The sequence below is a fragment of the Dermacentor silvarum genome, chromosome 4, assembly GCF_013339745.2.
Source record: "Dermacentor silvarum isolate Dsil-2018 chromosome 4, BIME_Dsil_1.4, whole genome shotgun sequence".
Lineage (NCBI taxonomy): Eukaryota > Metazoa > Arthropoda > Arachnida > Ixodida > Ixodidae > Dermacentor > Dermacentor silvarum.
The window spans coordinates 81,830,837-82,090,399 of NC_051157.2; the positions used below are offsets into that span (position 1 = coordinate 81,830,837).

General features: G+C 45.6%; 7 protein-coding genes across 9 annotated transcripts; 5 read left to right on the forward strand and 2 right to left on the reverse strand.

Moving 5' to 3' along the window:
• The first annotated feature begins 47,537 nt into the window (after positions 1 to 47,537).
• LOC119448181 (uncharacterized) lies at positions 47,538 to 51,085 on the forward strand. Its single transcript, XM_037711625.2, has 2 exons — positions 47,538 to 48,006; positions 50,425 to 51,085. The coding sequence occupies exons 1-2, from the start codon at positions 47,572 to 47,574 to the stop codon at positions 50,758 to 50,760; spliced, it is 771 nt and encodes a 256-aa protein (XP_037567553.1). The 5' UTR covers positions 47,538 to 47,571; the 3' UTR covers positions 50,761 to 51,085.
• A 19,727-nt stretch (positions 51,086 to 70,812) lies between these two features.
• LOC119448724 (uncharacterized) lies at positions 70,813 to 73,213 on the forward strand. The gene is made up of 2 exons (XM_049666475.1): positions 70,813 to 71,224; positions 72,269 to 73,213. Exons 1-2 carry the CDS (start codon positions 70,814 to 70,816, stop codon positions 73,211 to 73,213), a joined length of 1,356 nt encoding a protein of 451 aa, XP_049522432.1. The 5' UTR covers position 70,813.
• Positions 73,214 to 85,104: 11,891 nt separating this feature from the next.
• Positions 85,105 to 112,615, forward strand: LOC119450301 (phosphatidylinositol 4-phosphate 3-kinase C2 domain-containing subunit alpha). 3 transcript variants are annotated; one of them, XM_037713723.2, is made up of 3 exons: positions 85,105 to 85,324; positions 85,811 to 85,962; positions 106,169 to 112,615. In XM_037713723.2, the coding sequence occupies exons 2-3, from the start codon at positions 85,860 to 85,862 to the stop codon at positions 110,956 to 110,958; spliced, it is 4,893 nt and encodes a 1,630-aa protein (XP_037569651.1). In that variant the 5' UTR covers positions 85,105 to 85,324; positions 85,811 to 85,859; the 3' UTR covers positions 110,959 to 112,615. The 3 variants fall into 3 exon arrangements, with proteins under 3 accessions (XP_037569651.1, XP_049521740.1, XP_037569652.1); XM_049665783.1 differs by having other exon boundaries at positions 85,815 to 85,962; XM_037713724.2 differs by having other exon boundaries at positions 85,105 to 85,317.
• Positions 112,616 to 124,305: 11,690 nt separating this feature from the next.
• LOC119450302 (acid-sensing ion channel 1C-like) lies at positions 124,306 to 168,586 on the forward strand (the record flags this gene model as incomplete). Its single annotated transcript, XM_037713725.2, has 12 exons — positions 124,306 to 124,552; positions 129,235 to 129,431; positions 130,210 to 130,370; positions 144,637 to 144,746; positions 147,419 to 147,579; positions 148,145 to 148,249; positions 149,922 to 150,045; positions 156,536 to 156,614; positions 157,818 to 157,869; positions 164,039 to 164,073; positions 164,208 to 164,280; positions 168,070 to 168,586. Coding segments are annotated over 12 exons (1,794 nt in total), but the record flags the coding sequence as incomplete, so codon positions are not given.
• Positions 168,587 to 180,279: 11,693 nt separating this feature from the next.
• LOC119450304 (mucosa-associated lymphoid tissue lymphoma translocation protein 1 homolog) lies at positions 180,280 to 182,400 on the reverse strand. The gene is given in 2 exon segments (XM_037713727.2): positions 180,280 to 181,792; positions 181,795 to 182,400. Coding segments are annotated over 2 exon segments (1,683 nt in total). The 5' UTR covers positions 182,309 to 182,400; the 3' UTR covers positions 180,280 to 180,623.
• A 179-nt stretch (positions 182,401 to 182,579) lies between these two features.
• On the forward strand, positions 182,580 to 207,817 carry LOC119450303 (DNA polymerase alpha subunit B). The gene is made up of 17 exons (XM_037713726.2): positions 182,580 to 182,788; positions 182,897 to 183,027; positions 183,126 to 183,214; positions 184,092 to 184,146; positions 184,241 to 184,350; positions 187,797 to 188,082; positions 189,906 to 190,058; positions 191,072 to 191,134; positions 191,271 to 191,313; positions 193,132 to 193,250; positions 194,727 to 194,765; positions 195,185 to 195,258; positions 199,513 to 199,609; positions 201,493 to 201,599; positions 202,778 to 202,837; positions 204,329 to 204,455; positions 207,470 to 207,817. The coding sequence occupies exons 1-17, from the start codon at positions 182,587 to 182,589 to the stop codon at positions 207,620 to 207,622; spliced, it is 1,908 nt and encodes a 635-aa protein (XP_037569654.1). The 5' UTR covers positions 182,580 to 182,586; the 3' UTR covers positions 207,623 to 207,817.
• Positions 207,818 to 213,383: 5,566 nt separating this feature from the next.
• LOC119450305 (hexosaminidase D-like) lies at positions 213,384 to 235,610 on the reverse strand. The gene is given in 14 exon segments (XM_037713728.2): positions 213,384 to 214,837; positions 217,211 to 217,297; positions 219,825 to 219,935; positions 222,114 to 222,192; positions 227,054 to 227,142; positions 230,226 to 230,386; positions 230,388 to 230,422; positions 231,951 to 232,025; positions 233,731 to 233,914; positions 234,520 to 234,605; positions 234,695 to 234,773; positions 235,009 to 235,206; positions 235,295 to 235,349; positions 235,459 to 235,610. Coding segments are annotated over 14 exon segments (1,443 nt in total). The 5' UTR covers positions 235,488 to 235,610; the 3' UTR covers positions 213,384 to 214,662.
• Between the last annotated feature and the right edge of the window lie 23,953 nt (positions 235,611 to 259,563).

The window sequence follows — 259,563 nt, forward strand, 5'->3', positions numbered from 1 at the left end:
GTTTTTGCGCGTATTTAAGTTTTCTAGCGCAAAGACGCAGCGAACAAGCTATTGCTATGGGAGTAGGTATAGCCTGGTCACACGTGCATTTTCACGCGTATAGCCGTCCTTGACTGTGAAACGCACTTCGCCCCGACGAGGACGACGCCATCTACGCTTAACGGAAATTAACAATTACTGATGTCTTCTCCGATCGCACGGGTCGTCTCAATGGTGCGTTTGCGAAGACTGGTCCACGCAGTGGCGCGATGAGAGACCGTTGCTCCAAACGCCCACTGTACATGTCCTACTTACTGTATTTGCTGAGCTTACTTTACTTTTTACTTAATTTCTTCACAAGCACACGCGAGGAAGGGGGGGGGGGGGGGGAGGGGGGGGCGGTCTCATGTCTTTGATATACTTGTATAGAGTCTGCTTGCACTACCGATTTCTATTATCGATCACGTGACGTAGAGGAAAACGGAAGCTTGCCCCCCCCCCCCCCCCCCCCCCCGGTCGGGCCGGTGAACCCTCCCCCGAAAAAAATTTCTGGCTACGCCCCTGCCATTTTAGATGTATTCAACAGATTTTATTCGCGATATTCTGGAAACAAAGCGATGATTGAACTCACAGGGCGAATTTCTGGCTGTTTGAAGCCACAGGTACGAGGTTTTGATAAATGGTGTGCTACCTAACATCCATGCTGGATGAGACACTGTAGAGGTGGCGCACGTAACTGTTATTTAACCTCTAGCAATTTTAGTAGAACACTCTACGAGTAATGTATGTTTAGCTAACGCTAAAGCTCAAGGTATATCACTCTTCGCTACCACTTTTAAAGGAGTCTTTCAACTCAATTATTCTTATATCGCTCACCACGCTCCGTTCGAGGTCTTCGACTCATTCTGCTTGCGCTTACAGCTGCGAACTGTAGCTTGGTTGTCCATGCGGTAAGGCAACAACGTCACTTTGGTAGTTGTCCCCGGTGAGGATGCTAGGAAATTAAGGTCCTTGCATATATAGCTGCTATAATGATTTAGGTGCATGGAATACCGCCTTGCGGCATGAGGCCACAGTCAGGACTTCAAGAGACGCAGGTAACACACGAAATGCAGAGCGAGAAAAAAGGTGTGTCAAGTGTGTCATTCCAATTCCGTCGTTAGTCTCACATTGTAGCGCGGAATTGCACCCTGTCAGAACCAAATGGCCAGCAGGCCACCGCTTTCAAGGGCGATCGTAATATCGTTTTATGGAGGAACACTTTCCCAGCTTCCACAAAAATTATTTAATGTAGGACAGAGATCTACCTGCCATAACAAGAAAACGACTAAATGCAGACTGTTCCTGTAAGCTTTCTTATTACCAATTACACATCAGCGCAGAGCACGTAAATGTGGTTATGTGCTCGCTTAATCAAAACTAACTATACATAAACGTCGTCCTTCTGTAGGCAAGCGACGAGCGGCAAACATTTATGCGTATTAGCACATGCTGTTTTCCCTGGCGTGCGCTAAGGGAGACAGACATTTACAGTGTCCAGCTTATCTAGAGAATGCCGTATACTATAAAATAAATGCGATGTCTTGAGCCAAACAGTCATACACGCATGGCGTGGTCTCTGTGCGCCAGCAAAGCACAAGTGATGACGAACTGTCAGAATGCATGCGGATACATCAGTGGCACGTAAGTTGTAGGTGGCAGCCGTCTCCACGTATCCGGTCATACAGAAATTTGTCTTGTAGCGACAAAGAACATAAAAAACGTTAGATACAATTGACGATAGTGCCCAACTAAAAACAAACCCTTATTACCAAACACTGAACCGATGCAGTACACAGCATAAGCGGAAGTCGCAAAAAGGAAAGAAAATAAAGGATAAAACAAGCGATTGGTGCCAAATTACCGACAATGGCTCATGCGGTTTAACTGGGCGCGGTTAAAACTGGCGACTTCAGCGCCGCCCGGAGGCCACGGCCAGGCGCTGACGCGCGCTTGCGCTGCACTCGTAGCGTGGCCAACTTCCTCTTGAGTGTGGCGCGAAGAGCTATGATGCAGGCACAGCCGACTAGCAGCAGACCCGACAGCGCCAAGTTGGACACTCTGTCTCCGTATGTGCCCAGCACGTTTGACGAGGTCAGGATGAGCACGAAGCCGAACGACTCGGCCGCCATGTTCAGCACGCTGGCCGACGTTCCCTCAGGCAGTGGGTACGTGATCTCGGCTCCCAGCTGCAGGCCCACCGGTATGTAGCCGGCCAAGAAGAAGCCCAGGAAAAAACACACAGTCCCGGTGAGCCAGCGCGAGCGCAGCGACAACACGAACGTGTACGCGAACAGGCCCAGCGTCGAGAAGGCGTACGTGAGCACGGAGACCTCCTTGTACTTTCCAGTCCTGTCCAGGATCCAACCGGCAGCCCAAGAGCCCAGCAGGCCCGACACGACTAGGATGACACCCAGCAGGCCGGCAAAGTTCTCTTCTCCGGGAAAGTAGCGGATCACGACGGGATTGAGAAGAGTCGAGATGGAGTAGAAGGCGCCCGTGTTGATGCCGTACGAGAGGAGAAGCAAGCGGAAGTTCCGGTCTCCCACAAGCTGACGCAGGGCCTCGGCGAACGAGGGCTTTTTCTCTGCGTAGCGGTTCAGCATCTCGCAGAAGCTTGGAGGGTGCTCGGGTTTGTCCTCGAACGCCACGATCGCGATGAGCAGGCACGCGACGCTGACGACCGCGACGGCCACACATAGCCTAGTCAGGGTCACCTGTACGTTCTTTGGGTCCACGACGTAGGGCGGGATGAAAAAGCCCAGCGCAATGCCGACCTGGTTTCCGAGCACCCCGACTGAGCAGGCGGAGGACACCTCTTCGTACTTGAACCAGGCGGATGCGAGGCGCGACGGAACGCCGACGATGAAGGCCAGCGAGAAGGCTGGGAACGTCTGACCGACCAGCACGTAGCCAAACCTGTCAGGATGCACGCTGAAGATCTTGACGCAGGACCCTAAGGCAGTACCCACCGCGCCGAGGATCACGGAGGTACGAAGGCCCATGTTTTCCATGATCCAGGAGGAGGGCAGGGCAAGCGTCACGCATCCAATGTGGTAAACGAGGGACGTCCACGCCACGGCGACTTCCGAGACTCCGTAGTAGTCCTGAATGACGCTTGCAATGATTGCGTACTCGATCCACTGAAATCCGTTGACGAGGGAGGTGACGCAGTATATGGCCAGCATGTAAAACCGGCGCGAAGTGGCGACGACGATCGCGTTGCGGAAAACAGCCGACAGGGATTGCGTGAAGCGGCTGCTTAACAACTCCCGCACGGGTTCCTCCGATCCGATAGAGCCTATGCCTCTGATCGCTCCCGCTTCTTCTGATCCGATGGAGCCTATTATGGGTGAGCTCAAGAAATCGGGCAGCGAGTCTACTTGCTGAGGCGTCGACATCTCCGACAGGAGTGCTCGGCTTCCGGGAATATCCGGCGCTACTTTGTCAGCTGCTTCGTCGCGCAGTTCATCGTCGGCATTCTGAGCACCTTGATGCTGACTGTGCGGCTGCTCTGCAGAGCCTAGAGGGAAATGAAGACAAAAAATTAATAACTGGTACGAAGTCATCTCATCTCGCATGATGCTGTAACAGGCAAAGGCGATTTATAGCAAAGTTGAAGTTCATCCAGCTCACAGACCTTGCACCTAACCACTGAGATAGTGGCGTCCGCCATCACTCATTCACGCCCATGCGCACGCTTGAGAACTGAGTTAGTATAAGTGAGTGTAACGAATTACCACCGCTAGCGACACCGGAGGACACAGAGAGCGACAAGAGTGGAGCTGTCTTTCAAAAGCCTCGTTTTTATTGCGCATTTCTGCCGTCGCCGTGGTCGTGGTTGTCGTCGTGAGGTTCCGTATGAAGTCCAAACACGGTAACATCGTCGCCGCGCGCCGTACGCTGTATGTACGAGTGAAAGCTTGCCAGGGTCAGCCGATGATCGTGGCTCGATCTCGCGCGCGCGAGGAAGGAAGGCGGAGCGGAAGTGCGCCGTCTTCATCGCGTGCGAGGCACGGAGGGGAGAGGGATGAAGGAAGGGGGGGGGGGGGGGGGGGCGTTCTACTTCAGCGGCTGCTACTAACAGCGTGGCCGCGCGCGCGCCATATCTTGAAAGCGATCTACGACGTGCACAAAGTGCTCGCCCGCGCAGGCCTCATCTTCAAAGCGATCTGCGATGTGGACAAAATGCAACTAGTGCCGGTAACTACGCGTATTCGCTGTGCTTTCGTCGTTTATTTCGCATTGAAGCGAGAGACGACCCAAAGGTCAATTCGCTCGCTGCCGCGCCTTCTTACTTCAGCGTTTTGACCGCAAGTTCCCGCGGTCATCGAGCGAGATGTGTTGATGTTTACCTGTGTGCACGTGACACCATGCTTGCTTTATGTAGTAAGCGAATATTTAGTAAGCGAATTTATTTAGTAAGCGAATATTTACAAGTTCATACGACCGATAAAACTTAGTTCGTGTAGTTAGTATAACTGTCTACTAATTTGCTATCGCAATCGATGCTTTGCCTTTCGGGCGAAACTGCGACATTTTTTTGTCGTTGTGACAGCCTTTATCTTGCTACGTTTGTTTTTCATTCTTTATTCGACAGATACTAGCACGTTGATCCGGGATGTCGGCGCTGTTCGCGTCGCTTACTGTATCCTCATCTTTCACTCACGCTGTTTTCATCAACAGTATTCGAACTATATGAATGTGGCCGCCCCCCCCCCCCCCCCCAGCCCAACTTTTCCACATGGGAACTCTTGCCGAGAGTGAGTTATAAATAGCACGAACCCACGCATTACTTGAGTGTGCTTATGATTCCGCCGGCCTATGAAATTCAAGGGAGCCACTTATATTCCGCCAGAAGGCTTAAAAAGAGTTGCGGTCGAAAACGTTATAGCCTGGGTTGTGCCGAAGATTTTCGACGAAGCACGTGAACCTTCAGTCACATGGCCTTTTTCATATCGCGGCTCAGTGGCAAATCAAATTTAACCGATCAATTTTAGGCTATGAGCACCCATCTAAACAAAAGCAAAAATGTGTGCGGCTAATTTCAATCGATACGCGTTTCAAGACACTGTGGTAAGCGGCTTTGTTAAGGTTGGTATGAGCGTCACGCCAGGTATAGACGGATAATTATGCCTGGAGATGTGGAATTGGGTCAGAACCATTGTGGTAGAGGTGGCGCAGTTACACTGGTTGGTTTCTCTGCTGAAAATGGTACTGATAATTCTGACCCACAATATATACACTGTAAGGGCCCATTCACACTTGCGACTAGGCGAGGTCGCGCGACCGATTGCGACTGGCGACCAGAAAGCTACTCAAGACGAACGATGTTCACACTGACAAATGCGTCCGACGAGTCGCTAAACCAAAATGTCTTGCGATATGCCGTTCACGTCTGCTTGAAATGTCATCGTCGCGTAAATAAGCGTCAGCGTATACGGACGTCGTGTTCCTTCGCATCTGATTGGTTCAGCTGTTCTGCGACTGCGGTCGCGCGACTGAAAAATCGAGCAGCGAGCGACTGGCCCGAAACGGTCGCATTTCGAGAAAAGCGACCATTTGCGACTACTTGCGACTGGTCGCTTTGCGACTAACTTGGTCGCGCGACCTCGCTTAGTCGCAAGTGTGAATGGGCCCTAAAGCAGCATGCCTAAAAATTTTAGTATGAATTTTTCTCCTGATGGGGTGCAGAATCTACTTGTGAAGTGAGGAGCATATGTGAATCTTCTGGTCGGTAAAGGTGTCTATCCATCGGCAACCCGATTAATTCCACGTCACGCCGAAGCCCTCTTCTAAAGATCTATTATCCAGTTCTCCGTTAACAACCTAAGTTATGCCCATAAATGTTCCAACCTCGTAGTTTCAACCAAAGCAAAGTCTGACGCATTTTCTTTCTGTTAGCAGTCATTTTGTCTGTCTAGTAAACGAACTGTTATGTGTTCAGCGAATTATCTGATCAGTCCAGCTACATTGACCTCTTCATCTGTACTATTGGATATTCACGTGGTCGTAATAAACAACGAAGTAGTGTTCTGCAGTCTACTCTTTTCAAAACCACAATGTACTTTCTTTAGGGTTCTTAGAATGTCACTTTCGCAGTTTGCATGTAGTGACGTTTGTGATGCCAGTCTGTGGAGTCGCGATCACTCGACTGTATTATACACATCTATAGGTTTTACGAAAACTGTATCCTGTATATTTACACAGACGCGCATTAGAAAACGTTAAGCCGCACCTCAGTTATGGCATACCGGAATTGCACAATTTTATCCAATCAGTTCAGTTACTTTGTTAAAAAAATGTCGCAGTTTCGCCCGAAAGGCGAAGCATCAATTGCGATAGCAAATTAGCAGAGAGTTCGGAGTAGGGATCGTAGTTTTATCGGCTGCATAAACTTGGACACATTCGCTTTCTAACTGAATTGACAAGCGTGGTGTCATCGCGCACAAGCAAACATGAGTAGATCACACTGAATGACCGCAGACGACGACTGTCGTCTGCGCTGGCAGCAAGCGCAGCCGCTGCCGCCTGCGAAGAATCGTGCGGTTTATCGCTTCAATGGAAACTGAGCGGCGAATGCACAGCGCATACAAAGGTCAGAGCCGTGTGGAGATAAGAGACGGTGCGGGCGACCGCCACCACAGCCAGTGCAAGCGTATTTGTTGGCAGAGTAGAAGCTGCTCCCCCCCCCTCCCTCCCGCGCTGCCTTCCCGCTTTTTTGCTGTCGCGTGGGAGATTGCGTTGCCAGTTCCCCTTGCGCACGGTTGCAAGATACGCATTTGGTGCCGTAGCACAGCGTCGCCCCGCCTCCCTCCCCCATACCCCCACGGTCTTTCGCGCGACGGTCGCGTTTGCTTTCCGCCGTGCGTTCGCTCTCCGTGATACCCCCGCGCGCTTTCACTCGCGCATACGGCGCGCGGCGACGATTTTATCGCCCTTGGAATCTACACGGAACCTCACGACGACGGCGGCACCAACGGCAGTAACCCGGTTTAAGTGTCCATATAATTGCTATCGCAATAATAATAACTGTATACAATTAATGTTAGATTTGTTTCTAGCTTAGCATAACTTCAGTAGGCTGCAAGTGAGCCGCAGTTAGCGCTGTTAGCGTGCCCGGGCAAAGCGAGGACGTTAGAAAATTTTAGTTCTCGTTTATTGAGTACTGACAGATTCTACACTGACGTTCCTCTTCAGGTACTATCACAAACAAATGCACAATCAAGTTCTGGTCTTTCATTCTCTTAAGATACTATCGTTTGCCTCATTCGTTTAATTCCTTCTGTTCACTGCCATCCGAGGTCCGCCATAGGACGTTCCAAAGAGCGGTTGGCGCGTTTGGGAGATAACGAGCACCGGCTCTGGAATGCCTTCTTTTTACCTATAGATCTCAGGGACTGTTAACTACTGTACCTCGTCATTCAGTTACAAAGATGACCTGAACCTGCGAAAGGTATTCCAATCGTCATTGCTTGTGGCTGAAACTTTGTCCGCTTTAGGGTTTCATTCCAGTGTTAAACAAAGGCTATTCCAAGGAACTATGTGCAAAATAATTTATTGTACACATTTTAGACGTGAGAGGAATTCGTTGAGCTAAGCTGTGCGGGCGCAATGGCTAGCCGTTGAGACTTTCTCCTTCCTCGCAAGGAAGCGTCACATCCGCTCGCAGTACAGTGGCCTTATTTCGATTTCGTCGGTATATCGCTTCCCAGAAACAACCGCTAACCATTCTTCACCTCACCGCCTTGAGGCTGGTGTTTACTGGGACTCGAAGCACGGCTCACGGTCTCACGAGGCGACCGTTTGCGGGACCCCAACTCGCCTTCATCACCCGGAGAAGGCGACGCGACTTTCAGGGGGCTTTTACCTCTCTCTGGTGAGGCAAGGATCGACCTTCCCCGCTCAGTGGTTCGGCCCGCGTCCGTCGATGAATCTCCGATCTTAGATCTAGCGGCGGCGGCGTCCAGTTCCCTCCCCGCGCCATCCTCCCTCGTAGAGGCAGTGGCCCCGAGCTGATCCTCTGCCGGCGGCGACGTCGTCGCGGAGAGCGTCCCCAGCGCCGGCTTCACCCTGCCGGCGAACACTGGCGCATCCAGTTCATCGCTGATAACGGAGGTGCAAGAGGCCGTCGAGGAGTTGCGACGCCGGACGCGCGCTTCGGGATCTAGTGTGTCGTCTTCCTCGTCCGGCAGTGTGTCGACCTCGTCAGTGCCGGAGGATTCTAATTCGTCGTACATGGCCACCGACCGGTCCTTTAGCGGCTTCCAAACTCCCGGATGATTGGCGTCGACGGAGTCTGTAGCACCCAAGGCGGCGCCTGCCGACGCGAGCGATACGCCGAGACTAATTTCTTGAGGCACGCCCGTCGATGTGTTCTGCGCCCCGGAGGTGGACGTCACGCCGAAGCAGACGCGGCGGTCCAAGTGTTCGAGCGGCGGCGTCGACGGATTCAAGGCGCCCGAATCGCTGGCTTCCGCAGCATTGTCGCCGACGGCCGACGATGTGACTATGTTCAGCTCGTCCTGCACTTGCTCGAGGCACGTTCGAGACGCGGCGACCAGGGCTTCCGGTCCGAGGGGTTGGAAGGCTATGCGACTGCCACCAGCGGGCCTGTGGTGCGCAGCTCGGGCGGCCTTCGGAGTTCCCGGGCTCGCGCCCTCCGCGTGAGCCACCGGAGTTCCTCTTATCTGATGACGCTGCGGGCTGCCGACATCCTGGATTGGGGATTTGCCATGCTGGGCACTCGAGAGAGGGCTCGAAGGCGACGAGGTGTCTGAGGTATCCCTCCCGCGATCCATGCATGCGCTGGATTGGGACGCCGGCTTCCGCGATTCCATCGTCGCTGGGGTTGGTGGCGCCTTCTTAGCTTCGAGCGAAGGCTCATTTTCTTTGGCGGCGTTTGAATTCATGCCGTGAAGGTCTCGTTGTTTGTTAGGTCAGGCAGATCGGGATTAGCGCAACCCACAGATGAATGGAGAAGACACGTCGAGGAACGCCTTGAAACACGAAATGCTTGTCATGAAACGCTGGCTCGCGCAAGCGTGCACGCGAGCAGCTCTGTCTTTTTCTTTGTCCCTGTGTCACCTTGGTCGCTTTGTCCGTATTTTCAGGTGTGAGCAGAAATATTCGTTTATGGGTTCATCAAGAGCGGAAGTGATTACATTACTTACTTAGAAAGCAGAATAAGGAGAACTCATAAAGCACGTAAAATATATTGTGAAAGAATATTACAATACCATTAGACTGTTCTTTTTTTTTCTTTTCGACTGGAACGTTCTATTCACACAAAGCAACTGAAGCAGATCGACCAAGCAATGCGATGCTTGATAGTCTGAAAAAAGTGTATTACGTTGCGCTAACAGCGCGACATCAACGTCGATCGAAAATGTGTGTTCAAGATAGAGACCTGAGAGGTGTATCAGTGATTTAGGCTATTTTTATACGCATGTATGCAAATTGTAACGGACAGTGGCTCAAAAATAGACACAGTCACATGAGAGGGTACGAAGAACAACTGCTAGAAGCGCTCCCATGGGATTGTGTCTATTTCTACGCTAATGTCTGTTTCAGGTATGTCTAACACTCTTGGCTATGAAAACGTTTTACTAGAAGACGCAAGTTTGTTCACCAAAATTTCGCAGAATGCCTTGAAATTAATACATGAATCTGAATTTTCAGATGGGATATTCCAGGGCACCCTAAATTCGAGAGGTAAAAAAATCTTTATATTATTATGACGCGAAAGAAACGCGGTTTTTTTTTTTTTTTTTTTTTTTGAACAGGCTTCAGGGCGAGCCTCCGACGGGCAAAAGCATCCTTTTTCTCTTTCACGTTTTCTCCGTTCGCACTTCTTCATCTTCCACTCATGCCCTACATTTACTGTAATATTTCTCCCCTCCTAGACGAAGCCCGCCGGCCAAGTCAGTTAATTAAGTTCTCGGAGTGAAGGGCTTCAGACGAGCGACGTGCACAAGCTCAGTATTGGCGGAGCGCTGTCCAGTTGCGGTGAGACGCGCCAGTCAATAATTTACTTCACTGAGCTGATCAACAATAACGTACGGATCAGTATAGTTGGCGAGAAGTTTCTGACATGGGCCACGTTTGCGCACCGGACACCATAGCCAGACTATATCACCTGGAGAATAGGTGACATCCCGATGGTACCTGTCGTACCGTGCTTTTGACCGGTCTTGCGAAGCCAGAGTACGCATGCGGGCCAAGCGTCGAGCTTCTTCAGCGAGGCACAGAGTCTCGGCGATGGAGAGATCGTCGTGGGTGGAGAAAGAAAATATGGTGTCCAGTGTTTGGCGCTGCGGACGAGCGTAGAGGAGGAAAAGCGGGCTGTAGCAAGTAGTCTCATGTTTTGCAGTGTTAAAGGCGTATGTGATGAAGGGCAAGATGACGTCCCAGTCTTTATGGCTCGATGCGACGTACATGGACAACATGCTCACCAGTACGCTCGGTCAGCCCATTTGTTTGCGGGTGATAGGTTGTCGAGCGGCGAAAGCTGGAAGCGCAAATTCGAAGAAGCTCTTCTACGACATCTGCAGTAAACTGGCGGCCGTGGTCGCTTATGTTGACTCGAGAAGAGCCGTGACGGAGAATGATCGAGTGCGGCAGAAAAAGGGAAACTTGGCTGACGGTGGCAGACGGTAAAGCAGCCGTCTCGCAGTACCGGGTCAAATGGTCAGCACATACCAAGATCCAGCGGTTTCCTTTTGATGAGCGGGGAAAGGAACCCATGAGATCAATTCCAACTTGCTCGAAAGAAGAACTCGGAGGCGTCAGTGGTTGTAGGAGTCCGGCTGGCGTCGCAGTTAGATACTTGTGAGCCAGACACTGAACGCAATTGGCCATATACATTTCAGTTGACCGACGCATTCGGGGCCAGTAAAACCGTTCTTGGGCACGATGAAATGTACGCGCTGCTCTTAGATGTCCGAAGGTAGGATCATCGTGCATGGCCAGCAGAACAGTGGAGCGTAGCTTCTCCCGAACTGCAGAAAGGAAGCTAACAGAAGAGGTTGCGCTATTCCTCTTGTAGAGGAGGCCATCACGAACACAATAGCCTCGGCTTGTTGTGGAGTCATGCCCAGCGTTGAAAAGCGGCTCTAAGAACTGAAGTCTTCTCGCTGCTCCTTCAATTAAGTGGTCAAAGTTATCCGCATCACAAAGTGTCGTGTTTAGCGTAATTCGCGAAAGGCAGTCAGCATCAGCGTGTCGGCGACCACTTTTGTATAAAACTGTGATGCGGTACTCCTGGAGACGTAGAACCGACAGCGCGAGACGACCAGAGAGATCACGAAGGTTGACAAGCAAGCAAAACGAATGATGATTTGTGACGATTGTGAATGCGCGTCCACACACGTACGAGCGGAAACGTGGCACAGCAAACATGACCCCTAAGCATTTTTGCTCCGTAATGGTGTAATTGCCTTGAGGCTTACTTAACGTACGACTCGCTTAAGCAATGACGTGCTCTTTCCAGTCGCATCGTGAAACGAGGACTCCACGGACCCCCACGCTACTCGCATCGGTGTGGATCTCTGTCGGTATGGCTGGGTCGTGATGTCGAAGGATGCGACCCGTCGTCAGCAATAACTTCAGTTGACGAAAAGAAGCGTGAGTGAGAGTGAAATAACATTATTGGAGGTCCGGCGAGGACGCGAACTCGTCGCGCAGCCGGCTGGTCCCACGTCGGGACCGGCAGGTCTAGACCACTGGCCCGGTCGCGGGCACGCCGGACATCTAGGATTTGTTTGTCTAGAGCGGGGCTACGCCGAAGCGAGTCCCACTTCTCCTTGCTGAACATGAGGTATCTCGACCCGCACTCCCAGAGCATGTGTGCTGGAGTGGAGGTGTGCCCACAGGACGGGCAGCCGTCGTCGCGATATACGTCGGGGTAAACTTCGTGTTGAACGGCCATGTACGGATATGTGCCGGTCTCTAAAAGTCTAAGAGAAGCGGCTTGCGTCCTATTCAACTTGGGGTGAGGGGGTGCAAAGACACTTCTAGACATGTAGAAGAATTTCGTAACCTCGTTGTGAGTAGCGGAATCGTCCCTGTGGCCGTTGAGAGGAGGGGAGTCGGCTCTCGTTACAGAGGAAGAGCGGTCGGTGAGGTCGCGCGCAACCTCGTGAGCAGACTCATTGAGGTTCGGGGTTCGGGTTAGCACCCTCGCCCGACCCTACGTCGCACTCGTGCGTCCACTCAAGAACGGCGTCCTTATGCAGAAGACTAATCCGGGGATAGGCGACATCAGCAAAATCAGGCAAAAATCGGCGAAAATGAGAACAGAGGCCTAGGAGACTACGAAGCTCTTTAAGAGACCGAAGAGGCTGAAACGCTTAAACAGCTGCTGTCTTTTGTGGGTAAGGCCTGATACCATCCTCGTCTACAAGATGGCCAAGCACCAATATCTGCCGCTCACCAGAGTGACATTTCTTAGAACTGAGTACTAGGCCGGCGTGTTCGATGTAGTCTAAGACAACTTCTAGGTGCCTGTTGTGCTCTTCAAAAGTGCTTCCAAAGATGACAACGTCGCCTAAGTAGCACCTGCAAATATCCCATTTAACGCCTCGGAGACTGGTCTCCATAAATCTTTCGAAAGTCGCGGGTGCGTTGCAGAGCCCAAACGGCATGACGTTGAACTCAAAAAGGCCGTCCGGAGTTATAAAGACCGTTTTTTCTTTGTCCGCTGGGTGCATTGGGATTTGGCAGTACCCCGATCGCAAATTTACAGAATAAAAGTCAGACGCCGAATTAAGGCAATCCAATGCGCCATCTATCCTTGGAAGCGGACACTGAAGCGAGGATATCAGAAACTGAAGCGAGACTGTCGTTGCTGATCAGGAAGTTGCACACATCCTCTGCTATGACCTTGAGCAGGTGCCCGACTTTGTCTTCCTCGGATATTCTTGCGCTAGCTTGCTTGCACAATTTCAAAATTTCCTCGATGTTGGTAGTGCAAGTCTCACCTGGTAGCTGTGCTCTCTGTGTCAGGGCGCGCTCTGCCCGTTTCTTTTTTTTTTTTTTTTTTTTTTTTTTGCTTCCGAGTTTTTGCGCGTCCAGTGGGCGCCGCTTGGAGCCAGCGGCGTCCACTGACCGGCTACCGCAGCGATCACAAGGCCGTGCTCGTAAAGGGCAAGAAAACACCCGACGTGACACCTGTAAAAACCGAACCAATGGGAAGGATTAAACAGTGAATAAAAGCGTTTTCTACCCTACCTTATGTTGATGTCTCACTAATAAAATGCAGCCAGTTCCACTAAGTGAAATCTGTCAAAACCACGGAGATGTGGTCGTTCCTTCGGTCTAAAACGAAGACTACCACAGCGAAAAATAAGAAACATGCGCGACAATTGCAGAAACAGAAGAACCACAGCTCCGCTGTTCCGACAAATTTCACTTCGTGGAACTGGCTGCATTTTTATTCTTTCCCGTTTTCCCCGCTCCCACTTCTTCGTCTTCCACTCATGCGGCTGCATTTACTGTAATACTATATATCCAAGTGTGTCAAATGATGGGACGACGAGTTGGTTTTCAAGCGTAGTGTGGCGAATATTCTACGCTTCAAACAGGAATCGGACAATTCATGTTTCGGTAAGAACTATTCAATTGTAAAATATTACTTTTAAGACATTTAATTATGGCTAAAGATTTGCGCCTCCATTCCACCCCGTGAAAGTGGATGTACAGCGAAGCTGTTGCCGACGTCACACAAGCGTCACCACCACAAGGCGACGCACCGTCATGATCAATGTAGCGTCCACGACCTGGTTCGCGCCCCTTCCGTTAGTGCGTCGACGCCGCGGTTCACGTTCGCGACGTCCATACGCTCGCGCGTAACACGCGTTCACGAAGTGAACATCACTGCAATTTTTCAACAGTCTTGCCCTGATGTCTGTTACGGTCGCAGCACACTCTGCGCGACCGATGCAACGGACAGAGTGCCCACTCATGAAGGGCAGATACATCTTGTGTACACGTTCCTCAGGCGCGCACGCAGGTGTGCCGGAGGGCCGCATATATCCGCATTCTAGTAGCTAGACCCTCCGCCTGGCGCAAGTGCCTTATTGAACTAATTCAATTTCGCAAAGTAAAGTGCGTAACGAAATTTGTAAAGTACGACTCCCACACAGCCTACAGACAGACAGTAATTTGAACATACGAGAAAACACAATTCTGTTACGCGGAAACTCAAAATTACACAAGCTCTGGAGACGAAAATTTTTCTTTGTCGACGCAACGGTGTACACGCACGGACGCAGAAAATTTGCCGGGGTAGCCATATAAAGCTTCGCTGTAAAAATTACGCGGTTGCAACGCTGAAGTTTGCCTTCCATGGAAGAAGCTTTGTGCCTGTGATAAACTTGCCGCTTCAAATGAACCAACCACAATTTATGGTGATCATTAAATTCTTGCTCACTTACAATCAGCCCAGTTGAATCGATTTCAATAGCCCTGGTGTCTATAGAACAGGTATCATCTCTACAGCCGTATGCCACATTTCTTCTTTACATCTCTCTTTCTTTTAGAATCACAACAAATATTTGGTGTTCGACTCGATATTCAAGGCAGGCTTTTTTTCTAGTACTGGTTGGTATTCGATATGATTTCAACATTCCACGGTAAACTGACGTGCATTTCATGATATGTGCTACGGTCACTTTTTCCACGCCAGCACATTTTGTTTTATCAAGTAAAACGCAATATGTGCTGTTTTTCATTTCGATCAGAGCAAACTTGAAAACAACAACGTTTTTCACCCTTCAGCACGCGGTAATGTTGGCATCATTTTCACCTGACAGAGAAGTGTGACTCTATTAACTCAAGGTGGTAGTCTCGAACGAGCCTTTTATGGACTGCATAAAAGAGCACATTCATGCATGGGTTGCCCTCACAATACTTGGAAAAAAATTCAGACTGTGCTTTTAATACCCCCAAAATCCTAACAGTCAAAATACACTCGGAAATACTAGCATAGCGATTTACATAGAACAATCTACTACAATCTAACGACATTTATAAACCCGTAAAACACAATGATAGGGACAATCACAAGACACTAAAACCGATATCTGAAATGCCAATCATTGCCTCAATGAATTCATCGCATACCATTTAACGAGCTCTTCGTAATTGCAAATTTAAAGAGAGCGAAAAGACTGAAACAGCTATATATATATATATATATATATATATATATATATATATATATATATATATATATAAGGAAGCACAGGGAGGTTTATTAGGGTCGCGCCCGGTTGGCTACCTTACAAGACCGAGAGCCAATACACACAGGACCAGCGCTACATGTACGAAACACACGGGAGGGATCATTATAGGTGTAAAGTCAAAATGCAGCCTCACTTATGCGTCTATACGAGCATGCGTGTTGGGTCGGCGTACCGTTAAAGCGAAGCTTCTTTTGCGAACCCTTTCGGAATTTCCTGAACGTGGCTGCTGGCTTTGGCTGCTGCTGCCTTCTTGCCAAATGGGTGTCACGCAGGAGAGCGATACCGTCTTTACTACCCTCAAGTGGGTCACGTCGCTTTTAACATTCTCTTTTTTTTTATTGGAGGACGCCTAAACTTCGCCTTTAAGAGTAGAGCGCGATAGCATTCAAAGATCTCTGATTATTAAGTGCGAAGCACTTTAGGGGCCCGGATTGTCGGCGTGGGCGTCTGTCGCGTGATCACGCTCAAAAACAAGTGCTCAAAATAGGGTCAAAACAAGTGAAGAATTGATCAAAACCGGTTTACCCGCCGTGGTTGCTCAGTGGCTATGGTGTTGGGCTGCTGAGCACGAGGTCGCGGGATCAAATCCCGGCCACGGCGGCTGCATTTCGATGGGGGCGAAATGCGAGAACGCCCGTGTACTTAGATTTAGGTGCACGTTAAAGAACCCCAGGCGGTCCAAATTTCCGGAGTCCCCCACTACGGCGTGCCTCATAATCAGATCGTGGTATTATCATGTAAAACCCCATAATTTAAGTTTGTAATCAAAACAGGTTCAAAATAAACTAAGGTGATTCAGAATAATATAAAAGACATGAATAATCAAGCATTAAGCGCAATAATTAACAGAAATCCGATAAATTCGCTTCTATCATCAGCAAAGTCTTTCGCTCCATGTGCGTGGCGGTTTCCCACCAGTTATGCCTTAGCACAGGTCTGAAAACGGATGATGGATTGCTAAACACAATATAAACACAGGATAAAACAAGATAAACACACGGCAAACACAAGGGAGACACCGTCAAATCGCTGTTCCGCATTTCTCCAGCTTTCGCGTTGAGTGAAACTGCATTACCGCCGAGTTTGCCATTGCATTAGCCACGAGTTTTGTTTGTCAGGCTTCCCGGTTACTGCAGTTTTTTTTTTTCTCTGCACCTTCGCCTCGGCGCACCGCTGCCTAGGAGGCGAGCGCCATCTGGATGCTGTTTTTGCATGGAACCCCGACCGGGACTCGCCGCTGTGTGAATGGTAGAAATGCTGGAAAAGGGGTTTGTGTTGAAGTTTCCACGTAACAGAGTTAGGTTTTCTCGTATATTGAAATTACAAGCCGTCGCTATCATACCTTCAGGTTGTTATTACGTCGTATACTTTACGATTTCAACAGCGGAGCTGATTAAGCTCTTGGTTAGGCCGCGTAGAGCGAACAAAAAATTGCACCTGGCGATGACATCACCGCACGTTGCCTAGCAACCACCTCGCGAAGCGGCGTGTGCTTCGCCTCCTCTCCGTGCCGTGCAAAGGGTGCCTTGACATGGGACGTTAAGGAAAGGGAAGGAGAGCACGCGCGCGGGGCGCGTTATGCTGGGGAGAGAGAAAGAGAAAACGAAAGCGAGAGAGAGAGAAAGAAATTGTAGCAGCACCAACGAGGCAACGCGCAGAGCTGCTGCCGACGCCGTCCGCGTTTCCCCGCGTTTGCACCGAAAGCGCGCGGTGTCCGTGACTGCAGCCGGTGCCTTTGGTGGCGGCTCGCAGGTTTCGACCAGTGACGCCCCGGCAAGTGTGTAGGCGCACCTTGGCCGTGACGTCACCGGGGAGATAAAGCTTGGAGTCGCCGCGACGGCGGCAGAACTCTCGGTGACTCTGTGGCGAGTACATGTAGCCTTGACGTGGAATGACCAAAGAAGATCCGGACACCCCAAGAAGAAGCCGCTCATCTTGAAGCTCGTCGCGCGGCCAAGCGAGAATCTGCGCGTCGGCGGGGAGCCGATTCGAAATACCGTGCCTAGCAGCACTTAGCATTCTACCTATAGGAGAGAAGACCTAGCCCATTGGGCACAAGGTTATACAGCAGGCATGGAAGCTGCAGACTAATGTCAACCATGGATAGCCAGGAGAGTGCACAATTTCTCGCACACTGGCGCACGAAGCTCTGGTGAATCCAGAGGGAGACCTTATAGAGCTGCCCTCCACCCCACCCCCCCCCCTAACCCCGGTTCACTGCTCAATGAAAACGTCCTCCCCCCCCCCCCCTCTTGATGCTACTTTGGATCCAGCCCTGAGCACAAGACGGCTGACGGATGGCTGACGATCTTGATCGCATGTAATCATGTTGACAGCCCAGAAAGGGCGGCCCGCGTCATCAGCAACAACTACTACTATGTGACTACGCCAGCGCACATCTGCCTTATAATCAGTTAAGTGCGCTTGCTTAAGTACTTGCTCGCTATTTTGCAATGCAGGCGCTGCTTTGAAGAGGTGACTGTTTGTATCCCTGGCTTCATTATTTTACAAGGATCTTGTTTACTGAAAAACCCGAGCCTGAGCGCGACCTCTCCGTATCAGAGCACACCGATCTGCTATACAGCCTCTCTCAGCGAGGCCGCAGGTTGACGACACTGCTCATACGTACGGGCTGCGTCGTGGTTATAGAAAAGAAGAAGGGTCCGTGGCCGAGGAGAAGGGACCGGGGGCTTTTCGCTCCGGCGAACACTATACCGACGTCACCCCCCCCCCCCCCCCCCCCGTCCGCTACATGCGTGACCGAGCGGCAATACGTGGGCTCTACCTGCCCCCACGGACCTGTGCGTGCTCGCAAAAGAAACAGAAAAATGCGTACACGGGAGAACGGCGGTTATGCGCGGAGGCTGACCGGTTTTCATCACGAATGACCGTATATACGGAATCCGCATGAGGGGACAAACAGAAGCAGTCGAGCGGTGCTCACGGCAGCCAGGATCCACTTTCGCCGCTGACTGCTGTTTCTGTTCCTGCTGCTTCTATTGCTACCGCTTCGGTTTTTGCTGATCCGGCCGACATTGTTGCCGCGTTGGTGCTGCCGCGTTGGTGCTGCCGCTTGCTGCTGTCTGCCGCAGTCGCGGAGCGTGTGGTCGTTGGTCGACCAGCGCGATCGTTACTTCCTTTTAAAATGGTTTCGCAACTTCTATCCTTGATCCATTACTCGACCTATGTATTCTTGTGCGCGAAAGCTATAAAAACCGTCCACCCATTTGTGTTTCTAACTTCACTTTCCCAGCGACGCTGCTATTTGGCTGCTATTTGCGTAATTTTAGAAAGAATGAATCACCAGTACGCTGACCTCAAAGCAGGGGTTCGGTAAGCGTTTCGTTATAGGCGGCGAAAAGAATGAGAGCACCTGGAGGTGCCGCATGAATCAAATTAGTGATTAGAAGTTGCCACTTATTATGTCTGAATTTTGCGGGTATTGTTCTTATCCCCTTTCTCTTTTCTCGGTCCCGTTACCTTCACCCGCAGTCCAGGGTAGCCAACGAGAACTACCCCTTTTTAACCTTCCTGCGTCCTTCTTTTTTTTTCTGTCTTTCTGTCGTGCTTGCTTGCTTGCTTGCTCTCTCAATGTGAGTATAAGCAACGGACTTCCTTTCGTTTCAGCTTCCTCCAAGTCTGTCTCACTGTTGCTCCTTTTTTATTTCTTTTTTTTTTTTTTTTTTTTTGATGTGTCACTTTTGTCCCCTTTGTGCAAGGGGTGCTAAAAAAAGTGCTCCTCCAAGCGAATATGGAGCTTGCTTAAACCTTCCGTGATCCCTAGAAAATCAGAGGTTATTAACAGTACTTCAAAAAGGCTGAATGGATAGGCAGTTAGTTGTGCTGATTTTAAACCACCGATATGATCGCCCAAAGGGACGAGAAGCGAGAAAGAATACTATACAGGGTGTTCATTTTAAGTTTTTTGGAATGTTTAGAAATTGCCTGTGGCAGGTAGCATAATTCTTATCATTGAGCTGGGTTATGTGATGAGGCGGACATAAGTAGCACGAGAAATCGAAACACATATTCAACCAATTAACAAAAATTAGCTAATTAACTTCTTCGTTAATTACTTTACGGTACATATTGCAATTTACGAATTCTAGCCGGTGAGCTTGTCAGGCGTATCCACTTGGAATTAATTTCCGGAATGACACCAGTTTGGAGATATGCGCCATCAAACTCGCCACAAAAATTCAATCCTGTTCCACTTACTTTTTTACCAAAATGCTGCTTCTTTATACATTGACGCACAAAATGACTGGAACGCCCATGTATTTCATCCCACACTTCTGGAATAATATCTCGAAACTGTTGTCATCCCGGAAATTCATTTCAAGTGGATGCGTCTTGCAAACTCACCGGCTACAATTTGCAAATTTCAATATGTGTAGTAAAATAATTAACTGAGAAGTTCATTAGTGATTTTTTGTTAATTAGTTGCATATGAGTTCCGATTTGTCGTGCTACTAATGTGCGCCTCTTCTAATAACCCAGCTCAACGATAAGAATTATGCTGCTTGCCACAGGCGATTTTCAGAAATTCCGTAAAGCTTATAATTTTGAACTCCCCGTATAGTGCCTGAAAAGAGCACTGAAATCGTTGGTCCAGCGTTTGTCGTGCTGCTTCTTACTCGCGGGCCGTCTTTTTCTCTGCACCGGCAAGCACACTGCACGAACCTCCAGGAAGCACCGCTTGCAGACATATATATATATATATATATATATATATATATATATATATATATATATATATATATATATCAGTGAAGCAAAGAATCACAGGAGCCGGCACAGAAATAGTTGAAAAAATAGACGCACGTAGGCAAAACGTATAACAGGAGTTTACTGACGTTGCGGCCGGGGTCAGGCCTTCGTCAAGAGTCTATATATATATATATATATATATATATATATATATATATATATATATAATCTAGCCAAGGCGATTTCGCCCGCAGATCAATATACTATGTAGTAAGAACCTATACGCTACCCGGACGCTCGCAGCCATTGCTGCTACAGAGGACGAAAGACCGTTGTCGCGAAATACCTCAAATTAAAGCAAGAAAGTAAACAGAGAAGGGGAGGAGGGGTGGTGACTCAGAATGAAGCGGACGCTGGAGCGGCAGCACGCGCACAACATGGCCAAGATGCGCGGACTCACGACGAGAGCGAGAGCGACTGCGAGATGCTTGTCCCACGAAAAGGACAGCGCGATGGCGTGCCTATAGCTACGGGCACACAGGCATGCGCCAGGCCGCGTGGGTGCGTGCGGGCGCATTTCAGTCGGCACGACAACTTTCGGTGCCGCGGCTGAAAGCGACACAAGGAGAGAGAAAGGGACACGCGCTGTCCTTCCCCGAAGAACGGTTTGCGGCGTCGACGACCGCGTTGTCAAAAAAAAATATGAGTGCGGCTAACGCGAGCGCACCGCTTTGTTTGCGCAGAGTGATGCGAGACGGCGCGTCCCAGACGACCGCCGTGGTCGTCGTTGTGTTGGCTTGAGAAAGGAGCGAGGCTGCCCTTCTCGCAGTGTACACGCTGGCCGAGAAGCTACTGTCTCGTTGGCGTTGTGGGTTGAAGTGTTTGTGGAGTGTGGACCTACCACAATGATACCAATCTCTCGAAAAAAAATTGACAGTCGCTCTTTAGCGTACGCCAAAGAGGATGAAGGTGAAAGCCTGCGCACTCACGAGACACTCCTTAAATTACTTGATATTCTCGTTCGGATGCGTTGTTACTACCTATTACTTGTTTTCTTTAACCAAAAGTTGTGTGTTCGACTCCCGCCAAAGTTCGTGGGTTCGAGTGACTTAATTAACTCTATCTTGATTAAGGTAGCGTTAATTAAGGCACTCGAACCCACGAACTTTGTTGGTGGTACCATGGTGGCAACAACGCATGGTGGCACCATGTAACATGATGGCACCATCAGTTTTGGTGCTATCAATTTTGATGCCATTGAATTTTCTACGCGGTCAAATTTTCGACCCATGAGCCATCTAAGGCTTTCGCCTTAATAAAGTCGCACGTTTACAAGATTCGAAGTTCGTGCGCTTGAGAAAACGAGCTTGAGCAAGCGTTTCTCGGGCGTCATCGTGTCGCTGCAAAGCCATGCAGCGGTGCACTCACATCTACACTCAAGCACACTCGAGCAGCGCTACAGCTAGTGCACGAAACTCAGGTGTTGCGCTGCTAAAATCAAAGTCGTGGGTACGATCTCAGCCGCGGCGACTGCATTCAGATGAGGACGTAATGCGAAAACGCTCGTATATCGCGCACTGGGTGCACGTTAAAGAAGCCCAGGTGGTCAAAATAACCAGGAACCCCCACTATACGGCCTCCCTCATAATCAGATCGTGGTGTTGACACGTAAAACCCCAGAATTCATTTCAAGGTACAGTAAGACAACCCGTGCAAAACAAAAACAAAAGGTGGGGGAGGGGAGAGGGCTGCCGCTTGTCGTTCGTTACGCAGAACGGAGTGCACAACCTTGTTCTCGCTCTCAAGTTTCAGTAGCTTCATAGAATTTCTATGCCGAGTAAATATGTTTTCAATCAATCAGTCTATAGCTTCATTATGGCTGCTCACAGTCGTGCGTCCGCCCGTGCTCTTCAGGCCAAGGAGGAAGAACCCTGACGGCGCTCAAGGAGTGGTAAAAGCGACCATAATGAGCTGCTGCTGTGCTTCGCAATCGCTATCAAGCCACACTTGTGCGAAAGAAAGTGGCTGAAGGGGCTTAACAGAGCTGAAGACGACCTGATAAATCCAAGGCGCGCAGATTCGGCGCTAAATCCGACGCAGAAGTGCAAGAAAGAACTTATCACATCGACTGGTTCCTTTTTTTTTTTTTCAAGTTCAAGACTTTCTTTGACATTCCGCTTGGTACAATGCTGAATAACAAGCACCCATGGTAAAGGAGAGAAAATTAGCAGGACATTTCATGTGTAAATATGGCAACAGATAAATAAAAGAATCTTCAAGCATGAAAGCATACGCTCAACTGTGCCATCGTGAGCTAGTAGAGGTGTTCAGTATAGTGAATTCACAGCCCGCACTTGTAACTCAAGTATTATCTTGACAGGACTTCTGTGGAACCTCGTTGGAAGTTCAACTAGAGTAATATTCAATCTCGTGAAATTTCATTAGAAGCCAACGCAAGTCATCCTTTCAGATGAGGACAACATAAGAAAAAGACATTGCTTCCTTTGGATACCTCCGATAGTGGATTTCAATCAAAGGTCACAACGAAGAGATACACCTACCCATCTCAACAACAATTCCTCTATTCTTCAATCGTGTGCAGCGCCCCTGTCTTATCTCACGCGCATTAGATGCATGGGCCCGTATTCACAAAAATGTCCTTGCTCTAGAATTATTTGCAAGAGCAGGTGTCAACAAGTCATCACTCATGTCATGATATTACCTAAGGTGGCCGGCCTATGGCGAACAACACATACATATGAAAAGCTTTGTGAATTTAGCCACTGTTATCTTGCCTCTACCCTCTAAATATTTTTATCTCGCAGCACATCCGTCTGGTGGGCCTCTCCTTTCTCTATAATTTTTATGCACGGTGTGAGACGCGTGTAATGCATCCTCGAAAACTTGCGGCCTTTACGCAGTTCTCAGAACCAAAGTAACCAGGTGTATTTTCCAATAAAAGCGGTGTCCACCGAATTTTGCCCGCCATAGAATACCAGTTTATTCCTTTCCTGTAATAAAAATGTTTCCATTCTGGTAGAATATCTTGCTGGGCTAGTTGATGACCGGCCCCGTCTATACTGGATCTAAAATGTTGGGCGCATGTTCCCCCTATAAGCGTGCGTGTTGTCGAAATGAAGATGTAAGTTGGGAGTGTTCGCCATCCTTCTTTCTTACGACTTTTCGCGCTACTTCCGTCATGTCTCCATTCATTCTAACAGTAAATGAGAATAAGAAAACTTTAAGAACGAAAGTGCTGCACTGGCTACAATATTGGGCCATCGCCTCAAAAGAGAAAGAATGAAAGAAAGAAAAGAACAGAAGAAAAACAGGCTGGTAGGTTTACATTCTCTTAACTCAACTGCAGCAACAATAATTTTGAAACTCGCCTTAGTATGCAATCTATATGAGCATATTCACCTACCCATACTAACAACCCATACTGGAAAACCTTTCCACCCGTCAAGGCGGAATAAACTTCCAAGATATTTCAGAAACTCTTCCGTATCAAAGCGATCACTCACTTTTCTTGCTGGTAACTGCCGCTTTTTGCAAGGTTCCACAATCGCCTCGTGTTTTCCCAGTGCAGACAACCCCCTCCCAGCTGGTCCTCGCCGACTTCACGCACTTAGTACCGTCCTGCGTATCCCCGGAAACATCCGCTATTCCGACCGGCGTACTTGTGACGTCACGAGTCTCGACGTCAAGGCAGGGGCCGAAAATTCTTGCGAACAGACGAATGAACAAATTTAGGCCTTTTCTTGACCACTGTTCACCGTCAAACGAAATTTCGGCCGCTCTCCCTTCTTCGGTTTACGTCTTCACTGCATGGCGTTCTGCAATGCAGTGAAGACGCAGTACAGAGCAACGAAGCGATCGTCCGAGCACCACGACCCACAGCGTCACGAGCGACACGAGCCTAAGCGGGGCGACATGTGTGCACCACATTTGTACACGTTACAGAAAAAAAATGACCGATTACAGTTAGAATTACTTATTTCAAAAAAGGCAATTCATTACGATTACTAATTACTGCTCCATGAAAGTAATTGAGCAATTAATAAAGCGTTATCGGTTATTTTAACGTTACTTTCCTCGCTAGTTTTATTAAGATTGTACAAACAATAAAACGAGCTGGCCTGGCTCTTTCAACACGTCCTCTGCAGCCCTGCGCATGCTGTTCATCTTCACTAAGTATTCCTTGTCGAAATTTTATTCGGCGATCTTCCCTCGTTTTCTTGTGAACACATCTGGCAGCGACAGTGAAAACTCGCTTAATGTGCGCGCTAGAGAGAAGGGCTGTGTAGTAACGTACAAATACCTTGTTCATAAGATTGTGGTTACTAAATCCGTGACGCTCGTGTCTGGGTTCTCCATGAAGCGCATGCAGCGCTTCAGTGTTGCTGGGGCTAGGGGAACGCGTTCGCGATAGGGCCAGTAAAAATTGAAAAATCTAATTAGGTGATTCCGTGGCATCAACGTGCGAAGTAGCCATCGCTATCGAACCATTTCAATTTGTCCATGGAACTACTCTGGGCGCCCTTTACTCGTTGCCATTTAGACTTAAACGACTTATTGTAACGGACGCCAGAAAACGTTCGCGTACCTTGAAAAGGTGTCCAAATCTGTAATGTAATTTATTATAATGTTGCATATTACTCAGCCCCAAAATTGTGTTATCCCCGTTCCGTATCGGGTATGTTTCTAGCCTCTCTCGCGGGCCGATCCCGGAGATTGTGTAGGCTAGGAAGGTGCGCCGATCCCAAACTGGTGGTCCCGGTTGTATCAGAACTGGTGATACGACCGTGCGATCGCAACGGTACCGGTGCTATCAGAGGTTCCACCGTGCGGTACCGGTGGTACAGGTAGTGGCAGAAGTGGTAAGGGGAGCGTTCTCGCAGGCGACGTTTAGCTGTGGCACCAAACGCGTATTTATATAAAAACTTTGCGAGGCGAGAAGGTGGGTAAGGTTTCCGAGGCTGCTCGACGAGTGTCCCATTCTGATCTCGTCGAAAACCTCCGAGCCGGCCCCAGAGTCACCGGCAACAGTCACCAACGTCGCGCGCGTTCGGTGCGAACACGGGCAAAACGCCGACGGCGTCAACAACAGTTCTGAGCGTTGCTGGTGCTGCTGCATGTCCAAGTTTATACAGCTGATAAAACTACTATCCTCACTCCGTATCATGATGATCATCATCATCATCACCAGCCTATATTTTATGTCCACTGCAGGACGAAGGCCTCTCCCTGCGATCTCCAATTACCTATCTCTTGCGCTAGCGTATTCCAACTTGCGCCTGCAAATTTCCTAACTTCATCATCCCATCTGGATTTCTGCCGACCTCGACTGCGCTTCCCTTCTCTTGGTATCCATTCTGTAACCCTAATGGTCCCTAACCGTATAGCTCTCTACTAATTTGCTATCGCAATTGATGCTTCGCCTTTCGGGTGAAACTGCGACAATTTTTTTCCTTAGTCAGCTTACGTTTACTTCAATTCATACTGCCATTTCTGCTACGAGTCTTACACATCGTCTAATATTCTAACATTTTGCTATCGCATTCATTACTTCGCCCTCATGGCGAAACTGGCACTTGCGTGACAGTTCTCTAAAGTTTTTCTGCATCACGAGCGGTAGCGTGCAGACTGCGCAACCTTCGAGATCAGCCGATATTCCCCAGTCCTGTACTCTAAGCAGATAACGCTACGAAGATGCTGTGCGACATCGTACCACCTTATGGATCGGCCCATGTTGTAATGGCACAGGCTGTAACGTTTCCTCGCCGTAATAAAAACAAACCTTTCTTCACGCCGTCGCCATCACACTACCGCTACCGCCAGCGTCTTGCTTCTGACGTCACAAAGAAGCTCGCGTAACACGCACAATTCTTGATTTACACAAACACGTTCATTCACCTGGCCACTCTACAGAGAGCGCGTATTTATTTCACCGGGAGCGTGTATGTTTGAAGCTACGCAAGGGCAGGGCAGTTTCGCTGTGAGGAACGACATCAGTTGGATGCGCAGGGAGGCGTAAAAGAAACCGACGAGTAAGGGAGGTGATGGAGAACAGCACAGTATTGCCGTTCTATAGGAGATGTGTGCCGCTTTATGTGAGGGCATCGTCGCCATCAGCCACGCGTGGCATGCACCGCACGAGTACCGTAGCAGCATCGCAGAATTCAGAGCAAGAAAATATTAATGCGATTAGCATTTTTTTTCACCTATTTTAGCCGTTTTGAGCCTTTCTGTCTATCTATATGTCTATCTATCTATCTATCTATCTATCTATATGTCTATCTATCTATCTTTCTGTCTATCTATCTATCTACCTTTCTATATATATATATATATATATATATATATATATATATATATAGCCTCTTACACCGACCCAGTGGCCCAACCTTTCTAATAGCATGGGCCGCTAGATAGGTGCTCGTGGTCGGGATGCCATCATGGTCGCTTCACCGTCGTCAATCCAGCTTCGTCATCTGACTCTCATCACACCATCGTTGTCACAAAGTCGTCGTCATATCATGGTCGTCGTGTCTTTGTCGTCACGCTGTCGTCGTTATACCATCGCCATCTTTTAATAATCGCCCTCTCATTGTCGTCATGCCATCGTTGTCATACTGCCTTCGTCGTTCCATCCACATCTTCCTTGTTCGTCATTCCATCACCGTCACTGCGTAGGCGCCATAACGTCGTCGTCATGCTGCTGTGCTCATGGGTGACCTTGAAAAGTGAGTGTTATAGCAAAACGGGACGATACCGGAGTATGCCGTACATAGCCGAAGCAACGGACGTATAAGAATGACCTCTACAGATTATAAATAAACGCGGCTTCAGAAATACGGTGTGTCGATACGTTGCTCGAATGCTAATCGCATTACCATCCACAGTCGTCGTGAGATGAGTTCTGCCATACTTTTTTGAGTCACAGTAAGAAAATATTCAAGAATGTATTGAAACAGAGAGAGATAAACAGCGACTGTATTAAAGAAATCGGAGCACAGAGAAATCTGAATACATTAACGATAAGCAACAACAAACATTAACATGGCAACTGCTAACATGGCAACAGAAAAGGGTCACGTCTTTTCGGGGCAGTCTTCATGAAAATCGAAGGCGGAAGGTAGGATCCATGCAGTAAACTGAATACAGTCAAACTTCGATTTAACAAAGCCCGATTTTGTGAAATTTTCTATTTAACAAAGTGTTGTCGATTCCCCGACACATATTCGCAGAGTCTACTGCGTTGAAAACTTCGAAAAAACGAAATGGACGCAATGTATCACCCAATTTAACGAAGTTTTGAGGGGAAATACGTATAAAGTATGGGGAAACTTTGTTACGCTAGCTTTTACTTCAGGCGACGGACGCCATTGAACTGTTAAGAAGGGTGGCGGCTCTCTTGAGAGCAAGAAAATGTGTCTTTATATATATATATATATATATATATATATATATATATATATATATATATATTTCTCCCGAGGGAACACAACATGAGCTCAATGGTTTCGCTAGTGTGGTAAGAGCACAGACAGGCGAAAATTACATCTGTTCTGCTTTTTAATAAATATGTTGTATGCATGAGTGTTCTAAGTGGTCTTGATTTAACGATGTTCTGGATTTTACAGCATAACTCCAGGGTAAACGATTTTGTTAAATTGAGGTTAAACTGTACAGCCCAGCCAATCCCTTTCTGGGTTTAGATACCAGAGCGGTGACATCAAGAGATTGTATAACCAGTATACTTATCGACTTGACTGCACTGTTAAATATTATGCTCCGGAGGAGAAGAGACGAAGACGAAGTTAGAAGCGAGCATGGACACGAACGCGCGATCACATTTTTTTAGTTGTTTTTGCAAGTGGCAAATAAACAAGGCGTTCTCTAATTCTGCTCACGAGGCGGAGGAGGCGGCTATCGCCCTGGCCATACACAGCGCACATTCTCCCCTCTTGGTCTTCTCGGATTCCCGTACAGCCATTAGGTCCTTTTCGGCGGCGCGCGTATCGAAACGGGCGAATAGAATTGCAATCAACAAGCTCACTAATTTCGGTCAAATTGGCACGGAAGCATATTTTCACATTTCATGGTTCCCGGCCCACCTGGGAGACTCGATCCAACCGCATGGCTGCAACCCCAACGAACGGGCTCACCGGCTGGCGCGCGATTTCACGACCCGCGCAGCCGTCAACGGCCCTCCTCGTAACGACGCTTGCATCCAGAAAGACCCATTGTGCACCTTTCACGAAATCGTCTCACACTACCGCTTGGAAAGGAAGTGGTTCTCTCCTCCTCACCCAAAACTAAATAAACCACAAGCTAGCACGCTCGGAATGTTACAAACCCGCACGTACCCCACTCCGCGGTCCCTTAGCAGGATTGACCCACACTTCCCGCACTCGTGCCCCAAATGCGGAGCTGACTCATGCTCTTTCGATCACATGCTCTGGCTGTGCCCAGCCATAGAAAACTCTATACTCGCCACAAAGGAACAGTGGGAGGAGTTCCTAAGAAGCGACCACCACCACATCCAACTCCAGGCAGTCCAGAGGGCCCACGACATCGCAACGCGATTTCACCTCCCGGTGCCATCGTGGGCGGAGCCATCGACTTGACCTGAGGGAGCCTTCGGCTCCCCCTGGCAAGTTTCTCAGGACAAATAAAAGTTCTTGTCACTGTAACTTTCTCTACTTCGGCTCCGCTTCCTAGTTTTCAACAGTATGGTGCCGTGACCAGGAATCGAACCTGGGTTATTGCGCGCTCGTGTCCACACTCGCTTGTAACTTCCTCTTCTTCTCTTCTTTTCCGGAGCATAATATTTAACATGCACAGCGCAAAAGACGAGGTCAGAAGAAAGGACACAACGCAACACTGTGTTGTGTCCTTTCTTATGTCCTCGACTTTTGCATTATGCAGTCATTTCGATACTGAACCCAACCTCTTTTGCGCTGTGCAGTCATGTCGATATTGAACCACCAAATCGCCCAAGCTTCCACTTCATCACAGTATACTTATATGCCTAGGCCGCGGTGTAAGATATATACTCTTTAGGTGGGGACACTTCTCAGCTTGCTTGGTAGACGCGATCGACCAGATAAAGTAGCAAAGGCGCGCGTCTATCGGGGCGGTGACGGCAGCGGATACCTATCGGCGGAACGACGCAACTTCAGCTAGAACGCAGGTGAGAGCGTGCACCGACAAGGAACGCGCGCATACCCTCTCCCCGGTGACCTACTTTCGTGCGTCACTCAATCATTTCGGATTTCCCGCGAACCGCCGGTTGCTATAAGAACGAGAGATTAAACCAATAAAAAGCTTTCTGTGTTGAAGTTGCGTCGTACTGCCGATAGGTATCCGCTGCCGTCACAGGGCCGATCGGCGCGTGCCTTTGCTACTTTATCTGGTCGATCGAGTCTGGCGAGTGTAGAGCACTGCACGGGCCGATTTTTTCAGCCCGGGCCCGGCCCGGACCCGTTTTTACGTTGGGCTGTCCGTCCGAGCCCGATCAAAACTTTTATGGCGAGACCCGGGCCCGGCCCGGGCCCGGAAATAATCTACGTTACCCGCCCGGCCCGGCCCGCCACCCCTTTACCTTAGGCCGGAGCCCGGCCCGAGCCCGGCTCGAAACCGGCCCGAACCCGGCCCGAGATCGAAAAATACATGTTTTTCAGAGTTGAGACGCCCGAGAATAATTCGCTGCACGTTACATGCACACAACCAGAAAGCCCGAGCCCGGCCCGGGCCCGCGTCAAAAACCCGAGCCCGACCCGGGCCCGGGTCAAAAAGCACACGCCATGCTCGATCCCGGCCCGAGCCCGTGAAAAAACTGCTCTACACGGGCCGGGCCAGGGCCCGGGCTTTCGGGTAAGCCCGAGCCCGTGCAGTGCTCTAGGCGAGTGTCCTCACCTAAAGAGTATATATCTTACACCGTGGCCTAGGCCAAGCCGACAAAGCGAAACTTCAAGAAGCCTTCTTCATCTGCTTTCAAAACGGGCTGTACACAAAATAGAGAGTGGTGTACAGATTTAATTTGGTTACAGAAATAGCTCGGCGGGAGCAGACGCCATCGGACCAGGATTATGTAAATGAATATTTATACAGTGAAACTTCCAGTGCGAGTGAAACTTCTGAGTGGCTACCGTGAAGAGCAAACAGAGCGCGCGCTTATTTCACTTTGTCACGGACCGTTCCCCTTCACTCTCGTCTTTCGGGCTCGCGAGTGGGGCGTGAGTACGTGCGTGCGTGCGTGCGTGAGCGAAGCAAGCGGCACCAACGTGACGCTTTTTCACGGACGCTGCGTCCGAGGTCCGGGTGTCGTGGTGACCCACCTGCCGGCCGGCCGCCCGCCATTGTCGCGGGGCGAGGACCCTGGCTTTCATAAAAGCCGCCCTCTCGGCGATGTGGCGCCCAGAAACGACTCGAACACACAGCGAGCTGCATGGCCGCGGATTCAAGGACGACGGTACACACTCCCTGCGGTAAGTGCACGTGCCCGCGTGCCAAGCACAGTTACTTAATCATGCAGCTGCAAACCTCCCGTATCTCCTCCATGTTTTGAAACCGCACGCCCGCGGTGGCTTAGCGCATATGGTATGGCACTGCTAAGCACGAGGTCATGGGATCAAATCCCGGCCGTTGCGGCCGCATTTCGATGGGGGTGAAATGCAAAATTGCCGTGTCCTGTGCATTGCGGGCCCGTTAGAGATCTCCTGGTGGTCAAAATTAATCCGGAGTCCCCCACTACGGCGTGCCTCGTAATCGCATCATATTGTGTCACGTAAAACACCACAATTCAATTCAAACCATACGACCGCGGGAACAACATCTCGGATGCACAAATTGTCTCACTTCTTGTCAGCAAACAAGTGAGCTAACAAGTGACAAGCCCGCTTTCGGCGCATTGTATACATATGAGCGTATTATCGCATCTCTACATCTTTCTAATCTGTGTATCATTTGTGTACCTGTATATCATTATCAATCTCATCTCGCACCAAATCGCAACCTCATGTGCATCTTCAGCTCTTCGCATAGGGTACTGCGCCAGCCTGTCATTCTTTCATTTTATAACTATATAATCCTGCATACCTCGTACTATATATACACTGGGGCTTCTGTTCACTCTTCTTGACTATCTCCGTGCGCTAGGCCAGTCAAAAACAGTTCTACAAACAAAAAATTTGCCGCGTATCTGCGTGCTTCGCTGCAAATGTCGTCGAAAGACGATAGTCTTCTGCCGGCCGTACTACATGAGTGCTGGTCTGATCCGCGGCCACCCGTGATGCTGTTCTCGTACCATTTCCGTCCTGCCATGAAGGTTTGTTTGAACAGATTTCATTTTACCGCATTATTTCATCAAGCGGCCATTTATGTTTTGCCCTGCCTCAGACAGCGCTTCCTTTATGTTGAATCGGCCGCATCTGGCTGGCATTGATAAAATTGAGGAGGCGCTGCGTGAGACATGGACGCCATCTGGCAATAAATACATCGGGAAACATGAGCTTGTGCAGAGGGTTTCCTTCCTCCATGGCAGAGGGCGCTCGTCGGTGCGCAGTCGGGGAACGTCGTTCGTCGGCGCGCATAGCATGGCATTTTCAGCACAGCTTAAGAAACTAGGGTCTTTAGAGTTACGTATCTATGTATTTTCTATTAAAGGAACACACCTCCTAATACTTACCTAGTAATGTTGCGCCTCAGATATGCGTAATATTTACTTTGTGATCGATAACGTTCACAAGTATGAACAGCCGTACCAGTTTAAGTAGTGTGGGCGGTAAGCAAGTGGTCCAGCTTTGGCCGGGTGGCTGAATCGGGTGACAGACAGACAGACAGACAGACAGACAGACCAAATTTTCAGCGTTTAAGTTCCCCAAGAAAGACTACCGTCTTTAAAAAAGTGTTCACTCGGCCCCGTGGAGTTAATGATTTTCAAATCAGTTCCTCCATTATCGGCTCTAAGAGCAGGCGCCGCATAGGCCGTATACGTAACAGCGAAGATGTTATGACGAATGGGCCAACACAAAGTAAGCTTTATGAATTCGGCCCCCAGACCTTGCAGGGCAGCTCAACGACTGGCATAACTGAGGAACACCCCGCGCCGCCATCGTTAGCGACGATGACTAGGCGTTGCGTAACGCCGTGATGCGCGTCCCTTCCGCATAAGCGCGTAGCCACGAGTTTGGCCGCCTGCCGCGGCTGCTTTCGAGCGGCCCTCGCAGTCTGTGGGCGTCATTTACTCGCGCCACGTCGAGACAGATGCCAAGGACACGTGCTTAGAAGGATGTCTTCGCATGCGGGAACCGGAATTCGTAGAGTGTACGTGTGCAAATAATACATGCGCGCCCTTTGTGTGGTGGTTGTCGTCTGTGCATCGCCAGACGGTCGCGTAGCGTGGAAAACCTCAAGCAGTACAAGACAAAATCGTATTGTTCGTTGGATTCTTGTTGGAGACACGTTAGGCTGCCAACATTTCGTGAGATAAAAGGCTTGGTACCGCCGTGGCTGTGCAATGTAACGCGAAGCCTTTGTTTGTATATACCCGCTATGGTATATTATATACGTATGATAAGAAGACTTAGTTTTTGCCGTGCCGCAGTACGGCAAAAACAAAAGCAGCTCGCCGTGCATAAGTCAACAATTGGCTGCTATAAGGCGCAACAGATTTTGTGCCTGTACATTCATAGATGACGGTACACATGATGACGGAGAAGGAACATATGACCTCCCTTAAATATGGCGCCGCTGCAAGTTTGAAGTAGACAGGTCGTGAAATAAAACAAGGAAATCCCACGTGACAATGTAGCTTGTCGTTTGTAGTTCTCGCGCAGGAATAGGTCCGCGAATGAGCTCGTTTGAACATTTGTGTTAGGCAGTGAAGATTGCTTCCGGTTCTACGGACAGCGATATGGGAAAGGTTGGTTATGATAAAACAAAGCAAAAACCCCAAGGCAACGTTGATCGTTGCACAACGCACTAAGCACTGTCTGAAAACGTTTGAAGAGCTTTCTTTTTTTTAACTCTAAAATCTCCATCTCATTTTCTTCTTGCTTTCAAGCCAGTAGCACCGTACACTTCTTTTCTTTTATAATTTCAACACTTTCTTGTGTAGCACGTACTGTAATACAGGGTGTTTCAGCGAACACTTTCAAAATTTATTTAAGGTTGCCTGTGGCAGATAGCCCAATTCTAGTTAATGAGCTGGTCTACTCGAAGAGGCGGACATTACTTGCACAAGAATTTGAAATGCATAATCGACGAATCAACAAAAATTCACTAATTAAGTTTTTGACTAATTACCTCATGGCCCATATTGCAATTTACAAATTGTAGCCGTGGAGTTCGCAAGGCGGATCCACTTGTAATTAATTCTCAGGATGACACCAGTTTCGATATATTAATTCCCGAACTTTGTGGAGAAATGCATTGGCGATCCAGTTAATTTTGTGCTTCAATGCATAAAGCGACGTTTTGTTAAGAAACTAACTGGAACGCCAATGCATTTTTCCGCAAAGTTCGGGGATTAGTATCTCGAAACTGGTGTCATCCGGAGAATTCGTTCCAAGTGGATCCGCCTTGCAAACTCCACTGCTACAATTTGTAAATTGCAATATGGGCCATCAGGTAATTAGTTAAAAACTTAATTAGTAATTTTTGTTAATTATTCAACTACGCATTTCAATTTCTTGCGCAAGTGATGTCCGCTTCTTCGAGTAGACCAGTTCATGAACTAGAATTGTGCTATCTTCCACAGGCAACCTTTAAAATTTTTGAAAGTGTTCGCTGAAACACCCTGTATATTCTACCAATATTGTTCAAGGAGTCCGAGCTCTTGTCTGATTCCATAAAAAATGTTTTCAACATTATAGGACTTGATCGTGGCATCAGGGTGCTTAATTACACGTATCACAGCAGAGCATGGCGGTATCCTTCCATAAAGTAAGCTCTTGTAAATAACTCATATCGCAGGCAACGATTTGTTACAGGACACAATCAGTTGCTAATTATAGCACGATGCCGTACTAATCTCGAGCGGTTTTGTGTGTAATGTGCGCGCGGAAACTTCGCACTCTCCTGAAGCACGTTTCCGGCTGGGCGGCCGCACCATAGGTACAGGTTTCGAAAGCCACTCCCCCAGACACCTTTAATGACGCTCACGCTCACCGAAAGTATGTCATTTATATAAGTACCGACACTGTCTTGTGAAAGGATACGGAATCTAAGAGTACACCAGCTTTGTCGGCAACTCAGCGAATGCTGCATTTAAGAGGCATGCGGGTCATTTTTACTAAGAAACTGCCCACAATTTCACAGTTCTGAAGATTTCTCGAAGCATCCCCGCATTGCGCGGCCCGTTGCTCGCCGTTAATCCTGATTTAGAACCATTACTTTTCCCTTTCTCGGGGAGCATTACGTTAGTCAGGATTCATTGTTCACCGCTTAGATATACACAACAGCGTGAACTGACCTCTATCTCGTGCATCGGATGGCCTGCGTCAAGCTGCTTCGAAGGGGCCTAATTTCCTGCAGTTAAAGATAGTTTACGAGTTAAATTATATTGATTGACGGAAGCACGTTGAAAAATAAAGCGCCAAGCGCGACTTTTGAGCATTTCAAATGAATAGTTCTCGTTCAACAAAAAAAAAAAAAACGGAATTGCGGGGAAAGGGCGGAGACGTTGTGGTTGCGTCCAAGCAATCCAAGGTGACTAACTGCATGGCGGGTAGATAACAGTATCATAATTTCGGGGTTTTTTTCATTCCTTTGGTACACTAAGCCTATTCGACCTATTTCTGTCAGCAACAGACACGCGTCGTGGTTGCATCAGGTGGAAGTCGCTAGCTTGGCTAATCCATGCTTCCTTCCATATGCACGTGCCGCGTCCGCATACTATGATAACGATGATGATAATAAGATATGATGAGGCGATAAAATCTTCAAGAACAGGAGCTAACAAAGAAGAAAGAACAGGATGACAAGCAAAAATCGGCACGTATCCTCAGTCTGGTCCACAATATCCATTCCTTTTTCGTTTTTCGTTCTCGCATTCACCCGTAATTTACCCAGTATAAGTGAATATCAATAACTCTTCATTATTAAGTAAAAATTTGTTAGGTAATAATTCTTCCAATATTTTTGTCAAAATTCACATCACTGCACTGTTTTAGTAAGTTTTGGATTACAATACACTCGATTTTGTGATCATCATCTAGTATTTGTACCTTGCGGGGTGCGGGGTACAGGTCCCTTCAAGCTGAACCTTTGAGGTTTTTAGCCTGTACTCTAGATGTATGTAACTGTTGATTTCAAATAAAGGTTATCTGAAAGTTGATTTGATTTGACATGAGTGAAAGAAAGGTTTCTACACTAGCGGCTATTTTTCGTGCCATTTAAAAGGTTAATGATTTCAAGCTTGTATATCTTATCCAAGATCTCGTTAAGTAATTGCCCTTCACTTTTTTCTCTCTCTCCGTTCAGCCTCAGACCCCTCTATTTTATCGGTTTGTTTATTCTGCTTTATAAATTCGTGGTACATCTTTGCTTAATGACAACCCTCCGTGGTTGCTCAGTGGCTATGGTGTTGGGCTGCTGAGCACGTGGTCGCGGGATCGAATCCCGGTCACGGCGGCCGAATTTTGATGGGGGCGAAATGCGAAATGCGATGGGGGCGAAATACGGAGGAGGAGGGAAGGGAGGCGACGTTTTAGATTTAGGTGCATGTTAAAGAACGCCAGGTGGTCCAAATTTCCGGAGTCCCCCACTACAGCGTGCCTCGTAATCAGATCGTGGTTTTGGTACGTAAAACCCCATAATTACATTTTTGCATAATGACATCTGCTAGTGGTCCAAATTTCCGGAGTCCCCCACTACAGCGTGCCTCGTAATCAGATCGTGGTTTTGGTACGTAAAACCCCATAATTACATTTTTGCATAATGACATCTGCTGAAGAACACCCGCAAAGGCGTACTTAGAAGTATGTAATCCAATGATACGTTCACAATTCAGCTTTGAAATGAGAGTTACAGATAATGCTGCTTGAGCCTCGCATTGTGTGAGGAGGGCTACTAAATATCTGCGAGGCGTATAAAGCAAGATGTTATTGCTCGTCTGCCTCTACACGCATCAGTTCATTGTAAACGCAGTTGGCGCACCCCGTACAAAACAAACAGTTCAGCGTTAACTAGCCAAAGCAACCTGGCTATCGTATGTAAGCGGACTTTATTACAGGCATGCACCTTTTGTTCTAAACGCCCTTTCGTGCATCACATCCTATTTCACTATCGTGTGAAACACGAGAGCATTATTCTGCTCGCGAAGACCGGTCGTAAGAGAGAGAAGCAGGGAATGTCAGGGACGCTAACCAGACGCACTTTCGGTTTGCTACCCTGCACTCGGGAAAGGGAATAGTAGGGGTCGAAAGAGACAAAAAGGGATTAGAGAGAGAGCAGTAGTTGCGCGTACACTGGAAGGTGCACACCAAGTCTACTTTAAGGGTTTTGGTATAATAAGATTTTAGTATCGCGTCAGTAAGAGTAAACAATGCAAAAAAGGGGATATCAGTACACTGCATCAAGCAAAAAGAGAAAAAAAGTAAAGAACGCGAGAAAAAGACATACATACATACATACTACATACATACATACATACATACATACATACATACATACATACATACATACATACATACATACATACATACATACATTACATACATACATACATACATACATACATACATACATACATACATACATACATACATACATACATACATACATACATACATACATACATACATACATACATACATACATACATACATACATACATACATACATACATACATACATACATACATACATACATACATACATACATACATACATACATACATACATACATACATACATACATACATACAGACAGACAGACAGACAGACAGACAGACAGACAGACAGACAGACAGACACAGGCAGGCATATTGACTTCATCCAAAGTGATTCGCAGGTAGAACACTAACAGATAGAGAGGAAAGGCAGGAAGGCTAACCAGATGAGAAACTTCTGGTTTGCTACCCGGCACTGGGATGGAGGGGAATGGGGGAATGGGGGTTGAAAAGACGACAAAGAGGAGAGAGAGATAAAAAGGGAAAATAACGGGTAGGGCATTCCCATTAGAAGCTTTCACACAGACCGGTGGATCGCAAAACGCGCAGTAGCGCTTACACGGCCTTCTGATGAGATGTTAAGTCCTGTCGATGCTGTAGAACTTTTTCTTCCGACAGAGGCCGGTCGTCCAACTGACTAAGCCCGACGGCAAGCGATTGCCTCCATACGGCAGGCACTGGCCCAGAACATGACGTGTTGTTTTCTAGTCACCGCAATGGCCTCAGGCTGCGGTTTCAGCTATCGCTATGCAGAACGCGTAGGCATTGGTAAACGCGACGCCCAACCATAGCCTACAGAAAAGGGTCACGTCTTTTCGGGGCAGTCTTCATGAAAATCGAAGGCTGAAGGTAGGATCCAAGAAATATAATAGGACATGTATGAAGTGTGCTTCATTGCATTCAGATCTGGTGCACTGGAGTGCAAGCATGTGGAGCATCCTTACAGCGTCTGTTCTATAAAGTGGGATAATGATAAGTGGTGGTGTTCTGCATGAACCAAACGGGCACAAAAACATTAAGAAAGTGCTTACAAGAGCCGGGGGACGAAAAAGCGTTGTTCGGAAACATCGCACCCTACCCTTCAAGAGAAGCAACAAAGTTGAAGAATGGCTCGTGCTTCCTTCGTGTTGTTAGCGCCCACTCAAGGCAGCCGCAACAAAACAAAGAGTCTCGCGAAACTCACGTCAAAATGGCGAAACAAAGAGCGATTGGGTTTCGCACTTCTCTCGCGTCCACATAATAGGTAACACGAACTCTTCGCAACGCGCACCGGCATCAAACCAAGACAAAAAGTAGCACAACAAACGTGCCGAGCTAGCAAAATGGAAAAGAGATACCGATTTTACTCAATTCTAACACGCTCTCCTGTAACGCGCACAGATTTCATATTTTCGCCCTTCGAAAATCTGCTCCTACAGCTCAGCAACGTCTGAATTGGATTGAATTAGATGACAGCAATTGTTTGCGCCCATGAAGAAGTGGCGGCGGTCGCAGTACAGCAAATCACGGCCTTCGAGAATAATTTTCATTACTCAGAAGACGCTGTAGTTGCGATTGAGGCCCGAGTTATAGTCCAAAAATGACAAACTTCTGGCGCTCGCAGGTGCTTTCGGCACCAGCAGTACGGCGAGGCACAGCCTTCGAGATTAAAAACTATGATTACAGACTGGGAGTTTGTGGGAATTAGGCACCACATAATGTAGTTTTGGTTTCGTACTCGATTCTAACGTGCATGTCATACTTTAGCAAACTTTTGGGGGAAAAGGGTATGCGTTAGAATTGAGTACATACGGTAGTTACAACCCCTGAGTAAAAAGGCTTGCGCGTCTCACGCGCCGGCGTCTCCTAATTGCACCCTTACAAAGTAGTGCGGTGATTTCAGTGCTGTCGGGCGCGTTTAATTTATGGTTTTGTGTTCTCTCGCCAGGGCGGCAAGTCAAGATGACCTTACCACGCTTTTAACGTCCTTCTTTTTTTCACCGCTCTTGATGTTGTTGCTTCCGATGATGGAACATCTTGTTTTTGTTTTATCTTCGTTGCAGCTGTAACACTCGGGTCAACGTGCGCGGCGACTCTGCTGCGCCGGCGTCTCCAATGACCGCGATCTGCGGACACTATAGACGGCACGGAGCGCTGAGCTGAAATTGCACGCCACTGGAACAAAATACCAACGCCTTGGAAGAATTGTAAAGGTACAGCACTCTTTCGCATCTTCGCAACCACCAATCTTTTTCCCTCTCTCTGTCGCTATCGCTTTCTTTCTGCCTTCGTTTTCATCAAATTCAAATTTGTTCAGGCAGTATACATAAAATCTACAGATACTATTGTGCATACAAGAAGACAGCAGACTTAGCGAGTACTTCGGCTCTGAACTCATTTACTGCGACAGCGGCATTCTTCCACATTATGATGATGATGATGATGATGATGATGATGATGATGATGATGATGATGATGATGATGATGATGATGATGATGATGATGATGATGATGATGATGATGCCTTATTTAAGGACACAAACCCACTGTGGGGGATAGACCCATAGTGAAGATGATCATCTTATTTTCCATTGCCTGGTTCTTCCTTAAATAATTGGGTTCAACCACTGCGGGGAACTGGACAAGAACACAGTGGTTATAAGGGCGCTTTCTAAAGGTGAGGGTTGTGTAAAAACATATTATTTAAAGTAAGAATTTTAAAAAGTGTGAAATATAATATTTAACGCAGTTATATAATTATCTGATAGTACACAAAGAATAGCGCGCATTAGATAAAGAAGTTCTGACTTGTCTTTTATGATCTATGCAACGTCCCTTTCGTTTGACATAGTAATACATGTTGGCTAATTCAAATTACACACATGAGCATGCAGACCTTACCACTCTCAGACTCCCTGTGACTAAGGGAGTTATATTCATTTACTTGAAACGCATAGGTTTACAGAATGTTTTGCTCGCAGCTGTTTGGCAAAATACTTAAGCCTTTTTTTTCCTTGATTGGGTTTTGCTTTTCACGGTTTAAATATATTTGATTCAGATAATTTTGTCTCATTAGGTTTATTTTTTTTTTGTGACAGTCACATTTCTTTGTATTCATCGTTTGGTAGTACAACGTCGACGCACCTATACCTCCAAAACGTGACTGCATCACGTCATTCGAGATAAACTTCAAATTTGGTCTCCTTACACAACTTTTTAAATCGAGTGTTTCTGTAAATCAAAATTTAGGCCGCAGTGAAGAGGCAGTTGCTGTGTTAAATGTTGCATACTTTTTAGTCTCAATGACTCGTTTTAAAGTTCCTGCCTTAGGATTAATCAACTATCAGGGTAAATCTTCTACTGCAACTTATGTCACGCGCGAAATAATCTAATCCTCGTCCATTACGGCAATGCTCATTGTGTCCTCCAAATGCATACTTAGCCGCCAGCTGCTCTCAGACTGTGTGTGGAGCGTAATGCCTTGCACTGATTGCACAGCATCATTGATGCGCGGTAACTCAGTGGTTGCCCCTCGGTTCCCCTTCTTCTCTGGTTTATTCATTGCGAGGGTCTCGAATCTGGTAGCCTTGATGTCATTACGTAGCATGCGAGGGTTTATTAGCCACGTGCCTGCTCTCCCAAGATCACGTGTTACGTGACACCGTCGGGCTAAAAAGTATGTTCCACATCCGCCCACCATGGTTCTGAGTGGCGCTGGCTAACACACCTAGGGCTAGATCTAGTAAACATAAATACCCAAGTTAGTGGACGAATTGATGACCGTCGCCGTAGCACAATTGGTAGTGCAACGCACGCGTAATGCGGAGGTTGCGGGTTCGGCTCCCGCCGGCGACAAGTTATCTTTTCGTCCACTTTCGTTTCCCTTTTCTTTATTATTTTCTACATTACAATTTCAGCCACACTTAATTTCCCCGATGCTTTCCTTGGCTTCACTGTCTGTTGGCTTTATGTGGTTACGATTAACAAGATCGAGCCCCTCGGTTCCCCTTCATTCGTTTATAAGGATGTAAAGCATTTTGTGCAACAAGGAAGTCAACACAAACACACATAGGAGATAATCTGAGTAGCAAAACAAAGTCTGTACATGGCGGCTGTCAAGTACTGCCGCATGAGAACCCATTTGCATATTGATGCACATAGTGATGACAAGGCAATAACCCGTGTACTATAAGGGCTCAAATGAATGACAAAGGCTCAGTGCATACACGCACAGTAACCACTCAGAACGCAGTGTGAACATTATACGTAGGTGTGTCGCACCATTCCATACTGATATCTCAAATCTGAAATGGTAAACCAAAGATAAGCTTTAGGGGAGTCAAAATGAACATTCGGTAATAACTCGCGTACTTAAGCCTTCAAACGGCACTAAAATCTGCGCCAGACTTTGCAGCGAAGGCTTCCAGATGAATTTCGCCAACCAGCAGAGGTTCTATTTTTCGCCTCAAATTGTCATGTATATTCGTTATCACCATCAACATGGAAGTGTGCCTGTCTTTCGTCACCCGAATCAACCCGATGCCTGAAAATCCCCAATTCTCCTAACTTAATTCAGTACTTCGTTGCCCTCCTATAAGCTTTCTATCTCTTCTCATCCATCATTACTTAAGAAAGTTATCAGTTATTTGTTCTACGCACTACATGACCTTCCCGCCCCTTTCCATTGGGCATTTTCAGACTATCAGCTCTCTGTGTTTGACATCGAATCTGCATCGTTTCCCATCTCTGCAAACGTTTCAACTATCAGTTGCCATGCAATCGGTCGCTGCACGATCCCGTTCTTTCAAGTTGTCATTTATTTATTTATTTATTTATTTATTTATTTATTTATTTATTTATTTATTTATTTATTTATTTATTTATTTATTTATTTATTTATTTATTTATTTATTTATTTATTTATTTATTTATTTATTTATTTATTTATCCGTAATGCATGAATGGAGGCACGAGCAGTAAAAGTTATTTTCCTTAACGCAGTTCCAGGCTCTCTTTACAAGAAAAACAACAGATTAGACGGGAAACCAGACTTATGAGCGTCAGTTTGTGCAACAAAGAGTACCAACTAAGTACGACATACACCCGATGATACATATCAATTCCATTGTCACACTTGCGATCTCAGACTAAATCAAACATAAATATTTAACAGACACACCTATACGCATTTATTATATCAAAACACACCATTTCGCTTTTTATTTCCGCACCTAATACTAACTTATTAAGTCCATACTAATCTGTTTTTATTCCAGTCTAGCCTTTTCTTTATTATTTCACACCGACTTAATTCTAATTTAATTCTACGTAACCCTAAGCCTCTATGTTACAATCAAACTTTCAACCTTATAGGTCAGTAGTAACAAAATACAGCGATGACATGCAGCCTTTCTTTTTTTATTTCGAAAATCGCCGTCATCATCATCATCTCACAAAAATGCATCCCCTGCGACCGGTACCCGCGATCTTGTGCTTAATGACACAGCGCCACAGCTGACGGGCAACAGCAGCCTGAAGTCACATCGACCGCTTAATAACGCCGAGAGCGTGAGGGTCGCGCCGTATGCCTACATCCAAAGGTATACGCTGAGCTAGGCTGGGCTTTACATCTGTGCTCAACCTTGAGCCTTCCTCGCTTCGACAGTGACGCATATTCTGTGCGCTTTCGCCGGCACCCATTGTTCGGCGTAACCCGATATTACATTGAGGCCACGCGAAACTCGTGGCACAACGCATCTGGGTCACATTACAGCGTCTCTATATACGCTGCTTACAAAACCGGGTCCCTCGGTGCATTTCTTCTTTTTGACGCCCTCCGTGGTTGAAAGGTCGACTCGCCGACATCAGACGCGTAGGCTTTATCCTGCAGGGAAACCTAAAAAGGTTCGGTATATGCTTATAACAAAGCGCAAAGCAAAAAAAAAAGTGAAAATAGCTTTACCGTTCACATCATCTCTAAAAAGTACTGTGAATGATGATCTTAGGCGGCCTAGCTAGTTACTAGATTTGTGAGACGTGTTACAAACGTAAAATCGAACGGGACCCGAAGAGTCCTACGACATGTCACACGATGTCTCTCATTGTCATAGCGTCTGAAGGTGAGACTTTGGGCCGTTAAATCCCACAAACACTACACACATGTCCAATGGGCTGCTATTTACATTAACTTTACACTGGAATACATCATACAGAAATCAAAGCAAACAGAACAACAAGATAGGTCGTTGAAGTATGTTGCATCAGAAAAAAAGACATAACTGTGTTAGCACCGCTTGTGGGGTTATCGCAAGGAATGAACTGGAATATTTTAGTGCGCGACTGATACACGCATACACAGGAAAAGTTTTCTGTGATATGACTTCTGTCTGACCTATAGGCCCTGTGTCGAGTAAACTTCAGCCGTAGTCCAGCGTTTATTGAGTCTGTATTGCTCTTTGCTTGCCATTTGATTTTGAGCTGGTAAAATTATTCACAGATTTCTAAGACATTAACCAGCATTATCGATGCTGAGTCCAGTCACTTAAGTATACGTTTACGTGAATTCGACGCGACAAGATCGTGTCTGAGGTCATGATGTGTCAGACCGACCTGACACTTTTTACACAGTGACAGCGTAGATTGCCATTTAGATATCAGCTTGCAGTGAACGCCATCTTCGTTTGATGACGACAGCACAACGACGGCAAGAAAGTTCGAGCATCGCGGACCCGATGTCGAAACCTTTGTGGGAACAGAGTTTCACTTCTGGCTATTACTTTGAGTGAGTTAGTGACATAACTTTATTTTAAATCCGGCGATTGGGAGGCCCGGGCCTGGGGCCGCCTAGATGGCCACTGGGAGCTGTTGCTCCCGCACGGCATCATGGCTATTACTTTCACCAAAGAAATATTGCGATTACCAGCAACGGTGTGTCCCAGTGGCTGTGGCATTGTCCCAGCGAATGGTCACGGGTTCATTTACTAGCAGCAGGCACCGCAATATGATGTGGTTGAAATGCACGAACGCTCCGTACATTTACTTAGATTTAGCTGCACTCGTAACAACCCTAGTGGGTCGAAAATAACGCAGATCTCTCCACTACGACGTCTCTCATATATGCAGTTGTGGCTTTGGGATGGTAAATGCCATAAATGACGTCAAACCAAAACATCATGACGATACATGTAACAAACTCCGAGAAATGTGGGCGTTAGCCGATATTCCCCGTAAAATTATCAGGCCTGCGTAAAGGAGTCATAAGTGGGTGACGAGGTGCGGTTTACATAATACATTTGGCGCTCCTTTGAATCAACAAGAGGCGTGCTCTTCAGTTGAGGCCCCAGCAGTCATAAAATCGTTGCATGGTCAACAGTAGAAGAAGCGCACGTGATTATTTTTAGGAAATGTACTTTTATTCCACAGCTACCATAATTATTCACACTAAACGCGGCAAAATGCGGGTTGAGAAGAGCGTCAGGAAAGAAGACACAATCTATCTATTGCTTTTCGCGGCATGTTTGCAATGAGTACTCAAAATGTTATATTTCGAAGGGCTAGGTGAAAGGATAAACGGAAAATTCCTCATCATCTTACAGTTTGTATATGACATTGTTCTGTTCAGCAACCCCGACAAATGTTTACAAGTGATTTAGGACTTGAACCAGCAATGTGCAAGTATTCGTTTGAAGATTAACATGCAAAAAACTGAAGTAATGTCCAATGGCCTAGCAACGGAACAAGAATTCTGGTTTGGTAGTCGCCCGTTTGAAGCTGGGCAGGAGTACGTTTATCAGGCCAAGTGCACACAGGGAGCCAGGATTATGAGAATAAAATTTCCAGAACAATGTGTTGGAGTGCATATGAACGAATCCAGGGAGAACAGACAGGCTGGCGGTTCGGTTAGTCACAACCACACGACGCCGACAAACAAAGAAGGCAAGCTTCGACTCTTAGTTTGACCAGATATCCTTCCTTAAAGGTGTTAATCGCAACACCCATTTTTTCGGGTGTTGGCATTTCAGCATAAGGGTTTTAGTCAAGGGACAAGTCAAAAGGGCCCTTAATGGTGCACGAAATTTTAGTGTGTCTCTGCATGATGTTGCAGTTAAAGATACGATTTTACGTCAAGCCTGAAGTTCCTGTTTCGCTATAACAACAGGCTTACGGTAGCGGCAAAACTTGCTGTTGGTACACACAAAGCACGGAACAAAGTAAGCAAGAAGTTAAAAGTGGCTGAATCGACATATTGTTACTACTGCGACAGAACAGGAATACGGGCTGTCTGCGTAGCTGTGATTATACCGATGGCTGTGATTGTGCAGTTAGTTAACTATGGCCAGAATTTCGGCTTCCGTTAACGTCTATGTGCTCGAAGGAGCTTAAGCGACCGCTATCACTTAGTGAGCATTGTTAACTAAGTTTCGCTACAGCTTTCAGAAGCTCGGTAATTCGTTGGGTTCATAATCTCTAAATTTTGAATCCAGTGAACACCATGATGCTTATGTGAGCCGCTTAATGCTAGTAAAGAGCTTATCAAGACGATTTTCTTTCCCGTTTTCTCTAGAGGCCCTCGAAAGCGGTATTATGCTGCACCACACAAAGGCAACGAGAATATAAGCCGTGGGATCCAAGCTTAGTTCCCCAAAGCACGAAGAGATTGCGAACATTCATTTATTGTGTACCACGCAAAGCTGCTTTTAAAAGAGAAAAGAACTCGTAATGATGGATTAGGATAATGATTCGATATGCTATAACGCGGTTAGAGTATGCACTTTGTATTGGTTGTTACTGTTTGTGCTGTGATAATAGAGACACCGCTGGAAAGTGATACAATCAAGGCGTGGAAGATTATGTGTGCTGAAGCGCACTTTCTTACTAAATTTATCTAGACCGCAGGGCTCTAATTCCGGACATGCATTTTAAGTTGTAGATGGATTACACGAGAAAAAAATCTACTTTAATTGTTGTAGAGCTTGTATTGGGATCTCGTATTTTTACATCTGTTTTCAAACACTCCTACAAAACGTTATTGTTCTTTGGTTGGGACGTGCGTAGTCGCCCAACTGCACGGAGCTCTGTACGCTGTACGGTTCAATTTCGTGGTAGGTTTTGAAATCTCAAAGCAACACTAGGACTGTGCACCACGCCGTAATTTTGACCACCCGAGTTTGTTTGCCGTGCACCTAAAGACGAGCCTTCTTGTACGTTGCTCCACAGATTCTTTTGTGAGGAGCTTCTTAGCAGCAACAAAAATATTCATTATTTATTTATTGCTGTAAGAAAGTTTTAACTCGCTGCCCTCCGTCGAATAAAACATCCAACCCAGTTAATAAAAATTGGAGGACGCTTAAGCTTCGCCTTTAAGAGTGGAACACGATAGCGTTATCGGGCCCCGTTCGCATCGCATTTATTTATGTTTCAGTCGACTTCACCGCAACACAGAACATGGGACAGCCTGCTTACAAACACCAAGCTTACACCGATCCCCTTAAAGTCGGCTTCACTTTTAAACAGAAGTCCATTGCTGGGAAGACGTTTTTCTAGGGGCAATATAAGTCGTCTTATATTAAAATGTGAAGGCCCTAGCACTTTTTTCATTATTTTATTAATTGTTTGCTATTGCCCCGACGCGCGCGCGTGTCCAAAACGCATTAGGCAGGCGAAGTCCCAATTGCCGAGGATGCGAGCGCCATCTGGATAGCATTTTCGCAAGTAAATTACCCGAACGCGTCGTGTTGGTATGGTAGAAATGCTGGAAAAGGTGTTTGTGTTTGAGTTTCCTCGGAACAGAATTATGTTTTCTCGTACATTCAAATTACAATCCGACGCCACCATGTCGGTAGGTTGTGTTTAAGTCGTGCTTTACATTTTTCTGACGGATTTCACTGTGAGAAATTCAATTTTTGTTCACCAAAGCTCTGCACCACGTGGAGGGCCTGCGCGGTCGGGGTGGTTCGGGATGAATTTCTCCTTCGCTAACGCCTTGCGCCACGCGGAGGGCTTGCGCGGTCGGGGTGGTTGGGGTGATTTTTCCGCCACGGACGTCGACATCCACGCCGACGCCGGATTTTCTGCGACACGGGGCCCATAACGCTGTCGCGTTAAATAGTGGTAAAAGCCAGTGACGATGCCCACTTTACGTAGGATGCTCGTGAGCACGCTGCAACTTTTTCTGATTGGGACGTCATCATTTCTTCACACATATAAATCAAGCAATTAATCAATACATATTATTTCATCTATTTCACAAATGGAAAGAGGAGCGGCGAATAAAATCTGCCATTCGGCAGCTTGACGAGCCCACTTCCTCCATTACAAGGTTTCGCAGCAGCACAGACATAATTATATATTCATGATCAGCCTATATTTATGTCCACTGCAGGACGAAGGCCTCTTCCTGCAATCTCCATTTACCGCTGTCGTGCGCTATTACAGAAGTCATGAGGGAGGTAGTGGCCGAATACTGCACCAGGGAGGCCAATTCCTGTTCTGGTGAGGGAGTGCCTTTGTTAAAGCTTAAGTGGGCCTTCCTAATTTGGTTGCACCTGGACTATCGTATAGCCCCACTGGCTCTCGGCAATTTTTTGCCGTTGTCAGGTGACACACCTAGCCTGAAAATGTAGTGGACGGGAGGAGAATTCGAACCTACGATATAAAATATAAAAATATAAATATATATTAGATCAACATAAATACATAAATAAGGATTACATCAAAATAAATACTTAATTGGAGATTACATCGTTACAGTAACATGGTGGCAAATATAATCACACACTGCAGAAAGTGTCCGTACAAATGTATTATGATCTCACGTTTACAACATTCAAACGTAACTTGCTCGAAGCAAGTTAAGCCTGACTAAAGTGTCATACTCCCAACTCTCTTCTTTATAGCTTTTTTTTTTTCTGTTGCAGGGCACAAGAAGTTGAACAGCGATGGGTCGGCTGGAACACTGCAGGCGCTCCTCAGCCCCTCTCTGTCCACTGATCGTGGTCACTCTCGTTCTGACGACGACAGTTTCCTGTGCAACGGGCGGTGTTCGACCATCCACGTCGTCATCGCCGTCCAGCGCATCGGGCTCCAAGAAGACCGAGATCTGGCAAATCGACTTGTTGCCCGACAACGGAGGCGGCCGGGGGGGCGGCCACGGGGGCGGCAACGGTGGAGGCTTCGGGCCCATCGCACCCCCGCAACCACCTCCGGTCATCCACCACCACCACCACCAAGCGAACGACAGGGGCGCAGTTGGTGGCGGCGTTCATCATGTGGGAAACATGGGACTGCACGCGTTCTCAACGGCGGGCGGTGGTGGCGAGTCGTACGAGCAGCAGCAGATACCGCTTCACGCCATCGTGCACACCCCGATGCAGGTCAGTCGAGGCTTCGGCTCTCGTGATCGGGACGACAGGAACGCGGACCATTCAATGAAGTACACTTAAAGCGGAATCGTCCTTACAGTTTGTAATTTATTTTGAGTACAGGTTGTGAAAGGACGAGACCAAGAGGGAAGTTATTTACAGAGACACAGGCAGGTCGCAAGAACAAGGAGGGCTAGTTGCTGCAAACAAAATTTCGGGCCACGTAAAAATCTCAGTTTAAGATTACGTAGTTATAAAGGAGGGGCCTCCGTGCAAAACTTGAAGTTTGAAATGCAAGCGAAAGCGCCACATACATCTCGGAAGAAATAGCCGTTTTCGATACAGAAACTGAAAACGCAACTCCGATATTAACTCTCACCGGAAGTGACGCATGCCCTACAACGCACGGCTCCTCCATAACCTCCGAGATAAGGCAAGGCCCGCGCCTGGCCGCAGCACGCTTAAAAATCTCCGAGGAGCCGTGCTGGGAATTACGTCATACGTCATAGCGACACCCAGCAGGTGCCCGCGTCGTCTGCTTACGTGCAGTTAAAAGGCTGCTAACAAGAAGACTATGCAATTACTAGCTCTTCGGCTTGTACAAGATTCTTTTAGTGGTACACACTAATCATATATATAACAAATTTAGCCAAAGTGAAATTTCGTTGTAGTTGGCCTTTAAGAGGAAGGATCTGTGTGAGTGACACCTCGATATCGTTGTACAACTGATATTCTTCCTCTATCGCACTGCTGCTGATTAATGGGCTCCTTCGCCTTCTGTTTGCGCATGTGCACTACAAACTGCGCCAATATATGTATTCTGACGCGAAGCAGGCACTAAATTCAGTTGATAGCTTGCGCTTGTCCAGTCAATGCGTCTTTGTGTGGTTGTGTTGTTTCGCGCACACAAGCCTGCTAGTAGACAGGTCGGCCTGGCCGACTAATCTACACTGGCAAAGGGCGACTGAAACCAAAACGAGGGATGAGTGATGATCAGGAATAGAAGGAAGCGCGTATATGCAAGTCCACCACGTTGTGGCATCTCTAAAGCCGTCTGTCAGGTGCAGTGGCTGGTAAAAAAAAAGTGACAACACGAGGCGGTGTTCAGAAACATGCAGTCCTTAGTTTCGGGCTGCAACTTGACAGTCTCAAAGGTCTGAGTTCTCCGTTTGTGGTTCATGATGGGATCATCATCGTCATCATTAGAAAAGCCTCTCACAGAGATCGCAAGTTACTCCTGCCCTGCGTAAACCAAACCCACCCTACCCTTGATTCCATCATCCCATCTGATTGTTTGCCTCTGTCCATTGCGCTTCTCTTTCCTTGGCATGTAACTGCCTCTTACGCTGCTAATGCTGGGACTGCTGTTTATCGCCATTAGATCACCTGGCTATCCTGCTCTACGAAATAACATTCCGAACTCATCCTTTTCTATGCTTTTAAGCTCCTTAAAAATATCATCTGCTCAAGTTTGATCTGAAATACATACTGAGTATCTCCATTTCTAAAAGAAGCACTGACATAATGATTTCTTTTTTCTTTTCTTTTTTTTCTGCTTTTTCTTTAATTGAAGTTTTCAACCATCTAAATCCCAGAAAAATAATCTGAGCAAGCGTCAGTACCTTCTGAATAATTTTCTTATTTACAAATCAGTTCCGGTTTCGAATCAGTTTAGTTTCCGGCGCCCAGTAGATGGATTTGTCAGGACGTCATATGGTGCGTTGGCTCGCTCCGTTCCTCCTGTCGCCGCGGTTGCCAAACGCGAGCGCAGCCAAAAGAAACCCGTGCGACACTCGTGCTTACTTTTTCATGAGCAACGTCCTGATACCTAGCCCTTATTGCTACACGACGTCATCAAAACTTATTCAGTCTCATCACGTGCCGGTGACACCAGGGTGGCATTTCGGGACCAATTTTAGCATTAATTTAAGATATAAGTGTTTACCAATACTTATGCTGGCTAAGTATCGTTCTTTTGCGGGCGATAAGGATGCGGTATATTTCCTAGTTAGAAAGTTAGAAAATAAGTGCCTGTACTCCTACGCCAATCGTTTACCGAATTAAGATCCTGGGATCCTGGCCTTAACAGCTCATCAGCCCAGAAAGTCATGCGAACCTTTCTACAGCATTCCTGAAGGCAACAGACTTGAGTGCCCGACTGTAGACACGCCATCCCTTGTCTAGTGCGTCTAATAGATCTAAACTTGTACCTCCCCTCTCTGTCTCTATTTCTCTCTGTGACGCACTCTCTCTATATTACACCCCCATCCCCCTCCTACGAGTAGGCCACCAAACTGTACAACATCTAGCTAATCTTTCCGACTTTCTTTCCTTCCCTCTTTCGCTCTCTTCATTTACACGGCCGCTTCCATCGCATGAGGTTATAAATCGAAGCAAGTACTGCCACTGCTAGTCCTCTGGTGAACGCAGGTCGACACGACGTCCAGGTGGCCGTCGAGCTCGGACTGCGCCATGACCAACAGGGACATGTCGGCGGCAGCGCCACTCGTCGCGCTGTTCGTGGGGCTGGCGCTGGCGCTACCCATGCTGGGCCTGCTGTTCATCGCCAAGATGCACCTCTTGTCGGCGCTGACGGGGTCCTCGGGCACCCACACGGTCACCACCAGCGTGGGCGGCCGCAAGGAGGACGTACTGGAGCGTCGGCTGGCCGACGCCTGGCCCGCCTTTCGTGACGCCGTCAGCAAATATGTACTCGACGGCAGGTCCGTCGGAACGACCAAGAACATGACAGCGCATTCCATATAGAACCCGTTCTTGCTGTGTGTTTTTATGAACCGATGTAATGTTGGAAAACGTCCAGATGAGAGAGAGATGAAAATGTATTAGAAAAAGGTTGACCCGATGAAGTAACAGTTCTCTAGCCTGCTACACAGATCAGAGGAAAGTAAAATAGTTAGAAAAAATGAGGATATAGAGTAATAATGAGGATAAGCAGTAGGATTTGAATATGCGTATATATTCACATCTGGAGGACCCATTCACAGCCTGCGACTTATGCCTGTATTGCTAAAAAATTTTAGGAGAGCCCTGGTGGCTCACTTCATTAATATTATGTCCGGCTAATGGTCCAGTAACACTTCTTCACTCAACTGCCTGTTGCCAATTGGCGCTAACGAACAATAACAAGCAATACAAATGCAAGTTGCAGTTCTATTGGGCACAAGCAACTAGCCGAAGAAACGGCAATAGAAAACTCAGGCGGCAAACAAATTTAATGGGACAAAAAAAACAACTACTCAGGACAAAATGCACCAAAAAGAATAAAACATCAAGCACATCATGCGCAACCCCGTCGTCTCATGCTAAAAGCGGGAACCACATCTATGCACACAATCAGATCGCATGAAACTGTTGCTGAGCAGTGCACAACGTAGACACAAACACAAACACGTCATAATCGATTACACGTCATAATTGGGCACAAACACGTCATAATAGATTGCAAACAAGTCATAATACGTAAGCCAGATCAGTGCATGCAGATACAAATGCACTTGTTGAATCGAAAGACGTCTATGAAAGAATACCTACAGTGTTGCTATTACATATTCGCATCTGCAACAGGACAAAAGACTATAATATGTGTTGCAAACAACCTAGACTCACTCTGTACGAACCATTATACCACAGTCGTCCTTTTCTTCGGTTTTTCATGTGTTGATTGCGCTCCCCTACTTCGCCATGGAATCTTACCAACTTGCCCAAATGTCTACGTTACTCAGTTGTTAAGTGCAGGATCGGCTAAAACGAAGTGCATTACATGGCGCAACTTGACATTATGGAACTGTAGCACGAAGCGACAAGGATAAAAGGCGAACACGAGGGGGCCCGCATCAAATATCAAACGATTTCATTGCTCAAAGTAGACCGGCCTTTGTGAGCGTATATCTGCAATAACTAAACAGAAGTTGGCAGAAAAAAAAATGTATCGACGAGCGCAATACACGACACTGAGCAGATAAAAGCTAATTGAGCAGATTAACACTCTCCTTTCCCAAGCAGCAGAATATTGACACATGAGGCAACCTTTTATGTGGTGCACTTCTGTTGCTTCGGCACAGCTCTCAAAAGGACTTTGTAATTAGCATTGAGTACATGTGCGTGCTTACATCTTCTTTTTCTTTTTTTAACGTGCGATCGTGGCGTGTTTCACATAAGTTCTCATCAATTTTTCATTTCAAGTGTGCGGTTGGACGAACTCGCCCAGCTTCAACTAAAGCCATCATCATAATCATCATCAACATTTTCTCTCTCTATTTGTTTGATCCAGGCTGTTCAGTGCTTTCGTTCTTGCCAAGAAATGCGTGTTTTCCCCTTTATTGCATATTCTTCCCATCTTCAACTACTCTTTCTACCCGGGGCTTAAGCACGAGGTCGCGGGATCCAAACTTGGCCGCGGCGGCCACATTTCGATGAGGGCGAAATGCAAGAACGCCCATGTCTCGTGCATTGGGGACACTTTAAAGATCCCCTGGTAGTCAAAGTTAATCCGGAGTACTCCACTACGGCGTGCCTCATAATCAAATCGTGGTTTTGGCACGTAAAACCCCAGAATTCAACTTCTCTTCCTATTCCCTCCTTCTTCCCAAAGAGTAGGCAGGCGTCATGCCCCTCTCGGTGGCATGCAGTTGCCAGCATGCACCTGGCCTATTCCCCCTTTGTCCAATGTATACGTGTGTTTTCATATCGAACAATAATAATAAAAGAGCACAACGAAATTGGAACCTGTTTTCTGTCAGTTGGCTACTAGTGTGTATTTTGATCATCAGTGCCCACTCCGGAAAGCCCTAATTAGAGCAATGATCCTTCAAGCCGACGTACAGTCGTCATCAATATGAAAGGGAACAGTGAATGTTGTTTTTTTTTTTTTTTTGAAATGACGATAATGCGTGATGCATGGGCTCAAATCCAGGAACGTGATGCATAGCAATAAGTTTTCCTGCTGAACTTTTAGTATCATTTGAAACTTCTATGGAGGGCATGTGTGTTCAGTCCCTACGAGCAATTGAAAAAAATTGTGTGTTCCCTTACATATTGATGACGACTGTACACATTTTGCAGCTGAGTGGTATCAAATGTACAGGCAGGGTCTAAAGTATATGGGATGTTGGGTTTGAGGAAAACCAGAATATTTAATGAGCGTGCGTACCGCAGCCTAGATTTCAAACACGTCACGTGTACTAGCTTGTACGCGACCAGTATATTATACTGTTGTAATGGATACAAGCTAAAACAGCATTGTTATTCGACTTTACCACGGAACCCGCATCCAGCACACTTTCGATCCTGCCTTTACGACAAAAAGGAAAGGAATGAACTTCGCTGTACGATTCTTTTCAAAGTGAGTACATCTTGACAGCAAGCAACGAACCATCTTATAGATAGATACGCGTACTCTCCGCGCAGCAGATAATGAAACATTTACTTCGTTCCTGGTAGCCACGTTCTTCATCCTATGTATCAGAGAGTTGAAGTACGGATTAGCTTAGCGGTAGCACCTGAACCTTTCTATCAGCTGCACTGATACCACGTGTTTGCGCAGAGCAGGTATAAAAAGCAAAAGCGAGCACAAAAGCACAAAAAAGTAAACATGAGAAAACGAGGAAATATGAGCACACCTCGTTGATAACGCGTCTGCGCATTCTTTGTCACCTAATAAAAGGAAGTGGCTAGCAGGACACAAAGTAAGCGTGGCACTATCTGCTATATGCCTTAAGTAGAATGTTGCTCCGCGGTGTGTAAACGACACTTATTACGACTTTGCACAAAGAATCAAACAACCCAGTTCGTTGAACACATCACCTGTGCTGTGCACACGATCACGGCCAGGTTTGGAGTTGTGCGTCAGCCAGGCGGCTCGGTGCTTTACCGACAAGATTCCGGAGCACACACCACTAACGCTACTGAACAGAAGTTTAATGGTGCTGCTGCCGAATCACTGAATTAAAGTCTGAGGCGTTAAGAGCCAACACTACGATGTGATTATGAGGCACGCCGTAGTGGGGGACTGCGGATTAATTTTGATCACGTGGAGTTCTTCAACGGGCACCCAATGCGTAGTACACGGGCGTTTTAGCATTTAGTCAGCATCGACATGCGGCCGTCATGGCCAGGATTTGATCCAGCGACCTTGGGAGTTTCGGAATTAACAAAAAAACACAATAATGTTTTTTCTAGCTAACTAGTAATTGCATATGCCTAATAAAACCCAGTTCAACTAAGCTATACAACATAGGATAACTCTGTCCTGTTATATACCTGCCAGTTCATGTCATAATAAAGACATTTCTTATTTTAAAAAAGCAAAAATTTAGTAAGCTGTATCAGGGACGCAGCCGCAGTGGGGTTTGTGAAGCGCCTTGCGCGTGCTCCAGAGGGTGTGAGGACACGAGGGCACAGAAATGGTATAAGCAAATACAGAAATGCTGCGAAAGCAAACACTTCGTTCTTAGCATCTGCGGTTGCTTAGATAATACGACAAATGTAAATAAAAGTGACGTTCTGATATAACTGCTTTTCAAGTTAAAAAGAAACTACTTTATTGCACCGGTACAATGCAATAAAAACAAATTGATGGACTCAATCAATAAGAACTGGCCAGCTACTCGTCACCACAATCACTTTTTATCTTGATAGCTGTATTGACGTCCGGGCCTCTCTTGTGGCGTGCTGTATAGCCCTATTGTCAAAGTAAGGTCAATTCTCCTCAATGTTGTGTAACCCCCTGCACTTACTAGCGTCCTGGAGAAATTTTGCATGACTTTGACGCATTGGCAATGGACAATGGCTGCCATCCATAAATGTAAACGCAACATATCCAGCATGGCTACTTTCACTGCCTCAAATGTAGGTGACACCTGGGCGCATTGTAGTGTTTTCTAACAGCTGAAAGTTCACATCGCAGTTTGCACGCACAGTTTTCTGTGACAACAGCACATAAAAGGTCAAAGTGAAGCAAGTCAGCAAGTTCCACCATTTGCCCGTCAATGCAAGCTTTGAAGACGACGAGCTGGTTGCGGTCGTTGCGCCTCGTGTTGAGCCCAGCTGCCGGGATGTGTTACCATGACGGGTCAATGCAGACCAATTGCCGCTGAAGCGACGCTCCTTAAGGTGGCGGTCCCACTCCGGCGGCACGAGCCTCCCGTTTTCAGTACTTTTGGAGCAACCCTGGCGGCTCTTCTATACTTGGGATATAAAGTAGTGGTATATACCTGAAAAAGCATAATTCTTGTAGATTCTAACAATATATTAAATAAAGAAATTTATTAATGTGATTTAGAAATAAATGTTCAAGAACAAGCATGAGATACATGGGTTTTGCGAACTGTGTCTCAGTTGTGACCATATTTAGAAGGAACTACCGCATTTACTGCATTGCAGCTTGCTGTGTAGCTTTAGTACATATTTATCTATTTCCTAGACGCGGCAAAATAATTTTGAATTCTTACTATTTGCATAATTTGCTTTTGAAGATTGCCAAATTTTGCAAACTTCTCTTGTAAACATCCCAGCAACTACACGCTTAAGGAAGCTAAATTTTGGATAAATTAGAGTTCAAGTAATGTCCATCTAGTACGCAAAATTTCATTGATGTACCTTTATTAGTTTTTCTAATTATGTGGCCGAAATCAAGCGATATTTAGAATTCTGGTTTTACGTTTGCCCATTTTTGCGGAAGGTACTAAAGCTACGAAACTGCGGTTTAAAACTAATAAAGGTACATGAATGAAATTTTTCGTCCTAAATGGAAATTGCTTGAACTCTAATTTATCCAAAATTTAGCTTCCTTGAGCGTGTAGTTACCGGGCTGTTTACAACAGAAGTTTGCAATATTTGGCAATCTTCAAAAGCAAATTATCCAAAAAGTAAAAATTCAAAAAATTATTTTGCTGCGTCTAGGAAACATATACACATTTCCTGAAGCTACAGAGCAAGCTTCAATGCAGTAAATGCGGTAGTTCCTTCTAAATATGGTCACAACTGAGACACAGTTCGCAAAAACCATGTATCTCATGCTTGTTCTTGAACATTTATTTCTAAATCAAATTATTCAATTTTTTATATTATATATAGTTGGAATCTACAAGAATTAAGCTTTTTATGATATATACGGCAACTTTATATCCTAAGTAGAAGAGCCGCCACGGTTGCTCCAAAAAAGTACTGAAAACGGGGGACTCGTGCCACCGGAGTGGGACCACCGCCTTAAGTACCTTTGATCTGGTCATCTTATCAGGATTCAAAGTGTAGGCTCGGAACCATAAACGAATCCCTCTGTGTCACCATGCGATGCTGAATGAGCGCACACGTAAGCAAAGCGCTCTAGATAATTTAGTTATGTAATTTAGGTGCTCGTTAAAGAACCCCAGGTGCTCAAAATTAATCCGGAGCTCTCTACTACAGCGTGCCTCATAATCAGAACTGGTTTTGGCAGGAACAACGGACAACGGGACAACGGACGACATCAGCATCACGTTGGCAAATCATGCGCATGGTGTGTCATTAGGGCACGCACACACGCGTAAGTCAGCCACATTAATTTACGTTCAACACTTCTGACAGTCACTGCCAAAGTGAAGCATCGCTTACCTGCTCGTGATCCGAGTAATCTTCAGTGGTGTATCGGTGCCTCACAAAGCTGCAGCGTGGGCTCTAATGAACGTCGTAATGAAAGGCTCCTGGTTCATATCTATCATCTCTATTTGCTTGCTTTTCTCAGCAAACACCTTAATCGAAGCGCACGAGAGTTATTGCATTCTATTTCCATTGGAGTGCAGCCGTCGTGGCCAGGAATATAGAAAACGGCAACAGCATGCACTGTTGGCGGTCAACCAAATATCGTCCGCTCGTATATAAGTGTCCTCGTGAACGTGTGCGTGCCTGTGTGCGGCCAGCACTGTCATTCGTTCGCGCAGCAAGATGGTTCGAAAGAGGCAAGAGTTTCAGTGGCACCACGAGCCCTCGATCACCGAGCCATATTTCGTCACGCTGCGCAAAAGCTCGGGACAAGTTCAATATATACTCAAGACGCAGCCGACGTAATTGTAGCAAAAAGTCAGCCTCGCATTTCTTACAGACACACCTTCCTGTTCAGTGTCTTAGCGGAATAGGAAAGCACTGCGGGTACGCAACACTACAATTGATGGAAAACAGCCATTTCCGGGGGCTTTCCTTGACCAATTACGAGACACATCGCCTCGTGACAAGGCTCAGTCCTTGTATACGAGGCACACACAACCGTCCTATACTGCCACACTTTTGTTCGATTCTTACGGCTATGCCTTATTCCGAAAAAGAAATCCCTCTATCGGCGATTTCATACGTAGTGACAGTTGTAGCCGCGGTGATCCTGTGCGTTTCATGATCCGAATTGTTTAGTCGATCTATCAAGGGAGTACCAACAAGAACGCGATGACTATAGGACTGTAGTTTTTAGATTACAGTCCAGATGTTTCATACTACAAAGCAGATTCGTTTGCTTCTTGTTCTTTGTACCCCCGATCGCTCTACCAAGCGCGGAATCAGCAATCGCACGACGTTTGAAACAGCTTTTCGAGACCACCCTGTCGTTCTGTAAGTATAACCAGTTACGTTACATTTGTCGAGTGCTTTTTCGCTGCCGTTATGGGCTCAAATGCCGGCAGTTTTGACACGTTCCTCGTGCGAGAAACGTGGTAACGCGGCTATGTAGCTTGCCATTCAATCTACGCACGCCAACAACTTCGGATGCGTCACTACTTCACGTTTCCGTGTTGTCAACATCAGAATGTAAAGGCAAATATTCCTTCTTATGGTCTACAAACAGCCCTTTTTCGACAGCTCACAGCGTACTGTTTTCTCGCCTACACAATTACACGCACTGCGACAACGTGTACGAACCGTGCTAGCTAAATTCAGTGGCCTCCGGGATGGCGTTCGCCACTGATAATGGCTCAAACCAACACTGTTTATAGCATCCCTCGTGCTAGTAACATATGTAACACGGCATGTCCCCAGCATCGCTTTCCGCGTTCAACAACAACTGCGCACCGTCATATCTAGGACGTCATACAGGCTCAACCATATCGAGTACCTCGTTTTGTTAAGCCAAGCCAGAGATCGAAAGCGAGCGCGTTCAGCAGATCGAGGTTATGCGGACTTGTGCTACTTTGACTTCGAAGTCATGTACGCGTTCTCTTGTCTCAGCACAGATGCACGCCCTCTTTAACGAATCTGTAGAACGATTTTATTGTTGAAACAACCATTAAATACAGCAAAAAGAAAGAATACGCCTAGCCAAAACGCATTGCAAAAATCAATAGTGCTTTCCGAACCGTATTCATGCCTCGCATCCGAAGTCTATTTCGAAAAAAAAAGAAACAACGTAAGAATCCTAAAAAGAAAAAAAAAAAGGTCGCAATTTCGCCCGAAAGGCGAACCATTGATTGCGATGGCAAAATATTAGACAGCTACACGAAGTAAAGTGTGAAGTTTTATCAGCCGTATAAAGAGCTGTAAGCGTTCGCTTACTAACTAAATTAACAGGCATGGTGTCACGCGCGCACAGGGCAAACATGAACACATCTAACTCGATGACCGCGGACACTCGCTGTCAAAACGCTGACGTGATGGAGCGGCAGCTGCGGCGAGCGAATTGCCCTTCGTGCTGCCTCACGCTTCAACGTGAACTAGGCGTGCAGAACACAGCGCACACGAAGGCATCAGCTATCTCGGGTTACCCGCTCTTTGCACCCACCTTAGATTACCTCTGCAGGATAGGGCGTGCGCGGCCGCACTCAGCCGCGCCATGCGCAGCCGCGGCCGAAGTAGAAGAGAAGCGTGCTTACATGCTTCACTTTCACCCTCCCTTCCTAGCGCGCGCATCTCTCTGCTCCAATCTTTGCGTATGCGAGGCGACGGCATGCATCCTGCCCGCCCTCCTCCCTTGCTCGAGCGAGATCAAGCCACCATCCTTCTCGTCTCACCCTCACAAGCTTTCTCTCGCACCTACAGCGGCCGTGATTGTATCGCATGGACTTTATACGGAACCTCACGGCGACGTCGACGACTGCGGAAATGTACCTGAAGTGTCCATATAATTGCTATCGCAATAAAATAAACGACTGTCAACCAAGCGACCAAGAGAGAGAGAAGGATATAAGGAAGGTAGGGATGTTAACCAGTAAAGAGTCCAGTTGGCTACCCTACGCCGGGGGAAGGGAGAAGGGGAAGTGAAAGAAGAGAGAGAGATGGGTATAGAGTGTGCACGGACAGTACCACAGAGTCAAAGGCGCTCGTACAAACCAGACGTTCTCAGAAAGCATAGAAGTGCCTTCACTGCCTTCTGAGCCGATGATCGGTGGGTACGGTGTTCTAGTATATAGTCTGTTCCCTCAGAGGACGATTATCTAAATCGTTCTCGAAGAAATAATCTTATAATACACGGTATTTTGGAAGACCCCAATGAAAACTCCACCATACTGTTACGTCTACATTTACCGAGACCTTGAAGATTAGCTATCCTCAATGTGAACGCGTCCACAGGCTTGGTAGAGCACGCGCTGATCACAATCGTCCCAATATTCTAAAGCTTTCTGGCTTTGACGACAAAACCGTGGTTCTAAAGAACACTTATAAACTCAAGGGCTCAAATTTCTTCAATTAAAGAAGATTTCTCTGTAAGGATCAGATCTATTCGTAAAAAGATATCTGGGAAGCATCAACTCCTTTTCGTAACAACGGTCCTGTCGTCAAGTTAAGATACGATCATGCGTTCATTGACAAGGTTAATTATAACTGGGATGAGAGTTAAAACACATTAGTAAAAGTAGCTAATCAACCATTAGCTTACGTGTCTGTGTCTTCGACTCCTAGCTCATCCTCTACCTGACCTCGTTCTGGCCATCTCGATAACCTCATCGTTTTGAACATTAACGCTCGCAGTATTGTTAAACACTTCCAGACTTACTGTCTCTTATTTCTGTTTATTCCCCTCATGTTACTGGCATCATTGAGTCATGGCTACGTAGTTTATGACTCCGAGTTTACTCCACCCGGTTTTATTGCCATGCACATGGACAGGATTCACGGCACTGGCGGCGGCGTCGCACTGCTTATTCATTCGGATCTTCGTTTCTCAGTTTTTTCTTCGCCCCTAGATACAGAATCCGTGTGGTGTAAAATTTTTCTAAATAAACAGTTTTTGTAACTGGCGTTATATATCGTCCGCCCGGTTCTTCCCTTGATCGCTTCATGCTATTGCAAATTTCATGTGCCAGACTAACATTGCTTCATCACGATTTATCTGCATGGGTGATTTCAACGCTCCTGGCATCCACTGGCCCTCACTAAATGCAAGAGGTCGTGACCTGGCAATTTGCAATGAGTGAATAAACATTTTCTTGTCCTTTGGGTTCACTCAAGTTGTTTCTACTGCTACTAGGTTAGATTCCACCCTGGACTTAGTTTTATTAAGCGCTGATCTAGCGAAAAACGACTTCTCTTGCGAGGTAACTGAGGCACTCTCAGATCATAAAGGCGTTTGGTTATCACTCTCTTGTCCAACATCCAAATCACCCTATACGTGCGTCTGGTTAACCTCCCTGCCTTTCCTCTCTTCTATTGCTCTCTCTCTCTCTCTGACATCACTCGTGCGGACGACAATTCCATTACTGATCTCTTAGCTGATCATTTAGACACGTTTTGTTCTCTGTCAGACAGACAGGATGTAAATGGTCTAGTTAATTACTTTGAGGATCTTGTCAAGTTATGTATCCAAGGCTTTGTGCCTATTAAAACTAAGGAAAGTAATGCTAACCTTCCCTGAATCACTCGCGATATATTGCATTTATCTCGTCGTGTCCGTATACAGTTAGGCGTTCTAAACAAACCAATGATCCCATAACCCTGGACAGGTTTCACAAGGCCAAGAATGAACTTAATCTTAAGCTGCAAACGTCTAAAGATTTCTTTTTTCCCGTTCAACTGCCTGATCTGTTAAGAACTAACCGTCGTAAATTTAGGACTTCTATTTTACCTAACGATGCTTCACCCACTTCTTTCAAAATTTATGACGTCATCAGCGATCCGACAGTAATATCAGATGCTTTAAACAAGTATTTTCAGTCCGTGTTTCTTCCTGATAACAACTTCATTCCTTCTCTCACCAATATAGTTTGTTCTGAAGGAATCAGTGACGCTGACCTAAACAATAAAGGTATTCCTAACCTTATATTAAACTTGGATACCAAGAAATGCACCGGACCAGACGGGATACACAATGCATTCTTGGTTCGCTATTCATTGTGGTTATCAAGATATCTGACGGTCATATTTAACAAATAGTTATCATCTGCCACTGTTCCTTCATCATGGCTTCCTCTTTATAAATCTGGTGATAAGCAGTCTTTGTCAACATACAGACCGATTTCATTGACATTACAGTCATGCAAAATCTTGTAACACATCATTCATAAACACATCATGCTTTTTTTTCTGGAATCGCATAATCTACTATCTAACATACATCATGGGCTTAGGCGCGATTTTAATATGACAACGCAGTTAGTTGTTGAGTTTACGCATGACATTTTCCTTAACCTTGATGGTGGCAACCAGGTTGACGCTGTTTTTATAGATTTCTTGAAAGCATTTGACACAGTGTTACATTCTAAACTCCTTGCCAAAGTTAACGCCGTACTAAATAATTCTTAACTGGTTCATTTGATTTCAAGGTTTCTGTCATTTCGCTCCCAGTTTGTTTCTTACAGCTCGACCAACTCTACTGCTATTGATTTGACATCTGGATTGCCCCAAGGCTCCTTTCTTGGGCCACTGCTTTGCTCAATCTACATAAATGATTTGCCTGTTAACATCTCTTCTAACATTCGTCTTTACGCCCCCGACTGTGTTTTATATGAAGTGATTAACTGTTCTTATGATCATTACCGCCTCCAGGAGTCATTTTCTAAGTATTGTAGTTGGTGCCATACCTGGCAAATGAACATCAATTTTGATAAAACGGTCCTTTTGTCCTTCTGTGACAAATATTTCCCTTCTCTTTTTCATTACTCCTTCAATAACCGAGCCGTGGGTACATTATATATCTGAGTATAAGTATCTCGGTGTAATTTTTACGCATAACCTGTCATGGTCAAAACACATTGATTACGTATGTAACAAAGCACTAAGAAAATTAGGTTACCTGCGTCGTACACTATCCAGCTCTCCAAAAGATACTAAGCTACTGTTATATAAATCGCTAATCCGTCCTGTTTTTGACGACGCATCTGTCGTTTGGAACCCTTATGAGCAGAATGAGATTAACAGACTGGAAGCAATTCAGAAAAAAAGCTGTAAGATTTATATGTCACTGCTATTAATTATCGCGACTTTTCACCCTGTTCTGCACTTCGTTTCTTGAATTTAACTTCGCTCTATTCACGTCGCCGCATCGCATCATTAGATTTCTTGCACAGCATCGTCAGCTCTTCGGTTAGATTTTCAAAAAACAACTATACTAACCTTGCGCGAGAGTCATCGACGAGACAACATCACAACTTAAACTTCTTGCCCTACTTTGCACGAACTAACATGTTTAAATTCAGCTTTTTCCCTCATTTCGCAGAAGACGTAAATTGCTTACCTGGGTGTATTCGCTCATGCCCATCCCAAAGTTTTGTATCCGCCATCCAGATGTATGGTCTTAGCACATCAACCTTATCGCTGTATGGTATTTTTCTGTGTATATTTCCCTCTGTTAACCCATTCCCGATATAGTGCTCATTGCGCTGTAGTATGTACAAATAAATAAATAAATAAATAAATAAATAAATAAATAAATAAATAAATAAATAAATAAATAAATAAATAAATAATAAATAAATAAATAAATAAATAAATAAATAAATAAATAAATAAATAAATAAATAAATAAATAAATAAATAAATAAATAAATAAATAAATAAATAAATAAATAAATAAATAAATAAATAAATTATAGTTTCCTGAATGCGTTGAACATAGTGTCTTTCTGCTTCAAATTGAGGACAGCGGCACAAAAGGGCTCAATGTTATCTTCGCATCCGCAGGCATCAAATTGCAGTAGAGTAGCAGTCTGGGTCAGTTGGTACATACTGAATATTAAAAACCAGTCAAAAGACGAAGGACAGAGAAGAGACGTGGCACACACGACGACTGTCGTCGTGTGTGTCACGTCTCTTCTCTGTCCTTCGTCTTTTGACCGGTTTTTAATATTCAGGCATCAAATGCAGGACTCTCAGCCAATCCAATTAGTGCTGAATAAGCTTTAGTAAAGGCAACTCCCAACCACAACCGACAGATTAGAGACACTTCGCGTCTGTGCATTCCGGCCGGAGGTCTGGGTTGCAGCGAAGAGTTTAGTCTGTGCAGTCTGGTGTGCCTTGTATGTGCAGTATTCCATTCAGCTAATGAGAGTGTGCGTGCTAGAGAGCGACCAAATGTTCACATAATTGATGGCGCAATAAAATAAGGGACTGTCATTCAAGCGACCATGCGGTTATCATCAGCGGTTTGGTACCTTCCTTGGTATCCGAACATTCTGTGTGACGGCGAGCTAAGGGACTATTCATAGATACTAACCTTTCAAAACATGAAAAAGGCTGGCAAGAAACCAAGCGCGGCCGGGGAGGCCTGCCTGTGCGTCGATCATTGGATCTTGACACAATTTAGGCTTTGCCTCACTTACTAATTCGCTAAGACTGATGTGGCATGTGGATTCAAAGCGCTCTTTGCTGTTCGAATTTATAGCGTTTCAATCAACATTTCACTTCGCACACACATGGAGCGCCTCAAGTAAACAGAAGCTTGTTCGCCTCATGAGCTTCTGCTTACGACATTGTTATGTATATCGCTTTTTTAAATATTGGTTATCTCTAGCAAATCTGCCTCAGGAAACCTGCCTCAAGAAAACGCATGCTGGTGTTGACTGTCTTCGGAAAGCTATTTAGCGTCAGCAAGCATGCAGCGAGGACAAAAGGACGGAGAGAGAGCGAGAACCACAAATGCGGTTTTTGTTTATTTCTTTTTGTAACCACCCAAGCAAGGAACACAATATCGAATGCCTTCAAGCTATCGGTCTGGCAATATGAACCTCGATCAAAGTTTACATGAGCACTGCGGTACGACCATCTTGATTCGGCACCTACGGAAGTTGGCCTCGATTGCAGTCTGTGGCCCTTCCCTACACACACACAGAGAGAGAGAGAGAGAGCGAGAGAGGAAAGGCAGGTAGGTTAACCAGATGCGGTTTTCTACCCTGCACTGGGGTGGGGCATATAGGGGTTGGAAAGAGGGCAAAGAGAGAGAGAAAAAAAGGCAGAAAAAGAAACAGGAACAGGTAACAGGTAAGGCGTTCCAATCACAGGCGTTCACGCAGGCCGGTCGATCTCAAGAAGCGCAGTAGCGCTTCCACGGCCTTCTGATGCAATGGTAAGTCGCGTCGATGTTCCAAATTCTTTCTTACGACAGAGGCTGGTCATCCAACGACTTAAAATTCACAGCCACGCAGCCGATGTCACATGTCTACCGCATCTGATACGTTTGTATTGAGATATCATTTGATCTTTTACTGCGGCGAGCAAACCTTTCGTCATGGCCCATACTGTAAATTTACGAACTTCAGAACCCACCGAATTTATACGCCCCTTAATACCTTTGGACATAAAAGTTTTTAAAAATGCTTGCGAACGTGCGAACATTCTGTTTTTTTTTTCTTCTTCTTTTTTTTTACGTGAGTTGTCGATGTTCGATTCTACGTCGTCGCTAAGTCGTTTGCAAAATATGCGGCCTCGCGAACAAGTTTTACGGAACAGAATGTAAGTTCGTTGTGGGACGCCAAGAACAACAGGAACAGTGCGATGGACGCTGTGCCAAGCTACAGCAAAACACCAGTGAAGAACGTGATGTGAACCATTGTGATTTTTACGGAGTTCTATAAACAAGTTCCTCCTGGTCTTCGCCGAGTGCATCAATTACTCCTCGACGCAACCAATTACTGTGTTTGAAATTTGTGACAAAGTACTTTCAGTGCGTACGCGAAGGCAATGTCGCTAGAAGCTTGCCTGGCGGCTCGCCTAGCACACTAGTCTAGATATATTCAAGCGATAAAGTACAAAATTACCGAGACTGAATACGCGACACTCGCATTGCGTGCACAATAAAGCACTCACTCACAGAGCTAATCACAGTACGTGGTTGAGGCCAGTGTACCGTAGAAAAGTCAGAAGCGCCTTCTCAGTAGAACTCACAGGAAGCACTGCTCCATGGTCCAAGTACCTCTCGCAGTTCCAAGGCACGTTCTACGGCGCATCTTCAAAGCAGACATTATAGCACCCTGTAGAGACGTTTATCAAGCAACTCGTCATTGCAGGAATCGCTGTGGAGTGTCATCGCATGGCCTCCGCGATCCGCGGAAAGTCGCACATTCTCGGAGGCTACGATTACTGAAGCGAAACGACTATACTTGAGTCTATAGGGACGGTGCTGCACTCCACTCGACGCGTTCGAGGTTGTGTCGTACAAGTCTTCCCACAGATTCTAAAAGGCCGGATGGGAGCGTAGACGGAGGCGAACAAACACCTCGAACATCGGCGTTTTTCATGTGTGTGTTGCTGTGCCCTGTCTAAAGTTGAGCCGTAAAATCATCTTTTAGAAAACCCCGAAGAACTTTAAGAGAGATTTTGCCGGGACCGACGGCTAGAAAATAACCAACTTGTCCTGCGCCAGTGCATGCATATGAATTGCGAGAACGGAGTCGCACCATTTCCTATGCTGCTTCCTCGATGTGGCCAAAGCCTATGACCCCATCCTCCATCGATAGTTACTGCATATGCCTGCAAGATATTAATATGCCACAGACATGCACTATAGTATTCACCCCTGAACAGGTGCAGCAACATTGTTACGACAATGTGCGGCGTCCGGTCACATGACATTCACGTGAACAGAAGATTAAGACAAGGATCCATATAAAGGACGAAAACACATGAAGAGTCAGACACAAGCGCAACTCGGTTACAAATACTTTATTCAGCACAGATGGAGCTTCTGAAGTCGGCGTTGGGCTTTGCCCTCGCGTACGTTAACGAAACAAGTAGGCAACATCGGAATTTGCCCGGCTGAGTTATCGCTGACGATATCGTCCTACTGATCGGACGGCTGCAACTACATTCACAAATCAATACCTGCCAGTGGTTGCAGACCATCATCATGTCGTCAACATGCCTCAATGTCACCCTCAGTGCGGACAAGAGAGATATCGAGGCACGTTACTCGAGGGAAGTGCCCACAACTCGGCAGTAATGCTCACTTCTTGGAGCAAAGAAAGTCGGCTTCCATGTTCGTTTCCTTCCTCCATTGCTTACTGTGTAGATGTGAGGAGCTGTTTCGAGTGGAGGCGTGTTTCCAAACACACGAATGGCCGGAATTGTCGTTCAATAAACGGCCGGGGAGGCGTAACGAAACTTGCTTTGATATCCGCCATGGCAGCGAGGGCAACTCACACGCGCCCAAGACTTCCGTTGATACGGCTGGAGAAAGATAATTCACAAGCAAGAGCCTCGCTCATATTGGCATTGTGTATATCTGCTGCGCCAACTGCATGCCCAAGGACCTGCAGCCCCAAAAAAGGAACGCGAACAGATAAGACCGTATCAGTTTCGTGCAAACACGGAAATGGCAGCGCCTACGAGGTCGGGGAAACACCGTAATTGAGCGAGCATGTTTAAGCACTATTTTTTTTCGTAAGGTGCTGGCTTGTTGCAAATTGCGAAGAGTGCATGTTTCCAATTATCTGACAAATGAGTCGTTGCCGTGCTGCTTGCCTTCATGTGTGTGTGCGTGTGTGGGCATGCGTGTGTCTACTGAGGCCACGGTTGTTTCTCTTTCTTTCTTTTACCACAGCAAATACGCTGCACCACGCAGAGGAGCGATGATATGAATGAAGCGTGGTTTACCGTATTGTCTAATTGGCGACGCGTCTTATCGATTGCCACCCACTTAAGCGCCACTTCGCTGTCTTTCATGGGTAACTGGGGGACTTAGCACATGTTCACGAATTAAACTGTTCCATCATTGCAAGGCACAATGCGCTAACCATGAAAAACGACGGAAACCAAGCGCAATTGTCATGGCCTTCTGTTTCATGTGATATTTTGCATCTCGGAATCAAATGCAATTTTCGAGAGGATGTACCGAAGTGCCGCAGGAACGGCCATTGCGTTTTAAAGGCATTTAAAAACATCGTGCATTTAAAGCCACCAGTACCTACCAGTACCTTCAAACTTCTCACGCGTTTACGTAAAACTGGGAAGAAGGCGAAATGAATTTTACCGCATAAACGTTTGATAGAGGTCTCCAAAAGTGTTTCAATATCAGGATGAAAATGAAATAACGTCGTGGTATAACACGCGGCGCCTATAGCCTGCCTTCTTCACGTAAAAACCGTCGCAATTTCTGCCTCATTCGTCCCCTTCACAGAATATTCAATTTTCGCTTTCGCTTCCGTTCATCTCACCTCAGTAGCAAAATATGGGTCTTATCATTATATGGGTTTATAGAAAATTAGGAGAAGAGACGCAAGCCGGCTAGTCTTCCTACTTGCGCCTGGGAGGGACCCTCGGTCCTGTACTCCAGTGGCTATCATTCACTGCCTCCCGCGCCCGCCACACCAGATGATGCTGGGTCTAGTGGATCCGAGCTGTACATCACGCCCTCTCACAGCTCGATGGAGTACCACGCACGAATATGTTTGTCTACTGTCATATACTGCGCGCCTTGTGGACACAGCGTCCACTTTACTCAGACAGCCCGATCTTTTTTTTTTTCTATCTCTCTCTTTTTAACAGACGACAGCCTGCACTACAAGCTGCCAAAAACAATATTTCACATGTGTCTGCACGATCCTAGATTTACCTTGAAAGAGGAGCTACTTCCCAATAAGGTATTTCATTGGAAGAGGTCCACTGCGGTTATATCGTTTGCTCTACAAGCGATAGTGGACTAGAAGCATGTAGTATGCACTTAAGCGAGAACGTTCCCATGACAGCGAGATAGATGAAAATTAGCAATACAGCTCGATTGCATAGGTTATAGGCCCTCTCAGTCTTTGGACTGAATGCGCCAGTACAGGAGTCCCGCAACCTGCGTGAGATTAAGGTATCCTCCCATAGAGATGCCGCAGGCTGAACACTAATCAGAGTGACAGTTCGCAGTATATTGAGGCAGTGGTGTGGTTTAAAGAGGTGTGCTGAAGAAATGACCGTCGAAGGGAGCACGGGTCAGGCAATGTCGAGTCGGACGGTTCTCGGAATTGTAAAGGCCAACTTCAAGCACACGGGAAGCGATATAGAAGGGTTGTCAAAGACGAATAAAACTGCATTCGGAGGCAAGTAGATTCGATGGACATCGAAGGCGAACAAAGGGAGATGCTGTGGCTAGGTGTACAAAGTTTCAAAAGCTGTTGCGGATCGCCTGCGTGATTCATTTATTTAGATGAGATTGGAAATGTTTGCAAATATTGTGTCGCCGGCTACTCAATTAACAATAAGTTGTCCAATGATCAAATAATGATAAAATAAGGTGATATTAAAAAACGTTGCCAATCGCCTGTGTATTATACCGCTAGGTAGAATGACAGTCCTGCACAGCTACTCCACTTCTCTGCGTTCAGCAGTAAAAAGAGAAAGGCGGAAAGGCCATCTGCAGCATCGACGCCTAGAGTCCGCGCCTCAAGCAACTGTCTTGCAATTATGCTACTGCGGGACACAAATATTATGCGCATTCTGGACTTCCCGATCCACGATTTAAGATTTCTTAGGCAATTGAGCAAGAAAAAAAAAAGGCAGTGGAGTTAACCAGACGGACGCCTGGTCGGCTACCCTCAAAGGAGGAATGGGGCTGGTGGATCGAAAGATAGAAGGAAGAGGCAAGAAAGCAGTAGAAGACGGACCACGTCTACATACGATCTCTCAGGTTCCCTAACATCAGGATAATTGAGTAATCTCTGTAAGCATGTGTAACAGACACCGTAGTATAGCCGGCGTGAGAAGTATACACAAGGACAACAACGATAACAGGCATGGACAAACGCCATTAGTTCGCTTCAGTTATTGTTATTGTCCCTGTCCGCTTTCCTTCGCGCCGGCTACACCATGCTATCTAAGCACCAACTCGCCCAGCGACCAGCTTTGTTATAAATAGACACAGAGAGAGTTCGGAGCGAGCTACTCGCCCACCACTTCAAAGGCACACAGCCACGCTCGCTGCATTATAGAGGATGTCCCAACTATCATGAACCGAGGTTTTAAAAAAGAGCAATTGCGTTACTCGAAGAAAACCTAGTGCATATTGTTTCCAGTACAGTGGAGTACCCGCCAGTAATTTTTTTCGTTACTGAGCTTTAATTAGGTAATTGTAAATAATTATCTAACTCGAGAAGTACTGTCCTAATTATCAAAGTGTCATGCAGAAAATTGTAGAGCAACATGAAAAACTTCCGACACAGCTTTCTGTTGCTCACTACGTGCTACATAAAAGTGTTTTTTTTTTTTGGGCGTAAAAGGAGCCCGCGAATACACGTAAAATGGCCGCGCGACTGACCACTCGAAGCACTTTGCGTGTAATCACGGGCTTCTTTCACGCTCGGAAAAACACTTTTATGTACCATGTATTAAGCAGCAGAAAGCTGTATCGGGAGTTTTTCATGTTGCTCTACAATTTGCTCCTTGACACTTTGATAATTAGGACAGTACTTCTCAAGTTAGATAATTAATTACAATTACCTAATGAAATCTCAGTAACAAAAAAATTACTGGCGGCTACTTCACTGTACTGGAAACAATGTGCACTAATTTTTCTTCGAGTAACGCAATTCCTCTTTTTTTCGTTTTTTTCGTTTTTTTTTTTTTTTAAACCTTGGTGCATGATAGTTGGGAGACCCTGTATAGCCAAGAATGCTGTGTGTTTGATTCGTCCGGCACAGCAATTTAGCGGACTCGAGTTTATCCAAAAAACTCCGGTGTCTGAAGTCAACTCATGTAAATAGTCTCGCTGCACTGCTTTTTCATCTGAAATTCATCTACATTTCGCAGCCTTTCTCATTTACCTGAACTTCATACGGGCGGCCTGCGCCATCTCCATCACCGTGTCTGATCACAAAATTATTGTCGCTTAGGATATGCACGCTGGACGGTAAAGCTGCCGCTGTCTCTATTTCGCCTATCAATATGTGGTATCGAACGAAGATTTATTTTCTGAAGTCCATCCACAATTGTAGTGATAGTTATTGGCGGAAAAACTGTACAGAAGAAATATCCTATAAAACTATACCTTTAGCATTTGAAACAAACTCCGAAAAGCAGCCTCCGATATTATTTTTCTCGCTAGAGTAGACTTCGCAAACGCAGAACATTAGCACTAAGGCTATAAGGTAGCGATACAATTTGCATGTCCACAGCCACACTACGCTGGTACCGTTTCCTCCAGAAGAGAGGTTTTGCAATGTTTTGTCACATCTAAGAAGATACGTGCCAATAAAAGTCGATAGCGTCATCTCTCATCCTCTCCCATCCATGGATAATCCATCTCCCAATCGCCATTTAGGCTGCGTCGTGTACATTTGTCATCATGAGCAAAATAGCCCCCCCCCCCCCCCCCCCGACAGTGTCGCTCCTCTTCCCCATTTCATAATCCATCTCTCGCCTCAAATTTAGGTGTCTTTTCCCGAATTCAAGCACCTTATTATTTCATTCGTGCTTTTGTCTTGACGCGGTAGAACCGATGGAGATTGTCGTGACGCCTGCCGAGGACACGCCCACGACAGACGGACAGGAGCTAAAGAACGAGAGGCAACACTCCTCGGACGCCAGTCGCGCGTCCCCGCCGCCACCACCGACTGTGGGCTGCAGGACGGACTACGCGGGCATGCGTTCGAGCGTCTTCCTGGACGTGCACGCGCCCATGGAGGTGTCCACGTCGGTGGTGCTCAGGTTCTGCCGGGAGAACGTGCTCAGCCACTACTTCCGACTCCTCGCCATGGTCGGCTGGCGGCCCCTTGTGGATACCAGTGAGCACGTGCGCTGCCAGCCCGCGCTGCAGACGCTCAACGTCATGCACAACCTCGTCCTCTTCATCCTCCTCGTACTAGGGCACGTGCTTCAATACATGTCCTGCTTCCGCAGGGACGGCATCGTAAGCTACAGGTCGCAAGCGTTCGACACGTCCGCAGTCGTCAGGCACGACGGATTGGTCCACGGAAAAGATATGGTGATTATGGCGGGTTCCTGTTCCTCAGTAAAAGGAAACAAAATAGTCTGTTAGACATGGCATACGGCTACAGTACATAAAAGACGAGGTCACAAAGGAAAAAGCAGTTGGCTCAGCAGCCGCTTGTAGCCGTCTCGTGCGCATTTTATGCGCTGTGGTCAGAAGCCGTGCAGTTCGTTCGTTATTAGACGTCTTAAGTTAGATGCGATTAACAGATTAACAGCGGTCGAACAAGGGATGCTGCCTAATTTAACGTTTCGACAAGGGGTCTTATCTTTGCCAGAGCCTGACGAGTACAAGTGCCCATGCCGAAACGCCGGTTTCAGCAAGATTCCTTGTTCCACCATTGTTACTAATTTCAAGCCTCCATGTTCCTCTGAACCACTCTTTTGTGTTTAAGTTTAATGCGTTCAACATGGCCTGACAGGTATTATATGTCGCGACTAAAAGCATCCGGCGATAGAGTTCGTTCCTACTGCCGGTACGATTAACAGTGATATATGTGTCTGTCAGAGAAAGATGAGATAGCAGGAAATCAACGTCTGCCGAAAACGCAGACGTTCATGAATGAAAATGAACCTGTCCAAATAGCTGAAAAGGCCAACCAATGGCAGACGTTAGCACCAAGGTTTAGTAGCTGCACTGCTGCGAGAGATGATTTACGCCTGCCTATACTCTGTTAGATTCGAATGGCTACCCCTGCGGCACAAGCCAAGAAAAGCGCGTTGTGGTAACTTAAATACACGCGTATACCAGCATATCGTGCGCGCACTGCCTCGTAGAATATATATACAAAAGATCGGCGATGCGAATAGTAGATCTAAATCGTAGTTAGGTAATGACCACTCGGTACATGCTGGCGGAGTATAGGATTCAACACCTCTAAAAGGGTGAACACCGCTGAGTCCGCGATGATTTCGTGTTTGGAATAACTGCTTCACCATGCCAACACCCGTTTCTGTCTTGCAGACGTGTGGCAGCAGCTGGTTCGCCGTGTACCTCCTGCCCGCTGTGATGCAGGTCGTAGCGTACGTCGTCGCGTTGATGCACACGCGTTCGCACGAGAACGAGCAGTTCCAGTCGCTCGTCGAGAAGGTCTTCCTGCAGCTTACCCCTACCGATGTCTGGAACGTCTCCAAGAAGCGCATCAAGCGTCGGCTGCACGCCGTCTGCGCCGCCGGCGTCCTCTGGAGCGTCGCCTCGTTGGCCTCGCAGGTGCTCAACGTCTACGCCGGTGGCACGCTCAGACTCAAGTGGATGTACGTCGCGGAGGACGACGAGGAAGTGCACTACTTCCTGTTCGGAGCACTCGTCACGATGCAGCTCTTTCACGACATCGTGAGCATGACCATCGCTACGAGCTACGCCATCCATTGCCAGCTGCTACTCGTCTACCTGCAGAACATGTCGCAAGCCGTGCGAGAGAGGAGGATGACCTTCCTCGAGTTCTTCCGCGGCGTCGAAGAGGCGCGTAAGAGCGTCCGGTACCTCAACCAGAAGCAGGCCCTGGCGGTAACGGTGCAGACGATCTGGGTGACCTCGAGGACGGTGGTGTGCTTCTGCGCCCTGCTAGGTACGCCATGGACGCATTGGTCTCGTTTCCTAGCCGACTGGCTCAACGTGCTCGTCTGGCTGTCGCTCGTGCTCATTCCTCTGGTGCAGGCGAGCCGGCTCAGCTCGACGTGTCGCCACGTGCGCGAGCTGGGCCTCGAACTGACGGCGCGCCCCTTCGTTTACCGCGACGCCCCGCAGTCCGAGCTAGACACGTTCCTCCTTTTCACGACGTCGCTGAGGATGCAAGCGAAGCTCTGCGCCCTGCCCGTAACCAAGCGCACGGTGATATTCGTGTTCCTGTTTATTGGGATCAGCCTCTTCATATCCGTGCAGCTGGACATCGTTGGTTTCAGGCCCTAATCTTGACAGCCTATTGGCGTCAGTTGCCGAGCACTGCAACCCTTCCACGATAATAGGTTTCGCTAGATATATATTTTTCTTCATGGGTGGGTCTCATCTGCCCCGTCGCAAAGAGCTAATTTATGCATTAACATAATATTTTTTATCACTGGTCTGGCACCAGAAAATTCTTTACCCAGCTCACTTCTTTATATTACGCTAGCTTTGCGATTTATGTATATACATCTGTATTTGTCCCCTATTACTAGAACGTTGTTTTTTTTTTTTTTGCTGTTACTAAGTTATTTCCTGTTGTGGCTCTCATTTTGATTAAAAAACATGCAGTAAGCAGCACTGATCGTCGAGTTTCTTACGTGCAAGTATTTCCCGATTTGAACATGTTAGTTTGCAACAATCGCCATTCGTAGACCTTCACATTTGCTTTGCTACTCCCGCCAGCTGATTGAATGCTAGACATGTGTTTGCTGCTCGTTTCCATTTTCTCTCATACGTTTTACTGGTCATGCATTATTTCATCTCAGCGGTAACGGGTGGCGTTGCACGTCACGTGTCTGGCTCATGTGATTCAATGCGTTAATGAACTCAGCGAGGCATTCTAATTTATTCGCGAACTCCTGGACTGATACCATATTGGTGGGGTGCGCAGCAAGATAGCACAACTCGGGAAGCCAGGTTGTCGTGTTTGGAGACGGACCGAGTAGAATCGTAGAATCATTACCTGTCTTCCCTTAAATGCGAAGCATTATTGTTAGCCTCATATCAAGAACATTGCTGTAGGTAGGTAGGTTCGTGTCTTTCATCGTTTCGAGCCTCTTCAATAAATAATAAAGTGAAATGCGCAACTGTGAAATCGATCCTTAGTCTCCAGCACGAAAGCCTGATGCTCTAACCATTAAACGACTTTGTTTTTGTTTTCTTGTGCGACTAACCATTAAATTAGACTGCAATCACACGCATACTTCTCTCGTTCCAGTGTAGACTCTCTTTTTCAGGCTTGAGCAGGCCGACCTCTCTGCCTTTCTGCAAATAAACCTCTCTATCTCTCTATCTCTCTCTCTCTCTTTCAGGCGACTGGCGCGCAAGCACGTGCTTGCGCTCCAGTTTTCATCCGGCCGCACACGCAGGAATGTCAGCGAATAGTCATCCCACTGCCATCGTCGGGATCGGCCCACATTCCCCAGTCGTTTCACTACGTAGACGCTGTGCCACATTGTACCACTTTCGGGATCCTCCGAGGTGGTAACGGAATAGGTTGTAACAAGTCTGCCGTCATGCCTCCGCCGTCAAACTATCGTCGTCGCCGTCGTTATCATCGTTTTGCTGTTGTCGTCACACAAAGGCTCTCGTCACACACGCAATCGCTCGCCTAATAACCAAACATGTTGGTCAATTTTTACTTATCATAGGTTTTTGTAGTATCATGTGCCGCTCTCATACGTCGGCATAAATTTAGAACACCATCCGGTGGTGTGTAGCTGATGAAAGGAAAATAACTGAGCATGTCACTAGACTAATTTTAAAGTTATACATTCGATGGCGACAAAAAAAAGAGAAAACAAGTGAATGCGTTTCCCAAACAAACAATGTCTTCAAACAGCAAACAAAAAGCTTATAGAACTTTTTTCTTCGAAGTTTATAAACTGTCTATAGCCAGCGCATGGACTTCTGGAGTTTTCGTCGGCTATCGATCGACTACATACTTCCCATATTTTCTGCGATTGACTCATTCGGAAATCACTGAAGTACAAGTAGACTAAAAGAAACTGGACTGTCAACGTATTTTGTAAGAGACAAATTTTGCAGATCTTATACAGACAAAGCGACGAATCTATATGAAGACAAATTTGCCTACGAGAAGTATAGAGAAGTGATGCAGGCACTGCAGGCACTGATGCAGGTACTGCATGATGCAGATACTGCATCAGTGAGTTTGCGCATGAGTTGTGTTTTTTTTTTTCGTTTTTTTTCAAGTCACGTATTCTTAGAGAACAATTGTAGAACCCAGCCTTACGAAAATGGCATACTTGCCCTCAAAAAGAGCTTTTATTCGAAACGCAAATTGCACACAACAGCTAGTGCTCCTGTTTTTCATGGACAAGCAAGATAGATAGGTTTTATTGATAGAAAATATAATTTGACATGAGAAACATTGGCAACACAAGTAACGCTAGCTTTTATGAATGCACAGAATTTAGGCTTCAAGTTTATAACAATCATTGTGAAGTTGTTACAAAAGGCCGGTGAAAGTAAGCTTTCAAGAACTTCGGAACAGCTATTGCGTTGCCCATTAGTTTTGTGTAAAACTACCAAGATAAACTTTGCCTTTTTTTTTAAGTTGTCAGCTAATGATTTTACGGATTATTGTGCACAGTTAAATCTTCCCTCCGTGGCACACTGTAGCGTAAAAAACACACCAACCGCTAACATAAAAGTTTAAAAGAAGAAAACGACATTCCGGCTCCCATACAGGAGCCTTGTTCACCAATTCTGAACACGGCTCCCGTATGGAAACATAAACGTATCTTGCTTCTTTTAAGTGTGAAGCACTGTAGGGTCCCGGGCAGTCGCCATCTGTCGCGTGATCACGCTCAAAAACAAGTGCTCAAAACAGGGTCAAAACAAGTACAGAATTGATCAAAAATGATTCAAGATAAACTAACATGATTCAGAATAATTTAAAAGACAGGAATAACCAAGCATTAAGCGCATTAATTAACAGAAATTCGTTAAAATCGCTTCTATCATCAGCAAATCTTTGGCTCCATGAGCGAGTTGGTTTGGCTCCATGTGCGCGACCGTTCCCCACCAGTTGTGCCTTAGCACAGGTGTCAAAATGAATGATGAATTGCTTAACACAAGATAAACACGGGATAAAACAAGATAAACAACGGCAAATCACTGTTACGCACTTCCCCAGCTTTCACGTTGAGTAGAACTGCATTACCGCTGAGTTTACCATTGCATTAGTTTTTTTTTTTTAACTTATATTTATGAACAACACTCCCATGTAAGAGCTGGAACGTCTTTTGCTTCTTTTAAAGTATTATTACTGCGCTCGGTCCGTGTGCTTTTAGACCGCCGTGCATGATCGACAAAGACGAGTTTTCCGCAAGCCTTAGATTTCGCCATCCCCTCTGCCCTCTCGCCTTTTTTTTTTCCCCATGCCACTCGTGCTGACCGAATCTTCGAGCGAGAAAGTAATGCCGTGGTCAGCATGCTTATTTTTATTTTGCCTTCCTTGTTCAACCAATCTTTCCCTGGGCTTCGAAGGCAGTGGTCATCGCGGAGATGTACTGATTTTGTAACATTTTATTTGCGAGCGTAGGTTCGCAAAAATTTCAGAAAGTATCGGCCCCAGGCAACACTTACTCTTTGAAATGCGCACATTTTAATGCGCAAGCGTTATATGTCCCATTACGCGAAAATTCGTTGTAGTCATCGTGACCGAAATATGGTACCGAAATGGCCGACGGTGTAATGAGTAAAAACACGTCAAGAAATGCTCGGATTGACGTCAGATTTATTAGGGAGGTTCCTGTAAACAAAGTCAATTAATGGCTTTGAAACGAAAATTTGGTACATTTCGGTCTGTGTGGGAATCGAACTCGGGCCTCCAGGGTGCGAGACGAGCATGCCTCCCCAACGCCACGGCGGCTCCACGGTTCTGGCTGAATAAAGGTGTGCCTAGTGCGTGCGTCTTTGCACACGTCACATCGCAGCCATATGGCTGATAAAGGTGTGGCCTAGTGCGTGCGTCATAGGGCACGTGACGGCGCAGCCAATGAGGAGGAGGTGGCACCACTTCGTGAGTGTATAAAATGAGCGCGTTCATGACATCCCGAGGTCTACAAACGGTACAATGCTTTCGCATCCACACACGTAAGCAGTCTTAAGTAATTCTGCCGAATTTAAATGTGAGCTTTTGTTTTTGGTTGAGGGAGAAGGAGGAACAAACTTTTATTTAAACCAGCAGTTTAGTTGGCTGGGCCTAGGCCTCCCACGTGGGGACATCGAGGTCTTGCCTCTTCGCCGCCTCGCAGGCTTGCTGGGTAGCCCAGAGTTCGACCTTTTTTGGTTATACCTTTATTTTTTTTTAATTTAAGCTCCTAGTAGCATACACCCAGGCGTATAATTTTTCTGCCATATCCCAACAAGCTCTTCGAGATAAAGAACATATACTAGAAGGCTCTGGCCGGGCCGCAAACTTAATGAGTAGTTCATGAGTTCAAGTTACCGCGATAAAAACAATTAGGTTAGAGTAGTCATTCCTGAGTTCAAAAAGCAATTGTAAGTTACCAAGTTATACTCGCAAAAGTAATTACGTTACAGTAAATTAAGCACATAGAGTATTCAAGTTGCGTATACAAGCCCGAGGCGAACAAAGAGAAGCAACTCGAGGAGCGTGCAGGGACCGCAAAAACCTGCACCGCTAAGTCCGCCTGCGCCATTCGATAATTATGTTCTCTCGTTTCCCCGGCTCTACTTGCCTGACAAGCACTGCATTTTCTATTTTCCCTCTCACACGCTGACTCGCAAGTGAAATGCGCGGCGCGCACGTGCTTGAAAAGCAACTCCAGTGCGTGCTAGCCATCCCCCGGTTAGAATGAAAAGCCTCGATAAAACGCTGAACGGGCAAGCAATGGGAAAATGCACAACGCAGCAAAAGAATGCCGACGATCTCGAGACCGATACTCTGACTTCCTCCTTCCACTGCATCAGCGGCCACAGTGCCAGAACCGTGTTTGCAAGCTTTCATTCACTGCAGACGTGGCTCAACAGGTAGGGCGCCCGCCTGGTCTATGGGAGGTGCGTGGTTCGAACCCAAAGAAGTTCTAGTATATAACCGCCTTGTTCGAACCTCACCGCCGAACAGCCGGTTTATATGACGTTATACAGTCCCTGCATAAAGTGAGCCGATGAAGGGTCTCTATATGACGGGTACAAGCAGCATCCCCCACCAGGCTTCCTGCTTTTCAGGTGTGCACCGATTGGGAGACCTTTCACACGGACCGCTTGGCTTGCTTCACAAGAGCCAAAATAAACGGCGCTTCCTCGGGAAAGATATCGCCCGGGAAATAAGGGAACGTATACAATACCTATGTTTCAGGTTCTCTCATGAAGGTCCATTATACGCTACACGGGAATTATCAGTACTTTCTGTAAGAGAAAAAAAAAAAGAAATTCCAGCGGCATTGGCACGTGCCACTTCCCCTCCTCAAAGATTTTAAAATTTCAGCTTGGAAGGTGCTGAAATCTGAGCTCACAGCGCGACATTTCTCGTTAAGTTTAATTTCAGAGAGCAGCTTAACTACAGTGTAGTTTAGTAACGGCGTTCGTAGTTCGAATTTTCATGCTGAAACTATATAAATATTAAATAAGACTAAAGAGAGTTCGTTTAGGATAAAGTTTCTGCGAAGAGTCATACATATATTTTTAAACTTTTAGAATTTCGGTCGATTTGAGCTGCATTAAATTTATACTGTAGTTTCGATTTACGTACTGTGACATCACGACCTGCTGCTGTACGTGAAAGCCGATTGAAACCACCCTGACCAACTTACGTCAATTCCAACAATAATGTCTGGCATGCAGAGACCATAAACACTGTCATTATGATTTTTTTACAACCTTTAGGCAGAGAAAAATGTAACCATATACTACAACCCTGTCCCTCGGATAGCTTCGATGTTGGTTGATGTGAATCCACAGAGGTTGATCTGCATTGACGATTTCCAGCGCGTCGAAGCACGTGAACGAAACGTAGTGGAGCAGGTTCGAAGTAAAATGCGCTTGAAAAATAAATGTAGCAGCGCTCACTTGTTCTGCACTGAGTTAGATCTGCGTTAATACCGGGCACGCCCCTCCCTGATTAAAAAGAAAAAATTTAAGGAGATGTAGGCAAAGCATTTATAGCATACCTGATTAGCTCAAGCAAAGGTGAATATTTGCCACCACCCGTTTCAAAGGGGGTGCCAAGAAATTATCAGCATCATCATCATCGATAATGATATATATTGGCATCCCCCTTCGAAACGCGGCGGGGACAATTGGTCACCTAGCCTGCTTGTGCTGGTCGAGCAATCTACCTGGTAGCAGACTAGCATTTGTCTGTCTTCTTAATCTTTTCTCTCTTCCTTAAAACCTCTATATCTACCTTTTGCTGTTATACCTATGCCTGTAACGCATCCGGTTCTACCAATCTCTTCCTTGCTTTCTTGGGTTCCTCAATACTCTAATCGTCTCTTATCTCGACTAATAACCGCTTAAGGTTCCATCCGCTTTAAATCCAAGTTATTCTGGAAGGTAGATGTTTCCTACAGGTCTCCCTGGGTGAATACCTCCGCATTGCATTAGGATATTCTGAGTTGTGTCCAGATTTTTGCTGCAGCAGACACATGTCGCATGCTGTTGCGAGTATTAGCTCCGGTATGTTTTTTATCATTAGGTAACCAGCCCTGGCCTCAAATATCAAGGCACTGTCCTTATGTCATCGTACAGATTTCTTTCTAACCTATTTCTTGCCACATTTGTATACCTCTGTGGCCTTAGTTTTTTCATCCTTTGCATCCAATTTACTGTCTCTGTTCTGTCACTTTCTTTTGGATGACTCCTGGAGTACCATTCTGGACATTATCAAATTCCATCGTGTTGTCGAATTCTGTAATGGCGGCATTTTGAGCCGATTAGAGAGGACCAGGGGGCTGCTGCGGCCTCTCTGATTGGCTCATAATACCACCATTACCACATTTGTCAATACGGCGGAATTTGACAATGTTCAGAATATAACCCCTGGTTGTACAGTTACATTTTCAATTACCCTGCACCTTGCTGCCAACTTTCTTGACCTCTTCCTCCCGTTTGAGTCCACGCTTTTGAGGTATAAATATTTATGCACTTTAGCCACCCATTTATTTTCATGCATGCTCCTGGACCTTTCTTCAAAACTAATTTTGCTCTGTGCTTCTCTGAGTTCAGAAGAGGCCCAATCCACGTCCCCCTGCACTACCACATTTGTGATTATACCGCGGGCTCCCAAGGCCAACCACTGTACTGACCTTTCGTCAAATTCTAACCAAAAGATGTCCGATTTTAAACGCAGAATGTCATTTGCGAACGTTAGCGCTGGCACCATAACTCCTTTCCATTTTCATGAAAAAGTTTCATTTTAATTATTCTTTTATTTCATTGGTGCTGAGCAGCAGCGCCACCATACCAGCTCACGAGGCCCATTAAACTGAGATTCGTGCAGCCAGCACCGCCTTCAGATCAAGCTAAATCGGGGCCGCCCCATCGTTTTCATTGAAGACACCGAAGCTCAGAAGTGCCATCTGTGTCACTAGCAGCGTCGCAGCAGAGACCATGTGGGGCAGGTCTGTGCTGCAGGTCTGTGCATGTGGGCCAGGTTTGAATCATAGAATGAGGGGGGGGGGGGGGGGACAAAGTATGCTGCTTGCCCCCCCCCCCCCCCCCCTTTGAAAGTGGGCATTTTCGGCTGTACGCTGGAAAGTCCAACAAAGCTACAGCTGATCGAAGCTAAATTGTCTTTCTTAATAGAGTAGCCACGTAAGTAATGCTTTTCTTTACTACGTGTCCCCTGTTAGGGCAGCGAAGATTGTCTTTTGTGCCTCCTCATGACGCGCCGTAGCGGGCCGACGCGCGGGATTCTCCATACTGGACAGTTCCCGCCCTAACAAATTTCGGCTTGCGCTACTTGCAGCATGGCAATTTTTTAGGGGACTGCCTAACCATATTCGAAAATACAATCGGCTTGCTATATTTAACCTGCGGGCTAGGGGATGGAGAGGTCCGGATAAAGTATTATAATCAGCCGTGCCTAACGATTGGTGTGGCTTTTACGGCGTGAAATCGTTGGGTTATCAAAAGCCGGAACTGTTGAATATCCGTCCAGAGATAGCATACATAGCGTTGCAGTCTCAGTATCTTATCACCATCAAAAACCTAATCAAACCAATTACAGGTCTAACTGTCGAATTTCATTGTGTAATCACGACTTATCGTAGATATTTCCGTCAAAATGACGTTGGTCGAACGTGCAGAGCCATTTCAATAACAATAGAACACTGAACTGAAGCTTTTCTAATGTCATGTGTCACTTCTGATTTTGTCGATTTTATTTTCAAGCCGTTTCTAAATAAGAGCTACACTATTACTCGTTTCCCGGCAGGAGCAAGAACAGCAGATATTTCATATTTTGAAGAAATGAAGGCCACGTTTTGGTGACTTGTACCGGAAATTTTAACTGTGTATAGGTTGCTTATGGTGCTCGAAAAACAGGTGCTGAATACTCTCTTTCTCCCAATTTTTATGCGTTAGACACAGCATTTGGTTATTTCCCCCCGGCGTCCTTGGTAAACTATGCTTGGCCCGGTGTTTATATTTATGCGAAGTACGAAGCAATGTTTTGGGTGACGAGCGATATATTTTTATCCTGTGTAGGTTCATTACAGCCTTTGCAGAAAGTTACTCATTGAAGCGTTCCAGGGTGTCATATTGCCGCTAGTCGAAATGTCACCCAGACTCCTGACAACTGCACGAGATGCAGACTTGAAATTCCCTGAAAATAGGGAGAATTTTAAGCACAATGCGTTGCGAAACTTTCCCTTTCCTACTTTAAATTACTGAACACTCGTTTTTCCATGTGTTCTCGTGCTTCGTACGAGATACGCAGTTTGTTTCTCCGGTGTCCTCGGTGAGCTAAACAAGGCGTCTTGTTTATATCTAGGGAAAATGAGGGGCATGGTAGGGGTTCCAAATAAGTGGGTTAAATTTGCCTTTTGCAATAGAATAGATGGCTACGTTGTCATAGTTAAAACTACAAATGAGGTCAAATTTTGCGAACATAGAACGAACAATACGCCAAGTTTATGCCCGATGGTAAATGCGTGTTGATCAAGAACAGCTTAAAAAAATCAGTAAGCAAGTATTCGAGAGTATCAAGCTGCTATTATTGGCTAGGTTTCCCAATGCCCAAGATAACTCTGCGTTTCAGATATTTTATACTTAGACGGAATAGGCTTATTTAGAAGGGTTACTAATACTTATTGAGCCCTCATTTTTTCTTCATGCTTAATTAATCGGTGGGCTCGCCTGCATGGTGTCCTCACTGAACTATAAAGGAAGCAGCTTCTTTATGGTTCGGGACTCTGAGGACCAGATAATGTTTAATGTGTAGGTAAAGTTCAAGATAGATGGGTAATTGGGACTTTCGCCATAAATCACGAATGCAAGCACTCTTGAGTGTTATGAGCATGTCTAACGAGCGGGGCAGAATTGAGCGCACTGCCCTGACAGAACTATAAACGCCACCAAGACAAAATTTGGCCAAAATTAGTGATACGCTATGAAAACTCTCTGTGCGAAGTAAAATAAGGTTGGATAAAACACAGTCTGTGTAAAAAAATCACCGCATATCCACCACGTGAATGATGATGAGTGGGCGAAGCACCGGGGTATCATTCGGGTAAATCAGAGCTACGGACGAGAGAAAAAGAGAGCGCGCGTCGGGAACGAATGCTCTTGTGCACCGCAGCGGCCCTAGCTACGGACGAGAGAGAGAACGTCGGGAATGAACGCCCTTGTGCACCGCAGCGCCCCTAGCTACGGATAAGAGGGAGCGCGCGCGTCAGGAACGAGAGAAAAAGAGGGCGCGCGTCGGGAACGAACGCCCTTGTGCACCCAGCGTCCCTAGCTACGGACGAGAGAGAGAGCGTGCGTCGGGAACGAGAGAGAAAGAGAGCACAGCTGCGCATCTAGCGGGAGTGGCGAGTACTAGCGTGGCTACAACGACGCGACGGGGGACAAGGCTCGACCCTAAGGAGCTTCGCCCCTAAAAAAAAATTCAGAGCCCCTCCGCTACTGTGAAGATGGAAGCCAGCGAAGCTGTGACTGTGGTGGGTCTGCTGTATAGTGAATATTGCCCCCCCCCCCCCCCCCCTGCCACGATGAGAATGGCCGTATCACCATTGGGCATCACCCAACCCAACCGAACATGTCTATCATGAGCGTTGCGGTTGAGAAACTCACGTTGAAACCTGGGGCGGTATTCTGTAAGAGTCTACCTAGTGGACTGTCAATTTCGGCGACCGTTGATTCGCTAGCTGCTGCTTGACGTGCAGGAAGGAGACTGGCTGGCACCTTCCTGCACGTCAAGCAGCAGCGAATCAACGGTCGCCGAAATGGCGAAATGGACAGTCCACTAGGTAGACTCTTACAGAATACCGCCCCTGGCCGTCACAACGGAGAAGTTGGCGCTAGCGTTGCCGAGGCGTGCGCCACCATTGTCCGGTTCTTGGAGGGCAATACGACGCTGACGTTTGGCCTCAACATCGCGCTCCCTCAACTAGTGGTCCGCGGCTCTTCTGTGACGTTTCGCGTGGGCTTCGGTAGCCCTCACGCTAGAATCGGCACGTTGGGGCGGAGAAGAATAGGGAGGAAGGGAGTACACCATGGTGAATGTTATGGCGAAGTAACATGTGTGTTAATGAATTACTGCCTTTTTAAAAATTTACAACGAGAACCGCTCCATAGCATTAAATGATTTGAGTTTCAAACGGAACAGTCATATACGGGCATCTTTTTAAACTATGCGATATAATTACAGAAAACCGAAACTTTTATTGAAGCAGCTGGAAAAAAAACAGCTTAGCTGGAAATTTGGTTGTAATTCTCCAAGATCGCACACATCTGCTGTCTTTTCTTCTTGTGAATATTGCAAGTCATTTATGTTTTTAGGACGGGAACAAACAGCGCTAGGACGGGACGAAGTGAGTAGACAAGTCTACAAGTCTACTCACTTCGTCCCGTCCTAGCGCTGTTTGTTCCTGTCATAATGATGTACCAACCAGCCCAGACCAGCACACTCATTTATGTTGATTGTACTTCGTTGTTTATAACCTCGACAAAACTATTACCTTGACCAGCGATACCTTTGTGCTGTATGTGCGCTGCACTGCTGCTACTGGGCGGGTTCAGGGACCTCTGGGCACTCACTGCCTTTTGTCCATTTATCATATATAGAGTTTATACAGTGTCAAGAAATAAATGCAAATTCAAATAATTTTTTGGCCACCGTGGTTCACCATGTGTGATTGATAAATAGGTATTTCTGTTCAATATACAAAGAACTGACAGACGCATTCCCACGCTTTTACACTTATTCTACTAGACAAATCGTTCCCCCCCCCCCCCCCCCCCCCCTACTCGAGAAATCGTACGCCACTGAGGAACCAGTTTGCTTGAACGAGGCGAACACAAGATTGTGCACGCCACACGCTCTCTGGCCACACGTGGCAGCCCGCTTGCGTGAAGCGATCTGGCTTTTTAATCTTGGCTTTGGTACCATTTCTAGCACGCTAATTTATTAGCATCTTTATGCATATCACCGCGCTCTAGATATTTACTTGCGCATGAAAAATACCGCGCGAGACGACTTTTCTAACCGCCGAGGGTTGCACACCAACGGGTCCCTTGCATTGTCCCGAGCTGAATACAAAAATAATTAAGAAAATTTGAAAAGGGGGCTGGGGGGCAAGAAGGTTATTCAACGTACAATTTCAAAACACAAGCGAACGAAAACAATAATGGGCCATACCCTTTTGCAGAAGCTGTTTCCAATCAAAATGCGGCTTTCTGGCCGAAATTTTTCATCCGCCACGTCCCCCGTTGAGTGTTCATTCCCTTGTTGAGAACAGAAATTTTACGGTGAGCACGATAGGAGCCAATGCCTCCTTTGAGCACGAGGTCGTGCTCAATCCTTCAGCGCAAACTTTCCCCCCAAAGGGTTTAAACTTTAATCAAGTAGTCGGCAGACTCTTTTAGCGCAATTCATAAGCTACGCTGGCCACAATGTGCACAGGTTCTTTTTTTCTTTGTCGTGTTTGCAACTTTTCAGTCAGCAGCATCGCTTTTGTGGGAAGTGTTTTGGTCGGGGGGTCGTCTGGTTGGTGTGTTACAAGGCTTTTGAATCAAGATCACTTGGAGCCGCATCGACATTTGAATGGACATGTGATCTACTCGCGTTGAACGGCGCTGTTGACTTACGCCGTGGGCAAACCGCGTCTTCCGTCAGCGGAGGATCGCTTCTGGTATGATGTAAGCCTAAGCTTTTCAGTATTCAAACTATACTTACGCGCGGAGATACGCGGCCTTTCTTTATCTCATCACAATTACTACAACGCGTCGCCCCTTAATGTATCTCACCTGAGTTTCTCACTGCGGGTTAATATGGCCCGTCATGGTATTGAAGCCTGTTGTGCTTCAAGCGAAACACCGCTCGATTCCGCCTCGGTTTATTGTAAATGCATGTTTCACTCACTCAGTAATCTCGTGTGAAACTTTGCACTGGTGGGCACCCTGATGCGAGTCCCAGTGGTTACCTTCAGATGTCACCTGTGTGGCTTTATCAATTATTGACGCGGCGGCGTCAAATGTACTGTTTATCGTTTTCAGCGCCAGTTGACGTGTAAAGTAAGAAATTAATTAAGTTTCAGGTAGTCGTTCATTGTGGTATAAACTTTATTGAATTGCCTGCTACGTGTAAACTTGCGTTGATGTCGGGTGCATTTTGCTTTTCTTTAGGCAGGGATGAGCCATGGCATTCGTTATGTGAGTCCGCGACACCGATGCCATGGCTGACGGGGGCCGAGACTTTCCTGCGCCGAACCTCCCACCGAAGGCGTTCTCCGTCAATCTCGGAGGGTCGAGGACGTCGGCAATGTTTTCGCTTACGGGTGAGTCGTCCGTTCAGTGTCGTTTCGCCGTGGCAGCATATGACAGCTGTGCTCACGTGGCAGCGGTATGCTCGCATTGTTGGGACCGCATTGTTGCTCTCACACTGCGTTCCGACGCGTTGCGCCTCTCGAGCGTATACGAAAACACTTGTCGGATACGTGCCTACGGCCTGTGGCATTTGCTTTCGAACTGTGGCAGTAAACCTGAGCAATAACCTAAGACTGATGTCAACAAAATTTTACGCACCAATCGTGTGTCTGAACATTTACATCGCGTGATAGTGATGCCCAAAACATTTTTCCAAAGTGACAAATACGGAAGTTAATGCCTTGGCGCATTAGAGCGGTTGTGGAAAAATAATTTAGCACTTTTACAACACATGCTGACCTTCATCTAATCTTCTTGATAATGTCAGAGTTACAACACGTTTTGCACAGGCCAATTCAAATTTTTATTCATTGGTGATGGATCAGCTAATCTTGGAGTGAACCGTCTGTTATGCCAGTGTCACATTGCCACTTTCGATCGTGATCGAGCCATATCCGAATTGAAATTCTCGACTGCGATTGGCTCCCTCCTGCAGCCTGCGCATTGTAGCCAATTGCGACCAAGAAATTCAATGAGGATCAGGCTTGATCGCACTCAAAAGTGTGCCATGTGACACCCGTACGAAAAATCCCGCAACGTGGTGGGAGTACCATGAAAGAAAATATTGTCTTCGACTCAAAAGCTGCACTAGCTACAGAGAAAGCTAAGATGATTTTCTCACAAAGAAAGCTTCACAGTTAAAAAGAACAATTATCTTGGTCCAGGACAAATTTCATTTATTATGGCTTATCGAGCCTATTCATCTGTCATATGTACACATTTGCAGTGTACTTGTTAGAATGTACAGTTGCTGACCTTTGTGTGTGAATGGCCATGTATAAAGCTAGCGTCATGTAATTGCAGTTGTGTTTCATAATGGCAACGTTTGAATGTGCACTATAATTATACCGGGTTTGTCTGAAAAGTAATGTCAGTGACTATATTCTGAAGCGACTATGTATCATAGCGCGCTAGGACTGGTTGGGATTGGTGGACGGGGAAGTTAGCTTATGCACGTGCTGTCGCTCAGTCGTTCGTAACCATCTGGAGAGTGAGACAGGCTTTTTCATGAAACTCGATTTTATTTCTCGTGCAAGCCGTAATGCAGTGCTCGTTGGAAGAAAGGTTTGCCATCAAGTTTTGTGTGAAACTCGGCAAGTCAGCAGTGGAAACTTTTCCTATGATAAAGACGGCCTTTGGTGATAATTGTTTGTCAGAACATCAAGTCTACCGGTGGCACAAGGCCTTTTTAGAAGGTCGTGAAGAGTTCAGCGATGAAGCCCGCACAAGACTACCATCAACAACTAAAATGTGACGCATGTGAAAGATCTTTTGAACTCAGACCGTCGTTTGAGTGTCCGTTTAGTGGCGCAGACGTTAAAGATTCCAAAAAGTACTGTTCACAAGATTTTGGCGAATAATTTGCAGATGCTAAAAGTTTGCGCGAAGCTTGTGCCCAAAGTGTTAATGGATGACCAAAGGTTGCGCCGAGTTGAAACGTGCCAGGAACTTTTGGACTTGTGTGAAAGTGATCCCCACATTTTAGACATTGCCATCACAGGTAATGAGTCTTGGGTGTTATAATACAACCCGGAAGCAAAAACGCTAAGTGCCGAGTGGCACACCTCGGCGTCCCTTTGCCCCAAAAACACCAGAATGAGCAAGTAAAAGGTCAAGAGCCTGCTCATTGTGCTCTTTGACATCAGTGGGTTTGTCCACCATGAGTTTGTACCACATGGTACAACTGTCAACTCCAAATTGTACGTGGAAGTGCTCAAGAGACTAAAAGGGTTCATCATGCCCAATCTGACATCGCGGGCTATTGGAAACTTCATCATGACAACACACCAACCCACACCGCCTTCCTCGTGACCTGCTTCCTGGCTGATTTAAAGGTGCCAACGCTTTCTCAGCCGTCCTACAGTCCTGACATAACTCCCCCAGACTTCTTTTGTTTCCACATTTGAAAACTCCCATGAAAGGACATTATTTCGCGACAGATGACAAAGTCGGAGACTTGCACCAAGGCTCTAAAGGACATTCTGAAGGAGTCCTATCATGACGACCTTGATGCCTGTAAATCTCACTGGAAGTGATGTATCAACACAGGAGGAGAAACCTCCTGTGTTGAAACCTTTTAATGTGTTGTACCAATCTGATCAATAAATGTTTTTAATGAATTCATTGACATTACTTTTCGGCATACCCTGTATACTGCTGTTCTCATTAGGCTTCCCTGTAGTAAAGCTACAGTAAAGGTCCTTCACAATATATTTATGTCCTGCAGTGGGCATAAATATGGGCCAATGATGATGATGATGAAAGGTTAATATAATGGGGCTGAGTTAATTCAAGTCTAATTTAACTGTAGTACACAGCCAAGCAGCACACTTAACATTTTTGTGTATGGCTGTATGCTAATGGCACGAAAAAAATGTGGGTTTCCATTGGAACACTACTCTCCATGTCGTCTTTGCGTCAGATAACTACTCCGTCGTTATTACAGTAAAGACACTTCCTTTGAGTGGTCGTTGATGTAATCCTTTTTCTAGCTTTTTCTAGGAGCATTAGTTGTACCATATAATGCAATCACTACTTTTAAAATGGTGCATATTTCAGCCAGTTGGTGCATTGCTACTGAAAACAACAGCACTGAAATGAGACAGAAGCAAGAACACCAGGGCAGTGCACTGACTACTGAATAGCGCAGTGTCTGTTAAAGCACCAATATATTTGATTGGTGGCCTAGCACAAGCAATACAAGAATAGAAAGGTGCTATGAATAATACACAATTAGCACACAGTACGAATTCCGTGACAGATGTGATGATAGCCTGTGGATTGTATGATTTTTCCAAACAATAAAAGACTTAGTTATTATCACATCATCCTCTTTCAGTGCTGATATCGTCAATTCATTGTATCGTAGTTATTCATCTGTAGCTTCATTGTTTTGTTAAATTGAAAACGCTGCACCAACCAGTGAAAAAGTTGTGTGTCTAAGTGAGAAAGGGTTGGAACAAGCATTCATAGCATGAACCGAGATGTTCATTGTTGTTTTACAAGGTATTGCCACTGTAAGGTGTACTTTCATTTTTGGACTGCAATTAAAGATAACTGCAACAACATTTCGCTTTGGCTAAATTGGTTGCAAGTAAGTAGTATATACTACCGAAGCAATCTTGGCAAGGCTGTGGGGTGGTCATTGTCCAGCTCTCCTATGAACAGCCTTTAAATAGCATGTAAGCAGACAACGCATGCACTTGGTGGTTAGCAGATAAGACCCAAATGCCAGATCATGGCCTCTGAGATGTTTAGCGCATTGCAGATCTTGAAAGTTATGATGAAAAGCCACACTAGTTCTCAACGTTCTGGGTTGTGTGTCATTTCCAGGGAGTGGTAATGGCAATGTATTTGCAGTTTTTCTATCAAATATGTCTATTTCTGCAAGCTTTTGTGGCACATTGTATTTTGAATGTAAAAATTTTTACAAGGAATGCTGTATATTTAAGCAGTCTCAAACTTGACTTTTTACACGGCTCAAAGTATTGTTGCAGTTGTCAATTAAGTCGGTCACTGTGGTGATTGTATCATGTTTCAAAAAGCCACTCTGTGAATTTGAACTGCAGTTATACTTCACAAGTCATGTGTAAGATATTCACTCTGAATTTACTGCCACTTTCAGCACTAACACTCAACGTGTCTGTGATAGTGACGTAGGGCAATTTTCGTCTCCCTGCTCATTTTTCTCCATTCCATCTGTTTAAGGCCCTTTTACCGTTCGCTTAGTACAGGGTAGCAAACCATACTTTTTTTTTTTTGACCTCCCTGCCGTTTCTGTTTCTCTCTTTTAGCACACCATCCAGCTTCTTTGTTCTGCATTCCTTCATGCTGTAACTGGAGGGCATAGGTTGTGCTGAATATTCACGGGATAAGCTTCTGTCTTAAAGCAGGCTGATCTAGTTGGGCACTTTGAGCTAGCGGAGCAGCTGCTGGATGATGTATCCTTATAGTAAAGAATAAGTCTTCTCACAGACGTTGTTGTTAAAATGAAAAGAAAAAGAAACAAATTTTATGTGAATGAATACCGAGGGCCAATCTGAAGTGATCAGGCTTCCCATTTCAAGCGAAAGACGTTCGATGAGAAGCCGCATCCAGAAGTATCTTGTAAATGTGTTGTCCGAGAATTAGCTGGAAATGCAGATGAGGTGTGCAGTTTATTTCATAGTGACACAAAACCAAAAGCATGCCTGTCTTAAGCACATATCAGTGTTAAAAGGCCTCGGTAATGAAGCATAGTAGTCACAGCTCGAAGGGGAAGACAGAAAAGTTAAATAGCAAAGGTGACATAAGTGGGCATGGTTTGTGCTATGGGTTTTACTATCTAATGGACATGATAACTTGCCTTTACATGATGGACACTGGAGTTTATTCTTGTTGATACAGTTTGCTGCTTTTGGCTGAAAGGTTATTATTCCTAATGGTTCCCCAAGTTCTACGAAACAACATACATACCCAAAACTGAAAGTGCAGACTTCAAGTTATACATTAGATGACACAGTATGATTGACACTGATTGACACCTGCAACAGCATTTTTGGGTCACCATATTGCTCTAGATCTATTCTCAGCATGTCATAAAACACAGAGCAAAAGGAATTGTGAAAATTAACCCCCACAAATCGAAGTTATCGGTTAGAGAAAAATCAAAATACATGCAAAATGAGTTACCCTCCGCTCAAGTTTTCACAACTTTAAAATGCTCTTTCACTATCCCATGACGTCGTATGGTTCAACCCAATAGCACCAGGGCAAGTAGGCATGCCACGGTTGCCAAGCCTGCTCAGTCTGTTGATAGTGTTCCATGGCATCACTGTTATTACAATAGCTTCTGTTAGGTGGCCAATGGCGCACCAAAGTGCTCGGCACATTATGTGTCACTCCCGCGGCTGCAACACACGTCACCCGTGGCTCTGCAATACTTAAAATGGTTGCAAAACGTAATGTCGTACCTTTTTTCGCAGTACTTGCAATTCCGTACTAACATAAATGGCACTATACATTTTTAACCAATCATCATAGCGCCGCTCTCTTCCATCATGTCCTGTCTGCGTAGTGTGCAAAATCGCCACATGAGGCAATGCCATTGGTTTCACTCAACAAGCTTTCCCTAGCGCATTGTGGGGCCCCATTAAATTAACATGGTCAAGCCCGTTTATATTAAACCCGAATAAATTTTAATCATTGCCTGTATCGAATGGCAGGCATGATTCCATTTGTAGGCAAGAAATATGCATCATCCTGCCCCCTTAAAGGGACACTAAAGAGAAAAAAAGTTGGGCTTTATTAATAAATCACGCTCCTACAATACCGAGGAAGGCACTCTTACCATGACTGAAGGCTTGGTAAGGCCGAAAGAGACGCAAAAATGAAAGACGGGTGGCCAGCAACCCCTTTAAGTTTTCACAACTGCTCATTGTGACATCATGGATTTTGACGACACCTGCTCAGGCCTAGTTAATTGTTTATCGGTAATGATGAACTGCATTGTATTCTGAAGGAGCTAAAATCTGAACTTGGCAAGTTTCGAAAACCTTTACTGTGCCTTAGCATCCTGAGTATGGGAAAGTACTTTGTAATTCACGACTTACAGACTACTGGTGCTGGTGTTTCATGGTGAAATTCAAAAATTGTAACTTTGACTTCCATTTATTATTATTATTATTATTATTGTTTTTAGTAATCAATTTCTTACCATGAAATGAATGAAAATAGAGTTTTAACAGAGTACCTTACTACTATAAACTGATTTAGAGTTTCTCTTTAGTGTCCCTAAGTGCACTATCCTTCCACACCTAGCTTGCACTGGCACTGCCTCAAGTGACCACAACCACATCTCATTGCAGGAGACTTGTTTCAGAGGCAATCAGCACTTCGCAGACCGTCTATCAGGCATTCAGGCCTTGCATTGTGACTAGCAGTTGGAGATTGCTTTAAACTACAGCATCCACTATAACCAGTTGTGACAACTTTGCTCGAAAAGTAAGTTACTTTCATGCGTGCACTGACCTTTCCATCTGTGTGCCTACGGTCTGTAGCAATGAGTAGTGGTAGCTGCAAGTAGGCTGCATATTTCAGCTGCTAAAGAAGGCTTCATGGGTATCTGTGCCACTGCATGCGAGTGTATGCAGCATGCGTGGTCATACACTATGCATATTACTATTTTACTAGTATACTATGTGCATAATATCTGCGCACGCTGTGTGTAAAAGAGCTCTTATAGTTCAAACTTTGGGTCCTTGATTATGATAGACCAGCATGCCATAATCTTGCTGCACCTTTCACTGCAACATCACTCGCTTAACTAACATCAGTTCATACTTGAGACAGTGCAATGGGCACACTCATGTTGCACATTTCCCTTCTGTACCGTTCAAAACTTATGCAGTTGCAGACCTTGACATAACTTTTATCTTGCAGTATGTCGCAATCACAGGAAATTACCAAATATAGGCAGAGGATTGAGGTAGACATCATATTATCGTAGTTTTGTGTGTACAGTCTTCGATGTTTCAAGCTACGCAATAGTCCCATTCAAATTCTGTGTATCCAGGTTCGACTGTGTGCTCCACCTCAGGTGTTTCAGCCTTAGCAAATCTACAAGGCATACTGAGGCTGTGTCAGCAGTATCTTTGCACAAAGAAGTATCATACTCATACGAAAGCATTTATTCCTTACTCTTGCTGCAAGAATGTCTGCATTGATTTGGAGTGTAATAGTTCTTGCTTACCTCCAAGGTAGCATCTTTATCAACTTTAATTTGCTGTTTCATTGTATTGCACAAGAAAGCGGAGTAATGCTGAAGGGCAGCCTTTGCTTGTTTCACTAAAGCTGTACAAATGAAGATAAAGGCAGTGCACCATTAGTTAGAAGTGAATCTAGGGCTGATTTTTTCAAATCAACATGGGCTAATACTGATGCCCCAAACGTACAATTGCTTGCCAAATTATTTGCACTCACAGGGTTGAGCACCTAAACATGTGCACAATTTGAATTAAAAAATAAAGATTCGCCAGAGAAACAAAAAAACTGTTCTTTTTTAGCACATTAAACCACAACGGTCTGGGGAGGCTTGTCAATGTGATGCTGTGTACACTGTGCACTACCATGTCAACCTGTATTTTGGCCCAACTAATAATGTCACTATAAGCATACATACAGAAGGACTGTCATGAACAGGAAAATAATCATCTCACTGGGAGTAGCATAGAGCTACAAAAAACCCTATTCTGGTTTCTCGGAAAGAAAGCTTTGCAGTTGAAGAAAATTTGTTCTGGTCCAGGGATTGAATTCAGTACCAACACAGTTCTAGTGGTGCTGTCACTGTAGCATCTGAGCTAACCAGGGGTGTTATTCTGTAAGCGTCCACTATGTGGACTATCCATTTCAGCATGCATTGATTGGATAGAACTCTAAGCTAGTAGGGCAGGCGCCAAAATCTTCACCAGCTCTCAAGCTCTAACCATTCAGTGCGTTAGGACAGTCTACCTAATGGACATTTACAGTAGGTTGCAGAACGAGGCCGAAATAATTGACCATTCGAAGCGCAAAGACACTGATTATGGCATTTGGTTCTGCGGAAATTTGTAAGGCAAAAGAAGATTAATGAAATGGAGAATTTTTATCCACCTGAAAGTAGCACAAAGCAAGCTTTACAAAGTACTGTCAGAAGCTGCACCAAATTCATATTTTCTGGTTTTGGTTTGTTGTTTGCTAGAGTCTGCTTCAACAGCAGGCGATTTCCTTGTCATCTGTGTTTCACACAATGGGACAGCACGATTGACATCGGCAAAGTGTTCAGATTTCATGATAACAGGAATTTGGATTTATCTTTGCAAGTCTCTGATGTCTTAAGCTTGCAGTAGGGGGTGCATCAGGCACGTGGTCCTGCTCCACAATGCTCCGCTTGCCATGTAGAACTTAGCCTGCATGGTGAAAGCATCTGCAGGTCATGTCTGGTGTTATCATGAGCATCCATTAGGTCATTGATGGTCAAGAGTAAATGTATGGCAAAGCTTTTGTGATTGTTAGCACACAGGGCAACAGCATGTTACTTAGGAGACACGAGCGAAAATTTGGGCTAGTAAGTTATTCATGAGGATATAATAAAAGCATGTAAAACAGGGGATGTAACATAGAAGAGTGCTGTGTATGTGTATTCTCTGTCACATCTCTCATCATTTTATGGGCTGTTGTTAGGTGACCGGTGGATAGAATTAGTTCAGAAGCTACAAGTTCATGACCACACACTGATCTATGGGTTGATGGATAATCAGTGTTTTGTGGCAAACATTGCACCTATGGCAAATCACGCTATGCCACCACTGCTGTAGATGTCAGTAAGGGTAGTTCTAGGATACTAAACAGCTGCTTTGGTTCAAGCCTTAAAAACGCTGATTAGGCCATGTGCATTGCAATTTTCAGTGAACATTGGTACATTGCACTTCTAAAGTTTGAGCATTTGATCGCACTTTAGGACACAGCTTTTAAGTAACTGTTGTGTTACCCATGCCTTGCTCTTTGTCTTGTACAAGTAGAACTGTTGGCGTCACTGCTTCAATATTGAGCAGCAGATTCTCTCTATACGGCATGCTACTGGCTACAAGTCACTACCTTGTGCTTTTTACCATAGCAGGTGTTGCTAGAAAGTGGAATCGTCTTGTCATACAACATTTTTAGAACAGACCTGTCAAGCCTCAGTTAAATGCGCTGTACCGAGAGTACTTGCGCAGGAACAAGTAGAGCCTGTCTTTGTACAAGTTTGCCATGAGTGGGAACTACCACTCTTTGCAACTCTCTAGTGGACTGAGTTGTCTACGTTTACCCATAATGGCTAGTTTGAAAAGGCCACCAGGCACTCTAGTACCAGTGTCTGCTCCACCATTGTGTTCAGCCATATGCAGAGGGCCTTTTTAGGTTCTACTGGCTGCCCTGATTGAAGTTTGCCTACTCTGCTGCAGAATATTTCGCTGCAGCCTGCAGGATATTAATTTGCTTTTTACAGTTTGCTTCAAAGCACCAAATTTCCAGACAACTCCACAATGTGGCATCTTCCGTTATCATTGTCTGATACTTGCCTCACTGTTGCAGACTTCATCGGTACATAATCAGCACAGAATTGTCACATTTTCATTGCCATCATCAGCCTAGTTCATGTCCACCGCAGAACAAAGGCCTCTCCCAGAAAATGCCAACTATCCTATGTCCTTTGTCAGCCGACTCAATCCTGTTCCTGGGAATTTCCTAACCTCATCACACCACCTAGCCCTCTGCCATCTTCAACGGCGCTTCCCTTCCCATGGTGCCTATTCTGATACCTTAATAAGCCACAATCTGTTCTAAGAACATATTTCTGTGAACTCTTGTTAGCACGAGGTCGCGGGATCGAATCTCGGCCTCGGCGGCCGCATTTCGATGGAGGCGAAATGCAAAAATGCCCGTGTGCTTGCGTTGTAGTGCACATTAAAGAACCCCAGGTGGTCAAAATTAATCCGGAGCCTTCCACTACGGCGTGCCTCATAATCAGGACTGGTTTTGGCATGTAAAACCCCAGAAAGAAGAAGAAAAGTTAACTAGAACTCTGATATCTCGAAGTATTGCTGAAGGCGAAAAATTTTCCTGGCCGCGGTTTCAACCCACGTGTTTTTCATCTATCTCGAAAATTTTAGCGCCGGACTCCAGTTATCTCAAAATCTATACATAAATACCAGGAAAAGGGCAAAGGGGGCACTCGCTTTTACCTGACGGCAGCTCGCTAGCAGCGCCAGGCCGCGCTCTCTGCTTATCTTTCCCTTTGCTTTCCATCTATGACCTCTCATGCACACTTACTTACTTGGCTGCTCACTGCCACTTTGCTGTGGCCTCTCGTGGCAGCGGGGAGCTGGGAATCTGTCTATATTTTTATCTCATTGAGGACGCTGACAGTGACACATCAATGTGGTCACAGCATATTAATCGTCACCTTGGGCAAGATGATCGACACTTCTGAGCAGGCATGAGCAGCCCACGCGTTGTGGCCAAAAGAAGCCAGCATGCGAGCCTACAGCCTTCCACGGAGGTCGCGGCTTGATAAGGACACCCGCTTCATGCTTGCTGCTGTACCTAATAAGGAGTGAAACACTTCCCCTAATCTAGGCACCTCGCCGGAAAAACCACTGGGGTTGCCTTTTAATATATGGGCATGTGCTTCTTTTTTTAATAAACGTCTCTCTCTCTCATGCTCCCGTGACGGTGAGGCTTAAACGCCGCGTCACTCGTTGGCGTCTGCTAAAGGCGTGGCAATTGCGCTCTTCTGTAGTTTTGGTTTTCGAAATTAAATTATCTGGAAAGAATTACAATGGTAGAAAGTAGCAATGCCAAGTTTTGGGGTGCCTTAAAACAGTTATGCTTGGATGACTGGCTTCATATATGTCATTAGGATGAATCGCCTTCACTCAGTGCCAAGAATGCTATCTTGGCACAGTGCCAGTAACGCCGTTGCTCGTAGACACTGACGTCTCCGGTGCTGATGCATGCGAAAGTGACCAAAAATATAACTAGCGGCATTTTGGAGAGGCTCCATGTGGTATATGGGCGGCCTGAGGGCTTCTATTTTTGTGACTCGCTTATCTCGAAACTCCGCTTATCTCGAAATCTTTTCCTGTTTTTACAGCTGCGAGAATGGGAGGTTACTGTCTATGACCTGCCCAGTGCCACTCTGCCTCTAAACTGCTTCCTGGAGTTTCCGCAGAACATTGGTCTAAAATTACTACATGCTCTTATGGGAGTGATAACACCACCAGATGAGAAGGATATTTCATAAGTTCACAAGTTGTAGTTGCAAAATGTGGAGTAGTCATTCCATAAAAGGCATCACGGATCAAAAACAACTATGTCGTGAAACGCACGAGTAAGACTTCTATGACCGCACTACTTGCATAGCTTCTGCAGCATTGCCTGCTATATATCAAACGGGGTACAGTTCTTTTTTGGTCTCGCAGCTTCACTGCTTGTGGTTGGCCATCAGTGGCTACTGTATTGAATTTTGTTAATATTACAAGGTATGTAAATTTAAAATACTGGCATGAATATAGGAAAGCAAAATGATCTGGCTGGCAGCTGTTTCCAAAAGGGGCACGATTCCTGCCTGCACACTGGAAGAAAGGGAGGATAGATGGCCAAAACAGAAAGAAGAAATAAAACTGTCTGTTTTTTTTCTGCTGTCATGCAAGTGGAATCTAAAAATATTAACACTGACCTAGAAGCCATTTAAAATTTCAGTTGTAATACATTGCACCATGGAATGAGTAGTCACAGTACCACAAATATGTGTGAGAATTCAAGCGTGTTTGTAACTTCAGCTTCCAAAAGACCAGCTGGCATTCTGCTGACCTCAGTTATAAAGCATGAGCAATAAATTGGCTTTCTTGTAAAGACTACTGCATCTTACATTTGTGTATTTTAAAGACTAGCAGAGATGTGTTGCTGTGGAAACAAGTCAGATAAAGCCTAAATTTTCTAGCTTCAAAGCAGCTTTAAGTAAATCAGCTAATTGATGAGTTGTTGCTGTTAAATGGACCATACAACACCTTTTCTTCAATATGACGAACATGATTGAGTGACTGCAATGTCTTTCAATTAATATATTCCCACAGAAATTTTTTCAAAGGACCTAATAATGGAGTTGCAAAGCACAAGGTTTACTCCCCACATTCCTCACCACAATGTTTTCACTCCATGTTTTGGGGAAGCCAATAGCAATGCCCTATCTTTTGTTCCTTTTTTTGTTTCCGTGGTCCTCTTCAAGGTTTGCAGCTAACAAAGGTGCCTCAAGAGCGACGAAGGAGTGGTGACAGGACGGGCAATTTGTAGAGATATAAATGTGCTTGCACATTATAAGCAAGCTCTAGCAAACCGGCCTCTATTAGCCCTGCGTGTTGACTGACAAGGTAGCGCCACTGAGTACACCTTGATCTGCATGAAGAAATAATATATCACGATATAAAACCTGTACATAGAATGTCTCCTCGTAGCATCTCTAAGCACACCTTATACCTCTTAATGGAATAGCACGTGAAATTGAACGGCTTACTTGATTTTTTTTTTAACTTGAGCTACCCAATTCATAAAAGTTGGCTATGTGGCACCGGATGGTCCAGCTTATGTAGCACTGCATATTGACCTACAAAGTACAGCAAAAACCCTCTTAATTCAAAGTCTTTCAGACCAAGAGATATATTCCTATTAAACAGGATGCCCAATAACAGTAATACCCCGCTAACTCGAAGTAGTAAAAACAACAAAATTTTGATAGCGGAGTGTCGAGATAGTCGAATTCACGAAAATACAGTTAAAGCTGCTTATAACGAACCTCCATATAACGAATTCCTGGATATAACAAAGTCTTTCTATTCCCCGCCATTACTCCATACAAGCACATGTACTTGAGACCGCTACGTAACAAAGTGGCAGCGGGAGACCCCCTCGAAATAACGTATTTTCCCCGCTGACAATCTAGAGATTTCGCCCCAAATGTTTTCATTTTTGCGCGAGCAGCAACCGGAAGCACCTTCTCTGCCACGACGGAATGCGAAGCGAGCGCACGTGTGCTTGCGAGTGTGTGCGAGGTGGGCCTGCATCCCTCAACCTGGCGATCTTGCCGCCGCGGGCGTGACCTTTCCCCCTCCCTTCATTCAAACCTGATCCTGCCGCTTGCTGCAGCTGGCCTAGCCCACCTAAAGTCCCTAGGGACTTTAAGCCCGCTAAGCCTGGCACTCTCCTTTTCCTGTTAATGTTGCCAACGCGCTGGTAGACTCTGACACATCACACTCGATGATCGCAGACACGCGCTGTCAAACGCTGGCGGCGTGTGGAAGCGCCACTGCAGAAGCGAGTGAAGTGACCTTTGTGCTGTTATTTATCGCTTCAGCGCAAACTGAGCGCCGAGAACACACAGCACGCACAAAGCTACTGAGCCGCCGACGCACCTACACTGCCTAGACTCTGCCCCAATGCAGATCGCTTTCAAGATACAGCCTGCGCGACAGTGCGCCGCCGCCCGCTATCCCTCCCCCCTTGCTCCCTGTTTTTCTTGCGCGCGAGAGATTTAGACACGGTCGTTGGCTCCCCTCGCACGTTTTCACTCGCCCATAAAGCATATGGCGCGCGACAACTGCATTATCGCCCTTGGATTTTATACGGAACATCTTTGAGCCAAAACCAATTTTAGGGCCACAACGCGTCATAGACACCATCTTTAGATAACAAATACGGATCTCAAGGGCCATGCTTTTGCTGGCGGAAATCGAAAATACGTCATAGGTTGTCGCCCCCGGCACTTTGGGGGGCCAATGCCATTGTCAAGCCAAGTGACATGAAAAGTCAAAATGGCCGCTCGGGCCAGCGCGGGGTGGCAGTTGGCAACGTATGATGCGGGAACAGTCCCACAGTTGCGACGCAACAGCGGGGTTACCAATGCATTGGGTTCAATGGGAGCTGTGCCGGGACTGGCCGAAAACGACGTAACAGTGGGGTTCTATTGTAACACTATACAACGCTGCAACGTCATCGTGGCGCTCGCTCTTCATTTTCGATGCCTCGCGCTTGTGCAAAACGACAAGCGTCCATGCATCCAGTACCTGGTGTGACATTCCAAGGATGAGTGCTTCGACGAAAACGGAAAACGGGTGCGCGTTACAATCGAGGGCGCGTTAGAATCGAGTAAATACGGTAAGCGTTTCTTTTTCGAATTTTCGTGCTGAACCTGCATATAACGAAATCCTCTTTATAACGAAGTTTTTCGGGAATTTGTCAATTTCGTTATATCCAGGTGTAACTGTATAAGCATAACCACCGCGTAAAGCCAACATGACGCCTTTCCCATGTGACCCCGGTAACCGCCAACTTCCTCGCAAAAGCTCAATGTACCAGGAGCAGTACTTTTAGTAGATTGTTTTTGCGATATTATTTGCGACCCAGCAACCAACATGTGGTCGTATATAGGCAACGGTGAACTTCACACAAATAAGCGCTAACACAGATGCATGTTGACACCGTGTTCGAAACCGAGTCACACCGCGAACGTGCTCGGTTCCCCGGAGTTTTCGACACAGATCTTGAGGTCATTGTTCACCTTTGGGCACTAGGTGGTGTCCAAAGCTTGACGTCTACGACATATTTCTAGCTTCCAAATCGTTGTCGCCGTTGGCAGGCAGCTGAGCAATGGCCTCAAGATCTGTATCTCTCGCAAGCGCCATGCTGCACGTTGCGAGCAAACGCCGCGGGAGAGCGCTCGCCACCGCCCTGCTTAGTAACGCCATCGTAGCCATGCACAACAGCTGCCTCTGAGCACCGGTCATCGAGGCACTGCCATACGTGGCTGACGCCACTCTTGCGTGCGTCAGCGGTCGTAGTGACGCTTCGCCCGCATAATCAGTGGGATCAGCCGGCTGAGAACTGTAGATGAGGGTGAAGTGTAATCATGCAAAAGGCATTGGAACAAAATTGCAGTCCTGGGCCGGTATTTTGTAGCGATGTGTTATGCTTTATTCTGTGCTGGTCTTGTCATCCACCGCCCACGGCCGGCTGATCTCGTTGATAACGTGAGTGGACCGTTGCTGTGACCGCTGACCAAGCGCGAAAAGCATGAAAAGGCATTAGCATTGGAAAAAGCGTCGCGCCAAAATAGCGGCCCTGGTTTCAATTTTTGGCAATACCACAGCTATGCAAAAAAAAAGTACAAAAAGACGTTTCGGTACTGTCTTTCTTTTTTTCGGCATTTTCGCCGTCTAGGTTTCGAGATATTCAGAGTTCGGCGCAGTAGCATTTTGAGGTAAGGGGCGACAAACTCATGGAGTTGACACCGTGTCAGGGAAAAATTTAACTTATCCGACAATTCGAGATATCACAGTGAGAGTTAACGAGGGTTTACTGCATCTGAAAACAAGTAGAAAAACGTAAAAACCAACCTTAAAGCTAGGTGGGCCTAAAGCCTTCAAGGTGGCCCACCTTTATTGTGTGATGTTCACTACTTTGTAAAGTATTGTAAAACCTGAATAATACAAAGATTAATATTTAAAGTATTATAGTAAATACGCTACTGTACTTTTAAAATATTTCTTTATTAAAGTCGCACTGCCTGCTCATTCAACCCCCTCAGACTACACATTGCCAGAGAGGTGCAGCCAGGATTGCTGATCCGTGCTGTCTAGAGCATTTGATATTCCACACTTAAATGTGCGCTGACATAATGAAAAGCCATCGCAGCTCATAAAACAGATAATCGAGTGCCTTCAGACTTCGACATGCATCGCAATGCTGTGATCTTCTATATAAACAAGCACAACAAGATTACAGTAAAATGTGTGTGAAATTTCATATCATGAGTACTGGAAAAGCATATAGCTATATATATGCATATAGCATTGTTGTACGCACGGCATACGATGCGCAGCCAATCCACTTAGACGACGCTGTTCATATATTGTTTCTGAATAGCAATTTCCATAACATTTTGCTGCTGTTGGTTTATGTTCACTGCAAGATTCAGAGAGCATTGCCACTTTGTGTAGATTGCCAAGTCCTCCTCAATTTTTGGGCAGGCTTCATTCTTGAGGCCTAGGAAACTGTAACTTCCCGCTCTACACAAAAAGGGTTTCCTTATTTAGCCGCCAGTCCGGTCAACTTTCTTCGGTCACACTGAACCATGCTCCAAACTGTTGCACTGTGGCACTGTTGCTATTAGTTCCAGCAGCTAAAATTGCTTGTCACATGCTGCTGCCATTGTACAGCTCAGCAATGGTAAAACGGGACGATAGTTGGCGTGGCACACGGTATGCAGTCTTTGGCAAGTGGTCTCAGCTGTTTCAATTTTCTACTTCCATAGCTGGTGTTGAAATCGAACCCCCAACGGCACTCCTTCGGAGCAGTGGAATAATATAATGAAAGCCATGCTTTTCTGCGCTGCATACAGGTGCAAACACATCATAGCCGCTTTTATCTATATGCCTACAAGACCCGATGAGACTGACGCAGTAAGCAGTCATGTGGATCACGAACAGCACGCAGTCATTTTTCATATTTGTAGCTGAAGCAGGGTAGTAAGTAGTGCCACGGGGTACTTGTGAAGTCAGTTGGAGGCACTAGTCGGAGCTTCCAAGATCGGGATTCATGTTTCGCTGCTCTGAAGTTGCCGCCAAGTTTGGGAATTCTGCTCTAATTATCCGTTCGAATTTACGTGGAAAAATGAGGGACCACAAAAGTTCTACATGTTATCCAGGATTCGAATTATTGAGGTTTCACTGGTAGTGCCAGTGTGTGCATCTCTGATCTGTGTAATCGAAAAATAAATTACTAAATAAGTTTTTGTAAGTATAATTTCAGCTTATATGCGTCTCTAAAGGGCACAGAACTGTTTGATGAAACGCCGCATTATTTTCAATGGCTTTGAATTTCTCTTATGCTGTAGACTTCCGTTAATTCGATGTTCCAGTTAATTCAATCCCAACCGAAGGTCCCGGCGAACGCCCATCCATTTCTATGAGCCCAAAATTTCATTATTTCGATCCTAAAATTGACCTTTGCCGTATATTTCGAACTTGACCTGTTCGCACTCATGTGCCCGACGCCTATGGGGACCTCAATAGTGATGCCTTCAGTGGCAGAGTAGCAGCGTCTCGTACGTCTCGCCAGATATTAGGGGTCGGTGACTATGTTGGAACACACATAATTTGCCATTGAAAATTCCTATTTTTGGCTTCCAAGATTTTCTAGTAATCGTAGCTCACAATGTATGATTACAGTATTTAGCCAATTTAACACTTGCCCCCCCCCCCCCCCCTCCCCTTCATTTTTGCAGGAAATTGCCTGCCATGTGCTACCATACACAATACCAAAATCGCCTTCGCGGCATTTGTGTGTTTTACCGCATAACACATGTGTTTTGTCGGAAAGTTCACGGTAGGAAACCGACTGCCGTTGCACGGCACATATTTAGACCACATTTCTCGCAAAAAAAATTGTGTGTGCATTTAATTTCTACTTTGCTTAAGGGCTTTCATGTCATTTCTACATTATTTTTCTGCTTTGGACACATAGAAAGCAGGCATGCATTTGATTAGAGAGTGTGTTAGATTCAGAAAAGTACTGCCAAATGAATTAGTGGTGTGTTTTGGAATTTTTTCTCCATCTTGTTTAATTGATCCCGTCAGATAATTCAGTCAATTTTTTCAATCCCATCAAAGTTGAATTAACAAAAGACGACTGTATTTGGCTTACTCTGTTTTTAAGCCACTAAGTATGTGCCACTGTGACACATTGCGTCTATACCCAATGCCCTGAATATATCATACTTCTCTCTGCATACAGCTCTGATTCTCATTCTTCCCTCGACAAATATCAAACATTGCCTTCATCCTAGAGACCTCACTGCTTCCACATCTTGCAGTGTGCGCCTGCTGTTTGCAATTCGGCAAAGTTTGGGGAAAGGTGTAGTGCTTAAGCATAAAACTCCAAAAATAATAATGACATTAGAGTTGTGAAAAAAATACATGTTTTGAGAGTTCTGAAAAAAAAATACATGTTGTTGGGCTAGTTAGTGCATAACAGTAAATGGGGAGAATGTTGCACAAACCAGATAACCATAACAGGTTGTAACCATTGTGGTGCATAAACATTGCATGGAATTACAATTGAAGTATGCATTTCATTTAGTTTTATAGCATCTAATTAACTGCTTCATAAAAGCATTGCTTCACAGTCAGAGATATAGGTTGTATCTGCTTAATTTTATTTTTGTTTTGTAACCACCTGCTGACAGTGCAGCTGTGGATTCTTGACCAATGCATCCTCAGCAGCTGCAAGAAGACATTCAGCATTACAAACACAACTGCACATGGATACATACACTGTAGCATGCATTAGCATTTCTTGCCAGATAACACCGCCTGGTGTCTTCCACAGTGCTCAATAGAACCACTGAAATGGAGCATTGAAACTTCTATTAAAGTGCTCCTTAACTTTGTTTATACTGGAAGGTCTTCAAATAATATTGTGGCTTGAAGAGCAAATGACACAAACTGTTCTTCTGGTAGGAGCAAGAAAATTACCAGCTTTGAAACTTTTACAGCTGAACTGATTAGCTAATTAGTGGCAGGTCACAATTCATTTTCAGTTGAGCAATAGGAAACCAGGTAAATATTTTGTAAGCATCTATAGGCTGGGAAAAGGTCTGGTAAATGTAATAGTAGAGGTTAATGCTGTTTGGGTTGGTGTGATATACATGTTTTCAGGCAAAGAATTGCCTGAAAAACACTACATATTTCGAAGTCCTTGTACATATATGGTAGAGCGCAGAAGCCAGGAAATTAAACAATTCAATTTTAGCTGTGACCTGCGTTGAAAAGGGCTTTCTTTGGCATGCTGCTACACTGTGCCCACTCTCTTCAGGAGCTCATTTTAGTGGTGAGCTAATACCGTAAAAAAGTAATTTTATTGTGCAATTATATGGACACTTCAACCGGATTTCTGCCGTCGCCGTCAGGTTCCCTATAGATAAAATCTTCGCCGCGCGCCGTGTGCCCGAGCAGAAGCGTGCGGGGACGCGCGCTATCACGGAGAGCGAACGCACTCAATCACCCACGCGCAAGCAAGGAAGCGGGAAGCCAGCGCCGGAGGGAGCGCGGGGGGGGGGGGGGGGGGGGCACTTCTACTCTGCCAACAACCGCGCTCGTCGCTCGCTCGCCCGCACCGTCTCTTATCTCCACACGGCTCTGACCTTTATGCGCTGTGCATTCGCCGCTCAGTTTCCGTTGAAGCGATACACCGCACGTACCTTCGCCCGCGGCGGCGTATGCGCTCGCTGCCAGCGTTTCGACAGTCGTCTGCAGTCATTCAGTGTGATCTATTCATGTTTGTGCGCGCTCACACCACGCTTGTTCATTCAGTTAGTAATAGTCGGGCCACATTTTCCAATGCACACTACACATGCAATGCTGCCCGGATCGGCAGTGCAGCACTACAGGTGTGTCCCTTCGCACGCGCTGCCCACGGGAAGCGCTTCTCATCAACACCACCGTTTCACACGCGCCTTCTCGTGGTCATCGAGTCTCTCTTCATGTCGGTCTACTTACGCCGCAGCACACCTGTTTACTTAATCAGCTCATGTTTACTACAATTCATATTGCTACCAAAGCCGCTCACCTTACTTCGTACGACATTGCTGTGTTGCTATCGCATGCATTGCTTCGCCCTTAGGGCGAAACTATGACATTTTTTACTTGCCCTTTGTTGATTGTCATTTACCATCATACTTCGTGCATTATGTCAGTGCGTGTGGTGAAACATGTCGTCGACATAAAAAGGCAGTAATAGATGTGAATCTATAGAGCTTGTAAACCGTAATTACCAGAAGGATGCTAAACTCTGAACATGACAGTAAAGTTCTCCTGGAGGTTGCAAGCTTTTGAATAGGTGGGAAGGCAGTACCTCTGTGTGTTAGAAAAAAGCTTGCCTTTTTGTGTACATGTGTAGTTTATACTGTGCCTGTTCTCTCCAGCCCTGGCCTCATTAATGAGCTCATTTTGTTAGGGTGATGCTCAGAGCAGTTGCGACACTAGGCATGGTTGAAACTTTTGCCATAATAGCCACAATTGGCTGCATGGCATTGTATTATGCAGGAGTGAAGCAGTAATCAACATACCAAAGATTGCTGAACATGGCTGATGTATTCTTTGTCGTCACATGGGCATTGTATATTGTACCTGGCATTTGTATTTGTCTGTTGTTGAGCTTGAGCTGCTGTTTATAGTTGAAGTAGAAAGTGTTGCATAACTTTTGAACCACTTGAGATTTAGTGCACATTTCCTCTCTGAGATATTCGCAAGAACACTGTATTAGTGGCTCACATATGTCATGTTTACATTGCTTCGACCACAAGGGCTGTTTGCAAATTGAGTTCTGGTTATATGCATGAATATGGGCGTAATTTCTCAGTCTGCATTCATGCCGGGAGCCATCAGTGACTTGCAGTGAATTTCACATGGACATTTTTTTAATAGAAACTTCATATTCTTTTTATTCCAGAACCACCTCCCTTGCCACCACGCCGAAGCGTCTTCTTTGGTAAATGCAACGGCGCTGGTGACCTGTCATCTGTTCCACCAGCTCCATCTTCCTCATCAACTTGGACAAGCTCAGATTTTCTTAGGCTTATGCACCAACCAGGTGGAGAAGGAGACACGAAAACTAGCATAAAATCAATAGAAGCCCTTTTCCTTGAGGATGTGAGCTCTAGGAGCACCATACTCAGGCATCATTCGCTCACAACAAGTTCAGTTGTGTCCACTCAAGTTGTCTCCCAGCCATTCCCGTTCGCAGCTGCTGGTCAGCTGCCAGGCCGCATTGGCTCGTTTGTTGGCACGGAGATGACTCACAGCAACTCTGCACCCAACTTCAACAATCTGTCTTCCAGCTGTCACCCCTCACCTATCCACACAGCAAGTCAAAGCTCATCGGTGTTTTCGCGGACAGAGATCGAGAAGAGTATGTTCAGCGTGCTTCGAAAGAAGCAGGACAACAACCTCATTGACCTGAGTGGAGACGCAGAGCTGGCGAGAAAGCGTGAAACCCTCAGAAAAGCTGGGGACTCACTTAATGACCTACTTGATCTGTTTGATCCACTGCGAGAGAATGAACCTGAAGAAATTGTTTCTCCTGAAGAGTCCCCACCAAGAGATCCTCCAGAGGGAAAGACTGAAGTAATGGAGACACCACCCCAGATCCCTCCGAAACATGGAGGACTTTCACAAACACCGCCGCCATCTTTGCCTGCAAGTAGAAGTCCTGCTGTTGAAAAGCCTGTTCCTGTACAGAATGCTCAGTGCCAAGGGCCAAGCGTGGATCTTGGCACTTTGAAAGTGGTCCGTCATGAAGTTTCTCAAGGGGAGGAGATTGAAGCATTCTGGGCTAAGGCCAAGCAGCTAAGGTCAGAGTTCACGTTTGATGATCACCATACCAATGCTGGTCTTGTCGTCAGTCCTACATTGGAAAACAAGTGGGGGAAAAGCCTTAGCATAAAGTTGGAAATCACAACGAGCTTTTCAGAGAGGCCATTCTGCTTCACATGTGATGTAGGAACCAGTGTAGAGCATGTAATTAGCAACACTGTGTGCTCCCTGAAGGACGATTTATCTGACACTGTACTGGAAAGTTATGTACTGAAAGTCAAAGGGCTTGCAGAATATTTTACCCCTGACTCTACATTGAAAGAGTATGAATATGTTCACCAGTGCTGCAAGTTTATGAAGCCAGTTTGCTTGACCTTGATGGACGTCCGAGACCTCGGTAAACCGTGGGCACGGACGTTAAGGGATGACAGTGAATTTTTTGAAGTCAAGGCATCAAGCCTGCTTCCTCAGCCATCGGGTCAAGTTTCTTTTGATTCAGTGTCTATATTGCTTGAAACCTTCCACAAAGAAGCTAAGAAGGTACAGTTGGGAGCATCTGCTGGTTGCTTGCAACCAAATGGAGCTATTCAGGCTGTGAAAGCTATTTGTTCCACACTTTCAAGGATTGAAATACTGGAAATTCTGCATGCTGTTGAAGGGTTGAAGCACATTTGCAGTCAGATGCCCGAGGTGAATGGGTTTCATGACAACTATCTCAAGGCAGAAGACACACCAAGCCCAGCACCTATGAGTTGTGACCGTGTGGCAGAAGTTGTATTCTACTCCTTGCTACAGTTGCAAACTGCACTGCGTACACTTGTCAAAATCTACTGCCGCAGCTTTTGTGTCGACTTTGTTTTGACTCCTGCTAATGAAAGCCGACCACAAAGTGCAATACGGCCAGTCACTACTTTTCATGACACCTTTCTTGTAAACATTGGCAGTGTTCATCAACTGAGGCCACACTGGGTTTCAGATTATGAACAGTTTATTATATCTTGTGAGCTTCGTTATGGCTTGCACATCTTGTGCCAAGGAGAAACTCGCAGTGTAAAAGCAAGTCGAAACTTCTTTGAACTCGTCGTTTTTGATGAGTGGATTGAGATGAGTGTATTTATGAGGAACCTTCCACGGGAGACTGCTATATACTTTGCGCTGTTTGGTGTGAAGCCGTCGACTGAAAGCAGGCCACCAGAGACACCAGCACCTGAACGAGTACTCTTAGCATGGACTGGGCAGGCACTGTTTAACAGCCAGCGTGAACTGCTTCAAGGGAGTCTCTTTCTTGGTTTTTGGTCACCAGAAGTGGACGAGAACAGTGGTCCGCCACAGAGCAATGATGCATTTACCTGTCCGGTTCTTCGCCTGCAGTTCCCTGAATTTGACTGCACTGTAGTGTTTCCAGAAGTACCAAGGGATAGCATCACTACTTGCAAGGCAACCACGTATGCTCTGGACAGTGTGGTGATCCAAGAGCTCACGGATGTACTTGAAAAGGACCCTCTCACCGTGCCTAGCCCCGAAGAGAAAAAGTTTTTCTGGGACCATCGTCATTACATCCTTGAAGTTCCGCACCTCCTTCCAAAGGTGCTTCTGTCTGCACACAGCTGGAGTTGGCCTTTTCTGCCCGACCTGTACTTTCTCCTGACAGAATGGCGTCCTGCTTCCCCCATTAATGCACTAACATTGTTGCTGCCACTGTTTCCTGACTACGAAGTGCGTAAGACGGCAGTCAAGTGGATCAAGAACATTGGCAGTGATGAGCTCTGTGATCACCTTCCACAACTAATCCAAGCGTTGCGCTTTGAGACATGGGAAGATGCACCCATCACATGGTTCCTCTTGGAACGCTCTCTGACTAGTGTGCGTGTTGCCCACCAGATGTTCTGGTTGCTGAGACAAAACCTTGACAATCCGCTCACACTTAAGCGGATGAAGCTTGTAATTCAAACGTTGCTAGTCATTGTTGGCAGGTCTTTCAGAGACATAATAGAGAAGCAAGAAGAGCATCTAAACCAACTTTGCATCATTGCAGAAGGCATAAAAGACACGCGTGAGTCACTTCGCCTGGACAAGCTTTTGCAAGACTTGGCACAAATTCACAGTATGATTGAGGACAGCCCGTCTTGCCTTCCACTCAACCCAGCGATGGAAGTGTGTGGTGTGGACGTCAAATCTTGCTCCTACTTCACATCCAATACACTTCCGCTCAGGATTGTGTACAAGAGTTCAGAGCAAGGGGCAAAGTCTATTGATGTTATCTACAAGGTAGGAGATGATCTCAGGCAGGACATGTTGACACTTCAGATGATACGAATAATGGATAAATTCTGGTTGAAGGAAGGCCTGGACTTGAAAATTATAACCTTCAACTGTGTTGCTACTGGCAAGCGTAAGGGCATGGTGGAAATGGTTACCGAAGCCGAAACACTGAGGAGAATCCAAACAGAGCATGGGCTCACAGGTTCATTCAAGGACAGGCCTATTGCTGAGTGGCTGCAACGGCACAACACATCTGAACTAGAGTACCAGCAAGCTGTGGAAAACTTTACGCTGTCGTGTGCTGGCTATTGTGTAGCCACATACATCCTTGGCATCTGTGATCGCCACAATGACAATATCATGCTGAAAACATCTGGACACATGTTTCACATTGATTTTGGAAAGTTTCTTGGTGACTCGCAGATGTTTGGCAACTTCAAACGTGATAGAGCACCCTTTGTTCTTACTTCTGACATGGTGTATGTCATAAACGGTGGCGAGAAACCCTCCAAGAAGTTCCAGATTTTCATTGACTTGTGCTGTGAAGCATTTAATATTGTTCGCCGTAACAGCAACATTTTTGTCACCCTCTTTGAGCTGATGGTCACATCCGGAGTCCCTGGAGTCACTGCAGATGCTGTCAACTTTGTCCAGAAATCCTTGTTACTTGGCAGCTCGGAAGGCGAAGCAACTGCACATTTCACCAGGCTTATTGAAGAGAGCCTGCGTTCACGGTTTACACAGCTGAACTTCTTTATTCACAACATAGCCCAGCTTCGGTTCACTGGGGACCACAATGATGGGCTGCTGCTCTCCTTTGTCCCTCGGACTTTCACAAAGGATTCGGATGGCAGGATTGTGTCCCTCAATGTGGTTTGCTACCGAAAGTGCTACGAGCCGGAAAAGCACTACACCTACGTTGTCCGTGTTGGCAGGGAATGCCAGGCAGAGCCTATGCAGGTCGTTCGAACCTACCCTGAATTTCTGGAGCTCTACCAAAAGCTAGTCCGAGTGTTCCCATTAGCGAAGTTCTATCCTCTGCCCAAGGGCTCTCTGGTGGGCCGCAGTAACACACGAGAAGTGGCACAGAGGAGGATGCAGGAGCTGAATGCATTCCTTATGTCCCTGATCAAGATGGCTGAAGAGGTGTCTCATTGCAGCCTGGTGTACACCTTTTTCCACCCTCTTCTGCGTGACCAAGAAGGTATGGCCGAGGATGAGAACGAATGTGACAACCTGCGTCAAATTAGCCAGAGGGTGAACCTGTCTAAGGGCATTGTTGGCCGAATAAAGCTTTCCATTGTTTACAAGGCGAGCACCCTCTCCATCATGGTAATGCATGCAGAGAACCTAGCTTGTGTACGGAAGTCTTTGCCAGACTGCTACATTAAGACGTACCTTCACCCGGACCCAGAGAAGGTAACGAAAAGGAAGACCAAAGTGGTGTTCAAGAACAACCACCCAACCTTCATGGAGGTGCTTGAGTACAACTACCCACATGCGTTCATAGCTGAACGAGTGTTAGAGGTGTCTGCATGGGACCATGACAGAGTCCAGGAAAATGAGTTTCTGGGAGCTGCCATCATAGATTTGTCATGTATGGATTTGACAAGGGAGAGCACACACTGGTACCACCTGAACGCTGTGCGATACAAGTGGCATTGATGCATCAGCATTTTGCCTGGTGTTAGATTTCTGACGTGTTTGTGTGTACAAATGTGGGATCAAAAAAACCTACAGAAGTGTTATGGTTAGGTGTGCGTTAGCACATCTGTTGTGTTTTTAATGCAATGAGAGCATCACTGGACTATGTACATGTCACTTGCTTCTGTGGGAGCCAGGCGCACAGACAGAGATGTGCAGTTCTGTGTACAGCATAGGTAGTGACATTAATATAAGCAATGATATACAGAAACTTCTTTTTCATATTGTGTTTGTTGTTGTATTGTCCCAGAATAGCTCCTTTAAGAGAAACTTCGTCAGCAAACTCTTTTCTGTACAGTATCTTTTTTCTACATTACTGTTCCAGAGATTTACTTCTACATCTCACAAGTCATTGGTGTCATCATACAGTGTTGCTCATCTCTCTGCTGCTTATTTGATCACATTCTCATTGTGCATGCTGTGCGTGCAGTGCTGTACTGCTAATATTCAGGGGGTGTATGTACTATATAGTCTATTTTTCTATGAGTCTTATATATGACATTTACACATTTAGTCTTTTGAAACCAGCTTTACATGTGCTATTAATATACAAGCCACTTCTTGCACTGAAAGTGTCCCTTCCATTTCTTTGTTTGCTTTTTACTCTGCTGACAACCTCGTTACTTTTTTTCTGCTCTATAACATCCATTGTTGTAACTCTTTTATTTTACAACCTTTTAGTGCTGTGGCACCAAGGCAACTCTCTTGGACATTTCTTTTCTCCCTTTATCATGTCCTAGTATTAAAGCTGAATCCCAAATAAGCTGTTTTTGGCAGCTAATGCTGTCTATTTTCTCTTATGTGTACAAAAACCATGTAGGCATGCTATATATATGTTTTTTTTATGTAACCACATGCTAGGTCTTTTTTCTTCTACCTGTCCATGGTGCATACTTTTTAGGATTCATATGTTTTTGTAACATCCTGCTCGATTGCACAAATAATGCCCATTGGAGGTTGAGTGAGAAAAGGCATTTTGTAACGCTGCAAAATATTATATTAAGTGAGGTTGTGTATTATTGTATGCAAAGTTTCGTACTCTGTTTTGCACATTAGTGAAGGGCTGTGAATGCAGGTGTTACAGCACCAGCTGATGCATGTTCAGTGTATACCTACGGCAGATTTTTCACTGTTATTTCTCAGAACTGGATGTGTACACTCATCGCATTTGTGGTGTAAGTGTTTTGTACGAGAGCAAGTGAATTCAGCCTTGTCACAATTGTGTGCTAGGTGTAGCATATCTGCTTTGCAGCGCACGTTTTTCCTGCAGCTAAAATTGCCAGACATTCTGTTCAGGCTTTATGCATTTGGTTGCAAGGTCGTCAACTTTCATGTTAAGTATGTCACTGAAATTCAAAGCTTTACCATCACATTTTCTTTCTTAGATAAGAAAATGTGGGGTCTGCCTGTGTTGTGTCGTTTAGCAGAGTCAAAATTGTGCATGCTCATGAATTCGATATTTTCTTCGTGATATATACATACAAAGTGCCTTCATCTGGTGTGAAGCCAAAAAAATAACAATAAAGTCATGAACTTGTGTTACTCAGCATTGTGTTACGCACTTGAATCTGTGTTCCTATGTTTTTCCTAGGCAGATTATGTGAATAAAACATTTTTTTGCCGCAGGCACCGCTTGCGTAGCAGTGTACTTACTTGTTTGTGCCTTTGTTGCACGAGCTCATTTCTAAATTTCTGGCACTGTTGATTTCTTCAGCAAATGAAGCAGCAAGTTCGTCGTCATACTTTATTATGTAATGCCACTCAAAAACGCCTCAAACCAGAGTTATTCACGACGAAGGGAATCGTACATTAGATTGATTACTCGTCAGACGCTTGTTACCTGTTTATCACATGTCTAAGAAATTTACTGATCATCTTTTGCACTTGTTAAGGGCAACCATTTAAAGTGAGGCGACGAGCTGTGTCATTCAGCGTGCGGCGTGTAATAAATGCGGATGCCAAAGTAACAGACCTGCGGCCGTTTTTGTAACTGCATCACCCTGACGGCCAAATTGCAGCTCCTGCTTTGCCCAGGAGGCGCTGCGAAAATGACGCTAAAGAGCGCCCTCTGTCCTGAACTGGGTAGTACCATGGTAGTACCAAGCTCGGTCGTCTGCTTCGGAAATATTTGCGAGGATCCCTCTCTGGGCGCCTCTTCTCCCCCACGACAGCTTCGGTACAATAGCCGAGCATCTGCCACTGCTTAGGGAGGCACAGTGTGTTGCCGCCGGGTTCCTGCATGCCGGCAAAATAGTACGAGCGCGCTTCCTGCTTGTACTTATTACGGCAATTACGGGAGTTCCAGAGGCTTAGAAGGACATCTTTTGGAAAGTAGGCGGCGCGGGACAGCAGACTGCTTTTCTTTTATAAGACGCGGCTTATTTTGTACTTGGCGTGCCACTTTCTGTCTCGCAAATGGATGACTGTGGAGTCAAACAAAGCATTATTTCTGCACTGAATATCGCTTGGCGAGGAAAACTCAATGAGTTCAGTCAACCGCCTCAACACGGTGGTACCAGAATATAGCACTGAAGTCCCTCATACCTTGTCTTGCATTCTTGACAAAGTTATTCCTCGGAATTTTGAGAATGACAGCCCAAAAACAAATGTCATTAAACAAAACACCAACAGCGCATGCCTTTTATGTTAAATAATCCCAGACTGAAGTATTAAAAGTGCGAAAGAATAACAGAAACCTGAAAGTGATGTAAATGTTCTGGCGCGGCTTTGCGCTAGCTGCGTGATCGACCCACGCAACAGCCCGCGTTACTACCACAAAGCTCGCCTTCGTGCATAGCGTTCGCCGCCAGCGTTTCCCGGTAAACGTTACGGTTACATAAGCTGCAGTTGCCGGGAAGCGTGAGAAGCAGTCACGGATCTTGAATGCTATCGCGTTCCACTCTTAAAGACGAAGTTTAAGCGTCCTCCAAGTTTTTGTTTTTTCTACATTTCAGTTTGAACTACGGCTAATTACCCCTATGCTTTCCTTAGCTTCAATGCCTGTTGGCTTTATATGGTCGTGTATAACGAAGCATCTTTATTGCGATACCAATTATATGGACACTCCAAGTGCATTCCTGCCGTCGCCGTGACGTTCCGTATAAAGTCCAAGGGCGATAACACCGTCGCCGCGCGCCGTAATTTATTTTAGTTAATACATGCTGCGGACACGAAGTCCATGCAGGGTGGGTAAAATACAATGTCAGAACACAAGAAGTAAAACAATGTCAATACAACAAAATGCTGCAACAATACGGCAATAATGCTGATACGAAAAAGTAAACAATCGTGATACAAGTTTTATAAAGGCAAGTCATGTCAGTCATTAATGGTGCGTGGAAAGAAAGAGTACTTAAATAGGTTGGTTCGGGCTAAATAGGGGGTTAGAGCACTTTGGTGATGTTGGCGTGTAGGTCTTGTTACTAGCGGACTTGCATACAATGCCGGGTCGAGTGCCAATTTGTTATTAAGTAACTGAGAAAGAAAGTCAAGCCGTAATTTTTTTCGACGCGATGCAAGTGTAGGAATATTATTAGACCTCATTAGTTCAGTTGGCGAGTCGAATGTGGAAAATTTGTTGTAAACAAACCAGAGAGCCTGTCTTTGGATTCGTTCAAGTTTCATTGTGTTACATTGAGTGTAGGGATCCCAGATAATACAGGCGTACTCGAGCTTCGGTCGAATTAAGTAGTAATAAGCGAGCAGTTTATTATTATTAGCAGAGCAACAGAGGATGGGGCGTGTTTAAGCTTGTATTTGAGAAAGCACAGTTTACGGTTAGAAAGCACAGTTAGAAAGATATATTTTGCACGTGAAGGTTCCAGGACAGGTTGCTACAAAGGGTGACACCTAAATATTTATAGTTAGTAACCTGTTTAAGTGCAGAGGAGCCTAGCGTATAACTATAAGAAAGAGATGTTTTCTTGCGGGAAATCGGAAGAAAAGCAGTTTTTTCAACATTCAAGGTCATCCCCCATTGAGTGCACCAATAAGAAAATTTTACTGAGGCTATCATTCAGATCATCTTGGTCACTAGTGTGGGTAATTTCTTTAAACAAGACACAATCATCTACGGATAGTCTTATTTGAACATTCGGCTTTACAACATCAACAATGTCATTTACGTACAGGAGGAACAACAATTAAAGGGCCCAACACACTTCCCTGTGGTACCCCAGATGTCACTGGAAGACAGGCCGAGTGATGCCCACCTATATCCACGAACTGTTCGCGATTGCTTAAGTATTGAGCGATTCAAGAAACAAGTAGTTCTGGTATGCCATAGGCCTTTAGCTTAAATATTAGTTTGGAATGAGGTGCCTTATCGAAGGCTTTACTAAAATCCAGAAAATTAAATCAATTTGGTTGTTATCATCAATGGAAGAAACAAAAGTGTGAATGACCGTGACTAGTTGTGTTACTGTACAATATCCCTTTCTGAACCCATGTTGAGAGTTGGTTAGAATTTGGTTCTCCTCAAGAAACTCATGGAGAGCTTTTGCAATAATATGCTCAATTAGTTTACAGCAACTTGACGTTACTGAGATCGTGCGATAGTTTTCTAAAAGTAGTCGGTCGCCTTTTTTGAAAATGGGCACCACACGGGCTGTCCTCCAGTCCTTCGGCAAACTCGAACACGACAAGGAAGCATGAGATATGATGACAAGGTACTTTGCGAGAGGTTCGGCATATTGGCGAAGAAAGACATTTGGTATGTTATCGGGTCCAGAAGAAGTCTTAGTTTTCAAGTTAAGTAGCATTGAGAGCACTCCAGGGTAACTAAGAATATTTGACAAATGTGTAATTGCAGTGTCGGTTTCAGCGGGAAGGCCATCAGTTGCAGCAAAAATACACTGTTGAAGTATATATTGAATTGTTCGGCAATGCCTCTTTGTTCGTTAATAATAACGCCGTTAGCAGAAATCTGTGAAAATGGTTTCTTTTTCCCACTCGAGTAGTTCCAAAATTTAGTGGGGTCGGTTTTAATAAAGCTTGGTAGCGTTGTACTAAAATAATGTTCCTTTGGACGATACAATGCACTTGCAAGGCTTCCGTTGGATTGTGCTATGGCGCTAAGTGGTGCGCGGTTCTTTTTTAATCTTTTCACTTTGCGTTTTAAATGGATGATGTCTCGCGTCATCCACGGCGTTTCCTTGTGTACTTTCTTTCGTTTGTTCGGGACAAACTTATCGAGGCAATACCGGCACATGCTCTTAAAACGTTCCCATAAAACACCAACATCACTGCTATCAAAATCGGTAAGACATGCCTCCAAGTGATCAATAATTGACGCATCATCCGCACGTGAGTAATCTTTGTAGGAATGTACAGCAGCTTCTTTTTGCACTTTATGGCAAGAAATCGGTATTGAAGCATTCACTACTTTGTGATCAGATAGCCCGTGTTCTATATGTACAGTGTAATCAACAATACAGTGGGGAAGGAACACTAAATCTACTATGCTGTATGTGCGAGTGAAAGCGCGCGAGGGGAGCCGGCGATCGCGGCTCAATATGGCGCGCGCAAGAGAGGGAAGCTGACAGGAAACTCGCCGTCTTTTGTCGTCGAAAGGCAGTGGGGGGTAGAGAGCCTATACAGTAACTCTACCCCTGTTACTAACTCTACCCCTAGTTACTGTATAGGCTCCCTAAAGGGAGCCTATATAGTAACTCTAGTAGGGGATGGGAGGGAGGGAGAGGGGGCGGTGCTGTTCTCAGACAGCAACTGCGCATTTCGCGACCGCGCACACAGGGAACCGTCGATCGCGCCTCAATCTCGTGCGTGCAGGGAGGGAGGCAGCGTCGGAGTGAGGAGGGGGGCGGCGTTTGACTCTGGCTCCAACTGCGTACTTTGCGAGGCCGCGCGCGGTCGCGCGCGCGCCTTATCTTGAAAGCTATCTGCAGGCGACTCATACCTTTATGCGTAAAGTGTTCTCGTCGCTCAGTTTGCTGGGAAGCGATACACAGCACGAAGGTCACTTCGCTCGCTGCTGCTGCCGCGCTTCCTGGCGTCAGCGTTTTGACCGCTTGTGTCCGCGGTCATCGAGTATGATGTGTCCATGTTTCAGTGGCGCATCGACGGCGGGCGTTTCGGGGGTTCGACAACCCCCCCCCCCCCCCCCTGAGGCCGAGTTTGGTGCTCTATCAGCGCTATTACTGACATTCCTGAGTTCTCCCACTCTATCAGTCATAAGTGACCTCCTCAGACACTGCCACCACTCACTGCTGCCACGACCGTTTAGGTAAGATCTTCAACGGATGACCACGTGCACTGCTCTGCAGACCGGCTTCTTGGCCCCATAAAGCTCTTTCAAGGCTTTAAGTAAAACGCTGACGAAATAAACATCGTCATCATCCTTGGTATCATTATTGTTATAATTATTACGCATTTTATTTGCTGTTGGATTCCTTTGGCTAAAGCAAGGAAATTGCATATTATGCAAAGTGGTTGCTCCCCCTCCCCCACAAAAATTCAACCCCCCCCCCCCCCCCCGGCAGAGATCCTGGGTGCGCTACTGATGTTTGCCTGTGCGTGCTCACACCACACTTGTTAATTAGCAAGCGAATATTTCCAAGTTTATACGGCCGATAAAACTAGTATTCTTACTTCTTACGGATGTCTACTAATTTGCTATCACAATCGATGCTTCGGCTCCCGGTCGAAACTAAGGCTCTTTTTTTTAGGTCCCAAGCAGATCGTTAATTATACAAGCATTAGACTGTAAAGTGTTGCGGACCACATCAAGCCATAAAAAGGCGGTCCTCAACATTTTGGTGTTGAAATAAAATGAATTGAATTGTTTAACTCTCGCCTCGCCTACTATCTTCCGGCACTCCTCCCCGTGCGCGACGCCACTTGAATGAATCAATGTACCATGGAACAATTAGCGATGAACAATGGGCGAGCCCTTGCACGCGCTGCTTATTGTTCTCGTTTGTGACTGCGTGGTTCACAGAAGGCTATATATCTATCGTTGCGTATCGCTCGGTTTAGCTATTTGACATTACCACGAATTCACATCAATATGAGCTATTATTTTAACCTCTTTGTCGTCATCGCTCACTTTTTTACCTATGCCAGAAACAACTTCCGCCGCAGCGTGCACGGACATAAGCGCGCAGTGTATCGAACACAAGGCACTTTTCGCGCCGGGCGCGCACACAACAACGTATACATGGCGGCAGCGCGAGGTTTAACTGTTGCGTCAATGGGGCTTGATTCGGTGCGCGTTCGCTCGCAACACGCGATGAATTTCAAGGAAATGGGACTGGAGGAGGAACCTCGACCAGGTACCAGAGAAGGCGCGAAATCCATAAAGCCGCACTAGCCCTTCCGGCGGCCGCCTGCAAGGTCAGATCAATGAAGGCATAGACTGCGTTTCAAACCTGTATGCGCAGTAAATGTTTATACGGCCTTTTATATATTGATCGGCCCGCAATCGCGCACTCAGCCACGCCTTCGGTGCGACCGCGGGAACGTGACACGTTTCATCGAGCGGCCTTTGCTTGGGCACCCTCTTCTCGGTCACAGATGTAGACCGGCCAGCCGAACGACAGCAGCGGGAACCGAGGAATCGTGGTTTGTTTCTTGTGTTTCTCAGAGGATGATGGCTTACCCTGGCGCGCAGGCGGATTGGTACTACGATGGCGCCGTTCGCCCCCGCAAGGGTATCCACGATGTCTGGGCCTCACAGAGGTAAATAACCGTTCGTAACTTACGTATATTATGCCGAAAACCGTGCAGCGCTATATGGAAGATTGCTTGCTTGCATGCTTAAACATATTTATTTCTGACTTTGGTACAATCATCCCTCGGCTTTCGCCCTATATGCGTGGATGAAAGAGGAAATGGATAGTGTGCAATTAGGAGGATGGGTATTATGGTTCGTGAACAAGATCGCTCATGCGTACACAACTTTTCCTAGACGTCCGAGTCATATGGAGGGCAGTCACGAGAGAAGGACCATGGGTTTGTCTCGCTGGCAAGCATACTCTGGACTTTGTGTCGGTTCTGTTGCAGCCCAGGACAGTTCCAGAGTAGGGGACTTATAAGCCTGCACAGGCGTTTTCTGCCGTGAGAGCATTCGTTGCCGTTCTCTGGAATCGTATGCCTACTCTATAATGCCAGGTCGGTAAACCCCCGTGAGGATGCGCCCGAGACGAACGGCTGCTTGCCCAAGAAAACATCGTTGGAATCGACGTACATTTCGGTGGGTATTTTGGCCAGTTCTCGACGGTGCCTCGTGCGCGCCGCTGCCACATCCTTAAGATGGTTGTATAGCAGGGTGCAGTGACGTACGTCGATGTGAGCGACTATAGTGGTTCTGGAGCTTTCTCCCGTACCAGTCTAGGTGTCACTCAGCGTATTGCCCTTTACTCCACTGTGACTGACCATGTACGTCCAGTGGATACGTACATTAATTTGCTTCAACCTGTTGTCCTGTGCGTATCTAGGCGATGTATCTCCTGATATGTGCTGTTGGTCCGTGAAGTGTTATAACAGGCATGCATTGCCTCTTCACTCTCTGAATAAGTGTGGTAGACATGCAATGCCTGATTTAATGGATTTTTTGTCATATCTTCCTGAAACGTTAAGGTGATTAATCTCTTGGCAGGCGAGAGATCACGGATTTCAGCTTGCCTACTGCATGGGGAGTTTGTGTAACGTAAGCGTAACGTTAGTATATCCATATCCACAGGATGCTGTAGCGTTGACAGTTTACTCATACCCGTATCTCATTTTTGCGAGAAACCGCAACTGAAAATTTGGAAAATGGTCACTGCCAACAGCTATACAGGGTGTTTCAGCGAACACTTTCAAAAATTCTTACAGGTTGCCTGTGGCAGATAGCACAATTCTAGTTCATGAGCTGGTCTACTCGAAGAGGCGGGCATTATTTTTGCACAGGAAATTGTAATGCATAATCGAGTAATCAACGAAAATGCACTAATTAAGTTTTTAACTCATTACCTGATGTCCCATATTGCAATTTACAAATTGTAGCCGTGGAGTTCGCAAGGCGGATCCACTTGGAACGAATTCTCAGGATGACAGTAGTTTCGAGATATTAATTCCCGAACATTGCAGAGAAGTGCATTGGCGTTCCAGTTAGTTTCTTAACAAAACATCACTTTATGCATTGAAGCACAAAATTAACTGGAACGCCAATGCATTTCTCCGCGAAATTCGGGAATATCTCGAAACTGGTGTCATCCCGAGAATTCGTTCCAAGTGAATCCGCTTTGCGAAATCCACGGCTACAATTTATAAATTGCAATATGGGCCGTCCGGTAATTAGGTAAAAACTCAATTAGCGAATTTTTGTTGATTACTCGATTATGCATTTCAATTTTTTGTGCAAGTAATGTACGCCTCTTCGAGCAGACCAGCTCATTAACTAGAATTGGGCTATCTCCCTCAGGCAACCTTAAATAAATTTTGAAAGTGTTCGCTGAAACACCCTGTATATATTGTGGAGGACCGTTCAAGCCGCATCGTGATTCAAACAATCACGATGTTCAAGCCGCATCGTGATTCCAGACAAGATCTGGGATTGTTGTCTGTTGATGCGGGTGGGCGGTCCAACGTGTATACGCCTGTCCGGATTGAGTTAAGTGGGAGTAATACCAATCGGCACGTCTTCTGCGCAGAGGTTCCGCCTTCGCTCATCGCTGCAACGAATGTAACCGCACGCCGAAGGTTGTTCAGTAGAATCACCTGTGAATAGAAGAGGATACAAGGTGAAGCCAGTTTTTACAAAGCAGAGACAACTTGTGTACGTGTCTGCCCAGGTGCCGGTCGTCAATACACAATCCCAAACATACATTTTGCAACACTGATAGGCGCACCGCTATCATTTGTTTTAAGGTGTCGTACGACAATTTGTGCCCCTGCATATGACGGTAGAACAACAATATAGGAAAGTCCAGGAAGTCAAGTGTCCGCGCTTTGATTGAGGCGAGCAGGGATACTTGGCTGTGTAAGCATTCTGCAGCCGCACAGAAAACAGGCCAGACGAAGAGACTAATAATAATAATAATAATAATAATAATAATAATAATAATAATAATAATAATAATAATAATAATAATAATAATAATAATAATATAAGGAAGGAAGCAAAACCTCACAGGTTCTCGTGATACACTTGAGCGACTGTAACTCGTTGGCATTAGCGCCTCAATTTTTCACGCCGACTAATGTTATGGAATAGGACGTCAGGAAGGAAATTTCAGTAGGTGAGGGAAATTCAATAATGAAGGTGTATGGGAGGTCGCATAACTTGCACCTACTCGAGTAGCTGATTCATCGACTCGCACGGAAGTAAGAGGAAGAAGTGGAATGACAAACACACAAGCTAGAAACACACCTTGCCGCTTTTGTAACACATATTTACTCGTTTTCTCCGGGCACTTCAACTTCAGCTTTTCACATGGCGCACGAGAAGGAAGGAGTGCGCGCTGTCACTTAAATCACCCTCAGAACTATATAGGGTATAGTTATGAGTACAGGAGACAGACGCGTAGCCGTAAAAAAAGGTGACCGACCAAGTCAGGGAAGAAAAATTATGTTTCAGAACCGAAACACCATTTTTCATCCGGCCACTGACCGCATCTTCATTTCTTTCTCACTCTCTTTTAATGTGCGCTCTTAATTTTTTTTTCTTTCATGGTTTTCACCCGGAGGAGCCTTCGTCGAAAACTTCGCTCTTAAGTGAAACATCTGAATTCTTTCTATGAATGTACTTTCTATATCAAAGTTTATAGCCGACCCGTTGGGTGGTCGACTCAGCGATACGAAGATTTACTGCAATTACAGCGTTTAGTGTGTTTTTTCAGAGAAGAACACTGGTATGGACGACGAAGTTCTCAACTTTCTTCCGTCCTCCCCTTACTCGTCATCACTAAATCAATAATTCCATGTTTTCATCCCAAGCAAAAGTTTTGTTGTTGCGGTATTTATCAACGCCTTCTTACATGTTGTGTGTGCCTTAGAAATAAAAAAAAAATGATGTATAATAATACAAACTTGCAGCTGAGGGTTTCATGACATAAAGAGTTACATTATTAATCTCTATCATAAAACTCTAACTTAATCTCTACAAAAAATGCACTTCTTCGTATTTCGTGGGTTTTCTTTCAGGTTCGAAAAAAAAAAAAAACGTTTTTGTAGCACGTATTGAGCAACAGAAAACTGGATTGGGAATTTTTCAGGGTGGTCTATAAATTCCTCATTGACACTTTCGCTCAGAATATACTAATATTTGAGATGCTGATTAATAAAAATTATGTAATTAGGCGAAATGCAAAAACAATTCTGACTTGCACTGAGCGACAGCAAACAGCATTACATTGGTTCTGTCCAGGTATACGTACGTGACGCTTTCATATTTTTAAATTGTGGCAGAAGTTACGTGGTTCATGTGGTATACATATCAGCAGAGAGAAAGAGTACACGTATTATACGATAACGGTTTAACATATAACATCCGAAACGAACATTGAAAATTCTAGAAATAAGTTATGAAATGGATTTGAGTGCTGCTTGGAGAGCGGGCAAATGTTTGTGAAAGATGTCAATTTCGCGTGAGTGTTCGTTGCAGGCCTGAAAATCCTGGCCAAAGGATTCTTTGAGGCGCAAGAAGTAGATACATGAAAAGGTCGAGACATCCTAGTTATTTTTCACGAATTGTTATACCAACGTTATCCAATATTTATGTACAATCAATGGGACCATTTGCAAGCTTGAATAAAAAGGATAAGTCAGCTTTGGTGCGTCTGCAGTCCAGGTCTTCTAGACCGAGCGATGACTGAGAACGAGGCAGTTGTCCACGGCCGACCTGCCTGTAGTACCGATATCGCTGTATAGAGACACATTTTCCATGAACTCTGTCTACTCTGTCTTTGTTAGACCGATAAGTACTGCTACTAGCGACAGCGGCATATGAATGGACGTGAGAGGGACGTGTAGAGCTAAGAACTACACCTGCGTTTCTGAACTCCCTCGATATTCGACTTGCTAGGTGCCCAGGGTGCGCAGGCCGTGTCTAGCGGTACAGCCTAACTGGGGTAAGAAGGTTAGCTTAGAATCAAAGATGATTCCAATGTCAGAAACTTCGCACTCGCGAGGGAGTGCGGCTTCGCCCAGGTGGTAAGGGAAACGGAGCTCATCTGTCTGAATATATCACACCACTTTCGTCTTTTGGCCGTTTAGCACCAGTTTGCTTTGCACGCACCAATCAGCCAAGGCTGATATGTCTTGTTGAAGTAAAGTGCAGTACGTCTGGAAGGTTGTGGATGTCTTTGAATATCTTTATGTCGTCCGCATAAAGCAAGAATGATAATTTACTTATGACTTTGGCTGCATGAATTACAAATAGACAGAACGAAAAGTGGTCTAAACACAGAGCCACGTGGCACACCACTGGTAGCTATGCACGTGCTTGGGGACTGTCCGTTCGAAATGACAGCATTGTCGGTCTGTAATGCAGCAAATGCATTACAGATGCGAAAGCACCACTTTCATAGAGTTTTGGAAGCAACACAGGGCATGACAACACCGAACACCTTCCTTATGTCCCAGTAAACAGTGTCCGTTGACTCATGCTTACAGTGTACTAGAATTCTAGTACACTGTACTCATGCTCTCAACCGCTTCCGATGCGGGTCATAAAAGTGACGAGGTTTCTTGTTATTGATTGACCCGGTATAAACTTTGGGAACAGCGCGGTTCCGCAGTCTACACCAGCAGGCCCCAGTCCTGGCCAGCCGCGCCCAAGAGCGTCCGCCCCGTGCCTCGCGCCACCGCTCCCGCGTCGATCGTCGTCTTCTTCCTCAGCTGGCGCCAATGCCGCTCATCATGCCGGCGGTCCCATAAAACTCATGTTGATTAGATAATAGGCTGTTCCGCACGCTGCATGCGATTAGTGTGCGCAGGACAGACTCAAAGATTTTCGAGGGAGAGCAGGGAAGATATATCGGTCGGTAGTTTTGCACGTCTGCTTCCGAGGCAGACTTGTGGACGGAAATGACACCAGAGATTTTATATCGTATAAGAAATGTTAATCTTTTGAGGCCAGTGTTGTGTACGCACGTTAGTATTAGACTAAGTAGATCACTGAATGATTTAATTAGAGCCACTGGAATGTCATCAGGGCCCAACGGTCTTGCGCTGCGAATGCTTTTGGTGGTATAGACTAATATAGAGGCAGTGCTTGGCGTCTAATAATAATAATAATAATAATAATAATAATAATAATAATAATAATAATAATAATAATAATAATAATAATAATAATAATAATAATAATACAACAGCAGCCAGATTCACGCGGCGGCCCAAGAACGCCGGCGGCGCCTGCTGCTGCGGTTCCGGCTGGCTGCGCGGCTATGCCGGCTCAAGGCACAGGAGAAGGAGCCCCTGGAGAAGCTCAAGGAGCTGTTCGCCGAGTCCACCACGGGCATCGACCGGCTGGTGGTCATCGAGAACCGCTGGCGCTTCTGGATATTCTGCACCGTGTACGTCGTCTTCTTCGTCGTCACCGTCATCAGCATCGGTGAGCCACTTCTTGAGACGCCGTCACCGCCCCGTGCGCGCGTTTTGAAGCGACGGCTGTTGTGATTTCTTGAGTCACTGGGATGTATTCGCAGTCGTTGTCTGTTGTAATGATGGAGGAAGTAAAGGAATATGAGGGAGCGCCACGTGATGAAACTGAAGTCGAGAAAAGTAGGCTGAACACGTGAGCTTTAGTGCCTACACTGCCGCTCAACAGTGTACTGTAAGTAACCAACGGGTGTGGAAACAGCTTGCGGGAGCCGCGCTTGCACGTTGCAAAGACAACGATAAATGTATACGTTGCAATAGACGACCGAGCTTGCACAATTGGTATATGGGGTGAAAAAGTGCACAGAGCGGTTGGCACTACGATAGTTTATTTCTCGTATTTGCTTGAGCGAAGCTGTTAGCTTCGGTGGTCGGCATTTTTCGTGTCCCGTCCGTGAATAAAAATTATCATCATCAGCAATGGCTCATGCCCCCCTAAGCAAGCAAAAATGCAATAACTGGCTCATCGCCCTCGTAATGCAGAGGCTACAAGCACTCAGCAAAGTGAAGCGAACAGTGCGCACATTCACTGGTATCACGCACACAACGTATACAGAACAGAATACGTACGTTTCAATAAAGAACAAGCTCAAAACAAGCACACGAACCATCAGTAAAGCATTGCAAACCCGCCGTGGTTGCTCAGTGGTTATGGTGTTGGGCTGCTGAGCACGAGGTCGCGGGATCGAATCGCGGCCACGGTGGCCGCATATCGATGGGGCGAAATGCAGAAAACCCCCGTGTACTTAGATTTAGGTGCACGTTAAAGAGCCAGGTGGTTCAAATTATTCCGGAGACCCCCGCTACGGCGTGCCTCGTAATCAGATCGTGGTTTTGGCACGTAAAACCCCATATTTTTTTTTTTTAAATAAAGCATTGCATACCCCCATCAGCAGTTGTGGTGGTTTTGCAACACCTTCACTGGACATCCACGTTCGCAGTGCCGGAATGACGAGTCATCTTTTTGGAGTGAGAATCTTGCTTTTAAATGTGCCTTTGGGGTGACACGCTTTGCTCCCGTTTAACCGCCGCTTATACTTTCCACGGGCACGCTCTGCGTATGCGCCGCCAAGCCACGAACAAGAAATTCAGTATAACCTGTAAATTAGTAGTTTACTTCAAGAGGAAGCTTTGCCTCGGGCCCAACTCCGACGCCGCAGTATTCAAACACATGTAAAACGAAGAAATGCCTTTCTAAATGGCAACCACTGGGCCAATTTTAGTGAACTTTGTTGCATTTAAGAGAGAAAGTTAAATTGTAGTGACTGTAGTAAACGGAATATTGATATAGACCCTATTTTTTGTTTGCAAAGATTGACAAGAATCGTTAAGTTTGAAAAAAAAATAATAGAGAAGCACGAAGTTCACAACTCCGTAACTGAGCAACAAAGAGAGGTATCGCAGTTCTGTAAATTGCATACGTCAGAGCATTCAAAGCGGACAAATTTCATACATTATTATTTATTTCAAATGAACTTCTTACAATGTTTAGGAAGACTTTAGAAACGTTCTAACACATATTACTAGTGTATTTGAGAACCATTTATAATACATCAATTTTGTCCGCTTTATATGCATTAATAGATGCAAATTACAGAATTGTGATATCATTTTTCAGTGCTGAGTTAGCGAGTTGTAAACCTGATGGTTTCGTTTTCTGAACATTGCGATTTTCAACAGTTTTTATTTAAAAATATCGACTACCTAAATAAAAAATCTGATTTCAACAGTCACTAGATTTTAACTTTTTTTTTGCTTTTAAATGCAACAGAACTCATCAAATTCAGTGGTTGCAGTGGTTGCCGAAAAAAAAAATTTCCCTTTCCCATTTATTTAGATAGGAGCCCTCTTAAAGCGAATTCTCTCAAAGCTAAAGCTTCCTCTTAAAGCGAATTCGCTGTAACAACGTGTCATTATTGATTGGTTTGCGGCTGCTAAAGCGGGATCTACCTACTCCCCCCCAACACCACTACCCTCTACTTTCCGCGCTTATCGGTCCCCATGGCAGGAACTCAGTCCTGATGGTGGCCATGTCAGGCCATGTCAGGCCTGGTGGGGAAGCATAGGAAACACGAACTTCTACCGCAGAAGTCAAAGAGCTAAATCTTATAATAATGCAAAAATATTTTTTTTAAATGACCAGGGAACATGCGATTAGAAATGAGGACCTCCTGGTTACGAACGGAGTGTTTTGGCACGACGCCACAAAACACAAAGGGAGAGAGAGCTTATTCCGGAGCATTTGTCCGCTGTCGCGCAGCTCGGCTACGGACAACAGGAACAAAGCGCGTTCTCCTTGATGGCTGGCCGCCGATCGCTCTGTCACTGGCTACTCGGAGCTGACGGTGAGAATGAATTTTTTTTTTTTTTTGCGTGTAAGAAACATTTTCGCGTGGCAGTGTGAAGTTGTCGAGCGTTTCTGGCACGTATGCGACATCGCTCTGCCAACTTTTCTTCACTGAGGACCCATTTTAGCGGCATTTCTAGCTCCCCATTGCACGCCACTGCGATTTTTGACCGGCCACCGCAAGCTAAGGTAGGGGAAGCGGACCAATCACAGACGCCGACATCGCCCTCCTGATCCAGTTATCTGCTTTTACTGCGCGAGCTCGGACCTACCGAAACGGTCTCCAGTCCTGCGCGCTCTTCGCCTCTTGTCAGCCAATTAGATAAGAAAAACCTGTTTAGGTAGGCAGTGCTATTTGCTTTCAGAGCAAACAAAAATGGCCTCCTATAAACAAGGAGAGCGTCTGTTTGGGCTGTTCAAACAACGCCGCGGGTCACCGCCCGATGCTTCGTTAACGGTTACGTAAATTTGACGTCAGGAGATTGGAATAGAATCAGAAAGGAATAGTTTTACGTTATAGGGCCCTAGGACAACAATATGGCGTGCGTGACGTCGTCACGTGAGGGGATGAGACTCATCACAACGTACGGCTGCGCGGCAAAGCTTCAAAACTTGGGGAGCCGCTTTCGATTGTGTTATCGGTCGGAACTGAAGGGATGCAGCGCTCGTTTGACATTTTTTTATGATGATATATGGTGTTTTATGGCGCAAGAGACAATGATGGCCAAAGATCACCAAGAAATGGTTAGGTGTGATCGATTGTGCAGTCAATGACAAGGTGTAGTGACGTATTTTTATTTCCGTATCTGCGTAGAAAGTGTTCAAACTTTCCACAGGATACATATGGAAAGAACGGGCGCTACGCACACTATATTCGGCAAACGTTTAGAAGCCGCTGCTAAAATGACAAGACCATGGTGTAATAATAGTCGTTTATTATACACTGTGGACAAGGCCCGTCACTTGGATTTGGTACAGCTATATTGTATAGCACGACCTGCGCTTCGCAGCTCACGAGAGAGAAGTCAAGTGCTGCCATTCTTAATGTTTCTTTTTGATGTTTTTTTGAGTAAAGAGAGCTATACGAGGGTTACGGTAAGCGACTAGACGATATTGATATACTCACGTGAAACGAGCGCGAAACATTTGTCAATGACTTTACATAAGTCGCAGGACTGTAACGGGGTCCATTTAAATGCGGCTTCATGAAGGCACGAATTACCTATACCCGGTCCGCTGCGTATATAAGTTGAGGATGAAGCTGATCCTCGTATTCACTATAAAGCAGGTGCAATGTTGCCATCTGTCGTCACAAACGAACGTAGCGCATAGTTATCTCCCTTCTGAGCGCAAATGTGGCATACCATTAGATGATTATGTGTGATTAAGCTTTTCCTCACGGGCTTCGTTGGCCTAGTTGCCCCATTCAGCCTTTCAGGCACTGGTGTCACGAAGCGTTCGTATGCGTTAGCGTAATCACGAGGCGTATGTGTTCTTTTTTTTTTTTTGGACTAAACGTTGCGAGTAATCGTCGCGCCCAAATGTTCACAATGGCCGCCTCAAGAGAGAGGTAGACATTTATTACGGTATAAAATATCAGAGGTTGGCCTGAATCAAAAGTTCTGACCTGCTACTCAGCATTGGGGAAGGGAGACGGCGTTGAAAGGAGAGAGAAGGAGAGAGGTGCTGATGATGAGGGCGAATATGGTGGCGAGTGAACTTGAACAGCAAATACTCTTCAAAGCATCAAATCTAGACCGCTCTCGTGCAAGAATTTGGTTGGAGCTTTCACAACATCACGCCGACAAGACTCCGGCCAAGGTCCCAACAGAACCTTTTCAGAGAAAGGTTTATTGGTAAACTTGAGCAAACGTTGTACCAATTGATTGTATTTGCACAGCATATCGTGGGCAAATGCACAAGACGTGTTCTTTTGTCACGGGTACCTCGCACACCTCGCAGTCTGGACTGTCTGCACGGCCAATAAGTTGTAAGTACCACCGAGTGAACGCCACACGTAGTCGTAACCTGTGAAGCAAACTTGCATACATTATTTTGAACGTGGGCGGTAACTTGTAAGTTTGCGTACAGTCCGTGAAGGCGTCTATGACGGTGAGTCGGCAGAGCCCAGTATGTTCTAGTGTTTTCGTACAATAGTGTATACACAAGAGCATTAGTGTCTGGTCGAGAAAACGGGATCGACACTTGCGCGGAATTATTAGATTGCGCTCCGGCTAGCACGAACGCAAACTGGTTTAATTATCAATGCGACATGTGTTGCCTTACAGGAAAAACGCTTCAAAACCATTTCGAATACCGCGACATCGTGTCCATATCAATGACCGAAGGCAACAGTCTTCAACTCCCCGCCGTCACGTTCTGCAACCTGAACCCGCTCAGGGCCTCGGCTGTGTGTTCGGCCGACACACTGGGACTGATCAACGGTACCATAAGAAACATCCTCTGCGATCAGACAGGACCCATGGTGCGTAAGTGCGAAAATAACTCCTCGCTTACAAGCACTGCTTAAAGCATTGTTCAGTTCAGCTGTCCATATTATCTCTTCTGCATGCATGTATAGACAGCAATAACCTACTTGCTTCAACGTTCAAATCGTCTCGCTATTGAAGCGAATATGTAAAAGTGAACTGGCAGTGACAATGCAAGACAAACATTTCATATAAGTATTTCGGCTTGTCATTTATTGTGACTATTTCAACCAAAAGTTTTTGTGAACGTAATGCGTCTGTGAATCGTGAGTCGCATGATCACGCGCTCTTAGGCACTTTGAATTTGAAGTGATAAGCTGCCTATCGCCATTGGCCGGCAGCTGTCCTTACGAATCGCGATAGCGTACGAGCTATACTTATAACACTGTTCAGGGTTCTTGGCTACACTTTGCAGCCTCGTATGCGCGTAGGGAATCGAATTTATCACATTACGAGCGAATTCAACTTAGTGAAAGCCACTCAATTTGCTTGATAATAGACGGTATCGAAGTGCAGCCAATATCAGGGTATGGAACAGCGAATGTTTCAAAATATGGCTGAGGAAAAGTAAATTTTTACGCTGGTACTCGCTAGTACACGCTAGTACATGTCCCGTCCATGCAAACTGAAAGAAGGAAGAAAATCACTTGCAAGCGCTTCAGTGTAAGTCTTAATTGGTAGTTAATTTTCGGAGTTGCATTCCCTCGATGCTTATCGCCGTCCCGTACGCGATGTCACATGCCTTTCCTGTCTATTCGGTGGGCCTCCCTTCAGGACATTGCCGCAGTACATAACTTCACGACCGAGGAGTTGTACCCGTTTTTAAACGTCGCTCGGAAATACAACAACAGCCAGACACTGCTCACTCTTGGACACACTAAGCAGAGGATGGTCCTGAACTGCACCGTCAAGGGAGAGAGCTGCCTGGATGACAGGTGGGAGCAAGATTAGCCACTTTGCGCACATTTTATTATCGTTAGTTGCTTTTGTTCAAGCTGGAAATTGCATTCACACGACTAATAAGTCCTACTATAGTATACGTACTGAACAAGCAGACATCATTTCGCACTTTTGCAGCGTAAGCTGCTGTGGGTTCATTCCAATAGCCGTTTCGGTTGGCGATGGTGTCCGCCACTGCCTGTGGTGTCCGGTGTCCGTAGCACCTATCACCGGGATTGAGAGAGAGATTTAAAAAAATGTTTCTGCCGAGGCCAGGGGTACCTGGAATAAGGGACCTTCCCACTTTCACTGACAAGTCACTTTTTCAAATAAAGGTTTATACATTCATTCATGCCGGTATCGAACCTGAGCCCGCTACGCGGGAGTCAGATACTCCACCACTGTGCCAAGCCAACGCTTTTCTTTGTCTTTACTGCAATGAATTATTGGTAGATTTATGCAAAATTAGTTACGCCAACGCTTGCTAGCCTGCAGCGGAAAAATGCACTACAAACGCGCCCTAGCTTGCGAGGACACGCGATGTGACATGCTCGCCGCGTAGCGTCGATACGTGCACACTTTGCATTGTATTTGAATGTTATTATACGAGGTAGCACGCCATGTAGCATATGCACAGGTAGCTGTACAAGGTAGAAGGTTTGACGAAGAAAAAAACGTTTCCACTCGGTCGTGCAAACCTTAGGCACAGCGAAACTGTCGATCCTCAAGTCTTACTGGCTGCTACTGCTAGGTATTAACTTGGTTGCAGCTAGGTCTTGACTTGGTTTAACTTAACTACGCATGTAGGGAAGGTATTCTCGAGCGATCATTTTCGGAGGTACCTTCCCTTTGGCGACATTTCGCGTGAAAGCGCTGGACGCGTCGGCGCGCCTACGAGCGACAGCGTTCCTGGCATGCCGCAAACGCAGGCAGGCTAACCAAGGTTGGTACAGTGCCAAGAACGCTGTTGCTTGCCGACGCCGAACGCGTTGGAGGCTAGCCGCTCGATATCTAGCGAAAGTTGACACGACTACAGTGGCTAGAATGGGGAAGTGTGACGAGCGGCACGCAGCGCCTACGGGGCGCATTGAAGCCACCGGCAGGGAGCCGCGAGGGGGCGCGCGCTGTTGTTGACAGGTACCTTCTTTTGAAGTCAGAGAAGCACAAAGCAAAATTAGTTTTGAAGAAAGGCTCAGGAACATGGATGAAAATAAATGGGCGGCTAAAGTGCACAAGTATCTCTACATGAAAAGCGTGGACACAGAATGGAGGAAGAGGTCAAGGAAGTTGGCAACCAAGTACAGGATAATCGAAACTGTAAATAGACAACCAGGGGTCATCAGAAGAAAGAAAGTGAGAGAAATAGAGACCGTGAATTGGATGCAAAGAATGGAAACGAAAAGGACAATGGAGATTTACAAGAATGAGAAGAAAGAAATTAGAAGGGAAAATCTGTACGATAACACAAAGGGCAGTGCCTTGCTATTTGAGGCTCGAGCCGGTTGCCTAAGGACGAAAACATATCGGAACAAATATTCGGAACTAGATGAGACATGTGTATGCTGCAGTAAAGATCCAGAGACCACTCAGCACATCCTAATGGAATGCGACGGGATCCACCCAGCGAGAACCGTAGGTAACGTGCAACTCCCAGAAGCGCTTGGGTTTAAAGTGGAAGGAAACATAAACAGATCAGCCGTAGAGATCAGCAAGAGACGATTAGAGTACTGGTGGAAAAAAAGCAGGGAAAAGATGGATACGACCTGATCTCTTAAAATCATAGGCAGCGGTACAAGCTAAATTTTTGAAAAAGGTATACAAAAATGCGAGATAAAGAACATGTGTAGTATACCTGATTAAATCAAGCAGGCAAGGTGACTATTTGTCGCCACCCCGTTTCAAAGGGGATGCCACAAAATCATCATCATCATCAGGTGGGGTGCCTCGATGTCAGCGCCGCGGATCGAGGTACCCTATTGACACGTCGCCCGATGCGAGTCGCGCCGGCTCTGCTGCTTCAGTGACGGCGCCCGCCCTGACCTGTGGGAAGTAGCGCTCGTTTCTTTTAGGAGCGAAGCTCCTTTCGCTCCTTATAAGGAGCTTCGTAATAATAATTTTTAGGATAATAATAAGTAATAATAATTTTTAGGAGCGAAGCTCCTTATAGCGGCACCCGTTCCGTCCCCGTCGTAGTAGTAGTAGTGTGTAACCAGTCTGAGAAAAATGAGAAAAAAATTCCGAAGTTGTGTCCGTAGTGCGGAATCGAACCAGGGACCCCTCGCTTCCGAGCGCGCGGCGTTAGCCCACTACGCCACGAAGCGCACATAGACACACGCACCACGATAGCAATAAATACCCAACATTAACGAAAGGCCGCGTTTCTAGCGCGTTTCTAACGCGTTTGTGCTAGCGCGTTACGGCCCGTGTAAGAAGCTGGTGTAAGACGCTGTGGCCTCTCCGCCTTACCTTTAACGCGTTTCGAACGCGCTGCCCAAGGCGGTGGCAAGTCAAGTTCAAGTCGAGGAGCGTTTATGAATACGGGGGGTATACTCTCTCAGCAGTCATGTGATGGCGTCGGCAAACGCGGTGCACGTTCCGGTATGTGTAAATGGCTGCGTAAGACGCTGTGGCCGCTCCCCCTTACTAGAGAGTACTGCACGTTTCTAACGCGTTTGTGCTAGCGTCCCCTTAAGCGGGAGATCCGATGATTCCCTCCGGAGCTTCGCCCACTCATCATCATTCACCCCGTGGATATGCTGTGATTTTTTTGTGCTGCAGCAAGTCTATATGCGTACGCATGGCGCGAAAACATTGTTTCGTGCCTGGGTGGTACTATCGTACTGCTGCCAAATTTTTGCTCACCATGAACTGCCTTAGTTTCTACGATATGGCCAAAGCTCCCAGTAGTGGCAACTGTGAAGGGGGCGATCTGACACTTCTCCTCAGCAGTGAGGATGTAAACCATGAACTGGACACACTGCTGGATAGTGGGAAGGTTGAAGAAGCTTCTCACATGATAAAGAAGTCCACAATGCTTTATTTACACAGTAGCCCAGAAGCACACGGACGACGAAATAAACAGACGGAACAGATAGTTTACTAATAACTGGGTGTTTATTGCACGAAAGCATATATATATATATATATATATATATATATATATATATATATATATATATCACCACGTGCGTGAAGGAAGACACACAAACAAATCACCCTAGCAAGTTTAACTGACACAGGCGCTTAACGCGACAAACACTCAGTTGTTAGCGCTCTGTCCCGTCGGTTTCTTTCGCCGTTCGTGTGCTTCTGCGGTACTGTATAAATAATGTCATACGAACTAGCCCACCAGTCTGTACTTCTGAATCCGCAATGCTCCCCGACCATGATTATGCTGAAAAGATATGGGACTCGCGGCTAGTCTTCTGCGTGACAGGGTATCTAGCACGCAAACCAATCCTGAAATCTGTGTGCAAGGAATGCTTTGACGAGCTCCTTGTTGCCGCCGGCGAAGCCAATTGAACAGGTGGCAGTGTTCACCAAGTTCGGCGTCAATGGGGGCATCATTTACCCTTCTGAGAAGCTCTTTTCATTTGTATAGACGCCCTTGAAACCACTTTTTTCCATATAGTTCAGTTACAACGAGCTGCCCAGTGACAGCTTGGAAGGAGCTTCTCTCCTGCCTGCACAAAAACGACGTACATACTGGGCTGTGCACCGCATGGCCCCAGCCTTACCAACTAGGTTACAAATTTCTTTTAGATGCGAAGCAGCTTATGGTCGGGGCTATGTCACCCCCTCCCTCCCTCCGCCGTGCGGCGTCCACACCCCTACTGCGCATGCACATCCTCCTCCCCCTCCTCTCCTTGTCTCATCGCCTCTCCTCTCGGCATTCCTCCTCTCCTCTCCGACGCTCTTCTCCTCTCCGGATTGCGCAACGAATGGCAACACCTGCGGCTCCGCGCGCGATAATGCGAAGCAGCTTAGGTTAGAGGCGCGACGGTAGGCGCTGCATACTCCGCTGAGGGGCGCCACAACGCGCAGAACTGTTGTCGACGCCGTCGGCGCTTTACCCGCGTTCGCACCGAACGCGCGTGGCGTTGGTGACTGTTGCCGGTGCCTCTGGGGGCGGCTCGGAGGTTTTCGACGAGATCAGCCATTACTCGTCGAGCAGCGTCGGAAATCTTACCTACGCAACGCCGCGATGAGTGCCACGGACAGCGCCAGCGTCAACGCCAGTGTCAGCGCCGTGGTCGACCCCATGGCTGCTTCGCATACTACTCAGGGTTCCCCTACGGGAAGATGGTGTAATTTTTTTTGGTCAACCGTTTGCACTGCTACACGATGGCACTCAACAAAGAGAGAGCGTCTTCCCGTGAAAAGTAGGAAGCACCTGAAGTTCAGGCGCGTCACTAAGCAGAGAATAACATAAGGCTGACAACGTTGTGTTTGAAGTGTTTGTGAACAATCTATTTTTTTTTCTCGTGAGAAAAAAAAAAGCACCAGCTCAGGTGCGTCGCGTAGCAAAACATCATCGATGACTGAGAATGGTTTGTTTTAAACGGATTTTGAGCCACTCTTTAAAAATGAGTTGTTCGCAAACAGTGTGCCAAAAATAAAATGTGCTGCCGACCGACCACTGGGAATTTCCTTGCTTTGCGTTCGATAAGGTGTCAGCGGGAGTAAATCGGCTAACGCAAGCTACATTCTACCATCGACGCGCAAGCGTGTGGCAGCGCCACCTCGCCACGCGTGAGCCGGCGCGTTCAACACACTTCCCCATTCTAGCCATTGTAACACGACTAGGCGCAGCCCCTTTTATCACAAACTCCGAGGCCAAGCGCATGCACACTGGGCGAAAGCTATGCACATTGCACAGTGTACTGACGGCGCGCAGCAGACGACACGCCGGGATGACGCCACAGCGCATGCGCAGTAGCGCGCAACTGGCGGGTGCTCGGCGGAGCCGTGTCTGTGTCGGGCGAAGTGAGCGCGCACCTGCGCCGGCGGTTACTAGGCAACGCGAGGTGACGTCATGGCTACTGCTTCGGCGCATGCGCGGCTAGGCAGCGCGGGCGGCGTCGGCATCAGCTCTGCGCGTTGCCTCGTTGGTGCTGCTACAATTTCTTTCTCTCTCCAGCTCGCACTCATTGTCTCTTTCCCTCTCCCGAGCATGCTCTCATTCCCCCTCCTTAACGTCCCATGTCAAGGCAACATGTGCAGTGCACGGAGAAGAGGCGAGGCACACGCCGCTCCGCGAGGTGGTTGCTAGGCAACGCAGTAACGTCGTAGCTCGGCGAGGTTCTGCAGCAGCAGGTGGTACTTTTTACGGTTAGCTAGAACAGCTTCGCTGTTAATAGAAGTTTAAGGAGATGTACACAAAAATTCTAGAAAGAAAAGTCACAGGCCTGCGCGGCACACGCAGCACAGTCGTAGCGTAAGCAGGTGGAGCGGCTCAAGAGTAGCTCTAATTTGGGCACCACGCACAACAGGGTCTTCACGGCAGTCTGTTCGTCTCGTTTTGACGAGAACGATCTGAACTGCCCACCCGGCGTCGGTGGCGAGCTGCGGCTTGTAATGCTCTCTGCACAGCAGTCAGCTGAGCCCGATCAAGACTTACAACTGCAATTTACATGTCGGGCACGCTGTGTTTGCAGGCACCTTAACTAAAAGTTAAGGGACCTTAACTAGGCACCTTAACTCGGCAGCTCGGGCAGCTCGGGATCGCGTTGATTGCGCGCCTCGTCTTAATCGAATCTCGTCGTCTGCGCCTGCGCACGCTGCGTTTGCAGGCACCTTACCTAGATGGCGCCACTATACTGGCGGAGGCCCGGGTCGTCTGCCCCTGTGCGCTTGCCTTATAGGGCATTTTCCGCTGCCCGATAGCAAGCGCTTGCGTCGCTCAGTGGTAGAGTATCTGGCTCCCACGCAGCGGGCGCGGGTTCGTTCCCGGCGGGAATCTGGTACTTTTTTTCGCATTTCCGGCGATATCGGTTACGGCGGCGGACGCCGTCGGCGGCGGCATCATCGCGACCCGAAACGGCTATTGGAATGAGCCCATAATAGCTTACGCTGTAAAAAGTGGGCAGCTTGCACTATATAGTGGTGCAAGGCTGGAGTAAACAGCGGAGCTGGTGATCGACCTAGCTTCTTCCAGGTTTTACTAGGCTTGGCTAAGTTTTGCTAGGAAATGGTAAGTGCTGCGCACGGTATTCCGAATTGGCTCGCCACCGACGCGCAGATTCTCGCTTGGCCGCGCGACGCGCTTCTAGATGTGCGGCTTCTTTTTGGGGTGTCCGGATCTTCTTTGGTCGTCCCATGTCAAGACTACATGTACTCGCCACAGAGTCAACGAAAGTTGGGCCGCCGTCGCGGCGGCTCTAAGCTTAATCTCCCCGGTGACGTCACGGCCAAGCTGCGCCTCCACACTTACCGGTGCGTGGCTGGTCGAAACCTGCCGAGCCGCCGCCAGAGGCGCCGGCTGCAGTCACGGACTAGGGAGCCAACATGCAAGCGCTGAGCTTGCATGTAGGCTCCCTCACGGACACCGCGCGCCTTTGGCGCGAACGCGGGGAAACGCGTACGGCGTCGGCAGCTGCTCTGCGCGTTGCCTCGTTAGTGCTGCTCCAATTTCTCTCTCTCTCTCTCTCTCGCTCTCATTTTATCTTTCTCTCTTCCGAACATAGCGCGCGCCGCGCGCATTCTTTCCTTCCCTCTCCTTAACGTCCCATGTCAAGCCAACATGTACACGGCACGGAGAGGAGGCGAAGCACACGCCGATCCGCGAGGTGGCCATTGATAGGCAACGCGCGGTGCCGTCATCGCCAGGCGCAGTTTCTTGCTCGCACTACGCGGCCTAACCAAGAGCTTAAACAGCTCCGCTGTTAAAACGAAGTGGAATAGTTTTACGTTATACGGCCCTGATGAAATCAAGCTGGCTAGGTGACTATGTCCCAGCCGCGTCTCAAAGGAGATGTCAATAAATGATCATCATCATCGTTAGCTGGCTAGGTGACTGTTTGTCACCGCTTTGTTTCAAAGGGGATGCCAATAAATGCTCATCGTCATCATTACCATCTTCATTAGCATCGTAGCGTGCCACTTGTCACGCGATGTGAGATGCGCGCCGCATAGCGTCGGTACGTGCACACATTTATTGCAGTTGCGTATTAATACACCAGGTGGCACACCATGTAGCAGTTGCACAGGTAGTGGTACAAGGTAAATACAAACCCGCGCTGTCATATCTCGATTTCGCCAGTCAAAAGGGGAAGGGGAACAGTTCTCATCTTCGCCTATATGCCTCTGCCCTGTTGTCAGACTTAACGCCACAAGCAACAGCCGCGTCACATCAGGGTGGAGCTTTGCGCCGATCCTCACTCTCTTGCATGCGCAATCATGCGAGCGACAATTAAAATTTGGAGTCGGATATCTCGGAGCACAGACATGCTAGGATAATTCTTCCAAGTGAAACTGTGTAGAAACATGACTGCCTCTAACTTTTGAATACAAACATACACACTTACTGCAGTCAATAAAAGGACAATTATTCAATTTTAGTTAATTCGGCTGCTGACAGAGATAATTATCATCTCACTTTGTGTCCCCCTGGTCACATAACTTATTTGCACAGGTGGTCTTCGCGTGCCTCCCAGTGCCTAATTTTAAGAAAACCATAAAACCTAATTTTGAACACCCGGTATAGATGCCGCAACGTATAGTGGACCCCTATATGCACACTTCCTTCTCTTCATGATCATCAATCGCCACTGCTTTCGTTTCCCGTTCCGCAGTATCAGGCCACAGCAAGCTAGTTCAGGCCGACCTCTCTGCATGATTGTAAATAATCTATAACCCCTATCTTTCTCTCAAATAACGTTGAGGTTATGCGTATGATTGTTGGAGTCATTAAGGAGGTAGCGGCCGAATACTGCACCAGAGAGTCCAATTCCTGTTCTGGTGAAGGAGTGACGTTGTTGAAGCTCAGTGGGTGCCGTTAAAAAATAACCCCAAATCTGTCCATGGCATCTCATATCTGCCGATAATTTCTTCTTATGTACTCGTAATTGAACTTATTTGACGATAAGGCTATCTACGGGTTTCTCACACAGGTATTGCCCAAATGCGAAATTTTCTCCGCTTAAATTATTCCACGTGTTAGGCGATCCCTTTGCGTGCCCACAGCAGTGCACGTATTAAACAGTGGCGAGCAATAACACGACCTGTACAGTGGACACCTAGCCATCCTTCTAGTGCGGGTTTTACATTGTAGTCAAGCTCCCTCAATCTATCGTTGGCTCAGTGGCCCGTGTGTCTAACATAAAACTTTCCGCACGTCAAGAAAATTTGATACACTACATTGCCAATGCAGTCAATGTACTTCGTTTTATGTTTCTTTTCGTATTCTATTTCCGGAAGCATTATATTAGACGGCCTAGTCAAACGGCAAATACGGCTCAATTTTTGTTCTCTGCAGCGACTTGTCCACACCTTGTCTTGTGTTTTCTTTCTTACTTTCTTTCTTTCTTTGTTATGTTAGGCCTAACGTTAATAAACAGGAAGAGAGCGGTGTGGATCAAAAAACAGGGATAGCCGATATTCTAGTTGACATTAAGCGGAAAAAGTGGAGCTGGGCAGGCCATGTAATGCGTAGGATGGATAACCGGTGCACCATTAGAGTCACAGAATGGATACCAAGAGAAGGGAAGCGCAGTCGAGGACGGCAGAAAACTAGGTGGGCTGATGAAGTTAGGAAATTTGCAGGCGTAAGTTGCAATCAGCTAGTGCCAAGACAGGGGTAACTGGAGATCGCAGGGAGAGGCCTTCGTCCTGCAGTGGACATGAATATAGGATGATGATGATGATGATGTGCGTATGAGCGAACTATGAACCATTGAATTTCGCGAGGTGCTCGCGGCCGTCGTCTTTATGGCGCGTAACGCGTCCTCTGGCCGAACTTCCAACAGACCGGAGGGCGTATTCACAAAGTGCCTCGTTCGTAAGTGCACTTTTTTTTTTGTCGGCTGGCTGCTTTCACTTATAATACGTCCAGAATCAGGATTGGCTGAATTTTTCTCCTACAAAATATTCATGCGTAAGAGCATTTTGCGAATATGGGCCCATATTCTTAAGACCGCGAAATGATCACTGAAAACACGCATGAACGTGGAACACACGCGACGGAGCGCTTTTTGTGTTTACGCCCGTCTCACAAGCTCGTCATTTTGCGCTTATAACGTCAGTCCCTTGAAACAAGAACAAGTTAAAACGAAGATTGCGCTCATAGTCATAGCACCCGTCGCGCGAGCGCTGAGCGTCGCAATTGTGGCAACGCTATACAGGAGCGTGGAGAGTCGAATTACGGAAGCGACCGAAGGAAAGGTAGTAGAGGAGGAGGAGGACGGGAGCGGGGGGAGGTCGGTATATGGGAGGCCGGTAGCGGCTAAAGCCTGCCCCACCCACCGAAAGTTACAGAGGACACGTAGCTAACGCTAACGCCGATAGAGCTAGACGCGGAAAATGTGCAACACGCGCTATCGTGATGAGGCGATTAGCGGCGCCCAAGATCACAGCAGTCAGAACGCTCCCGATGAAGGCCATGACCTGCGGACTAGAAGGGGTCGTTTGAGTCACAGCTGGCCAACGGAAGAACAGCGAAATTGCATCAGGCGACACGACGACCGAGGACGAGGAAAAGTGAGGCAACGTCAGATAACGACAGCTTTCCGCGGTGCGAATCGGGTGTCAGCACGTACGCGCCCTCGGCGCTCACGCGGACGAAACTGAAACAGCTGCCATGACCGCAATAACTAAACGATTCTATGCTCATTCGACTCCAAAGCTATTCCTTTCGCCCATCGGCATCGGCTCGAGCGGCGCCTCGCTTAAGTTGTCACCAGTCAGCTGTCAGTTGGCGCGGCCGGTTTGTGAGAACTGTACAGAAAGAAAGAAAGAAAGAAAGAAAGAAGGAAAGAAAGAAAGAGAGAAAGAAAGAAGGAAAGAAAGCTGCGTTAATGCCAGTCCGGAAGATGGCGATGTGTGATGATTACAAGTAGAGTTGCTGTATAGGCTCTTTTTATATATAGGCTCCCTAAAGGGAGCCTCTACAGTAACTCTTAAGCGCCGCTAGAATCTCTGGAGGCGGTGCGAGCTGCGTGCGGAAGTGGCGAAACCCGAGCCAGAGTTGTAATACACTGAGCTTGCAAGTCTAATTACAAGCAAGTAGCGATGACCAAGTCGCGCTCGTTTTCAAAGGGATTCGCCTCTTGTCACACGCCCCCCGAGTTAAAGCTATATGTATATGCTTTAATGTTATGTTGCGAAGAATGGGATCCTTGCAAGGAGCGGCATCTTTTCAAGAGAGCTTCTTGTGCCCATGCAACATCGTATCCCGCTGTTCCTTTATCGGACGCTGCTATAGTCCTTTGAAGGTCTTTATTTTTTGGCATCAAATTGGGGGGAAGGGGAGGGGGGGGGGGACACAAGGAACACGTTTTCCGAGAAGCGCTTTCACACCAGGTCCTTTGAACTAGGCTACCTTTCCATCACGCGCTTTTCAGGCAGTCGCTTATTTGTACGACTTTGAGAATTCCAGCGTCTATGCCGAGTATCTCGGTGTATTTCAACTATACTGAGTATTCCCTTTTCTTTACCCGTCCGTGAAGTAAAACGTCGGGCTCTGTAGGCAGAGACAACCTCCAGCGAACCGAATTCTTCAGAACGCTTCATAACACGTGATCGCGAATATCAGACGGTACTCGTCGCAAAGAGATGCTAGTTATAAAAGCGTAAAAAACGTAAAAAGAAAAAGAGAAGAATGTGGTAGAGATTGATATCATCTGAAGATTCTACCGGGCTACCACCCATTGCTCTGAGGTAGAAAATTGAAGAATAGGAACTTTTGAGTGCTCAGCGGCACTGGGCCGTTCTTTCTTTCTTTCTTTCTTTCTTTCTTTCTTTCTTTCTTTCTTTCTTTCTTTCTTTCTTTCTTTCTTTCTTTTCTCGCCATCCGGGCCCCGCCTTCTTGCCTTCAGTGCAGTTATGCCGCGTGCGTCGCTGACGGTGGGTGAGGAGGCAGAGGCATGCGGCCGTCCGGCTAGGAGACCTCCAGATGTGTGGAAGGCCAAGAGATGGCCGTTTCATTCAACTTTTGCGTATTCTGCGCAGATGGCGGGTCTTGCGAAGAATTCCGGCGGCGGCAGTGGCGGCTGATGTGAAGCATGCACGCGTACTCGGTTTCACTTACGTGCCGTTGAAGTGTCTTTGCCTATATATGCCACGTAGAAGGAGAGCAGCTTTGCGCACCACCTAAGATAATGTAATCTTGTAAATTCCTGCAGCGGACCCACCAGTGCTATAGTTCACTGCCCAGCACTGCGCGTTACAACGATGATACGTCCTTTGTGCGAAAGTGTTGGCCGCGGTTATAGTAGGCGAGAAGAAAGCATAGTGAAGCAGTGGTTCAAGCAAACGGGAGGTGCGTGCGAAACTCTGGTTTCGAAATCAACATACAGAATATGGAAGACCGCTTACAGTTTGCGCTTCCAACTAATCCTGACAATTTGTCGTTGCCTGATGTGCCCTTGACGTCCCTTGATTTTCCACGGGTATCTCCATCGAAATGAGGCACCTGCACGAAATGCATCATCCCCACGCGTTTATCACAGCAACAGCAAAAACCGTGCGCGGCAACTGCAGCTGAATATGCGAGCGGCTATATTCTGCGCAGCAGCGCGGGCGAAGCAGACGTAAGTACGAAAGATGGCAGTGTAGACAAACGAGGGGTATCAAAAAGTTCTGATCATCGCCAAGAAATAAAGTTACGAAAAGTTTTATTTTACTTTGTAGTTATTAAGACTTCTTGGCGTAGTCATAATTCAAATTCACACATTTCCTCTAAGCGTTTCTAAGACCTCCGTAGACCTTCATTGTTAGAGTTCTATAATATGATACAACACGGAAAACCACAGTTCGACCTCTTGAATGAATTCATCTGTATCATCAAATCGCCGACTTCGCACTAAATTTTCAACTTTTGGAACAATATTCACTCGGTGCGAGGTCGGGAGAATAAGGTTCATGGGGAAATATTTCATATAGCCACATTGTTTTGCTTCCAGAACAGCAGACTGAGATGAGTGCACGGCTGCATTATCAGCGAGATGACGGACACCTTTGCAGAGCATATATCACGTGGTTTTTGCTTCACAGCATGTAGTAACGTGCACGTAATAGTGTGCAGTAATATTTGCTGTTGATAGTCAAACCTTTATTGAGGTTGTCTGTCACGATTACTCCACGACAATCCCAGAACATCGACAACATGTCCTTACCTTGTCATGACCTGACAACAGACATTCGCACCAATTGACATTTTTAGGCGGAGGAGAATCATAGTGTCATATCTTAAGTCTCTGAATCATAGATGTAGATCCAACATTCGTCCATAGTTACCAAACTACTAAGCGAGTCATCTTCGTCGTGCTCCAAAAGAGTTAACATCTGCCTTGACAGGTCGCATCGTGTTTGCTGTGAAAAGAAGTTAGCTGTCGAGCTGCCCAACGTGCAGTCATCTTAGACTTATGCAGTTTGTCGTGAATTATATTCCACACGCTACCGTAGCTTAAACATGCTTCTTGCATTTTCGTTTGAATGGTGACTCGTCGATCTTGCAGAATGAAAACTTTCACTTTCTTCACTGTGGCCGCACCATCAGTGAAAGAGGGTCGTACAACTCTAGGCTCCTCACTGAGAGATATGTGACCACTTTAGATATTTAGTTTCCACCTCACAAGAGCGGCATATGATATACAATCATCACCATAGACAGTCTTCATTTCATGATAAACTTTGCCGGGCGTTACAGCCATTAAAATGTCGAAACTTTAGATCACTGCGAGCCTCAGGGCTCATCCATCCTCCTGGACACTAACTTCTACCACCACATGCAAAAAAAAAAAAAAGTAAAAGACATGTTAGCACGGTAATTACGCTATTAGGTACACAGACCTCAACAATTATCCTGGCGAAAATACATTCACGTAGCTCTAATAATTACACCAAATGATAAAAGCTTGTTGATACCCCTCGCGTAGGACCTATACTATTTGGATTTGGAGCGCACTTTGCAAATACCAGAAATAATATATATTTTTTTGGTGTAGTCAGTACGTTTACCCGCCACAGTAGTTCAGCGGCTATGGCGCTGCTTTGTCGAACTCGAGGTCGCGGGGTCGATCCCAGCCGGGGCGGCCGCATTCCGATGGAGGCGGAATGCAATGACACTTTTGTTACATGCATTGAGTGGACGTTAAAGAAGCCCGGGTGGTCAAAACTGATCCAGAGTTCCCGCCACTACGGCTTTGCTCATAATCAGATCGCGGTTTTGGCACGTAAAACCCCAGAAAAAAAAATGATATATATTGCCACCAGCAGTAGTGGGTACAGTGCTAAGAGGCAGGCACGGACAAGAAGAGGTGCGCGTGCTACTCCGCCCGCTCGATAGCCCGGTCCCAGCGCCATGTTTTTCAGGAGCCTGCTACCCTCAATAAACGTCGCGCCGTCAGTTCTCTCTCAAGGCACGTGACAATATATATATATATATAGTGAGACAACGGTTAGGTCGCAAGTTTCTTCTTTATTGTGCCGAGCCAAAGCTCCACAACGGTGGTCTCAAGTCGTGATGATGAGTATGTACAGATGAGAAGATGAAGCGTAAGTATTATGCTCACAATATTTATATATGTATGTAATTTCATCTTAAGAGTACCAGGTGTTCTTGCGGCTATCTCCATAGTGTGCAAATATTGTATAAGAGAGTGTGCGTGGGACATATGTTAGTCTCTTGTTTCAGAAACTTTGGCCAGACGTACGTGCTTTGGTATTGTGCACGGCTTAGCTATATTTGTACCTTCAACTTTCACGGTACTGGGCTATAAGTTAGAGCCATCAGTGAAAGATTGAACAATGGCTGTTTGATCAAATATTATGCCTGTTATGACCAAAAACTTTTCATGTGTGTGCTTTAGGCAAGCTGAACATTGTGATCCGTATCACAGGCGAGGAACCTAAACGCGAACAGGGAAAAAAAAAAAAACAGTTATGGCAGATCCCATTAGGCCATAGATGAAGCAGCGCGTTATACGTTACGGATCAGCGCGTCTAGCCATGACGGGTTTCTCGTCCTCACTGATGTTTGTCAAAGCTCATGTGTCGACAGCGCTATCATAACAGAGCCTTGCTTTTCGCGCCCTTGCCTTGTAGCATGTACGAACCCAGCACGAATCCCACCTTCGGTCTGTGCTACTGCATCTTCTGCTCAAACTACAACGCCTCGAAGATCTCCTATCAAGCAAGCAACTTGCCTGTCGACGGTGAGTAAAACCTGCCTTGACGATACGTCATCGTTACGGCTGCACAGTTGGAGAAGGAAATGACTAGTCTAAAAAAAAAAAATTACAGACAAGGTGTCTCATGGCTGGTGTTTGCTGCCGATGCTCATTGCAACGTAGCGCTACAATCGAAGGAGCCTCCCTCATTTCCTCTCTTTCCTACAGCAAAGATCGTGTCCTACTGAACAATGAAAGGGGCAAAGGGCCCTGAAGGTATTGTATACGCATAACAAACTTTTGAGTGAGAAAGCGCCTGCTGCACGAATAAACAAGAAACCAACACGGCCGACTGAAAACATCCGTCCGTGAGCAAACTTGTAATAATCGCGCCGCTTACGTTGTTTGAAAGGTTAAGTAAGATATATCTCTCAAAACCGATCGATGAAAGGCTTGTGGGCTAAAGGTAGGTTCTTCAGACGGAAAATAGTTGCTGGTCAAGTGCAAGTTCTACCTCCTCGCCAACCACGGTTCCGCGCCTATTCAAGTAAGCGTAAGACGCTTAAATGCTAGCTATAATTACAGAACTGCTCAATAGACTTGAATTAAATTTGTTGTATTTAAGAAGAGAAGGCCTAATTCTTCCGAACGCAGCAAGCAGAATTTTTATTTCAAGCCTCCATTTTGTTTAAACAAAATTGTCGAAAATCGGTAAGCTAAAAAAAAAAAAATTAAAGCACAGAGTTTACAAATCTCTGCACCAAAGACAGGTATCGCAGTTCTGCAAACTGCATTTGTTAGAGTGGCTAAAGCGAACAAATCTGATATATAAGTTTACACTTTACTTGAAATCGTTACAATGCTCACGAGAGTTTTGCAAAATCCCTGCTCACGAACTAGTGATATACTTCAGAGCGGTGTACATAATACATCGATTTTGTCCGCTTTGGATGTTTCAATAGGTAAAATTTGCACAATTGTATCGTTTTTTTTATTACTGAGTTACAGATGTAAAGTTGAATGTTCACTTTTCTTAAATGTTACGATATTCAATATTTTCTGTTAAACTTTGATGGCCTAAATCGATAACCTACTCCCTACAGTCCATAGGTTTTAACGTGTACATTTAAATGCAACAAACCTCATAAAATTAGTGTAGTAGTTACCGACAGAAACGATTTCTCCGTTCCCATGTATTTGGATACGAGCTCCTGATGTAAAGCTTTTTTTAAGTGGCAAACAAATGCTTTGCAAAAGCCCTGGTAATTCCTCTGAAACAGAAAAAAGAAAGAAAGAAAAGAAAAGAGAATAAATAAACACTGACTCACTGACTGACTTGTGCCTTGAACTTTCACGGTACTGGGCTCTAAGTTAGAACCATTGTGAAAGAAAGAAAGAAAGAAAGAAAGAAAGAAAGAAAGAAAGAAAGAAAGAAAGAAAGAAAGAAAGAAAGAAACTATAGAGACAAGTTGCATCTTTGGTCACTATTACAAAGCGCACATTTGTCTGCTCTTGTCAATGAGTACATAATTCATGTGTACATAAGTGTAGCTTTTATCATCTGCATACTCGTGTGTACAGAAGTTCTTTTTGCAAATTGAGCGCGTATATATCCTCTTACGCTGTTGTTTTTACCCTTTGCGTTAATAAGTATCGCACTATACCTGCGTAAAAATCTTCACTGTGGTGAAAAGTATACGATTCCTTTTGATAAAATATGAACCGTGCTAACTACAATATTATTGTTCGAGTAGATGGTATAGCCAGACCCATTTCAACGTCTAATAGCGCGAAAAGACGAATTACAAGTTCGACAATAAGGCGACGCACACGAGCGCTAAACTTTCAACTTCACTTATTTTTACACACGTGCGATATATACAGAACAAATAGGGCGCACGAAAATAGAGAAAAGAAAATATGCGGCGGTTCAACGCACGCACATGGGGAAATCGGTTATAAGCAAAGCTTTAATGTTTAATAAAGTGTTGGCTGTTGTTGTTGTTGTCTCAACACATATTGTCTTCACTTCTTTGTAACTCAACGCTCCTCGCTGACACAAACAGTTTTATAATCGTACGCGCGTGATCCCAGCGTAATCAGCATTGCTCCATCTATGACTCCAGAAGCCACGCTCACGCATGCGTTCTTCATTTTCACATTTCCGTATGCATCCGCGATTATCGCATCAACTATGCGAAAGTACCATCGTAATGCAGCTGCACGCTCGGAGAACGGTACGCAGCGCGCGCTTTCGCACTAAGGGTGATCAAAAACAACTAGTTCACCAACAAGTCATAACGTCATTTTCGAGGCACCAACCCATCTCCAGTTACTCTATTTTCAAACAAAACATGCAATGAGGTCATGTACAAATGGTTGGGGGCCAGAGACCGCATTTTCTTAACTTTTGACTGGTTGCCCGGATGATCTCGTTTTGTTCTCGCAACGATGCCCGGATGTTCTAATTTAAGTGCACGGATAACGGCTCTGGCTTTTGGCTCAAGGTCCCTTAAAGGTCGCCGACAACGGGAGCTAAAAGCATTTCAAGCTTTAAAAAATTTCGCGGTTCTAAAAAAAAATTAAAAATGAACCATATATATATATATATATATATATATATATATTACGTATGAGAACGCGCCAAAGACATAACTGGCATCGAGAACAGAGGGCTGATGACGTGGAGCTGAAATGCCTTAAATTTCTTTCTACAGGCTTGACTCTGGTTCTGGACATCGAGAGGGACGAGTACCTGCGCTCCAGCAGCGAGATGGGTATGATCATAATGGTGCACAGACGCGGGGTAACCCCCGACCCCAACGAGGACGGCATGTACCTGTCTCCCTACATGACCACCTACATCGGCATCGAGATGGTGAGCCTTGTAGCCGTCGCGGTGATCGAGGCGCATCTATATAACGTGTAAAATAGCGGGGGGAAACGCTGCTGGAAAAGCCGAGGAAGTTTCTCGCTAAAGGAAAACCTATAGAAAACGCGCGTAATCGTAAATCTGCTTCAAATGGGAGAACATGAAGGCACGGGCAGGCAGAGTCACCGTTTCCCGCGTGTATCTCTGTTTTCGCGCTGCCTTGCATTATGCAATCAGCAGCTCGCAAATAAACACCGAGCTCGCCAGCACATCCGCCGAAGAACAAAGGACTGCGATAATTCAGGCTATCTGGCGGAGCGGTCACAGCCACACTCTGAATGTCAATAACGGTCGGTTGACGCCTGAAGTTTGTACTTCCAAACCCTCATTCAGTCCGCTTTTTTGTGAACTGCATGCCTTCTGGCAAAAACAAAGAAAAAAAATTAAATACCAAGGTCAGTCGTCTGAGGGATGAAAAAATACAGTCAATTCCTGACTCCCCCTTTATAACTTTGAATTCAGAAGCTCTCCAGCCTTATAATAATCTGCAGTTATGGTTTCGCGGACGCAGAGGATGATGGAGCGCCTTCCAGCCCCGTACAAAGACCGTTGCGTCACCATGTGGCCTGCCATGTGGCAGAAGTACGTCGCAACAGACCAGACTTATTTCCAGCAGGTCAGTATACCACGCTTTCGTTACTCTTATTGGGGACAAGCATAAATAACCACACCATGTGGTAGCTATTCGACAAGCGTGCAACGAAGGAAACATTGCTGCCGCTGTCAGCCGGTGGCTCAAATGGTGTAGGAGCCACATAAGAGCTTTATTATAGTGTTTATATTGAAGAAAAAAAAAACATACTGCCACGTTTCAGTGACGGTGAAGAACCAGACACAGTCAAAAGTGCGAGTTGAGAATCGAGGCCCGAATTCACAAAAACTTCTTACGCTAGACTTTTTCGTAAGAAAGAACTTTAGCCAATCCAAATGCCAGACATATCATTAGCGAAGGCGGCCGGCAGCCAATGGCAAAGCGAACTTACGAAAGAAAAGCTTTGTGAATCTGGCCCCAAAATATGTATTGGGCGACCTTACGCTCAGAAGGACAAACAACCCTCAAATCACAATGACAGCGGCGAGCACAGTCGCCGCGCGGCTGTCCAACTCATTCCTACGGATCGAGTGCGTCCGCTGTTTCTGCCTGTCTGGCTGTACAGCCGCAACGAAAACAAAAATATTAGCACGAGTTACCGATGACCCGAGCGGAGAAATCGCGACACTCTTGTTCCCGAGCACGCCGATAACGAGAGTGCCGGACACCCCAGCTTTTAACCATGGATCGGGCTGGTATACTCTCGTTACCGGCGTGCTCTGGAACAAGAACGCCGCGTGCCGCAATTTCCCTGCTGCGGTCGTCGCGGTCACTTGTGCCAATCTATTCCCGTTGCAGTTGCACATTCCAGAGTAATCGCTAAAGCGCTCGCGAGTGTTCGAGAATTCATGACACTATTTGCGAAGCGCGCACAGTTATTTTTTTTTTTTCATCTCCTTCTCTTATTCTGTGTGTACTTTTATTCTTTATATTTCTGTTTCCCCTTACCTATTCCCCAGTGCAGGGTAGCAAACTGGAGGTCTATCTACCGGTTAACCTTCCTGACTTTCGCATCTCATTTATCTGTCTCTCTTTTATCAGACACGCTTCATTGGCTGTGAAATTGGCGAAAACATTCGAGTAATTTTGGACGCTAAAGGCTCATTCACACTAGGCCAACATGACACCGATTTTGGTCTGCCGACTGTTGGCGACAGCAGTTTACAGGACGGAAAACGCTGTGGCCAATGGTTTAAAGGAAGGAAAACGCTGTCGTCAGCAGTCGGCAGGCCAAAATCGGTGTCGTGTCGGCCTAGTGTGAATGAGCCTTAAGTCTTGCACCGAGTCTTGCACCGAGTGACAAATTGATAACAGCGACAAACCGATGAAAACTAACACTGGCAAAAAGTAACACTACGAAGCGTGGAAATGCAGGCACCGCCGAAAATAGAAACGAAATGTAAACCAGCGAGGTGGTTCCCGGAAAAGGAACGCCATGTCCGTCCGCTTTAAAGAACAAGGAACAGGTGGTTCCGTTCTGAAAACATACGAGCCACTTCTTCAGTACATGATAAGGACATCGATTATTTCTTAACATTAAATTACATAATAGATGAATTACGAGAGTTTTTTTTTCTCCCTCTTCTTTTTACATACGCATCTGCGTAACGACAGATGTGGTTCGTATACCTCTTCGCTTAAATCTGCTGCGACGATCGATCGTTGTCGCTGACCGACTTTACCTCTTTCTTTCTAGATGTGCTTCTCGATATGCTCGCAAGTTCTCATCCGCAACAAATGTGGTTGCATGAGCGAGGAACTTCCACAGCTTCGCAATGTCACGGGCTCGTCCAACGTAATGTGCAGGAACGACGAGCAAAGTAAGCGGGCACGGCTTTAAGCGCCTCGTGGTGATCGGTGCTCAGTGTCTTGAGTAAAGGCACTGAGCATTATCTCAGAAGCAGCACGTCATCGAGTGTATACTCGCCGTAATTCGAGACAACTGTTCTGATAAAACGTTCTTAAACGAGCACAAACGAAAGATAAAACTTCGGCAACAAAGCGTTGTATCAGTAGAAAACGAAACGATCAGCTCTTAGCGTGCAAGCCCCTGGGTTTTGCTATACGATGCCTATCTGCTAGTGCGCCGAGCAGGGCCGGTATTTTGTAGCGTTGCCTTTAAAGTAATAATGCCTTTTCGCGCTTATCGCGCTTTGTCAGTGGTCAGAGCGACGGTCCGCTCGCGTTATCAACGTTGATAACACACACACACACACAAATCAGACTCAGGCAGGCTCAGACACACGGGCTTATAATGATTCATGATCACTACATGGATCACTAAGATACGCAGTGAGGGGCCTTACTCAGCTACCCTGGATACGCAGACTCAGATTTACTACATGGATCACTAATGGTATCTTCGACTGGTCGCCTCGGAGCGCTCTAGATCGCTCTCACGAGCAGCGTTGTCTTCGGCTGGTTGAAAGAGGGCGTGCGCTTTGCGTTCGGCTGGTTCTTTTCGATCGCTCTCCTCCCGCGTCGAGCGCTCTGAGGCGCTCCGCGCCCTGTCGTCGGAGCAGTCGCCGAGATGAGAGCGTTTCCAGCAACGTCATCACAGCACAGCGTCGCCGTTCTTGGCGACGGTCCACCGTAGCCTAGGCAACCGAGGCCACAGCATGCTGGCGGCTCAACGAACGGTCGTCCCACCGGCGCATCCACCGGTTTGGCTTTGGATAGGCGAAACATCGGACGTTAGCAGTAGTCACGTGGTTTCGCATCTGCCATTTCCTCCTCCGAGAGCGAGTCATACACGTTCGGCTTGCGCGCTTGTCCTCTACCTCTGAGTTCGGGGAACGCCGGATCTGCACGACTCTGCTTCGGGGGATGGATGCGACCAGTCGAAGATACCATAAGACACGCAGTGAGGGGCCTTACTCAGCTACCCTGGATACGCAGACTCAGATTTACTAGAGGTCACGTGAACTCAGCCTGACATGAAGTATGGTGGGCTCAAAGCCAATTGGAATCGCTTATGATTCAGGCTTACTTGAGCTCACCCAGAATCACACAAACTATATGATTCACCTGTATATACTCTGACCTATAAGTTATAACTGACACTCACCTCGGCTCACTCGGACTCACGACTGATCTGACGCATTTCGACTCACTTAGACTCCCGGGTGGCTCTGAGTGAGCCTGAGTGAGTGGACTCATGAGTTCGTGGACGTATGTCGCTACTGAAAATAACATGTTCAGCTGTAATTAAGAAAGCTGTATAGGACTAACATACTGAGCACAGCTGAGCGCATACGGATAGTGTCTTCAACGTGCAGTGCCTTTTGCGTCCAACTTCCGACATTCAGCGATTTCATTTCCCGGACGCTTCACTCATTAAACCAAAGCACCGCCACGTTAGAAGGAGAGATAGAGAATAAGGTTTAGTTATTGGAGAGGTTTGCCGCAGGAGCATGCATTTAGCCTCTACATGATCTGCAGTGCAATTGGCTCAACAGTGGAGCATCGGAGAAGGGGTCACCAGAAAATAGTACACAAGGATAAAGCGAAATGAGGAAATCACGCAGTTAGCTAACGCGTGAGTCACTGTCGGATGCACCACGTGCTTGGTTTTTTATAAGTGCACTTTTGCCAAACGATGAGCATGCGACTGCTACACGCACGCGATACAAGAACGAGCAGGCGCACGAAACTATGAGTACATGAGATGCACACATGCGATTTCCTGTGTATTATATAGGGCGCTTTCTATTTGGCTTCGCGAAAATTTTTAAGAACATCCTGTGGAAGATGGCATAATTATAACCTTAGAACTAAATTACTCGATAAGGCGGTTAGTACTTCCACGCGAACTCAAATGCGTAATTGAATTGTTAACTAAAGTGCACTATTTAAGTCAATTGCTAACTAATTTACAGCACATATTGCAATTTACGAATTGTAGCCAGTGAGCTTGCAAGGCATATCGACTTGGAACGAATTCTGAGAATGGCACCGGTTTCAGTATATGCGCCTTCATACTTGCAGTAAAAAATACACTGTTGTTCCACTTACTTTTTTTAAGAAGACGCCTTTTTATTTATGCATTGAAGCACAAATGTAACTGCCAGTATAAGCGTGTGAATAGTCGAAATTTTCGAATAACGAATCGAATAGGCACTATTCGTAAATGCTAACATTTTTCGAATACTTTTCGAGTATTTCTAAGCGTCAACCGCGCCCAAATAAACATAAGATTGGAGCAAGAGCATGGTAAATTTTACCCCCGCGGGCATAGTATAGACATAAAACATGAGTTTGTGTAGTGGAGCACGCTACGTCACTTTGGTAGCCATACTTTACAGGCTGTACATCGATCATTCGCACTCTCTGAAGAGCCCTGTAAATGCGAAGAAACTACTTGTTTGCTCCTGATGCTCCAGTGGTGCTTTTAATAAACAATGCTTCATAAAGTACTATCTAATTACAGGAACTTGCTAGCTTTGTGAATACTGGAATGTCAACATCGTTGTATATTAATTGTGATAACGGCTGTTCATTATTCGAAAACTATTAAAATATTCGTTATTCGATTCAATTCTATTTGCTTCTGGAACTATTCGATTCGGTCTCAAAAATCGCTATTCGCACACCCCTACTAACTGGTATGCCAGTTCATTTAGTCAGTTACTATGAAAATAATATCTCGAAACTGGCGTCATCTTGAAAATTCGTTCCTAGTGGATACGCCTTGCGCACTCACCGGCTATAATTCGTAAGTTGCAATATATACACTTAAGTAATTAATTTTAAAAATTTGTCGCAGTTTCACCTGAAAGGCGAAGCACCAATTGCGATAGCAAATTAGTAGAGAGCTATACGGAGTAAGGATAGTTGTTTTATCAGCTGTATAACCTTGGACATGCAGCAGCACCAGCAACGCGCAGAACTGTTGTCGACGCCGTCGGCGTGTTGCCCGCGTTCGCACCGAACGCGCGCGACGTTTTTATATAAATACGTATTTGGTGTCGCAGCTAAACGTCGCCTCCCCTCCCTCCCTCCCGTCCCCCCACAGCCTTTCGCGCGACGGAGATAGTTGCGTTTGCTCTCTATATATGGAAAGGAGGAAAGAGACGCTTAATTCTGCAGCCCTTCATGGAGAACGGCGCAGAACACGCGTTTGCTCTCCAACGTGCGTTCGCTCCCCGTGAAAGTGCGCGTCCCTCGCTCCCTTTCACTCGCACATACAGCGTCCGGAGCGCGGCGATGATTTCATCGCTGTTGACGTCATACGAAACCTCACGGCGACGGCAGAAATCTGCTTTGGAATGTCCATATAATTGCTATTGCAATAAAAATCACCGCCCCTTCCACTCCGTGAAGATGGTCGAACAGCGAAGCTGTGCATTCGCGGGCGCTTTGCTCCATCGTGCGAAGAGCGCGCGGCGCAAACACCTTAAGCCCCAACCAGACGTACGCGTTGGAAAGCGTCCGCACGCGCCGCGCTCACTCGGCGTCACGTCGCGTCCGATCGAGGAAGAGGGCGCGCACCCAAACGATGCACGAGTTGCCGCGCGCCCCTGCGCGTTTCGTCGCGGCTGCCATGTTCACCTACCAAACGCGCGGAACGACGAACACAAAGCACGCAGCTTGCCCGGGCTTGCCTGCACGCCGCGTGAAGAGTAGTTCCGGAAGTTACGCTGGTTCGCCGTGGTCACGTCATAGGCGTTCTGTGGTCACGTGAGGAGCGTCGCGCGGGCGACGCGGTGGCAGCTTCCGGCGCGGGCGTAAAAATTCTAGCAGTGGTAGGTGTCTACGCCGCAACGCCTCCACACGCGACGCAGTCTCCGCGCCTGACGCCGTACGCGCCCAGGCGCGATGCGGCGCGTGCGGACGCTTTCCAACGCGCGTACGTCTGGTTGGGGCTTTATACTGCTTATACTCCCGGGAAAGAAGCCGTCCGACGTGAGCACCAGCGAGAGCTTGCTCACGTCGTGAGGAACGCGCTAGGAACGCCGTCACCCGTGGGCGCCAACTTCTATACCCCGGCGCCTCTCCTCCTCCTCCCCGGTGCGCGCTCCGATTGGTCGGCTCCTCTTCTCCCGGCGAGCGAGTCACTTTACCTCTCCGACTCTGCTCCTGCGTGACGGCGGCCGTCATCGCCGGCGCCCGCTCGACTAAGAACAGCTCTGCTGTTAAAAGTTAATTATTGCAATTATGGTAATTCTTCGATAAATCATTTGGTTTCTAGTATAGATGACGCCAACCCCATTGAGTAATTTAGTGCAAGGGTTAGAATTATTATGCTATGTATTACAGGTAATTTTTTTAAAACTTGGTGCAGCTAAAAAAAAGGTCGCAGTTTCGCATGAAAGGCGAAGCATCGATTGCAACAGCAAATTAGTAGCTAGCTATACGAAGTAAGGATAGTAGTATTATCGGCCATATAAACTTGTATAACATTCGCTCACTAACTAAATTACCAATCATGGTGTCACGCGCGCACAAGGAAACATGAACACATCTCAGTCGATCACTGCGGAAGCTCGCTGTCAAAACGCTGGAGTGAGGAAGCGCGGTGGCAGCAGCGAGCGAATTGACCTTCGTGCTACCCCTCGCTTCAACGCAAACTAAACGGCGAAAACAAAGCGCACGGCGGACTCTGTACCCTTCGCAGGGCGCTTTCAAGATAGGGCCCGCGCGGCCGCGCCGTGCGCAGCAGCCGCCGGAGTTCTACCACCCATCGTGGGTAGAACAATCAGGAAGTTACCGATGCAAAATTACGGCCATTGCAATTGCAATGTAATCGTTCGCTTCTGCGTGTGTCTTTACAAAAGTATATTGACGTCGGTGCACCCTATGGTGCCAGAGATTATGCGATTGCAGAGCTCACAATAGATATTCGAAGGTGGACTGTCGCGGGGACCCTCCAGCGTCCTCTTTATGTACAGCATACGTATCAGCTTTCCGTCCTCCATGCATATCAGCGATCATTAAAGTAATGGATGTCCAATCTGCATATGTAACACGGCCGCATGGCAGCGCGTGTCATTGCGCTAAAAGACGAAAGAGGAAGAGGTCGAGAATTTGGGCAACCAAGTAAAGTGTAATTGGAAGTGTAAATAGACAAACAGGAGTCATCAGAAAGAAAGTGAGAGAAACAGAGACAGTGAATTGGATCCAAAGAACGGGCACAAGAAAGACCATGGAGATTTACAAGAATTAGGACAAAGAAATCAGAAGGAAAATTCTGTACGATAACACGAAAGCCTTGCTATTGAAGGCTCGAGCTGGTTGCCTAAGGACAAAAACATACCTGAGCAAATACTCGGAACAAGATGAGGCATATGCACGCTGCAGCGAAAATCCGGCGATGACTCAGCACATCCTAACAGAATGCGAAGGGATTCACCCAGTGAGACCCGTAGGTAACGTACACCTTCCAGAAGTGCTTCGATTTAAAGTGGACAGAGCCATCAACCGGTCAGCAGGCGAGCTAATCAATGGACGTTTAGAGTATTGGTAGAAAAAAAATCAGGCAAAAGATTGATATGCCCGGATTCGTTAAAGACGGATCCGGTAGCTGTACTAGGTATAGATAGAGAAGTTTTGATGAAGAGAAAGAAGATCAGGGAGGTATATACAAAAATGCTAGAATTAAAAGCATGCATGGCATGCCTGATTAACTCAAGCAGGCTAAGTGACTATTTGTCACCTCGCCGTTTCAGAGGGGATTGCAATAAATCATCATCATAATTTCTTCAAGATTTTTAAATATAAAGGAATAAAGGATACTAAATATCCAGATACGGACATTGCCAACGGATTAGCCGAATATGCAGCGTATTACATTAGCCTCCGTAGCCCAGTGTATTTCACACGTCACAATCGTTTTTGTATTTCTTTTCTTTGCCGTTTTTTTTTGTCTGCCTATCCCGACCATTGTTTGACTTAGGCAATCAATTCTGCATATGATTTCACCCATATCACCATATGAGTGGTCGCCAAGGGCCTGTGCACGCCTCTGTTGAGCGACACGTTGGTATCAGCACAGTTCTGCGATAAAAAGTGTCGAAGGGACCTGATAACGGTATTGCTGCGGGCTGCCTAGATCAGGTTGAAACCCAAGCCAATTCTCCCTTATTTCCACCGTTTACATGATATCTGATTTTCAGATATGGAGTGCTTGACTCTGTTCACCTATTTCTAAAAAATGTTCACAAAAAAGAAAAAGAAAAAACTACATTTATGCAACGCACTCTCATTAAGCAATCTTGTATTCGTTTCTCATTGCATTGAGCCATGATGCAGCATATTTATCACTCCTGGTCGGGGCCTTTTCATTTGTTCTTTTTTTTTCTTTTTTGACAGGTAGAATGTGCTCCGAAGAAATATTGGCAGACACGTCTTACAGAAGCCTCAAGAAATGCGACTGCCCTTTGAAGTGCAGGTGATTTCAGCCACTTCATTTCTCAGCACCTGTCGATTCTTTTCATTCAAGCGCTCTGGTTCCTCTTTTCTTTTTCGTTTTTTTTTATATTTTTCCTAGCCTTTTGTTTTCAGCGGCTCTAATGAATACTAAGGGGTTTTCAAAAATTATTTATTTATTTATTTATTTATTTATTTATTTATTTATTTATTTATTTATTTATTTATTTATTTATTTATTTATTTATTTATTTTGAGAACTTCGATGTGTGCAAGGTATACTTCGAGGCTCATTTTTAATTCTCACTTTTCTTATGCGATTAGCATTATTTTCCTACTTCAGCCGTTTTGGTCCGTCCGTCCGTCCGTCCATCTATCCTTCCACCCATATGTCCTCTTACGCCGACCTGGCGTGACCCACTGTTGTGTGCTAGCTTGGGCCATTATGCGTGTGCCCGCGGTCGAGATGTCATAGTGGTCGTTACATAGTCGTCATTCCAGCTTCTTGATGCGACTTTCCTCATGCAGTCGTCGACACGCGTTCCAGGCCGACCCAGAGGCCCAAGTTGTCTATACTAATAGCTTGAGTGATTAGCTATGTGCTCGTGATGCAGTCGTGGTCGCTGCATGGTCGTCGTCATACCGTCATCGTCATGACGTCGTGTCGTGCCACTGACGTCATTCCAGCTTCGTCAATCGGCTGTCGTCATACCATCGGCGTCACGCCATCGTCGCCATCCCATTCGTCTCGAAGTTGGGTGTGTTGCGTCATTGCTCGACTGTTAATCGCATTACCACCCACAGTCATCGTGAGATGAGTTCTGCCGTAATTAGTTTTTTTACCATTGCTCTGGTAAAAATGTATTTTGTTTATTTTCGCACTACACCGTCAATTCCAATTTAATATTGCCAGAGTCAGTGCTGTGCAAATGATTTCTGCAGCCTTTGAATTCTCTGCTCGCGAAACTTTCGTTATGGTAAGTGGTTATAGATTCCAGTTCTCGCGAGTGTTTATTATACTGGAACGTGGCTTTTGCCCACTTTGTAGCCAAGCGTACTTATTCGTGATTATAACGCACTGCTCAAGTCACCATTCTTCTCACCTTGGGCGTTTTCGACGCGTTATCACCTTTCCCTGCCGCCTTTCGCCATCAATAATGTGGAGTAGCCAACCAGGCTCCTAGTTGACCTTTATGCTTTTCTTCATTCTGTTTATTTCTTACAGCCAAGAAATTTACAAGACGTCCATATCAAGGACTGGGTGGACTCAGCGTCTCGTAAGTCTCTCTTTAAAAAGCGCTCAAAAGTGAAATATTCCGTAAAATGTGTTTGGTAAATTACACTTCTGAGCCACTAAAAACACTAGTATTGCCATGTGCGAATATTTTGTGAGCAGGTAAAGACGCAGTAACCAGATAGGAGTGGAGATGTCTTGTATTATATACCTGCGCCAGCCGCCCGTGACCTAATTCATTATGATAGCGTCTGTGCGGAACTAGTAAACAATTTGGCAATAAACAACGTTTACATTGCTTTCTACAGGAGCAAAAAAGAAACTAAACTTGGCAAATTTCTATAACTCTCTCCGCACATAAACAGCTGAAACACGCAAAAGTACTGTAAATTCCATGATGTCTCGCTGACTTACCGACCCCACGGTCTGTGCGCGATGTTAAGAAAGGAAAGCTTTCGTATTCCCTTTCTATGCTATAACACGTACGCTACCTTTTTCTGCCAAAGAAAGAAAACCAGCCCCCCCCCCCCTCCCACTCCCTCCCACGAAGAAAAAAAAAACACTCACCCAATCTAAATTGATTCAGTAACGCACGATATACGATCGTATTATGACACTATAATACACCCCACCCGACAGAGGTACACTGTTCCTGGAGCTGGAGAGTTGAAGTCATCAGTAGATGGTGGAACAAGGAATGTCCCTGGAGCCAACGTTTCGACAAGGGCACTTGTCTTAGTCGGGGTTGTCTCCAGGGACATCCTTTGTTAGACCACTCTTCTACACCTCGTGTAATTCAGTCTATTGCGATCTGAAGTTACGCGTCTAGACGACTCTTGAGCCTGCCCGGAGCTGGAAACTTGGCGTGGAAGCGTTAGTAGATCTTTGCAACTTCGAGAGAGATGGTGAAAGAACCGAGTAATTAGGGTCGTCTATACAAACAGGTCGCTGGGCACCGCGTGTACGCCATCAACCATGCGCCATTAATCTTAAGAAACGGCGGATACCTCGGCACATGCGGAAGGAAATACTAGGCCAATCACCCGGGACTTTTCCGTGGTCCCGTTGGAGTGTATTTCCCCTGTCGAGGAAATGGGGGCAAGCGATGTTTGTCGTGTGTTCCTTCGGCGTTCTCCGAACGAATTGCACTGACGAGTACCACGTTGTGCTCCAACTCCAACCGGTCACACGCACTGCAGTTGGCTCCGAAGTTCCGGTTAAGAAAATCGCGTTGAAACCTGGCCGTCCCACCGGGGAAGTTGGCGCTAGCGTTGCCGAGGCGTGCACCACCATTGTCGGGTTCCTGGAGGGCTAGACGACGCTGACGCTTGGCCGCAACATCGCGCTCCCTCAACTCGGGGTCCGCGGCTCTTCGCTGACGTTTCGCCTGGGTTTCGGAAGTCCTCACACTAGAATCGGCCCGTCGACGACGAGCCTTTTCCCGAGCGCGTTCATGCTGGACGGATTTCCATGAAATTTCTTCAAAAATTAATTTTGTCCGTTACGTAAAACAATGAATGGCTCATACCTCCTTCAGCAATGGCTCATACCCCCGTAAACGTGGCCTCCCCATTACGACGACAGAAGAGAAGTGAAATTCTACGCTGGAATGATTAGCGCCAACGCAGCTGCAGCTGTGGAAGCAGACGACGACGACGAACGCGGGAGCAGTGGCACGAGCGCGTGCCGAACACGAGCGCGCGCGCCGAGCACCTGTGCAGCTCTGAGAGCAGCTGGTTTATTTAGCGTTACATCGCCGGCGCAGGCTAGCGTATACAAGCTTCGCTTGAAAAGTGCTTTCGTACCGCCGCCTAATCGTCACCACCGCTTTGTTGTGGTACTATGCGAGGCTGAAAAATACTCTCGGTTACAAAAAATTGACAACACCGTAGTGCAGGCACATATAGGACATTTATTGTTCCTGTTTTGCAAGAATTTCAGCTAGGCTAAATACACGCAAGGAATATTTCCTCGATGGAGATGCTTTATGCCATCAGGTGGCACTCGCATTGGAACACTAGGTGAAATTTATTTACAATCATCAATACAGGCTAACTGAAAGTGTAAACAGACAAGGAGACATGAAAATAAAAAAATACAGAAAAAAGAGAAACAGAGATAGTAAATTGGATGCAAAGGATGGAAACAAAAAAGACTATGGCGATTTACATAAACGGGAAGAAAGAAATCAGGAAAATAGGAAGGAAAATCTGTATGATAACGCAAAATGGCAGTGCCTTGTTATTTGAGGCCCGAGCTGGTTGCCCGAGGACAAAAAAACGTACCGGAGCAAATATGCACCACAGGATGAGGCATCTGTGTCTGCAAAAAAAAAAAAAAAGAAAGCTTGGAAACTACTCAGCACATTGTAATGGAATGCCAAGATATTCACCCAGCGAGACCAGCACGCAGCGTCCATCTGCCAGAAGCGCTAGGATTAAACGCGGATGGAAGCATTAAGAGGTTTTAATGAAGAGACAAAAGATCGAGGAGAGATAGGCAAAACGGTAGACGGCAATAGATGTATACAAAACCTGATCAGCTCAAGCAGGCTATAGGTGACTATTTGTCGCCACCCAGTTTCGAAGGGTATGGCAATAAAATTCGTCATCCTTATCATCATCAGCAGCATCAGAGCGCCATCTCTCGTCGCATCTGCATAACGACGACACTGACTTCAGCACCGCATTTGAGCCATGCGATGAAGCCGAACGTCGGGAGACGCCAGATAAAATCGAGCATCCCCACAACTCACGGCGAATGCGATATGTTTATGAAAACCAACACTGCAATGATATGACGTTAATTTTCCTTTTCTTACTACATATATTTTTATATTGTTTCTGCTATGCAAAAAAGGAGTAGCAGTTACCATGCATTGTAACATCTCTTTCTATTACTTTCATTTAAAAAAAATGTCGTTGATCCCTCTTATATATATAGGAATCGGTATAGAACACGAAAGTGAAACGTGTCTTCACAGAAGTAGTGTAATGTTTATTGCACATTGATATATAATGTCTATTGGTGTTTTGTGGCTAAAGCGCCCTTAGGCGTTGATGCACCCACGCTGACGCCTGGTGGCACGTCTCCTCCATCACGACTACCAACGTCGATGATCATGAGCAACCGTCGTGCATATGGAAGCTGCACTACGCTGCACACGCTAGCACAACGCGAAAGACGAAGCACGTAACTGACACACTAATACAACGCGCAAGACAAAGCACGTAACTGAATCGTCACCGAGTCAAATCAGCGCGTACAGCGCGTCGTAATTGCAGCCTCCGCGATCAACTTCAGAAACATTTTCAGAGCTAATTGCGGAGGCCACGCTCCGCTGTGCTGAGTACGGTGAACGCCACCTAGGTGGCGTTGGTAGTGCTTCTTGATGCCAGCGTCCCTTCGAATGCTGGCATCGAGGCGTCGTAGTGCTGAGACCACCGAAGCGTTCACTGTCGGTGCGCGTTAGTGTCATAATGCAGTACTTCTCTTTTCTGCTCGTAGGCGGCGGCACCGCCCCGAGCAAGAGCGCGGGTACACGGAGGAGTGTTAGATATATAAGGCGCGTCTGTGTAGCTCTCTGCAAATGCGTTTGTGGCGCAATGGGTTAAACGCTCGGCGATCTATCGTCGCGGACCGAGAGGTCGTGTGTTCGATTTCCAAATTTTGCATGTTTGTGGAACTTTTTCTTCTGGTTTCTTTCTTTGTATTATGTTCGTGTACATTGTAAGCTGACGTATTTCCGTGACGGAAATGACCATGACGTATTTCCGTGACGGAAATACGTCAGTGAAGGCTTGGTGGACCCCGGCATAAAACACTTTCGTGTTAAAAAAAAAACTGCAATGCGCGTCATGATGGCCTAACGTGTCGAGAGTTTGCTATGGTTCGACAGCCTGCAAGCGAATGAGTCCGCGTGAATAAGGTATAATCGCGCGTAGGAAGAATGGCTGTCCTCGAGGCAGCAGCTTCTATTATGCAAATGACGCCATTGAGCAAACGGGTTACGTCGCAGAAAAACTTACTCACCGACAACATGCGCTTGTACAAAGCTTGTACTGACAGCCGGAAACAATAAACGCTTCGTTCGGCGGCTCTTCTTTTCCGTATTAATTTCTTTCACAGGAAGCATGGTTTGTAGTTATTAATTTGGAGACACCTGTAAAAAGCGAGTAATCAACAGTCCATTGCTTTTTTTATTGTTTTAGTCATACAAAAAACAAGTTACATATACGTAGGCCGGATCCTTCGTTTTAGGGTTTTATACATATTCTTTTCATGTTCGGGGTGTAAAAATCGGGCGATATTTTATTGCGACAGCAATTATATGGACACTCCAAAGCAGATTTCTGCCGTCGGCGTCGCCATCGCCGTGAGGTTCCGTATGACGTCAATGGAGATGAAATCGTCACCGCGCGCCGCCGAACGTTGTATGTGCGAGTGAAAGGGCGCGAGGGACGCACACCGCGCTTTCACGGGGAGTGAACCCATGGCGGAGAACAAACGCGCGTTCTGCGCCGTGCTCCCTTAAGGGCTGCAGAAGTAGGCGTCTCTTTCCTCCTCTACAATCACCATATATGTAGAGCAAACGCGCCTTCTTCCGACGCGCGAAAGGCCGTGGGGGGAGGGGGAGTGAAGGAAGGCGACGTTTAGCTGCGGCACCAAGTGCCTATTTATATCAGAGGCTCCGGCAATAGTCACCAACGCCGCACGCATTTTGTGCGAACGCGGGCAAAACGCCGACGGCGTCGACAACAGTTCTGCGTGTTGCCGGTGCTGCTGCATGTCCAAGTTTATACAGCTGATAAAGCTACTATCATTACTCCGTATAGCTCTCTACAAATTTGCTATCGCAATTGATGCTTCGCCTTTCAGGTGAAACTGCGACAACTTTTTTAAAGAGGAAAACCGGGGATAAATCGGGCGTTTTGTGGTCTGGCATTCCAAAGCTTGTGATTTTCTGGTAACTTATGCAAATGATTAAACACAAGCAACAGCCTCCCTTTGGACACAAACGTTCTTTTTAAACAAGCGAAATCGCTCACCGGAACATGTTACGTGAAAGAGACGCAAATCATGTGACGAACTCATATCTGCAAATCCTCGTTGTCAGACAGTGTCAATACATCTCAAAGAAACCACATTAACAAAAATAGCAACAAAAAAAGGGCGGGGGAGAGTTAGGCGATCCCATATTTGCTTTGGTCTCTGCATTTTTTTAACAAAGGAAAAAAAAAGTACAAGCAGTTGTGTTGTGCAGACGGAAATGCTTCCCAAGAGGTGTGATGCTTTTTCCTATCTAACAAACCCTTGTTGAAGTATGCATTATAATATGCGTTGGGAGCATTTCTGTGTCGATCCTTGACCTGTCGGGCCTTTAGTCCTTGTCTGTTATCGTCCTGCTTTAGCAGTTTTCAATATACCATCTTGCAACAACACTAATGAATAACCAACTAGACAAATGAGCCAGCCTTCTTTGATGTAACGGATTTGAGTAAACAAAGTCTCAACTTCACAAATACCGCTCACAATGCAGAGCAACGTACGTCAGCGTTGCGTTAATTCGCTTCCCAGCGCATTACCGCCGTGTACGTGTATGCGACGTGCGGGAAGTGCAATGCAATGCGCCATTGTAGTATTCGCGTACACGTGGCTACTATAAAAGCGCCAAGGCTATCGTTCACTCAGAACCCGCAGGCGCTGCATATATATATATATATATATATATATATATATATATATATATATATATGTGTGTGTGTGTGTGTGTGTGTGTGTGTGTGTGTGTGTGTGTGTGTGTGTGTGTGTGTGTGTGTGTGTGTGTGTGTGTGCGTGCGTGCGTGCGTGCGTGCGTGCGTGTCGGCTTTCGGTTGGAGCTTAAAACGAAAACGAGGCGTGTATACCAAAGTATATGTTAATATTATTCGTAACATATATATTGAATACTTGCTAACACAAGATGGACAGCGTTCATGAGTTTTGTATTACCTGCATTTGTTATTATTTTTTACGAACCGGCAAAGTTTGGGGAGAAATCAGGTATTACTCGGTGTGCGAAAATAGGGAGTTATCGGATTTTACCTCAAAACGAAAGACCATACTTAGATGTACTTCAACATATGTACTTAAATATTTTATGATGTAGTCTTATACCATGAAAACAAATAGAAACAAGACGAAATTTGCCATGTCATTTTCTTAATTTTCAGTGGTCTGGGAAAGCCAAAGGCAAGCTGCAAAACAGGTAGAGCAGAAAAGTCACTTTTGCATTGTTTAAAGAAAATTTCTACGTAAAGAAATTCTCATTGTAGTGAGAGACAAAGGTCTGCGGAGCGCACAAAGTTTTCTCTTCGTTTTCTTTTTCGTACTTGTTGCCAGAGCGCTGGTCAAAGCCGTCATCTACTTCGAGTCGATCATCGTGGAAAAAATCACGCAAGTTCCGGAACTCAGCGTAAGTAGAGGGTGGCGAAACCTGACAACGAAACAAAACCGCGACCACTGTTTCTTGTGTAGCATTTATTAACAATTTTTAACGGAAAGTGAGCACTGTACTTTCGCACCTTTATTTATTGCGTTATTATCGTTGTGATGCTGTTCTGTAGACGTTCCTTTCTGTATAGATGTTCATTTTTGGTCGCAAGAAACAAAAATATGGTATTGTTGAAACATATACTAGATTGTAACAGGCGTGCTCTACTCTCAAAGAACGTCGCCGCAACTTCTAACAGGTGAAAAATATGGAGGACGATGGATTATTTTGCCCCAGTTGTCTACACACAAGTTATTTTTGTTCGTACTGGTAATAATTCTCAATGATCTGCATTATAGAAGCGCGAGGGAGCATTCACTCACTCACACGATCCATTACATAAATCATTGAAATTAAGTTTCTTATGTCTGATAATTATTAATTAGAATGTCATCCCGCTACGACATGCGCACGTGTATGGTTTCAATTTATCATCGTTTGTACGGCTCTTTTTTAATTTCATTGCATCATAACGAATAAGAGACAATGCTTGCAACAGCGCCCCTGTTACATATATGCCATTTTACATTCTCTGCTGCATGGAAGGCAGCTCATCACGACATGCTATATGCTTTCATGAGTAAAAGGCATCCGTCGAGTACCATGCAGCAAACGCCACCGAAGCCGCCCCTCTCTTAGAAGTGCAAGCATTAAGGCGAAGCTCTTTGTTTCAGGGTCGCGTTGTGAGGTACAGAAAAACGGAGTACGCCGGTAAAGGGAAACAGCAGCGCCGGAGGAGTGTTCTGAGAAAGGGCGACGGAGCGCAGTCGGAGAGCTGAGAGAAAGCGCAACGGCGGCGCAGTAGGAGCGTGGAGAGAAAGGGCGCTAAGGAGGAGGGGGAAATGTCAGCGGCGGCGTCAGAATACGTTGAGGAAAAGGGCAACAGCGGCGCTTGGGAGGAGGCGGAAAATGTCAGCGGTGGCGCGGGAGGGCGTTCATTGAAACGGCAACGGCGGCGGTGGCGAGGAGGAGGAAAATATCAGCAGCAGCGCAGTAGGGGCATTGAGTGCAAGCGCGGTGGCGGCGCTGGAGAGGAGGACGGAAATGTCAGCGGCGGCGCCCGTAAAACGTTCTGGAAACGTTCTACAAAGTTTGCTCGCGCGCCTTGTACACGTCGCCGCGTGGGCTCAGAGCTTGATTCCACATCGCTATGGGTGACGACGCACCGAGGCCCTATAGCGCATGCGGGGAAGACCGAGAAAGTACGCCCCAGCGGAAGAGGCTAGAGCAGCTCGAAATGCTGCTCATCGTAACCACCGTCGGGACGAAGCGGTTGTGGATGAAGCTGCGCAGCGGCCCGGCGGGAGCAGCATACGCCTCTAATGCGACGCAGGCGTTTTGGGAATGCAGAATTCAACAGAAGGTTCAACTAGGCTTTCGCCTTACATTCTTAAAAAGTTCTAAGCATACCCCGTAATTTTTATTGTACACTGTCACTCCTTCAGGAATTCTCTTCTTAGAGAAAGAAAAACGCAAATTAATTAACAGGCAGGTTATACGTCCTGTGGAAAAGAAGAACTTGCCGTGTATACGCAAGCGCTCGGCGCCTTTACACTTAACCATTCCCCTAGACTGTCTCGCTAGTTCCGACAAAGATCACCCTTGAAACACCCGACTACTCGATTAGGCGATCTATCCGCCGAACTGCACGCTTCTCTTCCGTTCCATTAGCGGTGTCTCCTTACAGCTCGCTGAGCCGCCAGCTCAACTCGTCTTTTCCCCTGCGAACTTGGCCTAATAGCCACAGAGTGGGACCAACGGGCCGGATCATCTGACTGTCGGCGCAATTAATTTTCCACGCGGCCTGCCGTGTGATCAGCTAAAACTCTGTGAGCTATAGGGTTGGTTCTTTTCGAGCAGCTCAAGTGAAATTCACTTGATGACAGCAGTGGCGCGGTGGTGCACTTACAGTGCCTATTGTCTTGTTACTTGCAGTTATGGTGCTTGTCGATCCTCTCCGAGAACTATATACGTGCGCGTAGTCATTAAGAGGCAGTGGGCGCGGGAGGGGAGGGGGAGACTTTGCGGCAGCGTCGCCCCCACATACTGGGTGCCGATTCTGGCCTGCTTATATAGGCCCTAACAACAAGCAAGCTTTGTCGCACCGTATTAAAGTGGGCAAAAACTAAAGGTATACCGTGTGCTCGGGCTCACTTTTTTGGCACCCTTCATGACACCGACGCAGAATCGCATTGTTTAAAATTCTCCGTCATTCTGAATATATATATATATATATATATATATATATATATATATCATAAGAAGCCAACAAACATTAACACCAAGGACAACATAGGGGAAATTACTTGACATTTCCCCTATGTTGTCCTTGGTGTTAATGTTTGTTGGCTTCTTATGATATGATTAATAAAAATCGGGCCCCTCGGTTCCATTTCTTCTCGTTCTATATATATATATATATATATATATATATATATATATATATATATATATATACATCGTTACAATATATATATCCTAGCGCTGCGAGACAAATTTGCGCTATCTCTTAGTGGAGGGGCAGAGGTCAACCACCGCCTCCCTTGCCCCGTTCTTGCGCCGCCGACACTTATTTGTTCAAGGAGTTTCAAGAACAGACGCGACTTTAGAGACAACGAGCTTTCGTTGCGCTAGAGACGGCAGCCCGAGAGCGGCCACTGCATCAAAAGAAGGTCGCCAAGTGCAGCCACTCGCGTGACGAACCACTGGTGTCGATGAACTCATTAAGGAGGTACGTAGGGCGAGAAGGTCAGTGACGCCAGTGGTTGGCGACGCGAAACTCTATACGCGTATACGCATATGGCCGTCTTTATGTAAGCAGTGCTTGCACTCAATACAAGCACGAGCTAGATTGCACGAGTGCGTTTATCGACAAACCGAATTGATAATTCTGCGTTCTTTATCATTTTAGATTTGGAAACGCTTAAGGCTAAGAAGCAGTCGCCTGACAGCCAGCTATCGGAAGTGAGCGAGAAAACTTTTTTTTTGCAACATCTTGTTCGAAATTGCCATATGTGCCGAACGTTTATAAGGCGCTGCATGCGCTCGTAACCGCAGCTGTTGCTGCAGACTGTGTGCTTAGGGAGGCTTCTGTAACAATCGTGGCGCTACGAAGGTGCAGAGAATACGAACCTCGAAATGGTTATTGTTGTTTACAATGTATATTCTGCGCAAAGGAAAGTTTTTGCCATGTGCTATTGGCGGCGAGACGGAAGCAATTTAATGAGTCGGAGTTGTAGTTTATCGATCTATCGATCTATAGCTGAAGAAGCTAGACCAATGTTGGGAAAGCACATAATCGCCGCAAAGGTACAATAACGCGCATTCAGTGAGCGAGTTTAATTTATTAAACAGGCTTCAACCAAAGGTCTAATTACGAATGCTAATTACCAACAGTCGCGTCGCTGGTCCAATGCGGGTGCAAATATCAAAGAGCAGCGGACGACCAGGTGCCGGCGAAAGGTTAATCCATTCCCTGCGCACACAAATGAACTCGCTTAATCAAGATGCTGCTGGAGGATGAATGCGTGATCGGAACAGTTTCACGTGGGATTACAGCGAAGATTAAAGTGTCGGCTACATTGCGAATGTGAGCGTGCAATTGATGGAGGCTTGTGATGCCTCCTCGGACGCGCTTTCATAAATTGGTTCGGGCCTTATACCTTTGACGCGCACGGTTACATTATTTGTTACCCTTTGCGGCACTTGCAGGACGCGACCACATTGAGCAACGTCGGAGGCTTCATGGGGATGTACCTGGGCCTCTCGTTCCTAGTCATCTTCGAGATTTTGGAGATATTCGTGCGCTGGTTCATCTATCTCTACCGAAGGCGGCGCGCATCGGTCGCGCCGCAGCCAGAGGAACCCACAGCGAGCACTGCGGCGTGGCATAGGCACGCCAACAAGGCGATCCAGGCCGCGCGCGGCGGCGCCGCCGACGACGACAAGGGCTGGACCAAGGAGCGGTCCATCTGGGAGATCTTGAAGGACCCTCGCGTGAAAACCACGGCCGGCGGTCTCGTCGCACTTCGGAGACCGTCCGGTGCACCGCAGTACGGCTACTTCGACTCGTCCGACTGGAAGAGCTCCGCCGACGAGGCGTTCGGGCCATTCAACCCGCTCTTCCTGCACCGAAGTTTCAGGCCGCAGGCGTTTTACTAGCGAGTTTAAGCCTAGCGCGTTCGCATTCCGTTTCTGGTTTCACGGGAACACACGTGGCTATACACGTGGCGCATATACATAGCCGCCATATTGCTTTTTAGATTGACTCCAAATAGAGTCACTATATAGGCTCACGTGCTTCAAGTGCGGCGATCGAGAATGCGTCACACTGGCATGGCGCGCTTTGGCCATAACTGGCCCTTGCGCCATAAGACACCACACATCATCATCATCATCATCATCAGAATGCGTCACGTGCTCGCCCGAGAGAGTGAGAGCAGCTCTGTGCAACGCGCATCTGCTCTGTGCGTGTGAATCATTCCAGCTAGCGCACGAGTTCAAACTGTCTCCTAGCGACGGAACTAAAGGAATCAGAATGCGGAATGCCCACGTGCTAGGCTAACACACTTCAGAACTGAGTAGGAGTGCAGCGAATTTATCGAAATATCAAATTGCCCTTTTCCGCGCGAGGCAAACTAGTTCTTGTCACCGAATGCCCACATAAATCGGATAATGCGCTTGATTTTGACAGACCATGCGACATACACACCCGCCGTGGTTGCTTAGTGGATATATGGTGTTGCGCTGAACGAGGTGGCGGGATCAAATCCCGGCACGGCGGCCGCATTTCAATGGGGCCGATAATAAATAATAATAATAATAAAAACACGCCTGTGTACTACGGTGTGCCTCATAATCAGATCGTGGTTCTGGCACGCAAAACGTCCTAATTTAACGATCCAGGGAACACACGGGGAATGCGGGAAATGGAAATTCAAGACGATGAGCAATGCGAGAACGAGGTGAGAGCAAGAGCCAATGTTTCGACAAGTGGACTTGTCTTCTTCAAGGCAAGTCCTTGAAAAAGACAAGTCCACTTCGAAACGTTGGCTCCTGCTCTCACCTATAGTTCTCGTGTTGCTCATTGCCTAATTTAACAAGTGCGACAGACACGTCGTACATACATGCCGCCCAACGGAGGATGTTGAGGGTGAATGAGAGAGGTAATTATTGCGCTCGTATCTCCGTTTGTACTATACGTCTTCTAGAAAAATTCCTTGGGTATAAGATATTCCTTGAAAGGCACCTGACTTGTTCCAAGACGTTTTTGAGGATTCAGATAGGTGTATGAGCTAGTGCCCTATTAAGGACTCTACATAGTCGGCTGTAAAATCTCGAAAGCTAAGCAAATGGTATTATATATTAGAGACTTGAGTCTTGAAGGAACAAGTACACAAGTGTCTTCTTTTCTTGACCGGCGATGTCGGCATCCTCGTAAACGGCCCTTTATAACATTCCTTTTTCTCTCGGATGCGTATAGCTTTCGGGCTATATGTACCGAAATTACCACCATTTGCGCTAGGCTCCTGTTCAGTTCGCAAGAGCGTGATTCCCGAAGGCAAGACATTTACCGCCAAATAGCGCACTCGGCGCGTCGAGTACAACGCGCAAGTCGACACGCCCGTTTCCGGCACAGGTATCTTTCAACTACGCAGAATTCGTTACTTTGGTAAGGTTTCCATGCTTCTTGCACATCACGGTTTGCCGGACTTTCTAATGTCAAATTCCAATGACAGATTCAACGCACGCAGCCGACTCCACGGGCGAGCAGCTCTTTCTGGCGTGAAGCAACGCTTCGAAACCCGCGATCGGCAACGCAAACCCCGGCGTAATGAGGCGACCGGGCTAACGTTTAAACCTCCGTCACGGCTGTCTGGAGCGCTGTAGCCTGTAGAGAAAAGAAAGCGTAACCTCCTAGCATTACTCTATCACCCTAAGAAAATTCCAGGCGAAAACGAGAGTAACTGGACATTTAGTCGTAAGAAGGGTGCTATCGTCCCACAAGGGACTAACTGCAGGAGTGTGCGTGCCGTGTGAAAATTTCTGAGGTTAAGTGTTAAGTCGAAACGAGAGCTACAGGAGGATGAACGGCAACAGTTACTCCCCATACACTCAGCTTTTTCCCCCGTGTCGGCGCCAAATGAAGCGGCGGAAACGGTATTGCCTGTATAAATTCAGCAAACGTAAGATTTGAGGTTTGTGCTCTGTCTATTGAACTACATGCAGGGTAGCGCTTTGCCTTTTCGTGAGAAAATTGCTCGAAAATTAAAAGGTGGAATATGACGAACCATGCATTTCATGTGCACGCTATAACTCACCGATACACATTAAACGCGCAAGTCAATGATGGACTGGCAGAAGTTCTTGGTAAATTTAACTTGTTTCCGTTCCAAGGAGATTACAAATTCAAGTGAAGCGATGTGTAGCTCAAACGCGGCGCGCTAAGCGACAGAGAAGTTACTTTTCTCCGTCGCCTTGCGTGCCCCGTTTGCACTACACGTACATCACGTAATGTGTATCTTGTTAAATCACTCATAATTATCGGGCAGCTATCTTTTTGCAGTTGCCTATGATTGTCCAAGTACACGCAACGCCAGACTTTCCGCGCATATAGCATACACAAAGTGCAGAGTCTCTTTTGTATTGCCATACTCGCTTAACATGCTCCCAGTATTCTGTCCCATCACCGAGCTGGCGTGGGCTATTTGTTGTTGCTGTGTTTTTGTTTTTGTTTGAAGTTGTTAAAGTATCTGACTTGCGACCGCGAAGACATGAGTTCAACCCCTAATGTCAGTGAAACATTTTTTTGCTCAATGTTTTTTTATCAGTGTATAAATGACTAATGCCGTTAATTGCTTAGAGGATGAACGGAAAGAATGAGCGTTGCTCCCTTAAGAAGCATCGCAGAAGAGCAACTGTTAGTCCTTGAAGGAGTAACCGCATGGGCAGTAAGAGTTCATTCCCTCACCGTTATCCCCCCAAAGGACGAATGATTGTAGCAGGTCAGTTATTCCCCAAAAGGACTAACCTCGATATGCCATTTCCTCGGTCTTTTTATATCGTACGTTCAAGGTACGGTACTAGATTCGTGTGGCTATCCTGGAGCTCTAGCACTACCTCTTAAATTGTACATCTGCCCTCAAGTGTTTCTTCGTTCATCAACACAGCGCTCCATCAATATATATATATATATATATATATATATATATATATATATACATAAATGACGGGGGCTGTATGTTTAATACATGCTAAACTGGTCGATCTGAAATCTCTCACTGCGAATGTGTCAACACAGGTGGGGACGTATAACATCATCATTTAGAGTACCGCAACCACTTCAAACAAATAAGTTGACTGATTTCCAAATTAATGAAGGTTGATCAGATGCAGAGGTTGTGGGGCCCGTGGGCATGAGTTACCAGAAAACGTGCATTCGTTGCTGCACATAAAAGAGTTCTTGGAGGCCAGTCTCACATAGTTTACAAATACAAGGATAAGTGAAAGTAAAACCCTGGTCAGGTGGAAATGACTTTGTGTGCTGCATTTTACTTTCGGTTTGAAGCAGTGATAGCAGTCGATTTTCTCTGGATATTACACTTTTGAGTTTCAAATATCTGCCATGTTTGCGTGCTTCTTCCTCTGTTGTGGCATCTCTTGCTCTGATTATTTGTTGTCTTCATGTAATTTATGACGTGGTTCTACTGCTTTGTGATGTTCTGTTGCTTGTTTCTCCATGTTTTTCATATGTAAATGATTAGCCGGTACCATATATTCGCACCAATATCTTTTTATTTAGTCGTGTCAATAAAAAGGAAAAAGTAAGTTTCCGCGCATCCAATGCACTTGTTGAAATCTGGGTTAAGCGAAGGTTTTTGTAATTGTTTTAATTAAATGCTAAGCAGTCGCAAATAAATGTTATGAAGTTGTGTAGGCGATGTCTAGTCGGCGAGACACCGATGCTGAACCCGGAAAAAGATGCTACGCCTGTGGGACTCTAATGCGATATAATTGTGAGGATTGCAATGCCCCTGGAATTGTCTCGCATTACAAAGCACATTAAAACTCTTTGCAAGGATACATATCGTGCACTGGTTTCAGGATCGGTTCACCTAGTCACCACCTTTAATTACACTGTATCGGGGATCGCTTCAGTTTTGAATACAGCATCTCCGGGATAGGCCTAGTTTACTATTACACCGTGCCCGATATCGGCCAAGTTTACTATTACACTGTCCACGAGATCGGCCCAGTTTACTCGGCGAGAATAAACCGAAGCTGACCAGCCACACACCAAACCCGGGAAGAGAAATCCGCTATAGAAATCAGTTTCCGGACCTGCCCAGTCTCCTGGAGTTCCTGGCTACTGCACTAATCTTTGCAGAGCAGTGTCATAATCTGCAGATTGATCTTGGCTCGAGAGGTGCTCGCGACCGCCACTCGAGCAAATGTGTCAGTGTAAACAGAGCAGATAATGTTGCTCGGGAAGTGCTTAGACTCTGCCATTGGAATTCGCCATTGCAAAAACGGCCGGCCTTGTGTTCCGAAAGTGAGGTAAAGAAATTGAGAGGTCTAATAAAGCCTAGGAAATGACTAACTGGAGGCAGGGGTGAGCACGTTTTTTACACCACAATGCCACAATAAGTAGAAGATGGACCATAACACGTCCCTTGTAAAGATTCCATCAGTGACACATAATTAGGACATTGCGTTGCGCAAGTGTCACTAACCTTGTTTTGCATTAGCGACTAACGCCGCAGGAAGTTTGTGACCATAAGAGTTTATACAAAAATTTCAGCGATGGTTTTTTTTTTTAACAGTGCGATTAAACAAAAAAGTTGGAGGAGACTTGAGCTTCGCCTTTAAGAGTGGAACGCGATAGCATTCAAAGATCTCTGACTGCTTGTCAAGCTTCCCGGCAACTGCAGCTTTCTTTTTCTCCAACTTCGCCTCGCCGCGCGGCTACCATAGGGAGCCTACATGCAAGCGCCGTTTTAAAACGGCGCTTGCATGTAGGTTCCCTAGGCTACCAAGGAGGCGAGCGCCACCTGGATGGTGTTTTTGCAAGGAACACACCGGGGCGCGCCGCTGTATGAATGGTACAAATTAATGCTGGAAAAGAGGTTTGTGTTTCAGTTTCCGCATAACAGAATTATGTTTTCTCGTATATTCGAATTACAATCCGACGCTATTGCGTATGTAGGTTGTGGTGAAGTCGTATATTACGACTTTTATGACGCATTTTACTTTGAGAAATTCAATTCGTTCACTAACGCCTCTGCGCCACGCGGAGGGCCTGCGTGGTCGGGGTTGTTTGGGATTATTTTCTCGAGCGCGGGCGCCGACGCCGGATGCCTTTCAACGCGATAGCGTTAAAAGGCATTGCTCTCCTGAAAGTCCGTACTGCAGGCGGAATAGGCCTCCGAAGAGCCAGTTATCCCCCAAACACAAAGCAAGAAAGGATCAACCAAGAATCGACGCCAAGGAAGACAAGGTCGAAGTATATTGTGGTTCAAATAATGAAATGTTGATTATATGTCTCTATTCTGTCTATTTTTGATGTTCATTATTAACTAATTTAGTAATTATTGGTACCGTATTTCGCGCGAAATTACTCGACCTTGTCTTATTTAGCGTCGACACTTGGTTGGCATTTTTTTTATTTTACCAAGAGTCCCAGCGGGCCGATCCCGGGGGTGCAATGCAGTTAATTTTAGACTTATTGACACTAATTACTCCCGTACCGTTATTTTCACCAACTCTGCGACCAATCATCGTTCTTGCCTCGTCAAGACCTACATCTTGATACCTTTTGCGACTCGCTAGGACGCTCTGGAGGCGCGAAAGGCCCAATTTTTTTCTGGAAGTAGTTTCAAAATACCCAAATCTCAAATACACCAAACCCCTGTGAAGTCAGCAAAAAAACCTTGTCTTCGAAAAGGAACCCTGTATATGGTACTTGAATCCGCTTCAACTTATGATGCCGCGAGCCTGCGTAGCTCGTTAAGTATGTCGAGATCTCGCCGAAGCTGGCTCTTCCACAATAACACGCGTTGTGCGGAGAAGCTGCTTTTATTTCCCTCGCTTTACCGAAGATATTTTGTATACCGAGTGTTTCTAGGACAACTGTTTAACAATAATAAAAATAGTATATTTGAGTCAAAGTGATAACTTTTACTGACCAGATTTCACAGCAGCGGCAGGTATCAGAATTTGCGTGACAATCGCGATTACGATTTAGAAAATCTCACTCAACATTTTATTGATGGCTTTCAGGGGCATGTTGTGATTTCGGAATTGTAGACAGCCGGTATTTAAACCATAACAGTTGGCTAAAAACTTTTTGTCTAGTACCACCAGTTTCCCACGGTGCGCAAACATTATTTGGAACAGCAGTGCATAGTGTAGTTCGCTGCAAACTTTTAACGTACTTATTTCTTTGAAGTGATGCTAGACAGGGAGCTTCTAGCAAAACTTTATGCTATGGCTACGGCCCACTTAAATTGTGCAATCATAATATGCTCCCTAAAAATGATTAACATTTAGTGTAATTTAAGATGCAACACATAATAATTTAAGTCATTCGACTGCGATTACAGCGCAAGAACCGCGGTGCACCGAACCATAAATTCGCCAGAAACGCTTTCGCGGCCCCATGATACGCGTTTTCGTCACCCAGCGCAATCGTGGATGCATAGACACTAGTGAAACTCAGGTAAATTTTCACCGTTTCTCGCGCTTCAAGTGAATGCCCTTGCCAAGTAAGACGACACCAAGTAAGACTTGGGCGTCGTCGTCGCCGTGGGGCTCCGTATATACTTATCCATGCTGTATATGCGGGTTATATTGCTACAATATTATATCGCCAGGTATTGAAGGACCCTGATATCACTAAAGTTGCTGATACCAGGTCTCACATTCCCGACTAAATTATTCCACAGAATTTCGAGAATGGCAGTCAACAAACAAATGACATGAACCATAACATTCATAGTGCACGCGTTTTACCTGTAAATATTCTCAGACTATTAAATATCAAAAATTAAAAATATGATATCAATGCTCAAACCTGAAAGTGATGTAGTTTTACTGGCGCGGCTTTTTATGGGCAGCGTAGTGGCGCCTGTGCGACGTGATTAACGGCCCTACACGGCGCGGTAAAGCTTTCAAGGGTAGCAAAAATGTTGGCGCACCCGTGTTAGTCTGACACTGTTCCTAGAAGTTCAAGCGCAACAAGAGCGGCGGCGTGTTGGCGTCTCGAGCGTCCATATAATTGACATCGCAGTAAAAGCTTTCCCTTATATTTATAGAACAGCAGTAAGAGCTAGCAAACGGTATTTTACCAGCTAATTATGGCACATTAGGCAATACGAAAGCTCTGCCATGGGATCAGGACTGAGTGATTCACTTTTCTTACACATAAAGCTAAGTATTGATGAACTTGTTGACTAGTGATTATTTAGCTGCGAACAGTAACTTTGGCTCTGCTTCCTCATCAACTTAAACCTATAGCAAATACATTTACATATCACATGCCGACTACCTAATCACACTCAATTACACTTCAAATACCAAGCTTTCTGAACCAGCGAAATTTCAATTTACCAAGAAAAGAAAATGTAACCCCCTAATATGGGCAGCTACGAATTAACATACTTAAGGGGAAGTTTTAATTCCGGAGCTCCTATCTAAATACACGGGAACGGAGAAATCATCTTCCTCGGCAACCTACTGCGCCAAATTTCATAGGTTCATAGCATTTAAAAGTAAAATTATCGAATGGTGAAAGCAGATTTCTTAATTAGGCTTCCGATATTTTTTATAAAAATGACAATTTTTAGAAACGAAACTATACAGTTTATAACTCTAACCCTGCAATAAAAAAACGATATCACAATTCTGTAAACAGCACCTAATATTATATCTAAAGCGGACAAAATGTATTGCATAATGCCCTGAAATGTACCGATACCTTGTCGGTAGAACTTTTGCAAACCCAATTTGAACATACTGGAACAAATTCACGTAAGCTTTAAATCTGTATATCAAAATTTGTCCACTTTAGATGCTCCAACGGATGCTGTTTACGGAACTGCACTATTTCTTTTTGTGTAGAGTTACGGATTTGTAAACACTGTGCATGTATTTTATTAAGTTTACCAATTTTCGTAAATTATTTGAAAAAAAATCCGTGTGCTAAATCAAAATTCTGCTTAACTTAAATTCTGAGAACTTAACTGTCTCTCTCAAATACAAATTTCATTCGAACCGGCCCAGAGCTTGTCACACAAAATCATTTCTGCGTTTTACATGTATTTGAATAGGCGGCATCGGTGTTGACCCCTTGCTAAAGCATCCTCTTATAAGAAGCACGGTACTCCGAAAGCAAGTCCAGGCTATCCAGAGGGCCCAGGAAAGGGCGGAGCGTCACGGCGTTCTGTCCTCTACGTGGGCGCGGCCAGCTGTTACAACGGCCTCCCGTGAGAGGGTCCGGACAGTAGCTCCTCAGGATCAAATAAAGTTCGTTGTCTGTCTCTCTTATAAGAGGCGGGCACTTGGTAAAGCAAAACCAAATGGTTTTTGATACGAAAGCTTCAAATGGCTCATTGAGCGGGGGGGGGGGGAACGGCGTGCGGCGTCTGTAGCAGCGAAACGGCACCTAAATTCCCATTGGCTGCGACGCCACGTCACGAGCGCGCCTCGTCGGAGTTTTCATTGACTGCGACGCAACGGCAGGAGCGCATCTCGACTAACAGAGCGGGCGAAAGGGAACATCTAGAAGGGAGCCTATGCAGCAGAACACCTGCTGCTGCAGTAACGCGCCAGGTGTTGCGTGAGGGGAGAGGGCATCGCCACGATGGCCCGTCACCCTCGCTCTCGGAAGACTGTGTTAGCCGCGCAAACTATCGCCTGCGTTCTAATAAGGCCAAATCAAAACGAGGCAAGCGTCTCAACATGCTCGCTTGCCCGTGAAGAGTTCCTAACTCGAAGGACTTCTCAGCGGCATTCAATTGTACAGTCTGTTTCACACTTAAGGGAAAACTCGGAGCGCCTTGCAATGCGCTCCTAGTTTTCCCCTAAGTGTGAATGCGAAATTCACAACTCATACGACGTGCTTGGGTGCACATGTCCTCGGATTTTTTTAAAAGCATGAGATGCTTTTAGCTCCCGTTGGCGGCGAGCTTCAAGTGACCTTGAGCCAAAAGCCGCAGCCGTTCTCCGGGCACCGTTGCGAGAACAAAACGAGATCATCCGGGCAACCAGCCAAAACGTTAAAAAATGCGGTCTCTGGCCCCCAACCCTTTGTACAGGACCGCATTACATACACTAGTTACCGCCCAAACAAAGTTACAAAAAAAATTGCTTCCGATTTATTCCTAATGTTTGTTCCCAATATCACTCCAAGCTGTGACTTCTAGTACGCTTAAGTTTTATTTGTCATTCCCGATAGCGACGTTCAAAAGGCAGATACAGGGCACAATACTTGATTGCCATCTTTTAGCACTGAGATAGGGTTGCCTGCGCTCTTTTCAACGCCAGCGGTCCGTGCGTTCCGCGGCGCAGATTTTGCGGCGTCTCGAGAGATGGCGCCACGCTGCGTGACCAAGCCGGCAGCGTCCGGCGCGCCGCGGACGCCTATCTAAGGCCCGACATTTGCAGCCGACCACTTCGACGCGACAAGAAAAAAATTTAAGACCTTTCCCTACCGGAAACACGGGGGGCACGCGAAGCGTGTCGTACCCTCAAAATTGGGTGTCGCGTTGCCTGGCCTCGGGGTTCGCTGCCCTTCGTTGACGCTGGGCTTTGGTAAGACGGGCTTTTATTTATTTAAACGTGGGATACACTGCCTGCCGCTGTAACCGAGCCCGCTCCCGGCGACGTTCACGGCATTTCTCGTCGAAAGCGGCCTGTTCCGCCGCCGACCGAACAACGCATGGCCTTCCTATCCGTTTGCCGAGCGTGCACTGAAAAAGAGAGAGAGAGAGATTGGGGGGGGGGGCGGTTGTGAAGAGGAAGAGGCGACGCAACACGCGCGAAGTACTTTCCTTCCCTTGCCCTTCTCCCGGTGCGCGCCCGCTCCTGATTGGGTGCTCCCGTCACGTGTTACGCGTCTCAGTTGTTTCACCAGTGCGAGACGGTATTTTTTTTTTTTTTCAGACAAAGTTGGTTCTTGATTCTATGGTCAATCTACAACAGCACCGACACTTGTGAGGCAATACAAGCTTCGCTTGAAAAGTATCGACAGTGCACACGCTGAGCGCGCTGCACTGCTCGAAGAGAGAGAAAGTTGAAGCAGCGGCACCACAGGCAGCAAAAGACGCCATATAGTAGCATTTCATGCTTACATCTACTGTTGATTACGGGAGAGCGAGCAATATATATATATATATATATATATTGGCCACAGCGCATTTCGGAGATTGAAATGCAACACATACTAATAATTCGCAAAAGCTGTGCGAAACTCTTAGAAAGCAAAAACAAACAATGGTGTGTTGGAAGCTTTGGCACATGGTGCACTGTTCTTGGAATTTCAGCGTGCGTGCTTTGAGCGTTCTCCAAACTCAGTGTCAATGTTAAAAGGGCTCTAAATACCTACTTTGCTGAAGTTGAAATTCCAATTCTCTTTGTCTCACCACAGCAAGCACACTGAATGATAGAGTGGTTGAATTCACTAAAACGCATGCAAGGCTTATGCAGTCATAAACATGTCAAGACTTTCTATGTTTGTTTTGCCAATGTGTCCATCAGCATGTTCTATTATTCAGTCCAATGGAGATAATGAATTGAGCTTGTTACTTCCATAATGCAAAAAGAGGAATCCTCAAACAAGAGTTGACAAAGCATTGAAATGCAGAAAAATAGAAGATAGAGAAGTGTCAGGACTGATCCATTGGCCATGCCTACATCATCAGCCATAGCAGGGTGGATCCCAGCAATGAAGACCACAATCTCAGAAAAGCTCAGTAACAGGACATCTACCACAGCTATTGAGCTGGCTGCACTGCAGGAAACCTTCACTTATAATTTGCAGCAGCCATACTGCAAGTGATTTTTATTGATTCACAGACACCTAGGCAATGTCCGAGGTTACCACACCTGCAGGACCAGCTAGTCACTGACATGAACTGCTAGCACACAATGACCTGCAGGTCAAGCCACAGTATTGTGCTTCAGTGGTTGCCTGCCTACTAAGTCATAGAAGGCAATGTCAGTGCTGACTGTGCTACCAGAACTGCACACGGTGACTCGTCAAATCTGACTCTGAACTATTCTCGAGAAGTAAACCAGAGCCGCATACGGGCCACATAATTATTTTGACCCCAAGTGTAACTTTTGTATGCTACGCAGTCTTGACAGGCGTGATTGAACATGCCTTCATCACATTCGCCTGAATGTCTCTTACACAAGACATTATATATTTAAAATCCATTTGTCCCCCATGCCATTGCGTCTCAGCTGCAGTGTCAATGAGACTTATTTCATGTAATTTTTATTGTAGACGCTTTACAACCTCAAGGGCTGTTCTGAGGAATGCTTTAAGTATGAAACACAATATGCAACTTAACCTGTGGGACCTTCTTGAACCGTGGCAATGTCCTGGATCTTAACTGTGCTCCGCTAAAGTGTTTATAGCATTCCTTTGGGATACAAGCATCAATGAGATGGTGTAAATAGCTTTTGTGTTATTGCACTTATGTGTGTATGTGCTAGTGCACCTTGTGCATGTATGTGTACATGTGCCATGTTTTAATATCACTGCCTTTCTTTCGTCTCTGGACATCTCACCTGGAGTAGCATGCCAGGCCTGTCGCTAGACTAACCCTCTTCAGATATCATTAAACTTTTTCCCACTCTCAGGACGTTACAGTATATATTGTAGGAATTGGCAATGGTGTCCAACCAAAATAAGAAAATCAGGCTCTAATGAAGCAGCTTCCAAGTGCCTAATGGTGTGATCGATTGCTTTATTTGGACGAAATTGTGAACATTGGCAAATATTTTGTCACTGAATTTCCGTAAAAAATAATTTGCTAAATGAGTAAATGATAACATGAAGTGGTACGAGTACAATCTGGCAGTGAATCAGTTTTTGCAAACATATGTGGACAGTTGAACGAATATAGTAGAAATAAAAATAAAGACCAACAAAATGGCATATTCTGCAGTTTCTGCAATTGCATAAAGTCAATAAAGTGCCAACAACATAACTAAACTAAAAATGGCTGCAGTCATTTTGCATGAACATTAAATGAATAATCTCAGCAAGCACAAGTACTTTCATTACGAAAACGCCAAGAAGTAACCAGAGGCCAGCCACAGTCAATGTTCCTATGGTACAGGGTGCGTGTTGAATTTAGATCTCTTAACACAACTTTTAAATGCACCCGTGACATCACATTCTGCAAGTCACAGACAACCACAACAGAACTTGAGCGATGCAGCACAGTGCCGCCACAACATTCTACTGCTTGCAAGTCTACATGGACATTTGGTATGCAAGGCACAACAGATGCAACCACCACCATGCTGTTGCAAAACACCTCTTTTTCACACGAAAATTCAATGCGTAACGTGTGCTCCGTGTCACCAATCTGAAACTCCTCGTTTGACGGCAGACTGCTAATAGATAACCACAGCTTGTTGTTTTGATGGTACACTGAGCTATCTAGGATGTCGTCACTAAGGGAGTGGTCGCCTGGAATGTCGTACTTAACCACCGGCACTTGCATGCTCGCAAGTTTGTGCTTTTCAAAATCCTTTAGACTTTGGAGGATCACCTCATGAACACTAGCTGACTTGCCCACATGTTTGCTGAAATGCTCCATAAAGAGGCCATTCGGATGACCGTCCACTTCGACGGCCGAAGTGCTTGGCGACGTTGCATAAACGACGATTGTGCTTCTTCGAACATGTTGCGGTTTGATTCCACTAGTCCGTGAAGTCGACCCGACAGATGATGAGCTCGGCTGCTCCCGGGTGTCTCTACAAGCGTCTAACATGATCAAGTTGAGGCTGCACGGCGCTGCTCTTATTTCTTCAACGATCTCCTGGAAGCAGACGCAGTCTTCTGCGGGAGCGTTGTCATCGCAGTCGACCGGCTGAATGTAGTCCCGTCCGTCTTCTTTGAATCCGTGGCCCGCGTAGTAGAAAACGCTGTACGAGCCAGGCTTAAGGAATTGCAGGAATATGTTTAACGCGTACGCAATGTCGCCTTTGCGTAGATTCTTAAACGCTATAATGCGGAAATTGAGCGCTGCAAGCGCCTTGCCCAAGCTTTCTGCGTCGTTTTCGGTGAGAGGCAGCGTTTCACCGTGCGAATAAGCAGAGTTGCTAATGATCAAGGCGACCTTGTCGGCCGCTGAAAGAGGTGCTAGTTCTCTCGAAGCACTATCGCATGCAGCAGGGCACTTCACGATGACTTTACAGGTTTAGAGAAAGCTTCAGAGCCCCGTACGCTCCAGGCACGGCATGTGTAATTTCCCGAATGTGCTGGAGTCGGGTTGTGGATCTCGAGGACAGGGCCTGTGCAGGTCGACTGGTCACAGACGAGCGGTTCACCGTTGTAAAACCACTGGTAATTTGGCGGGGGAAATGACGAAGCACGGCACGTCAGCCGGAGCACAACGTCGACCCGTGCTTCCAACTCGAGACGCGGCTGAGGATTCTCTCTAATGACGACCGGCTCGTCGGGCTTCAGGAGAAGCAATGCGTCGAACGCATTGACGAGTTCCAGCCACCTTACGAGATCACGAAGTGAGACGAAACTGTTTTGCAATGCGAGCACGAGATCATCAGCTGAAGCCGGCGAGAACGTTGCACTGAGGTAGGTGTCCGGAATAACCGACCGTAAACTTCTCCACAGCTCGTTGGAGCTTAAAGCCCGTATTAGCTGATACGTTAAAGGTTTGTTCAACGACAATACATTGCTCAGCAGAGCTGACATAGCTTAAAAGTTTCATTAAACCGACTGGCAGCGTTTACTCACATTACTGAACACAATCAGACGGGCCGGATGGGCGCAACAGGTGTCTCCGCTTGTCTTGCATGCGGCTTGTCTGACGTAAATTATCTAATTCTATGTGAGCGCTTAAGCTACACTAACATCAGTAATAAATACCACTGCCAACTGAACTATTGTATTTGACTTATAAAGCATATTATATATTTATATTTCTTTCTTGTAAATAGCTGTGAGCTGCTAATGCCATTTTGGTCGTGCCAATGAACAGCGACACTATTCGCGGGAAAGCATTGTCGGTTTCGCTTTTCGGCGGGCTTAGGTCACCGTTCATCGACACAATGTCCGTCGACGATTTTGGAAGCTCGTTAGGAAATGGTTGTTCTGGAGACAACAAGGAAGTGTTTTTGGACGAACTAGGAGTGTTTGGAGTAGAGGAAATTACGCCCAGCTGCCTGTCGAAATGTGAGTACGCTCTGTCCTGCCCATCGTGTTCTTATCGGGACTTCCATGCGTTGTTCGAAGCGGCAAACTTTGTTGCTTGCTTGTTTCTGTGACACATATTTCATGCAGTGAGCGAGCTGTGCCTCGTTTACGAGTCGGCACCCGAGACGATCGCGTCATCATGGATTGCTTTCAGCATCAAAAAGGGCATCCACGTCGGCGACATGACAGTGGCACTGCTAGATCAAATGGAACAAGAGGTAATAAGAGTTTGATGTGAGATCACCTTTGCTAGTTGCGTAGACATACAACGTGTGCCGTAATTTCGTATTTTCTCTAACTTTTTACTCTATATTAGGTTTTAGTCAAAGACAACTCCAAATCATCCGCTAAAACGCCGGTTTCAAGGAAGACTACTCCGAGGATATTCACTGCAAATGCAAGCAGGTACGTAAGTACTGATGGAGCTTTAAGCGAACCGTGCGCTAATTGCAGGCGAGATACTGCTGTCTACTATACGGACATGGGGCGACTGTATACTTAAGTGAAGTAAATTCTTTGCCGTTGCTGTATTATACCCTACATCTGAGGTAAGATGTTCGCAACCGAAGCTTAAAAATTCTATAATAACAAAGAAGTGTTTAGCTTTGCACACATCACATGTCCTAGGTGTTCACATAACCAATGACATGACAACGCCTTCTGAAGGTCGGTGCTCACCATGTTTTCTTGTTAATTTTTGTTTGTGCTACTGTGTCTGTAAGCTGGTACGGAACATTTACATGGTATTTTTGGTTCAATATAGTTGCACATTTCACCTACACGCAAGAAGACTAACAGCGAGAGCAGAAGTTGATATCGTATAGCTTCGGGCACGTTTAGCTGCCATTTGCAGTGTTTAGTATACGAGTCACATCTAAAAGGCTAAGTTTCGGGACATGTTGTACCATCTTGGACCATTTGTACCAGGAATTCTGCTTACATTACGGGAAGCACAACACAAGTCATTGTTGGACCTGCGTTTTGCAATAGTGGTTCAGCAACTACGTCGTTCTGCTGCTGTACATGAAGTGATGAATTTACCATCGCATCAGCTGCATTATAAAGCAGGAAAAATATAAAAATTTGCCTGTACTGTGACTTCGGCCAGAAGTAAAGAACAATGAGGTTGTCAAAATTATGGCATAGCCCTTTACTACAGTGTTTCTCAAGGGCTTTGGATGTTAAACTCCATCATTCACATTATTTGATGCATGCATATGCCACATCAGTGAATTAGATTTTAACTGTATATACCTTAATACATTTTGTTAAATTTTTTCAGCAATAATTATGATGCTGGTGATGAAATCTTGGAAAGCTATGGTGTCAGCAAAGAGGTTTGGCAAATCAGTCTTTCTTATTTCACTGCAGTGTCTTGTCATTTGCTATGCTTGCATGAAAGCTTATCACTTCCTGCATTTTTTATTCTAGAGTTTGAAGAAGCACCAAAGAACTCCTGAAGCGCCTGTTAGTAAGCGCTTCGTGTCATCCAGCGGAAGCCCTTCTGTTGTCTTCTCACCTGCATCATTCTCTCCAAAATGGTGAAGTATCTGCAAAAATCATATAGCTGCTAGCTACAAAGTCACATTGTTAAAGCTTAGGACAGTCAAACTACTAAAAATCTTGGGTTGCTTGCGTGGATTCACATTCACTGTGCTAATGGCATCAGAGAAGCTCCTGCTTTGACACTTAATGCATCTGTTCGGCCAGTGCTTGCATCATAAATGCAAGGTTGATGGCACTGAGCGCTCAAGGTCTCAAGTGGAAGTTTCAGCTCAATTTTATATATGCAATACAGCATGCACAGACTGCAGAAGATTGAAAGATAAGTATTGACTTTTAATGGGGGAGGTTTTGTTTTACACATGGCAAAATACCGGAAAAAGGAGAACTCTTCGTGCATCAGCAACATCTGCGGCGCACCATAGCAAAAAAGAAAAAAAAAAAACCCACACACAGCTTAAAGAAACTGCTGTGGCACATTGTAGGTGTTCGTGACATGTGATAAGCTTTTACAACTATCGTTCCCAGTGCTTTCCTATGTTTTCTTCTATATATTGCTGTACACAGCACAAAAAGTAGGAATGAAAGTTAGTGCTTGTAATGAGCTCGTCTCATATTTTGTCTGTATAATCCATGTGTACTCTATGTAGACATGCTAAGCCAACTAGTAGCCTACCAGCACAGCACATTCTTTAGCTTAGGACCGTCTCTGATTTTCCAGTTCAATCCATGTGAAACACATTAGGCAACAGCTGAACCAATCTCAAATAAGTTTTATCTAAACAAAAGTGCAGCATTAAAGTGGTCTATAAATATTTGAATTAGGTGCCTACATCTAGCTCTGGCCTGCTACTCTACACTGGGGAAGGGGGAGGAGATAAAAAGAGCGATGAATGATGATGATAAGATTAGGAGGTGCGTATGTGCATGTCCATCCCGTTGAGGTCATACTGTAGCCGTGCATGGAGTCCAGTGGCTTGAAGGAAGACTATAGTCGCTTCGATGACCACAGCTGCGCTGTTGGCGTCAGGCCAAGGACCTAAGACAATCTCGTCAGACATTGGTCTTTTAGTCACTCGCTGAATAGTTGAAATGAGGCTCTGCCGTTCTCGTGTGTATGCTGGGCATGAGCAAAATATGTGCTCAAGTGTTTCTGGCACTGGGCAGTGATCGCAGTTGGGACCAGTGTCACTGCAGCCAATGATATGTGTATAACGCCTCGTGAGTGCAACACCAAGACGAATCCGGTGTAGCAGACTTGTTATGCTCCTCTTCAGTTTATGAGGCATGCAGAACTTCATTTCTGGGTCCCATTTGTGCAGTCTCTTGTGTCGTCGATCAGGATTGGTCCAGTACTCAAGTGTAGAGTTCCACATAATGCACCGAAGCAGGGCATTCGTGTCTGTTCGTGAGACCGCAGACTGACGAATATAGTAGGAATTCATTACAATGCCAATATGAAGGCTACAACTCCATAAATTTGCAACAAAAATGAATGTATCACAGTTTTGTAAACTGTATCTATAGAGCTGTTAAAGTGAACAAATTTGGCCTGCTACGCTCAGCTTTAAACTGTGCTGGCATTTTGTGAATGTAGCTGTTACAAATGTAGCTAGCGCAAGACAGGGGTAATTGGAGATCGCAGGGAGAGGCCTTCGTCCTGCAGTGGACAAAAATGTAAGCTGCTGCTGATGATGATGATGAGCTATTACAAAACTGGCACTACTGAAGTAAGAGTTGCTTGAAAAACACAATTTAAGGTGTTGGTTTGGTCTGCTTTAAACTGTCTGTAGCATGTTACAGAGCTGTAATGTCTGTTTTTGTTGTGGATTTAGTTGGAAACCCAGTACAAAGTTTGGAAAAGCATGAAGGAAGGAAAATTGTCTACAATTGATATGCCATTTGAGTTGTTTCATTGCCCTATTTTGACTTATATGGCATGGCACTTTGATCTTTACAAGCTGTGTGTTTGAAATTGTGACAGTTTAAGATAAGTCAGTTTGCACCAACTTCTTGAATTAGGATTTTTATTAAAACAGTGCCATTAAATTTGTGCGCACGTCCTCATGTGAGTGATCTCAAAACTTAAAGCCATAGTTCTGTAAAGTGCAAAGTTGAGCAAGTTAGTGATTAATTATCACACTGTGTTGGTGAAGCAGCGCACAGACCAGGACAAGGCGGAGAGATTCTTCGTGTACCAGTCGTGTATTATTGTGTCTCTCCGCCTTGTCCTGGTCAGTGCGCTGCTTCACCAACACGGTATGATGATTAAAGCCTTAGAAATGTAATCTTGTTAACATTATCTGCAAGTGCAACATGAGGGAAATAGCCTAAGTTTAGTTACTTATTCACCGCTCTAGACCTTGTTCTGCCTCTAATATCGTGTGAACAAACATTCCAACAGAAATATGGGAAGATGAGGAAGGCTGAAATATTTATTTCCAAATTTTTGCGATAAGTTATACATTGAATGCACTGAAAGTTTTAGATGGTGCGGTGTTTGATTCTGTGTTGAAAACATGTTAGGTTCTTGCATGCACTTCTTAACAAAGGCAGAAAGTTTAATATTTATTAAGTAAAAAATCTGGAAGGGTTGTAAACTGAGCTTGTTGGTATTGTTGCATATTTGCATGAATACTTCGGGACAGCGCAAAAAAAAAGTACAATATCAAACTCAAGCGCTGTTTTATTTCTGCAGGTAGCGCCAATGCAGAGCATTAGGCACACACAAATATGATGAAATGATCACAGAGAAACAGTGCTCGATGCATTAAGAGTTGTATGACTTGTGAACACTGAGCTTGCTCGTACATATTTATGTCAATAAACTTGGGTAAACCGGGACTGTGTACATTATTCTTGCGCTGTCGTCCAGTGTTCACGTAAATATTCATGTAATACAATGTAGTAAGGCTGACCAGAACTTAAAGGGGCACTATAGAGAAACACTTAATCAGTTTAGACTGATAAAGTACTGTTTGAAAACAGTAGTTTCATTTTTTCGTGGTAAGAGTTACATTACCAGGATAGAAAATTAAGGCCAAACTCCCATTTCCTGAATTTCACTGCAAAACTCCAGCGACACCACAAATGTCAAAGTGTTTTGACCTACTTGAGACATTACGGTGCAATGATGTTCTTTAAAACTTACTACGTTAAGTAGTAAGCTCTTTTAGAATGCAATGTACTCTATTGTAGTCCAATAAATTAACTAGGCCCGAGCAGACGCTATCAAAATCTGTGATGCCACAGCGAGTTGGTGCGGGAACTTGAAGGAAGTGTTGCCACCTGTCTTTCGGTTTTGCATCTTTTCTGGCTTACCAAGCCAATCTCACAGTAAAAGTTGCCTTCTTTAGAAGGTTAATTTTCTAATACAGCCCAGCTTGTTTTTTCTTTAGTGTCCCTTGAAGTTTGAATGAAGTATTTGTGACATTACAGTTTATGAAGACTTTACTCAACTAATCTCTCTCTCTTTTTGTTTCAGTATAAACCAGTCAGTGAAGTACTCATCACGTTCCACCTCTGGAGGTGTTGTTGCACACCTCAGGAACCACGAGAACCCTGTGTGGATGTGTAGCAGCGACCTTGATGTGCAAGTTGGTCTAGCCTATGCCGGGTCCGTCTGCAAGCCTGACGTCATGTATATGTTTGAAAAGCTGAAGGACAAAGCCGCATGTCTTTGTGACTCGGCCAGTGACCTGGCAGAGCACTACCAGAAGGAAGAGATGGATGAGACGGATGTCTTTGTGAACATTTCTGAACTCATTCTGGTGAGTTGAATGCTGTTTGCCCTTGTAAGTTTTCTAGTTGAAGTATACTACAGTACACTTCTGTTTATTCGATAATCTCGACCTAAGGTCCTGGCCGGTGCCCATGCATTTCTACAGGCCCAAACTTTCATTATTTCGATTCTAAAATTGGCCTTCGATGGATAATTTGAACTTGACCCGCCAGCACGCATGCACATGGGCTCTATGGTGACCTGAATAGCGACCCCTTTAGTGGCAGTGTTTGTCTTGCTGAGCTTAGAGGACATTGAATGCGTTGAGCACATGTCGGTCTCTTGTTGAAAACACCTATTTTCTGCCTGCCCTAGGAAGATTTTTAAGCAATAACTGTAGCTCACAATGTCTGGTTATGATATTCACCTAATGTGTGCCTTTGTTATTTCCAACAAAATTGGGCTGAAAATTGCCGGCAGGTGCAACCGGATACAAAACCAAAACTGCCTTCGTGGCGTTCGTATACTTCATCGCATCACATGAATGTATTGCGGAGAAGCTTGCGTAAAAAAAAAAAAAAAGAAAACCTTTCCATCTCGGCGCTGTGAAAGTGGATGTCCAGCCAAGCTGTTGAAAACCACCACTATACTGCTGGGGGGTGTGCAATGCTTGATGGCTTTAGAGTAATGGTAGGAATTGGAGTAATAGTAACTATGACAGCACGCCACCGCCCATAGTGGTGGCTGCAACAACATTGAAATCAGTTGCATGGCTGGTTATTTTATATATGAAGGGCTGGCGATGTCACACCCCACGTCGCAAGCTCGCGTCTCCGCGGCAGCTTGCACAACAGTAATCTTTACTGGGAGACGTACGCGGGGAGCACTACATGCTTCACATTGCTATCACGAGCGCCTTATCATCAATTATGTGGTTTGGATGCTTGCTTTGAGCTTGTTCTTTATTGAAATGTATGCTGCTCTGTATGTTGTATGCATGATTTCAAGGAATGTATGCATTGTTCGCTTCACTTTGCTGTGTGCTTGTAGCCTATGCCTTACGGGGGTATGAGCCATTGCATTTCTTGCTTGCTTACGAGGGCATGAGTCATTGATGATGATAGTTTTCTGTCAATTAACGCGAAAAAATTCCCGGGATCCCAGCCATATACATCTTCGTTGTAAAACACCGTGCGGCAAAGCTAACTTCAGGAAATCTGCCGTCATTGTGCAACACATGTTATACCCTTGCCCATTATTCTTGCTAAAAATCGGGTGTGCGATAGATTTCTACCTTGTTTAGGAGCTTTAATGTCATTTCTACATTAGTTTTTTACTTTAGACACATAGAAAGTGGGTGCGCGTTTGACTCGGGGGCGTGTTAGCAGTAAAATTTTTTTAATATATTGGAAATTGTGTACGAACACACTTTGTTATATTGAGGTTCAAAATACATGGCATTCTATGGATAAGATTTATAAAAAGTTAAGTACTTTGTTATACCGAAATCTTTCTTATATTGAACTTTATTATGTCGAGGTTTCACTGTATAACCCACTGTTAAATTTCGTACTTCACACTCCCCATGCCTCTTCCTGTGCTAACTCTCATCACTGTGTGACAATGTGGAAGAAACTGCGATTGCAGTATTGTTGTTCTCAGAGTAAGCCAGCCTGCAAAATGGCCCAGCATGGTTGTTTCGCAGCATTTTGGTGAAACACTTTTCTTGTCTTCAAGTGAGGTTACTGCACACCTCCTGTGAATTTCTGAAAAAAAAAAAATGTTGTAATTAAAGTTATTTTGCTGAGGTTTTCTAGCCGTGCTAAATTCTTGGTTGCAGCAGTGTGTAGCCTTTGTTGCTTGATGTTGCAGGAGGACAGCTTTGTCACGGGAAGAGTACTGTGTGACAGCTGTGGGAAGATGAATGCTAGTTCACTGATCCTTGAAGGTAGCGAGAGTAGCAATGGTCAGTCTGTCAAGCTGGATGTTTCCAAGTTGCAGCAGTACTCTCTGTTTCCTGGTCAGGTAATGTGACATTCTCCTCCATCTTAAATACAGTAAATGGTTATTAGGGTGTCTATTTTTTGGAAAGCAAGATTGTGGGTATTTCTTTCTATTTTGCTCATGGATAGTCTTAAATTAGACAGCTATAGTTCTGGGTTTGTAAGCACCCAGAGCTGTAATCTTTTTAGCAAATCTAACTTAGCCTATTGTGCCTGCTAGTCATTTCTCCTTCTGGTGAACACTTTGCTTCATCAGGGTTTGTAGGCTTCCATGAAGATATTCAATACCTTAGTTTTTTCCAGAATAAGAGTGTTAAACGATCCTTAAAACTGCTTGAGTATAGATACAGCCCTTGAGATGTTTCAAAACGAGTGCTAAGGTGGTTGAAGTCATGAAAACTGGCACACTTTAAGATAAAGTGTAGAATTTAGCAGCCTTGCACTTTGCAACCCATGCAACCTACATCATGTCCTTTTGGTATTTACACAGAAGGTGTTGTGTGCACAATCGTCCATAGAAAAAAAAATGGTATGGCTGTTTGACCATCGCTAAGGCAAAACAAAATTCGTGGATAGCATTTACACAAACACTGAAGCTAAAAGCACTTCTAGCCGAGGTGAACAGCTTCTGGTGAAAAATCAAAGAAAGAGAAGCAGATATGTTGTGAAGAGAGAGGAGGTTAGAATATTTAACATTTATTATTCCAGGTGCTTAATTAAGACCTATTTCAGTTTGCTTAAATTTTGCCGTCAGTGTCATTAGAATCCCTAACTTATTCTCATATTGTGAGTCATATATTTTGTACAAACCCTGCTTTGATCAATATTATTTGGCATTATTCTAGGCTACCAGCTGACTGCTTAATTTTGTAGGGATTGTGTGGAAAAATGATCAATTGATGAAACAGTGTGAAAGATTGAAAGAGTGTGAAAGGCAAAAGGAGTGGTTCAGGGACCTGAAACATTGTTGGTTTCTTGCTATCCTTTGCAATCCAAAAAGTTGTGTGCAGTTTTTTTCTCTTCATGTTGCTGCAGGTAATTGTTGGCAAAGGGACCAATCCAACTCAGAAGACCCTTGTTCTGAAAGAGTTGTTCGATGTAAGCATGTGTTTCCTTAGCTCCTTTTCACAGTATACATCACTTTGATGAAAAGAACCAAGGATCTGGCATGTTTGACAGATGTTGTGTTGTCAAACAATAATTTTTTGGTTCGGTACTGCGGTTTCTTTTTCAGGGCAAAATGTTGCCGTTCTCTAACCAGTCACCGCCTCTGAAAGGTAAAGTGCTGGCCTTCTTTGCCTAATGATAGCTGTGATTGCTTTATTGCGATAGCAATTATGTGGACACTCCAGCTGCATTTTCGTCATCGTCACTGTGATGTTCCGTATAAAGTCCAAGTGCAATAACATCGCGGCCGCGCGCCATATGCTGTAGGTGTGAGGGAAAATATGCGAGGGTGAGCTGAGAAGATGGTGGCTTTGTGTGGTGACGTCTTCTTGCGTACACAAGGGAGGAAGGTAGAGAAGGTGCGCACCGACTTCTTGCGCGCGCGCAAGGGCGATGTGCACATGCTAGGAGGGCGGGAGGGCACGTCTCTGCTTTTACTACGGCCGCACGCATCCTATCTTGCAGGTAATTTGCGGTGGGTTTGAAGGCTAGCCAACCCGAGGTAGCTGATAGCTTTGTGTGCGCTGTGTTCTCGCGCGCCTAGTTTGCATTGAAGTGAGAGGCAGCACGAAGGGGAATTCGTTCGCCGCTGCCGCCGCTCTTCATCGTGCCAGCGTTATGACTGTGAGTGCCCGCAGTCATTGAGTGAGATGTTTTCAAGTGTGCCTCTGCGCACGTGGCACCATGCTTGTTAATTTAGGTAGTAAGCGAATGTTTACAGCAGTTTATACAGCTGATAAAACTACTACCCTTACTGCTTTAGCTGTCTAATAATTTGCTGTCACAATCAGTGCTTCACGTTCCATGCAAAACTGTGACTTTTTTATGCTATAACCGCTGTTTATTTAATAAAGTGTTCAGCATCTTTAAAATGTGAAGTTAGGCCTTTGGTTTGTCTGCTAAAAATCAATGTTATTTCACTTAAGAACTGAAATAGAATTTTAAGAGGATTCTGTTCCTCTCTGAACTGAGTCAGTCTTTCTCTTTTGTATTCCTTTAAGAGGGAACCTTTTTGTGCAATACAAGCTTTAGGATGCTGCGCCTTTATGCCCCAATTAGACTGCATTAAATTGAAAGACAGCATGTCATTCGTGGAAATATGCTCTTGTCACCAGTTCTTGGAGTGAAAGTGGGGCTACAGTTTGGTCTAAATGTAAGTTTTGCCTTCCGATTGAGCCTGTCGCTCACGCCGGCACACATACAGTTGCTCAAAACAGTTTGTGGATGAGGTCAAGGTGTACTCTCATTTTAAAAAACAAATGTCCACACAGCCAAACTAAAATCGGAAACACAAAAGTGCAGGACTACACTTGTGGTAGGGAATGGGCTGTTAAACGTTGATGTAACAAACTTCAGTGTGATGAAACCCTTTATGTGACGACTTATCTTACTTTTAATAACTTTATGTCCATAAAATGCCATGTATTTTAGCCTCTATATGGAAAAGTGTATTTATGCGCGATTCCAATGCAACATTTTTGCAGTGCCGCAAAGGACGACTGAGACATTGAACGGAAGCTGTACCACAGGCATCAGTAGTCAGATGGTTAAATTATATGAAGTTGTTTGCGGACACATCATGCACTTGTAATTTCTGAAATGTCTAGGCCCAAATTTGTAGTATTTCAGTGTAATTTTAATGTAACCAAGTAGAGTGCTGATTTTTATGACTTTGTTATATAGATGTTTCACGATCTTGGTAGGCTTGGTCAGAAATTCGACACGGTGTAGAGCATTCTTTCCGAGGAAAATTAGTTGCAATTTCAATGAAATTTGTCAACATGGCTTTTGCATTTTGCAGTCTTGTTTGAACTAGTGGCCTGTTCACATTTGGCATGCCCATGATAGCGCACAATATGGAATCAGTTGTGTCTTTCTTAGCGTGTGTTGCCTGTCGTAGCTGATCTTAACGAGTATAATGTTTTCAGGACCTTTGCATATGGTGATTGCTGCGGGACCATACACAACGTCTGACACCCTCAGCTTTGAGCCTTTGGTTGACTTCACAGCCTACATCATTAAGCACCAGCCTCATGTTTGCATTATGGTGTGTAGCTGAGTGTTGATGTCCTCACAGTTTACTAAAGAATATACTAGTTATATGTACTGGGATTATCTAAACGAAGCATGACAGGGCTGGAAATGTTTTTTCAATTAGACTTTCATGTAGTCAACATGTCTATGAATCGAAGTACAGATGCATGGAATCGTGCATAGAGGTATTTAAACGGTGTGGATTATTTAGGCACATCTTAAAGAAAACCCAGATAGTGCGTACACAAGTAAATAAGTATAAGCTATAAGGACTAGCTACTGGAATTAGTATGAGCCCTTTTCCTTTGCCAATTCTCAGTGTAATTTCTGTTGCACGATTGCGAAATAGCTACCACTTAGTGTTTTAAATTTATTTAAGGGGAACAGCATTTGCTTAACTTTTGTTCTCTGCTTGGTTTTACTAATGAACTTCAATTACGTAAGTATGACATCTCGAATACAAGGATCTCCAACTTTATTATTCCTTAAAAATTAATTTCATTTGTTCTCTGCTTGGTTTTATTAATGAACTTCTATTACGGTAAGTATGACATCTCGAATACAAGGATCTCCAAGTTTATTATTCCTTAAAAATTTCATTTTCCTTTCATTTTTTTCCTCTGTGTAGTGCAATTACCACACCCATTTACTAATTCAAGTTGCTGAGTAACTTGGCTGCTGAGTTAAGAATTGGCAGTACTGTTCCGAATGCATGATGGATTGGTAGACAAAGGTTGGGTGTTCTGTTCTAAGTTCTCAGCACAACAACTGATCTCGTATGCCATAGCATTGGGATTTGTGGCAGCTAGTAGTAGTGATGGCTAGTTAGCGGCACTGTAGTAGACTAGTAGTAGTACTAATAGTTGCAGAAGTACTAAAAGTGTTACTTTCAAAAACATATCCTGCTAGAGATAACATAGCAGCTGGACAATTTATGCTTATCGCTGCTTGTCTTCATTTTCTTGCGCTGTACAGTTTGTTTTGTCAGCTTATAATTAAATAATTTATTTAAAATTTTTGATATACTATATGCATACATTGAAAATACAGTGCACATGTTGCATAAATGCAGAAATAGGTTTTCAAGTCAAAAACCAAATGTGTGACATTTTTGTCACACTCTTGTGGTAATTGAAATCATACGAAATGACAGACAATGAAGCCAGAGTAAGCATAGGGGAATTAAATGTTATGTTGTGGCAAGTTATCTGTTTGTCCACTTTCATTTCCCTTTCTACATTTCTACATTTTCGATTAAACATAATTAACTTCCCCTATGCTTTTTCTGGCTTCGGTGTCTGTCACTTCGTATGATTATGACTAACAAATATCAAGCCCTTTGGGTCTCACTATTGTGTTTGCTCATCATAATAATTGACTATTTTTGTAGTTTGCAGTTTCAACATTATGTCAGTGCTACAACCTGCTTTTCTACTATTCGGTTGGCAAAGATATCTATTACGCTACTGTTCTCTTTCTTTATTACCAGATGGGACCCTTTGTAGACAGCCGTCATGAGTTGATCCAGGTTTGTACCATTGTGTGGCATAATTCTCTGTGATTTACTGTACTTCTTCAAACCTACATGCCTTGCTAAATTGCTTAGGTGAAAAATCAAAAGCATTGTACATACTAACTGAACTATGTAAATATACTCAAGTCCTCATTCATGTTGCGTGCGTGTTCTTTCTATGCACATTATGTCCTTACTTTGTTTAGTTTTCATGACTGTCTTCTGCCAAAAAGGTTTGAATAACTTTTGAATTCACTGATTGAATGTATGCTAATTAAAGCAAGTTGGCCCAAGACATATGACATAAATGTAGCTGGCCATTTCAATGGCATACCTATTTTGTTGTGATAACAGTGAATGAGCATGTCTTCTTTTTATCTGCAGGTCATGCAACAGTTCTCTTGGTCAAATTTCTGTCTACTGTTTCTTTTCAGAAGGGGAACCTACCTGATACATATGAAACAATATTCCAAAATCAAATTGATGCACTGGCTAATGCATTACAAAAGTAAGATGTTTCTTTAAAGGGCCATATATAATCTTTGTTGCTGAGAAGCAGCATGATGCTTCTTTAAGATTCAACCCTAATCTCTGGAAGTTGATGCAGAAATTTTATTCTTAACGACAAAAATATGCAGCTGAGATGCCTTGGCCTTTAGCACAGCACAATTCCTTGATTACCGTACTATTAATTACTTTGACGTTTTGCTCACCTTGACCATGGTTCATATACAGGCTCCTGCATATTTCGCTTAGCGTGTTCGAAAAAAGATATTTGCGCTTACTGCTGCACTCTTCTTGCTGTAATTTTGCAAAAGGATCGAATTTTGGAGTCCACGTCGTTCAGTGTAACAGTTGACACAGTTAATTGCCTGGTTTTTAAGAAAAAAGTGCAAACTTTTCTTCGCTTATGAGGATGCGAGTTGCTGCTGCGATGGCGCAAGCATAAACTTGTGTCGCCGCCTGCCGCAGCTCCTGAAAGCAGTGTTTCAGAGAGGGGCTGGCGCGTGTTCCAGGAGCAGGCAACATGCGGCAACCCTCCCTGACTAGCTGCTTTCTGTAGCTGCCGGCAGGCGGCGACACAACGAACCCATCTTGCCCAGCTTGCGCCATCGCAGCAGCAGCTCGCATCCCCATAAGTGAAGGAAAATTTGCACTTTTTCCTTAAAAACCAGGCAATTAACTGTGGCAAGTGTTACACTGAATGACGTGGACTCCAAAATTCGATCCTTCTGCAAAATTTCAGCAAGAACAGTGCAGCGGTAAGCGCAAAATCTTTTTTCGAACACGCTAAGCGAAATATGCAGCACTCTGTATGACTCAGCATCTGCTTTGTTCCACAAGCAGGCTCCTTTTCTTTTTTAATTTACGAGTAGACTTTATGTAGCGGCTTAGTGGCTGTGGCATTCTGCTGCCAAGAATGAGGCTGTGAGTACAATTTCTGAGCATGATGGCCAGATTCCTTCAGATAGAAGTGGACTGCATGAAATGTAGCTGACTGCAGGACACCTATAGTGTCATTGACCCAATTATTTCAATAAGCATTGATGAGCTGCAACCTTCTCGTTAGAAAAATTAGCTAATAATATAAACCTTAACGCGTGCGAAGGGACACATCTGTAGCGCTGCACTGCCGATCCAGGCAGCATTGCATGTGTAGCGTGCGTTGGACAATGTGGCCCGACTATTACTAACTGAATGAACAAGCGTGGTGTGAGCGCGCACAAACAAAACATGAATAGATCACACTGAATGACTGCAGACAACGACTGTCAAAACGCTGGCAGCAAGCGCATACGCTGCAGCGGGCGAAGGTACGTGCGGTCTTTCGCTTCAACAGAAACTGAGCGGCGAATGCACAGTGCATAAAGGTCAGAGCCATGTGGAGATAAGAGACGGTGCGGGCGAGGGACGAGCACGGTTGTTGGCAGAGTAGAAGTGCCCCCCCCCCCTGCTCCCTCCGGCGCTGGCTTCCCGCTTCCTTGCTTGTGCGTGGGAGAGATAAGAGACGGTGCGTGCGAGCGACGAGTGCGGTTGTTGGCAGAGTAGAAGTGCCCCCCCCCCCCCCCCCCCCCCCGCTCCCTCTGGCGCTGGCTTCCCGCTTCCTTGCTTGCGCGTGGGAGAACGTCTGTGAATCGTAACCGTTTATCGCTTTAAAATTTAAGAAATCTGTACCTGCAGTAAACAAGGTGAGGGTCTTATAGACTACAGGCACTCTGTACTTCATTTGCTTCCCTCTTGCACCTCACTATTGGTTTAACCCCTTTCCGTGCCCTAAACCATTTGGGTTCACTCATGCATTTCTGATAAAAATGTTTAAGGACAAGCTCAGCTCATTAGCGGCACTTTGCATTTTCTAGCGATGCCATGGACGAGCCTGCTTTTATCTCGGTGCTGAGTCGTGCTTTTGGTAGATGGCAACACACAGTCCATGGGACATTGCAAGCAGAAGCGAATTTATAATTTATGAGGAGGTAACTTGTGTTGGCAAATTGGGTCTTTAAAAATAATTTGGCCATTTTCAGTCAGAATTCAGGTTAATAGAATGGCATGTAAAGGGTTAAGACTGTTGCAGACATTGTGGTGTGAACTACAATGGGTTCGTTGTAAACCAGTGCTGCTTTTAACGGTCATAAGCTTCGTTGATGTTGCCATGAGATATAAAAGTGTGGAGGTGCAGTTGGCTGGCGAGTCAGCTTCCAGAGAGAAAACTGTGATACAGTAAAAGCTCGTTAATTCGAATTTCGCGGGGACGCCCAATGAGTTCGAATTAAACCGAAATTCGAACTAACGAAATTCATTGAAAAAACAGCAGGAATTGAGACCGGGTTGTTGGAAAATCACTCAAAATATTTACTTGCGAAAATAACCCGTGATCACTGTGTGTTTCTCTTTGAATGCTATCGCCATAGCCTTGTTTTCCAACGCGCGAACGTGGCAGAAAGCATCCTCTGCGTCTTCCTCGAAGCTGAAGAATAGACGCGCGACACGCATAGCCTCCATTAGTTCCAAAGCTGAGGGCCACGTGGGTGCATCATCCTCTTCGTCATCCCCACCTACATCGACGACGGGCGCTTCTCCACCAGTCACCTGCGCGATGATATCATCGTCGGTGATTGTGCCGCAGACCGCTGCACAGCGATCTGCATCGACGTAGTCGTCGAAGGTCACGTCCTCGGGCGCATCCCGCAATCCGGCAGGAATGACCACGGCCTCGCGCTCGTCGGGCTCGCAAGCTGTGCCCTCATTGGTCACACAAAAGCCACTGTGGCGGAAGCAATTGGCAACAGTTGTTGCCGTGACCTGATCCCAGGCCCGCACCAACATATGCAAGGCCGTGAGCAGCGTCACATCGTAGCGACACGGCACCGAACGACTTCGTAGCTCTGACGTACACGAGGCCTAGCGACTGAATATGCGGCACATAAAGGACACGGAGACTACGCAGACACGTCCGGCACGAACCACCACACAATGCGAAGAGCGAGCGCAATGACGACAGTGACGCCGCTGCGCTCGCGCCATCTATCGTTGAGCCTTGAAAGCTTGCGGCGGCAGTATAAAATACCACCACGCAGCGGCGCGCAGTTCGAATTATCGATAGAGGAGCCGATGCGCGCGTGAACTAACAAGTTGGTTAACCCATAGACGCCTATATATTGTGGCCGGACCATGACCATCAGTTCTAATTAACCCGAAAGTTCGAATTAATGAGGTGCGAATTAACGAGCTTTCACTGTACCATACCATTTCTTTGAACATTTATATGTCATCTCATTGTTTTCATGTTGACATGATGATCATTTTTTGTTGTGGATTAAGCATATCTGAAGCACCTCTGCACCCGTACTTCTTTTGCTTCTTCATCACAACTCATAGCACCGAGGCACAATTTGCATTATGGATGTAATGACATAGCTCATTCTTGAGCCCATAGTTGCTTATTGCTGTAAAGCGCCTGGGTTGTGGCTTGTAAGATAATTATGAACACAGTCAAATCTAATTTAGAGTGTTTTCCTATGCCTTAATCAATTTTGTTTGCACAAATCTACAGTTTGTCACAACAGAGCAATCGGCACATGTGTCTTGCAAACACTTCTAGCATTTTTCCAAAGCTTCACTTTGACGTTGCTTCATGACATTGCCAAAAATCTTAAATGTCTGCATTTTGGCTTGTGTGTGTTCTTATGGCACCTGAGTTAGCATTGAAAAACAAAATGAAAGATGACTGGCACACATAGTGCTTATTTGTAATGATTGTTCTGTGTTATGTTCTTCTGTGCTAGTAAGTAGCATGAATGCATGATGTCATGTTCTGAAGATCACAGCTAGCCAAATCTTCCAATATGGTCAACATTGTGCATTCATTTTTATTTTTAAAAGTAAAGCTTTCTTTTGCGAACCTCACCGGATTTCGTGACCGTGGGTGCTGCAGCCTGACTCGTGCCGAATAGGCCAACCAATCACAGCGGAGTATGTGCGCTGCTGGGTTCCTTGCGCACCACCAGATGGTGCTCCCAGCGGCGGCGCCAGCCATGTGGTGGAAAGAAAAAAAAAGAACCAGAAAGCTCGCCTTTGCGCATCCGTGGTGGCGACATTGCATTAGCTTCTCTACAATGCCTGAATAAAGCCATCTGTGTCACTGTGGGGACATTCAGTAAACACAAGCTCGTGTTTCGACTCTTCATGCACTCACACAAAGCTTCGCTGTATATAGTTTCGAACTCGTTGGATCTGCTGCATTTTTTTTTTTAATTTGCAGAACAAGGACGCAGGTTGTCCTAGTGCCCTCTAACCAGGATGTACATCATGACCATGTCTTCCCAACGCCACCATTCAGACTTGGAAAGAAATATGAGGTGTGCATATCCCCTGAAGCATGCGAAACTGTTAATTTCTGCATGTGCTTTTTTTTTTACATGTTCCTGTTAGGCTGTCTTCAAAATTTTGTGGGGACTGCACGTCAAGGTTTTCTTTACACATTGCTGTTGTTTGCCAGCCTTTCAAATGGAGCTCTGTGTGGCCATCATGTCTCGCTTTGCATTGTGTCAAAAATGCTTGTTGTTATGACAAAAATGTTACGATAGTGACCTTTCAACCATGCCCACACAGCATATGTGATGTCTGTGGTTGAAAGGATGTAGTTTACTCCCTATGGTCGCGAGTGGCAATGGCTAGCACTCCCAGAGCTAGGTTTAGTACACACGGACAAATACCTAAGAAGGAGAGCGGGGATGAGGTACAGCCTCACGGAATAAACTCAATGGACAACATTACAAAAGTCAGCATTGCCTGTGTTGCCAAGGGCATTATGGGAACTATGGGTCAGTTTCAGTTTTGGAGACAGTGCACTGCGGAGCTAGATACTGCGACTGCCGCGGGGTGCCACGAAGAGACCACTCGCCAATCTGATTCTCTGATTGGCCTCTGCAGGTGAGCGTGGTGACGCAAGCCAGCCCGAGCTTGTGCCGCTCACGCTTCGGCATGCACGAAATGTCTCACGCTGTGTCTGCGCACGCTGGTCCTATGCATGGGAATGTGTGGGGCCAGCAGCTGATGCTTTTCTTTCGCGGGCTCTTTGGCTACACTTGCCGTTGCAACCTCCATTCTGTGAGAAATGTCTGAGGAGTTATCTGCCCGTGAAATGTGCAAAAGGCTTGTAAACATTGTTGGACGGCTGCTGCAATCGATAGGGGTTGCGTAGCATTTTTTGACAGTGTGCTCTCGCATGCTCTTAAAGATAAAAGCACACTCACAGGAACCTCGTAGCTGTTTCCAGTACACCAAGCCGTATTTTTCAGCACACACTTGGAAGTAAGTGCCAACGGCAGGTAATGTTTATGTGCAATTTGTCGGCGGTCCTCGGCAGCTTGTCAAAACACGTTGAAAGACACATTCACAGATGCCCATTCAAACTGGCATTTTCGGTATTCTTACCAGCATGAGGCATATTCTAGTGCATAACACACACAGTGAAGAGCCCCACAAGAAACTGTTTAGTGCCAGGTTGCTTTAAACATGATTCTAGGCTAAGTGCTAAGTGCATACGGAGAGCCAAAATGCAACAAAGTAGTAGTGTACATAAAAATTCCTGTTCTTGTGGCATGCCACTGTCTTCTCAGCAGTGTGTCTTGGCTGTGCGTTTCGCAAAAGCAGGCCATGACTCACGAGCTTCACTGCATGTACCCGGCAGGCAAAAAAATGGGTGCACGGATGCACTTCGGTCGCACTGACTGCATGGGAAATGTGACTGATGGCTGCGGTTCCCGTACGCATTTTGTGGCCACTTGGGTCGTGCCTGTCTTTGTTGTGCTATGGTTAGCTAAGACGGTAAAAGAAAGGGTTGACTCCAGTTAGACGAGGCACACGCTGGCTGCAAGTGAAGCCGACGACGGAGCACCTTCCCTCAAGATTCCCATAATGCTTTATCAACAGCTCTTTGAGGGTGCGTGCCGCTTTGTAAGTCGTCAATTGTTTGAGCATTGCACGTCATGTGGAGGTTGTAGACTTGATTCCTGTTGGTTCCATGTTGTCTTGGGTCTTCCACTTTCATTTCCATTTTCCTTATAAATTCTACGTATTAAGAAAACAGTTACTTTCCCCTATGTCTTCCTTGGCTTCATGCCGTTGTGGATAACAAAAAAATCTGAGCCCCTCAGTTCTCTCGATTCTTGCTCAACTCACCATGAAAGTATTGCTGTGCTACTGCCACTGCCACTGCTGCATTTTTGTTTGATTGCAGAAAATCATCTGTGCTCCTGATCCTTGCCTTCTCGACATCGGTGGCTACATTGTTGGGGCTACCAGTGTAGACATATTGATGCACCTTGGCAGGGAAGAGATATCCTTGTGAGTACAGTTAGACAACATTGCAAAACTGTCATGCAAGCCAGAGCCATTCAAATGGTGGCATCACCCAGTAGTACATCAACGTATATCAAAGCCGTTGCTGCGAAAGCCCTAAACGAATTTAATGTAACACCATATTTGGAACACTTCTGCCTCCTCACCTGCTCTTTTCATTGGCCAGCTGCTATTGAATGCATTTTTGTTTTTCTGTGTCAGCTGTCAAATTTCGATCAGGTGCTTTTAGAAGTTCCATGGGGACTTCAGAGACAGTGCCACTGTCGCAAAAAAAAGTTGACAGTCACTTTAGCATACACTAAGGAGGATGAAGGCGAAAGCTTGCGCACTCAGGAGATATTCATTAAATTGTTTGACATTCTCATTCAAATGCGTTGTTACTTCCTATTACAGTGGAACCTCGTTCATACGATTCTGTGTAATATGTTTTTGGGATGATACATTATTTTTTTTTCTTTTCCCGATCATACCACTTAGTTGGATAATACATTGGATGATAAAATTTTCAGATGATACGCTTTATTTTACGGTTCCCGTGAAGACCGTATCAACGAGATTCCACTGTATACTTGTTTTTTCCTGCCAAAGGTCCAGGGTTCAAGTGCCTTATTTAACTCAACTCTATCTTAATTAACTTCGCCTTTATTAACACCAAAGGTCATGGGTCTGCCCATCAATGGTGGCACCATCAATTTTGGTGTCATTGAATTTTCTGGACGGTCAAATTTTCAACCCATGAGCCATCTAAGGCTTTGCCTTGATAAATATGTAAAGAAAAAAAGTCTCCTAGGGGAGAAGAAGATGGAGTTGGCAGGAATTTAGTTAGTATCAATGGCTTTATTGTCACCTTGTCCACATGGTTGCCGGGACTGCTACAAGGTGCCACCTGCCAGTTCTTTACCTTGCAATGTTCTTGTGTGCAACATTGGCAAGATTTTACAATGCGACTTCACCGCAACACATATTATTTCTTCGTATTTGGATTTACGGCATTGCAGAATGCATTGTCGTGAAATCTTTCTTTCTTGAATAAATGGTGCAGCTTATGCACAATAAAAACGGTAACCTATATAATGCAAGTAGACGAAGGTTCAACTAGTGCTTTTATTTCATGGGAAAGCAACATGAAATCCTCATTGTAACCAGCCCCATCCACATTTCAGCTCTCCAAAGCTGCCCGACAGGCTGTCTCGTCTTGCAAAGCACATCCTGACTCAGCAGAGGTGAGACAGTTCACATGCCTTGCACGTGAAAGAATTTTACATTGCTACTATTTACATATATGGTACATATATTGCAGTTCATTGGTCTGATGGCAATGATTATGGACAGTTTAACTATGTTATAATTAACTGAAAGTATAGTAAGTTTTTAACATGACAAAGTAAAACTCAAGTTTCATTGTTCACAAGCTTTTTGTTGCTGTAGTTTCTAGAAAAAATAATTAAGCAGATCCCACACGCTCTGAGAATCAATAATATGCAAAGCATCTTGCAGGCGCAAAGCATTTTGCAGGTATTTAGCTATCGAGCACCATTTGGGGTTCTGCAATTCCTTTTGAAATTGGCCATCGTTTTTTTGTGTACCTCAAGAAATTGCATGTATTATGTGATGCGAGAATCTGCATCCCAACAGCAGCAAGAAGATGACGTCAGCGATGATGATAATAGTGTGATGGTTATGGAATGACTGATTCTTCGCACTCCGGCGAAGGAACGTTACAACGTGTTTTGTTACGACTTGAGCTGATCACGAAAGTGGCACAGTCTAACACACCGTGTCAGAGTGCTAGCAGCCATGAGGAAAGAATAGGAGAAACTGACTTTCGCTCTCACTTTTGCCAATATGCGACGTGATACTCGTGAAAGACGGTGGTAAAATTTATTATCTCTCATGTGTTTCATTTCCAAGTCTGTGGCCAAAGGACACTGGCACATGCGCATGTGCTATTAGGGTGGTTTATACTAGCGGTCTAGAGCTTAGGGTGCCCTAGCAAGTGACCGCTTTGCGTTCACGGTTATGTTAGCGTCATGCTATTGCAGCGCCCTTCCTGCACGCGGATGGAAAATGAAAACATAATGCCAGAGAACAAAAAGAAATTAAATATTGGAATCCGTAATATTTTACAGCATGAAAAGTATACCCGAGAGTTTATTATTTTCAATGAAGAGGTGTTGATGCGTTTTTGAGATGTTCGTGGCGACGTTGAGATGACGCAAAGCAGGTTTGGGGTATTTGGGGCACCCACGCTATTTTTGAAATTTATTGATAGGGGCGTGCAAAAAGCCAAACCCAAAGATACCGTTTAGGTTCAGCACGTGCGCTATAGTGAGAGAAGCAACACGAAGGTCAATTCGCTCACTGCTGCTGCCGCGCTTTCTCACTGCAGCATTTCGATAGTGGGTGCGCGGTGATCAAGTGAGATATGTTCATGTTTGCTTGTGTGCGTGACACCATGCTTAATTTAGTTAGTAAGTGAATATTTACAGGTTTATATGGCTGATAAAACTACTATGCTTACTTCGTATAGCTGTCTACTAATTTGCTATCGCAATCAATGCTTTGCCTTTTGGGCGAAACTGCAACTTTTTTTTACCTGCAGTTTATTCTGAGGTTGTTCTGCACAGAAATAGCTTAGTTAGTTGACAGGTGTGTTGTGTATTGACTGGAATATTTTCAAGTGGTGGGGCCTGACTTTTCTCTTTCTTGTGCAGCTTTTACCCACTCTACCCACCATCCGAAGACGTGAACGTTGATCTGTCTCACCTTGATGATAGCGGCCGTCTGACCGTGACTCCACACTTGCTTGTGCTGCCGTCCGATCTCAAAGGCTTTGCCAAGGCAAGTGTGAAATCACCATTATCAGTCGTTCAATATTCCTTTAGGGTATGGGGGCTTTTTAGTGATCACTTGCAGCACATATAGCGCAATTCTGCTAGTTCAGCTGGATTTTCTTATTATCATTGCACATTAGATATAGGATGAAATTGTAGGGGTTTAATATTCCGAAGCTGCACAGTGTCCTGAATGGCATCATAGTGGAGGGCTTCTGATTAATTTAACGTGCACACAAAGCACGGTGCACAAGTGTTTTTATATTCCGGCCTCGATTGAAATGTCGCTGCTGTGGCTGGGAATCGACCCCTTGACCTTGTGCTGAGAAGTCGAACGTCATAGCAGCTGAGCTACCACGGCAGATATTTTTCCGCATCAGATCACCAGCAGTTAGCTAACTCCAAAATGTAATAATTTACTTTTTAATTAAGTAGTTCAGTGTGCATGTTGTTATGAATTGAAGCTGGGCAGCAATGAAATCTTATTATTTTTACATCATAGACTGCTTATAATGTAAGTTGCCTAGTCGTCAATATCCGTATTATGTATAAACGGTACCACACCATATAACCAAAACATTTTTCAAAGACTGCACATGTGCAAAACATGTAGACCAAGCAGCCGTGTGTATCCGAGAATCGAAGCATGCGACCGGGATGTTTGCATCTGTGTAAATTTGCAAGTGTCCAAAGGCTAACGTCTGAGCTGTCGCAGTCTTTGCATGAAGCATACAAAGTAATACTACAAAAAAAAAGGAAACTATATAGAGGAATGCAAGTCGTCGAATAATTTTCTAGACCTGCTTTATTATTGGGAATTCACTGCGGCACCGCCACCAATTTCACAGAACTAATGTAGAATGGCAACTAAAATTTCGCACACCGTATGGTGCCTCGATATTTCTCGGACTGATACGCTTGCACAGTGTCGAAAACATGGCGACTGCTATCCAAGTTGCCGTCATTCGAGTGTTGCACGTGCCACTGTGCCCTCATTTTGGTTGTCAAGGTGGTTCCTACACTTTCCGAATGCTGTACAGCCACTGCAATGCATTTCTTTGACTTGGCACCAAACCATAACTTTTGTCGCCAGCTACTGACGAAGCAGCACTGTTAGGCCTAGCCGGCGGAGGTGTCGGGTGGCATGCTGTTGTGGGTAGCTCACCCTTTGTGTTCGTATCTGTACACAATTAAATGGAGATCACTCACAGGCTAAATAGAGGGCAGCACGCTTCGAGAGGTGTTTGGGTTTGCGGGCGATCAGCCACGGCAAGCACTATGAACGTCTACCAAGTTTTTTATGTGCACACACAGGCAGGGACGTCGAAAGCTGGCGTGTGGACATAAAGCCTAAAAGCTCTGAACGGAATTTGCAGAGCGCAGTTAAACTGACAGTGTCACGGAGTCAAGGTTGCACGCACAACATCTGCGCTTTGCGACAATGCGCATCACGACAGGTGAATGCGAAATGCACCCACGGCCTTGACCATCACAAAATTTTGAATAAGTATTATTTTCTAAAGCACATGCAGCAAAATTCTGGAAATGATTTTTTCACGATGCTGGAGTTGTAAAACAGTGTATACTTACTTTCAGCACACAAAACTGAAGAGCCAAAGGTTGCCTAGGCAGCCTAGGCAACCCACGCGTGCCCATAGAGCACATACATACAACACACTCTGCCATGGCAGCATTTTTCTCCCCGTTCCTTGTTCGTTCGCTCCACATTTCCTCCTCTGGATTCCCCTTGGTTGGAACACCTCGTTGAGAAGTGTGCTTGCTGCCTCGCTTTTTTGTGGGATTTTCCGGCAGCCGCATTAAACCGGTATTTGGTCTCATGCAGCTGCACTGTAAGCGATGTGTGTATGCATATATGGAGTTAGTAATGGGAGGGTAAACGGGAGTCAGAAAAGACTGCTTTATAGCCAGTTCTGCACAACTAGCGGTGGCGTTATAAGTGGTCCGAGCTGTAGCAGAGATACGGCGACTAGCACTATTTTCGAGATCCATCCCCAAATCTTCCAAGAAGCACAGAGTGATACATTGGTACACTTAAGTTGTCTCCCAACAGCCCAGTGCGCCATTTCTTTAATCGCAAACTGCTTGCTAAATGAATACAGTGGGCTGTCCACCGCCATATATTCTACTGCACATAATTATTGTCGAGTAATTGGAGTGGCGATGTTGTTTGTGATGTGATCTCAGGTGGAGAGACTTTGGTAGTGTCTTGCCATGCACACTTTCTTGCTCTGTGAAGACAGAGACAACTCACCGATTTTGGTTTCCCAGTCCGAGCAAGTTGTCGCATTTGCAGATTGAACATGCCGAGCTCGGTGAAGTTGCGTAAACTAGCTGTTCCCATTGTGCAGGGGCAACCTGCCCTTTGCTAGTAAACTTGTTAGAAAAAAACAAGCTTGTAAATAACTTGTGTTTCGTCATTGTTTTTATGAAGTTAAAGAGAATGGTTTAACTGTGGGGTTTAATGTCTCAATTCAACTCACGCTACGAGAGGCACCATAGTAGGACGAATTTGGACTACTTGGGATTCATGAATGTGCAGCCAAATCCAAGAACACAAACGATTATTTATTTATTTGCATTAAACCCCATTGGAATGCAGGCACCACGGACGAGAATCAAACCCAAGGCCTTGTGCTCAGCAGCACGCTTCTTTATAAGTTGATACTGTTGAGATATTTCCTGTTTAATGTTCAACTTCACGTGATAAATCTAGTAAAGTGTAGTCTGTAAATACTATTGTGCAAATATAGTAGAGTTCTATATGTATTATAGCTTACGACAGCACCGAGCCTTCATTCAATTTAATATGACTGCACAGGATCGGATCATAAAATAGATGTGCACAAGTAGAACATGTGCACAGATCTATTTTTTTAATGCAGGAAGTCATTACTAATAGGAGAAAACACTTCACTGTGAAACCTCGTGGTTAGTTACAAAAAAAACAACAAAAAAAACTACATGGTCGCATTGTTTATCTTGTGTGACATTGCTTTGCAGGACGTGGACGGCTGCATTTGTGTGAACCCTGAGCACCTGACGAAAGGTGTCGTTGGAGGATGTTTTGCCCGTGTTATGGTGAATCCAGTGGATCAGGAGATGTACACTGGAAGCATGGCTGCGAAGACTACAGTTGAAGTCATCCGGATATGAAATTGATGTCACTTACTTTTTTAATACATTTGGCACCCATTTCTCACATTTGATCCTGACGGGACCGAGGAAATTATTTGAATTATCCAGCGGGTTGAATTAAACAAGATGCAGAAAAAAACGACAGAACACCACTAATTTGGCAGTATTTGCTCGAGCTTAAAAAGCCTCCAAATCAAACATGCCTCAAAATTCTATATGTCTAAAGTAGAAAACTAACATACTAATGAATTAAAGCTCCTAACCAAAGTAGAAACGAAACGCGCACCCGATTTTTTAGAGTGACAGCCGGTTTTATAAAGTCAGCTTTGCCGCATAGTTTTAAAGTGTATTCAGTGCATTCACTGCCCCCAAGCTCTGCCAAGACAGATGCTTCCACTAAAGGGGCCATTACTGGGATCACCATATAGATCGGGTGCACACGATCTGGTCAAGTTTGAATTATCCGGTGAATGTCAATTTTAGGATCGAAATAAGAAAACATTTGGGCCCACAGTAATGCATGGACACCGGCCGGGACCTTCGGTCAGGATCAAATTAACTGAAAGATCGAATTGACCAAAGTCAAATTAACGGAAGCCTACTGTATTTTGCTTATTAAAACAAATTTTATTTTCATATAGACCCCATAAGCAAGTTTGTTCAAACTTTTGCAAGTCGGCTGACTCGAGGCCACACTGCTACATAGTACATTTTCTTGTTCTTTTCTGCCAAGCTTTCTCTACGTGCCGTTTACATCGACTGATCGTGCATGTGGTATGGCAATGGATCAACCATCAATTCATGCTAAAGCATTCCGAGATGAGTGAGATGTATTGCACCAAAAAGCCATATGTACACATGCTAGGGTGTTTGCGCTGTCAGGTGGTGTGAACATGCATCACTGTATACTTGCTGTTATTGCAGCCCTCCTGCACCTCTATCCCTTTTGCTGTGCAAAGTCGCACCCTAACCCACAACTGCTCCCAGTGCTTAGTCATCCAGTGCTTAGTCATCCGATGGCTGAGCTTGCCGCGTGAAGAAGCTCAATTTATAAAAAATGTATTTTCTGGTGCAAAGGCATCTAAAGGCATAGAGCACCACAGCATTGTTCGCTAGACATACAATGATAAATTCTGCCAGACATGTCTTACAGTAGTGAAGCTATTAAACATCAACGGAGCTACTGGGAAAATGCATAAAATGAGAAAGCGTTGATTAATAAATGAATTGATAAATGAAACGAAGTGAGTTCGTATAGGTTCAAAATATATGGGCATACATAAGTTAATTCTTAAAAATGTAGAGGTGAAAATGATGGCGAGTGAATAAAAATTAAAGGCCTCAAGCTCTTCAGGACGCTGCTATTGCCTGGACAATAGCTGTGAGGTCTCAGGCATCCAACTGAACCCTCAGGCTTCTCTTCCTCTTTGAGTCTGGATGATTAAGATTTTCAGTAAAAAAAAAAGAAAATGGAGAAAACATGGGCAGCAGTTTAAGGATGGCTAAAAAAAGCAAAAAAACCTATCTGTGCAAATATGGTTGGGCTGCAACACTGCAAGGTGTTGTACAATGATGCATTTTGAGTGCTGTGGCATGGCAGCCCACATCAACTGTAAGGATGCTTGGAAGAAGAAGAACGTAAACTTTATTATCAAATCAATCAGATTTGAGTCCGGCGTCTCTTTAGTGGGTCTGGGCACCCGCCGCGGACGCGGTTCCGAGACCTTGTCTCGAAGCGGGTTCCTTGGCTCGCTGGACGGCCCAGAGTTGTACTGTCAGGTTCGAGCTGAGCAGTGCGGTCTTCCAACGCGAGCGGAGGCTGGCGGTGGAAGAGACGGAGGTGTCGGCACTGCCCGAATTGTTTGTTATGTCCGGACATTCCCATAACATGTGATTAAGTGTGGCAACCTTGCCACAGGATGTGCATCTGTATGTAGTGTACATGGCTGGATACATGGCATGCATGAGTCTGGGGTTTATGTAAGAATCATTTTGTAATTACCTGTAGTGTACTGCTTGCGTCCTTTCTAACCTAGCGTGAGGGAATGGGTATAGCGTCTCTGTAACTGGTAGTGTGTCGTGATGTCGTGGAACGTGGTGATACGATCCTCCCACGCCCAGACGTTTGCAGTACCCCACGGGGGCTCTTCCTCCGATGATGCTCGGTGAGTGAGGTCTCGAGCAACGCGGTGAGCCGCTTCGTTGGGGGTGCTTAGTCCAGTGTGTGCCGGGATTCATAGCAAGTGCCTTCGGTTATCCACGTCGGCCTCTCCCGGGTGTATGGGAAGCAATGGGTGGCTTGGAAGTAATTCTTTTTTTTTTGTAACTAAGGGTTGCTTGGCTTCTGTCAGGAGCCTTTTCATGTGTCAAAATATCAAGAATGAATTAAAACAGCTGGAAAACTTTCATATTGAGCAGACTTTTTTAAATGAACAAGAAGGCAGATTCAAAGTTCCATTATGATCGTACTACTAAATATTGTCAACGCAAATGCATATTGGTAGAAATTAAGACAGAAGAAACTTGCAGTTTACTTAAAAGATACAGTGCAAGAAACAACACAGGTCACAGACACATTTGCAGTATACAGTGATTTTATATAAGTGCCATATGTATTCACATGCTGAGATCAGTCCCTTATAATTGAAAAAAATCACAGATGCATGTAAAGACAACCGCTAATGAGCATCAGGATAAGCCAAGCACTGACGCCTCTCTTCCCCCAAACTTGCAGGAAGAAAAAGAAAAGGAAGCACACTAAGGGAAACACTAAAAAGTGGCACACTTTATGGCTAGCATCTGCAAGGTCTGAAATAGAATTTACTGGCAGCCCAAGCAGTGATTTCTTATTGAGCAACTTTTAGGTGGCTTGTTTTATTCAGTCTTGACACTGTCTTTTCTGTCCAGCAATACCGAGGCTTTTATTGACCTTGTGGAACGTGGATTCTTGCGTGTGCACAGTGTACAAGGTGACTCCTCACCTTTGCATTCAGACTGTTGGCTTGCACATCAGCGCAGACATTTACATTGGTGCTGTTGTCAAACACATATTGTGCAATTCTAATTTCCACAAATTAGACATCTAAACATTCCTTTTCGGCACAAATCAATTCTGTCTGCCAAAAATATAAACACATTTGATTAATTTAGCTTCAGACAAAATAAGGTCAATATATCTCTATTTCTGATCAAGTTCCTTGCATTCGTGAATATGGACTCCACTTTAGTGCATTTGAAAAAAAAAAAAAAAATTGTAAGAACAAAAGTAACAACTGTATTTCATGCGCACCCTTGTAAATGCCTAGGCATTTGATATGCTTGATTGGCAATTACAGTAAAACCTCGTTAATTCGGATTTCACGGGACTGAAAGAAATGTCTGAATTAATCGAATGTCGAATTATCGAGGGTATACAGAAAACAATAAGCAAATGCTTACTACGTCAACATGCTTTTATTTAGTGAATGAATGAGCAAATCCTGTTGCTATTTTGCACAAAAGCAGAGTGGAATCTGAAATTCTCGTCATCTTGTGACTGATTGGCTCTTGCAGTGGCAATCGGGGCCTCGCGACGTCCTTTGCAGCATGGCCTCCGTGCACCTTCATTTGCGACACGTTTTTCACTACTGCGCTTTTCACCAGTGAGCTGATCAGCAAGATAATGTCCGTCTATCGCAATGTAGCTGGTGTTTTTCATCCTCGACAGCTTTGCACCGAGTCAAAATGAACTTCTTGCTGCAACCGCTGTGGAAAAAACCGCGAATGCTGTCGACTACATAATTATGAAACTCCGCGGCTAATGCGGTGTTATGCGCGGCAGTAAGTGCAAGAATGAAGGCTTTAAAGGCACAAATAGTCACGAAGCGTTCTGATCTTGCTGTTTACATATGATTTTCACTGATGACTGTAGTGATACGGACTCCGTCGTTTTGTTCTGGTTGGACGCTAGCGCCGTTCGTTCTTTTGCGTCGCACATGTGCCGCGCTCCTCGCTCGCCCAGCTCTGAAAGTTGTCCGAATTAACCAATGTACGGCCAAATACATCTGGATTAACGAGAATTTGACTGCATATGCTGGCCGGGACTGGAGGATGAGTCCGAATTATCCGATTTGCCAAATTAACGAGGTTTTACTGTATAACAAAGAATCATCTAGCAGGATCACGTACTAGAACCTAAAGCAATGACACTGATTACTCCAGTCTTCCAGTTCGCTCTCTGATACAGTGAACATATTAGCCAATGTTTTCGTACAGGTGTAATTAAGTGTCTTACAATCCACACTTGTTCTAAATGTTATTTTCTTCAGCATTTATGCTTGTGGGGTGTTACTTTGGCATGCACAATTGTAGATTCAGCACCTTAATTAAGGGGCTGGGCTCAAGCCCGCCATGCCTCCTAAAGGAGGTAAAGTTGCAGTTTGCCTAATCCAGTCAGAGAAATGTATGTGGCTAGTGCTCACTGATCCAGTACTGGATGTGTAAAGGCCAAACTACACGTACCGGGGCGCGAAAGCTCGCGCCCGCGCGTCTTGCATTTGCCGCGTCTCGCGAGTAATGGTGGTTTGAACCTACAAGACGTGTGCCAGCTGCACGCCCACTTGGCTCACATTTGCGCTTTGGTAGACATTGTTTCGTCTGGTGCTTTGTGCCAAACATACCCAAGCCAAGACAGTCCATTAGCAACCATCCTGTCGTTTCCAAGAGGACGCGTCTAGTTAGGCCTACGGGCACCGGAATCGCAGAACGAATCTCAGAAATTGTACGAGCTATGCGCTCATAGCTAATGTTTCAGGTGAGTTTATAGAAAGTAAAAGCTCATTTTAATAGTCACTGGCGATCAACGCTAGTGATAATGTAGCCATCACGAGAATTCGCGCTGTGCCATGTTGGACAATTTCTTAGCGTGCGCAAGCATTAGATATCTGTGCTCGAGCCCTGCTTCGGCGCGTATGATCTGTCCTGCACCATCTGCGCATGCGTGGGTGCGAGAAGACATTAAAGGCCAAACTACATGCACGCGTGCCGGCGCGTGTGTAGTTTGGACTTTAATGTCTGACAGTGACGTACTGCCCGAAGAGCACAGAACGCATTGGTACATTATGGCAAAGTACTTGCTGCCCGAGTGTCTTCACCCCATTTCTGGACCATATGTGTCGAATGCAGGAGGGCCATAGCCAAGCAAGCGTGAAATTTCTGAAACATATCTCAGAGCCATATCTCAGTCTGATTTCCTGATTCCAATACATGTGAAATGCAGAAATGCCAACCACTGAACCAGTTTTAATGAAGTTTGATGCAATATGTAAGAAAGCTGAATTCTATTCTTAAAAATCTTACTTTTGATTTAGAGCTTAAGTTTCTTTACAGAAAGTTGCCATAAATTAGCAAAAGAAAATTAACTTCTCAGTTTGACCACAGGATACCTATGGCAACGCCTACTTGTTCATTTGTTTCTACAAGAATGTGACATTTTTTCGGGACTCACAAAATTTGGATCTTTCCATAGCAGAGATGGCTTCATGCAACAGTTCTCAAGCCTAAGTTTGTTCAAAGCCTGGAATAACTGTTAGTGCAGGACTGAGCCTGCCAGATGCCTACTTCATTAAAACAACTCTGTGTTACGTTTACAGCATCACATCACACACAACAGCCAAAAACAACTGACAGGCACAGCAAACATCTAAGCAGTTCGGGCACAACTGCAATTTAAATGTTGCAGGAATTTTCACTAGCACAAAAGATTCATTCAGAACATCGGTACCACACAACTTAGCCTATATATTAAGTGAAAGGAGAAGGCATACAGAACTCTGTTCATAACAACACACACTCAATTTCACCGACCCTGCAACACGAATGAATCCTCAGAAAGACAAAAGAAAACACACAAAGTGGCAGTGTTTTGTTTACAAGTAGGTCATGAGAGCCTGTGCCCAAATTATTCTAAATCAAGCTTTGCCTGCACATAAAAAATGCAAAACTAAATAAAGCCGACGCACACATTCTTGTTCTTCATTGCTATAATCATTCCTGCTAATTAAAATATTTTCAGAAAACTCTTCAGAGCATTTGCGTGTTCTTTTACACCTTTAGAGTGATTTTTTCGCAGTTTTGACATGTCATGTCAGAGTGCCTTAAGAGCCTACAAAGTTTATGTGAGAGAGGAAACTTGTTTTACTGTGAGCATATTACATGTATCCTAATGGCAGTAACGAAGCAAAATTGTCATTACTGGAGTCAGTTTCTTATTCTAACACACTTTGAACGCTGTGCTACCTTGTAAAACTCTCAAAACACTCGGAACGACGAGTCAGGATGGCCACAGGGTCCAAAATGCTTGTGCGCTTATGGCAGGCTTAACTATTGCTTCAGCTCAGTGTCATTAAAGTCACTGTTTTCAATGCATTTTCAGCGAGTTTAGGAGATGCACTTAGAATATGTCACAAATAAAAGCAAGAAATGCTCAGTAATGATTACAGTGGGCTTCTGGAGACATAGCCAAAATATGTATTGAGAACAGCATAACACCTGTAATTTACAAAATGTTGGGCCGTCAGGATAGAATCCTTGGCCCATCCTGGAAAGCTTGAAGCATAAAAACACTTAGAGGTTGTATCAGTTTTCATAACACTGATATGCATTCTTTTTCCTCTTGAAACCGGAATGAATTCTTAGAATAGGAGGAAAATACTCCAAAGAACTTATCAGGATGTGGTTTCAATCGAATGCAGGAAGTAAGTGAAGTCACACGTAAATGCTATTTAATTCTTTACAGTCTGCTTGAAGCTAAATCACATCTCACTATTGATTTTAGGTAATTGCACATAAGAAGCAGCTTTCACTATCGTAGCAGACACAGGAAGCAATACTAGATCTAGTTCCAGTTCTACAGGCGACTCATGATCTGTTCGTGCTCATCGTTGTTTGAATTGGTGACTACAGCCAGGATTGGTATAGCGTTCTTTTGTTTGAATGCACTACTTACACAATAAAAGGCTAGCATTGCATGAACGCAAAGAGACTTAAGTTCGGTGCCTACAACTGAGTGCGTCTTGAAATCACATGGGCACATTCACAGCTATTTGCAAGTCCGCATCACTGACAAGTTTCTTCAGCTTCTCGCGGCACGGGCTGACATAAGTAGAGAGCCACTCTTCGACTGTGCTTTGGTAGTAGATGTCTGACAGTTCCTTTGTGATGTCTCGATAAATGGATTCGATGTTCACTAGAAGCCTGCAGATGCAAACATGAACAAGGCATGGTAAATGTTAAAAGCTGAACAGAATGCTGGACAATAATGACACACTTCAAGATACAGACGGTCTATATTCAGCAGGCCGTGGTCACTGGCTGACAACATGAAGAAGTCTCGTAATATACCGTATTTACACGATTGTAGGTCGACCCATTTTTTCAAATTTGGCAATCCAATGTTGGGGGGTCGACTTAGAATCGAAACCGAACCGTGTACCGCTAGTAACGGCAAGAGAAATGAGAAATCAGGGGCGCTACGGCGTGGTTACAACTTTGCACCTACGTTTTTATGGTTACGGTAGAAGCGTAGCGTAATAATTTACTGTATTGCATACATTTTGATTGCGCGCACCACGAGCGCACGGCTCTTGTGGGAGCATCGATCATGGAAGAGCCGCCGTTTAGGGGGTATTGGTAGATGGCGGAAGAGCCGCCATTTGGGGGGTATTGGTAGCTGGCGGAAGAGCCGCCGTTAGGGGGGTATTGGTAGTTGGTGGAAGAGCCGTCATTTGGGGGTATTAGTAGTTGGCGGAAGAGCTTTTCTTTGAGATACGATTGTTTTCGACGGCCGCGTGCATCTGTCACTTCTGCTGTTGTGCTCAATCGTCGCGCCTGTCATGAGTGCCAAGAACTTTCAGCGCTCGTTCTCAGCAGCGTTCAAACGGGCTGCTATCCTCCATGTTGAGGAAACTAACAACTGCGCAGCGGGTCGCAAGTCTGGAGTCAGTGAACGTGTGGTGCGGCAGTGGCGGCTTCAGCGCGAGAAAATTTGGCCTCTCTGGCTACTGTGTGCGGGTGGGTCCTCTCTGCGTGGGGGGCTGTACCGCGCGATGTCGTGGTGCGCTCGTTCGCGAAGTGTGGACTCACTTTTGATGACGACGTGCTGTGGGACCGCAGCAGCTATGACGGCAGCAGTACCAATGAGGTCAACTCTAGTGACGATGTGACGATACAACTCTAGTGACGATGTCTTAGCAACCCCATCAATAAATTTCCCTTGTGTGAAATGCACTCGCGTGGTTTTTCTCCCCCCCCCCCCCCCCACACACACAATTTTTTTTTTGAGACATGCAATTTTGGGGGGGTCGACCTACATTCGAGTCGACTTACAATCGTGTAAATACGGTAAATCACATCATATTTTACCACAGCTAATTACCCCTACGCTTTACTGTCTCTTGACTTTATGTGGTTATGATTAACAAAAATTGAGCCCCTCTGTTTCCTTTCTTCTCGTTCATGTCTTGCCAAAAATTGACAACGGGTTAAGCAATTCTGCACCAACAAGTTTTGTCATTTTGTGACAGAAATTATAAATTGAGAAGCATACTTAAATTTTAAATCTGAGTGCTGAAATGTGTTGAGCAACATACCGCATAGACTTGTGTAAGGGCCACACTTTTTATGCGGAAGCGTACATGCCCCGTCTGTAAAATCGGTGACACTAAGTCGGAGGCCGCTGAGCTGGGAGAGGGGAGCGAGTGCCGGAGGAGGAGGAGCACACAGTCGTGGGCTAGGTATGCCCAGGAGACTCCCGAAGAATGTGCCAAGCGGCTTGCGACAATGCAGGTGTGTCAGGCAAGACTGCATAGGTGAGAAACTCTGGAACAGCACCCATATGCTTGCATGTAACCCGGCTTCAGGACGTGAAACGTCACAACAACAGGGTGAATGAAGCCCACCCTATTAACTTGCCGGACAAAAATAAAGTTTTTACCTACCTACCTATCTACAATTTTGATGAGGTGCAGCCCTTACACGGTACCGAACCTTTTGGTCAAAATGGTGCCGGCACAGCCGGCAACTTGTGCACACCCTGGCTCTCGCCATCTAGTAGTGGCACGCAGAAGTACTCAGCGCGTGAAAATTCACCGATGCATGCGCACGACAACAGAGCATCGAACGCAATTGCTTCTATGTTAGAAATTGTTTTTTTCCATATTTTGGCTGCCAATGTTGGGATTATGGCCCTTACACGAGTCTATACGGTTTTGTCTACTTGCATATTGGCCTGTTTTATCTAAACAGTTGCCATTTAAGAGTAATTTTTTTGTCGGTGGAAAATGTGGCAAGTCTACCTAGTTTGTCTCTATGTAGCATGTTAGCTGCTATTCCCACAGCGGACCAAAGAAGGCCTGTTAGATAAAGCTCGTGGTACAGACAGCATAAAAATACTGTGCAATGCACACAAAGTGAAACTACATGGCAGCAAAGATAATTGCAACAGACCATTCCCCCATTCCTGTGCAGCAGTGGCGATGTAGTTTTAGCACTACTACTTCTTTCAAGCAATACAGACTACAGAACGAAAAGGGTGCGATGAGCACGTTTCATAACAAGGGGTATACAAACTTTCGACTTGTGTTGACGAACTGGTCAACATGAAGTGGATTTGTCCTGTTGTGAGCCACTAGAAACTCATGGAATCCACCCTGCACACTGGACGTGCAAGAAAAATAAATAAATTAGTCAAGTAGAAACAGGAGCTTGCAATTCACAATAAAGTGGCATTAGAGCAGTTCAATGAGGTGTGTCCTGGAACTTCGGACTGCACTCAACACTTTGCAGATGACCCTCTGACACGGTCTGAAGCAAAAATTCAGGGGGGGTCAACTCGATTAAAAATTAAATTGTGGTGTTTTACGTGCCAAAACCACGATCTGATTATGAGGCACACCGTAGTGAGGGACTCCGGAATAATTTGGACCACCCGAGGTTCTTTAACATGCACCTAAATCTAAGTACATGGGTGTTTTCGCATTTCGCCCCCATCGAAATGTGGCCGCTGTGGCCGGGATTCGATCCCGCGACTTTTGCTGTCATGTGGATGTCCTCATGTGCCTCTCAAATGTTTGGCAAGCGGTCCCTCATAAAGAACAATTGTTTCCAACATCTTCATTTGTGTCATTCGCATTACATATCTTCAAGTTTTCTTCTGGTTGATAGGGAGACATTTTTATTATCCAAGGTGTAAACTTGTGTACAGTTGAATCTCAATACTATAACGAAGTTGTACTTGCAGCGAAAAGCATTGTTAAATTGCAAATTTCTTTAATTCAAGCAGTAAAAATTATTTCACAAATTCTCAGAACATTCTTGGTGGATAGTAGTTTGTCAGTAATAACTTATAAACAAATCGCAAGAGAGTCAGGTCATAATAGCGTTGTTATGAGCGTTAGGGCGTGCAGTACAGATCGCGCTGAGATCAATGCATCGGCGTGGCTCATGGTGTCCGACATTAAGCGTGTTGCGTTGCGCGGCGCTGTACTATCTTGGAGGCCATGGCTGACCGCACTTAGTGCCCGCAACTAGTCATAAGACGGTGCCCTCAAATGAAAAATAAAGGTGCAATAATATACGGATATTTTTTGCGAGAAAAGAAAGAAATGTCATAGTTTCGCCAGAAAGGTGGAGCACTGATGGCAACAGCAAAGAGACGAACTACACGAAGTAAGGTTCGTAGTTTTATCGGTGTCACGCACGCTCAGGCAGAGATCTCACTTGATGATCAAGAGCACTCGCTGTCGTAACGTGAGTGAACGCTTTGCACCGTGCCTCGGAAACTTGAGATTACGCAACAACACTATACGCGCTGCAACAAAATGCGCATCGAGGCACCAACCATCTTGGGTAACCCTTTGCACTTAGCTGAAGATTACCTTCCAAGATACGGCGTGTGGCCTGCAAATAGACAGCCATGCTCAGCTACAGCAAGCGTAGAAAGAGGAGACGTGTGCGCTAGGGGAAGAAGGTGGCTATCCTGAGATAGGCATGTGTCCCCTGGCCTGACCTGTAGTGCGTGCTTGACCATGTTACTGCACGCTCACCTCTTTCCCACCCCCTTTGCACTGAAGGAATTGTCAACTCGTATTTTTCCGATCACTCCAAGCTGCCACACACCCTGCTGCCTCCACAAGTTGTTACGAGACAAATGGCGCAGCTAAGACAAATGGTTCCTGCTAAGTATATTAGCGACACTTACTTCAGAACATTACCACACCTGCAGACGTCTGCAATGAAGAATGACCCAAGTCTGAATTTCTTGCGGCAGCAATATAAGCACTGGAAGTAATGCTTTGATAACAGATGAAACGTAAGCTGCAGACCTGAAAGCCTCATAAACATCAGTTCGAGCTATCTAGCATCAAATGCCATTTAGACCTTAGGCCATGATACACAAAGCACTACGTAATAACTCGCCACATAGGTGCCAATGCAGATAAATTACCAGATAAGGTGACACACACAAAAGGATATTAAGGCCCACTGAAACAGAACCTCAGTGTCTCCATTAACAGTGAAATCTGTACCCTACTTTGCTTTTGTAATGACTTGCTTTATGACTTGTCGCTGCGATTACCCTACTACGATGGTAATCTCATACATGCTTGAGGCCGGGCAGGGAAACAGCTTCTGCTGTTGATATTGGCATTGATGCTCTGTTCCTGGTGTATATATATATATATATATATATATATATATATGCAAGGTGGCATTGGACAATGTATGAATGTATGTATCGGTATACTTACTTGCTTTTCTAGCTCACTATAGCATAGCCACATTGTTTACCATATGGACACATATATTAATCGTTTTTGGCTTCCATTATCTCGGAGTTCACTGTTATTGCTTCTTGGGGATCACCTTTATGATGGAGATAATGTTTACATTGTCACACACAGAAGATAGCTTTGTGGTGACAGCAATTATTAGCGTAAAGATATGGATGCAACGATTCCCATATTGCTACTGTTAGTATATAAGACATATGAGTGCCGAAGAAGCATACAGACTACATCCGCACAGATACTTGAAGCAATTGTGAAGTCGGGGTAAGGTAGCTAGTTCTGTGGCGCCTATGAACAGATGGGCCTACAGACAGGTCGAGAGCTGAAAGAATGCACTACACATACTAATTAAGAGGTGTCATTAATGCCAAGCTGATTAGTGTGCTACAATTTACCTTGGGTTCAGAAGCACTTGCTCCAGTTCTGCTATGACATTTGTCAGATGCAGCACAGACACATGCAACTTTCCTCCAGGGAAGTTTGGAACAGGTGGCACTGTCTGCGGTCTGTAAATAAAACACTGCATGGCATCACCTTCAACACAAAGTCTGGCGAGTTTATGGGCTTACAAAAATAATGATCCTTATAAAGCTACAAACAGAGGGCATAACTTATTAGCATTGTCATGAAGATATGCCAAAAGATGTTTGAAACAAAAAATCTGCCGTTGCAAACAAAAAAAAGTCCATTGTAAAAGCGTGCAAACCAAATCCCCTGCTTTCCAAATTAGTCTATCGTACTGGAATGCATGTTGGAGCAAAACCTGTAGTAAATGAGGGACAATCATGAGCAGAGGTACGAGTTTAACCAACAGTGCAGGTTGATATGCTACATCCAAATACTATCTGTTGTAACCAGAAGTTACACAGTCGACTTCCGTTAATTCGAGCCTGATGGGACTGACAAGACTGATGGAATTATCGGGCGGGTCGAATTTAACAAGATGCAAGAAAAACACCAAAACACACCGCTGATTCATTTGGCAGCATTTGCCCGAGTCTAACATGGGCCTAATCCAAACGTGCACCCACTTTATGTGTCCAAAGTAAAAAATTAGGTAGAAATGACATTAAAGCTCCTAAACAAAGTAGAAATCTAACGTACACCAGATTTTTTAGCAAGAGAAATAGGTAAGGTTTTAATATGTATTACACAATGGCGGCTTGTCTCCCAAAGACAGCTTCGCCGCAGTGTACTTGTGCTATGCAGCAAAACATACAAACGCGCGAAGGCAGTTTTCGTTTTCATCCAACTGCACCACGCAGGCAATTTCCAGCTCAATTTTCTTGAAAAAAAAAGAAAAAGGTGCATGGTAGAATTACGTAAGTACCGTAATCAGACACTGTACGGTTACTGCTTACGAACTTTGTAGGGCAGGCCGAAGATAGGCATTTTCGACAGGAGACTGACGTATGTTCAACACATTCACTGTCCCCTAAGCTCTGCCTAGACAGATGCTGCCACTGAAGAGCTCACTATTGGGGTCGGGTGTGTGCGTGTTGACTGGTCAAGTTTGAACCATCCGGTGAAGGCCAATTTTAGGATCGCGATTATGAAACTTTAGCCCATACAGATGCATGGGCTCCAGCCGAGACCTTCGGTTCGGATCGAATTAACTGAAAAATCGAAGTAACAGGAGTCTAAGTCAGGGGTCTGCTAGTAAATCCTGATTATCCAAAATCTCTTAACTTGAATTGACGGATAATTCAAACTGCTCTCTTGGTCCCAGCAATGTCCTATGTATTTGAATAGAGATAAACTCCTGCGAATTGGAACTCCAAAAACCATCCAACGGTTATTTCAAACAAAATCTCTCATTGCCATGCACCACTTTTCGGACAAACCCAAGTCAAAGGTGAAGGTTCGATGTGTCGTTAGCTAGCGTAATGTCGCGGCCGTGAAATCAACGAGGAAATAGGTGGGGGAGGTTGAGACCGAACCAGAGCAGGCAGAGCAGCACATGCCCTCCTTTTCCATCGGGCTTAAAATGAGAAGGAAGGAGCCCCCAGCGCATGTTTGATCACGTTATGGCATGCTCATGATATCGCACTTGGACTTTACACAGAACCTTAGGTTTCTTTCAGCACATGTTCTGCGCTGATGGAGGAAGGATAAGACTTTCTTAATGCGAGCCCAGTGACGAGTTTGGTTTTGCGCGCTGTACCGCACAATTGACCGGGCGCTATATTTAAAGGGGCTCTCATAGTTCGAACTTCGTTTTATTCAAATAAATTTCCAGTCCCTTTGAGTTCGAATTAACACAAGATTTTACTGTACTGCATTTACCAATTTTTAATGCAAATGCATTATATGGGTCATAATGCAAGAGTTAATTATGAGACTTGAACCCTCGACCTTTGGTGGTCGCAATGCTTTCGCATTCATCCACGTAGGAATATTTAAGTGCGCCTTGAATTTTTGCAGTGCCGCTGTAATGAAAAGTCTCTTAAAATATCGGCAACATGTTTTCGACATAATCTTAATTAGTGTTTGAGGTGCTGACTTTTCATGCACAAATGTAGATGCCGCACATAAAGAGAATGGGAGACATAAGAACATTCACAAAATGAAGTTTGACCCAAGTGTTCCCATGTGCTATCTTACACTATAGGTAAAATTTTTTTCTGCCGCAATACCCTGAAGACAACCCTATGTCTTGAACTACACAGAACGATAGGCCGAACCTTGGAAAGACGTCCATCTCAATGTTGCCAAAGTAACCTATGGATTGTGACACCTCCGTATGAGCTTCGGTGGTCAGCCCTGGAAGAAAAAAAAAATTTGAATCAGAGGTTATAGGGTGGTACTATAGCATACCTATGCACCATTACAATGGCAACAGGTCTATTGGATACATATCAATGACAAAAACAAGCCCTTCAATTACCATAAAAAAAAAGCAGGCAGAACAGAGAATTCAAAATCAAGACAACTTTTAACAATTTATGAAAAACAGGAATCAACGCAGCAACGAGCGTATAGGTTATTGTGATAAATCATTGTTGCAGAAAGAAGTGAGAAATTGATGCACATTTGAAATTCTGGCAGAAACACCAGATGTTTCCATTCTGATGTACCCATATTTTGGATGCTTCAGTGTTATCATATTCCCATGATAAGGCAAGACATCTATTAAGCTAGCTCTTTAGCAAATAACTTCCTTTTTATTTGTTTTACTTTCCTGGATTTTTTTCCTGGAATTGAGATGTTTTACTCCACATCAGCGCCTTTTCTCCTTCGATCTGTACGGGAGCACTAATTAGTAATTGACTCGTTGCCACAATAAGCAATACAGTAGCTAGTCGACCTAATGTGACAAGGCATGCTTGTGCTAAATTCAACTGCCACTGCTGCCATTAGACCCCTTTTCCTGATTCGCAATTGTGCTTCTCTTCTGCACTGTGTGTTTGCCCAATTAATGGCAGCCCCGGTCATCGTTCAATTGAATATGAAGTGCTAGCAGCACATGCTGGAGATTGTCTCTTGCACACGGTTTCATCACGAGAGCCACGCCTACATTTTCCGTGTCATAGAGTTAGTTGCTAGCTGCTTTGTGTGCTGTGCTGATGCAGTTGTGCGTCCGCAATGTTCGTTTAATGCGAAGCTTTCTCCGAGTCAAGCCGGTTTTCTGTATCTGGCTGTCTACATTCAATGAGCTAAGCCTCAATTTGTTCCATCTCTGCTTGGAGACGAGGAGTGTATTGAGGTGACCAAGCAAAGGGAACTTAGCTACCTTAGAACAAGCAGGCAACCACCGCCATCTGTAATCATCATCATCATCAGCCTATATTTATGTCCACTGCAAGGTGAAGGCCTCTCTTTGCGATCTCCAATTACCCCTGTCTTGTGCTAGCTGATTCCAACTTGCACCTGCAAATTTCCTAACTACAGTGGAATCTTGATGATACGAATCTCACGGGGTCACGAGAAATGTTCATATTAGCCGAAATTCGTATCATCGAAACACAATTAAAACTAGCTAAATTAAATAGTCGGAGGTGAACTCACTTAGGCACACCTACGTAAAAAGCATTTACAGTATAGACCACTTATAACGCAACCGTTTATAGTGCAGAACCGGCTACAACGCGGCCTTTTCCAACTCCCGGTTACCCTCCCATAGAACTCCATGTATACGCATACCGCTTACATTGCAGCCGCATGAGACGAAATACCGGTTATAATGCGGCTTCCGCAGGAAAATCTCACAGACAAGGGCGGTAGCGAGCACGCTTCTCAACGAGATGCGCCCACCGATGGGAGAGGAGATCAACGAGGGCGATGCGGAGGAGGAGCATGAGACTTGGAGCAACAGTCCAAGGGCGATAAAATCGTTGCCGCGCGCGGGGGACGTGCGCCTTCGCAGAGAGAGAACGCACAGCGTAGAGCAAACGAGACTTCCGTTGCGCGAAAGGCCGTGGGGTATAACAGGGAGGGAGGAGGGGGCAACGCTGTGCTGCGGCACCAAATGCATATCTTGCAACCCGGCGTAAGCGGAACTGGCGACGCAATCTCCCACGAGAAAAGGAGCAAAGCGGTAAGGCAGCGTGGGAGGGAGGGAGGGGGGGGGGGGGCGGCGGCTTCTACTCTGCCAACAAATGCGCTCGCGCCTGTGCCGGCTGTCGGTGTTGTCGCACACACAGTATCTTGAAAGCGATCTCCACACGGCTCTGACCTTTGTATGCACTGTGCTTACGCCGCTTAGTTTCCGTTGAAGCGATAGACCGCACAAACCTTCGCTCGCTGCAGCGGCCGCGCTTCCCCACGCCTGTGTGGGGAAAAGCACAAAAGCAACAAAAGCGCCACCGCTTCAAACTCTTCACGCCCAGTCGCGGCCTCCGTGCTGTCCGGCGCCGCGTCCACGCCTCCGCACCAAAAGAGAAAGGAAGAATGCGCGTAACTGCGCGCTGTTCTCTTTCGCGGCCGTCGGTGGGGCGGCGTTTATTCGTATCAACCGACGTCGGTCGAAAATCGATTCGTAACAACCGTTCTCTAGCACGTTGCAAAGTAATGGGGCTCGGCCGGCACCACAGAAAAAATTCGTATCATCCGGAAATTCGTATTAGCTGTGATCGTATCATCGAGATTCCACTGTACATCACCCCACCTAGTTTTCTGCCGTTCGAGGGACTGCGCTTCCTTTCTCTTGGTGTCCATTCTGTAACTCTAATGGTCCACCAGTTATCCACCCTACACATTACATGGCCTGCCTAGCTTCATTTTTTTCTCTTAATGTCAATTAGACATTAATCCCCGTTTGCTCTCTGATCCACGCCGCTCTCTTCCCGTCTCTTAATGTCAGGCCTAACATTTTTCGTTCTATCGCTCTTTGTGCGGTCTTTAACTTGTTCTCGAGCCTCTTTGTTAACCTCCAAGTTTCTGTCCCATCTGTTACGACTGGTAGAATGCAATGATTGTACACTTTTCTTTTCAACTGTAGCAAAGAATGGCAAGTAGCTGATGCTCGGTGGTAAGTGCACGTAAACTCTAGCATAAAGTTTTGCCCGTTTCTCTCTAGCAGCATCGCATTCTAGTAATGTTTGCCACTGCATCTACACTATGCGCCGCGTCGCATTGTTTTTCATGACAAATGCAGCATGCAGTTCCTGCGGACAGCGTTCGTGGTGCTATGTCAGAAAGGCTTTTATCGTCACGGCCGATCTGTAGCACGCATCTCGCTCGAGACGTCTGCTCCAGACCGACCATGTATTCGTCTACTATGATGCACGCAACGTAGATATGTGCTAAATGACTCAAAGATGATGCACCACCGAAAATGACTGCTCGAGAATATCACTCCTGAATACAACTTACCTTTGCTTTTCGTGCACCATTGTGACTGATCTTAAACCACTAGGCAATAGCGAAACGACAAAGCTTGTCTAGGACCCTTCGAGCCCCACCAGCTTGCCGCATGTCGGCACCTCTTGCTGCATATATTCACGCAATGCTTCTCACTGCATAGATGTCACCTACAGGTAAGTCTGCCAATTTTTGTGTTATTCTACCATTTTACTGGCGGGAAATGAAAAGTAGCAGTGCAAATAGCCTCTCTAACGAACGTGTGCAATGAAGGCAGTATGAATTTTTAGCGATCTGATCTGTCAAATGCGTGGTATCCTGGAACGCACAGTGCAGTTTCACAGAACTGAGTGCACTTATAGTCATCCCAAGTAAAGCAGATCTTTCAAGGGTAAGTGACTGTGCTCATGAAATGTAGCCTGTGCAGCTTTGTCAAGTGCAGTTTACATGCTTTGAACGCGTCGGCTGGCCCACGTTGCACTTGCTGGCTGTGGTACAGTGCACGCTTGCGCCCTGAGAGCTGCTACAGCAAAGATGTGTTCTGCCTTCCTCTGCGCAGTGTCGTGTACTGCACAACTATCGCTCATGTTCAAGTACGTGTTAGAGCACCCGAAGGCCATGCAACACATCAGCATTCTTGCAACAGCTAAAATCACATGCACAATGATGAGAAAGCACGTCAAGAGAGACACCCATCAGGCAGTAAAAGCTAAGCGAGCGATGCGCCTGGTTGCCAAGACTTAATTGAAAGATCAGCAGTCGTGTACGGTTCTAGGACTTTCGCCATATCTACGTCACTACCGCTCAATACCAGGTGCTCGCTTCGTCTGCTTAGGCGCTATTTAAAGGCTGCTAATAAGAAAATTAGACAGTTACCAGCCCTGTGGCTTTTCGAAGATTACTTTGATAGCATATGCTATGCATTTATAGCCAATTTAGTCGAAGTGAAACTTCATTGCAGTTGGCCTTTAAGAAGCAGTTTACATGATAATGTGTCTTACGGTGGTAGACGTCAGGATCTATATAATAAACAATATCGAATCATTAATTAACTAAACTTCACCATTTAGCTACAAATTTCAAAGGCATGTTGGAATTGCTAAATTGAAGCTAGTCAACACGTCAAGCATTCTCATCTGACAGAAATACTGCGCCTTGCACCAGTTTTAAGAAATGCGTGCTCAAAGACGCATTCAATTACGTAGATGTTCTAGTTAATATTATTCAGCACAACGTAGCAAATCATAGTGCTCACCTGAATTAAATCTGAATTTTCCCGGTTTCCGATTGATTTTTTTCTCCTCTTCAACTTATCAAATGTAGTTTTGTGTCCTTTAAAAGTTATTGTATCCCTTACTCTTTATAACTCAACTATCTCAAAAATAATTCTAGCAATTTTCTAAAACATTTAGGAAAAGCAGTGCATAGATTATTGCATGAAATGAACATTTTATTTCTTTAAATTTCAAGCAAAATTTTCAATTAACGTGTATAAAATGCAAAATTTTTATTAAAGTAGATTGTTTAAACTTTTTCCTTCTCAACATGAAACTGCCGTACAAGTTTGCATAGTCAGGAGCACATAATGCCAGCAAATGGAAATGCATTTATGTACAGCTACAGCTTAATACGGCTAAGCAGTTTCAGGCTTTCGTACGCAGAAAATGGGCTATTACGCCGAGTTCAGATGTGCAGCTTATACCTCTGCAAAATATAAAAACAAAAATTTGGGGTTCAACGACTCTCTATGCCCCCACGTAATGCTATCTCAAAATTCCAGTTTCTTAAACTTTTTTCTTATAGTAAACACACATTCACTCACCTGTTTTTGCCATGATTGTCTTTAGGCACAGGGCCAAACAAGGAATAGCCACTGGCAATAGCTCGCAGAGAACAGTAAAATGATCAAACCTAAAGAGAGAGAGAGAAAAAAAATAAATAAAAGAAAGAAATATAAGGCTGCATTATAACAGAGCATATTTGCACAGGTATAGGATGACCTCCACTTTCCAAAATGGGGGAGCTTTTGTGACTGCTAAAGTTTAAGTTATATTGTAAAAAGAGCATTTATAATCGAATAAGAGTTGGCAAAGTGTTGCATTGAAATTGGACTTGTTGAAGTTTATTTGCATTTATTCTGGCAAAAATATTTCTTTAAAACTGTTCCTGACAGGCAGTTCAATCCCACCTCTTCAGCTGATGTACTTAAGAGATACTCCTTGCACGAAATATTATCTTCAATTAGAAAATTAACAAGGTCGACTAACCTCTCAGGGCACATGTTGCAACTGCGGAGTTGAAGCCATGCAGTAATGAATTTAACAGGAATCTTGAGACAAGCACTAGTATCAAGACACCTGTCCCCAAAGTGTGTGCTTCGCCATATTTCAACTCCAGCAAAAACTGTATGAAGCTACTATACCAGCCTCTTACAGCACTACCTAGGGGGAAATGTGGCACTGCACTCTAGACCAGTTTTTTTAACCCTTTTTGCACCGCAGGACATGACAAAAAGTGTACCGAATTTCCCAAACATTTCCATAAACATGGCTTCATGGTGATGATACTTGTAATCAGCTATACTGGTATAAACTGCACTCGTCAGCGGTAGGGAAAGAATTAAAGGGTGTTGTACTCGTTACCATAACAATGCCAGGGTGTGGAAAGGATTAAAGGGTCTTGCACTCGTTGCCATAACAATGCCAGGGTGTGGAAGGTTTGGCTTGGCTTCAATGTGACTTGCTCTAAAAATGTTCCAGGCTGCGCAACAAATAAAGCTTCCTCGGATTCAAAAGCATTTGCAACAAGTCTTGGTTGAACCATAACATATTTTACATTAATGGTTGCTCACAGATAACATTAGATGTAAAGGAGGAAATGGACACCTGACACGATTGAAGCCAACTCACAGGTGAGCACCAAGCCTTTTCTTTATGCAAATGTAAATGTATTGAGTGTCTCATAGACGGTCCTGTTAACATGTGGTACAACTGCAAACTTCTGTAAGAATGTTAATATTTTAAGAACAATTGCTCGTATAAAGCAATATATAAAAACTAGCAGGATATCATGTTTTAGTAGAACCTACACCAATATGGCAGGCCTAATACTGGTGATTGTTTGCATCTCCCCCATGCTATAAATCAAATCAAATAATGTCTTGAACATCCCAAAGCAATACACAAACTAGGAGAGATTCTGTAGAGCGGGGGCTCTAAATTTAGATCACCTGGGGTTCTTCAGCGTGCAACTACCATAAAAACCCGTGTATAATACGAGGTCACCTGGTGATCTTCAACGTGCAACTACCGTAAAAACCCGTGTATAATACGAGTTGTTTTTCTAGATTTTACCATGTAAACTTCCTGCCTCGTATTATATGCGGATCCCAAAGTTTTCAGCCTAAAATTTACAATTTCGATTTCGTTTTTGCTCAGTGCTATCATCATCAAGACTCGTAGCGGAGGATGCGTCATCTTGTGGTGGTGTTGGTAGGCTGCTGCTGCTTTCAACGGGCGCCATTTTGACCACGCTAAGAATCGGCACATTCGCTAGTCTATCTTGCATGATGTTGGGACCGCAGCGTCACAGAGGGCGGCGTTCGCGGCTGGGATGACATCCCAGTTGCAATCGCTGGACGTTCGTTTGCATTAACAAGCCTTTTAAAGACTGGATCAAGTGCTGCTACCAAGAGTGGATGAGATCGGCAGACCAGGAAGTAATGGCTACCGGATGGCTGAAGCGGGCCTCTCCAGCGGTGCTTTGTAGCTGGATTGTGGATGCATGGGTCAGCATCCCCGAGGAGCTTGTCAGTCGCTCTTTTAAGAAATGCGGCATCGCCAACGCACTTGACAGCAGTGAAGATGACTTTCTGTGGGAAGATATCTCCAACAAGGGGCTATCTGGAGACAGCGCCAATGAAACGGACGAGGTCTGAACGTTAACTGCAATGCAAATAAATGCTTTCTGTGAGTTTTCCTCACTCGCATTATATGCTGATGAAAAAATATATATTTTTTTCGTTGTTGCTATCCCCAAATAACACCTCGCATTATATACGGGTCCGTATTAGACGCGTGTCTTTACGGTAAATCTAAATACACAAGTGCTTTTGCATTCCATACCCTCCTGGATGTAGCAGCAGATGAGAATCGAACCCACAACCTCGTGTTCAGCAACAAAATGCCATGGTCACTGACCAACTACGGCGGGTCACGCTTTTCATATAGGACATACGACATAAAATGTTCACTTACTGCTCAAGTACACTAGTGCACTCACGTGATGGGAACAGCATAATAAAAGCTGAGTAAGAAGGAGGTCCCACCAACCCTTGGAACTAGGTAGCAAAGATGGCCACATAGTTATTTTACAAACTTGTGAAAAAAGAAAAACAGCAAGAGCAGACAAATTTTGCAGATATATCCTCAGTCTCCAAGGAATATGTCAGCCTGAACAGCACCTCCTCTATTTTTTCGAAGCCAGCGTAATTGCTCGCTCCCCAATGGGAGCCGCTGGTGTACCTTAGTTCAGTGAGTTGCCGCGATGTGACGCTGCCTAGATGGTACGACTGCTTGCGTCACACGTGCGTCTGAGCGCGTGCCGCTGCTTTTCCGGAGGAGATGCGGTAGACGCTCCGTCCCTCTTCTATTTCACGCGCCCCCTGTCAGGATTCTTCCTCCAACTTTCAAGTCATGAGGCGCCACCTTAGATGGTACTCTCCCCCACGACCATAAAGCAGGCGCGAATGCTAGCTGTCGGGGGAGAGTAGGAAAGGATGGTAGGAGAGGGTGGTGAACTGTTGGATCGACCACATCTGGCTGGCATTGAAAAAGTAGAGGAGGTGCTGGCCTGAAGCTCATGCATCCCAGCATTCCCACGCTGGTCACAGCACTGCAGTACTTCTTTTTATTCTAGGGTTTCGAAGGAAACTAACTTGAGTAAACTAAATGAAACTGAAATGAAAATGAAGTGTACTAGTAGAAGCCCCTCACCTCTGCCAGCCAGTGAGTGCTATGCCCCTGAAGGACCCCGCATGCTGGATGTTGTCCATGAGGACCTTATTCCAGGCCTCATGGTTGCTGATGTGGAAGGACGTGGGCGTCAGCATCTGGTTGATCTTAGTGGCCCCCTTGAAGGCACTGGCTATCCACACAGTTGGGGAATATGGAAAGGTACTTGTCCCACATATCTGCATGACCCAAATGATGGCACAATGAAGTCTAAACATGACCGCGTAGAGTACTATTTTAACAGTGTGCAAAATGAGGAATGTAACAGGGAGGAGTCATACGCAATGACATATGTTATGTCCCTCATTTTATGCACCGTTATTAGATATTATTCACGAACAATCAACTAGTCTGAATTTCCACTATAGCGGCAAGAAGCAGTAGAGACACAATTTTCTCTCGTTTCTAGTCGCTCTGACAGGCAGCTGTTGGCCCAGTAATTATGGTACGAAACCTTAAGTGCCCAAGTGTAGTGAAAAATTATTTATGTAGTAATTTATTGACCAGACTTGGCTGCGAATAAAAATAAATACAAAGCCTGATGTGCTGTCCTGGATTCATTTGACATAGTGGTCGTAACACTGCCAATCGTGATATATCAAAGCACTAATGAAAAGGGCACTGCCAATCATCACATGAGAAATTCTAGAAATTTTAGATAGTGAACTCTGGCAACACAGAGCTTCCAGGGTTGCCAAATCCTCAACTCAAAAAGAACCCATGATATTTTCCATATGTAGATGAAAACCAAGCCAATCTAGGGCACAAAGACAAAAAGTAGCCATGAAAGTAGCAACTGAGGGTCACCACAGGAACAACACACTGTACAACAATATAATGATGACTTGGCATAGCATTTTAAATATGAAGTGTAAGCCAAGTACATGTTAATCATCATCATTATCATTCAGCCTATTTTTATGTCCACTGCAGCACACAGGCCTCTCCCCACGATCTCCAATTACCCCTGTCTTGCGCAAGCCGATTCCAACTTGCGCCTGCAAATTTCCTAATTTTGTCACTCCACCCAATTTTATGCCGTCCTCGACTGCGCTTCCTTTCCCTTGGCACACATTTTGTAACGCTAATGGTCCACTGGTTATCTGCCGTACGTATTACATGGCCCGCCCAGCTCCATTTCTTTTTCTCTTAATGTCATCCAGAATATCGGCTATGCTCGTGTGCTCTCTGATCTACACCGCTCTCTTCCTATCATGCTCTCTTCCTGTACATGTTAATACCGAAGCCAAAACAAGCATGGCTTATGCAAAATGGAATCCATCTAAATTTTACGCCATTACTGCAGAGCCTCATTACCAAATTCAAAAGGAGCCAAACAGGAGCCAAAGTAGTAGAGGAGCCAAGAGAGGTCCTAAAGGTACTTTGCTCCCATGAGAAAGCAGCACTGAACAGACCACAATCACTTGCAATAATGCAAGACATACATTAAAAAAGTGCAAAGGCACCAGTGCATTACAAGAAGACAGTGAAGACATCATAACAAGTAACATCACTACAGCTGATCAGACTGCGGAAGTACACCGACAAAAATCACATGTAGAAATGTGAAGCCAATGTCATGCTGCAAAGTAGATGCCCTCATCAGGAGGTGAGAGAGAAAAGGAAAGGCAGTGAGGATAACCAGGTTGCACCTGGTTTGCTACCCTAACAGGAAAGAAGCATTAACAAGACGACACTTCGACTTACTTTGCTTGAGCCGGAATTCCGATTGAGGGAAGTAATGCCAAACCATGGGCTCCACAAGATGATGCAGTCCTGCACCTATGAGAGAAAGAACGAAAAAAAAGAACAGTTTGTTCCATGCAACTTTCCTTTCTTCTTTTTAGGTACGATAAATATATAACTGTCCCTACCATGCATGCACGATTACTTGTTCACCGTTTCAAATTTTTCTGATAGAATAATAAAACTTTCAGTTGTGAGTGAAACACTTATCCCGATTTTACGTGTTCTACACTCCTGTCTCTGTTGTCACGCTTCAAAAAAAAATCTTTAACATAAAAAGAAACAGTGCTGTGTCATTTATCTGTTCAATTCAGTGGTTCTTAGGTAGCATTGACACCAGCGATTGTCAGGTCTGATGCCCGACCGAGACTGGCAACCACGGAGCAATTCACGGCGACCGATGTTCACAATGGCAAGTGCGGCCTGCCTGTCTTCAAAACGTAATGTCTCAGGATTGATGCTGTTCATGCACAGAACACCTACAACCAACATGCTGATGTCTGCTCGCACCGTCATCACCATGCAAAATAAGCCTCAGTAGGTTTGTGACCGCACGACTGAAAAATCTAGCAGCAAGTGACTGACCCAAACCAGTCGATGTTCTACCATATAAAACATTTGAGGCCAGTCACTTTGCAACCAACTCCGTCATGCAACCTCTGCGAGTCTACAGTGTGAATAAGCCCTTAAGAGACAAGCAGCAATGCGCAGAGCATAGGAAATGCAAGCAAATAATCTGCATTAGCAGTTCTAGAGATTTTTTTTCATCGCACACGATGAACCAATGCAGCCTTCCCTGTTTGGACAGATGTTGTAGGACAGCAGTTACCAAACATTCTTCAACGAGACTGCATGGCTATCAGAATGTGCTAAAGAATCTCTTGATTGCTTGCATTCCAAATAAGCAAGCTAAATATTCCCAAATTTTACTAATCAATTATTATCAAATTAATTTAGGACACATATTGCAATCGTCTTGGAACAGTGAGCTCTCAATGTACATCCACTCGGAACTAATTTTAAAACTAGCCCCAGTTTTGAGATAAGCGCCATCAAAGTTGAGGGTAAAACGTGCTGCTGTTCCACCTACCTTCTTAACAGAATGCATTTTTATGCAATGCAGGACAAAACACCAAGCATTTCGTCGCACATTTTGGAAATGCAGATCTCCAAACTGTTTTCATCCTCAGAATTCATTCCAAGTGGATATGCCTTGAAAACTCACCGGCTACAAGTGGCTACAAGTTGTAAACTACAATATGTGCCCTAAAGTAAATACTAGTTAAAAAGCTAACTAGTGAAATTTTGCAGTTGGTTGATTGTGCATTTTGACTTCTTGAGCATATGTGCACCAATTAAGGTAATTCAGCTCCAAGAATAAGATTGTGCTAATTGCCACAGGTGATTCTTAAAGCTTCTAAAACTCTAAAGAAAGCACCCTATATGTATGTGGAATGCCTCGCAGACCTCGTTTTACACCATTCTGCCAAACTAAATATGTTTATACAAAGAAGACGCTTTCGCTGCTGTTGTACTAATACTGCAGTGTAACAGGATACAAGGCTGCATCAAGTGCCCCAATGGCACCTTCTACATTGCCTACCTTGGCAGAGATATATGCATGTATATTGTACGCTTCTGTGTGTGTGTAGTAAAATGTCTGCTGCAAGCATTTGTACATTTCCTGCCAAACTAAAGTACTATTGCTACTACAGTTGTGCTGATGAAAAGGTGCACGAACCGGTGATTACTTGTGGGTCCATGTCGCGCATCATGTCGTCCCAAACGATGAACTTCAGCATGGGGTACTTCTTGTGCAGTGTGCCCACAATCCGCGACAAATAGTCCACATACAGGTGGTCTTTGCCCCACTGCTTGTCTACCATGACCGTGCGACACCGTTCACACTGGCCCAGGTGCCAGACCTTGGAGCAAAGGCACGCATTTTCGGACAAGCAGGTGAACAACACATTTTCTCTAGCACATAAAGTTCTGTCCTAACTTACTGCAGAGCTGTACACCAATGGTTTGCCAATAACCAAAATCCACGCAGCTTGGAGTGGTGCCATTATGCATATAGGCTGTCAACTCAAAGATGCGAAGTATGACACGTAAGCTGTCATGTAAAGAGCAACGCACTGTAGTTTCATGTTTCTTTTTTTCAAAGCCATGGTGTGCAATGGAGCATTAACACAAAATCACTGCTCTAAACACCTGCATCTTTTATGATCTAGAAAACGTGATCCAGGAGAGTTCGATAAGCACTTTGATTTATAGTCAATCTGAAAACTGCATCTAATCAGTCAGATTACGATGACAAGTATGAATGACATTTTCTTTGAAACAAGGAATTAGAAGGATCTATCTTTTGCTCAACACCCCTCTTTGTTTTCCCCTTCACATGGCTTATTAACTGGCATGTTCCCCGAAGGCTCACACTGACTCGGCCGGTGGTTGTCGAGAAGTCACCAGCCCTGATTTCAATAATGAAAGTTATCATTAACCAATGAGCAAGGAGGCAATTACATACCTCATCAGCACCTAGATGAAACCATTGGGCATCTGAGTGAAGATGCATCACTTGTGTCACCATTTCCTCGATTAGAGACGATGACTCTGGCATGGGGTAAGAAGGCATGAATAATGTACGACAGCGCACATTAGCGAAGATGACGCGGCACAAAGCACGATATTTGCTCGCTTACTTGGGTGAGACGGGCAGAGCACGTTCGGGTACCGAGCAACTTCTCTGAACTCGAAGAACTTCGAGCGCTTCAGGACGAACTGGAAGATAATTTTGAGTGGTTGGTCACGACAAAAGATTCAGAGTTAAGCACTCGCAAGGAGTAACAACAACCAGATGCGAACGAGGGCTGCTAGAGGTATGTGACGTTGATACTGTCTTCGTGGCTACATTTGTACGATTTCAATTCTCAGGTTTACAGTTGGAATACAGAGCCGCAAAGCGGTGGCACGGATTCAGAAGAAGTCGATTCTGAAAGCGTCTGCGAATGCATACCTCTAAATGGCCGAACGTCTGGACCAGAGGTACGACTAGGAGGTTCGAAAGCTTGGCGATTTGTATAATCTGCATAACGCATTCTTGAGAATATGCCTCCGGATGCCTGAGGTCTGCGAGGTCACCGGAGTAAGGAAATGTGTCCTCATATTCGATAAGAACACCAGTCGCCCCAATTCTTGCGATGAATGGCAGCAACTGCATGTGGAGTGAGAACCCGCATGGCAGCGTTAGAAGGAATCTAGACTGATTCAGAACTACTTAGCAGCTGCACCGTGAAACTTACCTGCTCATAATAGGAAACTTTGAAGGCGGCTCCCTTGAGATCTAGGTGAACGAACCTGGAAAAGATTGCGGTCGAGAATGACGCGCGAGCAGAGATAACAAACGTGCCCGATTAATGAAAAATTGCGAGCGAATTTCTTTAAGCGGAAACACATAAGCACGTACCGGTGGAAAAATGCTTTACGTTCGTCCATTTTCGTTATTTCCAATACACATTGAGGCGCAGGACATAAAAGCACCTAAACTGAACAAGCGAAACAACCTACGCCACTGTTTGTAAACAGCAGCAGAACCGAACACTGACAGGCTCGGCTGATCTTGACTTTGCCTCGACAGCTAATGACTTGCACAACAACATGAAAACGGCGTATTTTATAAACAAACAAGCTTAAATCACACAAGTGCGTTAGATTAATATGAAATAAAAATTTTTGACGCACAAAATAATTAACTTGACTGTTAATGATGTGAACACTAGTTGGCGCTTGCGCAGAGCGCCAAATTTGAGTTGCACTGTTACTGTTGTCACCGGTTGTTCTTTTATTCTATGATGTCACTATGAAGGAATGACATGATTGTCACACAGCGGCAACTTTGAGAACGGACTTCGGTTTACTACATCCCAGAACCGAATACTCTGTACACGGATACATTACTCACTCAAGAGGGGCACACCTCGGTAGAATTGGATGGCACCCATACTCCGTGCAGGATTCCGCCGCAGGGTGCGATCAGACAGTCCGAATACCATTTAACAGAATCAAACACCCGACATCGCATCCACCTACTCTGGACACTTGCCCGTACCTCACTGCCGGGCACTGAACGCTCACACGTGGTCACCCTCGAAATTTTTCTTCGGGTGGCCCGGCGCTGGGAAGGGACCAGTCCAGAGAGGGGGGTCCCTCATGCTCACTTGCAGAGACATTCTCAGTAAGTATAAAGGCGGGCGTCGCACTCACAGCGCGCCACCGCCATTCTTCTCACGAAAGGAAGCAGTAGCTTTGAGCCTGTTAAAGACCAACACCTTCCCCATCTTGAATATCTGAGTACATTTTATCCGGACCGTTATGCAGACCATTCTCCGGGCTGTGGCAGCTTGTCCATGGTCTTCCACGTCACGATAGAACCTGCGAACCTCTTCCTTCCTCTGCCAGTTTTCCCTTACCCCCTCCGTAAGCAAGTGGTGTGGGGCGATGCCCTCCGCGGCGGACCTCCTGAGGTCCGCAGGGCCATAATACAACGCGCCCGAAACGTGGCTGGCCGGAGTAATCCTAGCTAGGACCCTGCTCTAGGGCTTCCTCCCACACTCCCCTTCCCTTCGATTCCAAATAAAGATGTTTTACTATCTCTCGGGTTACTAGTGGAGGCAACGTAGCGTAGAAGCGTTCAAACTGATACAATCAAACATCATGTTCTTAAGCAGAACAGACACGCTGGGATGCAAGGTATAAAAAAGCACATTATATCGATATAACAACGATAACTTTTACTACGTTACACTGGTTAGACAGTACTTTAATAATTGATGAAGTCGAGAGTATGACGGAAGCCCGTCTGGTCGGGATACTTAAAAGGAAGAGATCCGGACACCGACCAAAATTGTGTAAAAATATAGTATTTACGTTTTGGCAGAAATTTAATTAACATATTTAAACATCTAAAAATCAAATTAAAGAACATATTTAAAACCAATATTAATGTAATTGCGCGCAGCAAACCGCAAAGTGCAGCACATCGCGACATCAAGCAAATAAGGATTGCAAACAACCGAGAAAATGCTACGTCACGAGCTTGCGCTGCCGTCGGGGCGAGGCCAGCGAGCAAGTTTCTCGCTGCTCAGTCCAACATGCCGTGGTGTTGCTCAGCCCCGGTGCTTTTTTTTTTTTTTTTTTTTTTTTTTTTCCTCCCTGGTCAACGCCTCTGGTCGAGACGCTGACCTCTTTCGCTGCTGATGGCGGCACAATAATCGGCTTAATTTGCTTCTGACACGAACTAACTCTTGGAGTAAAGTGACGTCGAAAGGTGTGCATGTTATAAAACGTTGCGCGAAATAGTAAATCGTTGGCGTGATTTCGACTCGCAAGCGGTCAGCGCAGCCGCCGCAGCAATCGTCTCTGCGAAGCGGTGCGCCTGGTTAACGTGCTTTCTCATCGCTACCAACGGCGTCGGCAAAACTAATTCTACTGTCAGTTATGAGCGACATAAATGTGCAGACGTTGAGTGTGTTGACGAATATAGGTGCTTTATTACGAGCTGCTGACGGATCGCATGGGCCGTCCACCCCGGATCAGACGGCCAGCGAGCTAGGTTTACAGAGCACCCCGCTTTAAGCAACCGGGACGATGGTTTGACTGCACGCACATTTTTGTAATTGCTCACGTAAAAATAATTGCCTTTAACTTTACTTTAATTTTCTGTTCGTTATTGAAAACTTGCATATCTGCGCTAATACGCTTTGAAGAGAGATTTAGGAGAAATATAGTAGTGATTCGGGCGTGCGGGCGCACGTCACCATGATGCTCACGTGGGCCTACGGGAGATATACAAGTAAAAAATAAATAAACGTACAGGTCTCGTGATTTGATGCATGGTTGTGCTGGTAGTGCGGGGCGTGCGTACTCAGCGACGTCCCGAAGCTTTGCATCTCAGGGCTAGCTGCCGCACAGCGCATCAGGCCACAACTAAGGTGCGAATCTATTTTTGAAGTGGCGGGGTTTTTACGTACTCTTATAACGCGTCCTGTATACTGTCGTCGACTCAATATGCGATCAGCGTCCTTTGCTGAGAGATCGGCACGTGGTGTGTTTTTCCTCTCTCTCCTCATGTGCACACGTTCGATGGACGATATATTTTTAGACGATGACACTTCGCAGCAAGCACGGGTTTTTCTCAGCTTACCGCTCAAATGTTTTGCACCAGAGTTTTTACAAACAAACTGTATTTCTGTTAAATTTTGTTTTCACCTTGGTGTGTATCACAGCTCCTTTGTGAGCATCAAATGTAGCCGGTTCCCAAGACGGTTGCGTTTATCTGACTTGTGATATGGACCCCACCTACGCAGGGTACTCGCACCGTGAGCGACTTATGCAATCGCATGCTGCTTCGAGCCACTGGCCGTCGCAATATAGCCGATATATCGCTTCAACGAGCGCTTTCGCAATCGATCATTGACAAAAACAAGATACCACTGCTGCGGACTCTCGAGGTGTTTTGCGGCATTTCGCAGGGGACAGAGATATCGCTTAGTGTGAAAAGAGGTGTCGCGTCACCCTCTCGCGTTTTTTACGCGATTATCAACTAATGGGGCCAGGCGTGGCGCAACTATCGCCACATGACTGCCAGGCTCACACCTGCTTTAGCAACAACACGACCATCCCCACCACCACCACTACCACCAAATTGCATGAGGGGGACCTTTTGGGAGTAGCCGTAGGTTCCGTTGTCGTGGCACAAAGTTGTCCTGACAATCGACGCGAAGTAGAATAATTTTCTTTTTATGGTAATTTTATTTTTATTTTATTTTTATTTTTTGTTTTGGGAGTGCCAGCGCTACGATAAGCAGCGGGACCACCATCTGAGGGCGGTGCAAGTGTCGTCCTACGAGGAGTGGATTAGGCCGGCAACTGGATTGGCGGATTCCGACAGGGCCATTCTGGACTCGCTCTTGGGTTTCGCCAAGGACACGCAGCTTCTAGGACGGCTCTAATTTCTCCTTCCCTCTCCCCTTCCTATTCCACATAATAGGCCTTCGAGCCATCCTTCAATAAATACATTTTTATCATCATCATCATGGTAAAAGAGGTGGGGGCGGGGCGATCGGGCATATAACCATGAGTGTGACTTGCTACACAGTGCTGAGGTATGTGGAGGTATACAGTGCTCAAAGATTAAAAACGAGAAGCAACGAACGCCTATTACGCGTACTTATGGGGAAGTGAGTTAGAATTGAGTAATCCCTGTAGGCTTTCGTGTCTGAATTAAGCTACTGATGCAAATGCAGGTGAAACTGGAAACTAAATAATGCATTGGAGTAGTTTAGGAATATTTCGCGTTCGAATATATCAGCACTGTGCATAGGGAGGATTGAAGGGTTGAGAAGTGCTAATAACGTTGCTACAAGGAATATGTCGTCAGGATGTGCACGATAAAAAAATATGCACCCTATGGATACCGTCAACGCGCCTATAGCTTATGGCCAACATGGCGCGAGAAGTGACAATTCCGACCCTCAAGGCACCCCCCACCCCCGAAAAAAAAGAAGAAGAAAAGAAACAAAATGAAGAAAGAAAGGTCTCTGTAAATATTCACAGTTGGCGCTGAACAGCGTCAGTTTTAAGGTATACATGGATGAATGTTGCGTTGACGACTAGCACTCCGCGGCAATTGGGAGCCCTGAAATGTTACAAGACTGTTAGTTGTATACGACCTGTAGATGGCCTTCCGACATCGTACGGTGCCGATAGAACACGTCCTCGTGATCGTGTGCAGGTGAGTTCTGCTGGTGCGGCTATCACGTCGGTCAAAATTGAATGCAAGAGGACAGCGCGCGTTGCTTTTCGAATGCCTATGCACGTTCTTTACTGACACATTCAGCATAAGACTGCTGCCTCTTCCCATAGAGTCCTCGGCGCCCCAATGAACCTGCACGTTTCTTTCTTTAAAAGGAAGCAAAAAAAAAAAAAAAAAAGAGAGAAAAGAATCCAACATGACCTGAGCGGAAATATTTCGAGAATGTGCAAGCTCCAACCGTTACTGTCATCGCGCCCTGCTTGCTACTCACATACACTTAAAGAACTGGCGAACAGACATCCACATATATTCGATTGATTGTGAGGTACTACCATACAAGGGAGAGCGCCACAGAAAGGTACAACGTTGAAAGGCTTTGCACTTCTAAATCATCGACAGCCGTGCTCCAGAGGTGTCCGTTACGTGCGCCTGCAAGCACCTGTAATGGAGCTTGCAAGAGGAAAACACCATCAAATCAAGCGGCAAAAATTTCTTGCATGGCTGACGGAAAGACATTAGGAAGTTCTTGGAGTTTCTTCAATGTTTTCTTCCCCTCCCCCCGTAGCGGGGTGGCTAACTGAACGCGCCTCCGTTTAAACCGTTCAACTCTCTTACCTTTCTCTCCATCACCTCTCTCTCTCTTGGTTCAAGTTTATAGCGGTGACATATGTCTCACTCTGACAGAACGACAGCAGTGGCGTCGGTAGTGCAGAACCACGCTTTTCATCACTGAGGTGCCTGACCCTCAAGTCTTGCTTTGAGGTACGGAAAGCCTCCGCGTTTATCAACGTGAAGAATCTGGCCTTCTAACAAAGCACCCACGGGCTTTCTCTATGACCAGATAGCACGCCCAGGCAGAATAACTGTTGTTATTCTTATCATGCATTTCTTTCTTTATTTTTAATGATTTTCTTGTGCCGCAACGAGTGTTGTATGGTATCTGGCAAACAAGGAGCCATCGCAGTGAGCTCCCCCCCCCCCCCTCACCTCCCCCCCAACTCTATCTCCCTCTCCCCCCTTTTAATTTTTTTTTCGTTGTGTGCAGGGGACTCACCTCCAGACCATAAGGCACCGCTACGCCTCATGGTAACCTAAAAGGCGGAAAAACAAGCACTTAAAATGAAAATTTAAGACGGATAAGTACGCGACACGAAAGCAAGACGACACCGTTGGGTCTTCGCTAGTCGTTTGACATTCTATTGCAAGAAAAAAGAAACACGAGTTGTTTTGTTCAACATTCTTGGTATGCGTAAACATGTACCGCGTTTCTCCCAAGGTGACCTTGCAGTTTTCTTTTAGAGTGCTTTATACAAAATCACAAGACCATACAATGATACTGCTGTGTGACGAAAAACAAACAAACAAACGAACAAACAACAAATAACAAACGAATAAACAAACAAACAAACAAACAGACAGACAGACAAATAAATAAACAAAGAAACAAGCAAACAAAATAAAAGAAAGAAAGAAAGGAACAGACAGACATAAAACAAGCAAGAAAACAAACAAACAAAAACAATAAACATAAAAGCTACGGGATCTATACACCATTGGCTGATATTTTAAGTTTAATAAAGCTTTCATGCATGCTGTAAGCGCATCCGCGTGGTCCGTTTGTGAAAAATGCAATCTTAAACTCGGCGGTAACGCAGTTCCACACAACGTGAAAGCTGGGCAAGTGCGGAGCAGTGTTTCGCCGGTGTTTCCCTTGTGTTTTCATTGTATTTATCTTGTTTTATCCATTGTTTATTGTGCGTTTAGCAATCAGTCATCAGTTTTGATACCTGTGCTAAGGCAGAACTGGTGGGAAACCGCCACGCACATGGAGCCAAAGCCTTTGCTGATGATAGTTAGAAGCGATTTTAACAAATTTCTGTTAATCAATTCGATTAATTCATGAGTATTCCAGTATTTTATATTATTCTGAATCTAGTTAGTTTAATTTTACCCGGTTTTGCGCTGGTATTGGCATGGTGTGGCCCTGTATTGCGCTTGTGTTTTCTGAGCGTGACGACATGACATATGACACATTTGACGCCGACAGCCCGGGCCCCCTAAAGTGTTCCGCACTTTAAACGAATGAAGACTTTATTCTGGCTGAATCAACGACATTACGAAACGTAACGTCGTAAGACGTTTCTTTTTATTTTTTTAAGGGGGTACAGACCCCGTCAAGCGTACCTTTGTGCTTTTTTGTCTGGGCTCCTGAAAACTGTATTTTTTTTTGCACTGTTGTCCTATAAAATTTGACGTAATTCGTATAAAGTATTTTTTTTTTGGTTTTTACTGGCATTTTCTAGCATGAGCTAAAGGCGCCCAGTTGACTTCTTTTTGCGCTCTGCGGTATGTAATGTCCCGTCAACAGATTGCCTTCAATCGCTGTAACCGAGGCAGCAGTCTGCCAAAGCTTGACACACACCGTGCGCTGCCGGTGTCACTGATGAAACATGAACGTTACAAAACCGAGGAGAAGGAGAATGTTGTTAGCTGGGGGCGGACCTAGCCTTAAAAACACATGCCAGCAATCGCATTGCCCAAGCCTTTAACGTATCTGAAGCTAAACGTGCCGAAAAGTGGCGAAACCTGGTAGCACACTGCTAAACATTGCGAATACTAATCAGGCCAGCAGGAGCGAAATAAACCACGCGAAGCAGCGGCTGGATTCCTCGACTCCACCGAGAGCATACGCCGCCTCCCGCAGTCTGTCCACCAGGCACGTCAAGAACTTCCAAGTAAAGATAAACGTCATTACTTGTTCAGCAGATCGGTATCGCTAAGACACATTAGAAGGAGGTAAATACCTATTTTCTGGAACAAGTCACGAGCCTCTCTACATTCTAAGCTGTCAATAAGAGCGTTGCTCTCTGTAGAGAACTCATGCGCTGTCTATATATGTTTGCTTAACATCGTCATGAACTTGACGAAATGAATAGGACCACGAGAATCACGAATTCCAACTCTGCTCCATCACTCCATTTCGTAGGCCAATCCGCAACTTCCTCTCTGTATGGTATGGTATCTGAAAATTCTCATTTGTTCACGTCGACAAGTCATATCCGCACCAACTTTTCTGCTTGTCAATTTTCGTTTTCAATTACATGTACTTAAAGAGATCTTGGTGGCGGCTCTTCTATGACATGGTAAATAGGAGTAAAACCATGGGAAATGCTACAAGAAAAGAATTCTTATTCCCACAGTCCACAGATATCTTTGGTCGGTGCCCCCAAAAAACTGACGCATTGTGCACCACTCTAATATATGCCACTAGGTTGTGTATATGCCTTTTGCAAAACACGTATAAACTTTGTAACCATTTCACGTAATCTGTAAATTTACATATCACATTTGCCCGCTTGAGCTGCCCTTACAGAGGAATTTTACAGAACCGCCATATTTGTTTTTGAGTCAGGAGTTAGGTATTCGCAAACGTCGTGCTATTTTGCTAGAACGTACTGACTTTCGGCGAATTTTTGTGATAACTCCGATGTGTAAGTCGAAATTCTTCTTGAGTTGCTAGATTTTAACTTTCTCTCTCGAATGCAGCAAATTGTATTCCAATTGGTCTAGTAGTTGTCCAGTGAAAGCGTTTCTGCGTTTTACGTTTACTTGAATAGTGAAACCTGAGTTCAGCTTAAGCTGAAGCTTGCTCTTTAACTTTCTGCAAAGATATGTCTTGTGAAGACCTTCACAAGATATCTTGTGAAGACCTGTGCGATGCACACAACGGCATCCTTGTCTGCTGCAGTATTTCTTGTTGCGACCCCCAAAATACATGCACAGGAGCGACCGCTTTAAGTGTCCGTGTGGAACACAGAACCTTGCACCAAAACATCGCCAAGCGCTGTTGTTGCGCGATAACGCAGTGGTTAGCACGCCTGGACCTCAAGTGCACATTACTGCAATGACTAGAGTTCCGTTCCCAGTGGCGGTTGTGGGCAAAGTTTGCTGTTTCTTCGCCATATGGCGGCGACAAAGCTAAGGATGGGGAGATGGCCTGACGAGGACAAAATAACGTCGAGGACGACAATAGTCTTTCTCATTGTAACGGAATGGAAAAATGGACAGACGGCCAATGAGGCAAAGCTAGTTTCGAGCGCCTTAGCTCGAGCGCTAATCAACCGAGCGGAGCAAAACCAATCGTCTGCTCAATCCCCACCCTTTACCTTCGTCCTTCGTGCCCCTGCCATCCCGCCCCCAGATCGAGCGACTCAACCGCAGGATTTATCCTCCCCCTCACAAAAAGCTCCGCACTGAATAGGCAGTAGCTCTCAGACTTATTCAGACTAACACATTCCCAAACCTACACAGATACAGCAAAACGTACCCACAAACATATCGCGGCATCTGCCCCTGGTACGGCGACACACGCCCTACACTCTTTCACATCTCGTGGGGGTGCGGGGGCAAGCCTCAACACGTAAAGACGCCTAGCACGTCATTTGAGCCTAGTAACGTTGATTTCAGCGGTGGGAGGTACAGCTGACCGGCGATACCCTGGAGGGACAAGAAGCTCTCATCCAGCTGGTACGTCGAGCAGCCATCGCCAGTGGAGACCTGGAATGAGGACACCACCCACTCGACCTCAAGAGCAACGACCTCGATGGTCCAAATAAATGTTTTCTCTCTCTCTATTTCTCTCTTTCTCGTGGAGTGAGTAGTTCGCGCGTTTTCTGGCACTTTAACTCTGAATTCAAATAGTCTAACACTTTTTTTCTTTAGTACGTCAGCCTCATCTATTTGTGGTAACTACCGCGCTTGTGCCAGGTCGATCTTTTGTAGGTGGGTTTAAATTGGTGGATCTGATGGAGGTGTTGGAAGCATCCGCTTCTGATTGCATTTCAGGATAAACACAGAAATCCCGTGTGTCGCTCATTCATGCCCTGTCCTCAATGCGATAACTAACACAAACTTTTATCTCTTTTTTTGCCCGTATTGTTAATTAAATGGGTCTCTGGTAGGCCTTCTTAAGTTTTGTGTAGGTTCCCGCACGCCTTTAGGGGTTAAATAAACGCGTTCAGGCCCACTTTCTGCAGAAAAGTTGCTGGCAGATCGTGTTCTTCATGAACAACCGCGCACTGTTTTCAGGTGGTATTTGTACTTCGACCAAAGAATGCAGTGGTGGGGCTTCGCTATAGAAACATTCGGTAGCGCATTGACCTGCGCATGTCTTTCGCTCTTGTTTCGCGCTGCGAACGCATGAGAAGAAAAGGTTACAGCCGGCGGCATCACCTCAAAATCACCTCGAACGAGATACGCTTTGACAAAAGAAACACAAATGGGAAAACACATCTGCGGATCCCATGCATTGTGGGAATTTGTTTAAACGAAGCTTTCATTCGTGTTTGTGAAGGCCGCTGTTCCTGCTTAGCGACTATTTCCAAGTTGAGAGATAGAGAGAAAACAAGGAGAGGAAAGGCAGAGAGGTCAACCAGATAAGCGCATGTTTTGCTACCCTATACTGGAAAGTAAGATAAATGGGAAATAGAAAGAGGAAGTAGTGAGTTAACAGCGTGTGCGCACGCTGCACCATGTGCGGCGAAGCGCCGCGACAACAGTCAAGTCCATGCAGCTGCTATAATTCATGTCCCACCTAGCATACCGCTATGAAGCTGCCCTGTGCGTGAGGTGACCAGGTTCCCTTCAAGCTGCTATTTGCAGCTTTTTGCCTGGCCATCCTCGCAACCTTGTTGCAGAGTAAACTCAATTCAATTCAGTTCAATTGGGCTGCCGTCATTCAAACAGCACATATCATGGTCGGCGGAAAAGGTAACAAATATCCAGCCTGGGAAGTAAATGTTGGTGCTTTCCCATAACTATTCATACGTGTTCATGTCACTTGGGATGACCCCGGGGGGCAGTGGCCGTTAGCAGTAAATCGCGGCCTGTTTGATTTCAGTGCGAAAATAAGGCTGTGGGTGAACCATGGGACTCACGATTTGCAGGCACTGGAGCAAGCATCTATATAGCACTTGCACTGCAGTATGCGCTGACGGAGTATGCAGCTTACTGAAGAGTATGCGAAGGTTATTCATGAGAGACCGAAGCATCGCAACCACTTGCGTTCTTCTTCTGCCAATTTGTCCGGAGCCAGCGCTGTGGACTCTACTGCGGTGCGCTGTACCATTTGAAGTGACCGTGCACATGGCTCCGGCTGTAGCTTCGGCTGTAGCTTTGGGGCAGCGCGGGCCAAGCTTCAGAATTCACACTCTCCGACAGGAATTTGTCCTGAGAGTTAGACACGACTCCACCAGGCACCTACACAGCAGAGGAGGAGGTGACGTCGGATGCGGCGTACGCGCCTCAGGCGTCGTGGCGTTTCTTGAAGTCCGATGGCGTCGGGAGATTACACGACCCAGTTGGGCACATTTTTCACTAGGTGCCGCTCTGCTAAACACAAACTTGTCGCGCTTGATCATGCACATGACGGTTGACGACGATGGCTTGAAGATGGCGGCGTGAGGACAGCGATCGGTATGACAACGCAGTGAAGCGACAGAGTGAAGAGAGTGCATGTATTACGATGACGTAACATTGAAGGAATGATCACAATGGCATGAAGGCGATGCAGTGACGACGATGGCATCGCAACGATGACGTGTTGGCTTTGGAGTTCACGTCCGCGCTTACGTGCTTCACATGCCGCTTCGGGCCGGGTCGATACGCGCTGTAACCTGTGTTCGTTCGCACTATGTCCGGCACCGGCCAATCGTGCAAGACTGTAGCCAACAACCGCAGGGATGACAATGTTACGACGACTAGGGCGTGAATACGAAGGCATGACAACCAAGGTATGGCAACGCTAGAATGACGACGACTGTATGTAGACGACGGTGCGGCAACGATGATATGCCGACAACGTGATGCCGATTTTAGCCGACGATGGTGAATGCAGACCGTCCGGAGGATTTTTACGCGCCTAGTTCACCTTTATTGTACAAGCCCTGGGTTTGAAGGCAATGAGATGAAGACAGCGGAATCACTACGGCAGAATGACAACAATGGAATGACCCCGACGACATGACAACGCTGGAATGATCCCAAGCCATAGAGTTCCAGACAAGTCATATGATAACGATAAGAGTACCGTCCACTGCACTGCGCTCGTGGTGCCGTGTGTGTTTCTTTCGTGTGTCCTCGTTTATTCGCGCAGTTTAAAAACGTCTAAAAGATATGTATGCAAGACAGCAGCCAGCCAGTCAGCAGCAGTAGCAGAGGGAAAGTCAATGGAAAGCGCAAAGAAAGTTTCGCTATAAAAGAACAAATCGCGCACTGTTTTAAAAGCGACGACAAGGACACAGGCTGCACCGAACTCTACTATTAAAGCGAAGCTTTCTATGTCTCACTGATTCGTCCGTGAGCGCCGAAAACGCACTGAAGGAAAGCCAACTTACACAATGGAACTATCTGCGCATACAATAGAACAACGGCGCACGACATACGTATCGTAGAACACTACAGTTTAAATTCGCAGTTGTACCGATAAGAACAATGGGCACTGCAACGCCACGCTACCAAGACGAACTGTATATATCTGCACTGCATTACGCGCGTCACGCAACGCATTCCCGGCCGTCACCATGGGTAGGCCGCGGGTGCAGCGCATGGCAGAAGAGGCTGCCGTACGGGACCGTAAGTGCGAGCGCGATCGTTCCCGTAAGGCCGATCCCGTGTATCGGCAATCGCAGAGCCTCTGACCTTCTACTACGGCGATCACAGGGCAATGCTGTGCAAGTGTAGAGTCGTCCGTGAAAGTGTGAGTGTGTGCATCCAATCAACGGCTACATGATCTAAAATAAAGGCTATGCAACTTAATGAAATGTGTCTTGATTCAACTTCAACGTTCAAAAAATACAATCCTAAACAAGCAGTCAAATCACATGCATTACATTGCGTCGCTCAGCATTTCTTGGGTTCGTTGCGTGGTCGTTCGCTTTGGACTTTGACTGATCCGGTTTGCATGAAAGAAAGCTTCGCGTTCAACCATCTTTCTTTAAGAAAGGAGCTTTGATTTTTTTTTTATGATCTAGATTTCGTGCGTCGGCGCTTCGGGGCCAAGCGAAGGAAAACAATAATGTACCATGGGAGTGGAAGCTACGAGATGTGCTCTTACGATTGAGACTGGGCTGGAAATGTTCTATAGGCTGAGTGGACGATGCTGACGAGAATCTGACGCAGAGGGACATGCTCCAAAGAGAACAATGTTCGCATTCCTGATTGGCCGACGCTAGAGGTAGTTTTCATGAGAGGGGAGCATTGTTGTAAAGAGGAGTACAGGTGTGACATTTCACCAGATCACGCGTGACTGTGATCCTCATCAAAATCACCTCATAAAGCAGGTTATGGGAGGAGACACGAAGCTGTGCACGCGCTAAGTTGCTGACGCACCGGCGAAAAGCAGCTTGAAGCACACGCGAAGAAAGGTTTCGGAAGAGAAACGATTCACAAGCGCGGGACCCGGGATGCTGACGCGGGCAGTCGTGGGAATACGTGCTACCAGAGTAAACGTTGCCGCTGTCTCCTAGAACCACACCGTGCCTCGAACACAGCTTACGCCCCTGCTGGAAAACAAGTGTGTGCCGTGAGAATCGGGCTTCCGGCCAAGTTGTACGCGCACACTTCGATCACGGGTGGGACCGTCTGTCTCTCTAATAGCTCTCACGAAGGCCAAGGCCATGTGAACCATACACTTTGCAATGCGCTTTCGCTCTCTGCCTGCTCAATGCGTTCCGGACAGCTTGCCTTCGAAGAACTTGCCGCCTAACTCCTTGGTGAAGGAAAAAAAAATTAAGAAAGAAGAAAGACGTTGCCTTCTGTGACAACTAGAAAAAAAAAATTGCCCGCCAATCCACCCTGTGAAGGTGGTTGGAAAGCGAAGCTTTTTATGCCACCCTCACGGTGACTGCGGCGCACTTGATATTTCACACACTACAACGTAACTTTAACCACGGCCTTTATTATTATTTACTTCACAACAATGTTCACTACTACTTTATGATCGGTGTGATATACACTACTAGACTACCCCATAGTGGGGTAGTCTAGAAAATGAACCGAAGCAGTTACTAGGCTAGAAGGGTTTCGAATGGCGTCAACCCTCTTTCAAGCAGCTGCATAAGCTTTGCAACAGCTGCAATCTAATCTTACGGACCGCGCCGAGCCTGTTTCCGTTGTTTGCCCGCAGCCCTTATCATCCATCATGTTGGCTCATCACTTTGAAGCTTGTTTTTGTGGTTTTTCTTGCGAAAACGAGTGCTTAGTTGTACGCTGAATGCCTGAATTCAAGTAAGCTATACTGCTATACCTGCAATTGTTAGCGGTTCGTCGGGATCGTTTTTTGATCACAACGACGGACACGACAGAAGCCTTGGCTGGTAGAGATACAAAGCTTCGCTTTAAAAAATATTCCATCTATCGCTAAAGGGAACCATGTGTTGATGCGAAGCAGCGGGGAGATGGTTAGCTTGAGCGGGAGATGGTTTCGCGGCAGCGGCCCAAGCGCTCATCGCGGCCCTGCACAGGAGAGAGAATGAGGCGCGCGCGCTCCGTCATTTTCACACCGCAGAACTACCGTGGCGCCCCCAGCGGAGTATACAGCTGTCGCACCACCTGTCGTGCTCGCCGCTCCGGATTCCTAGAGGAGAGAAAGGGAGGGAGCGTAGGAGAGGAGAGAGAGGGGGAGAGGACGCGCATGCGCTGTGTGGGTGTGGGACGCGGGAGGGACGGACAGAGCCGCCGGCAAGAAATGCTTCGCATTTAAAAAAATTATATAATGCTACCGGGCGTGTACTGGTGTGTGGTGCTTTCGCCTACACCTACGCGTATGCAGCTTACGTGTATTGTTACCTGTATTGCTCGTAATTGTATATTGTTTGGGAAACTTTGCTTATCGCTGTGCGTGTTTTCAATTAAAGAATATATTTTAGAGCGATAGCTCTACTAATCCAGGTACAAACCCAGAAAACGCCTGGTTCCGTAAATCTCACTTTCAAGCTCAGCCAATTAAGGTCAAACTGGGACTTAACCTGCCACTATATACCAGTGGCTGCTGCGTACGCCGCGTGGGCGCCCATATCTTGGAAGCAATCTGCGATGTGGACAAAGTGCGCGGTCGCGCGGGCCTCATCTTCAAAGCGATCTGCGATGTGTACAAAGTGCACCGAGTGCTGGTAGCTTCGTATGCGCTGTGCTTTCGACGTTTAGTTCGCGTTGAGGCGAGACGCAGTATGAAAGCCATTGTTTCCAGTTATGAGAACTACAGATACATGCCAGCATTATTTTCGTCTTCAAACACAGCATAAAAGCCACCCATTGGCTCGAGGCATAATGAAACAAGATAGAAGTTCAAGCAAATCTTCATATATTGCCAAGAAATGAATTTTGGAACTCAGATGTCGAATATCCTCCATGGCTGCTTACTCTTCCAAAAATCGAAATGTTAGTACATGGGATATTAAGAAAAAGAGACGTGCATTCAAGCTGCTCAACAGCTAGCACTTTACCAGACAAATATGCAGTATTCAGGATACATACACGTATATACAGATGGCTCCAGTGGAGCAACCTCATCAACTTCAGAATTAAACATACCGCACCTCAATAAACAAGAATCATTTAAGTTATCTCGTGCAACTTAGTCCACAACGGCTGATCTATTCGTAATCCTAGTGGGCGGTAAAATTTGTAACTTCACTAAGATATGCGCAAAAATGGGTAATTTTCAGCGATTCACAGGTGGCATTAACATCACTCTGCAGCACAAAAGCAAGAACAATCAGTGATAGTATAATATTTGAAACCCTTCAAGACCTCACAAAGGCAAGCCAAACGAAGCATGAAATAAGATTCCAGTGGATACCTGGACATTGCAACATTCCTGGCAACACAGCAGCCGATGAAGCAGCACGACAAGCACACCTCAAAGATGATGCAATTTCGCTCCCAATATCAAAAAATGAATTACGCTGTATCATAAGGGCAACATCTTTTAAAATGTGTAGAAATATGTGGTTTGACCAGAATTCTAAGAGCTCTGATTTGTACCATATCGATCCGCTTATTGAATTCAAATTTCCATTGTCATTAGACAGAAATATGGAAACCCTTATTCATCGATTAAGGCTAGGCACTGCCTACACAAAACAGTTCTTACATAAAATTGGCTGAGCGGAAACCCCTGAATGCGATTGTGGATTTGTAGATGAAGATATACATCACCTCCTTTTAGATTGCCCACATCACGAAACACCAAGACGCCGACTTAAATAAACTCTAATGACATTAGAATGCAGACCTTTCAGTTTAAGAAAACTTTTGGGCCCTTGGTCAACAACGGCCTTGCAAAAGAGCGCTTTAAAAGCGTTAAAAACTTTTCTCTAAGGCAACGGCATTTTTGGCCGTTATTAACGCTTATAATGTTCCTTTTATTTCAACGTCGCTGTATATGTGTATGTGTTTGTAGATTATGTTATGTTGACTATTCTGTTCTGACTATATGTGATAATGCATTTACACGATGGGTGCACCACCCTCTGTTTAGAGACTGTATTGTTAGGTGACATTATTATTTGTATTTTTGAGACTTTCTTCTGCAGTGCCGTGGAGTTATTTAACTTCTTTATTGTATGTACCACGTATTTTTTTACGTTGTAGTGTTACTGTGAAAACGTTGCTTGACAAGTATTTTTTTGTGTTGTAGTGCTTGTATGAGAATATTGTTTGACATGTAATATTGTATGTTGAACGCTGTGTGTTGTAGGCTAGACCCATTCAAGAGCTAAGGAGTAGCCGGCGCCTTATTTGTGCGTCAACATCTCCTTATATCATATAAATAAAAAACTTACTCCATCTCCCGCTAAAGCCAACCATGTGTGGATGCGACGCAGCGGGGAGATGGTTAGCTTGAGCGGAAGATGGTTTCGCGGCAGTGGCCCGAGCACTCATCGCGGCGCTGCACAGGAGAGAGGATGAGGCGCGCGCGCTCCGTCATTTTTATACCGCGGAACTACCGTGGCGCCCCCCGCGGAGTATGCAGCTGTCGCACCACCTGTCGTGCGCGCCGCTCCGGATTCCTAGAGGAGAGAAAGGGGGAGCGTAGGAGAGGAGAGAGAGGGGGAGGGGCGCGCATCCGCTGTGGGGTTGTGGGACACCGCGGGAGGGACGGACAGAGCCGCCGGCAAGAAATGCTTCGCATTTAAAAGGCCAATTCGATCGCTGCTGCTGCCGCGTCAAGCAGCGTCTGTGTGTTGTGGTGCAATTGTAGATGTGGTAGTTGCTGACGGCGCCGAGCAGCGTCTGTGTCCTTTCCCAAAGCAAGCCAAACCGTGCTACGGCTCGACAAACTTGGTTTAACCACGATCAACCACGGCAAATTTTTTGGTTCTGATAGGAGCCGCTCCCACAGTTTTTACTTTTGGGCCTCTTCCTGGAAACAACTAATCTACACACACTGTAAGGTTAATTTGTGAAAATAATGCCGACCAACCAACCGACCGACTTGACTTGCCTTGACTTACCTTAATTTGACTGCTTAACTACCTGACTGACTCACTGACTGATTGACTGAAGGGAGTGGTCTGGTCTCATTGAAACGCAATAAGGCTTACAGTTTGCAAAAATGAATAGTGTACTCATTTTAAAATGTAGCGCTTTCGTACGTCCGTCATTTAAAGCTTCCTTTGCTCGAGCTGTGGATTATTTATTCATTGTATCTCTCTGCAGTCTCTTGGTTCACTGCACTGTTCATAGCGACTGCACCGATCTGGCGCTAATCTCGAGCTAATCTCGAACTTAGGCGCAAGAAGGCTAGACGAGCCCAAGACGAGCGAGTTACCTTACGAAGGCCAATTTTTACAAAGGTTGCTTGTGCTGCGATTGTGTTTGCATCTTTATTGAACTACATGCATATTCGCCCCGAGCAACCCGCGGTAATTTATTCCGCGTGAGAAGTTTGTGTGAAGCGAGAAGACGGAACGAAAATCGCGGGAACTCTTCGCGACCGGAAGGGTACAGTGGATTGAGACGCGTGACTAAAAAGCGAGAAAAAAAAGGGACAAAAAGAACAACAAAAAACAAAAACAAAACAAGAAAACACCGAGGCAATGGCGGCAAATGCTGACGTTAACGCGCACGTGGGGCTGGCATCTTTCCGAAAGCCTTCATTCGCCAGCCGATGCAGCTGCATTGGTTGAGGGTACACGTACTTTACATCTTCTCCTCGTGTATAAAGGAGGGGAAGGGGGAGTGGTTGCTCAGAATAGGGGGAAATCCCCTGCCGCCAGACATTGTGACAGTCCCACTCAAGATCGACACGTGAACTATTTCACAACGTAGGGGGAGACATCGGTACTCGGTGTTCTCGGGGCTCTCTCTCTGAATGATTCACGGTGACCAATGTTGCGTAGCTTCGATGATTGATGAGGTCAGGCGTATTCATGATGACATGGCAAATGACCAAGAGGGTAGACTTTTCTGCCGGAATCCTATAGCGCCGAAGGCGCTGCCCGCGCTCAGCCATAACAACGTGATTACTTCTGCTTCGGAAGGTTTTTAGGGGACAAATTGCACTAAAGAACCTGAAATCACCAACGCATAAAAAATGCTTTTTGCGTCATGTGTGATGTTGGCACAGTTTAGGACCTTTTTAGCCTATGTAGTAAGCGGGGCGGGCTGCCAGGTGTGTAAGTCAGTGATCCTCGTTTTCTGTAATACTTCTCCACTTGTTATTTTGCTCTATTTTCTTTAGATACATGGATGACCGACGCGTCCTTATTCTGAAAACAAAAGATTCACTAATGACACCGTCTTTGGATGGATTGCCCGTGTACTGGCAACTTACTTCGACAGCTCTTAAAGGCTGCATTCGGGCATTACGTTACCATGCACGTGCTATCCTTGGTTCTTCGTGTAAGCAAAGTGAAAGGCGCATACGTAAAGTACGCATGTATATGCTGCGCTAAAGAACTCATTGGACCTTCTCGCATCTACGGAAGAAATTTTCGACACAATTGCCAGCGAAACTCGAGCAGGAACGAAAATTTTGCAAGTTGGCATGTAGGAAGCAGGTTGCCATGCGAAATATCAGCGCTCGTATAGTTCGACGCACAGCCGTGCGCGATATCAAGGTTTAAAGGGCGACCGTCGACCGTTCCAGCAGTTCTTCCGTCTTCCGTAGGAGGGCGCTCTCAGCGCGATAGAAAATGAGATTACGTGCTCTTCTTTGCTCTTCCATGCAGCGGTCGCTACTCCCATTAATTTGCACTTGAGATCTGCTTACATTTTTTTTTTTTCGTTGACCGCGTTTCTTTTTGAAATACTATACTCGCGGACCACTTTCTGTGGTATGAAGGAGAAGCCACGGGCGCGTGGCTGCTGCACATGTGTTACAACGCCAAGTAGACCAGCAGCGTTTGACAGCGCTTTTGATTGCTTGGAACAGATGCTGAATCGACGCAGCTTCTACGTGCGGCGGTTTCGCATTTGCCCAGCCGCGGAAGGAAAAAGCCGCAAACAAAGTAAACCATTAAACTCAGTGGTGTGTTCTGTCTTATTTAACTTTGTCTAATAAGCTGTTTATGGTTGGTATTTCCCAAACTATGCTAACGTAAATTAAAACGCGGGACTCTTTTCAAGAGCGCTCTCACTTGTGAACGCTTTGCCTCCGTAGCTTTCCCTTCATAGCCACAGAAAGTTGTCCGCGAGTATAGCCTGACACTAGTTTAAAGCTACCGCAAAACAAGTCAGGCTAGTGTTCCGAAAAGAAAAAGCGGTTCACGAAAAAAAAAAAAAATGGAAGAACGCTTACGCTTCGCTTTTAAGAGTGGAACGCGATAACATTCAAAGATCCCTAACTGCTTCTCACGCTTCCCTACAACCGCAGCTTAAGCAACCGTAATGGTTACCGGGAAACACTGGCGGCGAACGCTATACACGAAGGCGAGCTTTCTGGTAGAAACACGGCCTCTTGCGTGGGGCGATCCCAGCGATATTGCACAGCCTGCGCCAAAAAAATTGCATAATTTTCAGGTATCCGTTTTTGTTGCGTACTTTTAACGCGACAGCGTTAAGGGCCCCGTGTCGCAGAAAATCCGGCATCGGTGTCGGCGTCGGCTTTGGCGCCCGCGGCCGAGAAAATCATCCCCAACCACGCAGGCCCTCCAAACATATTTAGGTATGCCACCCCATTCCATCATTAATGTTGCTCATATCTTGTCTTGCATTCTTGGCAAAGCTATTCCTCGGAATTTTGAGAATGACAATCCACAAACAAATGTCATGAAAAAAAAACACTGACAGCGCATGCCTTTTATGTTAAGTCTTCTCAGACCGAAATATTAAAAGTACGAAATAAAAACGGAAACCTGAAAATTATGCAATTTTTTTTTGGCGCGGCTGTGCAATACCTCCGGGATCGCTCCACGCAAGAGGCCGCGTTTTTACCAGAAAGCTTAGTTAGGGAGCCGACATGCAACGCCGTTTTAACAGCACTTGAATATAGGCTCCCTAAGAAAGCTCGCCTTCGTGCATAGCGTTCGCCGCCAGTGTTTTCCGGTAGCGTATTTTGCTTTCCGCGGATGATTGCCACGCGAGAGAGAAAAAAGAGGGCGAGGAGGATGGCACCGGCGGAACGCCTCCGGCATTGGAACGGAGAACACGCTGGGCTGCTGTGGACTAGGCACAACTGTGGCTGCTGTTAAGGGATCCATGGTATTGCTAAATAAACGCATCACTGTTTTGATGATCCAAATATAATCTCACTATCAGGGAGGGAGCAGTCTACTGATTAGAGCAGTATTTTTTATTTGGGGTGTTGCTACGCTGCACTCCGCAACACCCCAATGACCGCCACTTCGCATCGGCGCCCGGCACCGCGGCTTCTGCCGCGGCACCGGGGCACAAACGACGGCGCCTCCAAACAGAGAGGAAAAAAAAGAAAATGGTGATACCAAGCAAAAAAAAAGCCGAGGTGGGATTCGAACCCGCGATCCCAAAGCGAGCATCGTAACCACTAGGCCATACAGCCACGCTACCAAATCGTGCATTCATACAAATCAAATGATTGCGTTCAAGCGTCGTCGTCGTCAGTTTTCAGTTTCAGTTTCAGTTTATTATCCATTCAATACAATGATTATGTAAACGATACTATACAGACGAGGGTCCCAAAGTCAAAGACTGCAACGGGACCCTCGGTTCAAATTTAAAAATGTGTATACAAGGCATGGGTTAAAGCAGCAAAATTAACAACGTTGAAAGAAGACAAAAGAACGCGCAAAATACAATACAATGGTAAGATACAAAAAACAAGGAAATGCCTATATCAACAGGCGTAATTATACAGAACAAAATATTATCGGGCATGAAACTATTTACAAAGAATAAAACACTTCAATTCATGTTTGAATGTATTGATTCATGATGTTTGTTTAAGAGAATGTGGCAGGTCATTCCATATTTTTATCGCTGAAAACGAGGACGTCATTTTTCCATAGTTGCCATGGTGCTACATTTCGGTAGGAGAAAGTTGTTATTATGCGCAAACCTAGTGGAATTCGTATTAGTAAGTATGTTGAAGTCTACAAATTCGTAAGCAAGCTGTTTATTAAGCAATTTAAAGAAGAGAATACTTAAATGATACTTAAACAAGCCAGATACAGGTAGAATAGAGTTAGCCTTAAGAAGCGGGAGAGCATCTCAATAAAAGGAACTGTTGGGGATTATGCGAATGGCCTGGTTCTGTATGTGTTGAATAGACGAGAGGTGACAGCTACATATGTTTCCCCAGGAAGCAATACCGTAGGTGATATGACTATGAATGAATGCAAAGTATAGAGGTAGTAATGCGTGTTCTGAAAAAGTTGTCGCAGTTTCACCTGAAAGGCGAAGCATCAATTGCGATAGCAAATTTGAAGAGAGCTATACGGAGTAATGATAGCAGCTTTATCAGCTGTATAAACTTGGACATGCAGCAGCACCGGCAACACGCGGAACTGTTGTCGACGCCGCCGGCGTTTTGCCCGCGTTCGCTCAAAATGCGTGCGGCGTTGGTGACTGTTGCCGGAGCCTCTGATATAAATAGGCACTTGGTGCCGCAGCTAAACATCGCCTGCCTTCCCTGCCCCTCCCCCACAGCCTTTCGCGCGTCGGAAGAAGGTACGTTTACTCTACATATATGGTGATTGTAGAGGAGGAAAGAGACGCCTACTTCTGCAGCCCTTAAGGGAGCACAGCGCAGAACGCGCGTTTGTTCTCCGCCGTGCGTTCACTCCCCGTGAAAGCGCGCGTCCCTCGCGCTCTTTCACTCGCACATACAGCGTTCGGCGGCGCGCGGCGACGATTTCATCTCCATTGACGTCATACGGAACCTCACGGCGACGGCGACGGCGACGGCGACGGCAACGGCGACGGCGACGCCGACGGCAGAAATCTGCTTTTGAGTGTCCATATAATTGCTATCGCAATAAAAAAAGTTGTCGCAGTTTCACCTGAAAGGCGAAGCATCAATTGCGATAGCAAATTTGTAGAGAGCTATACGGAGTAATGATAGTAGCTTTATCAGCTGTATAAACTTCGACATGCAGCAGCACCGGCAACACGCAGATTTGTTGTCGACGCCGTCGGCGTTTTGCACGCGTGCGCACAAAATGCGTGCGGCGTTGGTGACTGTTGCCGGAGCCTCTGATATAAATAGGCACTTGGTGCCGCAGCTAAACGTCGCCTCAGTTCCACCCCCCCCCCCCCCCCCCCCGGTCTTTCACGCGTCGGAAGAAGGCGCGTTTGCTCGACATACAGGTGATTGTAAAGGAGGAAAGAGACGCCTACTTCTGCAGCCCTTAAGGGAGCACGGCGCAGAACGCGCGTTTGTTGATGATAAGTGGTTCTTGAGGGAAAGGGAAAGGTTGGCGCTATCTTCTGCAGCCCTTGAGGGAGCACGGCTCAGCGCCAAATTTGTTCTCCGCCGTGCGTTCACTCCCCGTGAAAGCGTGCGTCCCTCGCGCCCTTTCACTCGCACATACAGCGTTCGGCGGCGCGCGGCGACGATTTCATCTCCATTGACGTCATACGGAACCTCACGGCGACGGCGACGGCAACGGCGACGGTGACGCCGACGGCAGAAAATCTGCTTTGGAGTGTCCATATAATTGCTATCGCAATAAACAAAAAATGCTCGTGATTTAATCAATGCTCTTATGCCGTAAGCTGTTTTTGTTTAATAAATGCAATATGATTAGTAAATTTCAAGTTAGAATCTAATTTCATGCCAAGGAATGACACACAGTCCGCGGCAGCAATAAGATGACTGTCGAGGGTAACTTGGGGTATACAAGGTAACATCCTCTGTTTTGTTTTAAAGATCATGAACTGAGTTTTAACCGGGTTTAAGATTAAGTGATTCACTGACACCATTCTACTCGTCGACAAAAAGGTCACGCCATCCTCCTCGGTCTCCTTTTTTTCTTTCTCGCGTGTGCAATCATCCGCGGAAAGCAATATACGCTTCCCGGTAACCATTACGGTTGCTTAAGCTGCAGTTGTCGGGAAGCGTGAGAAGCAGTCAGGATCTTGAATGCTATCGCGTTCCACTCTTAAAAGCGAAGCTTAATAAGCGTTCGTTCAATTTTTAATATTTCAGTCTGAGAAGATTTAACATAAAAGGCATGTGCTGTGGGTGTTTTGTTTCATGCCATTTATTTATTTATTTATTTCTTTATTTGTTTATTTATACATACTGCAGCCGAACTTTGGCTATAGCAGGAGTAGGAAAAGAATAATGAATTATACATATACATTACAACTTTGAAATAGCAGTGAGAAATTCATCTAAAGAGCACTCGCGTACATTTCCAGGCAAAGCATTCTAGCACTGAATCGTGTGAGGAAAAAACTGTACAAAAACAAGTCTGAACGAGAACTGTACGGAACAATATTTAGAGCATGATATTGTCGAGTATTCAAGGGGGCTGAAAATGAAATGTAATCTTGAGAAGAACAATGTGGTGAATTTACATAACTGTGGAAAAACTTTAAACAATCAAAGTGGCGACGTTTCTGGAGTGTGATTAGATTCAGGTCAGAAAGGTTGGAAGAGGGTGAAAAGTATCTATCATAACGACGACAGATGAACCTAACAGCTTTTTTCTGTACTGACTCTAAAGCCTTGGCGTCTTTTTTATGATGGGGATTCCACGTGATAGAGGCGTCCTCCAATATCGGACGTATTAGTGTTATATAGGTTATCAGCCTAGTGTGTTTTGGTGCGGAACGGAGCGTGCGCTGCAAATAACTAAGGCGTTGAAGGGCTTTTTTGCATGTTAGTTCAATATGCGGAGACCAAGACATATCATGCGAGAGAAAAGAACTCACAAATATTTATATGGTTAACTCTGTTTAGAGATTGACTGTTAAAGGAGTATATGAAATGAGATATAGAACGACGCCTTGAAAATGATGGTGAAGTTGCTGAAGTTGATGGTCATCTGCCACTATTGCACCAGCTACAAAACCTTTCAAAACAAGTGTTAAGAGCGACATGACCTGATTCACATTAATGACACGATATATGACACAATCATCGGCATATAAACGAATTTTTGAGGAAAAATAGAAGGGAGGTCATTTATATAAATTAAGAAGAGGAGAGGGCCGAGCACGGAGCTTGAGGTACGCCTGACGATACACCTACTGTCGGGGGGGATACTAGAGTTTAAAAAGTACATACTGGGACCGTTCGGAGGAGAAAGCTGGAAACCAGTGTACAATAAT

Excerpts from the sequence above, each read along its gene's own strand:
- LOC119450303 (XM_037713726.2), top strand. The coding sequence starts at position 182,587 with ATGAACAGCGACACTATTCGCGGGAAAGCATTGTCGGTTTCGCTTTTC. Across the intron at positions 182,789-182,896 it reads GCCCAGCTGCCTGTCGAAAT|TGAGCGAGCTGTGCCTCGTT; the intron begins GTGAGTACGCTC and ends TATTTCATGCAG. Across the intron at positions 199,610-201,492 it reads GACTTGGAAAGAAATATGAG|AAAATCATCTGTGCTCCTGA; the intron begins GTGTGCATATCC and ends GTTTGATTGCAG.
- LOC119450301 (XM_037713723.2), top strand. The coding sequence starts at position 85,860 with ATGGCTGACGGGGGCCGAGACTTTCCTGCGCCGAACCTCCCACCGAAG. Across the intron at positions 85,963-106,168 it reads GGCAATGTTTTCGCTTACGG|AACCACCTCCCTTGCCACCA; the intron begins GTGAGTCGTCCG and ends TTTTTATTCCAG.
- LOC119448724 (XM_049666475.1), top strand. The coding sequence starts at position 70,814 with ATGGAGATTGTCGTGACGCCTGCCGAGGACACGCCCACGACAGACGGA. Across the intron at positions 71,225-72,268 it reads GCTTCCGCAGGGACGGCATC|ACGTGTGGCAGCAGCTGGTT; the intron begins GTAAGCTACAGG and ends TCTGTCTTGCAG.
- LOC119448181 (XM_037711625.2), top strand. The coding sequence starts at position 47,572 with ATGGGTCGGCTGGAACACTGCAGGCGCTCCTCAGCCCCTCTCTGTCCA. Across the intron at positions 48,007-50,424 it reads TCGTGCACACCCCGATGCAG|GTCGACACGACGTCCAGGTG; the intron begins GTCAGTCGAGGC and ends TGGTGAACGCAG.